This window comes from Juglans regia, chromosome 6 (genome assembly GCF_001411555.2).
Source record: "Juglans regia cultivar Chandler chromosome 6, Walnut 2.0, whole genome shotgun sequence".
Taxonomy (NCBI): Eukaryota; Viridiplantae; Streptophyta; class Magnoliopsida; order Fagales; family Juglandaceae; genus Juglans; species Juglans regia.
In genome coordinates this window covers 36,646,249-36,918,326 of record NC_049906.1, presented here as the reverse complement: position 1 = coordinate 36,918,326, position 272,078 = coordinate 36,646,249, and the positions used below count along the sequence as shown (strand labels likewise).

Genomic DNA, 272,078 nt, shown 5'->3' with positions numbered 1-272,078 from the left:
TATCCCATTTAATTAAACATTTCACGTGTTAGGCCACTTATTGAGGAAGAGTCTGGCCCACACGTGAGGGAAATATTAAGATATAAAATAAATAATAAAAATATAATTCTTCTTATCAGTTTAAGCTCTTAGGACAAGTGATAATTCCACACGATGATCGATTAATATCTACTTGTTGTCCCAAACAGCAGCCCTGCACCTTCAATGGTCTAATCCAAGACAGCTGGGCTAGGCTTTTAGATCATGGCGAATCTATCGATCTGTGCATGGCTGGCTAGCGTGCGTACGTCATGGTTCCACTTGTGCATGCATGACGTGCATGACAAACGAGATGTGGACTCTTGTGTGAAAAAACTGCATCGTCAATCGAAGGAATATTGAATATTTACGTTTGTCTTTAGTGCAGAGCTAGCTAGCTAGTTGCTGCATGCATGTATCACCATCAGCTATATATCAACTTTGGAGCTTCCACGTAATCCTTCTCTTGTAGCTATACGTACGTGAATCTATTATCCTCGGCCTTTTAAAACAAGTTGATATATGCCACTACTTTCAAATTTAATCTGCATCCAGAAGCCATCTGAGATTTATAATTAACCTAAGGCGCTGGCCCTATACATATATCAAGCAATATCAATCAGAGACAATATTTCTACGTCCGAATCGTTTAGGATCGACTATTATTTGTATCTTTATATCTCGAAGTGGATTGAGGAATCAATCTCCCAATTTCAAACCCTATCGCCAACGAATAAGTTCTTCTTCTTGGCTGCTTGTGGGATATTGGACCAAGGCTATATATTATGGCAATACCACGCACACAATCCATGGGCTAGCTTTTATAAGGAAGATGTATAAACTATATATATATATAGCATATATAGGGTTATGTGGCGAAATGCTTTTGTTTCAATAGAAACTCATTCGCTTTTCTAAAAGAGTAATGTTACATACAGTCATGGACTACGCAAGCACTGTGCAGTGACTTTGAAAAAGAGTGGAGTCCACTATTAAAAAAATAGTTACTTTTCATGTGTCTCATATTTATTCACTTTTTTCAAAGTGATTGCATGACACTTGTGCACTCACGACTGTAACTATCATTTCTCTTTCTAAAAACTAAAAGCAGGGACAACATAAGAAATTGCTCAAGGATTATATCATGAGTTTCTAATTTTGAAGGTCTTCGTATCAACAAAACTGGTTTTATACACTTCTTGATCGGATTAAATCTATAAACTTGACTTGTTGAGGCGTATAATTAATTAATATAGAAACTATTTTAAAACTTCAAAAAAGATGCATGGTTCATGGTTTTTCAAAAAAATAAAGCACCAGCTAACAAAACTCTCAGACAAAACTCCTGAGCATGATATATCGAGTTAAATTGGAAAATTAAGGGTAATCTAAGTATTCCACGAGGCAGAAGTTCATATGGATGGCATGAAATATGCTGGTATGGATTACAAAAAAATGAATCGAAATTCACGATTTCACATCATGATCTAGATTTGTCAATATCACATAAAGTGCAGCCAACTTTTGTGTTTAAAGTAAAATAGGATATAAAGTCTATCCACTCAAGATTCCATTAATTGACATTCTCTATCATTCAGCAGATATATATATATATATATATATAATCTAAGGTTAAATGTGGCGCCCAAGCACCCACCTGTGATTCGGCTGGAGATGCAGCATTGGGATGTTGGCCGCTCGGGTCATACACCCCTCGCATATTGTGATACGTGCTCACATAATTAAATAATTTGTACAGTTATATCACAGTGAAAAATAAAAAATCATTCATAAAAATCTAAAAAAAAGTACCAAAGAAATTTGAATTACATCACCATCCTAGTGTCTATAAGCAATAGGTCTTCCAGCCATAGACAAAATAATAATACAGTCTTCCAAGAATAAAAAAGAGCCAAAAACTAACACTTCCGGAGAGTGAAACTGCAAGTGTGGATACCAAAGTCTACAATTCCGGAGAGCGAAACAAGTGTGGATACCAAAGTGAGATTTTACAAAATCTCAATAAGTAAAACTAAGTTTTAACACTCAAAATACATGCAGCTGAAAAAGAAAAATTATGCAAATAGAAGATATAGAAGAATATAATATTTGACGTTTTGCAAGTAACCGAACTCGAGTATGCACCAAATCGTTCACGCAAGACATTACACACCCAAAAATCACGTTTTATTTTGAAAACATCTGTTTTATTCAAATATGCATCATGATATCCCCTATGGATCATCCATACACTCTAGCTCCATTTGCTAGGGTTGTAAGAGGACCAGACCGGACCAATAGTCTTATTGGTCGGTCTCAAGGTGTATTTTTTTGGACTAGACCAGACTGAAACCAACTGAATGTATATATGTATATATATTTTTAAATATTTTATATATATATATAATATATTATTTTATATAGTAGTTATATAAATTAATTATGTGATTTTTATCGAATGAATCACCTTTGACTATATATATAATGAAATTATTTAATATTCATTAACCATATATAAAATGTTAAATATATCACTTAATTTCATTAACCATATATATACAATTAAAAAAATATTCATGGACCGAATCGAACCGAATGGACCAATAGCTAGCTAACAGTCTGGTCCGGCAAAAATGATGAACCTAAATTTTCGGTTAGTGACTCCTCCCGAACTGGACCAATTACACCCCTACCTTTCGCCACACTACACATAACGATTGTTTATTTAACTTCGTAACAAGCGATGTCCAGTTCTGCACCCGGTGCATTTATGACCAAACATCCTCTAGCATCCACCAGTAGAGAGGCAATGACATCATCTGAAAGTATTACCGTCTAGCTCGAACTTGAGAGATGAGAGAAATTGAGAGAATAACAAATAGAATGAGATAGTGAAATGGGAGGGAGGTTGTTGGGGGTTGCACACCAAGGGAAAGAGAGAGGAAGAGAATAGGGAAAGGGGGGGAGAGAGAGAGAGAGAGAGAGAGAGAGAGAGAGAGTTAACTTAAGATTTTGGGAATGAGTAGGAAAACAATGCTATTTTTTAGGGATTGGGCTGGGCTTCTTATAAGTGTCTTTGGGCTCTAACTCGGGCCGGGTTTCATATTAAATAATAAGAATATCAAATCTACATAATATGTTTATCTTTCTTAGAATATTTATAAAAAAAAATACAAAAAATTATAAGATATGATGATGATCTAGTCTTTTTTTTAATTTTTTAAGCCTTGGCAGTCACTTTCAAGCCTCTTGTGTACATATATATATATATATATATATATATTGTGTGTTGTGGGGTGGCATTTATTTAGGAATCTAAAATCCACTTTGTAAGAGTTGTATAAATGACCATTAATTGGTCCTCACTCACAAGTTTCATGAAAATCCATTAAAACGTTATAATAAGAGTTCACTCATATTTTCTCATAACTAATGTGGCGCCCCCGACCCCCATGTACGGAAACGCAGGAATCGAGACGTCCGGATGATGACAATACTGTCACGTATCCCAACGATAGTGCCAAGTGTGTGTACATGCAACAATGTAGAACAAAAGTAGTAGCGGATAATTTAAATAAGTCAACTAAGTACCAAAATTTTTAATACAAATTAACATAAGTAAAACATTTAAAAGAGTTATACAATTATCCCAAAAATATAATACAAAGTCTAAATACATAAACGAGTGATCTCATGTCACTCTTTTGGCGGAGCTGAATCCTCAGGCTCACCCTCAGCATCATTTGTATCAAAATCTGCGTTACCATAAAATGGTACCGCAGGTAAGTATAATCCAAATAACTCTCGAGAATAAAAATGCATTAATGCAACCAACAATTATGCATGCATATGATGAAATATGCATTAGTCCTAAAATATCATTTTCCCTATAAATGAATATTTTCCAACGCACGCCAAAATCCCATTTGGCCCAAAACATTTCCATAAAAACATTTCCCGCCATTTTCCCTGAAAATGACCCAAAACAATAATCCACCATTTTTCCAGAAAATGGTTCACATAAAATCATTTTATCCAACACAAGCAATTTTTTTTAGAAAATAGCCCATTAATCCATTTTAACTGTATGCACCATGATCTCCCCTAGGGATCATCCGCACACCCTAGCTCCCTTCGTCACACCACGGGTAACGACCGTGCAAGTGACTTTGTAACGAGTTCTGCGCCCAGTGCGTTCGTGGCCAAGCATCCTTTAGCCCCTGCCAGTAAAAATACATTTAAATCACGAAAATTCTTTGGGAAAATACTTACAATGCTATAAAATACTTTTCGAATGATCACGAAGATGCTAAAAGTGGCGACACAACAATGTAACAGTGAGAAAATGCACAAGGCCGTGGCTCTCAAAATGCTAGATTTTGAATAGGGAGAAACGAAGACTCGGGATTACTAGGGAAGGGCTTAGAGATGTCGGTGAAGCTAATGGTGGTGGTTGGCCGTGGGTGGCGGCTTAGACAGCTATTGTAGTCCAAAAAGCCCAAAATGAAAATGGAGTTGTATGGACTTCACTAGTGACAGATCAGAGCTGAGGATGGGTGGGTTAGGTAACTGGGGGCTAGCCGGTGATGTAGTGACGAAATGGTGGCCAATCGCAGCGCGCGAACACAAGAGGTGTCGTGGCTTGAAGTCGTGCGTGGGAGCTCACGGCGGTGCGAGAGGAGTTGAAAACTGGAGGGTATAGTCACCGGCCGGAGGGGAAGAAAATGGGAAGGGCGGTGATGACAATGGGTGGCGCATGGCGGTGCTGTGGTGGATGGCGCACAGACAGGGAGAGTGGGGTTCACAATTAAAAAATTATTATTTTTTCATGTGGGTCTCGTATTTATTTAATTTTTCAAAATGATTGCATGGCGCTTGCGTACTCACGACTGCAAGGATCATTTCTCTATGGATATACGGCATGAATATACTGGTCTTGGTTACAATACAAAACGAAATGGAATCATTTTGCATCATTTGTCCATATCACATGAGATGTTGCCAACTACTTCAATACTATTCAAATTAATAGGATAAGTCTATCCCCTTGATTTATATATATATACACACACACGCACGAGTAATGTTAGATACAATTATATATTGTATAAGCGCCACACACTGTTTTTGAAAAAGAGTGAGATTCTACTAAAAAATTAATTTTTTTTTCATGTAGGTCTCATATTTAATTATTTACATTTTACAAAAAGAGTATGCGGCACTTCGCACTCTATGACTATAAATATTATTTCACTATACAATACCTTTAATTTAGAAAAAGGAAAGTAATATGTGGATAAAAAAAGACAAGAAAAATGCATTTAGTTGTTTACAGGCTTAGGTCCCCCGTTTAGATAGTGAAATGAGATGATATGGTTTTAGATAAAAATTGAAAGTTGAATAAAATATTGTTATAATATTATTTTTTAACATTATTATTATTTAAAAATTTAAAAAAGTTAAATTTTTTATTATATTTTGTGTAAAAATTTAAAAAAATTGTAATAATGAGATGAAACCGTTTCTCTATCCAAACGGGCCTTAATGTGCCACTCTTTAGTTTGTCTTGGTTACAACTTCGGGCATAATTGAGTTGGATATTTATGGGCTCGATCGAATATTGGGTCTAGGTTGAAAATCCAACCGGAATTATTTTATAGGCCTCTTGCTAGCTAGCTAGATGCAACCGAGCCCAAGCCCCTAGCTACCTTCCACACCATCATATAATTTGCAAAAGAAAATATTGATTTTTTATATGAGAATATTCATAGTTGATCATGCAAGACGCCAAGATCAATATATTGTTGAAGTTTTCCCACTCTCGTCAAGAGTATATATCATCCACATGTCAAGATTATCTATATTATTTTTTTATCAAGTTATTTAGCTATTTCTCAGTGACATTTGCTCGCAACAAAAAGTCCGGACGTTTGTTGTATGCTTTATATCAAGCTCATCTTTATTGCTTACAGTTTTGATATTTTCATTTGATACTATTTTAGGTTGTAAATTGGCTCTTGAAATCCTCTCTCTATCTCTCTCTCTCTCTCTCCCAAAGGTTTTATATATGGTTTAGGGAACAAAACAATCATTCACGTACGCCATTCAACATGTATTTAGAACTAGACCATTAGATATAAAGCAAACATATTTAATATTATTAGCCATGCATAGTACTGATGATAATACAAGCTTCTAACACACATAACACAACATCTATATATATATCTCACACCATCATGAGCCATAAGGTTGGCCTTATTGTTGAGAATAAAAGAGTCTATATATATTACGAACACACCATATATGATCTATATATATGATTCCATGCATGCACGTACGCCTTGTAAGTTGTACGTTGATAATTATTGGTACTCAAGCAGCTGCCACACCTTCAGTACTTATATTTAGCACATTATTTATCCCATGTATCGAAAGCTGTGAAGACAAAAATGAAAGTACACGTTAGAAGTTAGAACCAAAAAGACATTAATTTTCAGTAAAAAAGAAAAAAAAAACATGCGTGCAAGTGCATGCGGACAACTAACAACAAATTAAAGATTTGTATATATAATATTAAAAAATCTATTTATTATTAATTTTTTCATCATCTCGTAATGTGTCATTAGATAATAAATCAACAAATAAAATATATAGTCTTTAATCATTTAATACTATTACGTAATGGGATGACGAGAGAATTATGAAAATTGAGATGAATAGCCTTACTCTAAATTATACATGCATGGTTGACTTGAGTTCATATTTACAAATTATATATGCATATACCTTTCTGAGAAAGAGACCAATTATTGTCGGCGCCCACGTGCCATGCAAAGTAACCGAGCAGTTGTTGTTCCTTGCGTGCATATGTAACCTTATCGATTACACTTTGCAAATCATCGTAACCAATCCAAGTAACACCAGCGTAGCAATAGTTTGTGGAGTATGTGTCATTATACTCTGTTGTGGCCTTTTGGTCGGTTATGAATACCTTCACTTGGGCAAAAGAAACGGATCCATCTACAGAAAGAGCCGGTCCCACAGCTGGTGCAAATAAATCATGCTGCAATGCATTTGTCAGAGTCCATGCCCAGCCAACAAACGGAAGGCATAGGGCTATTTGTTTAGCTTTCAAACCTGCATTAATCCAGCTTTTTATGCTTGCTTCAACGCAAAGTGATCCGTTTTTCTTGTTTTTCAACGCAGCAGGGGGTGCAGTCTCCGTGGGTGACGAACCAGGGCTATAGAAGTTAAAGGCCAATACGTTGATCCAGTCCAACGTGTTTGAAATAGTCTTGCAGGGATAACTCGCCGAGGCTATTGCTGACGAGTAAAATACCTCTGCGGTTAGAAGCAATGGACATTTGCTGGTCTTCTTGGCCTCGTCGTCCACCGCTGCTCGCCATTCCTTGAGGAGGGACTCGAGGTTGGTCATTTCCGAGGTCGTGGAGGGGTACAGCCAGCTGAGGCAAAGACCATGGAAGTTGTTATCCCTGGCTAGAGTTATGGAGGAATCTATGAATATTTTACGGTTTTCTTGCTTGCTAGCCATTGAAGCTAAGGTCGAAGCTACACCAGAGGCTCCACCACCGATGGATAAAAGGGTTTTAACATCAGGGTTTTTTATTTGCACAGTTTGGGTGAAGCTTTCGAACTGGAACTTGTATAGGGTAGGAAAGGTAACTTGGTAGCTAGAGTTGACATCCGCAAAAGCGGCAAAAAGGTGGGTGAAAAGGGAGGATTTTATGTCGGACACCAGGAATGCACTTCCGCAATTCCAGTATCCGGCTTTCACAACGCCAGTTGCAGCCAGAGCAGTAGTACGTAGTACTTGATCTTTGGTTGCTAGAGCCATATGTGGGATTTGGTGCGTAGCTTTGAGAAGACAGAGCACGCCTATATATAGCCATTTCATGACCATAAAGATATGATCGATCATCGATTAATATCGACTCATGTTGTCCCAAACAGCGACACTGCCAGTACTTCATTGTCCGAATCCAAGACAGCCGGGATAGGCTTTTAATTAGATCACGGCGAATCTATGTGTGGATAGCTGGCTAGCGTTGGTTACGCTTCCACTTGTGGACGCAAGCATGCCTGACGTCCATTCCAAATGAGATGCTGACAATTGTGCATCGTCCAGAAGCCATCTGCAGGAATATACAAGTCTCCATCGGAATCGTTGATGACTAACATTATTGGTATTTTATAGCTCGGAGTGGCCCTAAGGAATCAATATCTCATTTTCAGGGCCCATTGATTGCCTGGGAATGGAATAAGCTTGCGCTTTCCCTTGGCTGCTTGTGGGATAAAAATAAAGGTTATAAAGACTTGAAAATTTTAATTCATCACTTCTGTTGGCAAGCAATTGGCTAGGCTTATCGTGTGATCATATGACATTCACGAATTCGCCATCCATTTGGCATTTTTAAGGTGGATAAGCTATACATACATATATGTATGTATGTATGTATGTATGTACACACAAAAAATTTAATTGCTGCTTATTGTTATCTTCGTACTTAATTTGATGGTTCTCGTGAGTTATATATGGTTTTGTTTCAACCTAAACTCGATGACTTTATTAATTAATTCCAAAAAGCAGTTGGGACAACATAAGAAATTGAAGAAATATATATCATGAGTTTCTAATTTTGAATATCTTCAAATATATATATTGGGAAAGATAATTATGATCATGAGCTATTTTGAAAAGAAGAAAATCACTTAATTTTGTGCACTTCTTAAGATATATATTATTTTAAGCTCAATCATGTACTGGTCATGATGAGGCAAATAAATACAGAAATATTATTTTAAACCAGGAAAAGGATGGAGCATGGTTGCACCAAAAAAATAAAAATAAAACAGCTAGCACGCAGCTAACAAAACTCAAGACGAAATCCCTCGTGAGCATTAATTGAAATTAGATGAGATTAAATTAATTGAGATGATTTGTAAATAATAATAAAATTATTAATTAAAGTGATACGAGATATCTCATTTTGTATCCAAACCGATTAAAGTTAAAAGAATTTTCTTATGTATGTACACTGTATAATTGGGAACCACGCACGCATGCAACCATGTAGCAGGATTCGGTTGGTTCATGATGTGGACAGCTAGTACTGGACCAATGGGGAAAATTAGGGGTAATATAATTGGCAGACCTTTATAATTATATGGATATACGGCATGAATATGCTGGACTGGATTACAGTACAAAATGAAATAGAATCATTTTACATCATTTGTACATGTCATGCACATGAGATGTTGCGCGCCAACTTCAATACTGTTCAAATTAATAGGATAAGTCTATCCCCTTGATTTTATATATATATATATATATATATATATATTTATATATATATATATATGGGCAATGTTAAATATAATTATGTGTTGTGAATGTACCACACACCTTTTTAAAAAAAAGTGGGATCCTATTAAAAAAGAGTATGTGGTACTTCGCACTCTATGACTATAAATATTATTTCACTTTATATATAATATGTGGATCAAAACAAAACAAGAAAAATGCATTTAATTGTTTACAGGCTTAGGTCCATAATAAAATGAGATGAGATAGTTTTAGATAAAAGTTGAAAATTGAATAAAATAATATTATAATATTATTTTTTAATATTATTATTATTTTAAAATTTAAAAAGGTTAAATTATTTATTATATTTTGTATAAAAATTTTAAAAAAAAAATTATAATGATGAGACTGCCACTACAAGAAATAACGCTTTTTCCAGCGATTTTACTATCGCCGCTAAAAAAATCGTTGCAATTAACCCTTATTTGCGGCGATTTTCTTATCGTCGCTGAAATCTAAAGCAATGTATACGAAAATCTGGCGTTGCAATTACTGTTCACTCATTTGCGGCGACTATTTGATCTTCTAGAACGCTGGAAATAGTCTTCTAGAAAATTTAGGCATTTCCCAACGATTTTAATATCGTTGCAACAAAAATATCACTAATAAACATTATTTCCAACGATTTCTAAGTTGCCGCTTACTTTCCTTCTAGAATTTTTGAGCTAATGGAAATGAAATTATTTTTACTTTTTGCAGCGATTTTAATATCGTTGCAAATTGAACAACATATACTATTTACGGCGAAAATATTCGCCGTATTTTCGCCGCAAGAGGATATCTAGTAAATTATATACTATTAGCGCCAAATCCAAATCGCCGGAACTTTGAAATTAAATTTAAACGGCCTGCGTTACCATTTCCCCTCATTTCTTTCCCTCTCCCACTCTGCCTTCCCAATCCCTCTTCTCCCTCAACCCACGCCACCGCGCATAACCTGCAAGCCATCGAATGCTCCCACGCCTTCTTCCCCCCAGCGACTCTTCAACAGCTTCGACAATGGTCTCTTCGACCTGCAAACCATCGAATGCTCCCACGCACCCCTGTTGCTTCACGGTTGTGTTCCTCCACCGAAAACGACCACTAACTTGCTGCCTCCACCCATTTGGCGCCCGTGCAAGGAATTTGCTACATTTCCTCTTAGCACGGTAAGTACCAGTCAGAATGATTTTTAAATTCTTCCAACGATCTTCCAGCGACTTAAAAATCGCTGGGCTAGATGTATGCCAGCGATTTTGTGGGTATAGCCAGCGATACATAATCGCTGGTAAAAGTGTTGAACCTTGTAGTGTGCTTCTCTATCCAACTAGGGTTATTTAGATTCAAAACGCACTTCAACTTATCTCACATCATCTCATATCATCTCATCATTACACTATTTTTAAATTCTTACACAAAATATAATAAACAATTCAACCTAATTTTCAAATCTCAAAATAATAATAATATTAAAAAATAATATTTTAATAATATTTTATTTTATTATTTATAAATCATCTCAACTCATCTCTAAATCTAAACCACCGTATTGGTTATATTATTATCAAACCAACTACGGGCAGAATTGAGTTGGATATTTATAGGCTCGATGGAATATTGGGTCTAGGTTGAAAATCCAGCCGGAATTATTTTATAGGCCTCTACTTTATTGTCTCAAACAGCGACACTGCCAGTACTTCATTGTCCGAATCCAAGACAGCTATTTGTGGATGGCTGGCCAGCCAGCGTAGGTTACGCTTACACTTGTGGACGCATGCATGCATGACGTCCATTCCAAATGAGATGCGGACAACTGTGCGAACATGCATGCATCGTCAATCGAAGGAATGAATGTTTTTCTGCGGTCACACCTTTAATTTAGTGCTGCTAGCTAGGGTAGCTAACTGCATGTATCCAGAAGCCATCTGCAGGGATATACAATTCTCCGTCGAATTAAGTCGTTGACGACTAACATTCTTGGTATTTGATAGCTCGAAGTGGCCCTGAGGAATCAATATCTCATTTTCAGGGCCCATTGATTGCCTGGGAATAAGTGCTTTCCCTTGGCTGCCTGTGATAAATTCTGAATCTAAATCTTGAAGCAAAATAAACAATGAAAGAGAATGAAACAGATTTATGCATAGCTCTATTTTTGTATTATAAAATTGAGCTGTGTGCAGCTGTTTACATCAACCTATTTATACAAGAGAAGCTGAATGTAACTAAGTAACTAACTATTACATCAGCCAATAACATTAAGTCACATCATCATTATCTTAAAATGAAAAATGAATCATGTATTCTAAGAGTCTCCCTCAAAATGGAAAATGGATGTCTAAAATTCTCATCTTGGACAGCAAGTTATGACACTGGTTACAGCCAAAGTGTTTAGTAAAAATGTCACTTAATTGATGAGCAGAAGCAACCTGTAGTGGTTTGATGATGTTGGCCAACCTTTTCTCCCTTACAATGTGGCAATCTATTTCGATGTGCTTTGTTCTTTCATGAAACACAGGGTTTGCTGCAATATGTAAGGCATCTTTATTATCACAAAATAGCAGAGCAGGTTGGGGATGATCAATCTGAAAATCTTTTCATTAAGGCAAGCAGCCATGTCGATTCACAAGTGGCGGATGCCATGGTTCTATATTTAGCTTCGGCTGAGGATCTTGACACAATTTTTTACTTTTTAGATTTCCAAGATATGAGTGAATTACCAAGGAAAACACAAAAGCTTGTTACTGATTTTCTAGAGTCCACACACCTTGCCCAATCAGAGTCACAAAAATCCTTGAGATGCAAATCAGATTGTACTGAAAAAAATTACCCTCGTGTAGGTGTTCCCTTCAAAAATATGTAACACTCCGTATTTTAGTGTATTTTTACTAAAGGATTATTTTTATTTATTGAAAAATTTATTCTCTTATTTTAAAATTGTTGGATTTTTAGTGGGTTTATTTTATGATTTTTAATTTTGTGAAAATTATATTTTGAAGTGCTTTCTTATTATTAATAATTATTATACGTTTAAAATCTCTTTATTCTAAATTAATTACTGTGAGATTTAATTATTTTAATTTCACTTCGCCATTACGTTTAAATTATTTTATTTAACTTGTGGTTTTGAAATCGTTTCCGTTGGATCATTTTTGTGACCCAAGATATAAGAATTGGACCACATTTCTTTCCCTCCATTTTCTCTTTCCTCTTTTTTTCCTTTCTCCTTTCTCTTTTTTTTCTTTCTTTTCCTTCGTTTCCCCTGGCTTCCCGTGCGACGCAACCCCTTCCTCTCTCTCCGTTCATTCCTTCGTCCACCCAGCCCCGTCGCCTCGCGCCGCTGTGCGCTACACCGCCTGGCCCACCATCCTCCCCAGCCACCAGCGACCACCACCCACCAACCTCAGCTCCATCCGCGCCGTCATTAGCCACCTCCAGCCCTTCAAGCCGCGGTGTCATCTTCGCTCCAGCGCCGCCGTCACACCACCATTGGCCACCATCTTCTCACCACATCATCATCGACCTCTTAGCAACCCATTGGACCCAACCCTAACTCCGATCCATCACCGGTGAAACACTTCCAACCCCATTTCCGATTTGGGTGTTTTTGGTTTTTAACCACCCATTGCGCCGCCACCCACGGCAAACCACCACCACCACTAGTTTGACCGACCTCCCTAGGCCCTACCCTATCATTCTTGGGTCTTCATTTATCTCCGATGAAAAGTGCGTATTTGAGACTCACGGCCACAGTGCATTTTGCACTGTTACGTTGCTCAGACGTCACTTCTTGCAGTTTCGTGATCCTCCAGAAATTATTATATAGCACTGTAAGTATTTTTCCAAAGAACTTTCGTAATTTAAATGTATTTTTGCACTAACTCATTTCGCTGTATTTGGTTGAACATGCCAGACTGAGTCTGAGGAGTACGGGGGTCGGATGTATTTGATTGGAGTTGTTTGTGTGATTGATTGGGTTGGTAATTGTTGGTTTGGATATTATGTTGTTCATGTACATTGCATTTTGCACGCATGATCATGTTTGTAAAGAAAATTGGGTTTTCGTGTATTGCATTCTTGTTCATGTGTTTATGAAAACTAAATTTTCATGTGAGAATGGATTTTGGGTACATGTGTATCACGACCCCAAGCCGAGATGGGGCATTATCTCGGTGGAGCTCCTCTAGTTACTCGGGAGCGGAATATACTGAGTAACGTCCTCTGGATTGTCGCTGGGCGACAATGGGATCGGACGAGATGGTCTCGTGTGGACTCCGTGGTCCTTCTGCTGGCGAGGACTAGAGGATGTCTGGCCATGAACGCGCTGGGCGCGGAACTAGGAATTGCTTGTTGCGTAGTGGGTACTTGGCCATGAACGCGCTGGGCGCGGAACTAGGAATTGCTTGTTGCGTAGTGGGTACTTGGCCATGAACGCGCTGGGCGCGGAACTGGGCATCGCTACGAAGCCAGGACGTGCGGATGATCCCTAGGGGAGATCATGGTGCATATGGTAATAATGGATTAATTGGCTATTTTCTGGAAAAATAGTGTGTGTTGAATTTTGTGTAAATGATTTTCTGGGAAAATGTTTTACGGATATTTTGGGCTAAATGGGATTTTGGCGTGTGTTGGAAAATAATCATTTTCGGAGAAAATGATGTTTTGAGGAAGAAACATATTTCATCATATGCATGCATATTGGTTGCATTAATGCATTTTCATTACGTGGTTATTTGGGTTATTCTTATCTGCGGTATCATTTTGTAGTAACGCAGATTTTGATGCAGATGAAGAGGAGGGTAAGCCTGAGAATACGGCTTCGCCCAAGGAGTGATCTGGAATCACTTGCTTAGATATTTTATTTTACTATATTGTATTTTAATTTTGGATGATTGTATAATATAATTTTTAAACCTTTTATTGATATTTAAATTGTGTTAACAATTCTGGTACTTAGTTGACTAATCCGCTGCGTTGTTTTGTACATCGTTGCATGTATACACACTTAGCACTTTTGTTGGGATGCGTGACCATGTTGTCATCATCCCGGCGTCTCGATTCCTGTGTTTCCTTACATGGGGGTCAGGGGCGCCACAAAATAAATTACCCTCGTGCAGGTGTTCCCTTCAAAAAAATTACTTTTTATGCTCGTCCCCATGTAGTTGAAGCTGCATCGATCAACAGTAAGATTTGGGCTTGAGAATTTAGAAGTTAGAAATCCAAAAAAAAAAAAAAAAACATACAGTGCATCGCACTAATCAAAGATGCCTGAGCACTTGACAAGAACAAATCCAACAACCTATTTCAATATGAGAAATGATTTGTATAAATTTTAAATAGATAAATTTCACCAATAGGGATTGCATATGCAAGCCCATATAGTTATGTTTAAAAAAAATTAAAATTACAATAATATCATTTTAAAAATAATCTGTTTTTCCTTTCTATCACACTCATTAATAGGACTGCAAATAGAATTTCTCAAAAAATAAATTCCAAAGTCATTTTTTTAGTAGGACCCACTTTTTTACAAAGGACATATGCGAAACTTGTCTATTTAAAACTTGAACTCTTAATTCTTTTATTATTGAAAACTTGTCTATTTAAAACTTGAACTCTTAATTCTTTTGTACCTAGCATTACTCTTTTATTATTGAACTCTTAATTCTTAACCTTGCTTTCAAGAATTATTTGTTGGAAATTAACCAAGCAGGCCATTCTGACAAAAGACTGCCCAACTCCATTAGTATGATCACAAATTAAAAGTTATACAAGCATGGGTTAATTTGAATTATATGTAGAAACATTGGATTAATGAATTCAAACTAACCTGTTGTAGAAAGATCAGTGAAGTCCTTGTCGGCGCCAACATGCCATGCAAAGTACGTAACCGAGCAATCCCTTTCCCTTGGCATATGTAACCTTGGTAGAAACACGTACTCTGGGTATCATCATAAGTACCGATCCATACTGTCTCATTATAGCAGTAATCTGTAACAAAGGTGGAGTTGTAAACTGTTGTATATCCACTCTGAGTTATCACCTGGATTTGGTTGTAAGTCTGGGACCCGTCTGAGGATAGAGCCGATCCATTTGCCTGTGCAAATATTCCATTGTTACAAGCATTTAACAGACGCCATGCGTGGCCATAAAATGGCAAACCGAGAGCTAGTTTGTTGGCCGGTACACCTGCCTGAATCCAAGCTTCAATGCCGTTATCCCCGCTAACTTGGCTTGTTGGATTGTACAATGCAGCCGGCGGTTCTGTCGTAGAGGGTGGTGAACATAAGAAATCCATGGTCAAGGATTATATGAGTTTCTAATTTTGAAGGTCTTCGTATCAACAAAATTGGTTTTGTACACTTCCTAATCGGATTAAATCTATAAACGTGACGTGTTGAGGCATATAATTAATTAATATAGAAACTATTTTAAAACTTGGAAAAGGATGGTTTGTGGTTTTTTTAAAAAAAATAAAGCACCAGCTAACAAAACTCTCAACAAAACTCTTGAGCATGATATATAGAGTTAAATTGGAAAATTAAGGGTAATCTAAGTATTCCACGTGGCAGAAGTTCATATGGATGGCATGAAATATGCTGGTATGGATTACAAAAAAAAAAAAAAAAATAATCATTTTATGATTTCACATCATGATCCAGATATGTCAATATCACATGAAGTGCAGCCAACTTCTGTGTTTAAAGTAAAATGGGATAAGTCTATCCACTCAAGATTCCATTGATCTCCTTAATTGACAGTCTCTATCATTCAGCTGAAATTATATATATATATATATATATATATAATCTAATGTTAAATGTGGTGCCCCAAGCACCAACTTGTGATTTGGGTAGGAGATGCGATGTTAGGATGTTGGCCGCTCGGGTCATACACCCCTCACACATTGTGATAATTAAGTGCGTGCTCACATAATTAAATAATGTGTACAATTATATCACAGCGGAAAATAAAAAAGCATTCAAAAAAATCTAACCAGCAGTACCTAAGAAATTTAAATTACATCAACATCCTAGTGTCTATAAGCCACTTGTCTTCCAGGCATAGACAAAATAATATTAGAGTCTTCCAAGAATAATAAAGAGCCAAAAATTAACACTTAAATATCTAGGAGAAATAATCTCAATCTTTACTCCTCAGGTAGAGCCTGACGGCCTCCATAGGCGTACTCATCCTTTGCATCAAAATCTATAGTTCCGGAGAGCAAAACTGCAGGTGTGGATACCATATTGATATTTTGTCAAATCTCAGAAAAAAAATTCAGTCTAACACTCAAAATACATGCAGCTGGAAAAGAAAAATTATGCAAATAGAAGATATAGAAGAATATAATATTTGAAATTTTGCAAGTAATTGAACTCAAGTATGCACCAAATTGTTGACACAAGACATTACACACCCAAAAATCACGTTTTATTTTGAAAACATCTGTTTTATTAAGGTATGCACCATGGTCTCCCCTATGGGCCATCCACACGCTCTAGCTCCATTCGCTAAGGTTGTAAGAGAACCGGACCGAACCCATAGTCTTATTGGTCTGTCTCGAGGTGTGGTTTTTTTGGACCGAACTAGACCGAGACCGACTGAATGTATATATGTGTATATATTTTTAAATATTTTTTTATATATAATATATTATTTATCATATTAGTTATATAAATTAATTATGTAATCTTTATCCAATGGATCTCCAATGATTATATATACAACGAAATTATTTAATATTCATTAACTATATATAAAATGTTACAGATATCACTTAATTTGATTAACCATATATATACAATGAAAAAAATGTTCATGGACCGAATCTGTAACACCTTGTATTTTAGTGTATTTTTAATTGAATAATTATTTGTTATTAATTTAAAAATTGATTCTATTGTTTTAAATTTTCAGATTTTAGTGAGTTTATTTTTATAATTTTTAATTTGTGAAAATTAAAATTTGACATGTTTCCTTAATATTAATAATTGTTATGCATTTAAATTTCTCTTTATTTTAAATTAGTTTATTGTTAGGTTTAATTATTTTATTTAAACTGTTGTTTTGAAATAATTTTCGTTGGATCAATTTTTGTGACCCAATTTGTGAGGATTGAACCTCATTTCTTTCCCTCCATTTTTCTTTTTATCTTTCCTCTTTTTCTTCTGGAACCCCCTTCGTCCTTCCGTGTGCACGAGCCTCTCCCTCACCCCGTGTGTTTTTTCATCTCCTCCCCAGCCTGCCGCCATGCGCCTCCATCCGATTGTATTTCGATATTTTAGAAGTGATAATATAGGTTATTTTATAAGTTTAAGCTTAAATATCTACTAACAGTGGTTCTCAATAGGTGACGATTTATAGTCGACTCGACATTTTTTTTGAGGAAATTTTTGAAAAGCTAAGAAGTCCAGGTAAACATGGTTCCTATACTAGATTTGCATAAAAATAAACGAACTGAGGTTAGTTTGTAAAAATGTGCATATTGTTTTAAAAAAAGAAAGAGTGAAAAATAACCTCAGTATATATTTTGCATTCACTCATGAAATACGTATGAAAAAAAAAATGTTTTTGACATGAGCAATATTTGACATGTTTCTGAAATATGCAAAAGAGTGAATTTGATATTATTGTTGTAACACCCCGTATTTTAGTGTATTTTTACTGAAAGATTATTTTTATTTATTTGAAAATTTATTCTCTTGTTTTAAAATTATTAAATTTTATTTGGGATATTTTTATGATTTTTAATTTTGTGAAAATTAATTTTTATGTGTTTTCTTAATATTTATTTATTGTTCTGCATTTAAATTGCTTTTCATACTTAATTAAATACTGTGAGATTTAATTATTTCAATTTGATTTTACCATTACGTTTAAATTATTTTATTTAACTTGTAGTTTTGAAATCTTTTCCATTGGATCATTTTTATGGCCCAAATTATGAGGATTGGACCTCATTTCTTTTCCCTCCATTTTCACTTTCCTCTTTTCTTTTTCTTCCTTTTTCTTTTTCTTTCCTGGTTCTTCCCTTCCCGCGCGTGTCCAGCTCCCTCCCTCTCTCTCCGTCCGTTCTTCTCCTCCCCAGCCCGCCACCGTGCGCTGGCTCTGGTCGACACCGCCCGGCTCCCTAGCTTCCCCAGCCACCGGCGACGCTACCCCTCCGTTTCCAGCTCCATTCGCACCGCCGTTAGCCACCACGACCCTCTCCAAGCCGGGGCATTCTTTTTGCCATTGCGCCGCCGTCGCATCACCATTGGCCACCATCTTCACACCACTTCATCCTCGACCTCTTGGCAACCCATTGGACCCAACCCCACCTCCGATCCGTCACCGGTGAAGCACATCCAACTCCATTTCTGTTTTGGGTATTTTTGACCTTAAACCACCCCTTGTGCCGCCACCCACGGCCAACCTTCACCACCATTAGCTTCACCGACCTCCCTAGACCCTACCCTACCATTTTTTGGTCTTCATTTGTCTCTGTTGAAAAGTGTGGGTATCTGTGACCCACGGCCACAGTGTATTTTACACTGTCCTGCAGCTGTTTTTCCACTTCTGGCAACTTCGTGATCCTTCGGAAATTGTTATATTGCACTGTAAGTATTTTCCAAAGAATTCTTGTGAATTTAATCTATTTTTACACTAATACATTTCACTGTATTTGAATTGTTGATTCGTTTTGCCGGACTGAGTCTGAGGAGTACGGGGGTTGGATGGATTGATGATTGAAGTTGTTTGGTTGGATTTAATTGGGTTGGTTATTGATGGTTGTTGATTAGTGTCGGTACATGTACATTTCATGGTTTCATGTTTGTAAAGGAAACTGGGTTTTCGTGTATTGCATTCATGTTCATGTATTTATGAAAACTAGGTTTTCATATGAGAATGGAATTTGGGTGCGTGCATATCACGACCCCAAGCCGAGATGGGGCATTATCTCGGTGGATCTCCTCTGGTTACTCGGGAACGGAATATACTGAGTAACATCCCCTGGATTGTCGCCGGGCGACAATGAGATCGAAAGAGAGATTTGTGCCGACTCTGTGGTCCTTCTGCTGGCGGGGACTAGAGGATGCTTGGCTACGTACGCGCTGGTCGCGGAACTGGGCATCGCTCATTGCGTAGTGGGTGCTTGGCTACGAACGCACTGGGTGCGGAACTGAGCATCGCTACGAAGTCAGGACGTGCGGATGGTCCCTAGGGGAGGCCATGGTGCATATGGTAATAATGGATAAATGGACTATTTTCTGGGAAAATAGCGTGTGTTGGATTTTGTGTAAACCATTTTCTGGGAAAATATTTTACAGATTATATTTGGGCCAAATGGGATTTTGGCGTGTATTGGAAAATAATCATTTTTGGAGAAAATGATGTTTTGAGGAAAATGCATATTTCTTCATATGCATACATGTTGGCTGCATTAAATGCATTTTATTCCTGAGGATTATTTGGGTTATACTTACCTGCAGTACCATTCTGTGGTAACGCAGATTTTGATGCAGATGAGGAGGAGGAGGGCGAGCCTGAGGAGACGGCTCCGCCCGAGGAGTGATCTGGGATCACTGGCTTTGTTATTTTATTTTACTCATTTGTATTTTGGGGCATGTGTTAAACTTTATTTTGGATGACTGTATAACTACTTTTTAAACTTTACTTATGTTTACTTGTATTTAAATTCTGGTACTTAGTAAACTTAATTATCCGCTACGATATTGTTATACACTGTCGCATGTACACACACTTGGCACTTTCGTTGGGATGTGTGACCGTGTTGTTATCATCCCGGCGTCTCGATTCCCGTGTTTTCCTTACATGGGAGTCGGGGGCGCCACAATTGAGATTTTTATGCATGTGATATGAAATGATTTGGATCTGTTTTTTATCAAATGGAAATTATATGAATATATTTCGCACGTGTTTTGATATGATATGGATATGATAAAATTTTGGCATACTTATCTGTTCTGAATCTGATTCTGAATATGGTTCTGATACGATGATACTGGTTCACGTGTTATGGTTGGTACCAACATGATATGATATGATATGAGTGCATCCACTTTGAAAACAAAGTGGTCCTTTTACGTGTTCTTTCCTGTGTGCACACTCGGGACTCCGAAATTGAAAACTGGGAAGTTCACCATATGACACTGTCTGGTTTGGCCACCGGGGATAGCACAACCCTACCACGAGGGTTAAACATGGTATATGATATGATACGATATGATACGATGAGATGAGATGAAGATGTTCAGTTATATTATGCCAATGTGTTTTTTTATATAAAACGGATTTTTAAATATGAATAGTTGATTTTGAGTATAAAAATATTGAAAAGTCGCTCTGATTTTTTGATAACACGTTTTTCTGAGATCTGTATAAAAAATTAAAAGATTTTGTTTCTGCATACTGAACTTTCTGAAAAGGCTCATGTTTACATACTAATATATGTTCTCTGCTTACTGAGTTATGGATAACTTACCCCCTTATCTTCATATATTTTCAGATGACATTGATTTCTCAGCTAGGGGTCTGGATTAGAAATTGGAGCTTGACTAGATATGGATAGAAGGTCGAGTCCCATTGTTAGTAGAATGGTATAACTTGAGTATTTGAAGTACTTTGAGTTGTTTGGACCTATTGAGATTTAAAGAAGTATCATTTTATTTCGTTGAGATTTTTTTGGAAAATTGTGGACCCCTTTAGTTGATGCTATTTTTTTTGTAATGATTATTTATGGAGTGTGTATTATGGTTATTTGGAAATATGAGATTGTGTCTCATTTATGAAGTCTTTGGAGTTTTAGGTGCTTGGAGAGACAAGTTTGTAAGTGACAGGTAGTAATTCTCTGACCCTTCCGGGTACGGGGCATTACAGAATCGAACTGAATGGACCGACTAGATCGATAGCTAGCTAACGGCCAATCCAGTAAAAATGATGGACCAAAATTTTTGGTTCGTGACTCCTCCCGGACTGGATCGATTACACCCATACCTTTCGCCACACTACGCATAACGATCGTTTATGTAACTTTGTATCAAGCAATGCCCAATTCTGCACCCAGCGCATTTGTGGCCAAGCATCCTTTAGCCTCCACCAAAATAGAGGCAATGATGTCAACCCGAAAGCATTACCGTCTAGCCCAAACTTATTGTCACCAAGTGACAAATCAGGAGATGTCACTCAGTTTTACACACTCCAAAGTGATCAAAGGAGCTCCACTAAGATAATGTCTTATGTCGGCTTAGAATCGTGATACCCAAAGACCCCATATAAAATCCAAATAGTGATTTTATTAATATGCACACCATGGTCTTTCCTATGGATCATCCACAAACTTTGGCTGCCTTTGTCATACTACGGGTAACGACCATGCATGACTTCCTAACAAGCGATGCCAGTTCCATGACAGGCGCATTCATGGCCAAGCATCCGCTAGCCTTCACCAACAAAGAGGCAACATCATCGACCCTAGAGCATTACCACCACACAAAATCAAAATCAAACTATGATTTCAATCCTAACACTTCGCATAATTACACAGATCACAAGAAGCCCAAGTCACAATTTCACAATTCCAATGACAAATATTTCAAGGATTGTTTGAGAACTACTTACTTCCGTGTGGTGGGGAAGACCTCTAGATGATAACCGACATCCCACTTCACCCTATGCTTCCCGTGGTTGTTCCCGTTGGTTAGAGGTCCACACTCTCCTGAGTGATGGTGTCTTGGGCAAAGAGGGAAAAGTGAGTGTGTGTGTGGTGGAGAGAGAAAGAGAGCGAGAGAGAGAGAGAGAGAGAAATGATAAGGAGACCATGAGAGAGACGAGCTGCCATTAGGGGTAAAAGGATCTCAGTGTAGTTAGCTTACAGTGGTTTCACTACAGGTTCAAGGTTGTGCTATGGCAGGGGGACGACAGGTAATTATGGAGCAGTTTCACAATAATTTCTTAGAAGGGGTTTACGTGCAGTGGCTTACACACAAGTGGTGCGATTCCATAGAATGCTGATGGTGGTTGTCTTGCAGTGGTGCTTCACAATTACTAGATTCATTGGTGCTAGGTCCCATATGGCGGCCACTGGTTGAGGAAGGTGAAGCTTGGGCTTGGGTTGCAACAGATGGCAAAAACAAGGAGAGGGGAAATGGAGTAGTGCATGAGAAAGGTGAGATCTGAGGAAGGGAGAGAAAGATCAAGAGATGAGAGCAGAAAGGGCTTATCGACGAGGCAGAGAAGCATGGTGGGGGTGAAGTGGATGGCATGGTTTGCAGTGTAAAGGGAAACCGTCAGACGAAGGGAGAAATAAAGACTTACTCGAATTAGCACATTATGGCCAAAACGGAGAGAGTTGACAGTTAGAGGGAAGGGCTTACTAGTGACGTGCGAAGATGGAAACCCTTGACGGAGGGAAACGACACACTGCCACCTAGTTAGGTACTGAAAGACGTAGCGGGGAGATGAGAGAAGACAGAGAGAAAGAGATAGTGAAATGGGAGGGAGGCTGTTGGGGATTGCGCACTAAGGGAAAGAGAGGGAGAGAATAGGGAAAGGGAGAGAGAGAGAGAGAGAGAGAGAGAGAGAGAGTAGGAAAACGATGCTAATTTTTAAGGATTGGGATGGGCTTCTCATAAGTGTCTTTGGGCTCTAACTCGGGCTGGGTTTCACACTAAATAATAATAATATCAAATCTACACAATATGTTTATCTTTCTTAGAATATTTGTAAAAAAAGAATACAAAAAATTATTGGATATGATGATGATCTAGTCTCTTTTTTTAATTTTTTTAAGCTTTGGCACTCACTTTTAATTTATGTGTGTGTGTGTGTGGAGGGGGGGCATTTATTTAGGAATCTAAAATCCACTTTGTAAGAGTTGTATAAATGAGTACTATTAATTGGTCCTCACTCACAAGTTTCATGAAAATCAATTAAAAAGTTATAATAAGAGTTCAATCATACTTTCTCATAACTAACCATGCACTTCAATGATCAACAGTTCTAAGGATACTTGCATTGGACTAGCTAAATACCAACGAAACAAAAAATATGGCTCGTTTTGTATTAAATCAACTGCATTGGACTAGCCATATGCCATCAAGTAAGACTATGAGTTTTAGTAAAACTATTGCAAAAGTCATATTTGGAGAGTCACTGTTCATCAACCAAAACCATACTTTATTTGAAAAATAATCTAGGAAAGTGGTACAATTTTCAATGCAAACCCAAGAATTTGATATTCTCCATTGTTTTACATTTGGTATCTATAAGCAACTTTTTACATTTTGATTACATGAGGTCAGATTTTAAGTTTTCTTGTGTTTCTTATTTGATATATACATATATATTTTTTAATTTGACCACATAATATGTCTTTATTGGTTAATTTGACCACATATATATCAGGGTTGGTAATATGTCTTTATTGGTTAATTAGTTTGAAAAACAATAGTTGTCACACAATAATTTAATTAAAAAATAAATTATTAATTAACATATGGTTAATATAATTACATAATTTGAAAAAAATATAGAAAAAATATTATTATTAAAAAATAATATTTTATTATTATTTTGAATAATAGATGGATAATCCAATATTGCGTAGTTATATCTTGAATGACAAAGGCAAAAAGCCAATGATGTAATTTTAGGTAAATTTTGGCTTTGGCTTTAGCTTTGGTTGGACCATTTACAATGCTCTGAGCCCAACAATGGCTAAACATGATCTATGGCTCCTAGTATTTATGGGAAATATCCAATTAAGACTAGTGGAGACTCTATTTAAAAATGAGATAACTGAATTGTTCTTGAACTCTCTATTAATTTCAAGTAAAGATCATTAGCTTAACTTAAGTACTAATATCAAAGTCTCCCCAAAACTTTCGAGACCCAGCCACCCGCGAACTCGGGTGACAATTAATTTTATGATTTTGAAAGAAAGCTAGGCTCTTCATCATGACCAATCCCACCGTTTAATTAAAAAAAGAAAACTTCATCAATACTTTTCACACAAAAATGTCTTCGAAGTTTCGATAATACGAGACGTACTTATAAAATGGGATTGGGTTTGGGTTGATCATCTGTGAACGTACGTAGATCATCCAGAGACCACGTACTAAAGGGCCTTTAGGTGTATAATCGGCAATACTTTCTAAATATTTCACGAGTTTGGATTAATCATCCAGAGACCACGTACAAAACGCTATCAACGTACGTGGAATCTATCATCTCATTATCAGCATATCCAGATCCTCTATATGAAACTAGCTTTTGGGGATATTCAACGGGCCTTACATATAAAACTAGCTTGGAAATTTATTTCGGGTCAGTCCTAATGGGCTGACTTTTTTAGAGGCAATTATATATGCTAGGGGCAACCATTTATCTCTTTTGGTGCCTATTAAAGGCACTCGGTTTTGGAAGTCTATTGTTAACAGTGTCTCTAATGTCTTAAGTAATTCTAAGTTGTTGGTGAGAGAGGGTAATATCTCTTTTTGGTTTGATAATTGGGAGGAGGGTGGTCCACTTAATGCTCATTACCCGGTTATTGAGCAACCGTTTTTAAAGATAAAAGACATTTGCACTGAGAATGGGTGGGATATCTCTTTTGATGGAGAGGCTTTGGGTCAGCAGAAAGCTTCAGATTTGGTTGACTACTTGTCTAGGAGGAAAGAGGGGCAAGATGTTTTTATATAGATGAAGGAGAAGGATGGTAATTTTACTACTAAAAGTGCTCGGGATTGCATCAGAATTTGGGTGCCTCCTCTAACTTGGGCCCATTGGATTTGGCATAAACTCCTTCCTAAGAAAATTTCCAGAATGATGTGAAAGGCTTCTAATAATTTCCTGAGCGTGGATGACAAGGTTAAATTGGTTGGGATCCCAATGGTTTCGAAATGTAATTGTTGCTCCTCAAGTCATATTAAGGATCTTAATCATATTCTTTGTACTGGTGAGTTTGCCAGACATATATGGAGATTGGCTTCGGTTCAATTGGGTGTTCAGATGGGCACTTATAGTACTTGGCAGGAGCAAACTAAATTTTGGTTTCATCGTGCTGGTCTCTCTTCTCAAGTTCGGACTATGTTTGGCCTTATACCTTCCATTGTTTCTTGGAAGCTTTGGGAAAGACGTTGCAAAGCTAGGTATGAAGGAAAGGCTGATACAATTGATTCAGTTTGGCATGGTATTAAGGACTAGATCCGTAGAATTATGCAAGGGAACACCAAATATTTGCACCTTCCTAGCCAAGATGTGGTCCTTTTAAATAGGCTGGATATTCCGGTTTCTACTCCTAAAGTGAAGAAAGTGGCTATTGTGAAATAGAACCGCTCTTGCAGGAAAGGGTTAAGCTTAATACTAATGGTAGCAGTTTAGGAAATCCAGGGCCAACTGGTGCTGGGGGCATTATTCGGGATGCTGATGGTAAATTATGTGCGGCTTATTCTATTTTCTTAGGTCATGGTTCTAGTAATTTTGCTTAAATGAGGGGTTTACTAGATGGGGTTAGGAGGTGCAACCAGATGGGTTTTCACATGGTTGATATTGAGACAGATTCTCAACTATTGGTTACCTGGATTATTAAGGGCGAGTGCAACATTTGGTATCTTGAGAATTTTTGGGATGAGGTCAAAATTTGTCTTGATAGACTGGAATATAGTGTGAATCATGTCTTTCGTGAAGGAAATGTAGTGGCTGATTTTCTTGCTAAACAAAGAGTTGGGGGTTTAAATATGGATTGGTTTGATAGAGGTCAGTTACCCAGTACTTTAAGGGGCCTTCTTCGTATGGATAGACTTGGTTTTCCTTACTTGAGGTTGTCGTCATGAGGTACTCTCTCTATTTTGCAATAGTATATTTGGTTATGTCTTTATATGCATGTGCTAATTCTTCCATGCAGGTTGTTGCTCGGTTTTTTCCTCTTGGTTTAATTTCATTATATAAGGGAGGTTCTTTGTATTATGGTTTAGTGACAAGGTTTCTTTTTTGATGCCTGGGTTTTGGTTTTATTGAATATGTGTAAACCCCAGGTGTCTGTTTGTAACCACGGTTTTCCTCAGCCACAAGTAAGGGTTTATCAAGAAAATTAGAGTATCGTCCTCTTCTTTAAAAATTATATATATCCGGATCCTCTACATCAATATCCATGGCTCTTCTTCTCTTGATCAGATGGGATGTTTACTTTTTCCTTACACTTGGGTCTTGGATATATGATCTTTTTTTTTTGCTAGGTGAATCATTTTAGTGCCACAACATATATGTCATTAAAAACCAAAATCTCATTTAAAATGGGTCGTCAACCAATATGCATCTTATGAGATTGTGTTTAGTGGCAAATATTTTGTCTTTATTTCGTATCTGGACTCTGGGCTTGTCCCGTAATTCGAACGTTGTAATGTTTGTTTGAATGGGATTCTGTCTGAACAAAATCTTGTTCGAACAAAATCCTGTTTGAATAGAATAATAAGATTTTAAGTGCAAGATTTTACTTAAAAGACTAATTAGATATATAAAAATTATACTTAAATTAAAATGGAAACTTAAAATATAAAACAACATAGCAATTATTAATACTTAAATTAATGTTTAATACTTATAAAATATTTAATACACATCGGATAGTATACGCTTTCAAATGATAAGAGAAAGAAATTTTTTGATTGGTTCATGACAATTAAATTACTTGATGGCTATGTTTCAAATATGACAAGATGTGTTCGAACACATGATTAGAAGATAACTGGTTGTGACGCCCCGACTCCCACGTATAGAGACTCGAGAATCGTGACGTCGGGATGATGACAACATGGGTCATGCATCCCAACGAAATGTGCCCAAGTGTGTGCAACATGCAAAGTGCACAACAAAAGTAGCAGCGGATAATATCATAAGTCAACTAAGTACCAGAAATTTAAATACAAGTATCCAAAATAATTAACATTTAAAAAGTTATACAGTCATCCCAAAATATTACAAAAGATAAATACATAAAAAAGTAGGATAATAATTCTCGATACACAAGAACAATCCCAGATCGCTCTTCCAACGGAGCCCAAGCCTAAGGCTCGTCATCCTTATCTGCATCAAAATCTGCAATACCATAAAACGGTACCACAGGTAAGTAATAATCCAAACAACCCTCGAGATAAAAACGCATTAAAGCAACCAACTAACAAATCCCAAAACCTCATTTTTCCCGAAAACAAGTATTTTCCAACACATGCTAAAAATCTCATTTTTAGCCAAAACATATAATCCAACATTTTCCCAGAAAATGATTTACACAAAACTCAACAATTTGTCGGACACTGTAGGCGGGAATCACAGGCGGGACTATACCACCATCCCTGCCTACCACCATCCCTATCGCGTGCACCGTAGGCGGGAATCACAAGCATGACACAACCACCATCCCTGTTTACCACCATCCCTACCACGTGCACCGTAGGCGGGACTCTACCACCATCCATGCTTACCACCATCCCTACAGTTCCTTTTCCACACAATGAATACATAACAGAGCACTGTAGGTGGGAATCACAGGCGGGACTCTACCACCATCCCTGCTTACCACCATCCCTACCGCGTGCACCGTAGGCGGGAATCTCAGGCAGGACACAACCACCATCCCTGTTTACCACCACCCTTACCACGTGCACCGTAGGCGGGAATCGCAGGCGGGACTCTACCACCATCCCTACAGTTCCTTTTCCACACAATGAATACATAACAGAGCACTGTAGGTGGGAATCACAGGCGGGACTCTACCACCATCCCTGCTTACCACCATCCCTACCGCATGCACCGTAGGCTGGAATCACAGGCATGACACAACCACCATCCCTGCTTACCACCATCCCTACCGCGTGCACCGTAGGCGGGAATCGCAGGCGGGACTCTACAATCATCCCTGCTTACCACCATCTCTACAGTCTCTTTCCCTTTTTCTCAAACCAGTCAATCCAAACATTTCAACCACACTCAAAATCATTTCTCACATGAAAACCACGTTTTCAAATAAACACATGAACATGCATGCAATTATGCAAAAACCCAATTTTCAGTTACAAACATGAACATGCGTCCAATTGCAATGAATACAACACGACATCAATATCCAACAATCAACAATGTCAACACAATCCAATCAATCAAACAACTTCCTCCACTAATCCATCCGACCCCCGTACTCCTCGGACTCAGTCCGGCAAAACCAATCAATAATTCAACACAGTGTAAATGAGTTAGTGTAAAAATACATTTAAATCACAAGAGTTCTTTGGAAAATACTTACAGCGCTATATAGCAATTTCCGGAGGATCTCGGAAGTGCAAGAAGTGGAAAAACAGCTGCAGAACCGTGTAAAATACACTGTGGCCGTGGGTCACAGATGCCCACTTTTCAACGGAGGCAAACGAAGACCCAAAAATGATAGGATATGGCCTAGGGATGTCGGTGAAGCTAGTGGTGGTGAAGGTTGGCCGTCGGTGGCGGCACAAGGGGTGGTTTAAGGCAAAAAATACCCAAAATGGAAATGTGGTTAGTTGTGCTTCACCGGTGACGGATCGGAGGTGGGGTTGGGTCCATTGGGTTGCCAAGAGGTCGATGATGAAGTGGTATGAAGATGGTGGCCAATGGTGGTGCAACGGCGGCGCAACGACGGCGCAACGGCGGAAAGAATGTCGCGGCTTCAATGGGCTCATGGTGGCTAGCGGCGGTGCGAATGGAGTTGAGGTTGGTGGGGTGAGGTCGCCGGCGGCTGGGGAGGCTAACGGGCTGGGCGGTGACGGTCACCGCCGGCTGACGGCGGCGCTGGGCGGTGAAGAAGGAAACAGACGGAAGATAGGGAGAGAGGCTGGGTCGTGCGCGGGAGAGAGGGCCAAAGGAGAAATAAGGGAAAAAGAAAAGAAAGAGAAAAGAAAAATGAGAGGAAAAGAAAGAGATCCAATCCTCATAATTTGGGTCACAAAAATGATCCAACGGAAACGATTTCAAAACCACAAGTTAAATAAAATAATTTAAACGTAATTGTAAAGTCAAATTGAAATAATTGAATCCCACAGTAATTAATTAAATATTAAAAGCAATTTAAATGCACAACAATAAATAAATATTAAGAAAGCACATAAAAATTAATTTTCACCAATTAAAAATCATAAAAATAACCCTATTAAAAATCTAATAATTTTAAAACAAGAGAATAATTTTTGAATAAAATAAAAATAATCCTTCAATAAAAATACACTAAAATACGGGGTGTTACACTGGTCTTAAAAGTCACGATTGTCGTGTGTTTTTGCAGCGTCTGTTGCCGGTTGGTATGCATAGAAAGCTTACTCAAAATGGTCATACCGCTCTAACAGAATTAGGGGGATTTTTCCGAGACATTTGTAGTAGAACGTTGAGAGTTGAAGCATTGTTAAAATGGATCTGACATTGTAGTAATATAGTGCAAATTGGAGAGTTTGTACCCGCCTTCATTCTTCGATGTAATGGTTCATTTGGTTGTGCACCTACCTCGAGAGACTTTAGTCGCTGGCCCGGTTCAGTATAAATGGATATATCCTATTGAACGGTTTTTGAAAAAACTTAAGCGATATGTGGGAAATAAAGCTCATCTAGAAGATTCAATTGTAGAGTTATATATTGATAATAAGTGGCATACCTTTTATTCAATGTATTTTCGTGGGGTTGGTACTAGATTTACAAGACCAAACCGAAATTATGAAGGTGGACGAGAGATGGGAGTCTCATCGACATTTACTGTGTTTTCTCAGACCATACGTCCCATAGGCGCACAAGGGGGCTACGATCTATGTGGGCGAGAGTTTGAAAGAGCTCAATAGTGTATCTTGAATAACTGTGCAGAGATTGACCTCTACTTAAGGTCAGTGATGATCCTTTAAATCAATATTATCTTTAAGTCTATGTATAATAATATAGTATAACTTCATACAAATTAAGCATTCACATGAACATGCGCAATGAATATATACAATTACTTCGCACGAATGGTGTAACTGATGTAGAAAAGACGCACGAAGAGGAATTTGCCTCATGGTTTGAACATACGGTATTACTGTAAAGCCCCATTTTATAATACGAACTTCATATCACTAAACTCCACTTTTTTCTATATAATAATATTTATTGTTGAAGGTTGTATCGAGATATGATGAAAATTCAGAAGAACTCTCACCAGAACTGTATACTTTGGCATGTGGTCTGTCCAGGCTGGCCATCCAGTACTCAGGATGTTTGGTGCATAAATATAGATTTCACACAATTGACAAAAAACGATATAGGAAAAGTCAAAATTGTGGTGTTGTAGTCGAAGAAAGCCATGAGGATGATAACATTGACTTCTAGGAAATTGTGGAAGATATCATAGCGTTAAAGTACGTGGGGGATATATGGTCTAGTTGTTTAAATTTAATTGGTGGGTTGTCTCAAAGCCTAGGTTGGGAGTGTGTAACGATGATTATTTTGTGAGTGTCAATATATCTCGCACATGGTATGAGGACGATCTCTTCGTTCTCGCTTGCCAAGCGAACAAGTTTTTTTTTTAGATGATCCGAACTATGGAAACCCATGGCAGGTAGTGGAGAAGTTTGCACCGAGAAATGTATATGATTACATTCCAGATGTAGGCGAACCACATGAAAAAGTTGATAGTCCATCAAATGAATAAGCATATCAAAAAAACGAAGTAGGCATCAATCTATTTATTGATCTAAATCAATATAATATGATCTCATTGCGTAAAGAATATGTTCAACCAGAATTAATTGAGGGTGAAGTATCAGAAAAAGATGAATCAACTGAAGTGTCTAATGAGGATGAGGGCGACTGGTCCAACAAAACGGATAGTGAATGAATTTCAAACATGAATTTTTGTAAGTATTATTCTTATAAATATCTGTAACATTTGTTTGAACAATAATTTGTTACAATTTCAAATAGACATGTCTCCCAAATGCAAAGCAACACATGTGTCATCTTCATCCATTACTGACTCCTCATATGGTTCACCTGCCATGAATAGTGAGCCAACATCACTAGACCTAGAACAATGTATTTTATCAAATTAAATACCACATTTTATGCTCAATTTAAGTAATATATCTATAAAATAAAATAATTAAATTAAAAGCATGCTTTAATAACTATATATATAGCTATTGTAATCCAGTGACGAGGTAGAGGCACAACGAGGGGTGTCTGCATAGAGAAAGTAAGGAAAGTGGGTAAAATCAAGGTTGATATTCCTGATGATCTAACTAGTCGCTCCAGAGATTCGGTAGTGTGGCTTGCTTCTTATGTTGGTACCCTTACTCGCACGTATGCACCGATTGCTACATCCTATTGGTCTAAAGTTCTCCAAGATGTGAAAAACCACATAAAAAAGCGTTGCTCGGTAATAAGCTATATCTCGAGCAACTAAGTATATAACATGTTACTTTCAAGTTATTTTGTATTTATACTAATTGTTTATAATTTTTGAAAGGATGGGTTTGAGCTTAATTTTGACCAATGAAACAATCAATTAATGGTTGAAGAACTTATGTCAAATGCATTTTTGAGGTACAAAGGTCGATGGCATGCACACTATAAGAAGTTCAGTGCTAAAATAGAGGCGCGCCAAAATCCATTCCAAACAATGCCACCAAATGAATGGGAGAAGGTTTGTGATATGTTTGAAGATCCTACTTACCAGGTAATTTTGATACTATCTTTTTTTAATAGTATATGATAGATGTATTAAACATGTAGACTAATATTGTTTTTAGCAACGGAGTACTGTGAACAAAGAAAATAGATCAAATTTAACGATACACAATCATGCGGATTCTCGATCATTTCATCGTTTATCTAACAAGATGGTAAGTTAATTTAGTCCACATTGAATATTAACATATAATACTTTTTTCTGATTTAAGTTCTAATATAGATTTTCTTTTTGCAGAAATAAGAAAGTCCCGCTGACTAGGATCTGACCCAATTGTATGCTAAAGTACATAAAAATCATGATGGAGTTTGGGCCAATCCCGAAACAGAGGCAAATTATGTAAGTTTAAGTTTCTTTAATTCCATTGTCACATAATATTTTTGTTAGTTATACTAACTTTAATGTTTTTGTTTTTGTAGGATAAGATAATATCTCTTAAGGAAACTGTTGCGGATCCATTTGATGCATCATCTGTCAATGATGCTTAGATCCTTTATCAAGTTCTTGGATCACGTTCTGGATATTTGAGGGGTTTAGGACGTTGCGTGAAGCCATCCTCAAGATCATCATCTTATTCTCGAGCCAGATCGAATGACGACAAAACTAAGGAATTGGAGAAAGCAAAACTTGAGATAGAACGATTGAGGTCCAAGGAAAAAGAGTTGCTGGCATGATTAAATCAAGCAGCGAATCTTGAGACGAGATTAGAAGAGAACATGCAGAGGAGACTGGGGATGGAGGTACAAAAAGATGTGCTTGGAAAGTTGCAATCAATTATGTCCCAAAACTCTATACCACCACCACAATCTTAAAATTTATTTTTTCTTTTATTGTCTTTTCTATTATATGTTCCAGAACATTTGAATAATTGATGTTTGAAATTTGTGTAATACTAGTATGGCATTTTTAATTAATTAAATTATGTTCTGCATGATTAATACCGATCGAACGGTAAATTACTATTTATAAATCCATTCGAACAAATACAGACCCATTCAAACAAAAAATAATCAATTCGAACGATAAACGAGAAATACAGTCCGTACGGATGTTCGAACAATAAAATATTTCTCCGAACAATATTAATTTTCAAAATACCGTTCGAACGAACAGAATTTCACAAAATAAGAATGTCTATTTGAACGAACATAATTTATATTCGAACAAAAGTCATTTGAACAAAATTTATTGGTTTCGAACACTATGTTCGTTCAAATAGGATCAAATATGGTTATTTGTTCAAATGGACGGGTCGGTTTGAATTGATAAATATTTCATACAAACAATTTTTTGAGACGAAATTGGTTCGTCTAAAAAAAAAGCCTCTCATTCGAACAGTTTCAACTGGTTCTGCCAAATTTCATCCCTAAAAGTGATTTTTTGAGACGAAAATTGAATTTCATCTCCAAAAGCCTTTTGAGATGATCTTTTAGAGACAAAATAGATATGAAAATTTTCATCTCCAAAACTAATTTGGGACGAAATTGGGGTGTTTTGAGACTGGTGTGTTTGGATGTTAAAATGAGTTGAGTTGAGATGATAAAATATTGTTAGAATATAATTTTTTAATATTATTATTATTTTGAGATTTGAAAAAAGTTGAATTGTTTATTATATTTTGTATTGAAATTTGAAAAAATTGTAATGATGAATTGAGATGAGTTTGAGATCCAAACTTAAATGATTAGTGTGTGTACGTAGATCATCCAGAGATCAGAGCACGTACGTACTAAAGGGCCTTCATGTGTATAATCTGTGCAATACTTTCTAAATATTTCAGGAGTTTGGATAAATGAGAAAATAATTTATTAAGGTTGTGACTTTAATTTATGCATGGGCTCGAATAATATTGGGTTGGGTTGAAAATCCTATCTGAATTATTTCTAAGGATATATATTAATGGCCGGTAATCGTGAAGGTTATAAGCTTCCATATATACAGCTAGCTAGCTGCAACTCAAGCCCGGCCGACCCCATATATCATACATATTGAGACATAAGCAGACGTTTAATAATATATATGAGAATCGTATTAATTAATTAGGCCTTCAAAGCCTTTGAAATTTAGCTAATTGCGTTGATTTAAATTAGCATTGCAGCTAAAGTTTTTACCAGCTTAGTTATCATGTTCATAGACCAATTCTGGTACTAGGATGGACTTTGCCTCTTGCTAAATCTAATTTGAATATATGTGACACCGCACATGAAAATAAGAACTATTTTGGTTGCTAGTTAATCAATAAAAACTAGAGATTGAGATTGAGCAAATATGTAAAATAGACTGAAACACTTGAGAGTAAGGTTTATTGATAAAATTCAAAAACTCCTACTAAAACCCAAGAGCCGGACTCAAATAGTTAAGAAAATCTCAGATTTTGAGGATTTTTCCCAAAAATGGAAAAATCTTAATTATTGCATAAAAATAAATTATATATTAAAATAAGAATCTTACAACAAATTCTAGCCCAAATTGAAACAAAAACAATCTCTAAAAATGAAAGATAAGCACTTTCATGAAAAACAAAATAACTAAGATGATTCAAAGGGCAAAACGGTTGATCTCAAGGTTGAGGTGGGGATCACTATGTATAGTGTTGTGACTATGACATGCACACCGAGAAAAGCTTTCCGAATTGGGGTCATATGAGCGATGCTGATATTTATAGCCAAAATTATGGTCAAAATACAAACACAATATTAATATCCTAATCCAATGAATACTCGCATTTTCCTATCATATGAATTTGTGCCGAACTGCCTTCTCGAGGTAGTCCAACGCTATCAACGTGCATGGAATCTATCATCTCATTATCATTGTATCTGGATCCTCTACATCAATATGCATGGCTCTTCTTCTCCCTGATCATATGTTGCTTACTTTCTCCTTACACTTGGGTCATGGATATATGATCTATTTCTTTCCCTAGCTGAATCTTTTTCGTGCCACAACATATATGACATTAACAACATATAGCTGAATCTTTCCCTAGCAGAAGTCGCGGTAGTTATTTAGCTATATATTTCTTGGTGACTTTATTTGCTCGCAGCGAAAAGTCCGGACGTTTGTTGTATGCTTTATATCAAGCTCATCTTTATTACTTAGAGTTTTGATACCTTCATTTGATACTATTTTAGGTTGTAAATTGGCTCTTGAAATCCTCTTCCCCCCCACCCCCCACAAGGTTTTATATATGGTTTGGGGAAGAAAACGATCATTCACGTACGCCATTCAACATGTATTAATTTAGAAGACCATTAGATATAAAGCAAAACGTATTTAATGTTATTAGCCATGCATAGCAGTGATGATAATACAATTAGCTAGCTTCTACCACACATAAGACAACATATCTCACACCATGATCGAGCCATAAGGTTGGCCTTATTGTTGAGAATAAAAGCGCGCGTCTATATATATATTACGAACACACCATCTATGATCTATATATATGAATCCATGCTTGCACGCCTTGTACGTTGTACGTTGATTATTATTGGTACTCAAGCTGCCACCTTCAGTACCTATAATTAATTAGCACATTTGTCCCATGTATCGAAAGCTGTGAAGACAAAAATAAAAAGTACACGTTAGAAGTTAGAACCAAAAATAAATTAATTTCCAGTTAAAAAAAAAAAGCATACGTGCACGTGTATGCGGACAACCAACAACAAAAAGTTCGTATATATAATAGTAATCTTAGGGCTTGTTTGTTTTCAAGAAAACATTTCATTTCATCATTATAATTTTTTTAACTTCCAATACAAAATAAAATAAACAATTCAACTTTTTTAAATCTCAAATCAAAAATAATATTAAAAAATATATTTTAACAATACTTTATTCAACTTTTTAATTTTAATCTCAACTCATCTCATCTCATTCTATCTCTTTTCTGAAAACAAACGAGCTCATAATATCACAATCTAATTGATAATTAGCTAGTCAAGAAACTTTGAAAAGATAATAGTAATATCAGTTGCAACCCCATAAATTATATATGCATGGTTGACATGATGAATTCATATTTACTAATTATATATGTACTAGTTAGGGCAATGTGCACTGCACATATGCCCAGTTGTCTACCATTAAATGCTGCAAGATGTATAATAGACAATAAAATATGACCAACTTCAGATAGAATCATCGTGTAAAGCAAATCATCATATTATCACAAGCAGCATATGAGTAAGGATTTTTGACTAAATCATTTCCCTTTTTATCTCATATTATAAACCCTAATATCAATGATTATATCCAATAGTATTTTTACGAGTTCCAGATAAAATAACATATAATGAGAATCTTGGATCTTGTTAGGCAACAAACTCAAGAATTGAATGCACTTAAATGAAATGTAACATCCATAAGCAAATTAAAATTATTTCTTTTACTAAAAATAAAATATTGTTTGGTTAAGCTTACCAAAATCTCTTGTTTAAAAGGCTAATGTTTCTATAATATTAAAAAATAATATTCTAACAATATTTTATTTAAATTTTCATTTTCATTTCAACTAATCTCATCTCAATTAGGATCTAACCTATCAGAAAAAAATCTCAGTATCCAAACTCACCTAATCGACAAAAGAGCAAAAATATAAGAGAACCAGATTTGATGAGAAAAACACGAAAAGAGATAGAGAGAAATTGATAAGAACATTGTTCATCCCTTACTTATTTTCAAATAAAAGTCTATTTGAAAATAGATTTTATTCCAAAATTTTCATATCAATATCATCTCCTTTTTAAACATAACTGAAATACAAAACTTTTAAAATAATCATTACAACTTTCTCAAAATTTCAAATTTCAAATAAAATATAATTTATCTTTTTAAATTTCAAAACAAAAATAATATTATAAAATTATAATCTAAGTGTCTAATAATATTTTAATTTTATAATATTTTTTATTTAACTATTTCTCTCTTTCAATTATTTTTTATAAAATTTCATCTCATCTAACTCTCTCCAACATTATATAAATTTTCAGGGAAGGAAAAAATTAAAAATGTCCTAATATATATTAACATATTCTAGACCATATTATTTAACACTACAAATAATGTTAAATTATTGCGTTAGTTCAAAGGCAGTCTAGCTCTTAATTTAAGAATGCAAAACAGATCATCTTAATTTACTTCAAAAGTTTTCATAACTTTTTTTAATATTATTAAAACAGAAACACTATAAGAAATAATAACAATGAAAAACATTAATTTATTTAACATTTTCACACTTGGCTAAATAAAATAGTAATAATGACATATTATATTTTTCAATTATTAAGAAGTTATAATTTATTTCCTTATGAAAATTTGTAATTATACTAACCAACCTACTATTATTACTCTTAATAATTAAAGTTGGATGCGCATGTTGTATATTTTTTATTTCCAAAATAAATATATAATGTGTCAATTTTAAAATTCAAAACTACAGTGGTAAGTATTAAATAATTTAATCATATATTTTATAAAGTCTCATCATTTACATTTAAAAAAAGGTAATGATAGGGTTACAACTCTATTACTACCCAATTACTACTTATAGTTAAGTTCAAGTTTTTTATTTTTTTATCATTTTCTTTGAAATATTTTTTTAACATCCTTAATCGAAAAAATTAAAAAAATATATAATTTTATTAATAATCATTTCCTTAACCATTAAGTAAAATAAAGAATTTTAAAAAAATTAAATATAAAAAGAGTAGTAAATGAGTAGTACGAGAGTAGTAACCCTATAATTTTCCTTTAAAAAAAATTAAATAAACTATAGTACATTAGAAACTATAGATCTACCTGAAATAGTGTAATTAATTTCAGGTTAATTAATAAACTATTCAATTTATCAAGAAATAAAAAAATATTTAAGTTTATATCTTAATAAATCATTAAACAAAAATCATTAATAAAAGGAAAAAATTAGATTTATATTGAAATGTAACAATTGAATTCAAAATTTGCATAATTCAAAATTAATGGAAATAAAACACAATAAAGACACAGCCGCGCCTATCAAAAAAATTAAAAAAAAAAAAAAGAGCCGCGCCTTGGATTTGTCGTGGCGGTTAACGGCGGCACGAAAGGAGCTGATATAGGAAGGGGAGGAAAGCCGGATGGAGGGGAAGAAAATGGGTGGGGCAGTGTTAGCCACGTCGGCGTGCGGCGGCGCACGGGAGGCAACGAAGAATCAGACGGGTTGCGGCTTCGATTCGCTCGTGGCGGTCAACAGCGGCACAAGAGGGGCTGAGATTGGAAGGGAATGGACGCCAATCGGAGGGGAAGAGAATAAGAGCGGCGGTGTCGAGCACGACGGCGTGCGGCAGTGCACCGTAGTAGATGAAGAAACGGAAGGGGGGGAGGAGGGGCTGCGCGCAAGAGAACCAGGGGCAAAATGGAAAGAATTTCAGTGACAAAATTGAAATTTTGGAATAAAAGCAAAGGTAAAATTAAAAAAAAAAATATTAGATAAAAACACTATTCCAAACCTATTCACACTTTATATATAAGTAGATAGATATATATACCTTTCTGAGAAAGAGACCAATTATAGTCGGCGCCCACGTGCCATGCAAAGTAACCGAGCAGTTGTTTTTCCTTATGTGCATAATTAACCTTATCGGTTACACTTTCCAAATCATCGTAACCAATCCAAGTAACATCAGCGTAGCAATAGTTTGTGCAGTAGGTCTTATCGTACACTCTTTTGGCCTTTCGGACGGTTATGAATAGCTTCACTTGAGCAAAAGTAACGGATCCATCTACAGAAAGAGCCGGTCCCACAGCTGGTGCAAATAAATCATGCTGCAATGGATTTTTCAGAGTCCATGCCCAGCCAACAAACGGAACGCATAGGGCTATTTTTTTAACTTTCAAACCTGCATCAATCCAGCTTTTTATGCTTGTTTCAACGCAAAGTATTCCCTTTGGACCTTTTCTCAACGCATCAGGGGGTGCAGTCTCCGTGGGCGACGAATCGGGGGTATAGAAGTTAAAGGCCAGTACGTTGATCCAGTCCAACGTGTTTGAAATGGTCTTGCAGGGATAACTCGCCGAGCCTATTGCTGACGAGTAAAATACCTCTGCGGTTAGAAGCAACCGAGCCTTGGTGGTGATCTGGGCCTCGATTTCCACGGCTGCTCGCCATTCCTTGAGGAGCGACTCCAGATTGGTCATTTCCACGGCCGTGGAGGGGTACAGCCAGCTGAGGCAAAGACCATGGAAGTTGTTTTCCCTTGCTAGAGTTATGGAGGATCCTATGAATATTTTACGGTTTTCTTGCTTGCTAGCCATTGAAGCTAAGGTCGAAGCTACACCAGAGGCTCCACCACCGATGGATAAAAGGGTTTTAACATCAGGGTTTTTTATTTGCACAGTTTGGGTGAAGCTTTCGAACTGGAGCTTGTATAGGATAGGAAAGGTAACTTGGTAGCTAGAGTTGACATCCGCAAAGGCGGCAAAAAGGTGGGTGAAAAGGGAGGATTTTATGTCGGACACCGGGAATGCACTGTCGCAATGCCAGTATCCGGCTTTCACAACGCCAGTTGCAGCCATATTTGAAGAGATCGAAGACTGAGACAGAGCAGTAGTACGTAGTACTTGATCTTTGGTTGCTAGAGCTATATGTGAGATTTGGTGCGTAGCTTTGAGAAGACAGAGCACGCCTATATATAGCCACTTCATGACAATAAAGATATGATCGATCATCGATTAATATCGACTCATGTTGTCCCAAACAGCGACACTGCCAGTACTTCATTGTCCGAATCCAAGACAGCTGGGCTAGGCTTTTAATTAGATCATGGCGAATCTATGTGTGGATGGCTGGCTAGCGTTGGTTACGCTTCCACTTGTGGACGCATGCATGCATGACGTCCATTCCAAATGAGATGCGGACAATTGTGCGAACATGCATCGTCAATCGAAGGAATGAATGCTTTTCTGCAGTCACACCTTTAATTTAGTGATGCTAGCTAGTGTAGCTAACTGCATGTATCCAGAAGCCATCCGCAGGGATATACAATAATTCTCCATCGGAATCGTTGATGACTAACATTATTGGTATTTTATAGCTGGAAGTGGCCCTAACGAATCAATATCTCATTTTCAGGCCCTATTTGATTGCCTGGGAATAAGCTAGTGCTTTCCCTTGGCTGCTTGTGGGATAAAAATAAAGGTTATAAAGACTTGAAAATTTTAATTCATCACTCCAGTTGGACAAGCAATTAGCTAGGCTTATCATGTGATCATATGACGCGACATTCACGAATTTTCCATCCATTTGGCTTTTATAAGGTGGATAAGCCATATACATATATATATATATATATATATATACACACTCAAAACATTTAATTGCTGCTGATATATACTAGAATTTGGCACTATATATCGTTATCTTCGTACTTAATTTGATGGTTCTGAGTTATATATGGTTTTGGTTCAACCCAAACTCGATGACTTTATTAATTAACAAAAATGCTATGGACAACCGGCCCGTATCCCCGCAGCAGCATCCTGTCTGAAGTGGTTAAAATGAAAATGACGTCGTTTTGCAAAAATGGAAAACAAAAGGGGCTCTGGTCTGAGTGGTCTCCATCCCCATTTCCAGTCCACATTTTCTTCATCTTCTTCTTCCTCCATTTCCACGATTACGTTTTGAATTAGAGAAAGCCGCAGACCTCTCTTCGTCTTCATTTCGCCCCCCATTTTCTCTTTTTATTTTCTCCATCTTCTTTCTCTCTTCATCTTCTCTACATCACAGCAGAACCCACAATGGTTTTGGGTCTTTTCTCTTCGTCCTATCCACGAAGTCACAGAGCCTCGAATTCGATAGCTAGGAGCTGCAGCATAACGCCCCAAGAGTCGAACTTGGCCTCGCCGTAGGCGGCAGTGGCAACGCCGACTGAGACGGAGACCATTTTGAGCATGGTGTCGGACTTGAAAGTGTCATTTTTTAATTCAAGGCCAATGGAGTAGACAAAGACGGGCATGAGAGCCTTGAGCATTTGGATGAAGGAGATAGAGAGGTAGATATAAGTAGAATTGGAGAACTAGAAGGAAAGGGAGTAGAGGGCGCCAATGGGGACGACAGACCTAATGCAAATGTCTCGGGTCATGGAGGCGGGCTCCTTCATGACCTTGAAGACGCGAACGAGGAGGTAAGTGAAGAAGGAACAGAAGGCCATGTGAATCATGGTGAGCGAGATTAGGAAGGGCCAGTTGTAGAGCTTGCGATCCAAGATGTACTTGTTGTTGATGATGATGGAGAAGCTGAGGGCGATCCAGAGCCCCTTCGGTTTTCCATTTTTGCAAAACGACGTCGTTTTCATTTTAGACAAGTCGGACGCGATGTCGTAGCGGGGATACGGGCCGGTTGTCCATATCATTTTTTATTAATTAATTCCGAAAAGCAATGGTGACAACTTAAGAAATTGAAGAAATATCATGAATTTCTAATTTTGAATATCTCCATATATTTTGAGAAAGATAATTATCATGAGCAATTTTGATTTTTGAAAAGAAAATCACTTAATTTTGTGTACTTCTTAAGATATATATTATTTTAAACTCTATGTACTGGTCATGATGAGGCAAATAAATACAGAATTATTTTAAACTAGGAAAAGGATAGAGCATGCTTGTTCCAAAAAAATAAAAATAAAACAGTTGTAGAAGCTAACAAAACTCATCACGACGAAAACCCTAGTGAGCATTAAGTTAAAAGAATTTTCTTATGTATGTTCATGTGGAAAGTGCTAATAGATACCTATTTAAAGAGAAATGATAGTACTGGACCAATGGGGAAAAAGTAATTCTACATACAACCGTGAAATGCTTAAATGCCGTGTAATCATTTTGAAAAATAGTGGGGTTTACAATTAAAAAAATTAATTTTTTCATGTGGATCCCATGTTTTATTCACTTTTTTCAAAACGATTACGCGGTGGTTACACAATTCACAATTGTAAATATATTTTTCCATGGAAAAATTAAGGGTAATATAACTATTCCACGTGGCAGAATTGTATAGTTATATGGATATGAGTAATGTTACATGCAGTCGCGGAATGCGCAAACGTCGTGCAGTCGCTTTGAAAAAGAGTGGGGTTCACAATTAAAAAATTATTATTTTTTCATGTGGATCTCGTATTTGTTCATTTTTTTCAAAATAATTACATGGCGCTTGCGTACTACGACTGCAATGATCATTTCTCTATGGATATACGGCATGAATTTACTGGTCTTGGTTACAGTACAAAATGAAATAGAATCATTTTACATCATTTGTCCATATCACATGAGATGTTGCCAACTACTTCAATACTGTTCAAATTAATAGGATAAGTCTATCCCCTTGATTTATATATATATATATATATATATATATATATATATATACACACGCACGAGAAAAAGAGTGAGATTCTATTAAAAAATTAATTTTTTTCATGTAGGTCTCATATTTAATTATATACTTTTTACAAAAAGAGTATGCGGCACTTCACACTCTATGACTATAAATATTATTTCACAATGCAATACCTTTAATTTAAAAAAAGGAAAGTAATATGTGGATAAAAAAAAAAAACAAGAAAAATGCATTTAGTTGTTTACAGGCGTAGATCCCCAGTTTAGATAGTGAAATGAGATGAGATGGTTTTAGATAAAAATTGAAAATTGAATAAAATATTGTTAGAATATTATTTTTTAACATTATTATTGTTTTAAAATTTAAAAAAGTTAAATTCTTTATTATATTTTGTATAAAAATTTAAAAAAATTGTAATAATGAGATGAAACCATTTCTATGTCCAAACGGGACTTAATGTGCCACTCTTTAGTTTGTCTTGGTTACAACTTCGGGCAGAATTGAGTTGGATATTTATGGGCTCGATCGAATATTGGGTCTAGGTTGAAAATCCAACCGGAATTATTTTATAGGCCTCTTGCTAGCTAGCTAGATGCAACCGAGCCCAAGCCCCTAGCTAGCTTCCACACCATCATATAATTTTCAAAAGAAAATATTGATTTTTTATATGAGAATAATCATAGTTGATGATGCAAGACGCCAAGATCAATATATTGTTGAAGTTTTCACACTGTCGTCAAGAGTATAATTTTATTACAGTTTATGATAAGATAGACCGATATATATCATCCACATGTCAAGATTATCTATATTATTTTTTTATCAAGTTATTGAGCTATTTCTCAGTGACTTTTGCTCATCTTTATGGCTCTTGAAATCCTCTTCCCCCCCAAGGTTTTATATAGGGTTTAGGGAAGAAAACAATCATTCACGTATTAATTTAGAAGATCATTAGATCATATAAAGCAAACATATTTAAAAGCCAAGTTTTAACATCTGACTTGGCATTTAGACTGCATTAATCGGTCGTTCCTCCACTCTCAAACTTTAACCATAGTGATATGTCACGGAAATCGCATGCGAATAACAGACGCAGGGTTTGAACTATCTTAGGTGTCAACCGTCAAATCCCATAATTAATATTTAGAAGACCATTAGATATAAAGCAAACATATTTAATATTATATATAAGCCATGCATAGTACTGATGATAATACAAGCTTCTAACACACATAACACAACATATATATATATATATATATATATATATATATCTCACACCATCATTAGCCATAAGGTTGGCCTTATTGTTGAGAATAAAAGAGTCTATATATATTACGAACACACCATATATGATCTATATATATGATTCCATGCATGCACGTACGCCTTGTAAGTTGTACGTTGATAATTATTGGTACTCAAGCAGCTGCCACACCTTCAGTACTTATATTTAGCACATTATTTATCCCATGTATCGAAAGCTGTGAAGACAAAAATGAAAGTACACGTTAGAAGTTAGAACCAAAAAGACATTAATTTTCAGTAAAAAAGAAAAAAAAAACATGCGTGCAAGTGCATGCGGACAACTAACAACAAATTAAAGATTTGTATATATAATATTAAAAAATCTATTTATTATTAATTTTTTCATCATCTCGTAATGTGTCATTAGATAATAAATCAACAAATAAAATATATAGTCTTTAATCATTTAATACTATTACGTAATGGGATGACGAGAGAATTATGAAAATTGAGATGAATAGCCTTACTCTAAATTATACATGCATGGTTGACTTGAGTTCATATTTACAAATTATATATGCATATACCTTTCTGAGAAAGAGACCAATTATTGTCGGCGCCCACGTGCCATGCAAAGTAACCGAGCAGTTGTTGTTCCTTGCGTGCATATGTAACCTTATCGATTACACTTTGCAAATCATCGTAACCAATCCAAGTAACACCAGCGTAGCAATAGTTTGTGGAGTATGTGTCATTATACTCTGCTGTGGCCTTTTGGTCGGTTATGAATACCTTCACTTGGGCAAAAGAAACGGATCCATCTACAGAAAGAGCCGGTCCCACAGCTGGTGCAAATAAATCATGCTGCAATGCATTTGTCAGAGTCCATGCCCAGCCAACAAACGGAAGGCATAGGGCTATTTGCTTAGCTTTCAAACCTGCATTAATCCAGCTTTTTATGCTTGCTTCAACGCAAAGTGATCCGTTTTTCTTGTTTTTCAACGCAGCAGGGGGTGCAGTCTCCGTGGGTGACGAACCAGGGCTATAGAAGTTAAAGGCCAATACGTTGATCCAGTCCAACGTGTTTGAAATAGTCTTGCAGGGATAATTCGCCGAGGCTATTGCTGACGAGTAAAATACCTCTGCGGTTAGAAGCAATGGACATTTGCTGGTCTTCTTGGCCTCGTCGTCCACCGCTGCTCGCCATTCCTTGAGGAGGGACTCGAGGTTGGTCATTTCCGAGGTCGTGGAGGGGTACAGCCAGCTGAGGCAAAGACCATGGAAGTTGTTATCCCTGGCTAGAGTTATGGAGGAATCTATGAATATTTTACGGTTTTCTTGCTTGCTAGCCATTGAAGCTAAGGTCGAAGCTACACCAGAGGCTCCACCACCGATGGATAAAAGGGTTTTAACATCAGGGTTTTTTATTTGCACAGTTTGGGTGAAGCTTTCGAACTGGAGCTTGTATAGGGTAGGAAAGGTAACTTGGTAGCTAGAGTTGACATCCGCAAAGGCGGCAAAAAGGTGGGTGAAAAGGGAGGATTTTATGTCGGACACCAGGAATGCACTTCCGCAATTCCAGTATCCGGCTTTCACAACGCCAGTTGCAGCCATATTTGAAGAGATCGAAGACTGAGACAGAGCAGTAGTACGTAGTACTTGATCTTTGGTTGCTAGAGCTATATGTGGGATTTGGTGCGTAGCTTTGAGAAGACAGAGCACGCCTACATGTAGCCATTTCATGACCATAAAGATATGATCGATCATCGATTAATATCGACTCATGTAGTCCCAAACAGAGACACTGCCAGTACTTCATTGTCCGAATCCAAGACAGCTGGGCTAGGCTTTTAATTAGATAATGGCGAATCTATGTGTCGATGGCTGGCTAACGTTGGTTACGTTTCCACTTGTGGACGCATGCATGCATGACGTCCATTCCAAATGAGATGCGGACAATTGTGCGAACATGCATCGTCAATTGAAGGACTGATTGCTTTTCTGCAGTCACACCTTTAATTTAGTGATGCTAGCTAGGGTAGCTATAGCTAACTGCATGTATCCAGAAGGCATCTGCAGGGATATACAATTCTCCATCGGAATCGTTGATGACTAACATTATTGGTATTTTATATCTCGAAGTGGCCCTAAGGAATCAATATCTCATTTTCAGGGCCCATTGATTGCCTGGGAATGGAATAAGCTTGCGCTTTCCCTTGGCTGCTTGTGGGATAAAAATAAAGGTTATAACGACTTGAAAATTTTAATTCATCACTCCAGTTGGACAAGCAATTGGCTAGGCTTATCGTGTGATCATATCACATTCACGAATTCGCCATCCATTTGGCATTTATAAGGTGAATAAGCTATACATACATATATGTACACACAACAAATTTAATTGCTGCTTATTGTTATCTTCGTACTTAATTTGATGGTTCTCGTGAGTTATATATGGTTTTGTTTCAACCTAAACTCGATGACTTTATTATGAAATTGAAGAAATATCATGAGTTTCTAATTTTGAATATCTCCATATATTTTGGGAAAGATAATTATCATGAGCTGTTTTGAAAAGAAGAAAATCTCTTAATTTTGAGCAGTATTTCTTAAGATTATATATACTATTTTAAACTCAATGTACTGGTCATGATCATGAGGCAAATAAATACAGAATTATTGTTAAACTAGGACAAGGATGGAGCATGGTTGCACCAAAAAAATAAAAATAAAACAGCTAGCACGCAGCTAACAAAACTCAAGACAAAATCCCTCGTGAGCATTAATTGAAAATAGATGAGATGAGATTAATTGATATGATTTATGAATAATAATAAAATTATTAATTAAAATGATACGAGACATCTCATTTATGTATCCGAACCGATTAAAGTTAAAAAAAAAAATTCTTATGAATGTACACTGTATAATTGGGAACCACGTACGCATGCAACCGTGTAGCATGATTCGGTTGGTTCATGATGTGGAAAGCTAGTACTGGACCAATGGGGAAAATTAGGGGTAATATATAAAATTGGCAGAATTTTATAATTATATGGATATATATATATATATGTACGGCATGAATATGCTAGTCTGGATTACAGTACAAAATGAAATAGAATCATTTTACATCATTTGTCCATATCATGCACATGAGATGTTGCCAACTTCAATACTGTTCAAATTAATAGGATAAGTCTATCCCCTTGATTATATATATATATATATATATACACAAACGGACAATACTAAATATAATTATGTGTTGTGCAAGCACCACACACTATTTTTTTAAAAGAGTGAGATTCTATTAAAATATTAATTTTTTTCATGTAAATCTCATAAAAAGTTACATATTTTTTTCAAAAAGAGTATGTTGTACTTCACACTCTATGACTATAAATACTATTTTGCTATATATATATATATATATATATATAATACCTTTAAAAAAAAGAAAGTAATATGTGGATCAAAACAAAACAAGAAAAATGCATTTAGTTGTTTACAAGCTTAGGTTCATAGTGAAATGAGATAAGATGATTTTAGATAAAAGTTGAAAATTAAATAAAATAATGTTATAATATTATTTTTTAATATTATTATTATTTTAAAATTTTAAAAAGTTAAATTATTTATTATATTTTGTATAAAAATTTTAAAAAATTATACTGATGAGATCGTTTCTCTATCCAACTGGGATGGTTTGGATTCAAAGTTTACTTCAACTCATCTCACATCATCTCATCATTACAACATTTTCAATTTCTCATACAAAATATAATAAACAAGTCAATATTTTCAAATGTCAAAATAATAATAATATTAAAAATAATATTTTATTTTACTATTCACAGACTATCTTTTAACTCTTCTCTAAATTCCAACTACTGTATTGGTTATGATTATTACCGACCAACTACGGGCGGAATTGAGTTATTGGATATTTATAGGCTCGATGGAATATGGGGTCTAGGTTGAAAATCCAGCCGGAATTATTTTATAGGCCTCTACTTCATTGTCCCAAACAGCGACACTGCCAGTACTTCATTGTCCGAATCCAAGTCAGCTGGGCTAGACTTTTAATTAGATCATGGCGAATCTCTTTGTGGATGGCTGGCTAGCGTAGGTTACGCTTGCACTTGTGGACGCATGCATGCATGACGTCCATTCCAAATGAGATGCGGACAACTGTGCGAACATTGCATGCATCGTCAATCGAAGGAATGAAAGTTTTTCTGCAGTCACACCTTTAATTTAGTGCTGCTAACTAGGCTAGCTAACTGCATGTATCCAGAAGCCATCTGCAGGGATATACAATTCTCCGTCGAATTAAGTCGTTTGAGGACTAACAATCTTGGTATTTGATAGCTCGAAGTGGCCCTAAGGAATCAATATCTCATTGGAATAAGTGCTTTCCCTTGGCTGCTTGTGATAAATTCTGAATCTAAATCTTGATGCAAAATGAACAATAAAACAGAATAAAACAGAGTCATGCATTTACTTCTGTATTATAAAAATGAGTTGTGTACAGTTGTTTATATCAACCTATTTATACAAGAGAGGCCGAATGTAACTAAGTAACATTACAACAAATTTGATTTTTAGAGACAATTTTTTTTTTCATCTCTAAAAGTAATTTTTTAAGACAAAATGTAAACATCATCTCGAAAAGTATAATTATTAAAAATATAGTTTGAACTACCACTTTATAGTTCGAATGGTAGTATCTAAAGACGAAATAGTTCATACCTAAAAATATTTACTCTAAAAAATGTGGCAACCAAACTTTTTGTTGTTCGAACATAAATTTCTCAAATAACACCGCAAAAATCAATCCCTAATAAAACAAGCTATTCCCTCCTTCCTTTGTTTTTCACTCTTGTTCTCCCACTCTCCATTTTCCTCTCTCTCTATAGTCATCACCGATGCTCTAGCCTCTAGTCACCACTTTCGTCTCCAACGTCCGGCCTACCACTAAAGTAAGCTTTCCTCCTTTCTCTCTTTCTCCCATGCCACGTTCTTATCTCTCTCTTCTCTCTCACTCTCAATTTCTGTGTCTCGGTCTACTCTATTATTGTCACTGTCTCCTTGCGCCACCAACATCGTCCGCGTTTACCATGTCACCTACGGTAAGCTTTTTTCTTTCTATCATTTTCTTCTATTTCTCCCTCAAAACAGAAGTTATTGCTTTGCTTTTGTGAATTGCTTGTGTTTTTTAGTTATAAATTTTGGATTTTAGGGCTTAGCATGAGAGGGGTATGCTCGGCCAGATATGCATGGATTTGGAAATTTTTGTGCTTACGGGCTATGTAACACCCCGTATTTTAGTGTATTTTAATGAAGGAATTATTTTTATTGATTAAAAATTTATTCTCTTGTTTTAAAATTATTGGATTTTTAATTGGGTTATTTTTATGATTTTTAGTTTACGGAAATTGTTTTTGAAGTGCTTTCTCTAAATTAATTATTGTTATGCGTTTAAATTTCTTCTCAAATTAAATTAACTTATTGTTGGGTTTAATAATTTATTTTCATTTTAATCACTGCGTTTGAATTATTATATTTCACTTGTTATTTTAAAATCATTTCCGTTGGATCATTTTTGTGATCCAAGATGTGAAGATTAAACCTCATCTCTTTCCCTACATTTTCTCTTTCATCTTTTCTTTTTCTTTTCTCCTTTTATTTTCCTTTCTTTCCTTTTTCCCTGGTTTCTTCCCGCGCGACGCACCCCCTCCCTCTCTTCCGTCCGTTTGCTTCTTCTCCACCCAGAGCCGCCATGAGCCGGCGGTGATCGACACCGCCAAGCCCCCCAGCTCCCCCAACCACTGGCGACCTCTCCCCTCCAATCTCAGCCCGCCTCGCGCCTCGCGCAGCCGTTAGCCACCACGAGCCTCTTCAAGCCGCGGCACTCTTTGCGCCACTACGTCACCGTCACACCACCATTGGCCGTCATTTCTTCACCACATCATCCTCAACCTCCTAGCAACCCAATGAACCCAACCGATCCATCACTGGTGAAGCACATCTAACTCCATTTCTATTTTAGGTATTTTTGCACTTCAACCACCATTTGCGCCGCCACCCATGGCCAACTCTCACCAGCACTAGCTTCACCGACATCCCTAGGCCCTACCCTATCAATCTCGAGTCTTCGTTTGCGCCCGTTCAAAAATGGGTATTTGAGACCCACGGCCACAGTGCATTTGGCACTGTTCTGCAGCTGCATTTTCACTTCTTGCACCTCCGTGATCCTCCGAAAATTACTATATAGCGTTATAAGTATTTTCCAAAGAATTCTTGTGAATTAATGTATTTTTGCACTAATACATTACACTGTATTTGGACTGTTGATTGGTTTTGCCAGACTGAGTCCGAGAAGTACGGGGGTCGGATGGATTAGTGAATGGAGTTGTTTGATTGGATTTGTTTTGGTTGGTTATTGATGGTTGTTGATTAGTGTCGGTACATGTATATTTCATGATTTCATGCATGGTCATGTTTGTAAAGGAAAACTGGTTTTTTCATGTATTGCATTCATGTTCATGTGTGTATTGAAAACTGAGTTTTCGTGTGTAATGATTTATTGGATGCGTGTGTATCACGTCCCCAAGCCAAGATGGGGCATTATCTCGGTGGAGCTCCTCTTGTCACTTAGGAGTGTAATATACTGAGTGACGTCCCCTAGATTGTCGCCGGGCGACAATGGGATCGGACGAGATGGTCTCGTGCTGACTCTGTGGTCCTTCTGCTGGCGGGAACTAGAGGACGCTTGGCCACGTACGCGCTGGGTGCGGAACTGGGCGTCGCTCGTTGCGTAGAGAGGATGCTTGGCCACGTACGCGCTGGGCGCGAAACTGGGCATCGCTACGAAGCCAGGGTGTGCGGATGACCCATAGTGGAGATCATGGTGCATACGTTAAAAAAAATTGACTATTTTCTGAAAAAATAGCGTGTGTTGAATTTTGTGTATACCATTTTTTAGGAAAATGTGTTACGGATATTTTTGGGCCAACTGGGATTTTGGTGTGTGTTGGAAATGTTCATTTTCGGGGAAAATGATATTTTGAGATAAAATGCATATTTCATCATACGCATGCATGTTGGTTGCATTAAATGCATTTTATTCCTGATGGTTGTTTGGTTTATACTTACCTGCGATACCGTATTTGATAATGCAGATTTTGATACAGAGGAGGATGGGGGCAAGCCTGAGGAGGCGGCTCCGCCCGAGGAGTGATCCGGGATCACTTGTTTAGTTATTTTATTTTACTGTATTGTATTTTATTTTTGGATGACTGTATAACTGCTTTTAAACCTCTACTGATGTTTAGAATCTATTTAAACTCTGGTACTTAGATGACTAATCAGCTGCGTTGCTTTTGTACACTGTATCATGTACACATACTTAGCACTTTCGTTGGGATGCGTAACCGTGTTGTCATCATCCGGGTGTTTCGATCCCCGTGTTTCTCTTATATGGGCATCGGGGGCGCCACATGTGGTATCAGAGCAGTTCGATTTTGAGTAAAACCACATGTCCCTTAGGTGAGGTACCATAAATTTTAAAAGTTGTAATTGAAATTATTTAATTTAGAGTATGGTTTTATTGGTTTTATTTATTTTATTGTATACTACTTTGTTTGTTTATTTATTTTGTTGTATGTCGTTTTATTTTATTTGTTTTATTTTTTGGTTGATTATTTTATCGTTTTAATTATTTTATGGTGAACTACTTCACTAGTTTTATTCATTTTGTCGTATGGAATTTTATTTATGGAATTTTATTTTATTTTGTTTTGTTTTATTTTGTTTTGTTCGGAGTTGTAAGGCGGGTTAAGGGTTGTGCTTTGGCAGGAAGATGGTATGACTGTGAATGTCATTGTTAGGCTTGAACATTTGGTGTAATAGGCCTGAACTTTTGGTGATTGGTTTGTTTAGTATCAAGGCTTGAACATCAGGGTCTGGGTGAACTCTTGGCAGTAGGAACTCAAGTTGTTGCTAAGGAGGGTAATATTCTTAAATTGCTTAGGATAATTGAGGTTTTAGGTTCCGTAGAATTTATGTAATGAGTCTTTTGGGTAGGAGGTTGTAAGTTCAACGAACCTCAAGGTTAGATTTATGAGAAGTTCATCTAAGATTTGAGGACCCATAGTTTTTAGGAAATAAGTTATGAGATTTAAGGTGGTAGGTTCAACAAGCAATTAAGGGATTACTTAGATTAGAAGTTTTCGATATTGCTGACCTTGATAAGCAATTTGATAACATTTGAGATTTTAGAATTTACAAGTTTTATAAGGTGAATGTTTTAGATTTAAGGTCATCGATCTTGAAGATTTCGAGAAATGATTTTTATCTAGTTTAAGGTTTTAGAATTGCAGAGTTGAATGGCTGAATTAAAATAGAATTGGTGAGAGTTGCGTAACTGATATGAGAATTTTTTCAAGTGAGAATTTCTTTGGAGATGGAAGGTAATGATCTAGTTAGTTTATTTTCTGGGGATTGAAGATGTAGATCTAGTTCAGTTAATAATTGTTTTTAGCTTGATGTTACAGTGACAAGTTAAGGATTTAATCCATATCAATTTTAAGGATATTAGATGGTGCGGATTTAGGAAATGATTCTTGTTGATTTCGAGGATGTAGGTCTAGTGATGGAAATGGTAATGATGATCACTTGCACGTTTGGAGGATTATTGGTTTTGGCTAAGGGTGCATGAGATTGATGCGTAGTAATGGTGAGTGTGTACGCATTTCGAAGGGTATAGTTCCTAGTCTCATTTTGGTTTGGAGGAAGTGACTTTGGTAGGTGTTGAAGAGGAGTCGACACAATAGTACTAATTCAAGAGACCTTGGCTTGGAATTTTTTGTGAGTTGATCGAAGTGTGTAGTCGAGTGGGTTACTCAATAGAATCATGGTTGGCAATAGTTATTGTGATTATCTTCAGTAATTAATTGTGACTTGAGGTTACCTAGGAATTTTTTATTTATTTTTGAGGCTATACTTACCTTTGGAGATTGAGCGTCCATTTGGTTGAATTACGGACATTGTTATTTAACTTGAAGAGAGATTGATGGGTCGCCATGTATAGTGTATGATAAGATCTTGGAAGTTGAAGTTTAGGCATCATCAGTGGATATTATGATCAGGTACGTGAGTCAATAAATCTTTAAGATCCATGGGTGTTGTGCAATGGCTTTTGGTAGATTGAATATTTGAGCAGTATGGCTTGCCTAGAGGTTTAATAGTGAAATGCTATTGAAGGAACTACTCGTGTTAATACTAGCTTATAGGAGTAGAAATAGGTGGGCGAGTTACCAAGAAGGTTTTGATAATGTTTTGGTGAAGTCAATGGTGATTCGTTGTGAGTTTAGTCACCGCTAGATTAGATGATGTTCTAAATGTAGGTATTAAGCTTTTGGGTTTAGGTTGTCAGGTAGAGGTTTATAGGCGCTTCTATTGGTTCGCCAGGTGGGAATCGAGCCTTTTAAGACATGCTCCTTATTGTAGATGAGAAGAATGTATTTTGGATTGAGGTTACTTATTTTCAATTTGGGATGCTGAGGTTGTTTGATATTGGATTTCTGTCTATGATCATAGATGTATTTTCTGAAATTTGATTTTGATCAAGGCAGCAGGAGTTAATCGAGGAATTTGAGTTATAACTCGTGGTTTTGGGAAAAAGAGTATTTTCTACCAAAATGTGATAAGAGTTTTTGGTTAGTAGGAATGGAGCCACCTTGTACTCAATGGTGTTAGTTTTATGAGGACATAAATTTTATGCATGTGCATGTGGCATATCAGAGTGCGCAGCAAAAGTATGGTATTTTTGTAGTAGTCAGGAGTTCAGATTGTGCTGATTTTGAGGAATTAGTAGTGACTTGAATTTTGAGAAGATACTTGTATTTGGAGATTAATCATTTGATTGTGCAATTTGTTATTAATGGTTAACTTTGGAAGTGGCTACTAGGTTACCAAAAGTAGAATTCAGTGGAGGTTCAGAAGTTGTAGCATAGAAGTTAATTGAGGTTGGCGCATATTATTGTAAGGTCTATTAATCATTGGAATTTACTGGATATTGTATTAAGGTTCTTGTGGAAAATAAGATTTTGGATAGCATAGTCACCCTAGGAATACTGGGCGTGATGTGTCATTGGGGGCTAATACGAGTATGTTGGATATCGCCATGTTTATTGAGGAATGTGCCACGTGCTGTCAAGTTAAGGCTGAGCATCAAGGTAGACTTCAACCTCTCCCTATTCCTGAGTGGAAATGGGATGATATTTCTATGGACTTTGTTGGGGGTTTGCCGAGGAACCGTAGTGGAAAGAATTCAGTTTGGGGGATTATTGATCGGTTGACCAAGAGTACCCATTTCTTGCCTATTCATAATACGGACTCCTTGGATAAGTTAACTCGATTGTATGTCAAAGAGATAGTGCGTTTGTACGGAATACCCAGGAGTATTGTATCGGATCGGGACCCGCGGTTCACCTCCCATTTTTGGAAAAGTTTACGGTCTGCTTTAGGTACAAAGTTGAATTTAGTACTACATATCACCCTCAAACAGACAGTCAATCAGAGCGCACTATTCAGACTCTGGAGGATATGTTGCGGTCTTGTGTCATGGAATTTCAAAGAAGTTGGGAGAATCATCTGTCATTAATCGAGTTTGCTTATAATAATAGCTTCCATTCCTCCATCCAGATGGCTCCGTATGAAGCTTTGTGTGGAAGGAAGTGCAGATCGCCCTTGTGTTGGGATGAAGTTGGTGAGAGTAAAGTAATCGGGCCTGAGATAATTCAAGAAATGAAAGATCAAGTTCAGTTTATAAGGAAGAAAATGGCGGAAGCGCAAAGTTGCCAAAAGAGTTATGCAGATACGAGAAGAAGAGATTTATCCTTTGAAGTAGGTGATTGGGTTTATCTCAAAGTCTCTCCTATGAAAGGCGTTAAGCGCTTTGGTAAGAAAGAAAAGCTTAGTCCGAGACATGTTGGCCCTCTTCAGATCATAGAGAAGGTTGGGCTTGTTGCTTATAGGGTTGCCTTGCCGAACTATTTTGGGGATGTCCATGATGTGTTCCATGTGTCATCGTTCAAGAAGAGTTTTGGACAGCAAGAGCCACGTTTTGTTGACCATGAGAGGAGGATGCTCGGGCTATGCATGGATTTGGGGATTTTTGTGCTTATGGTTTGATCTGAAATCATCAACAGCAAAGGAAGACCATATGGTATGTTTTTGAACCCAATGTTAAAAAAATAGGAACTTTACCTTTTCCAGAAATGTCATCTACTGCCTTAACCAATTTTCCTAGAAAATCCTAGTATTACATGAAATCTCTTTAAGCCTCCTATATCTGATAGTATCTTCAAACTTCTAGTTATTAATTTTGATTTCCTTGCTTAAGTGAGGTTTCACTTCAAAATGAAAAAAAATTCTTATTCTTTACGTTATTAATCTGGTGGAGTGGTGTGTATTTTAGCTTTTCTTTTCATAATGTAGAGAAATCTATACCATCTTGAAGTTCCAATTCTAAATTTTTTTGACCCTAGCTTGATGAATAACAACGATGCCACTAGGAGGTCAATAATGTGGTTGCCCAGAGTTGAACTTGATGATTTGCGATTTCAGAATATGTTGTCTTAGCATTATTGATCTTGGTATGTAGCGAAAGCAGAGCCATTAAACTTTTTTCAGTCCTAAACTAACAAATTGATTTGTTCTAATTGTTGCAATATTTGATGGTTTTTAGGTGATTTTGAAATCATCAAGAGCATGCCTGGTGAACATTAATACAGCCATTCCTTGCATATCCAATGATTTGCATTTTTGTTGTTGTTTATATGTTTTTTTAAGTTGGTAAATGGCTCAAGGCAAAGATTTTATGTTAACTGAAATAATTTGAATAGTGACTAAGTTGCCTCGAAGGTGTTTTTGATAGTATTGTGGTTGAGACCAATGTTTTGAATACCGTACCGGATGGCGTACCGGTCAAGACACTGGAACGAAATATTTCGGTACCGGTACCGTTTCGTGTACCGTTTCGGGATAGTCGATATATGAATAAATTATATATATAAATATATATAACAATTATATTCTAAAATAATAGTTTATATATGAATAAATTATATATAAATACATACATACATATAAATTATAAATAGTCTAGTTTAAATTGGGAGTCAAAAAATAAACTTGTAGTTTGAAAAAACGAAAAAAAAAAAAAACACAGGCCGAAATATCGGCCGGTACCGGCCGAAATATAGGCCGGTACAGGCCGAAATTTAGGCCGAAACGGCCGGTACGGAATATATATAGTACCTGTTAATTTTGTTAAGTAAATATATTAGTCAAATGCTCTTTTTATTAAGAAATTGTTTAAGGAATTTAAAATGTGTTTTGAAGTACATTATGAAGCCTATTATTTTAGTTAGTTTTCTTTTATCTGTTTAGTCGGATTTTAATAAAATTATTATGTTATATTTTAAAAAGAATTAAGGAATATATTATGAGTTTTGAATAATATTATGATTAAGTCTACTTTTATTAATCGAAGGCTTTCACCAATTATTTTATATTTATATATATATACAGTTAAATTATATTTGAAAGATTAGATATCATATTTCAGCAGTAAGAGTTGTTAATTTATTTTGAACGATTTATTAAATGATATTAATATTTATTAGATTTCTTATAAGATTTAATCATTATGTTAAGAAATGAAACTTATTTTAAGAATTGAAGTTTTATGACGTATTTAAATAGTTCAAGTATTCTACTAAGTTTTAATATGTTATCAGTATTTTAAGTAATTTAAATACTATGAACTATTGATTTTAGTGTTAAACAAAATATTTGGTTGACTATATTTTAGATTGTGAATTTGATTTAGTAAGATATTAGCATTTATTTTAGTTCCAAACAATTTAGTGATAGTTATTTATTGAATATAGGTCTCAAGTTACGACGTGATATTCAAGAAGAAGCGCATCGAGGTAAGTAAATTTGATCATAAATTAGGATCATCACAGTTAGCTTATATGTATGTATTATTCAAGCCAGTTCTTCGATAGCCATTATTTATGAACCGCTCATGTCATATGCAAGCATGTCATACAGCATAGCACACGACCATGTCATTCCGCATCATGTTTAAATTCAGAACTTATGATTATGTATGTAGTATGTCATGCATCTCATGTGTAAGACACGTAAGCCATCTTAACTTCAAGTGTAAGATAAGTTCAGATCAGTTAATAAGATGGCCATTCAGATGCATGGTACCAATGCAGTTCAGTTTCAGGGTGGTGTACAAGCCACGAACTCAGTCGTGGTCCACCATAGTATGTTAGAATACTATCAGCAGTTCCCCTTGCTACAGCGGGATGTGGGGCTGGTGCACAACCTTGCACACAGGGTTAAGTGTGTTGGCCAGTCAGATAAGTAAGATAAATCAGTCAGTTAGTTCAGATAATTCAGTCATACATAGCATAAGCATTAGCATGAACAGTCATGAATTTTAAGTTCAGCATGAAAGTTCTTATGAAAATTTTAAGTTTATTACGTTTTCGTTATGATAGATTTCTTACTGAGTCATCGACTCATTTTAGTTTATTTTCATGTTTTTAATTACCCAGGTGAAGATGATGATTACGAGCAGGCAGGCCAGGAGTAGAATGAGCATTTTAGTTTTGTTCAGACTTTTTAAAATAAAATGTGTCTTTTATGACGAATTTATTCAGTTATTTCTTTAATGTTTTTGGGAAGACATTTTTATTAGACCTTTTATTTCATAATAAATTACTTCAGTTTATTTTTAAATTATGAAATTTAGAGAATCGCTTGCCGGGTTTATTTTTCATGGAAAATACGTGACACACCTAGCCTACGGGAAGGGGGTGTTACAATATTTATTTATTGTTGTGCATTTAAATTACTTTTCATATTTAATAAATTACTGTAGGATTTAATTATTTCAATTTGACTTTACCATTACTTTTAAATTATTTTATTAAACTTGAGGTTTTGAAATCGTTTCCGTTGGATCATTTTTGTGACCCAAGTTATGAGGATTGGATCTCATTTCTTTTCTCTCCATTTTTCTTTCCTCTCCTTTTCTTTTCTCTTTTTTTTTTTTTCCCCTTATTTCTCCTTCGGCCTTCTCTCCCGCGCGCGACCCAGCCTCTCTCCCTCTCCCTGTGCATTTCTTTCGTCCGCCTGGCCCACCGTCTTCCCCACCCACCGGTGACCTTCCCCCTTCGATCTCAGCCTCCCTTGCATCGCCGTTAGCCTCCATGCGCACCACAAAGCAGCGGCACCTCTTCTGCTCGCGCGCCGCCGTCGCACCACCATTGGCCACCATCTTCACACCACTTCATCCTCGACCTCTAGGCAACCAATTGGACCCAACTCCACCTCCGATCCGTCATCGGTGAAGCACGTTCATCAACATTTTCGTTTTGGGTATTTTTGGCCCTAAACCACCCCTTGTGCCGCCACCCACGGCCAACCTTCACCACCACTAGTTTCACCGACCTCCCTAGGCCCTACCCTATCATTTTTGGATCTTTGTTTGTCTCCGTTGAAAAGTGGGTATCTGTGACCCACGGCTACAGTGTATTTTACACTATTCTGCAGCTGTTTTTCCACTTCTTGCAGCTTCGTGATCCTTCGAAAATTGCTATATAGCGCTGTAAGTATTTTTCCAAAGAATTCTTGTGAATTTAATGTATTTTTGTACTAACACATTTCACTGTATTTGAACTGTTGATTGGTTTTGCCGGACTGAGTCCGAGGAGTATGGGGGTCGGATGGATTGGTGATCGGACTTGTTTGGTTGGATTTGATTAGATTGGTTATTGATGGTTGTTGATTAGTGTCGGTACATGTACATTTCATGATTTCATGCATGATCATGTTTGTAAAGGAAAACTGAGTTTTCGTGTATTGCATTCATGTTCACGTGTTTATGAAAACTGGGTTTTCATGTGAGAATGGAATTTGGGTGCGTGTGAATCACGACCCCAAGCCGAGATGGGGCATTATCTCGGTGGAGCTCCTCTGGTTACTCGGGAGCGGAATATACTGAGTAACGTCCCTGGATTGTCGCCGGGCGACAATGGGATCGGACGAGAGATTCGTGCCGACTCCGTGGTCCTTCTGCTGGCGAGGACTAGAGGATGTCTGGCCATGAACGGGCTGGGCGCGGAACTAGGCATCGCCACGAAGCCAGGACGTGCGGATGGTCCCTAGGGGAGGCCATGGTGCATTGGGTAATAACGGATTAATTAACTATTTTTTGGGAAAATAGTGTGTTGGATTTTGTGTAAATCATTTTTTGGGAAAATGTTTTACAGATATTTTGGGCCAAATGGGATTTTGGCGTGTATTGGAAAATTATCATTTTCGGGAAAAATAATGTTTTGAGGAAAAATGCATATTTCATCATATGCATGCATGTTGGTTGCATTAAATGCATTTTATTCCTAAGGATTATTTGGGTTATACTTACCTGCGGTACCATTCTGTGGTAACGCAGATTTTGATGCAGATGAGGAGGAGGAGGGCGAGCCTGAGGAGATGGCTTCGCCCGATGGGTGATCTGGGATCACTGGCTTTGTTATTTTATTTTACTCATTTTTATTTTGGGGCATGTGTTAAACTTTATTTTGGGATGACTGTATAACTATTTAAACCCTTTTACTGATGTTTACTTGTATTTAAATTCTGGTACTTAGTAGACTTAATTATCCGCTGCGTTATTATTGTACACTGTCGCATGTACACATACTTGGCACTTTCGTTGGGATGCGTGACCGTGTTGTCATTATCCCGGCGTCTCGATTCATGTGTTTCCTTACATGGGGGTCGGGGGCGCCACATTATTTACATCTAATTTATGTAAATACCAGTTTTTAGGAGCAGCCAAAGCTAGCAAACACCTCGTTGTGATCGACCTTGCAACAGGAGAAAAAGTTTCCTAAAAATCTAATCCTTCAAATTGTGCATATCCCTTTGCCACCAATCAGGCTTTATACCTCTCAATGCTTCCATCTGCCTTGTATTTTATACAATAGATTTACTTAGAGCCTATAGGTTTCTTTCCTATAGGTAAGGAAGTAAGAGTCCAAGTTTTATTTTGTTCAAGAGCTTTGATTTTAGCATTCATGGCTTCTTGCCATTTAAGTATTTTTATGGCTTGAGAGAATGACTTTGGTTCGGTGTGGGAAGATATTGACAATGTAAAACATCTATGAAAATGTGAGAGTTTATGATAAGAAACAAAATCAGAGATAGGATAACATGTACCTTGAGAACTTTTTGCCATGAAATCTGATTGAGGAGACTGAAGAAAAGCATGGTTGTTGTCTGTCAAACCAAGTTGACAATAATAGTCTTGCAAATAACTAGGTTGTCTTCTTTGTCTAGTGGACTGTCTTGGAGGAATTTGATTGGAAGAAACAGGAACAGGAGGTGGGAATGAAGAAGAATTGTTTGAATCAAAATTAGAAGTATTAGAAGGAAGAGATGATGAATTTGTAAACAAAAGATTATCTGCAACAGGTGGAATTGATGCTTCAGAAATGATATTAGGTAAGACTAAATGTAACTAAATCGATAGAACAAATTAATCTTCTAAGTAGTAGTCTCTAGAAATTCAGCACTACTTGCCCCTCCACATAACAATCTTATTGGTTCCCCGCTTTCATTCTTGATCTTCAACTGAAATATTCAAATCATCTGAGTGAAAAAAATGAGGTTCAATCCTCACAACTTAGGTCACAAAATTAATCCAACGAAAAGAATTTTAAAACAGCAAGTTGAATAAAATAATTTAAACATAGTAACTAAATAAAATAAAAATGGTAAATCCAACAATAAAATAATTTAAAATAAAGAGCAACTTAAATAATAAACAATAATTAATAGCAAGAAAGACACATTGAAATAGATTTCACAACTTAAAATATCATAAAATAATATAACAAAACTCATATAATTTTAAAACAAGAGGACCAATAATAAAATAAATGAAATAATTATTTAATTAAAATACATGTAAATACGGGGTATCACACTAAAAAAGGATCAATATCATGAGATGGATTTGAATTTATAGATGAAAAAGGAAAAATAGACTCATGAAATATCACATCACCAGATAAAAATGTTGTATGAAATTCAAGATCATACAATTTGTAGCCTTTCACAGCATAAGGATATCCTATGAAAATAGACTTTTTTGCTCGAATATCACATTTAGATCTGTTTCTGGAAAGAGTGGATTCAAAACACAAACATCTGAATACTCTTAGATGAGTATAAGAAGGAGGAGAAGAATGAAGGACTTTATATGGTGATTTGTTAGCTAATAAAGGTGTAGGAGTTAAGTTGATTAAATTTGTTGTTGTTAAAATGTAGTCACCCCAAAACTTTAATGGTAATGAGGCCTGAAATCTAAGAGATCTAGCAACATTTACCAAATGTTGATGTTTTCTTTCAACCACACCATCTTGTTATGATTTTTCAACACAACTCCTTTGATGAATTACTCCTTTAGCTAGATAATACTCAGGCACATTGAATTCAGCCCCATTATCAGTCCGAATGCATTTAATCTTGATTTTGAATTGATTTTCAACAAGACAAAACAAGGATTGCAAGTATTGTCTAGTTTGATATCTTCTATTTTGAGGCTATACTTTCCTTTGGATTGGAGTGTGTAGTTGAAGCGCCCTCGAACCCCACGTACGGAAACTTGAGAATTGAGACACTCGGATGATGATAACACGATCACGCATCCCAACGATAAGTGCAAAGTGTGTGTACATGCAACAGTGTACAATAAACAAAGCAGCGGATAATTTAAGTCGACTAAGTACCATATTAATACAAATTTACTTAAATAAAACATTTAAAAAGAACTAAACAATTATCTCAAAAAATATAATATAAAGACCGAACACATAAGCGAGTGATCCCAAATCACTCTCTCGGTCGAGCCGAATCCTTAGGCTCGACATCAACATCATCTGCATCAAAATCTGCGATACCATAAAACGGTGTTGCTGGTAAGTTATAATCCAAAAAAAAAAAACACGAGATGTAAAATGCATTAATGCAACTAACAACTATGCATGCATATGATGAAATATGTATTAGACCCAAAATATCATTTATCCCAAAAATGATTATTTTTCCTGGTCTCCCCTAAGACCATCCACACACCCTGGCTCCCTTCGTCATACTATGGGTAACAACCGTGCGAGTAACTTCGTAATGAGTGATGCCCAGTTCCGCATCCAGCGCGTTCGTGGCCAAGCATCCTTTAGCCCCCGCCAGCAAGAGGGGCCACAGAGTCGACACGAGAGCGTTACCATCTCGTCCGATCCCGTTGTTGCCCAGCGATAACCCAGGGGACGTCACTCAATATATTCCACTCCCGAGTAACCAGATGAGCTCCACCGAGATAATGTTCCATCTCAGCTTGGGGTTGTGATACACACGCACCTGAAAACCATTTCACACGTGAAAATTCAGTTTTAAAATATACACATGAACATGTATGCAATTATGCGAAAATCCAGTTTTCATTTACAAACATGAACATGAGTGCAATTATGCAACGTACATGATACGACACAATATCCAACAGCCAACAAATCCCAACATAGTCCAGCCACACAAACAACTCCATCCTCCAACTCAACTGACCTCCCTTACTCTTCGGACTCAGTCCGGCACAACCAACCAGTTCACAGTAAATATGTGTTAGTGCAAAAATACATTTAAATCTCAAAATTTATTTGAGAAAATACTTACAATGCTATAATATAATTTTTGAAGGATCACGGAGGTGTTAGAAGTGGTGACACCACAATGTAGCAGTGAAAAATGTACAAGGGTCGTAGGTCTCAAAACCTAACTTTCGAACTGAGACAAACGAAGACTTGAGATTACTAGGAAATTGCTTAGGGATGTTAGTGAAGCTAATGGTGGTGGTGGTTGGCCGTGGGTGGCGGCATGGACGGCGGTGGAAGTCCAAAAAACTTAAGTCAAAAATGGAGATGGATGAGCTTCACCGGTAGCAAATCGGAGTTGAGGTGGGTTAGGTAGCTGGGGCCCGATGGTGGTGTGGTGAAAAGGTAGTGGCCAATGGTAATGTGACGGCAGCGCGCGAGCTCAAGGATGTCACGGATTGAAGCTGTGCCTGTGAGCTGACAGCGGCGATGGAGGAGTTGAAAACAGAGGGGTGAGGTCGCCGGCCGGTGGGGAGAAGAATGGGAGGGGCGGTGACGGCCACGACGACGCATGGTGACACTAGGTGGAGGTGAAGAAAAACACACGGGAGGAAAAGAGAGGGAGAGGGTGTCGCGCAGGAGAGCTGAGGAAAAAGGAGGAGAAAAATAAAGAGAAAAAGGAAAAGAAAATAGGGAAAAATAAAAAATAAAAAAATGAGGGAAAGAAATGAGGTTCAATCCTCACAACTTAAGTCACAAAATTGATCCGACGAAAATAATTTCAAACCAGTAAGTTGGATAAAATAATTTAAACGTAGTGACTAGTTAAAATAAAATAATAATAAAAATCTAACAATACAATAATTTTAAAATCCAACATTAAACTGATTTAAAGTAAAGAGCAATTTAAATGCAAAACGATAATTAATATTAAGAAAGCATACCAAAATAAATTTCACAACTTAAAAATCATAAAAATAAACTAACGAGAGATTCGATAAATTTAAAATAAGAGAACCAACATTTAAATTAATTAAAATACTCATTCAATTAAAATACACTAAAATACAGGGTATCACAATATAGACCACATTTTCCTTCACCCACTCCAATCGTTTTCCATGTAGATAGGCCTTGTATAAAACAGAATTTGGAAATAAAAGCAAGACAAAAATGAGTATCTTTGGTCAATTTACTTGATGATGAATAAACATAAGAATTAATTGAAGAAAAGAAACTCGTAGAGCAGACCATGTGATCTGTGGTGCCAATGTCAATAATTCAGGGAATGTGTGGAGAATTGACAGAGGCAGAGATAAAAAGAATAGAATGAATTTTACCTGAAAGGTTTTTAGAATATTTGACATTTGGCTTTGGAAGAATACCATATGAGTTAGGTATTTCTGCAGCCAAATTGGAGACTTGGTTTACTGATAAGCTAGGACCATTTGATTTGGGAGAGTAATTGATTAAGGCAAGGATTTGCTAACATTGCTCTTGTGTGAATGATAACTATGGAATCTCATTACTTTCCTGAACTGTAGAAGATGATACTTGATTTGCTAAGTGAACATTGGATTTCTTGGATTTAAATCCTGGTGGAAAGCCATGGATTCTGTAACATTTGTCTGAGGTGTGACCCGTATATCCACAATGACTGCATACAGGTCTATCTTTCCGAGATCCAGATTGTTTGTTGAATGTGTTAACATTCTTAGTTGTCACAACAACAATGGAGTCAAAGCTTGGTGTAGAATTCATCTTTATTTCTCTCTGTTTTTCCTCTTGTAAAACAAGGGAAATTTTTGATTCATGGATGGTAAAGAATCTAACAAGAGAATCTGTCATCTTATTCTAGTGAATAAATCATTTAATTCCATCAAGAATTGTAAAATATACTCTTCTTGCTGAAATTCCAATAGATTTTTCACTATTCCACATGTGCATTGTGGCAATTGGCGATAATTGGCTAATTCATCCCAATTTGTTTTTAATTGAGTAAAGTAATCACTAACCGATTGTTGCTCTTGAGTTAAGGAACTGATGGCTTTCTTTAATTGGAAAATTCATGGTCGATTCCCTTGTGAAAATCTTTCTTGTAAATCCTTCCAAACATCTGCCACTACATCGATATACAAAATGCTCGAGGCTATATTCTTGGTGACCGAATTGAGTAAACAGGATAATATCATATCATTACACATTTCCCATGCTAAGAACTTTAGATCTGAAGTATTTGCAAGTTTCTTTAGGGTTTCATTAACAAACACATCTTGTTCTTTGCACTGAGTGCTTTGGACATAGCTCTCGCCCATGTAGGATAATTGTCACTATTTAGCTGATGTGATACTAACATCAAACCTAGATTTTCTCCATGATGCAAATAGTAAGAATCCTTGATTGGATTCAGTGGAGTTGAATTCTGTAGAATTGAACTGGGAGGTGGAGGCAAATTCGTATCCCTCATTTTGAATGAATTGTGAAGTTGATTCAATGAATCCACATAGAATCAGATTAATCAAAGAGAATCATCTGATACCATCATAAGTTCTGAATCTAAACTTGGAATCTTAAAGCAAAATGAACAATAAAAGAGAGTAAAGCAGAATCGTGCGTAGCTTTACTTTTGTATTATATAAAACTTAGTTGTGTACAGCTGTTTACATCAACCTATTTATACAAGAGAATGAAAATACGAGCCACATCATCATTATCTTAGAATGAAAACAATCTAAGAGTGGGATAAAAATAAAGGTTATAAAGATCACTTGAAAATTTTAATTCATCACTCCAGCTGGACAAGCAATTAGCATGCTAGGCATATGTGATCATATGACTTTCAATTCGCCATTCATTTGGCATTTATAAGGTGGATAAGCTATATATATATATATATATATATATATATATATATATATATATATGTGTGTGTGTGTGTGTGTGGATCAAAACAAAACAAAACAAGCAAAATGCGTTTAGTTGTTTACAGGCTTAGATCCATAGTAAAATGAGATGAAATGGTTTTAAAATTAATATTAAAATATTTTTTATTAATATTATTATTATATTAAAATTTAAAAAGATTGTAATAATGAGAAGACGTGTGCCGACTCTTTAGTTTGTCTTGGTAGTATGATTATTACCAACCAATTACTTCAAGCAGAATTGAGTTGGATATTTATAAGCTCGATGGAATATTGGGTCTAGGTTGAAAATCCAGCCGGAATTATTTTATAGGCCCCTAGCTAGCGAGCCCAAGCACCTAGCTTCGACACCATCGTATTTTCAAAAGAAAATATTGATTTTTTATATGAGAATATTCATAGTTAATCACGCAAGACGCCAATATCAATATATTGTTTGAGTTTTCACACTCTAGTACTCAAGAGTATAATTTTATTACAGTTTATGATAAGATAGACCAATATATATCATCCACATGTCAAGATTATCTATATTATTTTTTTATCAAGTTATGTTTTTTCCTTTTATAAAATAATTAATTTTTAAGTACTGATCTTTTACAACTATTTTGCAACACAATATAAAATAATACAAGACAATTTTATTAAATTAAAATGCATTTTAATAAAGTGAAATGAGTGCTTTATTTTATTAAAAATACACTATAAAAAAAATGAGTATTTGTGATGGATTGTAATTTACAACGAAAATGACTAGTTGCGATAAAACAGACTCATTTTGATAGCAAATTATCATTTCGCAAGAAATAATTGACTACAAATAAATAATTTTCTTATAGCGGTACATGGATTATAAGATAGACGTACAAGAATTGTATGCATATAATTGCGACCCACTAATTTTATAGGCAAAATGAAACTTTAATAGATACATTAGTATAACTCTCAAGTCTCAATACAAATTATTAATCTCATCCATTTATACAAACCACAGTAACCATCAGGCCAGCCTTATTAAATACAACATGTGTATATGATTATTTATTAGCTAGCCTTACATATTCATGTGGATAGCATGCATAAGCTTCCATAATCAATATATAGTCTCTATTGCTAATCTAATCTTTATGCAATCTTTATGCTCATCCCCATGTAGTTGAAGCTGCATCAACAGTAAGATTTGGGCTTTAGAATTTAGAAGTTAGAAATCCAAAAAAAAAAAAAAAATACATTTGGCAGTAATCAAAGATGCCTAAGCACAAGACAATAATAAATTCAATATGAGAAATGATTTATACAAATTTTAAATAGATAAATTTTACACAAATTTTTATAAAAAAGTAAGAGTTAGTCTTTATATGGTTCTTAAATAGAGATTGCATATGCAAGTTTGTACATTTATGTTTAAAAAAAAAAATTAATCATTTTTATGATTTCAAATCATGATCTAGATATGTCAATATCACATGAAGTGCAACCAACTTCTGTGTTTAAAGTAAAATAGGATAAGTCTATCCACTCAAGATTCCATTGATCTCCTTAATTGACAGTCTCTATCATTCAGCTGAAATATATATACAAACATATATATATATATATAGAGAGAGAGAGAGAGAGAATCTAACGTTAAATGTGGCGCCCCAAGCACCAATTTGTGATTTGGGTAAGAGATGCCACGTTAGGATGTTGGCCGCTCGGGTCATACACCCCTTGCACATTGTGATAATTAAGTGTGCTCACATAATTAAATAATGTACACAGATATATCACAACGGAAAATAAAAAAGCATTCATAAAAATCTAACTAACAATACCAAAGATATTTGAATTACATCACCATTCTAGTGTCTATAAGCCATAAGCCACTTGTCTTCCAGCCATAGACAAAATGATATTACAGTCTTTCAAGAATAATAAATTGCCAGAAATTAACACTTAAATATCTAGGAGAAATAATCTCAATCTTTATTCCTAAGGTAGAGCCTGATGGCCTCCATAGGCGTACCCATCCTTTGCATCAAAATCTATAGTTCTGAAAAGCAAACCTACAGGTGTGGATACAAAAGTGAGATTTTGCCAAATCTCAATAAATAAAACTAAGTCTAACACTCAAAATACATACAGCTGGAAAAGAAAATTTATGCAAATAGAAGATATAGAAGAATATAATATTTGAAATTTTGCAAGTAACTGAACTCAAGTATGCACCAAGTCGTTCACACAAGACATATTACACACCCAAAAGTCACGTTTTATTTTGAAAACATCTGTTTTATTAAGGTATGCATTATGATCTCCCCTATGAGCCATCCACACACTCTAGCTCCATTCGCTGGGGTTGTAAGAGAACTGAACCGAACCGATAGTTTTATTGGTCTGTCTTGAGGTGTATTTTTTTGGACCGAACTGGATCGAGACTGACTGAATGTATATATGTATATATATTTTTAAATTTTTTTTATACATAATATATTATTTTACATAGTAGTTATATAAATTAATTGTGTAATTTTTATCCAATGGATCACCAATGACTATATATACAATGAAATAATTTAATATTCATTAACTATATATAAAATGTTAAATAGATCACTTAATTTCTTTAATCATATATATACAATGAAAAAAATGTTAAAGGACCGAATCGAACTGAATGGACCGACCGGACCGATAGCTAGCTAACGGCCAATCCAGCAAAAATGATGGATCAAAATTTTCGATTCGTGACTCCTCCCGGACCGGATCGATTACACCCATACCTTTCACCACACTACGTATAACGATCGTTTATGTAACTTCGTATCAAGCAATGCTCAGTTCTGCACCCGGCGCGTTTGTGGTCAAGCATCCTCTAGCCTCCACCAGCAGAGAGGCAATGATGTCAACCCAAAAGCATTACCGTCTAGCCCAAACTTATTGTCACCAAGCAACAAATCAAGAGATATCACTCAGTTTTATACGCTCCAGAATGATCAAAGGAGCTCCACTGAGATAATGTTTTATGTTGGCTTAAAATCATGATACCCACACACCCCATATAACATCCAAACAGTCATTTTATTAATATGCACACCATGATCTTCCCTATGGATCATCCACAAACTTTGGCTGCCTTTGTCATCACACAAGTAACAACCATGCATGACTTCCTAGCAAGCGATGCCAGTTCCATGCCAGGCGCATTCATGGCCAAGCATCTGCTAGCCTCCACAAACAAAGAGGCAACACCGTTGACCCTAGAGCGTTACCACCACACAAAATCAAAATCAAACTATAATTTCAATCCCAATACTTCGCATAATTGCACAGATCACAAGAAGCCCAAGTCACAATTTCACAATTCCAATGACAAATATCTCAAGGATAGTTTGAGAAAAGCTTTCCAAATTGGAGTCATATGAGCGATGCTAATATTTGTAGTCAAAATTATGGTCAAAATAATAACACCTGCGCAATATTAATATCCTAATCCAACGAATACTCACATTTTCCTACCATATAATTAATTTGCGCTGAACTGCCTTCTCGAGTAGTCCAACGCTATCAACTTTCATGGAATCTATCATCTCATTATCATCGTATCCGGATGATCCTCTACATCAATATGCATGGCTCTTCTTCTCCTGATCATATGTTGTTTACTTTCTCCTTACACTTGGGTCATGGATATATGATCTATTTCTTTCGCTAGCTGAATCTTTTTCATGCCACAACATATATGGCATTAACAACCAAAATACTTGGGGTGAGTAGAAGTCGCGGTAGTTGTTTAGCTGTTTCTCAGTGACTTTTGCTCACAACAAAAAGTCCGGACGTTTGTTGTACGCTTTATATCAATTAAGCTCATCTTTTTTGCTTATAGTTTTGATATTTTCATTAGATATTATTAATGTTGAAACTAATACTATTTTAGGTTGTAAATTGGCTCTTGAAATCCTCTTCCCCCCCAAGGTTTTTGATATGGTTTTGGGAAGAAAACAATCTGCATTCACGTACGCCATTCAACATGTGTTTAGAATACCATTAGATATAAAGCAAACATATTTAATATTATATATTAGCAATGCATAGTACTGATGATAATACAAGCTTCTAACACACATATATAACACAGCATATATATATATATATATATTTATATCTCACACCATCATGAGCCATAAGGTTGGCCTTATTGTTGAGAATAAAAGCGCGCGTCTATATATATTACGAACACACCATATATCATGATCTATATATATGATTCCATGCATGCACGCCTTGTACGTTGTACGTTGATTATTATTGGTACTCAAGCAGCTGCCACACCTTCAGTACTTATAATTAGCTCATGATTTATCCCATGTATCGAAAGCTGTGAAGACAAAAATAAAAGTACACGTTAGAAGTTAGAACCAAAAAGACATTAATTAATTTTCAGTTAAAAAAACAAGCGTGCACGTGCATGCGGAGAACCAACAACAAATGTTCATTTATATAATAGTTTTAGAAAATATCTATTCATCGTCTATTTTTTCATTATCTCGTAACGTGACATCAAATTATAAGTTCAAACGTAAAATATAGTAAATAGTCTCCAATTACTTAATACCACGTCATAAGATGATGAGAGAATGATAAAAATAAAATAATAACTATCATTAGTCTAAATTATATATGGTTGACATGAGTTCATATTTACTAATTATATATGTATATACCTTTCTGAGAAAGAGACCAATTATCATCGGCGCCCACGTGCCATGCAGAGTAACCACGCAGTTCCTTTTCCTTGCGTGCATATGTAACCTTCGAGATTATACTTTCCAAATCGTCGTAACCAATCCACGTCCTATCAGCATAGCAATAGTTTGTGCAGTAGGTCTCATCGTAAACTGTTGTGGCCTTTTGGTCGACTATGATCAATTTCTTGACTCCGGCAAAAGGAACGGATCCGTCGACAGATTTATGCTGTACGACGGGCGCCAGTCCATGTGCTGGTGCAAATAAACCATGTTGCGAGGGCTCACTCAGAATCCATGCCCAGCCAAAAAAGGGAAGCCCAAGGACCAAAGTTTTGGCATGCACACCTGCCGTAATCCATGTATCGATGCTTGCTTCCACGCAAAGTGATACGTCTCTCTTGTTTTTCAACGGTGCGGGGGGTGCTGTCTCTTTGGGTGACGAGTTGGGGGTATAGAAGTTATAGGCCAATACGTGGATCCAGTCCAAGTAGCTTGAAATAGCCTTACAGGGATAACGCGCTCGCGCCGAGCATATATCCGGCGAGTAAAATACCTCTGCGGTTAGAAGCAACCGAGCCTTGGTGGTCATCCGGGCCGCAATTTCCACGGCTGCTCGCCATTCCTTGAGGAGCGACTCCAGATTGGTCATTTCCACGGCCGTGGAGGGGTACAGCCAGCTGAGGCAAAGGCCATGGAAGTTGTTTTCCCTGGCTAGAGTTATGGAGGAATCTATGAATATTTTGCGGTTTTCTTGCTTGCTAGCCATTGAAGCTAAGGTCGAAGCTACACCAGAGGCTCCACCACCGATGGATAAAAGGGTTTTAACTCCAGGGTTTTTTATTTGCACAGTTTGGGTGAAGCTTTCGAACTGGTGCTTGTGTAAGGTAGGAAAGGTAACTTGGTAAGTATTGGGGTTGACATCCGCAAAGGCGGCAAAAAGATGGGTGAAAAGGGAGGATTTTATGTAGGACACCGGGAATGCACTGTCGCAAAGCCAGTATCCGGCTTTCACAACGCCAGTTGAAGCCATATTTGAAGAGATCGAAGACTGAGACAGAGCAGTAGTACGTAGTACACTTTGGTTGCTAGAGCTATATGTGAGATTTGGTGCGCAGCTTTGAGAAGACAGAGCACGCCTATATATAGCCATTCCATGACCATAAAGATACGATCGATCATCGATTAATATCGACTCATGTTGTCCCAAACAGCGACACTGCCACTTCAATGGCCTAATCCGAGACAGCTGGGCTAGGCTTTTAGATCATGGCGAATCTATCGATCTGTGCACGGCTGGCTAGCGGGCGTACATCATGGTTCCACTACCTGTGCATGCATGACGTACATTTCAAACGAGATGTGGACTCTTGTGTGAACAAACTGCATTGTCAATCGAAGGAATGTTGAATATTTACGTTTGTCTTTAGTGCAGAGCTAGGTAGCTGCTGCATGCATGTATCACCATCAGCTATATATGAACTTTGGAGCTTCCCCGTAATCCTTCTCTCTTAGCTATACGTACATGAATCTATTATCCTCGGCCTTTTAAACTAGTTGATATGCCTACATATATAATGTGCATCCAGAAGCCATCTGAGATTTATAATTAACCTAAGCCCTATACATATATCAAGCATCAATCAGAGACATTTCTACGTAGGAATCGTTTCGGATCGACTATTATTTGTATCTTTATATCTCGAAGTGGATTGACGAATCAATCTCTCAATTTCAAACCCTATCGCCAACGAATAAGTTCTTCTTGGCTGCTTGTGGGATATTGGACCAAGGCTATATATTATGGCAATACCACGCACACAATCCATTGGCTAGCTTTTATAAGGAAGATATATAAACTATATATATATATATATATAGCATATACAGGGTTATGTGACGAAATGCTTTTGTTTCAACGGAAACTCATTCGCTTTTCTAAAAACTAGAAGCAGGGACAACATCAGAAATTGGACAAGGATTATATCATGAGTTTCTAATTTTGAAGGTCTTCGTATCAACAAAACTGGTTTTATACACTTCTTGATCGGATTAAATCTATAAACTTGACGTGTTGAGGCGTATAATTAATTAATATAGAAACTATTTTAAAACTTGGAAAAGGATGGTTCGAGGTTTTCCAAAAAAATAAAGCACCAGCTAACAAAATTCTCAGACAAAACTCCTGAGCATGATATATCGAGTTAAATTGGAAAATTAAGGGTACTCTTAAGTATTCCACGTGGCAGAAGTTCATATGGATGGCATGAAATATGCTGGTATGGATTACAAAAAAATGAATCATTTTACGATTTCACATCATGATCTAGATCTGTCAATATCACAAGAAGTGCAGCCAACTTCTGTGTTTAAAGTAAAATGGGATAAGTCTATCCACTCGAGATTCCATTGATCTCACATTCTCTATCATTAAGTTGAAATATATATATATATATAGAGAGAGAGATCAATCTAAAGTTAAATAAGGCAGCCCCACCCCACTTGTGATTTGGCAGAAGATGCGACATTGGAATGTTGGCCACTCAAGTCATACAACCCTCGCACATTGTGATAAGTGTGTGCTCATGACATAATTAAATAATTTGTACAATTATATCACAGCGAAAAATAAAATAAAAAAAGCATTCAAAAAAATCTAACTAATTGTAATAGAGAAATTTGAATTACATCATCATCTTAGTGTCTATAAGTCACAGGTCTTTCATGTAACACCCCGTATTTTAGTGTATTTTTATTGAAGGATTATTTTTATTTATTCAAAAAATTTATCCTCTTATTTTAAATTGGTTGGATTTTTAGTGAGTTTATTTCTATGATTTTAATTTGGTGAAAATTATTTTTATGTGCTTTCTTAATATTTATTTATTGTTATGCATTTAAATTACTTTTAATATTTAAATTAATTACTGTGGGATTTAATTATTTCAATTTGACTTTACCATTACGTTTAAATTATTTTATTTAACTTGTGGTTTTGAAATTGTTTCCGTTGGATCATTTTTGTGACCCAAGTTATGAGGATTGGACCTCATTTCTTTTTCCCCTATTTTTCTTTCCTCTCCTTTTCTTTTCTTTCTTTCCTTTTTTCCTCCTTATTTCTCCTTCCTTCCCGCGCGAGCCCCTCCCTCTTTCTCTCCCGTGCGTCCGTCGCCCATACCCAACCCGCCGCCGTGGTCGACACCGCCCACCCCATCGTGCTCCCCACCGGCCGGCAACCTCACCCTTCCAATCTCAGCCTCCCTTGTGCCGCCGTTAGCAGCCACGAATCCATTGAAGCCGTGGCGTTCCATGCACCACTGCACCGCCGTCGCGCCACCTCCGGCCACCATCTTCTACCACTTCATCCCCGACCTCTTGGCAACCAATCCCGGTGAAGCACAACCAAGCCCATCTCCGATTTCGACATTTTTGGCCTAAAAACACCCCTTGCGCCGCCACCCACAGTAAACCACCACCACCATTGGCTTCACCGACCTCTCTAGGCCCTACCCTATCAAATTTGGGTCTTCGTTTGTCACCGTTGAAAAGTTGGTAATTGTGACCCACGGCCACAGTGTATTTTACACTGTGGTGTTGCTCAGACGTCGCTTTTTTCAACTTCGTGATCATTCAGAAATTGCTATATTGCACTGTAAGTATTTCTCCAAAGAACTTTCGTAATTTAAATGTATTTTTGCGCTAACATATTACACTGTATTTGTTTGACATGCCGGACTGAGTCCAAGGAGTTCGGGAGTCGGATGGATTTATGATTGGAGTTGTTTGGGTTGGTTTGATTGGATTGGTTATTGGTTATTGAGGAATGTGGATTTGTGTTGGTACATGTGCATATCAATATTTCATGCATGATCATGTTTGTAAAGAAAACTGGGTTTTCGTGTATTGCATTCATGTGCATGTGTGATTTGGAAAAGTTATGATTTCATGTGTGAGAAATTGGATTTGTTTGGATTGATTGATTTGAGAAAAAAAGGAAAGAGACTGTAGGGATGGTGGTAAGCAGGGACGGTGGTAGAGTCCCGCCTGTGATTCCCGCCTACGGTGCACGCGGTAGGGATGGTGGTAAGCAGGGATGGTGGTTGTGTCCCGCCTGTGATTCCCGCCTACGGTGCACGCGGTAGGGATGGTGGTAAGCAGGGATGGTGGTAGAGTCCCGCCTGTGATTTCCGCTTACAGTGCTCTGTTATGTATCTATTGTGTGGAAAGGAACGGTAGGGATGGTGGTAAGCAGGGATGGTGGTTGTGTCCCGCCTGTGATTCCCGCCTATGGTGCACGCGGTAGGGATGGTGGTAGAATCCCGCCTGTGAGTCCCGCCTACAGTGTCCGATAAATTGTTGAGTTTTGTGTAAATCATTTTCTGAGAAAATGTTGGAGTATATGTTTTGGCTAAAAATGGGATTTTGGCGTGTGTTGAAATTAATCGTTTTCGGAGAAAATGATGTTTTGAGAGAAATGTATATTATTTTTATGCATGCATGTTGGTCGCATTTAATGCATTTATATTACGTTGTTATTTTAGATTATACTTACCTGCGGTACCCTTTTATGGTATCGCAGCCTTTGATGCAGATGAGGATGATGAGTCTTAGGCTTTGGCTCCATGGTGAGAGCGATCTGGGATTGCTCTCGTGCATCGATATTATTATCCTAGTCTTTTATATATCTATCTTTTGTAATATATTTGGGATGACTGTATAACTTTTTAAATCCTTTTACTGATGTTTACTTGTATTTAAATTTCTGGTACTTAGTTGACTTATAATATTATCTGCTGTGAATTTTTGTTGTGCACTTTTGTTTGATGCACATACTTGGGCACGTTTCGTTGGGATGTGTGACCGTGTTGTCATCATTCCGGCGTCTCGATTCTCGTATTTTCTTACATGGGGGTCGGGGGCGCCACATTTCAACCATAGACAAAATAATATTACAGTCTTTCAAGAATAACAAAGAGCCAAAAATTAATACTTAAATATCTATGACAAATAATCTCAATCTTTACTCCTCAGGCAGAGCCTGACCTCCATAGTCCTACCCATCCATTGCATCAAAATCTACAGTTTTGGAGAGCGAAACTGCAGGTGTGGATACCAAAGTGAGATTTTGCAAAATCTCAGTAAGTAAAACTAACTCTAACACTCAAAAATCATGCAGCTGGAAAGGAAAAATTATGCAAATAGAAGATATAGAAGAATATAATATTTGACATTTTGCAAGTAATCGAACTCAAGTATGCATCAAATCGTTCACACAAGACATTACACACCCAAAAATCACGTTTTATTTTGAAAACTTTTGTTTTATTAAGATATGCATCATGGTCTCTCCTATAGACCATCCACATACTCTAGCTCCATTCGTTAAGGTTGTAAAAGGACCGAACTGGACCAATAGTCTTATTGGTCGGTCTCGAAGTGTAATTTTTAGGACCAGACCGAGATCGAGACCGACTGAATGTATAAATGTATATATATTCTTAAATATTTTTTATATATAATATATTATTTTATATAATAGTTATATAAATTAATTATGTAATTTTCATCCAATAAATCACCATTGACTATATATACAATGAAATTATTTAATATCCATTAACCATATATAAAATGTTAAAGAGATCACTTAATTTCATTAACCATATATATAGAATGAAAAAAATGTTCATAGACCGACCGGACCGATTGCTAGCTAACAGTCTGGTCTAGCAAAAATGATGGACCAAACTTTTCAGTCCGTGACTCCTCTCGAACTGACTGATTACACCCTACCTTTCACCACACTACGCATACGGATCATTTATGTAACTTCATAACAAGCGATGCCCAATTTTACATCTGGTGCATTCGTGGCCAAGCATCCTCTAGCCTCTACCAGCAGAGAGGCAATGACGTCGACCTGAAAGCATTACCGTCTAGCCCTAACTTATTGTCACCAAGCAATAAATCAGGGGATGTCACTCAATTTTACGCACTCCATAGTGATCAGAAGAGCTCCGCCGAGATAATGTCTTATCTGGGCTTAGGATTGTGATACTCACACACCCCATATAAAATCCAAACAGTCATTTTATTAACATGAAGGCCATGGTCTTCCCTATGGACCATCTATAAACTCTAGTTGCCTTTTTTATACCACGGGTAACGACCATGCATGACTTCCTAACAAGCGATGCCAAATACGTGGTAGGCTCATTCGTAACCAAGCATCCTCTAGCCTCCACCAACTAAGAAGCAACATCGTAGACCCGAGAGCATTACCACTGTTAATGTATATATTTGTATCTTAGAATATACCTAGAATATTAGATCAAATCCTTAATTTCCTAGAATTATACTAGATCATATCCTTAATTTCTTGTAATTATGTTAGGTTAGAATCTTTCCTTTTAGTTGTATTTCCTTGTTTGCTTTGGTCATATTTGTGATGACCCGGCCCCCTCGTACGACAACGCAGGAATTGTGACGTCGGGATGATGACAACACTGGTCACGCATCCCAACGATAAGTACCAAGTGTGTGTACATGCGAAAAGTGTACAACAAAAATGCAGGGAATAATTTAAGTACATCAACTAAGTACCAGAATTATTTAATACAACTGTTTAAAATAAATTGTCTTTAAAAAGTTATATAGTTTTCTGTAAAATAAAGTAGAATTTATGCATATACAGAATAAACATCTGAGGTTATTTTCATATTTCTTTTCGAAAACAAACATGCTTATTTTCAAAGTCAACCTCATTTCATTTTTTTTATGCAAAACTAGTATATGAACCCCGCTTACCTAGACTTTTTAACTATTCTGAATCTTTCCACAATCGTATTGATTGAATGTCAATTGTCACCGAGGGAGGCTGAGAGGCGCGACAAGACAGTGACTTGGGTAGGGATCAACAGTGGTGAGCACGGTGGCATGGCACATGCAATGGGGCTATAGTCTGACCATAGAATCTTGCTTCGCGATCTGCGATGGCTCTAGTAGAAGGTTCACTGCTGGGCTACGGTGCACAGACCACAAGTGACTGGGCAGCTTGCATGGAGGCAAAGTTAAAAGGAAAGCATGCTCTATTTTTGGCAAGTGGAAACAGAGACCTCTTAGCGTGCGATGGTGGCTTGAGTATCACGGTGAAGGGTGGCGGCAAAGTGGAGCTCTCATCGTGAAGTGGTGGCTGGAATCGTGGGAACGTGGGAGGCTTGCATGGTGGTGGTGTGTACAAGGCAGTGGATCGCTGGTCCATCTGTGGAAGCCACAGGTTGGCATGATGGTGGCAGTGCAGGATGGTTGGCGATGTCGTGGCAATGAGTGATGGCCCTGGGCTACGGTGTATGCATGGAGGTTTGCAGTGAACAAGAGAGACTCTGAGAGAAAGAACTGAGAGTATGAGAGACATGGATAGAGAGAGTTTGTCAAATTGGATATAGAAATGCACAGCAAGTATAAGACAATAAAAAGTAGAGAGAGAGAGACCTGAGTGATGGACAAAAATGAAATAAAGGAGGACTAAAAAACGAAAAGGAAGTTCAAACTTCCTAGACGTGGAGATAATGGAGATTTGGGTGGAGGAATTTTCGGGAGTGCAAAAAAAAACTAAAAGTGAAAAGCTGGCGGAAAGATAAAATGCATGCGGAAAGATGAAGCTCACCTCCACTACAAGAAAATGGCTCAATTGTGGCGATTTTTCATCTGTTGCAAACAAAATCGCCGCAATTGGTATTTTTAGCGGCGATTTTATTTTTCGTCACATAGAGTAAACAACGCCTTTCGATTTACTAGGAGTGAATCACTGTACATCTCAATTGCAGCGATTTTGGTAGATATTGCGGCGCTGTATTTCGCTGAAAAGGTAAAAAATTCTTGCGACGGTCAAACAATCGCTGCAATTCTCTCTAGGGCGCTTAACTCACGGATTGTTTAATTTTCCCCCCAAAACGAAAACACATTCCCTCTCTTTTGTTTTTTGACTCTGTTCTTCCCCATCCCCGAGTTCCTACGATCGCGCGCTGTGATACCCACCCACTCATCAATGGCCATTGTTTGCAGCCTAAAATGGGAGATCACTTCGCCCATTTCCTTCTCACAAAAGCCACTCAAGCCATCTGCTCCCATTTTTCTGCCCTAGAGTGTCTGTTTCCTTCTCACAAAAGCCGTATAGGTCGTTCCTCGTCGACCAAACACCACTCAAGGCAGACAAAGAGTAGTCATTAAAGCAGCTCAGAGATAGAGGCGCCTTAATGCTGTCGAGGCCCAACTCAAGGTCCCTCCTCCTCACCTACCCATCTAATCTGACCAAATCGTGACCCCCTTTGTGAAAGAATGGCTTCGCTGACAGTGTTATCATCGTCGTCACCTTGGCTTTCGTGCGGAGGAGGTAGACAGGCTTGCATTCCTGAGTTCTTCCCTCACATTCCTTGCGGGTTCAACAAGGAGAAGCTCGGTGTCGTTGAATGCTGGGAGCAACCCCATCCCTCGTTCCGAGCTGCTTCATTGCTCCTTAATTCCCTCCTCTTCCTCTTCCTCTTCTTTTTCGTTCTCTTTCTCTTTCCCTTCTTCCTTTTCAGGTAATTTCACCACCTCTTTTGAGTAAGTAAGTATCAAAGTTTGTGCTTTATTTCATGGTATTTGGTCATTCTACCATATGGGCGAGGAAATCTAAAATGATAAAAGATTCATAAGATTTTAATTGCAATAATAATTTAGTTGTCTGATTCCCTTGTCCTCGCTGATTTTAGCCATAATTGACAGCGAGGAATGTTGAAATGGGAATTTGAATGAATTATGCACAAAATTAATCTTTTTTTCCTTCAATTTTTAGGTTTATCTTTGGGTTTGAATTTGAGTTATGGTATTGGGGTCGGAAGAGAAAAAGCCCGCAGCTTAGTTGTGAGTGCTGGGAAGTTCGCTCTTTGTCAGACAAAGAGAAACAGGTTGTGAAAGTCTCTGGCTCGAACTCATGGCTTCCGTAGATGGATGAGAACCAGCAGTGGCAGAGCAATATTGAAGCACCGACGTGCGAAGGGACGGAAGGTCCTCTGCACAAAGTCCAACCCCAACAGCGGGAAGCGTGCTTAATTGTCACTCTGCACGATTCAGTCTCAGCGGGTAAGTGCAATGATATGCAATGTTGTCCAGTAGTTCACAGAGGTGGACTTAGTTGGTTTTCCATCTTATGTGCAATGATAATGATTGTAATCCATCAGTAGCAGGTATTTTGTCTATTGCAATTCACTTTTTCTGTCATTGTCTTCTCTTATTCTTGATATATGATTGATATTTGAGAATTCTTGTGCCCCATTGCTTAACTTGTTAGGCCCGAGCTCTCCAACTATTCGTGGTAATGATATTGTTAATTGTTAAAGTACTGGTGGTTTTATTTCTGCTATATCCGTTCTTCCCTAAAAGATATGTGATGGTATATGGTTGTTTATTTTTTGCAGTATTCCGATTGGTGGATTGAACTATTAGAATGCCTCCTATATGAAAGCTGGCATTTTGCTTTCCCTTTGATTTGCAATTGATTTGTTCATGAATTCTAGTAGTTAAGAAAAACTCGTGCTAGAACAAACTGTACACAAGGCAGTAGTGCCACCAAGTCCTTTGGTGATATTACCTTGTTCTATCAATTTCCATGTAGTTATTTTCTAAAAATGTTTAATAGTGAGGGCTTAGGGTGTAGCTTTGCTCCATTCTGATAGAATGCAATTTTTGCTTTAACACTCGAGACAAATAAAACACCATACAGAAAATAATGCAAAGAAAAAAAGAAGAAGAAGAAGAAAGAAAGAGAGAGGCTTCCAGAATGTGCCGGGATTTTTGTACAATTAGTTTCGTTGTTATCTAGGTACATACTTTCATAGATATGTTTGATTACGTTTACTGGATACATAAATAGACTAGCACATTGAATTTCAGGTCATTTCTCAAGAACTGTACTGTTCTTCTTTGCCACAAATTTTCTGTAGAATCTAATTAGTCTAGGCTTGTGACTATGCTGGAAAAGTTAGTTAGCAGCTTCACCATTAGAAAAAGAAGAAAACAAAGCAAATGTTATTGATGCCCCTAAAATGTTTTGTTCATTAGGTTGTTTGGAACCTCACTCGTCTCATTCCCATCTCAAGTTGGGCAATCTTGTCAATAGTCTCAAGTGTAGGCGCACGGCTACTGTACAGTGCCAAATTCTGTGGGTTTTGTCAGATTTCATTACGTTACTTCATACTAGTTATCGTTGGAAATGTTGACTTTGTTACTGCATTCAGATTTTGAGATACAAACAGCAATACGGGCATTTTCACAGCCAGGACATTTAAAACACATGGGAAAACTGAGAACAATGCATATAAATTTATAATAGGTGATTGAATATGTCAACCTTTGGGCTGCCTAAGCAACTGGAATATCCAAATTCAATGGTATGTGTGCAAATAAGAAGACATATTTTCATGTTAGTGTGAAAGGAAAGCCATTTATTACAAGAAACACATTACATTATTAGTGAAATAATAAGACAAAGAAATGGCATCGTTCTTGTTGCATAGGAATAACATTTCGATCATTGGCCAGCTGCTACTACCATGTTTATTCATAAAAAAAAGGCTTAATACTTCCAGCGAATATCAATTTGTACATCTACTATGTAATGAGTTTGATTAAAGCTACTTATAAAAAAAAACTTGAGTTAGACGAGAGGACTTTGGGGCTTCACTTTCTTAGTCATTCTTCTCCCTAGATGCCACTGTAATAGATAACTTAGACGAGAGGATGCGGTTAGGGGTAGCAATTTGTGTTTGTAATAGATAACAATTAAATTTTGTTCCTTTCATACAACTTGCTCTGGGTGGAGAGAGATATCTCAGCCACCAAAGTAGTCTCCTAAACACCCTATTCAGCCCCAGCCTTTTAATATATGTGATCAATATATATATATATATATGATCAGATGCACTTGTTTCCAGGAAATTGAGCCCCAGTTATTCAAATTGCTATAGTCGATTTCATCAAATGCATATCAGCAGCATATGCTCTATGCTCACCTTGATAATCAATCTAAGGTAACACCTTAACTAGATAATTACTTGTTAATTAAAGTTTTAACATTGCTCTCTTAGTTGGACAAAATTTCTTCATTTGGAACACATGCATGAGAAACAACAGATCAGCAGTTGACAGGAAAAGAAAAAATTAAATAATTTTCAAATTAATTTGGTGGACTATTGTTTCACTAATCTATATATATTGTCTTCCTCACATAAAATGCATCATAGAATTGTGTGCACATTTATCTTAATCATGTATATATGTATTGTGTGTATCTCTCATAGGAACACACTAGCATCCGTAGTGCAGCACCAGACCAAATGATTAGAGTTGCAAAACAAAACTGTATTATCCTATAAGTAAGTGATGCAATGAAGGCACCATTAGATATCAGCATCCAGAGTGAAGCCTGAGATGAGTACCAATGTGCACCTTGTACAAACATAGTGGGTAATTTAGTAACCTGTCGTTGCAGCTGTGCTACTTGATACCTTCATCAGTTTAAAATTCCTATCTATATGGCCTTTTCAGTTTGTTTATGGTTCCCATTTTTGAACTGTTTTTTTCTTATTTGCTGGACAGGATTACTAATTGTGGGGGGTTCAAGTACTATAATGACAAGAAGTATGCTGAAGTTTATGCACATAAAAGCAGGTAATTTCTTAATTGAAGTTTGTGTATAAAACTAAAGTGTCAAAACAGATATATAAGGATGGTGAAGGTGAAATCTTTTGTTATGGAAACAAGAATCAATCGTTTTGATATTCACATATATAATGTTCTTAAGGCTTTTATATGTGTTAGGAGTTTATTTTTAAACTTAATATTATCAAAAGGTTCCATTTTCCTTTTGATAATATTATTTTTTTCCTTCTATAATGGAGAAAGTAATTATCTAACTCGCATGAGTTCACTGAGTTCTCATGAGAATCACATCGGGACAATTATGGGATCCATGATCAGTTCTTCAAACACATAAGCTCTCGTATTAATTATATACGAGAGAGAGAGAGCAAATAATACCCAAAAAAGTAGTATTCAACAATTAAATGCACCAAATAAATAAATGCAAGTTCAAAGCATAGTGACTTGGTCTTACAATAGATATCTTAACCTTATCATTAATAATTACTAGGAAAAACAGAGGAGAACATGAACTGAATCTTTAATGTCATGCATACATGATATGTGGGTTTTCTGCTTTACCTGTTTTTATTTACATCTAAAATTAGAAGTAATCAAAATGATGAGGGATCTGATATGGTTCATCCCTCTCTTTCTTGCTTAACTTTGGTAACAAAGCTGATCTACTCCTGATGATCATCTTGTCATGTAAATCTCTAGGGACCTCAGGTGGTCTAACTGACCTAATCAAAGCCCAATTCACACCCTTGAAGAACTCATGCCTCTTGATCTCAATAGAACCCTTTAAGCTTCCAATTCTCTTGTTGGGATTCTTCACCAAGACCTTACATATGAGGTCTTGAACTTTCACCATCTCTTCAAATTCTTTGCTGCTACTAATACCAATTTTTGGAAAGGTCAGTGGCAGTTTAAGGATGTTGATGAGAGTTTTCTAATTGTTTTCACCTTTGAAAGGTGTTCTAAAACACAACATTTCGTACAAGAACACCCCCCAAAGTCCACCAATCAACTCCACCAATCAACTCCACCAATCAACTGCACTCCCATGGCCTTGAAAAGACAGTACGTACAGGGAGATATTACTGATTTTAGCGCTGGGAAGCTCTCTTATTTTGAAAACAGATCATGCATTTAGTGATAGCACCCCAGAAAATTAGGAAGTTTTGTTAAATAAGCCCAAATAGAATGTTTTGTTATTTATAACTAGTCCTTTATATATAACTGTTATAATGGTGTGTATTGATGCATTTTATTTCCACTTGTCAGATTGGTGTTTGTTGAGATGGAAATATCAAAGCTTGTGGCTGCCAAGTATAACTCGTTTGAAGCAATCTTGTAAGCTATGATTCTGCCCACACCTCATGCCCAGGTCCCATTTGAACAGTTGACATATTTGAACAATGTATTCTCAATATTTAGTAGTTAATGCATGGGTTTTGGGTTCCGAATGGTCCACCCCAGTGTATAGCCCATAACTACATTAATGTGAATTCCCCACCTGAATGGATGAATTGAATGTCATTAATTTATTATCTTTGATGGAAATAGTGCTCAAAGATTTGGAAATTAGGTTCCTACATGTTCCCAAGGCTTATATAATGAAAGTTTAATATTTTCCTTTATGTTTCCTGTTTCTTACTATTTAATATCATAAGGCATGGGTTTAATATGACAATATTATTTTAGAAGTCAACATTAAGTGCAGTTTATGTGGTTAACTATAATTAGCTTATTATTTCAGGTCAGTCAAACAATATTAATAAAAATTCATATTTTAAGTAATATTGTTTGATTGACTTGAAATAATAAGGCAAATAGTGTTAATTACATAAACTGTAAGTGTGAGTTTGCATATCCAACAAACGTCTGGGTGAAGCGCGAAAAAAAAAAAAAAAAAGGAGCATTTGCGGCGAACATTAAGCGCCGCTAAAGTGAACATGCATGCATTTGCGGCAAAACATTTCGTCGCAAAAACTTAAGATTGCGGCGACAGAGTGATGTCGCAAATGGTGTCAGTTATGGCGATTTTTGAAAATCGCCGAGATTGAGCGAAAATGGCTTTAGGATTGTGGCGATGCTGCGGCGATTGATAAATCGCCACATTTGAACAATAGTAGCGATTATGTGCATCATTTGCGGCGAATTTTAGCGCTGGGAAAGCCCAATTTTCTTGTAGTGCTCAAACGACATCATGGCTGCATGAAAAACAGGGAAGAAAAATTGGGGAAGTTTATTGGGGCTGGGGGAGGCAGGAGAGAAAAGAAAGAGAAGGGAAAAAAATCCAAAGGGCCAGTGTGTTACAATATATGTATATATATATAAACACGCACGAGTAATGTTAAATACAATTATGTATTGATTAAGCGCGACACACTATTTTTGAAAAATAGTGAGATCCTATTAAAACATTAATTTTTTCATATAGGTCTCATATTTAATTATTTACTTTTTACAAAAAGAATATGCGGCACTTTGCACTTTATGACTATAAATATTATTTCACTATGTAATACCTTTAATTTTTTTTTTGAAAAAAAGGAAAGTAATATGTGGATCAAAACAAAACAAGAAAAATGCATTTAGTTGTTTACAGGCTTAGGTATCGTTTGGATAGTGAAATGAGATGAGATGGTTTTAGATAAAAGTTAAAAGTTGAATAAAATATTGTTAGAATATTATTTTTTAATATTATTATTATTTTAAATTTTAAAAAAATTAAATTATTTATTATATTTGTAAAAAATTAAAAAAAATATAATTATGAAATGAAATCGTTTCTCCCCTCCAAACGGACCTTAATGTGCCACTCTTTAGTTTGTCTTGGTTACAACTTCGGGCAGAATTGAGTTGGATATTTATGGGCTCAATCGAATATTGGGTCTAGGTTGAAAATCCAACCGGAAATATTTTATAGGCCTCTAGCGCTAGCCGCAACCAAGCCCAAGCCCCTAGCTAGCTTCCACACCATCATATAATTTTCAAAAGAAAATATTGATTTTTTATATGAGAATATTCATAGTTGATCATGCAAGACGCCAAGATCAATATATTGTTGAAGTTTTCCCACCATCGTCAAGAGTATAATTTTATTACAGTTTGTGATAAGATAGACCGATATATATCATCCACATGTCAAGATTATCTATATTATTTTTTTATCAAGTTATGTTTTTTACTTTTATAAAATAATTAATTTATAAGTACTAATCTTTTACAACTATTTTGCAACTCAATATAAAATAATACAAGACAATTTTATTAAATTAAAATGCATTTAATAAAGTGACATGAGTGCATTATTTGATTTGTGACGGATTATTTACAACTAGAATAACTAGTTGCGATAAAACAGACTAATTTTTACAAGAAATAGTTATTTTCATAGGAATAATTGACTATAAATAAATAATTTTCTTGTAGCGATATATGGATTATAAGATAGACGTATGTAGATATCATTGTGGCCCACTAATTTTATAGGCAAAATGAAACTTTAATAGGTACATTAGTATAACTCTCAAGTCTCAGTACAAATTATTAATCTCATCCATTTATACAACCACAGTATCCATCAGGCCAGCCTTATTATAAAATACAGCATGTGTATATGATTATTTATTAGCCTTACATATTCATGTGGATAACATAAGCTTCCACAACTAATATATAGTCTTTATTGCTAATCTAATCTTTATGCTCATCCCCATGTAGTTGAAGCTGCATCAACAGTATGATTTAGGCATTAGAATTTAGAAATTAGAAGTTATAAATCCAAAAAAGAAATACAGTACGTAGTAATCAAAGATGCCTGAGCACTTGACAAGAACAAATCCAAGAACTTATTTTAATATAAGAAATGATTTGTACAAGTCTTAAATAGACAAATTCTACACGAGTTTTTATAAAAAAGTAAATCTCATTTTGAAAAAGTGTAAAAAGAAAAATCTTTTTTTTTTGGTGAGACACACTTAATTTTTACAAATAACTTATGCGAAACTTGTCTATTTAGAATTTATATTTAGCATTACTCTTTTAATATTTAATTCTTAATTTTTAAGTTGTTTTCAAGAATTATTTGTTGGAAATTAACCGAGCAGGCCCCCATTCTGACAAGATTGCCCAACTCAATTAGTATGATCACAAATTAAAAGTTATACAAGCATGGGTTAATTTGAATTATATGTAGAAACATTGGATTAATGAATTCAAACTAACCTGTTGTAGACAGAGTGGAGTCCTTGTCGGCGCCAACATGCCATGCAAAGTAACCGAGCAATCCCTTTCCCTTAGCATATGTAACCTTGGTAGAAACACTCTGGGTATCATCATAACCGATCCATATTGTCTCCTTATAGCAGTAATCTGTAACAAAGGTGGAGTTGTACACTGTTGTATATCCACTCTGAGTTATCAGATCCCGGATTTGGCTGTAAGTCTGGGACCCGTCTGAGGATAGAGCCGATCCATTTGCCGGTGCAAATATTCCATTGTTACTAGCATTTAACAGACGCCATGCGTAGCCATAAAATGGCAAACCGAGAGCTAGTTTGTTGGCCGGTACACCTGCCTGAATCCAAGCTTCAATGCCGCTGTCCCCGCTAACTTGGCTTGTTGGATTGTACAATGCAGCCGGCGGTCCGGTTGTAGAGGGTGACCAACCGGGGCCATAGAAGTCATAGGCCATTACATTAACCCAGTCCAAGCTGTTTGATATTGCCTGAATGGGATAAATTAAGGAGTAATAGTCAGAGGAGTAGAAGAATGCTGCGGCTAGAAGCAACGTTTCCTTGCCGGTGGTGTTGGATTCGTTGGCCACGGCTGCTCGCCATTCATTGAGGAGGAAACCAAGGTTGGTCATGTCTGTGGTCGTGGACGGGTACTCCCAATCGAGGTCAAGGCCACTGAAGTTGTTATTCCTGGCTAGCTGTATGGAGGAATCTATGAACGATTTACGAGTACTGGCTTGACTAGCCATTGAAGCAAAGGTTGAAACATTGGCCCCTCCTCCGCCGATGGACAAAAGGGTTTTAACAGCAGGGTTCTTTTGCTGCACTGTTTCGGTGAAAGTTGAGAATTGGGCCGCGTTTGAGGAAGAAATGGTGACTTGGTATGTGCTGGCATTGAGATCGGCAAAGGCACAAAAGAGATGGGTGAAAAGGGTGGAATCTATGCTGGACACCGGGAATCCACTGCCGGGAAACCAGTATGCACCTTTCACGACTGTCTGTCCGGCAGAGGACGAGAGTTGGAGAAGCAAAAGGAAGGCGGAAAATACATATGCAAGGGTTTTTGAAGCCATTGATGAAGGAAATTGAAAATCAGACAGTATTAATCTGAGATATTGCTAGCAGCTTTGAGAAGATCACCAAAGACCATAGTACATATATATAGTTAGGGCTGGTTTGGTTACATAAAATCAAACTATCTCAACTCATACAATCATTATAATTTTTTTAAATTTTTACAAAATATTAACTTTTTCAAATCTCAAAACAAAAATAAAATTAAAAAGTTATATTATAACAATATTTTATTCAATTTTTAACAAAATATCTCATCTCATTTCATCTGAACTGTGTAACCAAACGAGGTCTAATTTCTTATTTTCTTTTTTCTTATTATTTTTCTCCTCTCTTGTGCATGCAGGTGTCAACTATCTTATTAATTGGTTCTTGGAAGATATCCTCTCTAGCTATCAGGAAAGCTGAAAGTTACGTGTTTATAATATATATAGCAGAGTCGGTTTGTATTTGAAGCCGATGCAATGAATACTGATCTTGATCAGGGAGTTTATTGGCATGGAGAGAGTCCCAAAAATGAAAGGAATTGGAAAGCTATAATATAGATTGCAGGTGCCGTTGCCGTCATGTATTACTTGTAGTTGGGAACGGCATAATTTACGGATTTCTATGGTCCAAAATGTCAGCTGTCTTAAGATTATCCGAAATATGCATCAAGAGTACTATCAACTATGAGCTCAGCTCAGTCTCGGTCAACAATCAAACGTTTTGCTAATTGTTTCTTCCTCCGGTTTTCGGTCATTTTTTTTTTTATCTCAACCTTGATCTCGAAGTTTTCTAGTCAAAATATAGACTTGGTACGTAATAGGACATTACGTACTTTGAACCAACTCCCATATATAAATATATATATATATATATATATATATATATATATATGCTAGGTACGTAGTAGGACATTACGTGCAAGACACATCATATGCTCTGTTGAAAGTGTTGTATTTTTTATATGAAAAAATATATATTTCTAGATGTTATCATATATGAACCCTAGTACTCGACTTAGAAAAATCAAGATGAACTTTCTACTTTTATAGATTAAAATTATTGAGAGGTTTATTTCATGAAAAATGTTACTTTGCCCACTCAATTTGTCCTCTCATTTTGACACTTCATGTATTTTATTTTTTTTTTAATTTTTTTCTTTATTTAATAGTTAAGGAAATAACTATTAGTATATTGATATTTTTTTATATTTTTTAAAAATGTTTTAAGATATTAAAAAAATATGAAAAAAAAAACTAAATTAGCCTAGAAGTCAAATGGAACGGTGCTACTCAGACACCCTTCTCATTTCATATATACTTTCCATCTTTTGCCCTTTTCGGCATTTTAGCTAGAAGTGATAACCCTAGCGGAAACTACACGTGCAAGGCATGCGCTTAGTTCCATAAATCCACAACATATCAAAATTGTATTTCTATTTCAGTATTAATACTGAAATGATATATGAAAAATATTTAATATACTATGATTGGCCCCTTTAATTTAATCATCTTATCCACTGAAAAATTAAAAAAATTGCGTTTCGACATTCTTATTAATTTTGACTTTGATTTAAGGCCAATGTAGATTTTATATAATATAATAATTAATAATTATTGATGGATCATTTAGGCTTAATTTGGGTACGGTATTTTCATAATACTTCATTACTATTAATTATTTTATTATTATTTTTCATATAATTTTTACTACTATTCAATGATATCTTATTATTAATTTTTCACTACTATTCACAGAATGCCTAGAAATACCTCACTACCTAGCTGGATTTGTAGTGAGAATACTTGAGAAGTATTGAAAATGTTTGTGAATAGTAGTGAAAAAATAATAAAAAAGTAATAATAGAATATTGAATAGTAGTAAAAAGTAGATGAAAAGTAATGAATAAATGAAAAGTAGACGAAAAGTATGCGAAAAGTAATAATAAAGTAAAGAATAGTAGTGAGAGTACTTGAGATACTCTCAAACACTCTCACTACTATTTTTTATTTTATTATTATTTTTCACATATTTTTTATTATTATTCATTACTTTTCACTACTATTTAATATTATATTATTATTTTTTCATTACTTTTTCACTATTATTCACAAACATTCTCAACACTTCTCAAATATTCTTACTACCCAAACAATTGTGACCCCCACTTGGAAATGCCTCACCTGCATTATCTAAACTATTTATCAAGAGTACCTCAACAACTCTCAAATACTCTCACTATATTCTTTATTTTATTATTATCTTTTCACATATTTTTTCTATTATTCATTACTTTTTACTACTATTCAATATTCTATTATTATTTTTTTATTACTTTTTCACTACAATTCACAAACATTCTCAATACTTCTCAAGTATTCTCACTACCTAAATACTTAAAATTTTATTATTTACAAAAGAAACCCTACCACTAGAAAATAATATTTAAAAGATAGCAAACAACACAAACAAAAAATAATAACAAATTAGGGTAGTGATACACTAACAGCCCATCTATAATTTGTCTACTACTTCCTTATAAAATAAAATTTTTTCAAATATTAGACTTGGAGCAACTCTTCTATTTTATTGAATGAGTTCTTTCATTGTGGAGCCCCCGACCCCCATGTACGAAAACACGGGAATCGAGACGTCTGGATGATGACAACACGGTCGCGCATCCCAACAAAAGTACTAAGTGTGTGTACATGCAACAGTGTACAAAAACAACGCAGCAGATTAGTCAACTAAGTACTAAAATTTAAATACAATGTAAACATCAGTAGATGTTTAAAAAGTAGTTTTACAGTCATCCAAAAATAAAATACAATACAGTAAAATAAAATAACTAAGCAAGTGATCCCAGATCACTCCTCGGGCGGAGCCCTCTCCTCAGGCTCACCCTCATCCTCTTCTGCATCAAAATCTGTGTTACAAAACACGGTACCACAGGTAAGTATAAACCAAACAACCCTCAGGAAATAAATGCATTTAATGCAACCAACATACATACATATGATGAAATATGCATTTTATCTAAAAATATCATTTTTCCCGAAAATGAACATTTCCAACACACGCCAAAATCCCAATTGGCCCATGTGGCGCCCCCGACCCTCATGTAAGGAAACACAGAAATCGAGACGCCGAGATGATGACAACATGGTCACGCATCCCAACGAAAGTGCCAAGTGTGTGTACATGCGACAGTGTACAATAACAACGCAGCGGATAATTAAGTCTACTAAGTACCAGAATTTAAATACAAGTAAACATCAGTAAAAGGATTTAAAAAGTTATACAATCATCTCAAAATAAAGTTTAACACATGTCCCAAAATACAAATGAGTAAAATAAGATAACTAAGCCAGTGATCCCAGATCACTCCTCGGGCGGAGCCGTCTCCTCAGGCTCGCCCTCCTCCTCCTCATCTGCATCAAAATCTGCGTTACCACAAAATGGTACCGCAGGTAAGTATAACCCAAAAAATCCTCAGGAACAAAAATGCATTTAATGCCACCAACATGCATGTATATGATAAAATATGCATTTATCTCAAAACGTCATTTTTCCCGAAAATGATAAATTTCCAACACATGCCAAAAATCTCATTTGGCCCAAAATATTCGTAAAACATTTTCCCAGAAAATGATTTACACAAAATCCAACACACTATTTTCCCAAAAAATAGCCAATTAATCCGTTATTACCCTATGCACCATGGCCTCCCCTAGGGACCATCCGCACGTCCTGGCTTCGTAGCGATGCCCAGTTCCGCGCCCAGCGCGTTCGTAGCCAAGCACCCACTACGCAACGAGCGATGCCTAGTTCCGCGCCCAGCGCGTACGTAGCCAAGCATCCTCTAGTCCCCGCCAGCAGAAGGACCACAGAGTCGGCACGAATCTCTCGTTCGATCCCATTGTCACTCAGCGACAATCCAGGGGACGTTACTCAGTATATTCCGCTCCCGAGTAACCAGAGGAGCTCCACCGAGATAATACCCCATCTCGGCTTGGGGTCGTGATACGCACGCACCCAAATTCCATTTTCATATGAAAACCCAGTTTTCATAAACACATGAACATGAATGCAATACACGAAAACTCAGTTTTCCTTTACAAACATGATCATGCATGAAATCATGAAATGCACATGTACCGACACTAATCAACAACCATCAATAACCAACCCAATCAAATCCAACCAAACAACTCCAATCACCAATCCATCCGACCCCTGTACTCCTCGGACTCAGTCCAGCAAATCCAATCAATAGTTCAAATACAGTGAAATGTGTTAGTGCAAAAATACATTAAATTCACAAGAATTCTTTGGAAAATACTTACAGTGCAATATAGCAATTTTCGAAGGATCACAAAGCTGCCAGAAGTGGAAAAACAGCTGCAGGACAGTGTAAAATACACTGTGGCCGTGGGTCACAGATACCCACTTTTCAACGAAGATAAACGAAGACCCAAAAATGGTAGGGTAGGGCCTAGGGAGGTCGGTGAAGCTAGTGGTGGTGAAGGTTGGCCGTGGGTGGCGGCGCAATTGGCGGTAGAAGACCAAAAACACCCAAATCGGAAATGTAGATGGTGGAGCTTCACCGGTGGCGGATCGGAAGTGGGGTTGGGTCCAATGGGTTGCCAAGAGGTCGGAAATGAAGTGGTAGGAAGATGGTGGCCAATGGTGGCGCGACGGCGGCGCGCGAAGGAAGTGAAGGCCGTAGCAGGGTGTTGCGCGTGGATGCTAACGGCGGTGAGATAGGGGCTGAGATTTACGGGGAAGGGTCGCCGGCCGATGGGGAGGGGAACGGAAGGGGCGGTGTTGGTCACGGGCGGCGCACGGCGGAGGGCTGGGTGGAGGAGAAATCGGACGGAAGAGAGAGGGAGGGGTGCGTCGCGCGGGAGAAGGAAACCGAAGGAGAAATAAGGAAGAAAAGAAAAGAAAGGGAAAAGAAAAGGAGGAAAGAAAAATAGAGGGAAAAGAAATGAGGTTCAATCCTCATAACTTGGGTCACGAAAATGATCCAACGGAAACGATTTTAAAACAGCTAGTGAAATAAAATATTTCAAACACAGTGATTAACATGAAAATAAATAATTAAACCCAATAATAAGTTAATTTAATTCGAGAAGAAATTTAAACACATAACAATAATTAATTTAAAGAAAGCACTTCGAAAATAATTTTCGTAAACTAAAAATTATAAAAATAACCCAATTAAAAATCCAATAATTTTAAAATAAGAGAATAAAATTTTCAAATAAATAAAAATAATCCTTCAGTAAAAATACACTAAAATACGGGGTGTTACAGCCCAAAAATATCCATAACACATTTTCCCAGAAAATGGTATACACAAAATCAAACACACGTTATTTTCCCAGAAAATAGTCCAATTTTAACGTATGCACCATGATCTCCCCTATGGGTCATCCGCACACCCTGGCTTTGTAGCGATGCCTAGTTCAGCGCCGAGCGCATACGTGGCCAAGCATCCTCTACGTAATGAGCGACGCCCAGTTCCGCGCCCTGTGCGTACATGGCCAAGCGTCCTCTAGTCCCCGCAAGCAGAAGGACCACGGAGTCGGCACGAGACCATCTTGTCCGATCCCATTGTGGCTCAGCGACAATCCAGGGGACATCACCGAGTGACCAGAGGAGCTCTACCGAGATAATGCCCCATCTCGGCTTGGGGTTGTGATACACACGCACGCAATAAATCATTACACACGAAAACCTAGTTTTCAATACACACATGAACATGAATGCAATACATGAAAAAACCAGTTTTCCTTTACAAACATGACCATGCATGAAATCATGAAATGTACATGTACCAACACTAATCAATAACCATCAATAACCAACCCAAACAAAACCAATCAAACAACTTCATTCACCAATCCATCCGACCCTAGTACTTCTCGGACTCAGTCCGGCAAAATCAATCAACAGTCCAAATACAGTGTAATATATTACTACAAAAATACATTTAATTCACAAGAATTCTTTGGAAAATACTTACAGCGCTATATAACAATTTTCGGAGGATCACGGTGGTGTTAGAAGTGGAAATGCAGCTGCAGAACAGTGTCAAATGCATTGTGGCCGTGGATCTCAAATACCCACTTTTGAATGGGTGCAAACGAAGACCCGATATTGATAGGGTAGGGCTTAGGGATGTTGGTGAAGCTAGTGGTGGTGAGGGTTGGCCGTGGGTGGCAGCGCAAAGGGTGGTTGAAGACCAAAAATACCCAAATCGGAAATGAGGTTGGATGTGCTTCACCGGTGACGGATCGGAGCTGGGGTTGGGTCAATTGGGTTGCTAGGAGGTCGATGATGATGTGGTGAAGAAATGGCGGCCAATGGTGGTGCGACGGCGGCGCAGCGGCGCAAAGAGTGTCGCGGCTTGAAGAGGCTCTTGGTGGCTAACAACAGCGCGAGGCGGGCTGAGATTGGAGGGGAGAGGTCGCCAGTGGCTGGGGGAGCTGGGGGGCTGGGTGGTGTCGATCACCGCCAGCTCACGGTGGCTCTGGGTGGAGAAGAAGCCAACGGACGGGAGAGAGAGAGAGAGAGAGAGAGAGAGAGAGAGAGAGAGAGAGAGAGAGAGAGAGAGCATCGCGCGGGAGGGAACTAGGGAAAAAGAAAAGAAAATGAGGGAACCAGGGAAAAAGAAAAGAAAAGAAAGAAAAGGAAAGAAGAAAAGGAAAAAGGAAGAAAAAGAAAAGAGGAAAGAGAAAATGTAGGGAAAGAAATGAGATCCAATCCTTACATCTTGGGTCACAAAAATGATCCAACGGAAACGATTTTAAAATAGCAAGTGAAATAAAATAATTCAAACGCAATGATTAAAATGAAAATAAATAATTAAACCCAACAATAAGTTAATTTAATTTGAGAAGAAACTTAAACGCATAATAATAATTAATTTAAAGAAAGCACTTCAAAAATAATTTTCGTAAACTAAAAATCACAAAAATAACCAAATTAAAAATTCAATAATTTTAAAACAAGAGAATAAATTTTTGAATAAATAAAAATAATCGTTCAGTAAAAATATACTAAAATACGGGGTGTTACATTCTCCCCCCTTAAATAAAAATTTCGTCCTCGAAATTGGCAATGTCAAACATTAAACTAAGACAGGCTCAAGATTCGACTGAGAAGACATAAGGAACATACAGCTAAAGTCAACCGAACAAATACGGATATTGCTCCCTCATGTCGGTCTCTACAAAAGATCAATCATATTGAAATCATGGGCATTAGAATATAGTCAAGTCAAATTTTAGCTCAACACAAAAGCTTATAAAATTCTCAAGAGCTCAAACAAGGGAAATGTACTTAAGCTGGAGATCTTTGAGTGCACCAAGTGTGTGAACAGATTTCCATTTATTAGTTTCAAGATCTCTCACAATAGTTTCAACCTAGCAACTTTTTTTTTTTTCAAGAAAAACCAAAAGGTTTTCACTCCAATTCAAAACCATTACGTTGGCGGCTTTCACGCTATCACACTTTGAAAGACCAATTTTTTTTTTTTAACAGATCCCGGTGATAGGCAGCCTTTTCCAATGTACATGCACCATTTTTTTTTTTTTTTTTGCATGATCTCTAGCTTGTCCCTTTTCTCATGTACTTTTGCAACCTTTCTTCTTCTTCTTCTTCTTCTTCTTCTTTTTTTTTTTTTTTTTTAAGCCATTAAGATATGGTTCATTGTAGTTCTTGCTAGTTGCTTAGAAGAAACCACTGATTGTCATCAAACAAACCACAAAAAGTATCTGTTTGTGTCAATTAAGGTCATCAATCAATAGCTTTGAAGTAACTTTCCCAAGTTTGAGTTGCTAAGACATATCATAAGGTCAAGTGTCAAACTTAAAACTAACCAATGAGAATTAGTGTAGCCCAAAACTGCAACTATCTGATCTTAAGTAGAGAAGTGTGAAAATAGTAGCTTGGTGGCAACAAAAAAATCAGACCCCACAATAATTAATCCTGAGAGACTAATGGTAGAAGGCTCTCCTTACCCCCCAACTAAAAATGAGCAGTGTCCTCAATGCAAATCATGAATACAACAAAGCATGAAAGAAAATAGGGCCGAAGGAAAATACCTGAGATGGCTGAAAGGATTGTGAACGTAAAAATGAAACCATAAAGGAATAAACAGTGCTGAACCTGAAAAGATATACTAAAGAAAAAGAAAAAGAAAGAAAGAAAGAAAGAACCAAACATAGAATTGAAACAAATAAAAGCAGAAAAATAAAAGGAAAAGAAAGAGAAAAAGAAAAAAAATTAAAACAAAACAACAATGAGTTAAGAACCATGAGAATAAATGGGATCTTCCAAAGGAATAGAAGCATCCTCATGTGAAAGTTTTGGCAAAAAATGTTTAAGTCGTTGGCCATTAACTTTGAAAGTGTTTCCATTTTGAGGATTAGTAATCTCAACAGCTCCATATGGAAACACAGTCTTAACTACATAAGGCCCACTCCACCTCGATCTTAATTTGCCTGGAAATAGATGGAGGCGGGAATTGTAAAGTAAGACTTGCTCATTGGGCTCAAAACTCTTTCTTTGGATGTGCTTGTCATGTAATACCTTCATGCGTTCTTTTGACAATTTAGAATTGTCATATGCATCTCGCCTAAGCTCATCTAATTCTGAAATCTGAAATTTTCTCACAGAACCAGCATGGTCAATAGAAAAATTAAATTGTTTAACAGCCCAATATGCCTTATGTCCAAGCTCAAATGGAAGGTGACATGCCTTTCCATAGACCAAGCGATAAGGAGACATGTTAAGAGAGGTTTTAAAGGCTGTCCTATAAGCCCAAAGCGCATCAGTAAGCCTTAAAGACCAATCTTTTCTGTTGGGGTTGACTGTTTTTTCTAATATGTGCTTAAGTTCCCTATTAGCTAATTCAGCTTGCCCATTCATTTGCGGGTGATATGGAGTGGAAACTTTATGGTGTATACCATATTTTTTCATGAGGGCAGCAAATGGTTTGTTGCAAAAATGAGTTCCATTATCACTAATGATAGCTTTAGGCATGCCAAATCTAGCAAAAATGTTTTCTTTCAAAAACTTAAGCACAATCTTATGGTCATTTGTTTTACATGGAATGGCTTCAACCCATTTAGAAACATAATCAACAGCCACGAGGATATACAAATAACCAAAAGAAGATGGAAATGGTCCCATAAAATCAATCCCCCAACAATCAAAAATCTCAATGACCAAAATGGGTTGTAAAGGCATCATATTTCTTTTAGTGACTGTGTCTAGTTTTTGACATGGCTCACAAGTTTTGCAAAAATTATACGCATCCTTAAACATATGTGGCCAATAAAACCCACTTTGTAAAATTTTTGCAACAGTTTTATTTGCAGAAAAATGCCCCCCACAAGCCTCATTATGACAAAAAGAAAGAATAGCTTATATCTCATGATCAGACACACATTTCCTTATAATTTGGTCAGAACAATATTTAAACAAGTAAGGATCATCATAAAAGAATGACTTTACCTCATGCTTGAATTTCCGTATGTCTTGAGCACTCCAATGGGGTGGAGTTTGTCCTGTCACCAAAAAATTAACTATGTCAGCAAACCAAGGCAAATTTTCAACTGACATTAATTGTTCATCAGGAAAAGAGTCAAGGATAGGGATAGTGTGATCCTTTTCAGCAAATGTAAGCCGAGACAAGTGGTCGGCAACTACGTTTTCAGCACCCTTCTTGTCTTTGATGATAAGGTCAAATTCTTGGAGAAGAAGAATCCATCGAATTAAATGTGGTTTAGCATCCTTCTTTGACAATAAGTACTTTAACGCTGCATGGTCAGTGAAAACAACCACAGGAGAACCAAGAATATAAGTTCGAAACTTGTCTAATGCAAAAACTACAGCAAGCAATTCCTTTTCTGTGGTAGAATAATTTCTTTGGGCTCCATTTAAAGTTCTACTTGCATAAGAAATGACATGTGGGAACTTATTTATACGCTGTCCAAGAACAGCTCCTATGGCTACATCACTAGCATCACACATTATGTCAAAAGGAATAGACCAAACAGGGGGCTGCATGATAGGAGCTGTGGTGAGCAAAATTTTCAGCTTATCAAAAGCATCTTGACAAGAAGAGGTCCATTCAAAAGCAACATCATGCATAAGTAACTCACACAAAGGCTTAGAGATAGAACTAAAATTTTGAATGAATCTCCTATAAAACCCAGCATGCCCAAGAAATGATCTGATTTCTTTTACTGTTTTGGGTATAGGAAGCTTGGAAATAAGTTCAATTTTAACTTTATCAACTTCAATACCTCGTGATGAGACTATGTGACCAAGAACTATGCCTTGTTGAACCATGAAATGACACTTTTTCCAATTGAGAAGCAATGCTTCTCTTCACACCTGGCTAAAACAGCTTGTAAGTTAGTCAAACATGCATCAAAAGAACTGCCAAACACTGAAAAATCATCCATGAATATTTCCAAACAGTTTTCAATCATGTCACTGAAAATACTAAGCATACATCTTTGAAAAGTAGCCGGTGCATTACATAGTCCAAAAGACATTCTTCTAAATGCAAAAGTGCCAAACGAGCAAGTAAAAGTTGTTTTCTCTTGATCTTCGGGTGCTATTTCTATTTGGTAAAAACCAGAATATCCATCAAGAAAGCAATATAAATTATGACCCGCAACTTTTTCTAGCACTTGATCAAGAAATGGCAAAGGGAAATGATCTTTCCTAGTGGCGGCATTCAACTTCCTATAATCTATATACATTCGCCAACCAGTAGAAATCCTAGTAGGAATCAGTTCATCTTTCTCATTTTTCACAATGGTAAGCCCAGATTTTTTTAGAATTACATGAATGGGACTTACCCACTTGCTGTCCGCAATAGGGTAGATGATTCCCACGTCAAGTAATTTTAAAATCTCTGTTTTTACCACCTCTTTCATGGTAGGATTTAATCTCCTTTGCATCTCTCTAGAAACTTTAGCATTTTCCTCTAAGTAAATCCTATGAGTGCACACAAGAGGATTTATACCTTTTATATCTGCTATTGTCCACCCAATGGCACCTTTGTGTTGCTTTAAGACTTCCATCAATTTGCCTTCTTGATCATGAGAGAGTTGGGCTGAAATCACCACTGGAAAGGTGCTGTCCGATCCCAGAAATGCATATTTCAAGTCATTTGGCAATGGTTTCAGCTCTAGTGTGGGGATTTCATTTGCTGAAGGCTTCAAACTTGCTGTCAACGGTGGGAGTTGCTCAATCTTTGGCCTCCATTTAGTCTCCAATTTATTTTCTGCATTAAGAACATGAGAAACATCAATGGGGGTGTCATCAGTGAGAAGTTCACAAAAATTTTCTAACTCAAACAGCAGGTTAGTGGGCTAGTATGCCAAATAAGTCTCCTCCTCAAGGATGCTTTCCAACAGATTCACTTCTTGTACATCTTCTAAGTCTTGAGGTTGCCTACAAATATTGAAAATATTTAGTTCAAGAGTCATGTTCCCAAAACTCAGTTTTAAAATACCACTCCTACAATTTATTAATGCATTTGAAGTAGCAAGAAAAGGTCTCCCAAGAATCACAGGTGCTTGAAAAGAAGATTTTGGTGTCAAGTGAATATCCAACACAACAAAATCAACGGGATAAAAGAATTTATCCACTTGAACCAAGACATCCTCAACAACTCCTCTTGGCATTTTAATAGACCTATCCGCTAGTTGTAAAATTATAGGAGTTGGTTTTAATTCCCCCAAACCAAGTTGCTCATAAACATTATAAGGCAGCAAATTCACACTTGAACCTAGATCTAACAATGCTTGACCAATTTTTGAACTTCCTATAACACAAGCAATTTTTGGTGAACCGGGATCTTTATATTTTGGTGGGGTATTACTCTGAATTATGGCACTGACCTGCTCAGTAAGAAAAGCTTTCTTTTGCACATTTAATTTTCTTTTAACTGTACACAAATCTTTTAGAAACTTAGCATATGCAGGAATTTGTTGAATAGCATCCAACAAAGGGATATTAATCCTAACATTTTTTAATATTTCTAAAATTTCAGATTGGTGTTTGTCTTTGTGCAGAGGAACCAATCTTTGAGGAAAAGGAGCAGGTACAGGACATGAAATCTTTTCAGTTTCAGTTTCATTTTGTTCAAACTCACCATTTTCAGCCTCATTTGGTACAAGTTTAGAGACCTTACCAGCCTTGTCTGAACCTTGAGCTGGAATGTTTACCACCCTACCATTTCTCAAAGTAGTGACCGCCTTCACTTGCCTCACATTTGAACTCTCAACCGCTCCTTGTGGTGGCTGACTTTGTGGATTGGGTTGAGGTTGTGCAGGAAGTTTTCCTTTCTCTTGAGAGCTCCAAGCCGTAGTCATCTTTGTAAGTGTGCTCCGAATGTCATTTATCGCTTGAGAGTTTTGATTGTTGATTGTTGCTTGACCTTACATAAACTGCTGCAAGGTGTTTGACAATTGATGCATCGTCTCCTCAAGACCCTTCTTTTGCATTGGAGGTGCTTGAATTGCGAGTTGAGAGGGTCCTGGAGCCAAGGCTGCTAGAGCTAATTGTTGGTCATTCCTCCACCCAAAATTTGGGTGGTTTCTCCATCCTGGATTATAAGAATTAGAATAAGGACCAGAATATGGTTTTTGTATCATATTTACAGCATTAGATTGGTCCAACAATACCTCTTTGAATGCGGGGATCGTGGGACACTCATTAGTTGCATGCCCATGATCCTCACATATGCCACACTTCTCTAAATTTTTATGGACAGCATGCACTTCATTTACCTTTTTCAATTCCATAGCTTCCATTTTTCTAGACAACAAGGTTAACTTAGCAAATATTTCATTTTCGCAAGACCACATATTATCGTTTGGAGTGACACGAAAATTTAAAATAATAAGCAAAGAGAAATAAATTCCTAAACTTAACCACTAACAATATTTACACCTAAATGTGGATATTTACTAAGGGAGTGTAGAATGAATTATGAGTGAAATTGTCGGGACGTTCAAGCATAAGTAAAGCTGAAAATAAAAGAGAATCTATTTTTCTAAAATTGCTAAGATTAAAGGGATTTAAAGAAATCGTATGGAAGTTGACTTAAACTTGTAAGAAACAATTAAACAAATACTTGGGATGTAATTTTCACCCACTAATTTGGTGATGGACTTCTCTTTTCATTTTCTCTCAACCATTCTCTCATTCCTAGAAATCATAGTCGGATAATATAGCAATGAACCACAATTTTATTTTAATAAAACTACTTGACAAATTATATAACAATCATAGAAAGTGAAAGAAAATCATTAAAGTCATGTTACTTGTTCAAGTATCAATTGTGCCTTTACGTCTACAATTGATCTAAACCAAGAACAAAGAACTCTAATATTTTCTAGATGCACATTGAGATATAATCCATCAACTTAATCATCAAAAGCACTAAATATTGAAGTAAATCCAATCCCAAATAGTCATGGGTTACTCATTGAATCCCAAGCTAAAAATCTAACCTATCATCTCTAGATTAACAAAATGCTCAAGAAAATTAAAATCTAACATCATCATATACTGTTTCAAATGAAAGTTACTGAATAAAAATATACTGTATCCCACAAATGTGCTGAAATCCGAAACTCAAAAGCATACAGACTTGCGGAAAATAAAATGAACTGGAAAAATAAATTGAAGAGGAAGAACCGAACGAAAATGAAACCGAAAGAAAAAAAAATCCCAAAGAAAAACCGCAGACCCCTTTCGGCCAAAAATCCTTCCTTTTTTATACTCTCTTCCTCTTTGCTTTTTATGCCTCCAGATCATGCGTTTCGTCTCTCTGCAGTGCGCACGCCTCAGCCCCTGTGTTTCATGTCCGCATCTCCTGCGTTTTGAGCCGGTGCTGTGAGTGGTTCTGCGTGAGTTCGTCTCCATCGCGTGAGTGCCCGCGTTTCGAGCGTGCCCCTGCGTGCGTGCGTCCAAGTTTCACGTCTCGCCTAACTCCCGTTCCACTTCGTCCGCGTTTCACGTCCGCTGCTGTGCGTTTTGATCTGCCCCTTCGTTTCACGTCCGTAGCCCAGCGTTCCACTCTCCATCTCTTGCGTTTTGAGCCAGCCCAGCGTGAGTGCGTGAAGTCTTCGTGCGAGCTGCTTGCAGTGAGGCAGTTGCTGCTCGTCCTGCAGTGAGGCCCTGCATTACAACTCTTTTTGAGTGTAAAATATCATAACTTTACATAGAGTCAAGTAATAAAAATCAATACATAATTAAGTGCTTAATTCATTTTTTGTTAAATAATTCATTCACTTAAGCAGCTTTATCATGTAATTTTTATCACTTTATCAGTCGGCTTCTCTCTCCTAAGAGAAATCTTGAGCCAAAGGATCACCCCATGACACTTTCACCAGAGGTATAGTCTTGGACCTTAATCTTTGCTCTTTTCAATCCACAATCTGTGTCGAAACAACTTCATAAGTAAGGTTAGGTTGAAGTTGAATGCGTCCAGAGTCAACAAAATGTGGCTCTTGCTGTCCAAAACTCTTCTTCAACGATGACACATGGAACACATCATGAACACCCCCAAAATAATCCAGCAAGGCAACTCTATAAGCAACAAGCCCAACCTTCTCTATGATCTAAAAAGGGCCAACATACCTCGGACTAAGCTTTCCTTTCTTACCAAAGCGCTTAACGCCTTTCATAGGAGAGACTTTGAGATAAACCCAATCACCTACTTCGAAGGATGAGTCTCTTCTTCTCGTATCTGCATAACTCTTTTGGCGACTTTGGGCTTCCGCCATTTTCTTCCTTATAAACTGAACTTGATCCTTCATTTCTTGAATTATCTCAAGCCCAATTACATTACTCTCACCAACTTCATCCCAACACAAGGGCGATCTGCACTTCCTTCCATACAAAGCTTCATACGGAGCCATCTGGATGGAGGAATGGAAGCTATTATTATAAGCAAACTCAATTAATGGCAGATGATTCTCCCAACTTCCTTGAAATTCCATGACACAAGACCGCAACATATCCTCCAGAGTTTGAATAGTGTGCTCTGATTGACCGTCTGTTTGAGGGTGATATGCAGTACTAAACTTCAACTTTGTGCCTAAAGCTGCCTGCAAACTTTTTCAAAAATGGGAGGTGAACTGCGGGTCCCGATCCGATACAATACTCCTGGGTACTTCATGCAAACGCACTATTTCTTTGACATACAATCGAGTTAACTTACCCAAGGAGTCCGTATTATGAATAGGCAAGAAATGGGCACTCTTAGTCAACCAATTAACAATCACCCAAATTGAGTTCTTCCCACTAGGTGTCCTCGGCAAGCCTACAACAAAATCCATCGAAATATCATCTCATTTCCACTCGGGAATAGGGAGAGGTTGCAGTCTACCAGCAGGTCTTTGATGCTCAGCCTTCACTTGACGGCACGTGTCACATTTCTCAATAAACAATGCGATATCCATTTTCATCCCTTCCCACCCGAAATTTCTCTTTAAATCTCGATACATCTTTGTGTTACCAGGATGAACTGAATAGGAAGCCGCATGAGCTTCTGCCAAAATGTGGATCAAAACCAAACAAAACAAGAAAAATGTATTTAGTTGTTTACAGGCTTAGGTCCTTAATAAAATGAAATGAGATGGTTTTAAAATTAATATTAAAATATTTTTTGTTAATATTATTATTATATTAAAATTTACAAAAAATTATAATAATGTGAAGAGCGTGTGCCCACTCTTTAGTTTGTCTTGGTACTATGATTATTACCAACCAACTTCAAGCAGAATTGAGTTGGATATTTATAAGCTCGATGGAATATTGGGTCTAGGTTGAAAATCCAGCCGGAATTATTTTATAGGCCTCTAGCTAGCGGCCCAAGCCCCTAGCTTCGACACCATCGTATTTTCAAAAGAAAATATTGATTTTTTATATGAGAATATTCATAGTTAATCACGCAAGACGCCAATATCAATATATTGTTAAGTTTTCACACTCTCGTCAAGAGTATAATTTTATTACAGTTTATGATAAGATAGACCGATATATATCATCCACATGTCAAGATTATCTATATTATTTTTTTATCAAGTTATGTTTTTTCCTTTTATAAAATAATTAATTTTTAAGTACTAATCTTTTGCAACTATTTTACAACTCAATATAAAATAATACAAGACAATTTTATTAAATTAAAATGCATTTTAATAAAGTGAAATGAGTGCATTATTTGATTTAAAATACGCTACAAGAAAAATGAGTATTTGTGATGGATTGTAATTTACAACGAAAATGACTAGTTGCGATAAAACAGACTCATTTTGATAAAAAAATTATCATTTTGTAAGAAATAACTAACTACAAATAAACAATTTTCTTATAGCGGTACATGGATTATAAGATAGACGTACAAGAATTGTATGCATATAATTGCGACCCACTAATTTTATAGGCAAAATGAAACTTTAATAGATACATTAGTATAACTCTCAAGTCTCAATACAAATTATTAATCTCATCCATTTATACAAACCACAGTAACCATCAGGCCAGCCTTATTAAATACAACATGTGTATATGATTATTTATTAGCTAGCCTTACATATTCATGTGGATAGTCATAAGCTTCCATAATCAATATATAGTCTCTATTGCTAATCTAATCTTTATGCTCATCCCCATGTAGTTGAAGCTGCATCAACAGTAAGATTTGGACTTTAGAATTTAGAAGTTAGAAATCCAAAAAATAAAAAAAAATACATTGGGCAGTAATCAAAGACACGAGCACAAGACAATAATAAATCCAATATGAGAAATGATTTGTACAAATTTTAAATAGATAAATTTTACACAAATTTTTATAAAAAAGTAAGAGTTAGTCTTTATATGGTTCTTAAATAGAGATTGCATATACAAGTTTGTATATTTATGTTTTAAAAAAAAAAATTTAATCATTTTTATGATTTCAAATCATCATCTAGATATGTCAATATCACATGAAGTGCAACCAACTTCTGTGTTTAAAGTAAAATAGGATAAGTCTATCCACTCAAGATTCTATTGATCTCCTTAATTGACAGTCTCTATCATTCAGCTGAAATATATATACAAACATATATATATATATATATATATATTTATAGAGAATCTAATGTTAAATGTGGCGCCCCAAGCACCAATTTGTGATTTGGGTAAGAGATGCCACGTTAGGATGCTGGCCGCTTGGGTCATACACCCCTCGCACATTGTGATAATTAAGTGTGTGCTCACATATTCATGTGGATAGCATGCATAAGCTTCCACAACCAATATATAGTCTTTATTGCTAATCTAATCTTTATGCTCATTCCCATGTAGTTGAAGCTGCATCAACAGTCAGATTTAGGCATTAGAATTTAGAAGTTAGAAATTCAAAAAAGAAATACAGTACGTATATATATTGTAATCAAAGATGCCCGAGCACTTGACTAGCTGAACAAATCCAATGTAGTATTTTAATACAAGAAATGATTTGTACAAATCTCAAATAAATAAGTTCCGCACAAATTTTTGTAAGAAAGTAAACCCCCTTTTGAAAAAGTGTAAAAAAAATACATTTTTTTAGTAGGATCTACTTTTTTACAAAAAAACTTATGCGAAACTTGTCTATTTAAAATTTGTATCTACCATCACTCTTTTTAATATTTAACTCTTAATTCTTTACGTTGTTTTCAAGAATTATTTGTTGAAAATTAACCGAGCAGGCCATTCTGACAAAAGATTGCCCAACTCAATTAGTATGATAACAAATTAAAAGTTATACAAGCATGGGCTTGAATATGTAGAAACATTGGATTAATGAATTCAAATTAACCTGTTGTAGAAAGAGAGGAGTCCTTGTCGGCGCCAACATGCCATGCAAAGTAACCGAGCAAACCCTTTCCCTTGGCATATGTAACCTTGGTAGAAACACTCTGGATATCATCATAACCGATCCATATTGTCTCCTTATAGCAGTAATCTGTAACAATGGTGGAGTTGTACACTGTTGTATATCCACTGTGAGTTATCAGATCCCGGATTTGGCTGAAAGTCTGGGACCCGTCTGAGGATAGAGCGGGTCCATTTGCCGGTGCAAATATTCCATTGTTACTAGCATTTAACAGACGCCATGCGTAGCCATAAAATGGCAAACCGAGAGCTAGTTTGCTGGCCGGAACACCTGCCTGAATCCAAGCTTCAATGCCGTTGGCCCCGCTAACTTGGCTTGTTGGATTGTACAATGCAGCCGGCGGTGCGGTTGTAGAGGGTGACCAACCGGGGCCATAGAAGTCATAGGCCATTACATTGACCCAGTCCAAACTGTTTGATATTGCCTGAATGGGATAAATTAAGGAGTAATAGACAGAGGAATAGAAGAATGCTGCGGCTAGAATCAACGTTTCCTTGCCGGTGGTGTTGGATTCGTTGACCACGGCTGCTCGCCATTCGTTGAGGAGTAAACCAAGGTTGGTCATGTCTGTGGTCGTGGACGGATACTCCCAATCTAGGTCAAGGCCACTGAAGTTGTTATTCCTGGCTAGCTGTATGGAGGAATCTATGAACGATTTACGAGTACTGGCTTGACTAGCCATTGAAGCAAAGGTTGAAGCATTGGCGCCTCCTCCGCCGATGGACAAAAGGGTTTTAACAGCAGGGTTCTTTTGCTGCACTGTTTTGGTGAAAGTTGAGAATTGGGCCGCGTTTGAGGAAGAAATGGTGACTTGGTATGTACTGGCATTGAGATCGGCAAAGGCACAAAAGAGATGGGTGAAAAGGGTGGAATCTATGCTGGACACCGGGAATCCACTGCCGGGAAACCAGTATCCACCTTTCAGTACGACTGTGATCTGTCCGGCAGAAGAGGAGAGTTGGAGAAGCAAAAGGAGGGCGGAGAATACATATGCAAGGGTTTTTGAAGCCATTGATGAAGGATATTGAAAATCAGACACAGTATCCTGAGATATTGCTAGTAGCTTTGATAAGACCAAAGACCACACGGTACATATATATATATATATATATATATATATATATATATATATAGCTAAGGGCTCGTTTGGTTAGGTAGAAACCAAATTATCTCATCTCATATAATAATTATAAATTTTTCAAATTTTTATACAAAATATAATAAATAATTCAAATTTTTCAAATCTCAAAACAAAAATAATATTAAAAAATAATATTATAACAATATTTTATTCAACTTTCAATAAAATATTTCATCTCATCTCATCTGAACTACGTAATCAAATGAGACCTAATTTCTTTTTTTCTTTTTTTCCTCTCTGGTGCATGCAGTTGTCAACTATCTGATTAATTGGTTCTTGGAAGATATCCTCTCTATCAGGAAAGAAAGTTACGTGTATATATAGCACGAAGTGGGTTTGAATTTGGAGCTGATGCATTTAATACCGATCTTGATCAGGGAGTTTATTGGCATGGAGAGAGTACCAAAAATCAAAGGAGTTGGAAAGCTATATAGATTGCAGGCCAGTGCTCTTGCCGTACGTCATGCATTACTTGTAGTTGGGAACGGCATAATGTACGGATTTCTATGGTAGAAAATGTCAGCTGGCTTAAGATTATACGAAATATGCATCAAGAGAGCTCAGCTCAGTCTCGGTCAACAATCAAACGTTGTGTTAATTGTTTCTTCCTACGGTTTTCGATCGATCATTTTTTTTTTTATCTCAACCTCGATCTCGAAGTTTTCTAGTCAAAATATAAGACCTGCAATTAAGCATCCAATTGAAAACACAAAACTCTACGTACTTTGAACCAATTCCCATATATATATATACAGTACTAGGTAGTAGGACATTACGTGCAAGACACATCATGTGATCATCTGTTGAAAGTGTTGTATTCTTTATATGAAAAAATGTATATTTCTAGATGTTATCATATATGAACCCTAATACTGGACTTAGAAAAATCAAGATGAACTTTCTACTTTTATAGATTAAAATTATTGAGAGCACTACAAGAAATAGGGTCTTTTCCGACGCTTAAATTCGCCGCAAATAATCCCCAAAATCGCTGGAAATAAGTATTTGCAGCGATTTACGTTGCGCCGGACTTTCGTCGCAATTGTAGAGCCTTTTAAAAGATTAGCTAGCGAATTACAAAATTCGTCGCCAAAAATTTTTATTTACAGCGATTTTTTTCGCTGCTAATATTATTAATTTCGCCGCAAATAACGTTGGTATATCAGTCTTATTTCGCTGCGAAAAAGTATTTGCAGCGTTTTATATCGTTGCTAATACACAAAATATCGCTGCAAATATCTTGATATTATTTACAGCGTATTCAAAAATCGCCATTAATAATGTTTTGCAGCGGTAAAATCGCCGCAAATAAGATACTAGTCTACTGCAAAAAATTATTTGCGGCGAATACATGTCGCTGTAAAATGTTATTTGCGGCGATCTTTATTCGCCGCAAATAATCTTCTTTGCTTATAAAATCATTTCCGGCGAACTATACTCGCCGGAAATGATTTCAGGTAATTAAAAAGAATTGCAGAAAACAGAATGAATAAAAAATACAATGCACATCCAACGAGTAAAAACTGCACAATCACATTTGGCCAACGAATAAAAACTGCATTCATGAATTCATCGATGACAGCAACATACTCATCACCATCAAGACAATGTTCTTGAAGACCCAAATCTGGAAATAAAGTATAAATTGATCATCTATTTGAAGGGACTCATACATTCATGATGATGATCAGAAAAGAGGGGAGGGGGCGAAGCAGGTGAATTTATGGATGCAAGTGCACTTAATATGCAATACAAAGCAGGGTAAATAGACATAACCATGATTAAAAATCGTTTTTTGCTTAAAAAATGGGGGCATGCATTTTTTAAGAAACATGGGTAGCAAGTCTGTTTTCTTGATTAGAACCAGTTCAAGCCGCTGAGAACTAAAAAATAGAAGCAATTAAAATTGGTGTTGGAATTTTACAGCACATAAACAAAACACAAAGATTAGAACCAATTCTCCCAACCTTAAATTCACAGCAATTGAGTCTTCCATTTCTTTTGTAGAGTCAAGAAGCCTTTCAGCCTGACCATGACAAGATTCACATCTGTAAACATAATTGATTTCTACTAGTTTAACACATAAAAATGGAGGCCTAAACATAATTGAAAAGTGATTCAAATAGAGGAAGAAGTATAGTTAAAACTATAGCAGAACCTTGTTGCTTAAACTGTACAACATGGAACAAAACAAGGCAGAAAATCATCTCACATCTTCAAGCAGTAGATTGCATGAATTATGCATGCTTCTACCTTCCCTCCACTTGGTTACACACCCAACTAAACAAGTATTAGGGGAAAAATGTAAGGACAGATGAGGTTGGAAGACACCATGACAGAATCTGTTGCAGAAAATTTCGGAACTTGGAAGTGTGTTTGCTGCTATCTTTTTAGGTGCTAAACGTGAGCTAAGAGAGGGAAAAATGATGGAGTTTTAAACTAAACTGAACTTAGTCTTCAAACAAATGAAATTTAAGCCAAAGTTACAGCCTTGTAGAGTGAAGATATAAGCTAAAAATGAAGGGAAAACTGCTGCAGCACAAATGGAAAACATCACTTTGGCTGATATATTGAAGATTTGGGGCATTTATGAAAGTGGAATGGAACACATTAGCTCCAAAGGAAAGTGGAAGGCATTGCCATAATAAACAAGTGTCAAGAAAACCTACACAAAGGAACAAGAAACATATATCATATTCTTACAAGTGTCAAGAAAGCCTCGCTTTTTTTTTTTTTCCTTGGAAACATATATCATATTCTTACAACAACTTCATTGGGAATGACTTCATCCACCCACCTACACAAAGGAACAAGAAAACCTCACTGCTAAGCAATTCCCTCATCCATAAAACAAAACCATTCGATGAAATTGGCTTTTGCAGATCAGTAACTATGAGAAGGAATTGGAGGAGATGAAGCACATGACAAGACAAGAATTTGTGGCCTCTATTAGAAGGTGAGATATATATTGATCATGGCGTTATTAGCTTTCAGGAGTGAAATTTGACTCAGTAAAATCTTGGTATGTGGAAAAATCATGCAGACAAGATTTAACATGCCAACATTGCCCAACCCATTTTCTCTGTCTGGAAGATATTCATTCAGCTTCTCAATGTCTTCATAATGAACACATTATAGTTACATGCAGCATATGTGCTTGATGATCCCTAGAGTTATTTTATCGTTTCGAGAACAATTATCTGTTTCTTTTCTTGAGTTACTTGCAACTAAGTTCTACATTTTCTTCTATTGGTGATCAATTCCAGGAAGAGTAGTGGCTTTTCTAGGGGTGCATCCATGTATTGCGGAGTTACAAGGTACATTACAAGAAAAGAGGCTCTCTAGTCTCTGTCTATCTCTCAACTTCTCATGACAACATATTTGAACAGGCACCATCAACATGGAAGATGGCAAGCAAGAATTGGCAGAGTTGCAGGAAACAAAGATCTTTATTTGGGAACTTTCAATAAGTCATGATCTTAGTATTTCTTCATTTAGGTGTATTGCTGATGGAAAATACCCATAACCCTCACTACAAGAAACTTACCCTTGCTTAGCCTAAACAGGACCACACTATATATTAATGTCAAACAGGACCAAAATGCCATATCCAGGTACAGAATTTAATGCCATAGAATTTAATGACACAAATTTCAGCCACCAAAAAGGTTTATATAAATTGGTTTTGTTTCTAGAATGAAATAAACAGCCCACAAAAACTTGGCAGCACCCTTTTTTGGCAACGACAGTTGTTTAAATTTAGTTATGCCATGAGATAAAATTTGGTTTAGTAAGTCATCCCTGATGAATGAACCCCACATATGCATCAAAATGTATGCTGTCATCCAGAACTATATACACAGAATAATGCAAGCATTGCCATCTATACCACATAAATATATGTGTGCACGTGTGTTCAGCCAACCAGTGATTTACATTTGTCATACAACAAAGTTTTTTGTTCTTTTTTTCTTTTTTTGGATAAGAAACCACAAGGCTTGTTTGTAGCCATGCCCAATAAATTTCATTTCGATAAAAATGAGAAAAGAACCAGTGCTGTGACAGTATGTTCATAGCAGTGATGATACTAAGTTATCTAAACCCAAATATTCTGAATTTAGTCCCCTTCTCAAAAGCGTACAGCCTTCAAGGAAAACTTCAGCACCGTTCAACTGATTAGATTGTAAATACACAATAAAACAAAAAAGAACTTGAAAAAATGAGAGAATACAATGGAAAAGCACTTACTACAACAATAGAAAATCAAAACCTTAAAATCAACCCTGAAATCAAAATCCTAATCTAGATTAAGCAAATCTACAAAATGCATACCAAGCTCTTGGGTTGCAAACAGAGCAAGGGAGGGCCTTGCGCTGCTGGACTGGCGACGGCGTCGACGTGTGGGTGGTGGCGAACGGCGCCCCTAGTGGCGGCAATATAAAGAAATCCGAGAGAGAGAGAGAGAGAGATCGGCGCAGGCTGGGGGAGAAGGAGGGGGTCGCCGTCGAGCTGAGGTGGCGGTGGCGTGGTGGGGTCGCTGGCGCCGGACTATGCTTACCGGCGTGGGTTGTGCTCGAGAAAGGATGAGTTGGGGAGAGAGAAGGGGAGGAAAGGGGGGGGGGGCGGGGGAACGCCTGGAGGGAAATTAATGGAGAAGAGCGGGCAATTTAATTTTATAATATATTTGCGGCGTCTTAATATCGCCGCAAATAACTAAAATCTCGCCGCAAATTCATGTAATGGTATATCAACGAAACTGAAATTCGTTGCAAATAAGTCTTGTTTGCAGCCATTACTTTTGCGACGATTTTAAAATCGCTGCAAATACTCTTTCGTGGAGATTGTTAAACACAAAAATCGCTGCAACTAACCACTTTTGTAATTGCAGCGATTAACTAACCGTCGCAAAAAATGATATTACTTTTTCCGACGAATGTTTCGTCGTAAAAATTGATAATTCGCTGCAAAAGACCAATTTAGTATTAGCAGCGAATTTATTCGTTGGAAAAAGTATAAAAATCGCCGCAAAAGACTATTTTCCAACTTGATGGAAAAAATTAGCAACGATATAAAAAATCGCTGCAATTAAAGGTTATTGCGGCGATTTTATTTCCAACAGACATGAAATCGCCGCAAAAAGCCTTATTTCTTGTAGTGGAGGTTTATTTCATGAAAAATGCTACTTTACCCACTCAATTTATCCCCTCATTTTGACACTTCATGTATTTTAATTTTTTTCTTTACTTAATAGTTAAGGAAATAATTATTAGTGTATTGATATTTTTTTTATATATATTTTTTAAAAATGTTTTAAGATGTTAAAAAAATATGAAAAAAATAAAAAAACAAGGCCAATTTAGCCTAGAGGTCAAATGGAGCGATGCTACTCAGACGGCAGAGTAGCCCTGCTCTCATTTCATGAGAAATGATATTTGCAGTCGTGAGTGTGCAAGTGTCGTGCAGTCGCTCTGAAAAAAGTGAATAAATATGGGACCCACATGAAAAAAAAAATTTAAATTTTTTAATAGTGGACCCCACTTTTTCAAAACGACTGCACGGCATTTGGGCATTCTACGACTGTATGTAACATTACTCTTTATTTCATATATACTTTCTATCTTGGCCTTTTTCGGCGTTTTAGCTAGAAGTGAACCCTAGTGGAAACTACACGTGCAAGGCATGTGCTTAGTTCCATATATCCACGACATATCAAAATTGTATTACTATTTCAATATCTAAAATACTGAAATGATATATGAAAAATATTTAATATAAATTAGAAGCCATTGGCAATTTAATACAAGAATTGTATAGTAAACATCAAATTACGTTTGGGTACTAAGCTAGAGTACTTGAGGTACTCTCAAACATTGTCACTATTATTTTTTATTTTATTATTATTTTTCACCTACTTTTTATTATTATTCATTACTTTTCACTACTATTCAATATTCTATTATTATTTTTTCATTACTTTTTCATTACAATTCACAAACATTCTCACACTTTCAAATAGTTTCCTCTAGAAGATCATGTGATAATCAAGTACAACAAGGAGAAATTCAGTTACAACAAATTTTAACAAATTATTAATGACGTAGTTAATTCTCTATCTTAACAGTAAATATGTGGAACAGCCCATCATAAGCACATGTAGTACTTAAAATTTTATTATTTACAAAAGAAACCCAGCCAATAGAAAATAATATTTAAAAAGATAGCAAACAACACAAAAAAAGAGATAATAACAAATTAATGTATGCATGTTAGAGCTCTTTAAGGCAAATCATCATCAAACAATCCATCAAAGAAAAATAGGAAAAATATGAGACACGACTCCCAAAGTAACGAAGAAAATGAAAATCCCAACCAGATGAGACTACTCGTTAGTGCTACCTCAAAGTGGACATGGCATCGTAACTTCAAACCATCTTAAATTGTGTCCAAAGATTTTGAGTCCAAACCATTTTCAACTTCAAGAAAAAGCCTATGTAGATTTGTAGTAGATCCCTATTGGAGTATGATCATCATCTACAATCAATCCCTGTCGATATGATCAACGGCGCTGACAACATGCATGGAACAAGCTCACGTATTTGCAAGGGAGCTTAAATAAAACGCACGTCTGCATTCTGTTATGCACACGATTCTGTTATGCACCTCTGCATTTTCAATTGCATCACACATACTCCTTCACGAATTGTATAAAGCATTCATTTATTATTTTCTGACACCTGTATATTCCTTTCCTTTTCTGTTAGTTTGTTACGCACGAGTACTACATATACGGAGTGCACCCCTATGTACTTTAAAATAAAAATTTTCGGTTGAATGAAATTACAATAATGTTCTCCCAAAACTCGCTTACTCCAAGTTCTTTCCTAACATTTCATTTTATTACATGGCATCAGAGCAGGAGAAAATCTCACCTCCAACTACATCCATCTTTCTTGACTTCAACAATGTCACCAACCCATACCGTCTCGATCGGGGAGACAATCCCTCCATTCCTCTGGTACCAGACTTACTCACCACAGATAATTACACAATCTGGTCCAGAGCTATGTGTCGAGCATTACGAGCCAAGAATAAACTTGGCTTCATCAACGGTGTAATAACCAAACCTCAAGATCCGAGTGACCCACTTTTCGCTGCCTGGGAACGATGTAACGACCTGGTAGTATCATGGTTGCAAAACTCCATCAGCCAAACACTCAAATCCAGCATTGCACTATTCGATGAAGCTTCAGTCATCTGGGAAGAATTGAAGGATCGCTTCACTCAGCAAAATGGCCCACGCATCTTCCAACTAAAGAAGGCCTTGGCTGGATTGCAACAAGAGCATGATCCCGTAAGTATTTACTTTGGCAAATTAAAATCTCTATGAGACGAATTGGGGATCTATGATCCCATTGCCAGCTGCAGCTGTGGAAACCTCAAAGTCCTCTTTGATAGATATCAACGAGACTGTGTAATCCAGTTTTTAATGGGTCTAAATGACTCAATACTCCAACACCAGAGATCAAATCATGATACTGGAACCCTTACCACCCATGAACAAAGTTTTTTCCATGGTCCAGCAACAAGAGGTGCAACACCGCATGCTCTCAAATGTCTCATCCACTGACTCCATGGCTTTCGCTGCTAAGAAAGGCTATACAGCCTTTAAACCAAACACTAAACCATCATCCACTTCCAAACGTGAAAGGCCCTACTGCACCCATTGCAAGATACAGGGACACTCATTGGACAATTATTTTAAGGCTGGAAATGTTGAACCTCCCATATGTGGACACTGTCACATTACCGGACACACCACAGAAAAATGTTTCAAGGTCCACGGCTACCCCCCAGGACACAAACTCCACAATAAGAAATTCACTTTTTCAGCTAACATGACTTATGCAAAAGAAGAGGAGAATTCATACGAGAAAATGTCCTTCACAAAGGACCAATACCAGCAGCTCTTATCCTTGTTGCAGCAAAGAGACACTTCCATTGCTAGGCACTCAGTCAATCACGTTCAAACAGCTTTCACCTCCCCTCCAAAAGACTCAAAAGTAGTAAACATGTATGGTACACCTCTCAGCCTTGCTGCCTCAACACAAACACGAGCACATCCCATTGACATACCTTGGATCATCGACACAGGAGCTACGGATCACATGATCTGTAGCACATCCTTCTTCCACACAATCACTGCCCAAGTTTCTTACACGGTAAAACTACCCAATGGGAGTGATGCACCCGTCACACACGTAGGCATAGTCAGGATCAACAACACCTTAATCCTCAAGAATGTCTTATGCGTACCATACTTTCATTTCAACTTAATTTCTGCCAAACAAATTGCCAATTCACTCTTGTGTTGCCTTATTTTTTTCTCACATTCTTGTTTCATTTAGGACCTTTCGTCTTGGACAACGATGGAATGGGTGAGTTGAAGAACGGCTTGTATCAACTGCTTGTGACTGACGTACCTTCAACAGCTCTAGTTGATCACTTTTCTTTCATTTTTCACAAAGACATGTTGCTTTCTGCTGCTACCAGTAGCAATATTACTGTACACGACCTCTGGCATTGCAGACTTGATCACACACCATTATCAAAGTTAATTTCAATTACCGATCCCATTATCCAAGCTCAATTACCTTCAGTAAATAGAATACCATGTTGCATTTGTCCTATGGCCAAACAACACAAACTCCCCTTCCCTAACAGCAATCATAAAACCAAGCAAAATTTTGAACTCATCCATTGCGACATCTGGAGACCCAATCCTACTGAAGCCTACGATGGGTCAAAATACTTCCTAACCATAGTCGACGATTACTCTCGAAGCACCTGGATCTACCTACTAAAAACAAAATTTGACACTCGAGCATGCATAGAAGCCTTCTATAACCTTATTCAGACTCAATTCAATGTGAAAATTCATATTCTTAGAAGTGACAACGGATTGGAATTTCAAATGAAAGAGTTTTTTAATCAAAAATGGATCATCCACCATAAAACATGCGTTGAAACCCCACAACAAAACGGGGTAGCTGAGCGAAAACATCAACATCTTCTAAATATAGCTCGGGCCCTCAAGTTCCAATCAAATATTCCACAAAAACACTGGAACGATTGCATACTCACAGCAGCCTATATCATCAATTGAATCCCCACTTCCACCTTATCCAATAAAACTCCTTTTGAGTTGCTGTTCAACACAAAACCATCCTACAACTACATGAAAATTTTCGGGTGTCTCAACTTTGCATCCACACTCTCCAAGGCCACAAGAAATTCGACTCCCGTGCTAGAAAATGTGTATTCCTCGGATATCCTTTTGGCACAAAGGGATACAAGCTCCTTAACCTCGACACAGAAACCACGTTCATTTCCAGAAACGTCATTTTCCACGAAACAGTTTTTCCCTTTAACACCATTCACGCTTCCACACATCACAATCTAACACCCTTCACAACACTTCCCGACCCTACTATTCCTAGCCCACCATATCATTTCTTTTCTTCCATTCCACCATCTCATGATTCACCAACATTTACACCTGCTCCATCAACACTCGAAACTCAACTCCTGCCCCCACAATCAGAAAACATCCTGCCAAATTCACCCACCAGCGACTTTCCTTCCTCACCCTCTTCTCAACTCCCTCCTCACTCAATTCCCATTGTTGAAGAACCACCCCTTCGAAACCCAACACCTGAAACTCAATCCCCACCATCAGAAAACATCCTGCCAAACTCACCCACAAGTGACGTTCCTTCCCCACCTTCTCCTCAACTTACTTCTCACTCAATTCTCGTCGTTGAAGAACCACCCCTTCGAAGATCAACTCGAGCTAGAAAGGCACCACAGTACCTGCAGGAGTTTCACTACCAGCAAGCCCTCCTCAACTCATCCAATTCTAAATTGCACAAGACTTCAGGACCTCAACCAGGTATTCTTTTTCCTCTCACTGACTCACTCTCCTATCATCGTCTGTCTCCACACTTTGCTTTTTTCTCCACCACAATCTCTTCACAAGTCGACCCACACACATATCACCAAGCTGTCAAGGATCTCGGCTGGCGCAAGGCAATGGAAGATGAAATAACTACTTTGGAACAAAACAACACATGGACCATAACAGATCTCCCCCTTGGAAAGGTCGCCATCGATTGCAGATACACCTACAAAACCAAGTATCGATCAGACGGGACCATCGAAAGGAAAAAAGGCCAGATTAGTGGCCAAAGGGTACACACAGCAAAAGGGCATCGACTACCATGAAACGTTCTCCCCAGTTGCGAAAATGGTCACCGTCCGAACCCTCTTAGCAGTTGCCGCCATACGTGGCTGGCACCTCCATCAGTTTGACGTAAATAACGCATTTCTCAACGGAGAATTGCATGAGGAAATCTACATGCACTTGCCCCCGGGTTACCTCAAAGGAAAATCAGGCCAAGTCTGCAAATTGCTTAGAAGCCTCTACGGCCTCAAATAGGCATCTAAGCAATGGTACTCCAAACTCTCAACTTCCCTCATTACTTTCAGTTTTACACAATCACGATCAGACTATAGCCTTTTCACTTGGCACGATGGCATTCATTTTTCTGCATTACTGGTATATGTCGACGACATAGTAGTTGTCAGTTCATCACTCGAATCCATTGCCAAGATTAAAGTCTTCTTGAACCAACAATTTAAAATCAAAGACCTGGGGACATTGCGATACTTCCTCGGCATAGAGGTAGCTCGATCCACAAACGGCATCCACATATGCCAACGGAAATACACACTAGACATCTTGGCAGACTCGGGCTCCCTAGGCACTAAAACTGCCAAAATACCTATGGAGCAAACCCACAGATTGAGCAGAAATTCCAGCCATCCCTTACCTGACCCCAGTTCCTATAGGCGACTAATTGGAAGACTCTTATACCTCACAATCACTCAGCCAGACATCAGCTACCCCGTACAAATTCTAAGTCACTTCATGGCCCAACCTTCTGTCTCGCACCTCACTGCAGCACACAAAATCCTTAAGTATTTGAAAGGAACTCCGGGCCAGAGCATCCTTTTGTCCTCATCATCTCCACTTCATCTCAGAGGCTATTGCGATTCTGACTGGGCCTCATGCCCCAACACGAGATGATCCATCACGGGTTACTGCATTTTATTGGGGAATTCCCTTATCTCATGGAAGTCTAAGAATCAAAACGTGGTATCCCGATCATCAGCCGAGGCTGAGTATCGTGCCATGGCTGCCACTTGTTCAGAGTTCACTTGGTTGCGCCAACTCCTCACAAACCTTCAAGTCTCACATCCTCACGCTGCCCTACTACTGTGTGATAATCAAGCAACCTTACACATCGCAGCGAATCTGGTCTTCCACGAGCGCACAAAGCACATCGAAGTAGACTGCCACTTAAATCCGTGACAAGATCCAAGAAGGCAACGTTGAAACAGCTCATCTTCCCACCCAATCATAGTTAGCCGACATTTTCACCAAGTCCCTTTCTTCCCAAGTCTTATCTTCACACCTCTCCAAGATGGGAATAGTAAATCGCTATTCTTCATCTTGTGGGGGGGTATTGGAGTATGATCATCATCTACAATCAACCCCCGTCGATATGATCAACGGCGCTGACAACATGCATGGAACAAGCTCACGTATTTGCAAGGGAGCTTAAATAAAATGCACGTCTGCATTCTGTTATGCACATGATTCTGTTATGCACCTCTGCATTCTCAATTGCACCACACATACTCCTTCCCGAATTGTATAAAGCATTCCTTTATTATTTTCTGACACCTGTATATTCCTTTCCTTTTCTGTTAGTTTGTTACGCACGAGTACTACATATACGGAATGCACCCCTATGTACTTTAAATTAAAAATTTTCGGTTGAATGAAATTACAATAATGTTCTCCCAAAACTCGCTTACTCCAAGTTCTTTCCTAGCATTTCATTTTATTACAATCCTTGTCAGGACGATAACTAATCAGTGAAGTGCATTAAGCAAGCCCACTTTAATTTATGTTAGTAACGTTGTATATGCATGTCCAAAATTAAGTTTTGATAGAAAATACTCTAATAATAAAGAGATTATATAAAAGTAATCTCATAAACTAATATAGCTTGATATGATTCGTCATATTATAAAATTATTTTTACTGTAAGATAATTAATCTAATAGATCATATGAAACTACCTCAATTTATGAGATTACTTTATATAATCTCTTTGTGACTATAGCACCTCTCAATTTAAGATATAAAAATAATACTTTTTATAAGCATACATATTTAAATTGGATAAGATTTATGATCTAGCATGTAGATGTCATACTTTTTAGTTTGCAAAATTGAGTACAAGTTACAATAACAGCGTAAAATTAAAAAAAAAAAAAAAAAATTGTAAGGAAGTTGTGACCCCGGCTGAAAAGAGACCAAAATAAAAGCACCTTGCAATGCCCCGAACAAAAGGAAAAATGGCAAAAATATAATTTGATATGTCAAACAAAATCTACTATTTATAAGGGATAGACACTTTTATATATAGAATAGATATATGAAAAGAATTAATCTATTTATCAATTATTATTTACTACTCTACACTCTACATCCTAAAAAAAAAAAAAACGATGTCAAGTGTGGGATGTGAGGGTGAATAATGGCTAATATATAGCAAAACTCATATGAAAAATAGTGCACCCAAAATCATTTTCACAATTCTTTATAATATTATGATTTAAACTATATATGGGCATTTTTATAGAACACCTTATAAAAGTAACGTCATTTTATAAAAACATTCTCATTAATTTAGTGATTGTGTAAAGAGTTGTGAAAGTGGTTGTGTGTATTATTACTATATGAATTATTCTATTCACAAGCCGGTATGGATAACACTGTCATTTACAGCATTAATATGACAAGATTTGATTTACAAGATTCAAATTTATAATTTTTTCTTGAAATAAAATTATGCTACGAAGTTATCTATACAAAAACTGTATAAAGCCAATTTGAGGGTCTCTTGTTTACCGAGAATGCAATGATCATATATAGCTTCATTAGCACAGGAAGATATTATTCTCAATACCTGATTTTTTTGCTACCATTAAAAGGTGATTAAAATACCTTTATATATTAAAAAATGATATATATACAATCATTTTTATAATTTTTTATACAATTATATTTTAAATTAAAGATAATTTTTGTTAAATAACTTATAAAAATGATATCACTTCACATAAATACTTTTATTTTAAAATATAATTATATAAAAAATTATAAAAAAGAGTTGTATATTATTAGTTAAACTGCGATTGAAGCTCCAAATGAGTAACTTTGTCGACCTAGTCATGACCGGCTCAGTGGAAGAACCCAAGCCCAATAAAACCCAGCCCGCCGAAAAAACGAGATTCAAAACGACTTCGTTTGGACAAACCCTAAAACCCATATATACTTTTTAGTTTTTCCCCTTCCTTCCGTCCAGCGCCCGCAGCCCTCGACTCTCTCATTCTCTGCGTCTCTCCCTCAGTTTTTCGTTTCTCTCTCTTTCTGCGTCTCCAAACTGCCGCCCTTCGCTCCTGGTTTCCGTTGCCGCTCGCCGCTCGCCGCCGGTATGTACTCTCCGTTCGACTCTCTTTTTCGCTTATCCGTCTCTCTCTATCTCATCCTCTGTGATGTTCTGCAGCGCCCTGTCCCACGCCGCCCATCCCTGTTAGTGCCACGCAGGCTCGCAGCCCTTCGCCGCTCCGACCACCACACGCTGCAGGTAAAACTTTCTCCCTCTCTCGCCCTCTCTCGGCTTCTCTCTCTCCCTCTCTCGCCCTGTCTCGGCTTCTCTCTCTCTCTCTCTCTCTCTCTCTCTCCCCCTCTCACTGTCTCATTGTGTGTTGCCAGAGAGCAGAGGGGATCAACGCACCAGTAGCACGTCCAACACCCACGGAACCCATCGCACTGCTGTCCGCAAGCACACGACTCTCTGTCCCTCTCTATCTATGTCTCTAGCCTCCCGTTGTGCCACCGGCCAGCCCAGCCCCACCGTGTAACAATTCCAGCTACTCGATAATTTTGGTAACTCTCTGGGCTTGTTACGCTCTCTTCCCGATTTCTAAATGTAGAGTTGAGTTACGGGTCACAAGTAAAGGCGTCGTTTAGGGGTTGATATGTTGTTTGATAGCAACAGTGATGTGGATTGATGGGTTTGAGAGTTAAATGGGTTGAACGGCCATTTGTTATACTGGGGTGTAAGTTTTTAAACCTTGGAGGAAGATTTAAAAACTTACACCCGAATGATTATCTCAGGATGATTTGTTTGGAGAATAAAATTAAGATAAATTAGTTAATTTGGTGTAAGGATACTTCGAGTGTTATATGGATACTCACATTTGAGGAGAACGAATTATCCAGATGATACAAATATATTTTTGAGTAATGTAGATATCCTAGGGTGTGCAGACCCTGTGCCCTCCCTTTGAAAAGAAGTGGGGTTCACCATTAAAAGAATGAATGATGTTTTCACGTGGGTCTTAGATTTACTAACTTTTTTTCGAATGAAGTGCTCGGGTCTTAGATTTACTCCCTTTGTTATATGTTCAATAATCTGATGCAAGTAGCCGCTAAAATCTATATTCGTGTTAGTATACAATTGACTGCATTTTTATTCAGGGTTGTTATAAAATTGAACCCCTTTCTAATTATGAATTTCTAGAAGAAAGAAAAAACTGTTGTTTCATGTAGTCATGAAAGAATTGTGCGAGACCATTCCTCAAAGTTTGACTTATCCATGCTTTACAATTCATTCATGGGGATGTTTAAATTTAATTTCTCTGTTTTTGTTTTGCAGGTCTTGCTCATATCCACACTCCCAGGCCCCTCTGAAATAGTGGGAGCAGTAGGGTCTGGGTCAAAGACCATGGGAGCTGAGGAATTAGCTAACTACGGGGCAGGGTTTCATGAAATGGATAATGATGATAATTTTAGTGATTCTGAGGTAGTCTATCATGTCAAGGATGCTCTTAATTCAGTCTCATTGGTAAGCATTCTTCCAAATGCAGCATTTTTATTTCTTTATGATGGCTTTTTTTTTTTTTTTTAAGTACTTGGCTTTATTTTCTTTAATTATTTAAGGTTTAAATGATCTGTGCGAGATCATCATGGTAATAGTAAGACTTGGAAGGCTGGTATAGCACATATGTTTATCTTGCCACTCATCATATGATCATGATTTTAGCATTAGTGTGGAACTTGTGATGGATGAATTATGAGAGATAACGTGCGGATGAGTTATCACAGTTTTATAAAAAATATATTTGGTTTTCCTTAATGATATGTGGATTATCTGATTGCTCCATGTGCTGAAGGGAGTTTATTTTGTGGAGCTTTTGATGGATGAATTTTGAGGGATAACCTGCGGATATGAGTTAGTACGGTTCTATAAAAAATATACTTGAGAGGTCTTGGTCCAGTTGTTAATTCTTTGTATGGGCAATGAATTGCAACTGTTTATGTGCTGTTTGTTGTGAATGCCAAACCAATTTTAAAGTGCTTGTGGTTTTCCTTTTTTTAAGTATTTTGTTTAGTTCCTGCTGTCTTTTCTTGTTCTTTTTCTCGTGGTTTTTATGTTTATTGGTGCAAATCATTAAGCAGATTTTTCTAACATTTTGATATTTTCAGCAGGATTTTGAATATGTTTGTCTGCCATATGATTATGTTGTTTTTCTTCAATCCTTATATGGCCTAATATTGAATACACAATATCGGGGTCTTTCTATCTATATATTAGCAACATTTTCTACATAGCAACCTAAAAATGAAAATTCTATTATGGAGTTACCCGTTTTAATGTCTTGGCTCTGTTCTAGTTTATTAAAGAAAATGACATATACCACACTTTCATCCCACTCCCATCTCATCTTGTTGAAGTGACATTATCCAATAATCCTTGATGTTTTTTTAATTTTTAGACGAGCTACTCTAAGGGTTGACTGGCAGTGCCACATCAGCACGGTCAGATGAGTGTAATGTGGTTTTTGTGAGATGAGAGTGAAACATGTAACTCGCTTGCTAAAACCTTATCTTTAAGTATAAATTCTACTTTCTCAGGGTGATAGTGACAGTTACGACCAGCTTGTTGGGGTTATGCATCACAATGAACGACTTGCCCCTGAGGAGGTGGCATTGCTTGTGGTAGGCTCTTTACCTATATTTAGTTTTTTTTTTTTTTTTTTTTTGGGGGGGGGGGGGGGGATGATTGAGGCGGTATTTCAAAGCTTCAATGCTCCTATTAACCTCATAATTCATTTCTCCAAATCTTATGTTCTTTTTATATATGCTCGGCAGACCAGTTTAAAGGCACTATCTGGAGCAGTTTCTTATATAGATGCCGTTCTCCATGACTCTCTTCTTACTTCAGTGAGTATATGAATGCTTTGTTGTTTGCATTTTTATTCTGTTATTCTTGTTAGATTTAATTACTCGTCGAAAGTTTTGTTAAAATTAATGAAATTTTGTTATGAATGTTCAGATTTTTAGAATGAACATGTGGAACTACAGACCTGATGTGATGGATGCGTTGCTTGAACTAATCATATCCTTGGTATGTGGGCTTTAGGCATCCTTCTATTTATGATTTATGACGGATAGATTTTTTTGCTCCCTTACTTTCAGTGGACATTTTGGTGAACCTTTAGTGATTCATTTTCACTATCAATATTGTAGGCTGCTTCAAATGGAAAACATGTCAGTTCATGTTTGGAAATGCTTGTGAGCAACTTCACGCCACCATACTCATTCGTAGATACATTGAAGCAGCCACGTGGTCTTGCAAGAAAGGAACAAGTTCTTTCTCGTGTGCATTCAGCCCTGAAACACATAGCTGATTTGGTGCCTCTTGCTCCCTCTATACTATCTCCAATTGTTTCTCAAAGAATGCCAATTTATGCAAAGGAACCTGTGAGTTCAACAAGTGCTTCCCAATCTTAAATTCAAGCTTAAATGTGATACAGTTTTGTGCAGTGTCAAATGCTGGGGGCAATGTGGTGTGCCTCCCAACAGCACCCATGTCAATCAACTAGCTTTATGATTCATAACTGTATTTTTTTTGTACCTCCCCTTGGTCGGTATCAGTTCAGCCTTGTGGTTGTCATTTTTTCTGGGGCAGGAAGATTAACAGACAAATTTTAGAGCAAGGCTTGTGTTTTTAGCTGCTTTTTTGTATATACTGACATCTGTGTTTCACCATGTGTCCCTGTTTAAAATTTGGATTTTTCTATTTTCTTTTTAAATTTTTTTTAATTTTCTTGTATGTCGTTGTGCCTTTTGCACTTTTCTGGATTGAAACTCCAATACCATATGCTCGTGACTTGTTTTCTGCATTAATTTGTCTGCTATTATGGATCAAACTGTAACTGAAATTAGAACCACCTCTTCCTGTAGTTGGCAGTCATATATGTTGAGAACATGTTAAAGCTTGAGAGTGGTGCAATTGGAGAATTTGTTAGGAGCACGATGCTTATGGCAATGATGGATATGCTGATAGAGTTGGATGTAAGTAGATTGAATTTCTCAAACTAATTAGTTGCCAAAAAATTGATATTGTATTTGTGTAATGACGTATCAAGTGTCTTATAGGTGGAGATTGGATGGGATGACATTTTGCGAGATGATTCTAGTAAAGGAATATTTCAGATGGAGCTTGAGAATGCGGATGAAATTGCAGATTATGACGAGGAAGATGATTATGAGGTATGGTCCATACGATGCTCAAAATTTGCCTATATCTTTCATCTGTTAATCTTTTGAACTAAGAAATGGTAGCAAATTGTTGGAAATGCCTTGCTGGCTTTGACTATTGTAGTATTTTGACCGTGTTTCAAATATATGGCCTAATAAATTTGATTTGGGCCCACTTTCAACTATTGTTGGCCGGATCTTTGAGGACTGGGAACGCTCATTGGATGATCTTAGATGTTTCTTTTTCCACACTTTATTCTTGTTGGCTTCTATTATTGTTATCAATGGGGCTAGTTTTCATGATTTTCTTACTTATTACCTGATAACGGTTTTCATTTCTTGTTCCTAACTTATAACTAGGTGTTCTTTTTGTATATTTCCTTTGTACTCAGGCTTCTTCTTTTTCCTTGATTTAAGAAAATCCTATTGACCTATTAAAAAAATAAATTTGATTAGTCGGCAATCATGTTGGTCTTGTCTAGCTCTGAGTGTCCTAAACATGTGATAGCGGCTAATGATGAATGTACTGGGATGAGGTAAAAATAATATGTACCAAGGAAATTTAATGTTCGGCCCGCTTTCAAACCTAATTCATATTATATTGGTTGGAGTGGGATTTTATTTATCATCTTATTTATTCCTGTTCTTTTATTTTTGCAGCTTCCAAGAGAATTAAGTCGGAAGAGTTTAGGAGGAAACTTAATTGCTGAAAAATTGGATAGCTTGATGGCTCTAACTTTTGAGCATCTCGAATCATGTAAAGCCAATGGTCGTTTGAGCGAGGTACATTTGGATGTTCAATTTTTCTCTGCATTTAATTTTTTGTTATCCTTGTCTCATTCCTAATATTATTATATTTTTAAATGTGGTGATTAGGTCTTTGAACCTCTTTTAGACTCGTTCCGAATTACGGTTTTGACTACATACAAGTCAAAATTTGCTCAGGTAAATATACCTTTTTCTAGTTAATTGCTTTATTTATCTTGTTCATACTGATATAAATTGCATAGTGGCTTTTTTTTGGTAATGCTGGCGTTAAAACCCATTGCTTTTGCTTATTTGTATTGCAGTTTGTGATGTTCTATGCCTGTGCTCTAGATCCTGAAAACTGCGGTGTGAGATTTGCGACATTGCTTGTAGATATTTTTGTTAGCAAAGACTACCCGATGCCATTCCGGTAATATTAACATATTTTATATTAAAAAATTTGGATTATTGGTTTTTATGCTTCTGTTTTGGGGAACATTAATTTTGCGTTGGTTATGGTTTGTGGTCTTTGAACCACTTAAAGTTGGTCCAGGCTTCTATTTTTCAAATTTTTCTTTTTATACTTCTAATCCATGATTTTTTTTTCTTTTTTTCTTTTTTTTTTTTATTTTGTGGTTTTTATTTGTACTTATATTGTTACAACTCTAGAGGTATATATTTTGTTTTAGCACTTGGTTAAGGAAGGCGTCATTGAATTGTGAGATTGAACTTTTTTATCAGTGAAACAAGGATTTTATTGATATTATGAGATTTAACTTTATGGTTGTTGCATGGAAAACTTAGTGTGAAATTTAAATTATCTTGTCGTGTTAATTTTATATCTCAAGGGCTTCTCATAAGACTTAATTTTGTGTAATTGCCTTGGGATGAGGATCAATTAGTGGTTGTATCTGGAAGGAAAAATCATTTGTTTAGTCTCTGCAGGAAGGATATGCTTTCCTATCTGGACCGGTTGTAGGAGACACATGAATATTGTTGTTCTGAATCAATGTTTAAAAAAAGTTAAGCTTTTACTTGCCTAATTCCACTTTTGATCAGAAGAGAGCTGTCCCTTTACCTCGACACTTGAAGATGACATTTTTCTCAGTTATTTCAATGACACTGAGTTCTATGCCCAAGTCCAGGATAACCAAATGCAAGTTTAAAGAACATATCAGCCACCTTTCTTTTCTCACAAATGCAAGGCCTTTAAATTCATCTCCATCTAAGGCTTATCTAATGATGTATTCTCACAAACACAACCAAAAATTTTCATGTGGATCCCGTATTTATTCAATTATTTCAAAATGATTGTACGACGCTTGTGGATTGTAACATACCCTGGATTTAACATGAGAAGGTGGTGAATGAAATCTCACATTGTCTGGGAATGAGAAGTTCTTGTGGAATATAAACTAAGATTTGACTTGGGCTTTACTTGCATCGTTACAAATGGGATTAGAGGCAATCTTAGCCAGAAGTGTAGGACTTGGCTGCTGCACCTACAATTGAATGGCCTCGTGATGATGTCAAGGGTTTAAGGGGGAAATTGTATTACTGTAGATTTAGCATAAGAGTGGTGATTAGTAGACATCAAGCGATTAAGTTCTTGCAGCTCCCTTTCCCCAATACTAGATTCTGTTTTTGTCTACATTTATGGTCACCGTTTAGTTTCCTCAAAGTTTTGTAATATGGGTTCAGGTGTTAGATGAGCATCAAAGCATAATCTATGTTTCTAACCTTTTTTTCCCTTGTGCTGTGCAGGATGAGTGCTGTTGCTTATCTTGCTAGCTTTTTATCACGTGCAAATTTTCTGTCAGCCCCTTTCGTCGCTATCATGTTGAAAAGGTTGAGAGGCATGATATTTTCTTAGAATATGATCTATATTTATGTTGCAACAACTAAAGATTAACTTGGTTACCTTGTGATTATGAGTTCTCAGGTTAGTAGATTGGTGCTTGGAATATTGCAAAACAGGTGGTGAAATAAACCCAGTCTCCCATAGACTTTTCTACTCTGCATGCCAGGTATATTATGCTTTGGCAATATTTGGATTGTAAACTTAAAGGTTTTTAGACCTTTCATTATTGACAGGAAAGAATTTGGATAGAGTATGGTATCAAACAAATTTGCATTCTGGAATCATGATTTCTCAATTTTATATTAAATATTATCTTCCAACACTTTGAGTACTGGAATTCAATAAATCGAGCTATACTATACAATCAGGCCTCGTTTGGTTACACAGTCCAGATGAGATGAGATATTTTATTGAAAGTGGAATAAAATATTGTTATAATATTATTTTTGTTTTGAAATTTGAAAAAGTTGAATTGTTTATTATATTTTGTGGAAGTTTAGGAAAGTTGTAATGATTATATGAGATGAGATGAGATAGTTTGGTTTTGTATAACCAAACCAGCCCTCAGTTATTTAGCTGCATAATATGTAGTTTCAACCATTTCATTGTGTCCACTGCAAAGTTTTGATGGCATCTTATATGTGGATAATATCTGGTGAAATGAAGCACGAGATACATTTTAAATTGTTAACATTTTTATTTGAGGTTACTGAATTTAAAAAAAAAATTATTCGAGGTGACCCGACTATGTCCTCATTTCTTTATCCTAATGTTGCTTGTTTACTAAACAATACATGTTTGACAGTTATTATCCAATTGTGCAGAAGCTGATGTACTGCTTTTGACTAATAGCAAATTGATGGCTTCTTTTTTGTCCACAGGCCATCATGTATGTGCTTTGCTTCCGAATGAAATCAATGATGGATGTTGCTTGGTTCAAGTCTCATCTGCTCTTTATAGAGCCGATCTTGAAGCATGCATTGAGCCCATTGAAGGTGAGGTGATGTTTTGGGACAGCCAAATACTCTTAAAAAGATTAATCGGTATATACAATTACAATTTTGATGTGTCCTAGTTATGTTTCCTTTGATGCTGAGAAGGATTCATACTTATCTATGATCAGTGTGCCTTGTTTGATCCTTATTCTTCAATCTTTTCCATTTATTTTAAGGGTGAAAATGCACTTACGATCATTCTAATAGGTTAAAAGTATTTGTGTACATTGTACCATCCGATTACAACAAATTGACAAATAGCACCATTGTCCAATTTGACGCAGAAATGAATGAAAAAAATCTGGACCTTCTGATCTTAATAGAGGGTATATTGAAACCTTTTTAGGAGTTTGGAAGTGCAATGTGTTAGCCTTTGTACTTTGGGGTTTAAGGTGTAAAATGTTTATTGGTGGTAGGGTGAAAATTGTATTTTTTTTTTTTTTCCCTTTTCAATTTTACTTGTGTATTTCGTTGGTGCATTTTTAGTCATTAATAAAACTTCTTTTATAAGAAAGAGGAATGTACATTGTCTTATTTTAGCTGCATTTCTGCCAGGTATGTCTGCCTTCTATTGTTGATGAGTTTTGCCAACAAGCAGAAGTAGCCAATCTATTCTCTTCATCTGAGGAATTTGTTTTTAGCGACTCACTGGAGTCCGAACATTCAAAGGCTTTTGGTGGGATGGAAAGGCTTGACATGTTCTTCCCATTTGACCCATGTTTGCTGAGAAAAAGTGACAGGTATGCATTATCAGCGTTGGGATCAACTCTATTTTTGTTGTTTTCTAGAATGAATAGCATTGATTGCAAATTCAGGCTGTTATTAAAATGCAAGGGAAGGACAGAAGTCATTTTCATGCCTTTTATCTTTTGAGGGGTTGTTTTGAAATTTAAAATTTATGTGGGATGTTCAGTGGCTCATTTAAGAACTATGCAAGGCTGGAAAATATATTTAATGCACATTCAGAATGGTGAATGGGGTGTTTCTTTTGTCCATTTCTGCTGAGTTCTTTTTATAAGGATTCTCACCAACTTTGTGTTGACTACTCTTCCTGATTATCTGAAGATTCATCCGACCATACTTCGTGTATTGGTCAATGGTCAGACCTCCGTGCGATGAAGCTGAAGGCATTAGTGATGAAGACATTGGTGAGCAAGAGATTGATCTTGATGTGAGCAAAATGTCAATCACACCCCGGAAGTCTTCAGCTTATTGGATTCATGATGGATTTGAGGAGCCAAGAGGAATGCCCGCAAGAATTAGACCCTCAACAAGTCCAGAGTCTTTGTGATATGAAGATAGTCATGTTTTTTTTTCTAAAAGAAAAAAAGAGCGGGCTGCCAAAGGGGTGTCCTGGCTCAGCACGAGAGTTTTGCCATTACAGTTTTGGCATTATAATTATGATTCAAGTTTTGTGTTTTTTCTTTTTTCTTTTTTATTTATTTATTAATTTTACTGCAAGGGTTGTAAAATTAAGCCAAGAGGACACGTTACGCACACTTGGGATATATATTTTGATCAGTCAATATTGGATGTTTATTTTTGATAAAAGATTATATCGCCCATTAGCTTTTCCAAGAAAATACATCCTTGTTGACTATTATGTGAAGTGCCATCTGTTTTCCCAATTTGGATGCATGAGTTATGGGGTTTACAGCCTTACAGGAAGTCTCTACCCCCCCAGCATTTCGTTAATCTGTGTCTAAGATTTCAAATCTTTTATAAGGTCAACGTAATTGCCAAGAAGCTGCTCAAATTTTCCAATTCAGCGTCCTCTTGCACAATGGATGATTGGCAATCTGTCTTAGAGGTCCAACGTAGACTGAAAAACAACCCTCTGGAATTACTTGACATGCCTTTTGCTGATTTTGTTGTCCTTGGCCTCTGAACGGTTCCATGGTTTGGAGAGCCGGGGGGAGAAACGGAGAAGAGAGAGAGAGGCTTCAGGAGAGGGAGAGAGTTGGGGGGAGAAAGAGAGAGAAAGAGTCTTCGGGAGAAGAGAGAGAAAAAGGTTGGGAATAAATTCCCTCAATCGATTTTACGGGTGAATAATATAAATCTCCTACATGTCTACATTTTATTAGAGGATGTAAAATATAATTATACATACATCGATATGTGTTTAAATACAATGATGAAAATGATAAATCACATGTTGGTATGTGATGTAAAATTTTTCACCCATTTCCTTTTCATTCATCAATTTATTTTATTTCATAAAACATCATTTCATAACATTAAACATAAAACATAACCATTTCATTTCATGGATCATAAGAAACAATAATTATTATATATAACATTCATTTCATTATGCATGCATTTATTATAGAGAAGCATAAAATTGGGTTGCCAAATAAAGGTCATTACATACATGTACTTCAAAGCATTAATACTTTAGCATAGATTCACATAAAACACCATTCATTTTCTTTCATTGCATAAAAAGATATTTTCTCATAAAAGCATTTCATTTCATTTTCATTGAAAGAAACTTTTCATTTTGTTTTTGAAAAATTCTATTCATCACTCTTATACCACACACCTGCTTTTTTTTTTATCTTTTTTTTTTTCCTTAGCAAGTGTGTGATGTAAGAATAATGAGTAGAATAACTCTTTATTTTTACATCATATAGAAAACTCTAGAAGAGTATGAACATAATACTTACTTAGACTATATGCCATTTTCATTTTATACAATTCATTCATGTGCATGTCAAATGTCAATCTACATTCATACATAACTTTATGTCACTTCCTTTTTTTAAGTGCATATGCAACTTAAATTTAGAACTTGCATAATAAAAACACTCTTGACGTGTCGTCTTTTCCACGCAACTTTAACCTTTAATTGATTCCTTACTTATACCTTATTTAACTATTTACTTGCATACTTCCTCATAACATGTTATGAAAAACAATGCAAGAACAATAAAGTAAAACAAGAAATCAATCGCTTGATGCAAAGATTTACGTGATTCAACATGCCTACGTCAAAGGATTTTATTCTCTTGAGGAATATCAAAGTACAATGTAGGGAGAAATTATAATGTTCAAAATGACCAAATTGTTCATAATAAACATATATATGAGAGATTGTATGACAAAAGCCCTAATTTTTCAATTATCACGTTATTTGCTCCAATAAGGTGTCGAGCGAACTCTCTATTTGATGTTCACTCGAGCGACATGTCGAGTAAGTGTCGAGCGACCTCTTTGCTAGAGTTTTACTCGAGTGAACGTCAAACGAACTCTTTGTTTGACTCATTGAAAATCTATCAAAAAATCGTAACGAATCTTCGTTAGGTTGGGTCATTGACTCGAGCCGACACAAGAATAAACCAAGCTTCACAAACTCAACATAACATTCACAATTGTAAAAATATATACCTCTAGGCATTCATAGCATCCCATTCATTTCACTTATACAAGTCATAACTTGTGAACTACTTTGAGGTCACCTTTCTAAAACATAGCTTTCAACTTCATGACTGGTCACAACATTTGGTCACAAGCTTGTATGGTGGCTCTTTAACTGTAAAGGCCGGTTGCTTTCGAGGTTTTAATGTTAAAAAGTGACTAAGATTTTCCGTATTTATCCTGCTGTGCCTGTTGGCTTGCTGTACTCCGTGACCTTGTCAACATACGTACTGAGGTCGATTATGGAAAGGAACAAAATGAAGTTCTTTGTATAGCAGCAGTTTGCCCATGTATTTTAATATGAAATAGATCATATTAACTTCTTTTACCTAGCAATATCTTTTGGTGCAGATCTAGCACAAGCTAGCTAGCCTTATCCTTTCTAAAAGGGTCTGGCCAAGCTCTCTATCCCACTGGTTGTGTTCGGTCACATGCATAAAGAGCTAGCTGGCATATAAAAATGGTCTTCGGAAAATGATGGCAGTTGGGGATGACAACACTATATACCTGAATGGGGGGGCCATTGTTCCTAGGGTCAAAAGATTGATCAATGAACAAGGACCTGATGAGAAAGGCTTAATGAATAATGACACCCCTCCACCAGAGTCTAGTGGCACAACGCGAGCTAGCCTTCACTTTAGCTGAAATTTCGGATGCAACTTTGGATAACATTGCAGAAACTTTGGTTTCAGTTGTCGGAGATCATAAGACTGCGGCAGAAGAAGAGCACATTTTGTTTAAACTTGGCAGTTACCTTTGTCCATGATTGTATTCTAGTTTCAGTCTCACCGGATCAAACACTCAAAATATAACAATATGTGTTGAATGGAGTGTTGTAATCAAGATGATAGTGTAGTTGTCATGGTATTTTTTTTTTATAAACATTTGTACTTCAAGTTATTCTATTCTCAAATCAGTGCGTAAAACACACCATCCACATCACTTAAATGAATCTTATAAATCAAATCTTAAAATTTATCTTTTAAATCAAATTATGCCACGTAAAGCAGTGTGTGGTGTAAAGTCCTTAGAATAACACGCAGAACCCTTTGTACTTTTATTTTTTGTCTAATAATTGGTTGGCTAACTTGGAATATCCGAACTAATCTGAGCAGTTCGGAGTGGTTTGCTAACCTGAGCAAAATGCAGTATTAACTAATAGAACCTCAAAGGATAATCTTAAACTAATTGCTTGAATATGCAGCAATGTGTCACACATTCAATGTCCCATCTAATCCTACATTATCTTGACAACCTAAGGTTCATAGTTCGCATATTGCTTTTCCAGAAACACTTTAAGTTGCTGTGCACATGGGTTTGGATCAGGTTGGGTCAAAAAATGGCATTTATGGGTTCTATCTCCTTTACAGGTAAGATGTAGTAGTGCTGAAGGTTGACCCTTCTTTTGTTGATGTGATGCTCACAAATCCATCTTTTCCCTTACAGCAATTCAGCCTTTCTTTTCCCCCCCATCTCATAATATTATTCAATATCTGCCATGAAAAGGTAATATTCACCTGAAAAAGTGATGTTCCATTTCCTAGATTTCTTCAATGATATATCTTTAAGTAATGGCTAGTCTCTGTAAACCAGTAATCATATGTTATCAGTATGATGGGCAGATTTGTTTTAAATTTTGTTAGCATTCTAAAGCAGTTTTGTAGTGTTTCCAGTCAGTGCTTGAAGAGTAATCTCTCAAATCATCTCTACTTAGAACATTCATTTCAATTAAATACTCTAATAATGTAAATATATATATATATATATGATTAAAATATGGGCAAATTATATTTGATGGACACGACAGACATAACATCACAAATTTGATTTGTCTATAAAAATTAATTTAGAACTGCCTTTTTCTATTTTGCTTTCTCTTGGTTGGTGCACCAACTTCTAAGCAGTCTATGGGCCTTTTGACCCATTATTTTCTTTGGACTAAACTTTACTATTTGCTTGTATTATATTTTTTACAGAAAAACTTGATTTAATTATTTAAGAAATATTAAGCCTATAAAATAAACAAAAGTATAAAAAAAAAAAGTTCATAAATTGATATGAGATTATGTGTTAAGTCAGATCTATTTTATAATACAAAAAATTTACAATTTGAAAGAATTTGTGAATTGAGCATTTTTTTTAATTAAGGACTCATTTAAATAGTAAGATAGATGAGATGAGATATTTTTAAATTAGTTGAATAAAATATTATTAGAATATTATTTTTTAACATTATTATTATTTTGATATTTAAAAAAATTGAATTATTTTTTATATTTTGTATAAAAATTTTAAAAAAAAAATCGTAATAATAAGATGAGTTGAGGGTACTTCTAAATTCAAATAGCCTTAAGAAAGAATTTGAACTTGTAAAGCTTTATTAAATAGTTTTTACAAATTACAGAGTCAAATTCAAACCAACTATCCCACCAAATAAGACTTATATTAAGTATTTATTTGTCTGATGGATACTATTATTGCTGATGCAAACATTTCATCTGAAAAATGGAGAATATTTACAATCTTTATTCCATTCAGAGTTTAAATGTCCCCTGCTTTTAAAGACCCAGAGGTCCCCTACTTCTACAAGGCTAGTGAATTTAATTTCTTTACCTACTTCAATTTCCATATCCAAAGCCAAAACTTTTCTTGTCACACATTCACTTCACATAAAAGAAGCTTTAAATTCTAAGGGGTTGGTCTAAGCGGTGAAAGTCTCAGTCTTTAGGATATCACTCTCTTCAAAGTCTAAAGTTTAATATCTCATAGATGTAAATAATTATTTGGAGCTACATCCCTGGTGAAAAGTCAACAATTTAACCAGTTTTGCGTAGAGAAACTTTCGAAGATACAGTGCACGAAATCGAAATTTACTCTGTAAAGATAGATCCGAAGAACCCTATCTTGGAGAGGTTCCCGACAAAATAAAAATAAAAATAAGCTTTATACACTAAAGACTGCAACATAACATTGCAATTGTAATGTGAAATTCATCTGACAAAATGGAGGATATTTACTATCTTGAAGTGTCTGCAGATTTTGTGTTTTCACCAAAACTATGAGGCTCTGTTTTTGTTCAAAATTTTCATTAGAAACTGAAAAATATCATGAGTCCTTAATTCAGTGACTCTCTTCAGTTGGACCTCAATCAAATATATTTTCACCAACTTAGTCCAAATTAAAACTAATAATAATTATTTCATCCATTAAATAAAGTGTTTGCAGCTATAAACTAATTATCAGCATACAGATAAAACAGTTCCGTGCCACTCTTTTTCCTTTAAGATAATGCTGCAACCAAAATGTGCTTAAAAATAGAAATTAATTTCCAAACTAAGATAAAATGGGTTATTGTGGATGGGCAAAGTAGAAAAATAAGGACAGTTGTGGAATTGACTCAATCTCCAAAGCAGGAAAACCCTGCCCAAACCGTCGTCCACGAGTAAAAAAACATCAGCTGGGCAAAGCGAAATGAGGAATGTCTGACTCTCTGACTCTGACATTTTTGACCGCCCAATCTGCCAGCCTCTCTTTCCCCCTGTCTCTCTGAAGATCCCGTTAGTCTTTGACCAAATCATAGCCGTTCAGCTCTTCATCTTGTGATCTTTCCCTTTCTAAATTCATCACAACCCTCTAATTTAGTTCTAATGGTTTTGTTGCAGTTAAGTTAAGCGCCACCTGTTTAGGATAATAGGGGCATCCTCTTCATACAACTCCCAAGTTTTTCATGAAATGTCAAAATCTTCTATAATTTTAAAAGACTTCTGGTGAGGTAGCTGAATTGAACATCTTCTAATAAGTGGTGGTATTTGCATAAACAATTTTTATGTCATTATCAAGTTATAGTTTTATCTTCAAATGAAGAAGAATTGAAATGAATGCAAAATATATCATACCACAATATAATTGATTTGTGCAATAGTTGTTTAGGGGTTACGCTCAATGAAAATAAAACATGTCAATGGGAATATTCAAAGTCTCAATTATAGTTATTTGAAGGGAATATCCTTTGTGTAACTTTGAAATGAATTAGGACATACATAGAGTATAGACCAAGGGATACACCTATCTTAGCACAAAAGGACACACAGATTTTGACAAATCTTACTTCATGCATTACTCTTATAATGCAATGGCCCCAAAGCTTTTGGACAAACCCATAGAACCATTTTCCAACAAATTGAACCATCTAATGAAGGCTAAAACAGTCATTCTGTAACTTCTTCCTCAAAATCACAAAAACAGAGCTGTACAGATCATCATCATCACCACCAAGAACTCCCTCTATGGTTCCCAACTTTCTATGTTCCTTCAAAACATAGCCAATTCTTTCATCGGTTTAGTTTTTCTTTTCTTTTTTTTCTTTTTTTTTTTCAGGGTCTTTGTTCCTCTCTAGATAACACCATTTCCAGCTCACCCGCTTAGATCGGATCTATTCTCTGTCAACCCTCCCGTTAGTTTCATCATCCCCAGTAAAAGAAAAAAAAAAATCACAAAAACCGAAAACACGAAAAAGAAACAATTTTTGTTTATTTTCGTGAAAACCCAAGAGAAAGCCTCAATCCCATATGCTGAAACAATAACGGGGTTGTGTTGCTGACCTTCATTTCTGAACTGGGTAGGTGTTAAATGGGCAATGTGACGTCGAGCGTGGCTGCCAAATTCGCTTTCTTTCCACCAGACCCGCCAACCTATGACATATACAGGGAAGAGGATGGGAGGCTGGCGTTCCCCGGGGTGACGCCGGACAAGAATGTGGACGTGCATTTGCTGGACACCAAGGGCGGGAACAAAATCGTTGCCATGCTTTGGAGGCACCCTTTTGCGCGGTTCACGTTGCTGTACTCGCATGGCAACGCTGCTGACTTGGGTCAGATGCACGAGCTCTTTATCGAGCTTAGGGCTCACCTGCGTGTCAATATCATGAGGTACTTTTGGGTTTTGGCAGGTCGGTTGGTTTGTGATCATAGCCGTAATGGGTGGTCTTTGTTCTCTTCTATGCTCTGTTGGGTGCTTTTTTTATTTTTCTTCTTGGGGTTGGATTATTGGAGCAACTTATTTTTCATTTTTGGGGATTAATTGATTCTATTCCCAGTTTGTAAAGTCTATCAATTGTTGTATTACGGGTTTTTGAATCCCTTGCTTCTCATAGCGTCGCATAAAAAAATGAGTTTTTTATTTTGCTGTTTTGCTTGTGTAATTGCTTACAAACTTATTTTCTGTTTTTGATTCTCCAACTTTTTCTTCACTGCTTTCCTTCTTTCTTTTCCCCCATCTAAGCTTCCAAAAATATTCTCCTTTTTCATGTTTATGGGTTTTTTTTCTTTGATTTCTGATCCTTTTTTTTACCTCCCTCCTGCTGCTTCTCTGTCCTTGCACATATGAGAATTATTTGATATATGAGTTTTATTGATTGAGAAGGCGATCCATGGAACCATACGTGATGTGGTGCTGTGTTCAGCATTAATGCCGACGGCTTTATAACTATACACGTTTATTTTACTTGGCTTTAGGAGTCTACTCGTCGGGAAAAAACTGACGCAGAATAAAAAGGAGTATAATATTACTATTCTGATTGAACTTTTAAGCAGATGCCTATTAAATATGGGAGAATAGAGCGTGTATGGTTCTGGTCTGATTTTTTCAAAACTTTGCAGTCTACAATTTCTCCCTGTTAATCATGGATAATTTTACATAAAGGTGTTTGAAAGCCACTTCAATTTTTTGGCTGTTATTTATTTTCTATTGACTGTGGTTGCATATGGAGAAGATGTTCTGGGATGCGATTGGTCAACCTAATTTTGGCGCCTGATTGTATTCATTTGTTCATTAAAAGCAGTAGGAAGAACCTTTCCTTCATTAATTACTTGGTATCGATTATTATATTGCAGCTATGATTATTCAGGATATGGAGCATCGACTGGTAAGGTAAGACAGTTTGCATTTGCTGTTTTCTTTTGCCTCGAAAATCTAGTGCAGAGTTTGAGTTAATTACGAAAGAATAATATCTCTCAAGATTATTTGTCTATATGTATACCTTCTAAGTGTTGTCTCTTCAATCGTGGTAGCCTTCTGAGTTCAACACCTATTATGACATAGAGGCTGTGTACAATTGTTTGAAGAGCGAATATGGAATTAAGCAAGAGGATTTGATTTTGTATGGCCAATCTGTTGGAAGTGGACCAACTGTGCACTTGGCTTCTCGGTTACAGAAGTTGAGAGGTGTTGTTCTTCATAGCGCCATTCTTTCAGGCATACGGGTGTTATATCCAGTCAAGATGACATTTTGGTTTGACATTTTTAAAGTAAGTTTGATTAAAGTATTCTTTGGATCTCCTTTTTTTTTTTTCTTTTTTATAAGCTTTATTAATTGGTTTTGTATTGAGGAAGCCTCCTTCATTTTTTTCAGAATATAGACAAAATACGGAATGTCAGCTGTCCAGTTTTAGTTATACATGTAAGTTTTTTTCTTTCTTGCCAAAACTTTAATTAGTCTGTTAAATTCTCCATTTGTTTACATACCCACAGAACTTTATATTCTAGTTCTCATCTATTTTCTTAGTGCAGTTTATACCAACTAATTTTTCCTAAAATCTTAGGTTAAAGTCTAGTGCTTAGTGCTTACTACCAGTTACTTTTTAGATATGATTCGATGGAATTTCTAGTTTCATTTTACTCCTTAGATGTTTTGGTTTTGTAAATGTTCTTTCATAAACTGTAGGGTTTATACCATGCCAAGTAATTCACTGACAATTCCATTGGATGCCGTCACTAAGAAACCCCTAAGCACCATTATATTTTGTCCTTTCGGTCATTAACTATGTTTGAATTTTGAATCCTTGATTTTTCCCTCTTCTTCAGCTTTTTTTCTCCCACTTTCATAAATTCACTGTTTGTATAGTCGTAATAATATGTTTAATCACCTTCTGTTATGTTGAATCTTATCCAAATGTATTTGCTTCTAATACAATGGAATAGGTTCTGTTGAATCTTCTCTTTATCAAAATGTATTTATTTCTAATACAATGCAACAGAAGAATAGAATTAGTTCCCAAGTTTCAGGAGTCTCTGGCAATAAAGGCGGAGTCTTTAAAGATTTGGAATCTCCAATAAGCAAAAAGAAATCTGGTGGATCTATTTCTTTCAAACCAAAAAATAGGGTTGAAAATTTTCAAGTTTTTCCTCTAGATACAGGAAAATGCAAAGAAATCATTGACAGAATTATTTTCATTTGATTGGACTTCTCATTAACCCCTCAGTAACTTCTCATCTTGTCAAAGATGAGAGAGAACCAAAGTGTATTTTCAAGAGTTGAAACTGACAATGCAGAACTTTTAGAGGGAGTGAAGGGCTTATTTTGCATGAATTGTAAACCTTCAGGGAGTTCTTGTTGGAAGTTGATGACCTTTAGGTGATACATCTGATGCCAATCAATTAATGAGAGGAGGAAATACAAGAAGTAGAAATGGTCGTCAATTTCTTTGTGGTAGGAAGTTAGTCTGTAATTCTATCAGATTTTAAGGATGTGGCTGTTACGAAAATATCAAGAACTTGGACTTGTGTTGGCTTTTCTTTTTTTTTTTCGGTTTCCAGTTGGTTAGATGGTGGTTTTATGGATTTATTATTTTTGAAATACCAGAAATTCACATGTGGGGGAGGTTTTCATTTATCAACAATGAGAACTCTTCTTGTTGCTTCGTTTATTTTGTACTTTGTATGAAGAAGATTCTGGAGTGACCAGCAAGTGCCAACTGGTTTACTTTGTCACTGTAGTTATGCTGGTGAAATGAGTAAAACCACATAGCCAGCCTATGTTACGGGAAGCAAATCCAATCAGGAACAATAACCTGAATTTCTTCTGCTTCATTCATAAGGAATATCGATTTTCCTCTTCTTTGTCCTTAGAACCCTATTATGTCATCCCTATTGTATTCTCTACCCATGGCCTTACTTCCTACAATAGGTTTCTGTCTTGCCCATTACAAATTGATTTAATGTATGGTTCTAATTTGATTTATGCTGACTGCTATTGGTATGGGCGAATGGCATCTCCCATGATGGATCATTTGCAGGGAACAAATGATGACATTGTTGATTGGTCCCATGGAAAGCGTTTATGGGAACTTTCCAAGGAAAAATACGATCCCTTATGGGTCAAGGGTGGGGGGCATTGCAACCTTGAAACTTATCCCGAGTATATTAAGCACTTGCGCAAGTTTGTAAATGCAATGGAGAAACTCTCACTCACAAGACCGACGAAACAACTCACTTCTAACTCAAGCTTTACAGAAGACAGACACAACAAGTGCTTGAGATTTGGAAAACGATAGCTGGTTCTTTCTCATCATTTGATTATTAGAGAATCGAAATGGATAGGCTCCTTTTTTCTCCAAGTATAGCTATGCTTGCGCGCTTCATGGACCCGTTGTTCAGCAAATAAGCTGTTTGGTTCGGTAAGTTTCTTGAAATCGCAAAATGATAGAAATCATATATAATTTGTTTGATCCAGATCCTGTCCAGCAACCATTTTTGAGGTAGCAATCTGCTGCTGTTGTTTTTCCCATGAGAAGTGCAAAAATTGATATCAGCTAGTCCCAGAGACTGTGCTTGATCTGGATTTCATGTATAATTAACAAACTTGAGCTTTATGTAAAGACTATCAGCAGTTTCAGAAATGAAATACATGTGTTTGTTTCATTTACTTATTAGCCAATGATCTTTTCACTTGCTGAACTGCACACTTGGACTAAAAAAATACACTATTTATTCTTTTCTTTTCCATGCTGTATTTATCTTGATTCAGGTACGTTAATTCATAGAGAAATTTTAGTTGCAGTCGTGACTATACAAGCGCCGTGCAATCACTTTGAAATAATTAAATAAATAAAAACGGGACTCACATAAAAAGAAAATTAATTTTTTAATAGTAGATCTCACTCTTTTTCAAAGTGACTGCACGGTGCTTGTGCATTTTACGACTATATGTAGCATTACTCTAATTTATATTATTGTTTGAGTCACACAATTCAAGCTTTCCATTGCTTTTTAGCTTCTTTTTCAAAAGCTATAGCATTATTTTTGCACATGTTTAAAAAATGCTGCAATGTTTGGACTGAGATACATGAAGTGATTAAGGCCACCTAATGGCTAATGCAATTGTTACACTGGTTTACCTACTGACCCTTGAGATCGGATTGATTTATATGCTTTTATATTTAGCTTTCAAGTGTAATGTAATCTAATCATAATTAAGTGTTGTTATTCATTCTAGGTTTTGTTTTCGATGCACATGATTTATACGTCGAAACTTTTATCGATTTGGGGCGAAAAAATTAAAGGATATGGCTTTGGACACAAATGTAATTAACACAGTTAAAATAGGGTGTTGCTATTCTGCTCTCGCAAATATACCGCTCAAAATTACAGTTAGTGCATTTATATTTTTTTTAATATTAAAAAACACAAATACAAATACACTAGCGGTAACTTTGAGCGGTACCCGGAAGGATTGAAATTTATCTCTATCTACACAACCTCACCTTTGCATGAAAAATCAACATACAAGAGACTCGAAAAACAACCACATTTCAATAGAATGGAATATGTAATTGTGTGTGTTTTAACCGTTGTTTTTATATCCCAACAACTTGTGAAAAGCTGTCGTCTTATTACTGCATACATAATTTGGGTTTGTAGAATAATGGGATGCAGCAAGAGCTGAAAGTGAAGGCCCATCATTCGAAGATCGTTTCTCCCCTTACACCTTTCTTTTGGTCCATTTCTTTCGGTTAAGTTTGTTCATGTGCTGGGCCAAGCTTGGGTTTCAAATTTCTTTTTCTTTTTTTTTATTTATTTGCAATTTAATTATTCTTAAAAACATATGGATAAAAAGTTAAAAACATCATATGTTTTATATTTTTATATTTAATAAATATATAAACATTTCCGAGAGAGGAAAGGGAAAAGTTGGATTTTTTTTTAATTTGTATTGGCACTAAGTGTCCAGGAACAGTCTTCTAACTAATCCCAAGGGTGCACAAGTTATCGACAAGAAGTTTTCAGAAAGTGCACATCAAATAATTCAAGAGAAAAAAATTTTAGTTCGATGGCTCCTAGACTTGCATCCAATGAGATTTGAACCTTAGACCTGGGGGAGCATATCCCCAAACACAAGACATTTACCATTTGAACCAACCCCTAGGGGTTAAGTTGAGTTTCATGGCAGAAAGGGGGCAAACCAATATTTTGGATAAAAATGGAATGGGTAGGACATGAAAGCTTTATATTCATACACTACACTTATTTTTATTTTATTTTTTTGTTTTATTATTCTTAAACTAATTGAATTCGTATACTCATCATCCATACACCACATTTGGTAAGAAAAATAAAATTATGTATGATGTGAGGTATGTGAGATTTTTCTTCTTTTATTCATTAGCATTTATCGTTTGCAAATCGAGCCTCTAATAAAATCAGGAAAAAAATGTTATTTAAAAGTCATTGTGGATAAAAAAAACCTAACAAAACACTTACATGACATGATTTGATTGAAAAATAAATTATAAAATTTAAATCTTACAAATCAAAGTTTTATCATTTAAATGATGTGGCAAAATAAGGGCTCAACTCCAAATTGCAGATTATCTACCAACTGAGTGTTAAAAAAAGGCTTGCATATATAATTTTTATTTTAGTTCGGGTTTCGTAGTTGAGGATTTTTCTTATAAAGATTAGGGATTTTATATGGCAATTAGGAGACATACTAATCTCACATGTGACATGAATAAGATGAGTAGAAAAGGGACCTTTTTATGGGATCACAATGTCCCACATGTTGTATCAATTGAAACCCGACTGAGCTGGCTGCCAATTTTTATTAGTTGTCAAGGAAGAAAAAGTGTTAACCAATTGCAATGCAACCTAGTTTCACACGTGAATTTGTGTCTAATTTCCTTTGGATTTGTGTACCAGAAGGTTTTCAACCACCATAAGAAGACTTCCTCAAGGTCTTGCTGTTGCATTTTTTGTGTACATTTTTTTTTTTAAAAGTCTTTCTATGACTATCTATACTATATACATAATACATCATATGTTCTTTTCTTACTATTGCTAATATAAGCATAAAATTGTTGATATGATCTACACAACTTTGCCCAAAAGATTTTTTTTAAAGCAATACTCGACTCTTATTTTTCTTCGCGTTGTCTGTTATGATCTATACAATTTTGTCTAAATGGACTAAGAGCATTGGCAATGGATAAGTCCAAATTTTAATTGAAACTTGAGGTTAAAATCTTTGAAGAGGTTAATTCATATTGAACTAATCATTATAAAGTCAAAATAATAATATAATATTATATATTTCAATAATTTTTTTAATTTTTTTTTTATATTTTACAAATACACTTTATATTAATTAATAATTTAATTTTTATTGTCCAAACAAATTATTTAATGCAATAACCACCTCACTCTCTCATGTCTTGTTTTCTTTCTTTCGGTGATGAAATTTTGTTTGTTCTGTTCTACTAAGAATTGGATTTTTTTTTGTACTATTTTCAAACAGTTTTCGTGCTGCCAGAAGAGAGGAAGAGAAATAGAAGAAAGGGAGAGAGAGACGCGGTGAGGGAGAAAAGTGAGAATACTTTTTAATAAAATATTCTTTTAACTCGTGAATATTAACTCACCAAATATGACTTTGGTTTTATCATTTACTGTAGCTCATAACTTAACTTGAAGTGATTTGTTAGACTAATATAGCTAATTTTGAGAAAATTTAGTCAAAATTTAGACTTGACAGGTATTTGGTTAGTCCAATACCAATATTCTAATAAATTGATTTTAAATTTTATATTTACAAATCAAATTTTATCATGTAAATAATGTGGATAATATATTTTACATACCAACTTTCAAATAGAAAAACTCTTGTTATACTTTGAATAATACTACCCGCTATCTTTTTTTATCATCTTATAAAATAATATTAAATAATTAAAAATTATTTATTATATTTTATTTATGAAATTATTATTTAATTAGATATCATTTATATCTATTAACAAGAAGAAGAAGAAGAAAAAAAAAAAAAAAAAAGGTGTTTGTGGGGGTCGTCCCAAGTCCCAACTGGATAGGTCGATATCAATGATATCATGGTACCAACTGACGCTGCATTTGATCAGAAAAAAGGCTGCATTTTATGACTTTCTGAGGTCCGGAATCTCAATTTGTGTATTATATATATATATAGGTTGGGAGTTGTGGCCAGCCAATCAGATTTAGAAACGTGGTAACATCTCATGGTCATCATCTTCCTTCATAAACAACTTCACATGACAATGATACTTTTGGCAACTTTTTAGTTATGGGGATCTGACCTAATTCCAGAGAAAGAGCAGAGAGTTGTGGAAGTAATTCCTCAAATCCCCCTAATTCCGGAACAGTTTTTGGTTAATTATGCTGTTATTTACACCTAATATATAGCAAATAATCATGATAATTTTCCCATCACAAACTTAGCAAGTAATTATGAATCAAGATTCTTTTGTGTTTATGGGTCTATCTATGCATCTAAATCCTAAAATTTTGGTTCAATTTCTTTAAGGGATTGTTTGGATTTGCAAGTCATCTCAGCTTATTTCAGCTCATCTCAATTCATCTCATTACTATTCAGCAACTTTAACTCATAAATCTCACTACTATTCACAACTCATCTCATTACTATTCACAATCCATCTCAACTCATCTCAACTCATCTCAAGTCATCTCAAGCCATCACACTTGCATCCACCATTAATAAAGGCCAATGAAAAAAATATATATATATTTGAAGTGTCACAAGATCACGGGATAAAAATAAAATGATATTTACAGTTGTAGCGTGTGCAAGTGTCGCATAATTTCTTTGAAGAAAATGAGTAAATTCGGGACCTACATGAAAAAAATTAATTTTTTAATAATAAATTTTATTATTTTTCAAAACGATTGTACGACGTTTATATATTTTACGACACTAAATAGTGTTCTTAGTATAAGTTATAAAAAGGTAGTTGCTACCAGCTTGCCATACAAGGAATATTCGAGACTCAACTTTGGAGTTCCATGAGAATCATTTTATTCTATAAATTAATTATATGATGGCATTAAAGGAACCTAACATGAAAGCTTAGCTAACTTGACAAGTTAGAACCACATCACCCAATTTTATTTTTTTTTTAAGAAAAAAAGAAAAACTAAAAGAATATGAACTTATACATCATTCATGGTTTGCTTGTACCCTATCATAATAGAACCTTATTCCTTTTTAAAAAAAAATTAAAATGAAGTAAAAACATGAAGACCTCATTCTGAATATCTCTCATGAAATAGAGACTAATATCATTAAGCCTTTCGATGTATTGGAATGATCGCACATTTGTGATTGAGAGATGAAGTCACTTTCTTTGATGCATTCCAAAAATATACGATGGATAAATCATGCATGTTTGCATGAATATGTATATTGGATAATGGATGAATGAATCATGAACATAATTTTTTTTATTAAAATTTCGACTAATTCTAGAATGCATAGAAGGTAAAAAAAAATTTCATAAGTACACTTCGGATAATTTAAGAGAAAATTCATCGAGTCTGATAAGATTTCGAAATTGTTTACATCTAAAAGAATTCAAACATTAGATTTTGATGAAGCATACCATCAAAATCAAGACCTTTACCGCTTGAACTAACTCGTAGGAGTTCATGCAGATGGACATAAATCTCAAAACCTTATGGATAGCTGCAACCAAACTATAGTCTATATCATCCACCAGCAACTTATGAAGATAAATCTTATAACCTTATGTTTATGGCCACCAATTTAAATAAAAAAAAACCAATAATATTCCTCAGAAATAAACTAAAAAAAATAGGGAAAAAAGATGGAACAAAACCAACATGACAATTATTTAAGAAGGTCTCTCCTCCAGTCACGGGTCCCCAACACCTAATAGGAAAGAAAATAAAAATTATATGAGCTGTAAATATACTTCCAGAAATGGGAAATTCGAAAATCATTAGCATTTAAGGCTTAAAATGAATGTTTTATGGTATTAATTAATGATTTGGAATTAAATATTTATGAACCTTAATGACCATTATATTCATACACCCGTACAATTTCCTGACAATATATATATATATACTTATAATGGGTATGATTAAATCATTGCTTAAATGAAATTTAGCAATGGAGGGACCCATGGAATTAACATAGCAAGTACAATTCACTGGAGATAAAAGGGTTCTTCTTCTTCCTTTTTTCCTTTCTTCTTGTTTTATTAATTTTTTTTTTAATTTTTAAATTTACTTAAAGAAATGAAAGGCTTTATAATTTGTGTTCTTATGATTTATCTTGCAGTCAAATTACTTTTAATATTTATTATTGAGAAGTGTTATAATTTTATGTAATATATTAGATCTATTTTATAATAAAAATAATTTTACGATCTAACGTAACAGATCAAATTATGTTATTTTATATAAATATTTTTACGAGATGTTTTTATAACTAAACTATTTTTATTTGTTATTACTCTATGTGATTAACCATCATTGGATGGAAAGATAGATGGAGGGGAATGATCAATTTCATGCCTACACATAAAAAAAGTTTAGTTATTGAAAAATATAAGAAAAATGGATTTTATAATTAAGCAGAGTAATTTTATGATAACTGAATATTCCACATTGATATAATATATATATATATATATATATATATCTTATGTTTAGTTATTAAAAGAGAAATGGTAGGGTCTATCAAGCTGTTGTGGACGTCAGACCTATATTATCAAGCCCTAGAAGTCTTCCACTTCCGTATATAGACCAGAGAAAGAAAGACTGAGACAGAGGGAGAGAGACACAGAGTTTACCAAAAAATAATTTATGTGAGAGAGATAGAGAGAGGGTTTCAAAGAGGGAGATAGAGACAAAAGGAGCTCAATGACAACAATATTAATGTACAAAATTAAATAATAAAAAAACAAAAGGCTTTTCTGTTCTGTTGGAAAGGAAAAGCTAGAGACAAAATACACAGAAGAGAGAACAATTCTACCAGAAGGAAGGGGGAGAGAGAGAGTCTTTCGCTAAAATACTGAAAAGATGTCTGTTTTGTTGGGTTGAATCCCTTCACCCTGTTCTGGCCATCACCATCATTATGCATCTCGTACAGCCTTAACTTACTCTCCATTCCCATCTCTCTCTCTCTCTCTCTCTCTCTCCACTTTCTCAGAATCTCAGTTGCTCCTTTGGACCCCTCTTTCTGCGAGTCTCTTGCTCATGTCTTTATCTTCTGGGTTTGGTGAAAAAGGCACGGAAACTTGAGTCCCAGCATTCAAAGTTGACACTTTGCTCTGTGATCTCTGTTTGGTGCTCTGTTTCTCATCTGGGTCCATCTGGAGTTGTTGATTCACGATGACTGTGGAGGACCATAAAGGTGGTTTGGCGGGTGAAGATGTAGCACGGGACCGTTTTCCGTTGGGTATGCGTGTTCTGGCTGTGGATGACGACCCAATTTGCCTCAAATTGTTGGACACCCTGCTTCGTAAATGCCAGTATCAGGGTCTGTTCCCTTTCTCTTTTAATTGTTTTCAGTCTTTAGGGAGTTGTGTTTGATTTTATGAGCATTCGGATGGTTTTTGAATTCATATTGGTTTTCCGGTTTTTCAAAAGTTATCTGTTTTGTGAGGTATTGCCTGTAGTTTGTTGAACCGTGTCCATTTAGGTGTTGTGTGAATCAAGTTTTGAATGTTTTTGTTAATCTGAAGAGTGATTCCATACTACAATTCATGTTCTACTGAACGTTTTAGACATCGTTTTTAATGGGATTTCACCTCTCCCCTTGAGTATTTTGGTATAATTCTGAAATTCTTTGATTTTAGTGGGCCGTTACGTACTGTTAGATACTCTTGCCGTTATGCAGATTATGTTGTGGATTATGGGTTACATATAAATTCTTCAAAAAAAAAAATTTTGCGCTTACAAATTCTTCATGTTTGATTGTGGCATTTGAGTTTCGAATTTCACATTCGTTTCAAATTTGGCTTATTAGATGTGTTTTCTGGTTTATGCAGTTACAACAACTAACCAGGCGGTAATGGCTCTGAAAATGTTGAGGGAGAACAAAGATAAGTTTGACCTTGTTATCAGCGATGTGAATATGCCGGACATGGATGGTTTTAAGCTCCTTGAGCTTGTGGGGCTTGAAATGGACCTACCTGTCATTAGTAAGCTTGAGCTGTGCTTTCTTCTTTAGAATTATGGAATGGGATGTTTAATTGACTTAATAGTCTTTTAATGTCTTTCCAGTGTTGTCAGCCCATAGTGATACCCAGCTTGTGATGAAGGGAGTTACTCATGGTGCATGTGACTATTTGTTGAAGCCTGTTCGAATTGAAGAGCTAAAAAACATATGGCAACATGTAATTCGAAGAAAGAAATTTGACTCCAAGGACCAAAACAAGTCCCTGAATGAAGACAGGGCTCTTCATGGTACTGAAGACGGTGGACGGGGGTTCATATCGACAGGTAATGCAGATCAGGATGACAGACTCAGTAGGAAGCGGAAGGAACAAAATGAAGACGAGGAAGAAGATGATGAAGAAAATGAACACGAGAATGACGATGCTTCAAACCAGAAGAAGCCTCGGGTAGTTTGGTCAGTAGAGCTGCACAGAAAGTTTGTTGCAGCTGTGAATCAATTGGGACTTGAAAGTGAGTCTCTGCTACAAAGAAGTGAAAAGTTGTAATTGTTGCTTATGGATTTTCATTCCTGATTCCTTTTCAATTTTTCTTCTAATGCAGAGGCTGTTCCTAAGAAAATTCTTGACCTGATGAATGTAGAAGGACTTACAAGGGAAAATGTGGCAAGCCATCTGCAGGCATAAATCTTTCCTTTTTTCTTCTTTGCCTTTAGAAATAAATATATCCTTATGCCATTGTACCTAGAGTTGTTGAATTAGAAAGTTTTTGGACCCATGAAAATAACATGCATTTGGGTTAGATGGAATAATATTGTTTGTAATTTGAAGGCCATTACTATTATCGAAGTTTGGCATGAAGTACTTGGAAACAATTGAAGAATAAATCTGAAAGGTAAATTATTTCTTGTTACATATATATATGTTTATTTGAGTTATTTGTGAAGTTTTTTTTATAGAATTAGGATCCCACAAAAATTCTTAGTATTGAAAAACTACCTATGTAAATCAAGAATAGGAGTCATTTTAGACTTCTTTAAGTAGTACAACTAATTGGCGGGTTAGGAGATAATGTTTACATTTGAATTTATTAATTGAGAGGATTCTTTACTTTATTGTAGATAGGGTCCTTTAAGCTTACTGTCTCATCTTATGCTGCAGAAATATAGACTCTACCTGAAAAGAATCAACAGTGTGGCAGCACAGCAAGCTAGTATGGTAGCTGCCTTGGGGGGTAAAGATTCCTCTTACTTGCGAATGGGTTCACTAGATGGATTTGGGGAGTTTCGCTCATTGGCTGGATCAGGAAGGCTCTCAAGCTCAGCTTTATCATCATATACACCAGGTGGTATGTTTGGTAGACTAAACTCCCCTGCTGGTTTGACACTTCGTGGAATTACTTCTTCTGGACTTGTACAACCGACTGGTCAAAACTTGAGCAGCTCCATCAATACTCTTGGGAAGTTCCAGTCAGCTCTCTTGCCTTCAAACCAAAGTGCAAGTTTATTTCAAGGGATTCCTACATCATTAGAGCTCAACCAGTTGCAACAGAACAAGTGCACTACGCGGATCAGAGATTTCAATCCCATTAAGGATTCAAGAGGTTTCACTGTCACTACTAGCTTCTCTGACTCAAGAGTGAATGTTGGCAGTTCACCCAGTTTATTGCCCGGTCTCTCAAGCAATTCTTTGGTGTTACAAGGGAATCCACATCAAGCGCACAATGGAGGAGCATTTGGAAGTCAATCTTCACTTGGAGCGGCTTCACTGACTGCAGATGCTTTTGAGAATTGCAGTGGTGGCTCTTCTAATTTTTTGGTTCATAATCAAAGTAATGAAAGCTGGCAGGGTACAGTTCATTCATCCAGATTTTCATCGAATGCTTTGCCATTGAACGAGCCTTTTAATCATGATCAATTGCCTTCTAATAACTTGAGTAAATCTTCTACCAGCCCTCATATTGGTAACAGTTCAATTGATTTCCCTTCAACAAGTGCTGTCTTAGCCCCTCTAGAGGACTCAAGAGGAGATGTTCAATGCCATGAAGGCGTGATTGGTAATGTCGTCCACAGTATGAATTACCCATCAAATCAAAACTGGGAAGAACAAAAACCGGATTACAACCATAACTTGAATCATACCGTCAGTGCCTTAAATTCTCTGGTTCCTGCCAATGGTATAGTGAATCCTTTGAGCCAGAGTTTGGACCAAAATACTGCAATCTGCAGCAAGAGTTTTGATGTGTCTTTGATTTCCCAATTACATGATGGTGCTCTGTCCATTGATCAAAACAGTGAGGTTGAGAGATATGCTCTAGGCACAAAGATGACGCCCAATGAGGACTACCTCTTCGAGCAAACAAGGTCACTGGATGGTTTCACTCAAAACAGTTTTGGTTCTTTGGATGATATAATGAATACATTGATGAAACGGGTATGATAAATTTCATGCTTTTTCTGCTGCTGATTCATTTCTTCTATGTGCTCATTTCTTTGTTCAAATCATAATTTTAGACGGGGTCAGATAATCAGATTTAGTGAATCGCAGAAACTAAGATTCTGGTTAAGTTATAATCCTTGTTTCAATAGTGATTGACATGAAACGTCTCACGTGCCTTCTACTGAGACATACAAGAATGTCTTCTGCTTCCTTATTTGGTGGGCCATTGCATATATTAGTTGGAAAGTTGCAGCAAGACTTGTCAACAAAACTTTACATGTGTGGGAATTAGTTTGAGTTTCAAACTTATTCTGTTCTTAGTAATGATTCCTAAGTCATTGTTGCACAGAAGTAATCTTATGAAGGTATCAGCTCTAGATGTGTGATCAAATAAAGCTGCCTATTTGGGCAGCATGTGAGCAAGTTATAAGAAGTATCTGAGTATTTCTGAAAAAATAGGGGTCCTTGGAAATCATTCATATCATCAAAGCACACCTGACAACTTGCTAATCAATCCTCTTCATTCATATAATCGAAGTGAGCCTCATTGGTTTTTGTACAGTACCCTTGATCTTTACAAAATATTTTTTACTTCTGTTTGTGTCCTACCAGTTTTATGTTTTCTGCATCTTCAGCTCCATTAAAACATGAAAATACCATTTGCAAATGCAAAGAGGTATCTGATTTCCAGTTACTACAAATTAGATCATTCTAGTTTATTGCACCATGAATCTCTTTTGCGTCCATGTATTTCTAATTTAACTTTGGCTTCAATTCCTGTTGATCATTTTGTGATAAGATCATGTGCACCTGATACAGGAACAGAATCAGACGATGCTGTGTGATGGGGAATTCGCATCTGATGCTTACTCTCTTGGGTCGTGTATGTGAGAGTTCTGTTTTTTAAGATAATTGAAGGGCATGGGCATCAACGTCATAAATTTACTCCTCTTGGAGGAGCTTGTATCATCATTATGTATTTTCTTCATCTTTTTTCTATTTATTATTCTCTTTGCTACCAACTATTATTTTCTGGTTACAATTGCTAATATCAAACCTTTTTCTTAATTAACTCTTTTGACTTATCTTCTTCTTGTTGATGGAACGATGGCATCCTGCTTGTTGTAGACGTGCCCCATGTGAAGGTTTAAAACTTGAGAAATGTTTTAGCCACAAATGAGTTTCACAAAAGCAAACTCACAAACTTAGAGTATTGATGTGATATATCAAATTGTAAAGTTACTTTTATTGTAAAGTAGATTTAATGTATCACATGAAATTACATCAGTTTGTGAGTTTACTTTTTGTAGCTGTAACACTGCTCTTAAAATTATATTTATTAAATAAAAATATACTAAATGTAACTAAGTTAGCATACCTTTAGTATCTTACACTAAATAGAACCTTTAAATACTGACGGTGTCAACATCTTGATCTCCAAAATTTGGTTGAGCACATCCCTCTACTCTCTTCTTTTATTTTTCATTTGAGTAATGGAAAATCTTGCAAACTTTGTTTAAATAGAGAGAGAGAGAGAGAGAAGCAAGAGATTATTAACAGTTTCAATCATTATGCAAAATCTATTGCAATTCAATGTTTGGCAAAATCTCATGACAACACTCGTTTGCCGCCATATGCTTTCAGGATTAAAGGTAACCCCGGATAAGCATATGCAAAGAGGATATGTGCCTGTCTTCAAAAGCATAATAGAGAATAAAAGATTATTATTATTGAGAAACGCTATATCGTGAATAAGTTTGGAGAAAAAGAATAATGATATTACAAACAGATGAAAGGAAATAAGTTGTGGTAATTCATAGGAGAAGGAAAATAAACAAAGAGAAAGGTGCTGCTTGGAACAAGTAAATAGAGGTAAACACATCGAGCAAACTTGATGTATGACTCTTCTTTCTCCTCTCTTTACAGGTATATCTTCGGTTTCAAGAAAGAGTAAGAAGGAAAAGTGAAATCATTTGTAGCCCTTCAATCTTAATGCAAATAAATTCCGTCCTTTCATTTCTTTATGTGTCTTCTGGACAATTAGAAGGAATTTCAAGGCACTGAGTTATATTCTCTCACTGGAACCTGAGATGACATCAGATCCAAGTATTTAACTCAATCTATCTCAGTAAGCTGAGCTCTCCTTTCTGCAGCTCTCTTCCTCACGAATATCCCCCACCTTAAAGCGGCTTTAAGTTTAAGCCATCCAACAACAGCTTTCCCTGAGCTCCGGCCATGCTCATGCCTAGATGTCCCATCCATCTGAGGCGCATATTCTACACTGTAAGAGAAACAAGCCTCATCGGGATGACCAAAACCAACCCCCATTCCAACATCGACGCCCATACTATATGTCTTTAGCAGCCTCTGCATGTCATCACTCTCCAACATCTCCGAACTCCTAAGGCGGATTTCCTCAGCAAAAACATCTTCTGATCCGTGTTCATTCCTTGGTTGAGACCAATCTCCTGAAAAATATGAACCACCAACTGCAGGAGTTCCAGCTGACATACAATCTATGTTGCCTGGTAATACTGCTTGTTTATTTAATGTCATAACTGGTGTTTGAATAGACCTCACAAATGGAAATTCAATCAACTGAGGGACTGATTGGTTGTTATAGTGACTTTGTGTGCTCAATTCAGAGCTATATTGCTGCCTGTTCTGAAGAGTTGTTATAGTCTGATCTGTGGCATAGTTGTGGTCAGCTATTGGTGCAGGTGAGGCTCTTATCTCCTTCTTAGTACTGGCGAGGGAGTTCAGGACTTTGCTATCATATTCCGCAACTTGATGCCAATTCTCGTATGCTCTCTTCACCAGAGTATCCACTGAAATCTGTATGAAGTTGTAAATACATGGGCTGATTTACTTGATGAGACAGTATAAAAAATGCTTATTAAACTAGAATGATAGATGTTTTAATCGGAGTACAAAATCATTCAGTCTCTAAAGAGGATTTGGAGCGAATTCTGTGAAAAAATGTTTGAGAAAACCGAGCATAGAAGCACAGAACAGCCAAGCCGCTGTCGTTCCATTTATGTAATCCCTCATGCCAGAGGAGCCAAAAATATTGATTATCACCATACAACAATATATAATCATTACTTCACAAATTTTCGGAATCCCAAATAATAAATATACAAATTGACCTTCAGATGCTGTTCAATGCTTCCTGTGACCTTGGCTCATTCTATTTGTTAATTGTTAGTTAAATACCCAAGTAAGATCGTATTTAATTACTTAGTGGTTTTAGTTTTTGTACTTCTGTCGAACTTTGTATTTTTTGTGTACAATAATGTAACGAAGAACATGTGATAAATTAAATCTGGATAAATTAATAGATAACTAACGTTGATTAACTTCTTTTTTTGATGAATAGGGGCGTTGATTAACATTCCTGAAAAAACAAGTCCTACCTTTTGACTGTGGGAAAGCGACTCCAGAGGGAGGAACTGCCCATCCGTTATAAGGCCTCTGAGCTCATAAATATTGTCGAACACAACGCCAGTGCTGCGGATTTCATCAGTGTAGTAAATGTAAAGCTTCCCACCCAAGACACAAGTCTTTGCATGCTCCACTGTATTCTCCCACATCCTGTTGGACATTCCACTTCCAAGGATCTATATTGTGAACGACGCCATGAGAAACAGAAAATGAAGAAAAACCAAACTCAAAGAAAGAATGAGCATTGGAAAAGGAAAGAGAAATGTGTTTATGGTATTGAAAACGAGATAAATCCTTACACTTCTTAGTCTCTGTGGATCCTTGACAAGAAGGCGGAGGAAATCTTCAACAGTAACAATTTCAGCCTTGATTAACTTTTTGTGCAGTGCTCCATCCTTTGCTATTCTATCCAATCTCCAAACTTCGTCATGCAAAGCAGGAGGGTAATGCTTCTTGTATACTGAATTACAAAAGAAATCATTTGCTTTAAATAAGTTTTGCACGAATTTCATGAAAGAAACAGACATTTCTGAATTCACTCAGAACCTAAATATATGCATAGCCATAGAACTAGCAACAGAAAACTGGTACTAAAATATGAGAGCTCTCAGAACTTTACAAAAAAAAGTTGTATAAGAAAATTTCTGCAGAAGATCTGACTTCTTTACTTTTAACTGTTTGTAATCAAGTTGTCCTATAGTAATCCTCATTTAAAATTGAAAATATAAGGTGAGGTCGCTCTCTCCCTACTGCAATTAATAGACATTACCAACCATCATCTGCCAGATCATACCATAGCACGGCTCCTTCCCTACGACATCACCAAAGAGAGAGCAGTTGGGAAATTCAACTGTTTCTCATTTAAATGAAGTTCTTCATGATAGTTGGTTTTGTATATGATAGAAACCAACATATTCTTAGATAAAGGAATCACTCAACCCTCGATCCTGACTGGCATAAAATGCAAAATGTTCCATCTAGGCTGAAGTAGGCTAGTAGCAACAGTTTAAAAACTTACATTCACCCCTATGATCTTTCACCGCAAAAGCCTCTGTTTTAGCCTCAAGAATTTGAATTCCCTCACAATATCCAGGGGCAACCTTAATGCCAAGCCTAAACTTCCTGCTCCTTATCCAGCTAGAATTGTCAGTGAAAGTAAGATCTCCGAGAGTTCCTATGCCTTCCTTGAGGATCACCTGTGTATCCCCAGTTAGAAGTGGTCTTTTCCCTTCACGTTCCTTTACTTCATGGATTTCAAACTGCTCTTTGGTCCAAGCCTCATCAGCCTCCTCATTGAAATCTCCTTCAAGCACCACAACGTTCAGTTTCGCTACTGATTCCAGCCCAGTTTGCACAACACTGCCTGTATTCAGGTCTAGCAAGACAACGTGGATGGCTGCTCCTTGCTCTCCCTCAACCTTTCCACCTGTGAATAGGTGAGGTGGCATTCTTGTTTTGAAATGAAGTTGCAGGTTTTTTCCACATGGACCTTGTATTCTTGGTGGAGACCTACCATTGGGAAAGACAATCATTCAGTTTATAATTGGTTGATATAATCATTCGGACAAAGTCACATGAAAAACTTCTACGTCACAATGTTATCTATTCTTCTCTTTGTCTAGCAGTTCATATATGCCATGCATAAACTTAAATTACAAGTTGCAGTCGTGAATTCTTCATTAACTTAATCCGCAAATAATTATCAAGGAACCATCTGAATGTCAAACATATAGGTTTGAACATCTTATCTCCCACTAGGATTACAACTATCATATCTTGGATAAGTTATACAAACTTTTATTTCATAAGCTTGCCTCAGCACTCATGAGTCATGAGGAAGATCACAAAGAGGTCAATGAAACACAGGAAGTTGAGTGTATGTCTGGCTTTGCTTCTGTAATTAACCTTTAGCAGGCTCATTAAAGTGACTTCAGTTGATTCTCTAACTATTATCATTAAATTTTAATGCTGGAACTCACCTTCCAGCCAGTGGAGAAGGTCCTAGTTTTGTCAAAGCACGCTCCACTTCTTCACTGACCTGTATTTATGAAAATAGCAGAATTAATGAGAAACCTCAACATAGTTGGGCCAAAGTGGAAGTATTGATGCCTAAGAAAAGCTATAGACATAATTCACGATGGCCTATACTTGTGAATGTACAATCCATGGAAGAATGTTATCGATTTAATGTGGTATATTTCTTGATCAGTTGTGGATGCTGTAAAATGAGCAAGTAAAAGAGCAGCAACTGCTTTCTGTTCTTATGATTTGCCATTTCAAGGGGCTAAATAGTAAAGAAACATGCACGATATGAACAATTTGATGCTGGTTCCCGTCCATTAGGTGATTGATTGATAACTTTATGACTCACAATTTTGCGGAGAAGAGGCTCCAAAGATGAGCAAAGTCTTTGCAAACTATCTACCTTCACAGCTTCCACAATTACACTGTACATAAAGCTGAACTTTTTAGAAATGGACTCAAGAAAACTGAAGTTGAATACTTATACGCATAACATCAAACCAAAACATTGTAATGAAAACAGAAACAGCATTAGGTGGAGATATTGAACTATGATGTTGATCAAATTCCAGAAATTTAAGGAGGTTGAGACGCAAAATCAAATCCTTTAGAAAATACTTGCGAGTTGACAAAAATAAGTCTGGAACATATCATTAACATCTAGAGCACAAAAATAAGTTGACAATTTACAAGGTGGTAGTCTCCAATATCTTCTTCCGACACCATCCCCTGCTATCTCATCTCTCATTAGATTTATTGACCGCATCAAAGAGACAAGGACTAGTCTAGCACTTAACCTTCCTTTTCTTGTTAAATACCAAATTTCAGTTCTCAATGCAATTTTGGATTTCAATCCCCCAATCATGTCACAATTTCCTTAACTTCTCATGCAAAACCAAATCCACAAAACCTTAAAAATGTCCGTAGGCACAACTATACAACTATTCAATAATCAAAGTAAGAATACATATGGACAAAAAAGTAACGTATTCAATGAAAACAATTCTACAAAACAAACCTCGCCAAAGCCGGCAACTTTGGCTTCTTCGCTCCATGAACATGCTCGTCATCATCCTCCACACCCTGCTCAAGCCCTCTCTTCTCCACTCTATTACTCCTTGAACTTTCCATCTAATCTGACAATATACTTGTATTAAAACTTTCCAAATCGAGAAACCCAATAGACTGTCACCCAAAATCCGTATATACTCCGAGAAGCTTCACGGAAACAACACTATACCTCGGATATCAGACCCAAAAAACAAAAGGCTTCTCTTTTGACAAATTTGGATCTGGGTAGTATTTGATAGATCTGTTGAATCAGTCTCAAGATAGATCTAAATAATTCTTTTTATTCTAATATTAAATTTAAGGAATATATATTTTTAATTTGTATATGCCTCGGTGATGACTGTATGGAAGTATAAAATATTAAAAATGAAACCACAGCTGTGTTGGGTGTGCTGTTGTCGCGTAAGTGCACGAACTTTGCAGGTTGAAGCCGCGTTTTTTGGTGCCGTTCTTTTTTATTTTTCGACAATTCAACTGTAGGGATCTCGATTCTCTTTACTAGACCGGTTTTCCTATCAAGAAAGTCAACTGCAGTTGAGCCGACAAAAACGACCCAACGTATCTTATTTAATAAGTCGGTGTCTGAAAGAATACTCGAAGCTTGTTTGGATAGCGGGAAAATGTATCATGGGACTTGTTTCACAGTCCGTTCTCAGTAGCTTATGTACAGCAACAACAGTCTGGCTACCAGTCTCACTTTAATAGATCATGCATTGATATTTGAGATAGCTATAAATTCCAAGGGTGGCGTAGTCAGAAATTAATTGGAACTTGGACACTAGTTGCATGTAACTATAGTTATCTTCTCGAACTCACCATCCTTCTCGGATGGCACGGCCAGTTTGGCAACGCGCTGGGATCAGAAAATTAGTAGAGGATTTGGGAACCGATACGCTTATGGGTTCAGATTACCACTGATTATGGTGTAGCAATTTACAACGTGCAACCTTAATCCCCAAAAGGCATTTTACTTGATTGTGTCAAAAGTTATAACCCTCACACACACAGAGAGAGAGAGAGAGAGAGAGAGTATTTTAATACATATAGAAACCCCAAATGGGTCATGAGCCATGTGCAGTGTTGCTTTGGAGATGATGATAGGAACTACACAAATCTAGACCATCTTTTTTCGGGAGAGGGTTAAAAGATGACAACCTGGACCACCACTCCACACTTATGTTACAATCTTCAACCACATGTTTATGCTTGAGTAGTTTTGACTTTTGAGATCCATAAGTCATCTAACATTCAAACTTCAATTTCTCAAACTATATTATAATCCAAGTACTTTTTTTTTTTTTCACCTCCCTGAGCCGGAAGCCAAAGTTGGTTAATTTAGTTAAATATAAGCCGAAATGAAATGCATACCAGAAGCAAAATATGAAAATGCCGTCCTGACCAGAAAGGATATGCTTGAAACGACTAACGAGTAATATATATATATATATATATATATATATATATATATAACCAAATCATCAGAATATGATTGTATTAGTGAATGGTAGAACTGAGAAAACCTTTACATTGTCATTTATAACTTAAAGACTAATGCACACATGACATATAAGGCCAGTGCAACAACTACAAGGGGAGAGAGAGAGGAATTCTGCTTCCACAAAATGACAACTCAGGCACTTTTCTTTCCTGCCTGTATAAATAAACCGAGGGTGGAACAATTGCTTGGTCAGAGAAAAAATATATCACGTCCAGCAGTCAATTATTCCACGTCCCAACCCATTTTACGGGCGCGTCGCTCCCACAATGAAGTCACCTTTCTTTCCTTGATCAGCAATGCCTCAGCCCGCTCTCTGGCCTCCTCACAGGTTTCAGTGGCAGCATTGCATTTTTCTGCCTCTCTCTGGTACTGGGAAGCCACCCTTTTAGCTTCAGCAAAGGTAATGTTCATATGATGAGCATGCTCCTGAGCAACAGCCTCTTGCAGCTTCAACTCCTCTGTCAGAAGGTCAACAAATTGCTTCTCCATCTCCTGCTTGAGGTCTGGGTCATTACTTCCACAATCTGTTCATAAGCATGACTAACATTAGATTCATAGGATAAAAAAAATAACTAGAAAGATAACCAGGTCTGCAAGCAATGCAAAGGAAGAGTTCAGGCCTTTAGAAAGGTAAAAGAAGGACCGACTTGGCGGCTAAGAACATCACGAGGAAACCTTTGAGTGTTCCTAGTGCAAAGGTTATAAAAATTAGGCCCCTGTTGGGGCCAACAACTACATCTACTGAAAGGATTCTCTCGACTTTTAATTTGGAAGATGGCATGACAGAAGCTATGGTATAATATAATAAGCTGTTCATATTTTCAACTTCTTTTATTGTAACATCAAGAAGAATCTACTGCAAGAAGGACCTATGGATATAAAAATCCCAGACAAAAGAGCCATTTGGCGAAGAGCCAAATGAAAATACTAAGGTTGGAGCTCCATAGTAGGCAAAATTAACTTTACACAAACATCGAAGTTAATAAGAAATAAAAACAAACATAAGAGAAAAAAAACATGATTTTTGTAGTATATCCACATTTTTAATCTAGAAATGCAACCTAAGCTGTGGATGGACAGTATAGATGACATGGTATGCACAGTCCAAAGCATAAGCACAAGAAGTCAAGGAAATCACATAAATGGACAGCTCGCATCACCCTTTTCACGAAAGAAAGCAGAGAATGAAAGATAAAAGATAGAATTCAATTCGTATAAAATATTCCTTATAAATATTACATAGACGTATCAGGAATTTCTTCACCAAATTAACAGATCTCAGATAAATTTAATGTATTACACAGGAGTTTCTTCACAAATTGACTCAGAAAGATGAAATCTAACCTGTGATGGACAGATTGACCAACCCTGCAAAAGAATTCAAAGCACAGAGATGAACGATGTTAGGACACATGCAAAAATCATTTCCCGAATACTACAAAGAAGGCTGTAACGAAAAGAAAAACAACAGAAAAGACAAAGAAATCGATAGTAAAAATCCCAGATCTGCATGCGATTTTGGCAGCCAAATTAGTTTGTGCAAATCCTGGAATAAGAAGGCTGCAGGCAGCTAAATAAAAAATAACAGGATCAAAATTTGATTTTTTTTTCAGCCAACCCTTCAGTTCATTATCATAAATGGTTGGACTGCAATAGGCAGATTGCCATTTGATATAACCTTAACATTCAGAAAAGTAGCCAGTAAAATCTTTCATTATTTTAACATCAAAGACAGATAACAATGATGACGCATCTTACCAAACTATAAAGAGGACTGAATACAAATCACAGCCAAATGCATACAGAGACATTGAATCATTGAAGTTATACAATCACATAAGCGCTTGGCATCTATGTGAAATATTTCGGAAGTTCAACATCCAATGTCCTAATCAATCATAAGAAAGCACCTAGGTAGGACCCCATTTGGGTGAGACCAGAACTGGGTAATGACCCTATTCATAATAAAAAAACAGACCAATGCCAGAATTTTGAAGGAAGTGAAATGATGAGACAATAGACGTTGAACCCAATACCTAATAACATTATTTTAGCAGTGCAAGTGTACAAGTGGATAACATTATCTATCGAATGCTATAACATAATAGTTCAGGAAAATACTGATTGACACAAATTAGTTAACAAAACATGAATGCTAAACTCGTATGGAGCTAAGACTTGAAACATGGGTTTAAGCCACCAGCAGCAAGAGGGCTTAGGCTTCTTAATCAAGGCAATAAAACTGAGTACACAATCAATTGTAAATTCAAATTTAGAAAGGACTTCATGGAACCTGGCTGATGATCATTTACACATAAGATGTGATATAAAGTTGTATTTTCAAGGCAATAACCATTAAAAGGTTGTGAGAGGTGTAAGACTGTAAGTAGAGCAAATAAGATCAGAAAAGGCCAGATCTTAATGATTATCCTATGGTTATAATGGCATGTAGATGAGATAAAGATGAAATTCGGAACAAACAACAGAACAGATCTCTCAAACACAAACTGAGTTCCATCCAATTGCCACATAAAACACCAGAAACTGAAGTAGGTTACCTTTAACTTCAACAAGCTTAAGATACCCAGAATAGACAAAAAGCAATCGGAAACAAGAATCCAAAATTTGAACTTACAATAAATGAAAATCACAAATGGAAAATATTAAGTTCCTAGTTAATTGCGATTAAAATGCAACAAAAGAATACAGAATTACACCTTTGAACCTGTACTTGTATTCATACTTCGAAAACTATTCTAAAAAGAAAGCCCAGAATCCAAAATTATCAATAGACCTCAAATCAACGAATTGGCAGCACCCCTCGATCTCAAGTGTTTCAGCACATAATGAAACAGAAGAAGAAAACAAAATCAAATCTGAATTGGGTTTAACTTTCTCAACCTAATCGAATATCAAACAAAGAGATAGCTCCAAAACTAAAATCAGCAACGACAATAGAAGCAATACATGGGTACTGCTTAATTGTCATTTCAAACAATACATAGTCAATCAAAAACAGATTTATACAGCATCCCACGGGGAAAAACACAATAATTTCGTTCCAATCAATATACAGTCAATCAAAAATCTGTTTTTACGGCATCCCACAGGCAAAAACACCAAGGCCATTTTTTTAAGGCAAGACCCAGAGAGAGAGAATTTATACCAGGGGCAATCTTGAGAAGGGACAGAGGAGGAGGGCAATCACAGATGCAAGGAGGACAAGAGGCTGTGGTACCCCCCAGCCTCACAGTCTTTTTGAACCTCCAATACAGAGCCGGCCCACACACTCCCAGAGCTGATACCACTGCAAAAACCACCAAACACCACCTCAAGAAGCATGCCCCAGATCGCCTCGACATCTCTCTCTCTCTCTCTCTCTCTGCGTGAGACTGTGCGAGAGAGTGAGATCCAAAGCACAAATTGGTTTTATGAAAGTGAACTAGTTTTCATGTATTTAACTACGCTGTTCCATGTTTTCGAAGAAGTTAGATGTTACCACTCCAGAACGACGCTCAGAGAGTCAATTTATAGTCACATACCTTTATTCAGTCAAATCAGTTTTTATTACAAAATCTCGTGAGGTAACCACCCAGTGGTCCAAAATCGAAGCACTGTAAATGAATCCGAGTGTTGATAGTTGGTCCTAATCGTCCGGTTTAATTCCAATTGAATTTGACTCGTAAAACAAAAAAAACAAATCGCTCGTAAAACTAAATACTCATTCGATTAATAAATAATACATATGTAATAAAATTTGTCTCGGGCGTAGTTTGTTTTGAAAAAATATCTCATCTCATCACATCTCATCTCATCATTATAATTTTTTTAATTTTTAATACAAAATAAAATAAACAATTCAACTTTTTTATATCTTAAAATAAAAATAATATTAAAAAAGATACTCTAACAATATTTTATTCAACTTTTTAACTTTAATCTCATCTCATATCTGAAAACAAACGAGACCTATTAAAACTCGTTAATATCTATTCATTTATGCTTGAGATGACATGTTAATTCGACTCAATTAAAATTTATTTATATATTAATAAATATATACATCTATGTATATATATATATATTAATTAATAATATAAACATAGCATTATATAACTTAATTATTTATATCTATATATTAAATATATTTTATAGTTATATTTTATAATTTGTACAATAATTAATCGATAAGATTTAATATTTGTACATGAAAATCAAAAATAGATATCTTCTATCATGTCATAGTGTATGTATTAATAATTTTTGTAGGTATATGATATATTATCATTATAGATAAATATCAACTAGTTAGATATTAATTATTTATAAATTTTTAAAATATTATAATTCAATAGTGATTATAATTATTAGTTGTACAAATTTAATATTATATTTTTTATTTATCTTATTTATTAATTATTAAATCTTATTCAAAAAAATAAACAATCAAAGCCGAGTTCAAATTGAGAATTTAACTTATCGAATCGAGTTCGAACAAAAAATAAATACAAATTTTGAATTCGAATATTTTGAATCGAGCCAAACTCAACAACTCAAAAACCAGCTCGGTTCGATTAGAGTTCTAACTCGAAGCTTCTCTGTTCTCACACCTCTCATGGTTACTTTTGGGTAATGAGAATATCTTAAAAGTATTGAGAATGCTTGTGAATAATTATGAGTAGAGATTGAAGTGGGTTTGTGGGTCCCATTAAGAGTATTTTGAGTTGTTTAGATTTATGAAATATGTTGAACTGTTGAATTTTAAATAGATAATTGAAAAAGTTATGGGTCCAACAATGATTATTTTTTTTAATGATGATTTTATTTATATATAATAGAGATAAATATTATAGTGATTTTATTTTTTATTTATATATAATAGTGATAAATATTATAGTGTTTTTATTTTTTATTTATATTTAATAGTGATAAATATTATAGTAATTTTATTTTTTATTTATATATAATAGTGATAAATATTATAGTGATTTTATTTTTTATTTATATATAATAGTGATAAATATTATAGTGATTATTTATTTATTTATATATAATAGTGATAAATATTATAGTGATTTTATTTTTTATTTATATATAATAGTGATAAATATTATAGTGATTTTATTTTTTTATTTATATATAATAGTGATAAATATTATAGTGATTTTTGAAAAGACTTTTGTACAAAGATGATTCACTATTTTTGACATGTGGAATATTTTTATCCGTACAAAAATATTTAGAAAGTATTGAGATATCTTCGCTACTCAAAATGTAGTCATATCACTTTTTAAATTTACTTTTATAAATTCATTTGTGGCCTCAATGGGCAGAAAAGCAACACTAAACATCACTGGAAAAGGCTAAAAAAGTGAGAGAGAATTAGGTCTAGACAGTATATTGAGATGAGATGAAAGTTGAATAAAATATTGTTAAAATATTATTTTTATTTTAAAATTTAAAAAATTTAATTATTTATTATATTTTATTTAAAAGTTTGAAAAAATTATAATAATTAGATTAAATAAAATGAGATAATTTCACTATTCAAACCCGGCTTTAGGCTACAATTGAAAATACAGCCCAATGAGGGCTACTTAGAAGGATCCTTCTCTAGTCTTTTGGGTCCATATTGGGTTTTTAATTACATAATCAATGAAGAAATTATACTATGACCGGTTTGGATACATAAATAGTTTTATCTAATCTTATTTTATCATTATAATTTTTTCAAATTTTCATACAAAATATAATAAATAATTGAATTTTTTCAAATCTCAAAATAATAATAATATTAAAAAATAATATTCTAACAATATTTTATTCAACTTTTAACTTTTAACTAAAAATATTTTATCTCATCTAAAAATATATTAAAAATAATATTTTAAAAATATTTTATTTATAGAATCATCACTTATATCAAAAGTTTAAACTTGTAAAAAAATATAGATTTAATTATTTATATTATATTCTTAATATTCATCCTCATCTGTGAGCCATACTTTCCTTCAATAAATGGGTCCAATACGTTGAATATTTAATTAAATAAAATAGAGTGAATAGTCAAGGTTCAAACTTAAAACCTATATTATGATACCATGTGAAATCATTATTTATCTCAAAAATTTAAAAAGCTTAAACTAATTGAAAGAAATAGATTTAGTTATTTATTTTTATTTTAACACTCTCGGTCAGACTCTCCCTCAATAAATAGATCCAATACGTGATATATTTAATTAAAAATATAAATTGTAGAATGAGAGTTTAAACTTAGGAGCTCTACTTTAATACAACATTAAATCATTACTTATTCTAAAAACTTAGACTTATTAAAAATATAAATTTAATTATTACAAGAGAGAACACAAAATAATGGATTTCAAACTCATTCCAACTCATCTCAATTCATCTTATTTAATCATTACAATTTTTTTAAATTTCAACACAAAATATAATAAACAATTTAATATTTTTATATTCTAAAATAATAATAATATTAAAAAATAATATTTTAACAATATCTTATTTAATTTTTAACTTTTAACTTAACTCAGTTTAACATCTAAACGCAGTACAAATAGCCTAATCAGAAACAAACCCAAGAGGAGGGTGAATGGTGGTGCCATGATGATTGTCGTTTGTAATCATCATCTGCATCAACAGGCGGCTATGCTCATGTCTCTGTAAATTTATACTGTAGAACTCTTTTTCTCCTTATCAAGTGGTAGATCTAATTCTACAAAGACAAATCCAAGAGAGAACAATGAAAAATAAAGATTAAAAAAAAAAAGAAAGAGGAATGGAGGAATGGATAATGAAAGAAAAAGGAAAGAAAGGAGGAGCATGCTAATCGTGAGAGGTGGTTGGACTGATGGTTAACCTAAGGAAAGGCAAAGATGAGAGATATTTTAGTTAGAGAAGTGTTTTAGCCGCAAGATTTTATTCAATTAAATTTATAAATTGATATAATTTTATAAGATATATTAAATTTACTTTATAATAAAAATAATTTTACAATCTAATATATTGCATTAAATTAAATTAATTTATAAATTTATTTTTATAAAAACTCTTCGTAGCTAAAACATTTATTTTTTAGATACAAGATGTATGGAACAAATAATTTATTTTAGAAAAGTTATATTTATCATTATTGTTTTTCATTATTCCATCAACATTCTTTAACATGACATTAAATGATTAGTTACAGATGAAATATAATAAATAGTCTTTAATCATTAAATATATGAGATTGTGAGAATATGATAGTAAAATAGATAATAGATTTCAGATCAATATCTACATTGATTAGATTTCACGTGGATCTCTAAAAGCATATTAAATTTTTAATAATATTAATAAAGTTTTTTTTTAATATCTATCATTTTCAATTCTAAAATATTAGAGTTATCCAAACTTCAAATGATCTCGATCCTTTTAACAATGCGTATCATACTCCTCATCTTGTGATGCTTGTTGGTCTTTCATACCATCAAGTGCATATGGAAAATTGCCAATAAGAATTAGTAGGTTTGGTTACATAAAATTAAATTATATCATCTTATTTTATTTTATCTCATAATTACAATTTTTTTAGACTATCACATAAAAAATAAAAAATAATTTAATTTTTTAAAATCTTAAAATAAAAATTATATTATAAAATTCTAATAAATATTTCATCTGAACTGCATAACTAAACGAGATCAAGAGACTTGATGAACATTGTACCATCTTTTTTTGTTTTCTTTGCAAGGTTAGGACATTGCATTTTATATCCTCCCATGGCCCAAGGTATTAAACGATGAGAATTCTAATCCATTTTCTGTTCATCAAGGGAGGGCTCAAGTCTCTTCATGTCTTGATCTAGACAATGATATATTTGGCTCTATGCTTTTTCTTAGCCACCAAGTTTTTCATTTTTTTTTTAATTTTATTTTCCATCCTCACCAAGTTTATAGTTTGTTTTTTCTTGGTCGGTATTCATCACCGAGTTTTGCATCACAAATTTTCACACCACTTTTTCCGAGAATGGTAACAGAAGAATAGTAAGAGCATTGGCATTGGATTAGTCAAATGTCTTTTTATCTTTAAATTTAGCAAACATCATCTATATTTACTCCACATTGAATTAGCTAAATTATTTTCATCCAAACTATAAGCTACAGTAAATCCATTATTCTTTTCAAATATGAAAAGAACTATAGCAAGTCTAAAAGTATTTTTTAAGATTATTATATTATAGATATGATATTTTTATTCATATGAAATTTTACTATCTATATATATATGAGATTATTATATTATAGATTGTGAGATTATGAAAATAAAAATGAATATGATTTGTTAGAGGTTATTAAAGATTATGAAAATAAAATAAAAATTAATAAAAAAAATATAAATAATAACAAATAATAATATTTTATTATTATAAAGAGTGTGATGACTAATCTAATGTAGACTTCAAATTTTAAATGATTAGTTAAAAGTAAAAAAGTTACATATTAATTAAAATTTGAAGAATAGGATAGTCAATCCAATGCTAATGCTATAAGAAATAAAGAAAAAAACCGAAACATCCTAGAAACACCGATCTAGATCTGGAACGTTCACCTCAACGGTTACACGCAACAGACGTAAGGCTCTTAGTCCGCCACGTCTTACGTCGTATCACATCACTCTAAACACAGACCTGCATCTCGATCCATACTTATCAAGAGCAAGCGCAATATCCTTTAACTGCAAAAACACCTCGGGAACTCTCTCTCTCTCTGACTGTACACTGCGAATTGCAAGCAATGGCAAAGAAAGAGATGGAAGTGGTGAAGGGTCTGGACCTAAATCGGTACATGGGGCGGTGGTATGAGATAGCCTCGTTCCCGTCAAGGTTCCAGCCCAAAAATGGTGAGAACACAAGGGCTACGTACACTTTGAAAGATGATGGAACTGTGAATGTGCTCAATGAGACCTGGTCTGATGGGAAAAGAGGGTACATAGAAGGAACTGCATACAAGGCTGACACCAACAGTGATGAGGCTAAGCTCAAAGTGAAGTTCTATGTGCCTCCATTCCTGCCCATCATCCCTGTGGTCGGGGACTACTGGGTCTTGTACCTTGATGATGATTATGGATATGCCTTGATTGGCCAGCCTAGCAGGAAGTATCTTTGGGTATGTCAATGATCTTTAATTATGATTTTATGTGCGAGACTTCTTTTAATTCGCCATTTTTGAATTCAATGAATCTATGTTCGATCTTTTGGGATTGTTATTGATTTTCTTGATAATCTGCGACTTAGCCTTGATTAATTTTACTGCAAGTCTTGAATTGATTTGTTATAGAGGAATTGATGAGGAGAAAAAGAATTTGTATTTACAAGGAAATTTGGATTTGTAAGCATGGTTCTTTGATAAAAGTATATATGTATATGTTTTTCCTTGCAATTATAGTTGGCTTATTGTCACGCTTTCTTGCAGCAAAGAACCAATTTTGAAAGATACCCCAATCTTTACTTTTTTTGTTTCTGGTTTGTGTATTGCATAGCCCTACATAGACAGACTATTTGAGACGATAAAGATTATTTGCGATAAAAATTGACTCATTTTAACAATTTTTGCTGGAATAACTTATAACAAATAATCAGTTTTTTTTGGTAGTGGCGGATAGTATACTAATTGCTTTTGTTTTTTGTTTATTTTTTCTTTCGGTGGTGTTCTCTTAGATATTATGCAGGCAAACCCATATGGATGAAGAGATATACAATCAGCTAGTTCAAAGGGCCAAAGATGAGGGCTATGATGTGAGCAAACTCCACAAGACGCCACAGAGTGATCCTCCCCCAGAGGGAGAAGGCCCTAGTGACACCAAAGGCATCTGGTGGTTTAAATCCATTTTGGGAAAATAGCTGAATGGTAATGGTATATTGGGGTTTCACCGTTCTATGTATTTTATAAAGTAAAAGACCAAAAATCCAAAGAGCAGCATCCAGATTTAGGGCTATTGTGTTTATTGCTTATTTTGTAGTGTTTGTACAGCAGGAAAGTGTGTGAAGACAGTTTTAATGCCTAGATTATGAAGTTGGGGACTATTCCTTGTAAAATATCATCTGGGTCTTATTCAATTTGAATTGTTGTGAGAGTTTGATGTACTTTTTCCTGTGGTAGAATTACTTTCTAGAAGAGAATCCAAGAGAAATGAGTATATTGATCAATCTTTGGACCTTATCATGTTATCTGGTGGTGATGTTGGGATTGATGCTGACTGTTTTGCTGTAGCCTTATCTAGATGAGATGCAAGTTCCATTTGAGTCAAGCCAAAGGTTTCATTAATTTTGGTTGATATCTAGATGAGATGAAAGTTCCATTTGAGTCACGTCAAAGGCTTCGAGCCTCGGGTTTTTAATGCTTTGAATCTTGGATACCGACCAAAATGGCCTTTTATTTGTCTTCTCTTCTCAATATATGAAGAACAGACTTGAATGCGTCTTAAAACCAAGTAAATCATATGGTCGATGTTATTAAGTTCAAATGCAGAGACTGCCTTTCCCACAGTAAATTAAATGTTGGTGTGAATTAAAATGGAATCTAGCTACAAGGCAATGGTGCCATCCAAGATTCCAAATTGACTTTGAGATAATCCATTGGTCTCTTCCTATTCCGATAAAAGCTTTTGTACATGCAATAAAGGGCAACAATGCTATACCGAAGGTTAGGATCATGGAAGGTGATCTAATTCCTAATGGCATCGTGACAACTGATATTTTTCTTTGCGATGGTAAGCATTCTTGGTTTTCAAAATAATTTTTTCTCGTTTATTTTCACAATCATTCTCATCTAATTATCAAAAATTTTTCAAATTTCTATATAAAATAAAATAAACAATACTAACTTTTTCAAATTTAAAAACAAAAGTAATATTAAAAAAATGTATATTCTATCAATATTTTATTCAATTTTTAATTTTAATCTTAACTCATATTATATCATTTCATCTGCAAAAACAAACTAGGCATTACTGTTTGGCGATTGGATCAAGACAAACCAGAGTGGAATCAGAACTCATAGACTGTTCCAATTTTAGAACAAATATATGGAGTGACTAAATATGAAGAACCAGAATGGATAAATCACAATACACCATCTGAATTGAGCTTAACAAGCACATATATACTCTATAATATAATAGAATGATCTGTCGATACAAGGTTTCCTTCCTTTCTTTTGCCCACCAAACAATTGATATTTCTTTTTCTTTTTCTTTTTTCCCTTCCATTTCTTGAATCCATCAACAACAACAAAACAATTGATAAACGATATAAACATAGTAGAATCACAATTTGTCATCCATCAACTTTGACGTTAGAAAATGTGGAGGCAATTACAAGATTGCTCCTCTCCGCAGAAGCTCACAGTATGGTACAACACTGGTTTGTCTTCTTGGCTTGCTTGTAGAACATCTGTTTCAACCATTCACAACTTTAGGTCCATGGCTCATTTCAAAAGGATTAATGTGTTCAATGGATCTAATGTTGACTGCAAATTTTCATCCTCAATTTTGACATCAGAAAATGTGAATGCACATTGCTAACATAAATTTATTCTACCAACCTGTGATGCTGAACTGAGATCCGAACTCTTTTCAACTAAACTGTCCAGTTTCTCACCTCGTGCAAGTACACTGTCAATAGTCTTATGCTGTATCAAACCAAAAATAGAAAAAAAAAACGCTTACATGTGAATAAAAAATAAAAAAGAAAGGCAAATAAGGTAAAAAAAAAATCCTAATATATCAAATGCTTGCCGCGAGAAAACAAGAACTTAAGAGAAAGAGAGGTAAAACAGGTGAAACCACCCTGATACATCAAATGATCGCCACGAGAAAACAAGGACCAAGTCCATACGCTTCTCAACAATCCAAATCTCAGTCAAAGAAGTTCAATTCATTCAAATGCCCACAATAAAGAATTCACATATTCACATGGACCCATATTCAATCCATGCCTCCTAGGAGTCCACAAGAATCCAATATCTTATACCATATCAGAGGGTCATTGCCCAGCACTTGTCCCACCTAAGTAGAATCCTAGGAGGGATGGCTTAAATATGGGTCCTCCCTTTCACAAGTATATATTATGTAGTAGCTCCTCTCAAACCCCTGCACTTGCGATGGCACTATTGCACAACACAGAGTAAGCTATCCCATACATATCTCAGAACTCGAAAAACACGGGCAAGCTAACTAGCCAGCTTGCTGAAATAAAAAATGCACAAGTCCAGCTTACTACAGCCGATTGTGAAATTGATCTTCCGCAATTGAAACCTTACTCTGACTAACGAAAAATAAAATAGTGGAAACAAGTTAAAAAACAGCATCTTGGAAAAATGAATATGCTGTGCCTCGTACTGCCATTTCAAAATCAAATAAAAAAGGTTAGTCGAACACCCTTCAAACCATTTTCACCCATTTGCAGCTAATAATAACAAATCTATCCAACATGGTTAAAAAATGAGATAGCCCACTAAATAGAGTGAGAGGCAAGTGGGCACAGGAAAGATGGTCTTTTGGTACATGAGTATGTTGGTTGGAATAGTAACCTAACACTGCCCTAAAAGTTAGGCTGCATGCAAAAACCAGATGGGAAAAGCAAGCTATAATGCTTCCCATAAAAGGAACTAAGTTTATAATAAAGATCAAAGTAAATATCTTTCAGCATACTTTCTGTATCCCACAGGCTTTCAAGTGCAACTAAAATATGGTGGATGCAAGAATCATGAACATAAAAGGAACACAGTTTGATTTATCATCATCTAACTTTAAATAAACTATTGAAGCAATAACGCAGGACTTACAAGGATAATTTTAGTTTCATCCAACTCCCTCTGAATTCTCAACAACTTATCAGCCTCCGCAGGGTCCTGAAGGGTTAAACAAGAGAAAGCAGAAATAAAACCATTCAGTTATCATTTGTTACTTCTTGATGCTTCAACCATTAAAAAATAAAAAGGAAAGGAAAAGAAAAACCCAATTGACATAGTAGTGGTTATAAATGAAATACTATCAATCCACTTGCTGTCCATGACCCAATATTAAACAATGATGAAGAATAAAAACTATAAACACCTGGAATTTTGTCAAAGCTTCACTCAGATATGGCCATGCTTGGGTATTATCTGCTTGTGCAGTCTTCCATGAGTCGCCAAAATTTTTCTGATACTCATCTAGCACCTGGCAAAGTTTGTAATCAGCACCTATAATTTAACGCAAGCAGATATAAAGCCTCAAAGATTCACCAGTCCTAGAACCTGAAGTTACCAGAACCTCAGGAAGCATAATACCAAGAACACACAATCACACACCCTTCCCCATCCCAACAGACTCCCAGCCACTCACCCACCTACACACCCTACCCAAACCTTCAGCACAACTACAGCTATGAAGATGTGGCTAAAGAGAAATCAAGGGCAAAAATACTAATAGTTATCATAGAAGATCTGCTTGTTATTTCCCTGAGCATCTCCAAATCCATGCCCTTCAACCTTATAAAGCAGAACATGAAATGGTATGCTTGTACATTGAAGAAAACAAATCTCTGGTAGGTTAATCAATTATCTAACATATTGAGAAAAAATTTAACTTCTAGAAAAGAGGTACATAAACAGATAAACAAGGATTATATTGGGTATACCTGGTTGAGCAGAGAAAAGGCACTTCGAACTGGGTAGTGATCATCCATAAAGCCCAATACACAAAGGCCATTTCTGTTGTAAGAATGCACCTTGTACTCTATACAACACCAAGAAAATTGGCTTTACAAAAATAGAAGGAATGCTCAGAAACCAGGACAAACAAATTGGGATGAATTATGTTACTCTAACTTGAAAATCACGACAACATTCCCCATGATTCATTTACAAAAGAACGAACTCTGGAACACCAACGTCCTATTGGAAATCCAAATTCGCCCATTTCAATTAACAAAGCACCCAAAAAACGTCATTGCAAAATACGCCATAATCCATTCATCATAAATTAAACAAACGGTTTGATCACTTCCACCATGTTTAGTAGCACTGGAATCGTAGTCTTGGACTCCAATTACAGTGTGTAGCTGTGACGTATATACCAATAAATACGAAGCTATATAAAGTTCCATAATCCCCATAAACAAAGTATGATCCCACCAGTAGAGGGCCACCTCACTCACCGTGGGAATTCCAATTCCAAAACAAATACATTTCACGCAGCCGTATATAGACGCGCACACAAACAATTAGAGCTCATAGAAATTCACCAACACCTAATCAACTTGCGCATTGTCCGACCAAATTCCAGAAGAGTCCACGACCTAATCCCCACTCGGTAACCAAAATCGATATCTTTCAACAACTCACCAAAACCTAATGAGTTTTCAAAAAAAATCAACCAAATTGCACCGCTAATGCATACAAAAATACAAATGATGAAAAAAAGTTGGGACCTTCAAGCTATAGAATCACCTAAGCTCTAAGCCGAACGAACTCGTATGGAAAGGCAAAAGGCAAAAACAAAGAACGAAGATTCGATGGAGGAGAGATCGGAACCTTCGTGCTGGACGGATTGACGCTGGGAGGGTAGCGTGCGCTTGGCGACGGTGCGAGAGACGAAAACGATGAACTCCTTGACGCTGGACCTCTGGAAGTACCCGAAGTGGCTAACGTCCGTCGCGTTCGCAAGTATGACCGGATCGGACCCTTCCGGGGTGCACTTCAGCACCAAAAGCGCCGTGATCTTCATCTCTCTCTCTCTCTCTCTCTCTCTCTCTCTGATTTCGTCGTGGGAAGAAAGCGAGGAGCAATTCGGTTCCCGGAATGAGTTGGGATCTGATGCGGGTTAAGGATCTTACATTTTTTCCTGCAACCTGTTACCCTGCTTGGTCTTATTGGGCCAACGTTGTGATAAGGATATTTTGGGGATTACATATACTAATAATTTTAAATAACAATATTTTTTATGTGATATTAAATAATAAGAAATTACATACTTTTTTGCTGAGTTAAAAAAAAATTATATATTACATTTATTCTTTAATTAATAATAAAAATTAAATTTTTTTGAGTTTAAAAAATTATTTTTTTTAATATAATAAAGAATGAGAGATAAATACACAAAGTGTATTGGAATAGAAAATACACATAAAGGTTTAAAGAAAAAATTAAGAAATTATTGTAGAGTATTTGATTAGAAAAATGAAAAATATATAGCTCGATTATCTAAATTGCAATATTGGTGTGAATGCTATTATCATTACGGTATTACCCATTCCTCTAATATTATATTAGAATAGTATTCCCCACTCTTCTAATATTATATATTTTGGTAATTTGGTTCGTCTGAAATTAGAAGAGATGGTTTTAGATGAGTTAAATAAAATATTATTTTTAATATTATTATTATTTTAAGATTTAAAAAAGTTGAATTGTTTATTATATTTAATATGAAAGTTTAATAAAGTTGTAATGATGAGATGAAATAAGATGGGTTAAGAGTATTTCTGTATCCAACGGAACTGAACATCACCTAGAAAATTTGCTATCATTGGTAACGTGGTTCAAGTTTTAACCCTCCAAGTGTGTTAATTTCCCTAATTTTGTCTATCAATGATTTAGCATAAAAATTAATTAAGATACCAATTAATGATTTGGCACAATCTAAATGCTTACTAACATGATTTAGCTGCTAATTAAAGGATGTTTCCATGTTAATTCCATGCATTCTGCCTTACACTTGATTACTTTTTCAAGATTTTCATGTAATATAACAAGGTATTAACACTAAAATTACAGCTTTTTTTTTTAGGAACTGAGCAAAGATAGATATACAACCATATGATACATGGTTCATAAATTGCAAATAATTATTTCTTAGCTAATATTGTTAATTTGTTACTAAGATGTGCATATAATGCAATTGGTAGATTTGCCAAAACATGATCATGACCTGGTATACACTTGAATTCCAAAGCTTTTTATGAAGTTGAAAAGGCTATGAGATTGTTTTAAATCATAAGGCTTGCCTTTTGGAATAGCTTACTTATTTATGCTTATGATGAGCCAATGTTGCTTGATAACATAATACAATAATTAGAGACTTTACAAAAGTGTCAATGTTTAACACATTGATCTCCAAAACTTTGTTAAGCATCTTGATTTTATCTCCTTTTACCCTCCTTTATATTTATATTATTCATAGAAAACCTCACAAACTTGACTTGAGTAGAAAGAAGGATTAATATGAGCTCTTTGTATATTATATGAATGTTTCCAAAACTAATATATAAATAATGCTAGTTAATATAAACCACATGTAGAGGTGTAAATCGATCGGTCCGATTTGGTCTGGTCTGGGGGGCTGATAGACCGAAGTTTTCTATCCATCATTTTTTCCGGACCGAACATCTATTTTTTTATTTTACTATTCGGTCGGTCTGGTCTGATCCAGGGTGGAAAAACTCCACCACGGGATTGGACCGAAAATTTTCAATCTTCTATTTCATGGATCGAGACCAACCGCTCTCATTCTTGGTTTAGTTCGGTCGATTTCTCCGACTAACTTTCAGCCCTAACTACATGGCACCATGTGATGGCGCCCAATAACAGTACTATATATATATATAATAATAGTGAATTCTTAACAAAAAATTTCGTCTTTTTATGGATCCTAAACTGAGAGGAACAAGCAATAATTGCAGAAATATAGTAGACCAGGTTGGTTGATATTTTGGAATATTCTTTGATAATTAAACTTGTTTCCTTGTCACTTTCTAGATTGTTTCGTATAAAAAGATTTCCAGAAGGCCACAGGCCGCTGATATCTCATAAACAAATTAATCTTAACAATTGCTACAAGGGTTTAAAACTTTTCTAGAAATTTTGTATAAAAGCTAATTTAAAAAAAAAAAAATATACATACGATTATATGCTAATACAAAAGAAGTGAATATATGTTTGACTAATGTCAAATACAGTCTTAAGATGTGCCGCGCACTCTTTTTGAAAAAAAAAAGAGATCTACCACTAAAGAAATAATATTTTTACGTAAATTTCAGTGAGATTTACTCACTTTTTTCAAAATTTTCAAAAGGAATGTGTGGAATTTATATATCTTAAAACTGTAAATATTATTTTTCTATATACTTTCATCCATCAGACAGTTCCAAATATTCTTTTTTAAAAAAATAAATAAATCTGAAATTTCCCTATTTGCTAATTTCTCTATATGCTTTAAACTTTAAAAGCTGGAAAAACCTATATTTTTTCTTCATTTGCAGCATTTGAAGATGTTTCTTTATCTCATTCATTGTACAAAAGTCAAAACTTGAGAGAAACTTGTAAACAAGGTGGAGTTTCTTAGACAATCCATGTATGACATTTCAACTACTCTGGAAGTTGAAACTTCAAACATTTTCAAAGATGACTTCCTTATAAATCGCGTTTCCATTATTAATTTGGTCTGAGAACTGCCCTAATTTATAATATTATTGTTTTTTCTGACATTTTCAATTGCTCATCAACTGTTAGGGGTTCTGTTTCACATTCACGCTTTGAATTCTCTAATTTCGTTTGAATATCTATTTTATTTTATGATTATAATTTTTTTAAATTATCATATAAAATATAATAAAAAATTCAGTTTTTTTAAATTTTAAAATAATAATAATATTAAAAAATAATATTTTATTCAATTCATATAAAATTATCCTATCTCATTTCATTATCGAATAATCATGACTTGTGAAGTCAATGCCTAGTTGCCGTCACCCCCGCTCCGGCCATGCATCCATTAGAACAGCTAGAAATTCTTGAGGCTCAACTGTCTGGTTGATTCAAAGAAGTTTATTTTATGAAAGGAAATTTCCAAGAAGTTGCTCTCTGGTCTTTTGCTTCAACGCGTGTGATCGATCAACTTGTATTAATATTGTTCTTCCAAGGAGGGGCCGTTCTTCAATTCGATCTCTTATCTATTAGCAGTAATCAGCCTTACATATACACAGGTACTTCTAATTATTCCATGGATCTCCAACGAGCGGCCTTTTCCTCTTCTTCAACCAATCCTGATCGATGCGTCTACGATGTATTTTTGAGTTTTAGAGGAAATGATACTCGTAACAACTTTACTGCACATCTACTCAATGCTTTACGTCTAAGAGGAATCGATACCTATGTAGACAATGAGCTTCGAAGAGGAGTAGACATTTCATCGGCGCTTTCCAAAGCTATTGAAGATTCAAGGATTTCAATCATTATACTCTCTAAAAATTATACATCATCCACGTGGTGTTTGAACGAATTGATAAAGATCCTTGAGTGTAAAGAAACAAAGCAACAAATGGTTCTCCCTATATTTTACCATATAGATCCATCACAAGTACGAAATCAAAAGGGAAGTTTCAGAAAAGCATTCATTAAACATGAAAATAGGTTCAAAGATGACATGGAGAAGGTGAACAAATGGAAGGCAGGCCTAAAACAAGTGGCCAATCTGTCAGGGTTCCATTTAAAGAAAGAAAGGTATTTCTAACCACTCTTGTCCCTTTCATTCAAGATTTTTCTTCTAAATTCATTCTTATACATCTAATGACATGAATCCTCATTTATGTAACTTCTTCTATTTGGCAACAATTGGTTTTTAGGAAAGATGAAAAATTAATGCTCTTGATAAGTTCAATCTAATAACAAGTAATTCCTGGGTCGAGAATGGAATCCAAGAAATTATTGATGTTAATATTAAATATAAGGCTAACATATGCGAGTCTACTTCGTTTGTTTTCATAGATGAGATGAGTTGAGATAAAAGTTGAAAGTTGAATAAAATATTACTAAAAAATATTTTTTTAATATTATTTTTGTTTTGATATTTAAAAAAGTTAAATTGTTTATTTTATTTTGTACTGTGAAAATTTGAAAAAATTGTAATGATTAAATAAGATATGAGATGAGTTAAGATTAATTGTGAAAACAAATTATGCTTAAAATCGAGCATTTTGTTACAAAAAAAAAGAAAAAAGAAAATCTTGTAATGGCTAGTTCATGTTCATATCTTTCAGTACTGTAAAATGTTTGACCTCATAAAAGATTTGATCTCTTCTCTTTTGTATTGGTAGGGACGAATCTAAGTTTATCAATGAAATCATTCAATGGGTGAACTCAAGAGTAATAAATCTTTTGCATTTACACGTTGCCAAATATCAAGTTGGAATAGAGTCTTGCATACAAGAGATTGATTTGCTTCTAAATGTTGGAATGAATGACATACGCATGATAGGAATATTCGGAATTGGTGGAATTGGTAAGACAACTATAGCCAAAGCAATTTATAACTTGATTGCTTATCAATTTGAGGGTAGTTGTTTCCTTCCAAACGTTAAAGAAACTTCAACTCGAGAATGTGGTCTAGTTAAACTACAAGAGACACTTCTTTCTAAGATCTTAGGAGATCCAAGTTTGACGGTTGACAACGATGATCAAGGAATCAGCATGATAAAGAAGATGCTTTGCTACAAAAAGGTTCTTTTAATTCTTGATGATGTGGATCAATTGGAGCAATTAGAAAAATTAGCTGGACGACATGATTGGTTTGGTTCCGGAAGTAGAATCATCATAACAACAAGGGATCAAAGTTTATTATCTAATCATGGGGTTGCTTCAACATATAAGGTGAAGATATTGGACCACGATAAAGCTCTTCAACTCTTTAGTTGGCATGCCTTCAAAAGAAACAAGCCAATCGACGATTATGCCAAACTCACAGAACATGTAATACGATATGCTGGGGGCATTCCGTTAGTTTTAACAGTACTAGGTTCGGATCTGAAGGATAAAAGTATATATCAATGGAAAAGTGCATTAGACAAGTACAAAAGATTTCCTAGCAAAAGAATTCAAGAAAAACTTAGAATAAGTTACGACGGGTTGGATGATAATGAGAAGGCTATTTTTCTTGACATTGCATGCTTCTTTAAAGGAAAGCACATGGATGATGTTATTAAAATACTGGATAGTCGTGGCTACTTTTCAGATATTGGTATCAAAATCCTCATAGACAAGTGTCTTATAACTATTGATTGGCATAACATCTTGGAGATGCATGACTTGTTACAAGATATGGGCAGAGAAATTGTTCGACAAGAATCACCAGAAGAACCTGGTAAACGTAGTAGATTGTGGTTTCACGAAGATGTTCGTTATGTGTTAGAAGAAGATACGGTAAGGGTTGCATATAATCTTGTTTTTTTCATGATAATATTATTTCTAAATACAAAGAATAAATACAATCATGATACATATATATCCACAAATATCCTTTTTCCTAGTTCAAAGATTGGTATATTTTATTATTTTTACTGAGCTGTGTTCATTAATAGTGAGAAGATTACAAGTAAATTTGGAAAAAATATCTACTTTGATATTTGAATATGGTTACTTGCTTTTTAGGCATTCCCATAGATTAGGATCTAGATCTGAAATCATAAAACAGAAATGATAACATAAAAAGGCATGGATCATGTGAATATTATCTAAATAACAATTCTACCAATTGCTAAACTATGCAGAATTTTTGTTTCCTGTATTTCTTCTAGCACACAGCTTGATACATTTTCTTGCTAGGCAACAAACAAAATTGAAGCCATATTGGTAGATTTGCCTAAACAAGACCCGATACGCTTGAGTTCCGAGGTCTTCACGAAGATGAAAAGGCTCAAATTGTTTATAAATCAAAATGGATGCTTCTCTGGAGGACCTAATTATCTCCCTAATGAGTTGAGAGTACTTAATTGGCCCGAATATCCTTTACAATCTTTGCCATCCAATTTTCATGGAGAGAAACTCACTATTTTAAGAATGCATAGTAGCCCCATCAAGGAACTTGGGGAGGGATTCAAGGTGCATTTACTATTCATATATATATATATATATATATATGTTTTTTTCTTTGTATTATGTTTTGATCTTCCCACAACTAATGTATCTCTCAACATTTCTTTTAACAGAGTCATGAAAACTTAACAACCATGGATTTCTCTTATTGTAAATTCCTAACAAAAATCCCTGATCTTTCAAGAAGTCCAAATTTAAAAGAATTGACTCTCCGTCATTGTACAAATTTAGTTGAGGTTCATGATTATGTGGGGTTTCTTGATAAGCTTGAGAATATGAATCTTTTGGAATGCTCCAGCCTTAGGTGCTTTCCAACGAGGCTCAAGTTGAGATCTCTAAAATTGTTTGAACTTAAAGGTTGCTCAAGACTCGAGAAATTTCCTGAAATAGAGTGCAAGATGGAATGTTTAATAGACATTGGATTAGAGCACACTGGTATAAAAGAGCTGCCTTCATCCATCAAGAATATCACTCGACTACGTTCTTTATATCTAAGTGGCTGCAAAAACCTTGTACATCTCCCAACTAGCATTCATCAGTTGCAACATCTGCAGAATCTTTGGCTCAGTGGTTGTTCAAAACTTGTAAGAATCGGACAGGAGGTGGCATCTATCGTGTCTGCAACGGAATATGAAATTTCCACAAATTCAAGCATATCTAATGATGACTGTTCTTCAATGGTATTTCCATCACTAAGACTTTTGGAACTTGGATGCTGTGTCCTATCAGCATCAAGTTTATTGACAAGATTGAATTGCTCATCCTCATTGCGTGAGTTAAATCTATCAGGGAGTGATATAGTTATCATTCCAGCAAGCTTTAAACGATTTGTTGGATTGAGGAAGCTTTGGTTGGATGATTGCAAGCAACTACAAAGAATTTTAGGACTTCCACCAACTATAGAAGCGATATATGCTGGAGGATGCATATCATTGGAAAGTTTTCCACAATTATTAGAGAAATTCCGATTTGTTGTATGTGAGTTACAAGGGCTATATTGGATTCGTTTGTCTGGATGCTACAAAATGCTCATGAATATTGGGAATCCTTCACTGTCTGAGGTCTCTCTCTCTCTCTCTTTCTCTCTCTCTCTGTATGTGTCTTGCTTTATTGATTTCTTTGATAAAACTTATGACATGATTCGTTTGACAGAGACATCTTGATCAGAGCAATACACTCAGTATTATATATCCGGGAGATCAAATTCCAGACTGGTTCAGCCATCGGAAGGAGATATCAAAAGGTAATTCATGTGAGATGAATATCAATGGGCCTTCCAATTGGAATGATATCAAAGGAGTTCTTTTATGTGCTGTTTTTGAGCCCCAGAATCCGGTCCCTCTTGAACCAAATTTTTCATTTCGAGTTAGGATCAATGGTAGTATTATCCCAAGGGGACAGTCACAGGCTCCTTTGCGTGAAGAACGAATATCTCATTTGATGGGATTAGATCACGTATGGCTACTTTACTTGATTGTAGAACCCAATATCCTGAAGGGGAATAGTCTGAAATTTGAGTTTCAGATTTATTCATATTCAATGATCTTTAAAAGTTGTGGAGCCCATATGGTGCCATTCAAGCATGAAGAGATTAGAGCCAATCCAGGCGTGCTCCATGATGATGCTGATCTCCACTTGGATATCCAACTTTCTAAGAGATTCCTTGACGATGATGATAATGATCATGATGGCAGCTTAGAAAAAAGTTTCTACCCACAAAAGAAAAGTTGTTCTTCTTCAACCTTGGAGATCGAGATTGCAGACTTGGAGGTTGACCATGATAATCTCAAGGAAGCTTTGGATTTAGAACGTTAGAAATATATTTTTCACATGGTTTGTTGTAAATAGCTGACTTCTGTCCAGTTTGTGCAAACTAGCTATATCAGAACACGGCTCAAGTTTTTGTTGAGAAATAATCCCACGTTGACTGTGGACAAGGTCTTGGACATGTTTATAAGTAATGAGCAATCCTCTCTTGTACAACCGGTTTTATGAGATGAGTTAGGCCCATAAATTTCTTCATAGTATTAGAGCTAGCCACAGGACGAATGGGGGCCCACACTACTTACCCCGTGACAAGGATCAGAAAAAATATTGGCCTGCACGTGAGGGAGGGTGTTGAGGAATAATCCCACATTGACTGTGGACAAGGTCTTGGGCATGTTTATAAGCAATGAACAATTCTCTCTTGTACAACCGATTTTATGAGATGAGTTAGGCCTATAAATTTCTTCAGTTTTCACATGGTATAGAGCTTTCTTGAACTCTGTGGTTCGCGTTTCTTATGGCTTCTTCATCAAGAACAATTTCGATGTCTCAGCAAAGGATTCTAGGAATCCTTATTTTCTTCGTAATGGAGATAATCCAGGTCTTTGCAGGTTAGTCACGTTTTCGACATGGAGTATCTCAAATAGTTTGATATAAGATGTCTTATTAAATTTTAGAAAATGATAAAAGAGAAAAAATTGAATAAAATATTATAAAATTAAAATAATAATATTTTAATATAATATTTTAATATAATTTTTATTTTAAAATTTGTAAAAATTCTATGAATTTTATATTTGAATAATGATTAAAAAAATATTAGAAAAAAATATTAAAAAAATATTTTATATTTGAAAATACAATCTTCATTTAATAACATCAAGCATTTTCTTTCTCCATCTGAAGCTATGACTGCTGAAATCAAAGCTTGGAGGAGAACAATACCTAGACCATCATACCTTTACCCAAAGTTCAAACAAAATGACTCAAAATGGAGATCATTAACTACATATATGCTGTGTTTGGTTGTCGAAATCAATCTAATTCATTTCAAACTAATCATTGATAGAATCTACTACTTTTTCAACTTCTCATAAAAAAGTTAAACAATTCATCTTAACTTACTTTATGCATTTAAATATATATCTCAACTTATTTACATTCAAACACATATCAATAGGATCTACAAAACACTATTATTTACAAATTATTTGAAATGAGTTCAACATCCAAACGCATAAACAAAAAATAGCTAAAACTGTCCACACTACCCTCTTTTATACCTCGTCATTTGGGACCAAGAGTCCAGGACTCCCCTGGGCTCTCGACTCGCCATCTTTTGAAAGGGTTTGCATTTGAATGTTGAGATAATTTCAGATGATCTGAGTTAATATGTGAATAGTAGTGTTTTGTCGGTCCCATTGAAATATAATTAAATATAAATAGATTGAGATATATATATATATATATATATAAATGTATGAAATAAATTTAGATAAGTTTAACATTTTTGGAAAGTTGAAAAAATAATAAATTCTATCAATAACTAATTTGAGATGGATTGATATCACTCAAACAAAAATTAAGCTTTCAAGTTAAAACTACGTTTGGGTAGCCAACATACCTCAACACTTTCTAAGTATTCTCGTACTATTAGTAATGCTCCACATGTCAAACGCAATGAACCATCTTCGTATCAAAGTCTTTCAAAAAATCACTATAATATTTATCACTATTATATATAAATAAAAAAATAAAATCACTATAATATTTATCACTATTAAATATAAATAAAAAATAAAATCACTATAATATATAAATAAAAAATAACATTACTATAATATTTATCACTATTATATATATATAAATAAAATCATTATAATATTTATCATTATTATATATAAAAATAAAATAAAATCACTACAATATTTATTAATATTAAAAAATCACTATAACATTTATTACTAAAAATAAAATCACTATAATATTTATGGGACCCACACTTTTTTCAATTATCTATCCAAAAGTCAATAACTCGACATACTTCACACATCCAAATAATTCAAAATACTCTCAATGGGATCTACAAACTCACTTCAATCTCTACTCATAACTATTCACAAATATTCTTAACACTTCTAAAGTATTCTCATTACCCAAACGTAATAGTTTGTCCCCTTTTAAAAGCAAAACGCTGGTTGAAGTCTGGCTTTCCTATTCTCCTAAATCCTAATTTACACGTACATAGTTATTATGCTTGGATGCTATTATTTTCCTTTAGCAGTTTGACTCTTTTGCAAGCTAGTTTCACTTTCATTTGATGATTTTTTTTTTCCCGTATCTCTGTTATTTTGTGTGTCAACTACTAGCACATAGTACAAAACTCTACCATGCTTATAAGCATTTTGGGTAGATTTGTTAGGCTTTTCTTCTTGTGGAGTTTGGTTGTGTTTGCGGTTGTCTAATTTGATGACCCGACCTAACAAAGATTTGTTGTAATCTTTTAAGAATTTTTAAGGAGACTTTGGCCATGGAGCGAAAACTAGGATTGATAGGCCAAGTCGAAGCAATCATTAGCAAGCCACGTGGGATCCAGGGGCAAAGTCTTCGAGAAGGATTTTTTACCCGGTTTGGCTCATAATACAACCTAAACCACTAATTAAGATTTACTTCATATTATATTAAACTCATGTACGACCATCACATTATGTCGTATATAATTGATTCCACTCTTTGTTTTATTTTTTTTCTTATCAAATTTTTAGGATAATTTTTGTTTGTTTTTAATCCTAAATATTTCTCCCAATGTATTGCATTTACTCATTATTTAAATCTCTATGCTCGCTTCTTTATGCCATTACTAGTGTGGATTCTTAATTTAGCTATTTAGTGCGTCAAAAACAGAGTTATGCAAAAGAAAAGGTCTTCCTTCTCTTGCGTTTTCACTCCTCTCATTGAATGAGATTTTGTTTTTTGGTTCAACGAGTTTCACCGGCTGCTAGTAATCTTTCTCCACGTACCTTAAGGCCCAGTTTGGATACATAAAATTATCTCATCTTAAAATATAATAAACTATTCAATTTTTTCAAATTCTAAAATATTTTATTCTAACAATATTTTATTTAACTTTCAACAAATTATCTCATCTCATTTGAACTGCGTAACCAAACGAAGCCTAAGTTTTGTGCTGAACAAATACATTATTTTAAGGCCTAGTATGGATTCATAAAGTGTTTCATCTCACCTCATCTTATCATTACAATTTTTTCAAACACACAAAATATAATAAATAATTCAAAATTTTCAAATCTCAATTCAATTTTTTCAAATTACAAAATAATAATAATATTAAAAAATAATATTCTAATAATATTTTTTTAAACTTTAATCTTTTATCTAAAATCATCTTATCTCATTTCAGAATTCAAACCAGTCCCAAGTAAAATGAAGAGGATTCTGTTTCAGAACTTAATTTGGCATGATTTATTATTCCATCCGGAATCTCTGCCAACTATATTTCCGCATTTTTCGAAACAGCACAGCATCTATGTGAATGGTTTGGTTTGGTTCGGTTCTTACAAAACAACCTTGTACCTAGAAAGGAGGAACAAGAATAGCAAATTTAATAAGGACTTCAAACTCCAAAGCTAAAACAGTTTTTCCTTTGTGATAGAGAATACTTGTCAATTTATTTATGCTGGAAATTTGTACTGCAGTCATCAGAAAAATAAAAAGAAGAAAAAAAATTAGAGAGATATTTTGGGGTTAATCCAATCGTATTCATTGCCTCGATCAGTCCTCTCCTTTCCATTACATTCCCTCGACAGTTTTCACTTGAAACTTGAGAGGGAATGTTTTGTGTCCCCCACATAACCTGCAAGATGCAGGTAAGTTATATGGTAATTTTTTTAAAACGGATGTTAAATGTAATGAGATAGTAATTTCATGTCATTTTAGTTTTAACTGAAAAATTTATTCACCCATGTTGTGAAAGAAAAGTAGGCAAAAAAATCCCCCAAAACATTTATTTTTAAGTTTTAGTACATGGATCATGTTCTAGTTTTGTTTTCTCCTATTATGTTGTTCCTTAAGATGACCAACTGTAACTCTTGGATTCATTACAGCATCAGAAGAAGATGATCAGGTGCTTGCTTTTCATTTCTTTGTTGATCCATTCAACTTTAGGGAAGATATCTGCAGTGGCTCCACCATCACAGAAATGGCTGACATTAAATGGTAATAATTCTATTTTTGCTAATTAGCTTTTATCTGTTTTTGGAGCTATGTTGAAAAGAAAGGTACATTCTAATTCCTAAAAAGAGAAAAGGTTGGATAATTTTGTATGAATGGGATCAAAGTAGTAAGTTCCAAGATCCGGATTTCTTTCAAAGGAAGTACTTTTCCAACTACAGAAATTGATTTTAGAAGGTCAAATTCATCACTGGCAATGGATTTCTGTACATTGATTGCAGGTAACCAGCCACTTGTAATAGCCCGAGGCGGGTTCTCGGGGCTGTTTCCTGAGTCGAGCTCATTTGCGAATCAAATGGCACAGTCTTTGAGTCTGCAAGGTACAGCTTTGTTCTGCAATCTGCAACTAACAAAAGATGGCATTGGTATATGCCTCTCTGATATTAGGCTTGATAATTCAACCAATATGGCACTTGTACATCCAAAGGGGCAAAAGACCTACGATGTAAATGGAAAGCAAGTTCATGGGTGGTTTGCTCTGGATTACACAATCGATCAGCTATTCAACAATGCATCATGTAAGTCTCAAACATCTTGTCTTTCTTCTATATCTTGCTATGTTACATTAATGAACCGGATTGGTACCCATCTTTTCTTTTCAAGAACCAACTTATTGAGAAAATCCAATCTCGAATTAGAGTATAAGTTTTTTCGAACAATTTGTTTTGCATGGCTTTCTTAAATAAGTTTTTGAAACAATAACATAAATGGTAGGAATATATCATATTTTCAATTGGAAAGCAAGCATGGTTGTTGTGCACATCATTCATCTTATAAATGCAGAAGCATGATGAATCAATTTGCTGTGATAACATGTACGCAGATGTTTAAAAAACTTGTGCAGGAAACAACTTAATCACTATTTGCTTTGTTATGATCTTCATAACAGTGACCCAGGGAATACTCTCTCGACCAAGTTTGTTCGATTTACAATCACCTATATCCACCATTGAAGATGTAACAGGAATTAAACCAGCCCAATTTTGGTTGAATGTTCAGGTCTCTCTCTCTCTCTCTCTGAGCTAATTATTGGTAATCTTAAGCAGAGTCATTTGCGTCAAAAAGTGCTTCTATCTTTTTCACAAGCATCATTCTTATTTTCTAAGATCGCTTTGGTGTGTGGAATGCAGTATGATTCATTCTACAACCAACACAAACACAGCCCGACATCATTCGTTGAAAAGGCAATGAGACTTATGGTTATCAATTACCTTTCATCTCCTGAGATCGGCTTCTTGAAGAGCATGAATGGGAAAGTGAACAAAGCCAAGACAAAGCTCATCTTCCAGGTCTTCACTGCAGATGAGATTGAACCCACAACCAATCAAAAGTACGGTTCCCTGCTGCAGGATCTTGCATCAATCAAGTCATTTGCATCTGGGATCCTTGTCCCCAAAGAATACATATGGCCAGTAAAGGCAAACAAGTATTTGGGGGACGCTCCTACTAGCCTAGTATCTGATGCTCACAAACAAGGACTAGAAGTATATGCTTCTGGTTTTGCAAATGATCTTCTTGGAAGCTATAATTATAGTTATGATCCAACAAACGAATACCTTCAGTTTGTTGATAATTCCGAGTTCTCTGTCGATGGGGTGCTTACAGACTTCTCTCCTACAGCATCAGAAGCCATTGGTGAGATAACCTGACTGTCATGCCTTCTCGATATTTCCCTTGAGATTTCATGTAATGTGTCTTGCAACCCCAATTAAAAATGAAAATATACTGATGTGAATCTAAAGAGCAAGTACATAATTTGGTACTTAAATGGTTCTCTGAGTTATGGTCTGACCCTGCGTTGCTCTTTCTTGGTGCAGGATGCTTTGCAAATAACAAGAACGTAAGCAAGCCCGTCAAAGGTATGTATATTAGATCTTTTCAAGAGTGCTGATATGAGAACTTTAAACGTTCTAAGATATGTTCAAGAAATGAAGGAAAAGCTTTAGTTGTCAACAACAATTTTGTGCGTTTTCAGGAAAAGCTTTAATTATCACCAAAAATGGAGCAAGTGGGATTTATCCTGGCTGCACTGATCTTGCTTATCAGCAAGCAGTAGATGATGGTGCAGACATAATAGACTGCTCAGTTCAGATGTCCAAAGATGGAGTGGCCTTCTGCTCGGATACAGCTGACCTCATCGGAGATACAACTGCAATGACTACTTTCATTTCCAGGTCTCTCACTGTACCAGAAATTCAATCCAAGGCCGGAGTCTTTTCATTTGACCTTACATGGAGCGAGATTCAAACCTTGAAGCGTAAATCTCTTCAAAACTTTTACATACACTTCAAAAAATGCAGGTTTCATGAGCTTTAAATCCTACTTATACCTAAAACTTTCACATTGCAGCACAAATTGCGAGTGTGTACCAGGACTTCCAGAGAAACCCAGCATACAAGAATGCTGGTAAGTTTACTACCCTTCCCGAATTTCTGGAGTTAGCTAAAGCAAAGGCAGTTTCTGGAGTTTTGATCAATATTCAGGTACGTTTCAACTCTGCTATAACGATAGTTATTATAAAACATCGTTGTTCATAATCTCAATTCATTCCAATCCAAATCCAGACGTTACAAAGAAACTCTTCTCCTTCATGTTTAAACTCCAAAGTTTATTTCCTTCTCAGAATGCTGCCTACCTAGCATCAAAGAAGGGGCTTGACATTGTCGGTGCTGTTAACACTGCCTTGAGCAATGCCACCTTCGACAAGCAATCCACTCAGCAAGTCTTGATACAATCCGATGACACTTCAGTGTTGTCCAAGTTTAAGAATGTCCCAACCTACAAAAGAGTACTGTTGATTGAAGAGAAGATAGGTGATGCACCAAAACAACTAGTGGAGGAAATCAAGAAGTATGCTGATGCAGTTGCCATCACAAGGTCATCCATCATTCAGATTAATGATTTCTTCACCACGGCTATGACAAATGTTGTTGCGGAATTTCAGAAAGCCAATATCTCGGTGTATGTCTATGTCCTTAGGAATGAGTACATCACACTGGCATTTGACTATTTCTCAGACCCTATTATGGAGATAGCTACTTTTGTTGATGGAGTTGGAGTTGACGGGATCATAACTGAATATCCAGGAACTGCAAGCAAGTACATCAGTAAGTGTTACATTTCCAACCTTGAGTTACTACTGTTAGCCATTGAAATTCATTTCAGATATACTCAAAATGGGGGATTTCTTCATGTTATAATACTCTAGTACATCATATACTTTTCCCCAGACACATCTTTTACAGATTTTTTTCAGTTGTTCAGTTCAAAAGATGGTGTATGCAATAAAATGATTCACGTATTGCTATTTTCTGGTACTACAGGGAGCCCATGTACCAACACAGATAAACCCCAATACAACATCTTACCAGCTCAAGCAGGTTCTCTACTTTCCTTGGTTCCTCCTGAAGTACAGCCACCAGCAGCAGCCCCTCTTCCACCCCTCGAGGCCTCAGACGTTGTGGACCCACCTCTTCCTCCTGTGGCCAAAGACACTGCTGCTGCTACTCCTGATCCTGCAACACCTACTGTAGCACCTTCAAGTGCACCAGCAAATGTTACCAGCGTGTGTCTCTCTCTGGTCTCAATTGTGGTCCTTGCTTTGTTTATGGGATACTAAGACGATGGACCAAGTATAATCTGGCATTGTTTGTCCCTGCTGCCTCTTGACTTTCACTTTTTCTTAATTATTTTTCCTTTTTTTTTTTTTTTTTTAACTCGTGAGTCTGCATTGTGTAGTAGACATTGACAAATAGGTTGCATATCATTAAAAAGATTTGATTTGAGTGGCATATTTATATCGATTATGATTCGCTGTAGACTGTAATTTCTTCTCCTGACTTTCAAACACTGTAAACAAACACTGGGATTCATACCCAACAGAGTCAAAAGCTTTTTTCTTTGGAAAAATCTTAACTGTGATCGTCACATCTGATGTTGTATCGATTACTCCGCCCACACAATTTCTCATTCCACGGTCCCAATGGAATTGAATGTCATTGATATCTTTAAAACTAGATATTTACTGGAAAGAAAATATTTTAGAGCTGTACACATCCCATTCCAATTCAAGTACATTACTAGATCTCGCATGTCTCACAGCCCATATGAAAAGACGATCCCACATGACATAAAATGCCTCATGAAGACAAGAAGATGAGGTAAAAATCAAATCTTTACACGGATTTTATGACTGGAAAATGTGGGAAACAGTTGCAAAAACAGTTGAAAATAATACCCATTTCTGAAGTCATGCACTTCACAGCTCCACCTACTGTCTTCCTCGAATAGCATTGTACTAACTTTTTTTTTCTTTGATAACTAAAATGAAATGCATTCGACTTACCCATGTCGTCAAGATTAATAAAGCTATCTGTCATGCTTTAGATTTTAAAAATTAAATCATATCATTTTTAACTCATTATTGGAGATGTAAAAGCCGTCTCCATGGCCAGCTCTGATGGAATATCATTGAAGTTGGATAACTGAAAGCATCTCTGCATTCAGTTACCGCTAATAATTTGTACAGATTACGGAAGAAAGAAAAAAGAAAGTCAATATTTAATATTCAATCTATCTAAAAAAAGAACGAGATGAAAAGAGAGAGCGAGGCTCAGATTCGCCTTTCTTCAGACAAAGGAGAAAGGGCAGGGCATCCCCGGCCATGGCTGCAACAAAGAGCTGCCTGTGAAAAAAGGCCATTATAGCCATTTGACACAGGACCCTCGGAGTCGCCCCGCCAAGAAACGGGTCAGTCCATTCCCGGTGTCTGATTCACAAGCTAAAACATCATCACCGCCTCATAACTTCGCTTGCAAATGCAGAGACAGACAGACAGATAGACAGAGACAGAGACAGAGTGAAGGGCAGGTTTGGCAATTAAGAAAATCATCGGCTCCGCAGTCATTCAGAGAGTGGCGAACGCCCGCCGGGCGGCCTCCCCGAGAGCAGAGCCTCATTCTTAAACTAATGAGATTGAACCCTAAGAGTGTTCCACGGACCTCAGTTTATAGTACCCATTCTTTTCCCACTATCTTCGACTTGTTCCATGTTTACCCTTCTTTCCCGTTCATCCTCCCAACTCCCAACAGTGTTGCTTTGGGTTGAGCACAGCTCTCTATTTGTTTTGAAATAAATATAAAATGCCAAATATTCATATTTGATACTCATGTATTTCAAATTCTCAAAGAAAATCTGTTCATAAGCGATCAGACTGTTGATATGTTATACACATTGTTAAAGAGCATAATATCATTTATTCAAAATTCAGGATTATTGAATATTAATTTAGTTAAACTTTTAATTATTAGAATCATAACATTTTATCATGATTTTGAATTTGACGTTAATAATAGGATAGTCCGTTCCATCAACACTAATCTAGTAATAACCTTTTCTCTTTTTGATAACTTTATTTATTTATTAATATTTAATAACTTAACACTATGTTTATACATAATATTAAAATATTTTAATCCAATTTGTAAATGTTCGCTCCGTAACTTAAACTCCTGACATGATTACTACTCTAATATCAATTATTAAATGCTCAATCAAACCAAAAATCTCAAGAATACTAATAAAAGGTTTAAGAATACCGAATTAGTTAAATCTATTTCGCTCCTCATCGTAGCAATAAAACAAACAGATGACATGAGGAACAAAATCATAATAGCAACAGCTAAGGTATAGAAAATCTGTCCAAGGAACCAAAGATCCATTTTTCAGGAGATAAAATCGAGGATGGTGGAGTACAATCTTTTGTTCATGGGCAGGTTTGGGGCCAAAAATAAAATATAAAATTTTCATCTCATCTCATCTCATCATTATACATTTTTTAAATTTTCATATAAAATATAATAAACAATTTAACTTTTTCAAATCCCAATACATCTTTTTCAAATTCCAAAACAATAATAATATTAAAACTTAATATTTTAAATTTCAAAACAAAATATAAAATTCTCATCTCACCTCCCAAACCTACCCAAACCATCTTCGAGGACTGACAGTTTAATTGATGGTATTAGAAAAATCATTGTGCTTATGTGTTAAAAGTATGTTTTAGGTACTCAACTAATAAAAAACTGTGAAACTACACATAACTTTGCCATTCCTTCCCTCCATAGAAGAGTAATGCTACATACAGTCGTGGAATGCGCAAATGCCGTGCAGTCGCTTTGAAAAAGAGTGGGGTCTACTATTAAAAAATTAATTTCTTTTCATGTGGATCCCTTATTTATTCACTTTTTTCAAAGCGACTGCACGGCGACTGCACGCTCATGACTGCAAGTATCATTTCTCTCCATAGAATTACTATCTGCTTTATGCATTCAACTTTTGCTCACAAACAAATAACATGACAGGTGAAACTATTAATTGATTATTAACTCGTTTATATTTCTCTTTTAAATAAAAATATTTTAATTACAAAATAATTATAAAGATAAACTTACAAATTGATAATTTATAAACTTATAAATTAATATATCTTGATATAATACGTCAGATTATAAAATTATTTTTAATATAAAATAAAACTAACAAATTTTATAAAATTATATCTATTTATAAATTCATTTTATATTAATTCTCTTTAAAAAAATATTAAAGTCAAAGACATCTATTTTGTGCCAACAGCAATTAAAAAACTCAAATCATGCGAGGCCAGTTGTTTCCTTATTACCAGAAAACATCATGGGTTCTCTGTTTTTATCTTCTTTTTTAAACATTGGTTTTAAGATTTTTTTCTTCTTGTCATTTTTTTAACTAAGGGGTTTTCAAAAGAAACTCAAGAGTAAGCAAAATACAAGAAGACTCTTTAACAGTTCAATTTCAAATGTTATGGATAATTAAATAATACCAACCATTAAACTCTGTTTAAGTTCTTTTAATCTGGGGACAACTGACAAGTATTTTCTTTTATTTTAAAAAAAAAATCCAAGGAAAAACTCAAATTGCATTGAGGAAGGGGCTGCCTTAATCACTAAATAGTTTTGTTTGTTTTATTTTCTAATCTCATTAATTAGCACTGAAGCAGTTTTTGGTTGACAAAAATCGGTGAGAAAAGTTAAAACCCTACATACAAAACAAACAAAACAGAGTGCCGTCCGTTACTTTTCCCAGTTTTCTCGGTAACCAAACAAGAAACAATGAAAAGATTTGAAATAAGAGCCAGATCTAGGAATATACGGTAAAAAAGGGGGGAAAAGAGAGACAGGATGAGGGAAAAGAAGGCTCAGACTCTACATCCAAAACAAAAGAGAGTGCCGTCCGTTATTTTTCCCAGTTTTCTCAGTAGCCAAACAAGAAACAATGAAAAAAAAAAGTTTAAAATAGCATAGCCAGATCTACGAATATACAGTAAAAAAAGGGGGAAAAGAGAGACAGGCAGAAAGGAAAAGGAGGCTCAGAATGGGCTCCGGATCAGGCAGAGGAAAGGGGCACAATAACCATGGCTGCAACAAACAGTTGCCTCTGTGATACACTTCACAAAAATGGCCATCCGAGTCACCCCGCCATGGAAATCGGACCCCTTTCCTCAGACCTGAAGATTTCACACTCTTACACAACAATCCAACCATCGTCACAGCCTCATCACATCATATAGATATATATATATATACACAGACACACACACACATCGCAGAGAGAGAGAGAGAGAGAGTTAAGGCCTCGTTTGGATATTGAGATTAGAAGAAGAATCAGCTTGATTCAGAGAGAGAGAGAGAGAGAGAGAGTTTATGTTTTCTTTTTTTTTTCTTTTTTTCCTTTTCCTGGCGTAAGAAGTGGACGGTGAAAGGGTCGAAGAAATCATCGGCAAAACAGAGAGAGGGCATCCACTAGACCGAACCCCCTCTGCGCCTTCATTCTCCAAAACGAGTGTGAAAGGAACCCTCTTTGCTGCTTGGGAACTCGACTCATATTTATAGCGTCAAAGGGTCATTTTGGTCATACGACCTGCAGCTGGTGGTGTAATGGGGAAAAGATGGAGGGCATTTTGGGCCTACTGCTGATAGCACCAACGAACATGAATAATGTTGAAGGCTTATATACATGGGATGTTTTAAGTGCTTCCTAATTAAAATTGCACACCAATATCAAGTTAGATATCAGTTACAACTTACAATACATTGCATTCATATCATTTTTTTTTTTTTTTTTATACATGGAGAGGAGGAATTCGATCCTTGTCAACACCAGAAATTAAGGTGTTGTCATTTGATCCAAATTGACGCATTCATATCACTTTGAATGCGAAGAAAACAGTTGAGTTGGTCACATTGAGGCTATTTTATTCGTAATATGAAAAAAAAAAAAAAAAAGATAAGGAACTCAACTCAATGGTGGTACAGACCCCCACTTCTAATACACAGTTCTCAGGCTTTGCAAAGGTACAAACTACAAAGCAACTGCATGGTGTCTTCTCGGGGTTTATGTGAAAACAATAATATTAGTAATGGGATGCTATAGGAGGTCTGTCCGATCAAGCATATCTACGAATGTCATCTTTCTTGGAAACCTTGGTGGCAGCCTCAGAAACATGGCGTCTTCAATTTGAATAGGGAGATGTGTTGCCACAATCACAATCCCACCCTTCTTCCTGTGCTCGGCAATGATATACTCAAGTAACTTCACCCCTTCTTCATCTAATGCAACTGAAGGCTCATCAAGCAACCAAATTGGCCGATCCATTGCCAGCAACCTTGCAAGTTGCAGCCTTTTCCGCTGGCCCATTGACAGCATTCTTGCCTTGTCATTTGCCAACCGCCCAAGACCCATCAGCTCCAGCGCAGGCAAAGACTTCCCCTGCTTGCCCTCAAGTACCTCGAACCACTGGACATTGTCCAAGACTGTAAACTTCTCTTTGATGGCATCTTTCAGAGAGAGCCAATTGAGCTGAAGCTTGTACTGGTGAAATACTCCTGACTCTGTAATGTCATGACCGTTCCACAGGATCTCACCTGCAGAAGGCCGAGAAAATCCAGCCAGCATGCGGAGGAAAGTAGTCTTACCTGAGCCATTGGCACCTGTTAGCACGAGCGCCCCACCATCATGGATGGAGACATTTACATGTCGCAAGATTTGTTGGGCATTCCTCATACAAGAGACCTTGTTAAGTAGAAGACGAGGCAGTGGTGGTCTTCTGAGAGACATTGAGGTCAATCGGAAACAGAAATGACTGCTTTTGATGGTAAGATTTCGATAGCAGGGAGGACTCTTTCAAGTGTTTACTATCTGCTAGTGATGCAGCAAACAAAACCGAGTCTCATTGCTCAAGACAAGTCCTGTCATGAAGGATATAATAAATTGCATAAACCACTAAAGCCAAATGTAGGATCATTTCGAGATAACGAAAAAAAAAAAATTGAAAATCGAAAATCAGTGCAGTTAAAATACAAAGGCATACAAGAGCTTATAACAGTGAAGAACCTCATTTTTTTCTCAAATTGGGAGGGATTCTTAAAATATGAACAGAGCTTTTGATTTAAGGGCTCGGTCTAGGATCCAAATGATGGTACTGGTAAAGCAGCCAAAATACCTCAACAAGACAGACATGGGAGACTCCCAATTGCATTTATATTTTTTATCTCAATATTAATCTGAAGTGATATCAGAACGAATTTGAGTAACTAAATCAACAATTATACAAAGAATATAAGAACTAATGCTTTCAAGTTAAAAACACAAACTTGAAACAATTATAGCAAGAAAGCCATAGCCATGTCAAAAGGGAAACAAGACCAAGCCGGTGATGAAAAAGTGCAGTACAATTTGACGAACAGTTGGCAACCGTACACTAGGCCTACATAATTTGCTTCAAACAAGCAGACATCAGCAAAAGCGCGTGGACTTCGAACCTTAGGTGTCCCTATCGAGCATTCTAAATGTCTAAGGGCATCAAAACCTTGGAACATAAAACTTAGGAGTTAGGACAAACATAAATGAAGGAACTTTGCTTCTATATTTAAATAAGAACCGTAACCAGCAACAGCACAAGACTGTTTTTACCGAAACTGAGCAAAATCATAACGTCGGAAAATACCCAGAATACGAATAAACCCAGGTTGACTAACTCACCGGAGTTGAAGGTCGGGTTTTGCTTTGTACAGTTCCAGACTCTGACTGTGCTGTTTAATAGAAGCAGCTTGCTTCGCTTGTAGAGTTGTGTAGTATATAATATACACATCATATAGCCACTCAAGAGACCCACAAATGTTAAAAGGCTTTTTTTTCAAAAAAAAAAAATATTAGAATCCTCTCAAAATAACTTAAGGGTAAAAATTTTACATTCCTCTTTATAGAGAATCTTTAATTCTTTTTTGTATTTTATAATCTAGATTATTTAATTGAAAATAATTTTCAAGGTCTTAAGATATCATAATTACCTTATTTATTTACTTAACATATAGACTTAAATCATTTCATGTGTCAAAATTTTGTGGCAAGGTTGAAGGAGTGGTTTTCTTTTATTTTATTTTGGTCCAGAAATCAAAGTTTTAAATCCCGTTTCGGTTGAGGTACTGGAACAAAATATTTAGGTACCGGTACATTTCGGTGTACCATTTTGGGATAGACGTTATATGAATAAATTATATATATATAATAACTATATTCCAAAATAAAACCAATACAAGTCTTAAAAGCATACATACCTGATAAACTTAATAATACTTCTCAATGGTCAATAGGCTCATGGGCTCAGTTTTGACCTGTCTGTCTTTCCTAAAATCGTTTCAGAATCCACCTGCCTGAGGTAATGGTTGGAAAATCTGCCCATTACCCTTACAGGTACAGTACACCCACATAGTTTTCTTTAGTCCATGAAAGTGATTACTTTTTCTCAAGGAATTGTTATCGATTTTGTGAGATGTTAACACATTTGCATCAAGACTGAAAACTTGAAGAAACTGAATATTCTTACTCATTAAAAAATTAAGAGCATGAATTCCAGAGTAGAAAGGACGATAGTGAAGTTGATTCTACATTTTCACAAGAAAATGCCAGGGAAACACTTACTAGACTCAGTAATAGACTAATAGGTTAGTGAATGTTCTGTTTTATGCAATGATCCATCTCTGTTCAATTTCATGATTTTCTTGCATACTTTGGAAGGTTATTGTTGTCAGAAACAAAGGAATTTTACATATGCAATTCAAAAGAGCAACCAATTATCGTGAACACAAATATTAAGCGAAATTTGCAATTGGGGTTTATGGAATTTCACTGCAGGAATTATCATGCAGATCAATCTCAAAATATCACTGCAGGTATATATCTACTGTATATATACAATATCACTGCAGGAATTATCAAGGGGCTCTATATGGTTCTTGATCAATTACAAAACCATAATAGCATGCACATCAATCTCAAATTCTCAATACACAGAGCTAGAAGGGAATCTACAGCTAATAATCTAAATTATCTAATACCTGCAGTGACGTTAAAGGGGATCTACAGGCTACGGCAGAGTCCAAGACACAAGCTGGGGCGGAAGTGGCGTCGTCGCTTAGACGACGGGGGGAGCTGCGAGTCACGATTCACGATGGCGTGGGGCAAGTGAGCAACACGAGGGAGCTGCGACGTTGTGTAGGTGGCGCCGTCACGTATACGCCGATCGTCGGAGTGTGGTGATCGGTGAAGGGGGAGAAATCAGAAAACCTAGGGCCGTTTTTTTTTTTTTTCCGAGAAACTCATTCGAAAAGGGAAGGGGGAGAAATCAAAGAGAAATCGGCGGGGGAATAAGAAGATGAGGAAATTACATATATGCCATGTTATTCAAAATAATTACAAAAAACGGTGTTAGATTTTTTTTTAGAGAAATTATTTGTATCAGCTGGAAGCCGCAACACACTTAACATATTGAGTTTAAAAATAAAATAAAAAACTGATGTTAGGTGTGTTGCAGCTACGGGCTGATGCGTAGCTTTTTCTTTTTTTTTATAACTTATCATTCTTTCACATCACACATTACATTTTTTATTATTTAAAAAAAAATTAATTTCTTTTTTATTTTATTATTTCTAAATTAATTAAATTATTCTATTCATCATTCATATACCACATATTTAATAAAAAAAAAAAATCTTATTTCAAAGTAATTTTGCGCACCCATGCGCACCGAATATGATATAGAACGTGAATATTAATACGGTGCGTTTCAAGTGGGAAACTAAAACAGTTCGTTTTATTTTAGTTCAGCAAACTTAGTATGTATGTTCATGGCTTCCCCATCTTCCAGTACTTGTGCACTCAGTGCTCCACCACCATTTTACTTTGATGAGAAGTGGAAACTTTTGAAGAAAGAAGAGTCATCTAGAAGCCACTTCTCCACTGCTCCTTTCATGTAGACTTCTCCAGAGAAGGTGTACTTTTACCGAAAGTGTGCTAGGCTTGTGAAGGAGCAGAGAGCAAGGTTCTACACCATCTTTAATTCTACGAGATTGTTCTCAGGTATGGATAAAAAATCTGGATTTAGCATTTTCTTTGCATCCAAGGAGGAGGACCGGAAGAGAAAAAGAAAATTTGTAGACTTGAATATATATTTTTCCCCTTTTTAATTTTGATTTTTGCTTAGATTTTTTGGGCCCTGTTGCTTTCATTGTTTCCGAGTTCAATAGAAAGATTTAAATTGAAAGAGAATTAAAGAAATCTTCAGCTTTTGAATATCATTCACTCTGATTTACCTCCAATTTCCCATTTTTGTTTTCTTATTGGGATTCTCTGCTCTTGATGATTGAAGTAATGAGTCTATCTTAGATCTCACATATTTATGTTTCTAGACGAGGATTACATTCAACCATTGTAGCTGATCAGCTTTGTGTAGATCTGGTTTGTTCTCTGCAGAGATTATTATTTTATCTAACTCTTAGTGAATCATGAATGTTGAAGATTAATAAAGAATAGTTGTATTCACAGTAGAAGATGGATCAATGAGAGGGAGGGAGAGAGAGAGAGAGGAGTCTTGGGATGTAGCAAGGGGCAACAATTATCACCAACAAACGGCGAATCTTGGGTGCAAAGATGGGATTCGGGGACAAAGACGAACGAAGGGGAGACAAAGGGGATCTGGAAAGCCAATTGTCTTCTCTGCTCTTCATGTTGTTTCTTTTAAAATAGGGTGATGCTATAGTTACCGTTGACATTTATCGTTTTCTCTTACCATTCTACATGGCATGCCAAGGGTTTAAAAAAAAAAAAAAAGGCAAAGCTGGTCTCCCGCCAACATCCCCTCTCTGCTGCTCATTTATTCTGAAAATCCGCAACCCCCAACGAAAGCTTGCCTTCATTTCCTCCAACACCTCCGTCAGACATCCACCGACACCAGTCTGCGTGGCAAGAGATACATTTCCGGCGCCATCTTTCGGCTCTCCTCCAATCTAGGGATGTTGGCCGCTCTTTATGCTTATTCTAGGAGTAGTTTGAATATGAATTATGGCCATTAAAATCACTCATTAGAGCATCATCAACACGAGCCTCAAGCTACTGATAGTGGAGATGAAGGCCCTTGTAGTTCTCAGTGACAGTCACAATATACGACTTGATCAGTTGCTCTAATAATATATATATTGTGTCTAGAAGACTTGATTTGTTTCCTTTTTTCTTCTGTGCTTTGGGTTCAGGAACTAGAGATTGTTGGCTTTTTTTGCAAAGTTGGAAGCTTAAATTGTGATGAGTTGAGTTCTTCAAAATTCAAGCAATCATCGTATGAGGAGAGTGGCTCCTAGTTCTCATTTTAGCGTTCTTTGAGTTTAAAGTTTCTTCTTTTAAATTTTTTTTTATTGGTTTTGGGATTTGTCTAGATTGATGTGGAGTGCGAGATGTAATTTGTTAGTTAATTTGGTCCAAAGGGACTAAAAGGAACAGGCAGAGTGAGATTGTATAGGAGGATATTAATTCGTTTGTGTTTAGTATTGTTATTTGCTTTGTTTGTGTGAGAAAATGAAAAAGAAAACATGAAGAATGGAAAACAACCAAAGGGTAAAATTCTAGTCTTTTGGGTTAATATAGTATGTTTGACCATTCTTGTTTCTTTTTACTTTTTTCAGGAGCATTGTATAAATCATCTTCTTTCATTCTCGTTGCTTTCAAAACACACCGAGAACTATGAGCAATAATATTTTAAAATTCTTTTTCAATCTTTGCGAGATGGCGATCAGGAGCATTATAAGTTGCCAGATAAATAAACCTCAACGCCTATGGTTCTTATAGAAATGACAAAAGATTGAGCAGAAAGGACATGAAGGAAAGAAATGCAGCAAAGCAGCAGTAAGTAACTTAAAGCCCTTTATGTACAAGAGAGAAGGAGAGCTCCAATGGATCAAGTACAAATATCCTTTGACACACGAAAGAGACTAGACAAATCCCAAGAGTTTACTCACGACCACCTTTCTTTCTGTGGTTGTAAAGACAGATCCAGACGGGCATGTCAGGTGGGTTTTATAACCTTCTGTTTTTCTTTCTTTCTTTCTTTCGGGAGGTTATAATTTTTTAATTTGAGATGGTTCCTCTGGCTTGAAGACGAAGGTGACGAAGATGAAAGTTGAAATGGGTTTCGGTTGGCTTGAAAACCAAGCTTGAAGACGAAGGTCGTTCTAATTTATTTAGATGAAGGAGGCTTCACTTTTTTAATTTTTAAAGACATACAACGTAGCATGCCACGTATAGCGGGAAGGGGGAGTGGGACATTGCGAGCGGTGGGCGTAGCATTTTACTTTAAAATAATGGCTTTGACAGAGCAGTCCACATCGGATTCGTACGTAGACTCGTTTGCCAACTCACCTGTACCTAGACAGATTGGAGAAAAAAATAAAAAAAAATGTGTAATATGTGGTGTGAGAATGATGAATATAATTTTTCTAGATTTTTGGATTGAAATGATCATAGCGAAATGAACCGAAGCGCATCGAAACGACCAAAATTAAATCCGGTACAAAATATTCAACCACATCGCTCCAAATTTGGCACAAATCTCTTCCGTTTCGGCCGGAACGGTTTTCAAAATTTTGGCACAAATTACAGTGAAATTTTAACTGTAGTTAACTGTCCAACCTACACGAGTATAAGAACCTTCTTAATGAGTTTTCATACATTATTTGCCAAAGAAATGATAAAAGTCAGTACACCAGATGAAGTTCCTCCACGGTTTATGTCATGCCATGGCCAATCAGTTCTTGGGATTTCCACTCTCGAGTAACTAATTGATTATGGATGAAAAATCCCTTTTTGTTCTATTGGTGATTGTGGAAAAATCCCCACCTCAGCATTGCTCTTAACTCAAAGGAGAGAGGTTCATCTCATTGGAGAAACTCAGAAGATGTGACTAAAGTCATTTATTTTTCTTGTTTCTTTTGGTTTCAAATTTGGGATTTTCTTTTTCTTTTTACCTCACTTGTTCTTCAAGTACAAAAGGCAATTCTACTTCAGGCTTCTGGCCCCCATAAAGGTCAAAAAATAAACCAAAGATACAGAATACAGAGATAAAACTAAACTAAAACTGCTGCTCTTGTGCGCATAGCTCTTTTCTTCAACCATTTGCCACAACTGGAATAAGTCAACATTGCCAGCCGAGCCTCCTAGATCACGGGCTTCCCCACAGATCAGATTTGCCGCCTCCGGCAACCCAGATTAATTCGGAGTCATATGCTTAAGAATTAACGACCAGTTTAATGGTACTTTCACCAGTATTTACACATGATATTAGAAGTATTGGGTGGCATCATGGTTACAAGATGATATAACTATTGCAGTGGTACATGGCTATCTCCAAAACCCTACAGACACCATTTATAAAATATGGTATGATTGGATATGCTGGGTTCCAGAATTAAAAGAATAAGGCCAAGACTTCCCTCAATGCTGCAGGAGCAATTCAGCAAAAATCGTGCAGGTCTCTGGATTTCACATTTAGTTACTTATCCATCTTCTTTTTCGAGGTGGCCGCTCTGGTTTGATCTCGGCATCTGCAGGAACCTCGCTCTTGGAAGAAGGCAATACTTCACTCTCCATCTTCTTAATTGTCAAGGCTTCTTTCTCACTTGGCATTGGAAGCTTGAACCGCTCGCTACGCTTTTTCAACTTCTCCACTGTATCCAGGTGCCTATCCTCCAAAGGTTTTGTGTCAACATCTTTGCTTTCCAGATCAGAAGCATCTTTCTCTTCGGCCAATGGTTGTTGACTATCAGCAGCCTCAACCATCTTAGCAGATTCATCTGGAGGTTTGCTGGCTTCAAAAGATGCACCATTGTTCTTCCTATCAATCTCCTTCAATTTTAAGGAAGATGATGACCTACTGTTGATGCTGTAATCCCTCTCCACATGACTAGTCCAACGCTCCAACTTGGAGCGCCCTCTTTTTGAATCATGTTGTTCATCTTCTGATGAAGCATCTTCCCTATGTTTTCTGGACACACGACGGCTTGCTGGGATCTCATGCTGACCATTTCCTGGATAACTGGAGCCTTTTAAGCCCTATATAAAGGCACAAGAAGAAAACTAAATTTTCAACACTTCCTACCAGGTTCAAGTGCACAAGCCAAGAAACATTAATGAGAAATGAGCGCAACCCCACAGGGAACTAAACAATCAACCAATAAGGGTAAAGTAATGAACCGAAAAAAGGACACAACTCACTGATCCAAGCGAAGAGTATCCCAAATTCTCAGCCCAAACCCAGGTTAATCAATGGAAATCATAGGAAATGCAATCTGACCAAGAGGAGCAAAGCATTTTAAATATGTCTGTAAGCCTCAAGAATGAGCCAAGTAATCAGAATCTAATTCTAAGTCAGAAATTTACTCGAGCAACAAAAATGGTGTCAACAATCTCCTCCTTGAGTCAGGTCTAAGACAGAAGATTGTATGCGTCTTTGTCATTCCCACCCTTTACATATTTAAAGCAAACACCTTTAATATTAGTCATTGCATTATCTATGACAAGTCATATATAAAAGATACCTATGTTTGAGGTTCTTGCTCCAATGAATTACTCATTAATTGTAAGAAAACCAGGCGCTTGAAATACTATGGAGGAAAAAAGCTAACAACGTAGCCACTTTTGAAGCCTTTGGAAATGGCTTCTTGATTCACAATGATTGACATTAAGACTTGGTCCAACCCAACTATTCCAACAGGAAAAACAATTTCTATATAAACATGCAACATACCGCCTCATTAATTTGACCACTATGGTCTTCTTGATTTCTCTTGGAAGAGCCTACAGCATTGTGATCACGACTGTCGGAGTCTTTCAACTTTCTTGTATTCTCCTTATGTTTCTTCTCATGTACTCTTTGGTTATCAGAAGCATTAACAGCACGATCATTACGAGAACTCGACCTATCCAGCCTAGATCTTCTTTCATCACTGTTAAATTGATTCCCACGAGGATAAACATCATCACGTCCCCTATGATGTGAACTTTCATCCTCAATTCTATCCTTTCTCTTGGACTGTTCACTGTGTCGCGCCGTGTCTTTGAATTGGTATTCTTTATCAAATCCTTTGTAATCCTCCTTTGCCCTAGCATGACTAGCTAATGTTTTGTCCTCTGGACCACGCCCACCCCTTACAGCAACCCGTCCTTCATCTCTTTCCCGCTTGGGCAGATAATCTTCATGAGCCTGTTTCAGCCTATGCCACTCATCCCTCTCTCTCTGCCTTTCAACCCTTTCTCTCTGCAACCAGATCTCATCTTTGTGCCTTACAGAGTGGTGATCATCATGATTATCTCTAAGTCTTAGTTGGTCATCTCTCTTTCGCGGGTCCAAAACATCATCCCTTTCTCGCTTTCGGCGGCTGGCGCTTTCCCTGTGGCCATGCAAGATTTCTTCTTTGTTGCCATGGTCCCTCTTCAGATATTCCTCATCTTTCCTTCTCTTGCTATGGTAATCATCTACATTTTCATACTTACTCTTCAGACCATCATCTCTTTCCCTATGGCGTGAACCAGCCTCCTTATCATACTGAACCCTATAGCTGCCATTATCTAACTGTTTTCTTGAATGTAGATATTCATCTTTGTCGCTCCTCTCGCCATCTCGAACCTTACTCCGTTGTCTGGATCCCATTTCATCACCACGCTCCCTCTTCCTTGTGTCTTCATTTCTAATCCTTCTGATATAAGGATCATCATCTCTGCGTGACCAGGGTCCATCAAGATTGTCCTTCTCCTTTCGCCTATTAAACACATCAGTTTTCATATGCAATTGATGACCTGGGCTAGAATCCCAGTCCCTATAGGAGTACTCTCCTATTCCTTTTACTACCATCGGATTTCTTTCTATCTCTTGTCTTCCATCACGATTCTTTCTTCGGTGTCCTGGTTCATTTTCATCGGGGTGACTTTTCACAGTACCAACACGTGCTGAACGTCCTTGAATGACTTCCTCCTCAGCCCCATCCCGCCACTTCTGATAGTCCCTGCTGCTTCCTGATCTTGTTTTGCTGTTTTCACTACTTCTTGCAGCCTTTGAGTCCTCTCCCTCATCAAATTCTGGGAGCAGAGGTTGTTCAACTCGAGAACTCAGTTTCTTTACCACTCCATCTTTAAGGCTGTCATCTGTGCCTATCGAATTAGTCATTTCATCCTTTTCCATTTCAGGGCTTCCGTCAGCAAGCACACGCTCATCATGCCCAACATCTTTAGGCTCAATGCTCAACTCCCTGGAATCCCTAACTGTGTCAGGAGATGATAATTGCAAACTGTGTTTACCATCCATGCTATCAACCGATTCTTCCTTCTTATTATCCTGAAATTTCCCGTCACGTGTACTTCGACTGGGAGTCATGTGAGGGGATTGATCAAGTTCTCTGCCCTGTGTCTGCCTGTATTTAAAAGCAGTGAGTTTTACACATTTGACGAGTTCTGATGCAATCTTTTTTTTGTCCACAAGTGCTGATGCAATGTTACAGGTTATAATAATTCCAGATCAGTCTATAAAGATCTAGTGAAGAGTTTTTTTAAAAAAAAGTAACAAGGAAATCCGTAGCAAATACAACATAACCTCTGAGTATGGCAGTATATTAAAGCCAACAATTATGAAGTCCAGCTAAATGGTTGAAAGCCGGTAACAACTTAGACAAACTAACTACACTATCATAAGCCATACATGATAAATTCCATAATGCAAAAAAATATAGGGCCAATTGAAAAGCTTTAAAGGGAAATACAGACATATTTCTTTTATTGGACAGATAAAGCAGACTACAGCTGAGATCAGATTTATAAAATGTTTGTGTGTGTATCAACTCTATATTATAAACAAGATCTTCTTGAATCATACCATCATGCTTCTCTAATCTACAAGAGATGATAGATTATTTTGCTTGTACATGCATTCATATGTTCAGACCATGATGCCCTCAGCTTGTGAATAATGATGAACATTCATTAGAGAGATTGGTCTGTAAAACCTAAAAATAAAAACACAAACACAAGGGAAATGAAGATTTCAAAGCCAATCCCTGTAGTTGCAGTTAGGGATTAGTCGCATCAAGGTGGACTTGTCTCCCCAATTTTTTTTTAATCGGTAAAGAAGAATATTATTGATGAGAAAAGTAGGCATAGCCCAAGTACAAGGGACCCTAAATTGAAGGAATGTACTAGAACATAAAAGTATCATATCGGTAAGATTAACTTATAGCTTTTATAATTAATATCACAGATTAAATCTTCCCAAGACTGTTTCATACCTTTCATCGTAAGGGGTGCCAAGATTCTCACTAGGATAGGCAGAAGTCTGCCCCCTCGAACCAGAATGCTGGACTGGAGCTTCTGGGAGTAAAGATAATACCCGTTCCCCCTTAGGTAAGTTATCACGAACAGAATTCATGAGCGGAATTTTTTTTCTATCAACCTGATCTCTCTTTCTACCATTGTACACCTGTGGAAGACCATCATAATCCCCACTATCCACCTGCACAGCATCTTCTTCAGCTACATCACCTCCTCTAACATCCTCTCTTGATGGATCATTGACTGGTTCTTCTATGACACCATTTCCTGTGGAGGAATCATCATCTAAAGAGTCCTGCAAGACAATCTGTTCATCCAAAATTTCAGCTATCTACACCGCATATGCATTATAAAGTTTAGCATGCAACTACACCATTAGATCAGTGCAGTTTGAGGAAGGTTTTATTAAATACCTCAATAATTGCATCTGAATCGCGAATGCGAGGAGGTCGGGTGTCAATGGAGGGGAGACGCTCACCATAACCACCTTCCACCTGTATTGCTCTCCCAGTTGGCTGGTAGCCAAAAAAAACAGGAAAAAAACTGAGCCTGGAAACAGATAAAGCAAGCAAAAACAATATGCCTAGTAGCTAGAATTTTTATCTAAGTAGCTAAAAGGAAAATAAGGTGATAGTTAAAGAGGCAAAGAAATGAAAAGGGCAATAAGAAAAATGAAAATCAGGATTAAATTAGTGGCAAAACATAATCACCTACAAGAATCATCCTATAAATAATTTTTTTTTTTTATAAGTAAGAAGATATTTTATTAATATAAAGATAGGCATAGCCCAAGTACACAGGAGGTATACATGTGATTACACCTATTTAGGAACTAGAAATGGTTACCATCCTATAAATATTAACAATAGACAGCTATACATACTATAGGTGGGCGCACACGAGCACATCCCTTCGCTAAATCATTCTGTGTAACGTCCACCTTTCCAAGATTTGCATTTTCAGCTGAAACATCATGAACACCAGTGGCAGCTGCTAATTCCGGGGGTAAATCTGGATCATACTCCTGGGAGGAATAAAACAAATAAAAGATTTTTCCTTAGTACCAGAACATGGGAATAGAAACCAAATATTCTATTGAAAACCACAATGAACTTTCTGAGATACATAAAGACCTCATTACCTGCTCTGTTCGCCCACTTTCATAAACCCGAATTTTGCTTTGCATGGTAGACTCCAGCCGGATTGGTTCCTGAACAATCAATATCTAGCAACTTAGATTCCATTTATATTGCTCAGCAGTATGATCAAATGTTAATATAGTTACCAGTTGCTTGCAATAATCTTTCCAGCTCTCCTCATTCAAACCAAAGTTGAAGAAATCTGATGTATCAACTCCAGGATATTTCCATGGTTTCTCCTCAAAATTATCAATGTCAACATCAAATATAGTCCTGAAAATATTTGAGCAGCCCAATAAGCAAATCATAGGTAAAATACTAAACGTTGAAATTCAATTACTTAGCAGGACCCTATAGCTCTGAAATATAAAGGATATGGACTACATTCAAAATTGTGGAGAGAAGGAATCCTGTAACAAAAAAGATAAAACACTTTTTCTCACACTGCCAAAACAAGATGGAGTTCATGTATCAGACACAACTATGGCACTAGCAAAATTTTAAATGAACACTAAACTCCATCACTACATGATGATCATGACAATCTAGGAATGACCAAAGTTTTTTCCCCTTTTTCCTCTTCTGGCCAGTGAGATAAGTTGGTATCACAAAATTATAGCATACCAAGAAACCTAAAACCCAATTGCAATTTACACTTGAAGGTTAAAGAGACTAAACTTTAGCACCATCTATAAGTTATTTCTTTAACTCACTCTTAAGATGTTGGAATACCTATTGCAGATTGTATGAAATAATAATATTTAGAAGAACATATCTGCTTAAAAGGATGTAGACAAGAGCCTAAAATCTGCCGCGGGAGGTAGTGCCTATGTGAGCTAGTGAAGAAAAAATAACGCCTACAGTCTATCTTCCTTATTCACTTGAAAACATAGACGGCTGCTGAAACCAAAAAAGAGTGTCGCCATGCCACAGAGAAAGAGCCACCTCTGAGGTTACTCAGGTTAGCTGAGATACAAGCATGACACTGTAAAACAGCAAAAGTACATGTTTGAAATGGAGGAGTTGAGTAATCTTGACCTACAAGCATCAACGGTATCTAGATGAGATAAGAATGCAACTTCATAGTTGAACAAACACCGAGGCAATCAAGATAAGAATGCACAACATAAAGAACTAAACAACAGGATTAGAGCCTCAGAGACATTGTTTTGGTGTCAACCAACCTCCACCTCATGATTAAGAACTCCACATTACACCCCCAAAGTTCATGCTACAACTGTCTTCATAATGCCCTCGACAGACTCACCACTGTGAAGGACAGGACTACAAACAGGGTATACGATAAATAGACATATCCTTTAAGCTAATTTAAGGGTTCAAAAATGAAAGTTAATAATCACTCAAATGAAGTTTGTTGTTTCCTCCCTTGTTTCAGCAGAAGTCTCAGCTGGTCATATGAAGAAGGAAATTGGGTCACCTTAAGGTTTTCCAGGGTATTGAGCGACATGGAAGCAACTCCTTTCTCTACTATATCATTGCAAACAGGATCCAAATTTTTTTGTCAACTTAGAAATAAATGGGATAAGCCAAAGTGCAAATCTCAAATATTGATGTGCATATTAACTAGCCAGAATTATGACAAGCAACACGCAAAAGTATAGACATCTTGGAGACCCACCAAATAAAACATTGATCAGCTCAGAAAAAAACAAATGTTTGAGATAATAGTCGATGTATTTCATATGCAATAGCCTGTATTGAGAAGATACATGCACTTGTGTTGAGAGGCAACAGTGGCATACAGGTCAGAGGTAAACTTCATAAATTTGTAAACATTCCAACCACCAATCATGTGTACTAGGGTTTGGTCCTAGAAACTCCCAATTGAACCCAATGTTAATGAACCAACTCTAACCAAGGCCTTTCAGCTTTTAACATATCTAACAGCAATACAGACAACTGACAATTAAATGACCTATCATGAAAGTAAACAAGCAACCATCATACGCAACTATGGAACCAAACAAAATTTACTTGTGAGAAGGAAGCGTGAAGTCCAGTCCACCCCCAAAACCTCTCCCTGCCATGTTGTTGCCCCAAGCAGGCAATCCAAAACCCGAATGTAAACCTTTTTGCATTGGAAGCGCATTTTTCATTCCCGTTGGTCTCCAGTCACCTCTACCGCGACCAGGCATAGGACCCATGTTGACAAGCGGACGAACTTGACCTGGGGCTCCTCCAGGGGCAGAGGTAGCTGCTCCAAGCATTGGTGCTGCACCAGGTCGAACATACTGCATTTTAACAAAATGCAAATCATCAGGACTTGCATGGAAACACAAGGAAAACAAACAGGTATAAGCCAATAATTAAAAAAAATATTCTTTAACCATAAAAAAGAATAATTGCAGCTACAGAAAAATCTTCACTTTATACAAACAAACAAGAAGTTTTGCAAGTGCAGTGTTGAAGGGAGTAAATTGTTGTGTTGTTTCTTATGTTGAAACAAGACACAAGCCCACCAGTAAAGAGAAAAGCAAGAGGGGGGCAATCAACCTTCCTACGCATTAATGTTTAAGTTTTCTCGCAAGTTTATTTTTTGTTCAAGTCACGAACAAGACATAATTCTAAAAACTTGAAAATAGGAATCAAAACAACTTTTTTGTGACATGGAATCTGAACAAATGATAAAAACAAGATATAATAAACTCTTAAGAGGCCTATCGTGGTTAACCTTCTTCAACCCAAATGTGAAGGTAAAAGCCAATAACTATAGAGTTAAATTATTTTTCTTTTCTTATGGTATGAAAGAACATATGATACAAATTCAGAAAAAAAAACACCTTGAAGTAACCATACCACCTAATAGGATTAACCACTCATCAAACCATACATGGTAGCTGAAGAATATGAAGGAAACTTAATGATCCATTATTTTTTTTTATTGGCACCGGGTATCCAGGAACAGCGTCCCGACTAATCCTGAGGGTGTACAGGCCCTCGGCAAGGAGTTTCCCGCAAGTGCACCTCGGGTAATTCAAGGGATAAATCCCCCTGTCCGATGGCCCCTAAAGATTGTTTGCACCCAAGGGGAAGTGAACCTTAGACCTGGGGGGAGCATACCCTCAAGCCCAAGGTCTTTACCACTTGAGCCAACCCCTAGGGGTCTAATGATCCATTATAAAGAGGCTATATGATTCACATGTATACTTCCAGTGTACCTGGGCTATGCCTACTTTTTGATAAATAAAATATCTTATTACTTATAAAAAAAAAAAAAAAGAGGCTATATGGCATATGAAGCACACACGCTTCAGTATAAAAAGCAGGAGTTAATACAGAATAGTGACACTGGAAGCAAAACTGAGAGCAGAAGTTTCCAAAACATTTCACTTGGTAGATCTTAGATCTCAAAAGGACTTTCGAGGCATTGGACCCATACGCAAATAAAAGGATTGGACTTCTGTTACCAGAATAATGCACCAGCAAGATGTACAACCCCAAAAGTCATAAGCATGCCTTGCAAACTAGAATCAGCTTAACTCTGCAAATGCAAGTAATGTGGAAACCCAAAATTTGTGCACAGGATGGTCGCTTGTGCTTGCCTTTAGCAATTAATTAATTTATTTTTATTTTTATTTTATCTTAGGATAATAACAACATAATTTTTGCAGTGGGTGGGTGGGTGGCAGCAGGGTGCAGTATATAAGACACTTTGTCACTTTTTTTCTGATCAGTTGATACTTTATCACTTTATTTTACATATAATGTAGTTGTGTGCTTTCTATTTGTAAATGTAGCATCTGGATTTTTCTTGCTCATAGAGGAAATAACATGGAAGTAAATAAACACCTCTAGCAATAACTGCTCCCTCTTGACCACCCGAACAGTGGCAACACTGCTGTGAAAGATAAATGAAATAGATCGATTAAGACATGCCCCATACATATTCATTGTGGTATAAACTACCCATGGATATCTGCTCACTCATGATTCCAAATTCTCAACAGCAAATATTTCTTCTTATATGAAGATCATAAAATCAACAACACCAATAATAATGAATAAACACGGGTACAAACAATGCCAAGCAGCCCAAGCTTGTGCAAAAAAAATCATAATGTTTAACCTCAGAGACTTCCCTACATATCAATTGCATTAGTCTAATGTAGCACCAATTCCATTTAAAGGATTGCTCAAGGAAACGCGTTTGCCCTCATAACCGATCCCCTCCATTTTACTGAGGAGCTATTTAATGCAAAACATGGTGTATTTTGGTCCTTTCACTTGCTAACAGAATCGTTATGGAAATACGACGGCCAAAACGCCCTCATTTTTTGCAACAAATGTCTCCACACAACTGAATGGTTAGATCTCCTTATAGTTAGAATAGAAATGGGCCCAAATCTTGCTGGACACCCAGTGCCAATCAAAGAAAAAAAAATGGGCCCAAATCTGAATTCTTGGCACTGAAACAAACAGTGTGAAGAATGGTACCTACACTGCACATAACTTTCCTACAGAATTAAACACAATATATATCTTATATATTGGGGATGTTTATCCCTCACACCAAAACCTGGGTGAGGTACTTATTATAAGGACGCGATTGGAAGGAAAAGAAACCCGGTCCAAGTGTGGAGAAAAGTACAACTCAAGTACACAGGGAGTATACAAGAGATCCAATCCTTCCGTAGTATGCAGATCCCAACATTGCATCATGGCGTAAAATTTTGTTAAAGATTGCGTTGCCAGCCAGCTGGGAGCATCAACCTTTGCTCCCAATAGAAATAAAATCTCAGCATACATTAAAAATTACCAAAGACTTACTAAGCCAACCAAGTTTCATTTCCATTACTCATAGTGTGGAGAAGAATACAACTTTTAAAGTGTGCACTTCTTTCTACTTTTTTCAAACACGATATACATACCATCCAAATCCAAAAGCATCAACTTGCCAACAATTCACCCTTTAAGAGAATTACAAGCCACAACCACACTCTAAATCTCATCAAATAAGGGCAAAACTCAGTCAACCCCATGTACAAAATTCCCCGGTTCTCAATAAGCAACATATAACAAACTGACCTTAAACTGAGAATGAAATGGATGGTACCCATGATTGCTATACCCAATTTTGGGGGCCATGGTGGCACCCACGCCACCGCTAACCTTCCCCACCTCGCCCGTTTCCTTCCTCTCACCATCCTGGGCGGCGGCCTGTGCTGCATCATCGCCCCACTCCGGTGCCTCCGCATCCTGATTCAGCTCCCCGTCTGCCACAATAACAAGTGGGTCCCCATCTTCGTCATCGTCATCGTCATCCTCCCCGCCAATTCCGCCTCTTTCCATTGCCATGGGCCCATGGTTGTTATCATTCAACACTATCTGCAAATCGTCCTCGCTATCACTGTCCCAATCGTTATCACCACCCACATCTTCTCTTCTGGAAGCTTCTAGGTTCGCCGCTGTCGGGCCGGAGAGTCCTGGAATGATCGGATCGGAACCCGCATCATAAATTCCAGCAGTAGCCTCCTCGATATCGAATTTTACGTCCTTGTCTGTCAGATCCTCAGTTCTGTCCCCTCCATAGTTCGCATCCTCAAGAGGATCCCTTCTCGGTAATTCCGCACCCCCTCTGTCCAAAACCCTAGACCCAGCAGCAAAATCCTCCTCTCTCACGTCGCCAGCTATCAAATTCTGAGAGGAATCGGCCACGGCAACGGGAGTGAGCTCGCGAGTGGGCTCGATGGCGCGGGGAGCTAGGTTTTGGTCAGATGGAAGATTGGGCGCAGCGGAATTCAAGCGAGGAGCTCCATAGACAATCTCTTCGTCGTCACTACCGGTCGGGCGATGGAGAGACGGCGGCGTATGGGACGCCAGGAGGGAATCTTGAGCTGCGGATGACGATGTTGATGTCGAAGCAAAAGGTCGGAGCACGTCCGTGTACAGATCTCCGAACTCGTCGTCATCTTCCATTAGAGAGAGGGTGATAGAGAGAGACCCCGGGGAGGGTTTTGAGGTTTGGGAGCGGAGGCGTGTGTGAATGAAAGTGTTGAAACTTATAACGCGGCGTTTTATGTTGTGTGTGTTTCCGTTTTCACAAACCACGGTATGCTTTCTTTTTCTTTTTTTTTTCCCGATATTTATATTTGGTATGCTTTCTTTTTCTTTTTTTTTTCCCGATATTTATATTTGTGAAAAGATATTTATAATCGTGAATTATGAATCTGTCCCGCGTATACTTAGAAAATAAATAAATAAAATATAAGATTTACATGAATAAAAAGAAAAATATTAGTATGCCGTATGAATTTATCTCCTCATTTTGACCTATGTATTTTCTTATTTTTTATTTTTTTTACTTAATAATTAAGAAAATAATTTTTAGTGTATTGATATATTTTTTTATTTTTTAAAAATATTTAAATACATTAACAAAATGTAAAAGAAAAAAATAAGATAAAAAATATAAAAACAACTTTGTGCTAGCGGGCACGCCTAGCGATCAAAGCTGGGCGACACGCTAACACGACTCTTAGATTTAGGTCCCGTTTGAATTCAGAAAGTGTTTCATTTTATCTCATCTTATTATTACAACTTTTTTAAATTTCTACACAAAATATAATAAACAATTCAACTTTTTCAAATCCTAAAACAATAATAATATTAAAAAATAATATTCTAACAATATTTTTTTTCAACTTTTATCTTTCATTTAAAATCATCTCATTTCATTTCTGAATCTAAATCAACCTTAATCTAATTTTTAAAGAATAAATTTATTTAGAAATAGATATACATCTAGTAAAATATTTATATGACATAATTTAATATAAAAAATAAATTTAAAATAAATATATTATAAATCAAATCTTATTACGTAAGTGATGTGAACGTGTGTTCTACGTATCAGCCAACAACTATAACTTGTTTGTAAATATGTGCAGTTAAATCATTCCAATTGCATTACACATTAAAAAACACATGTTATTATATTTTCATTTGTTCTCAAAGTTTGTTCTTTACCATTTAAATTGAAGGGGGATTCACATTTTTCATTTACAAAACCACTCCATTTTTCTTTTTGCCTTTCAAACTACAAAATATTTCCACTTACCTATATTTTTCAACTTCTACTTTCAATTAAAAAATGATAATTAGCATATATTTCAATTCCATTTTTCTTAATAATCCAAAATGCAGTTTGAGAATTTTTATAATTCATGATGGAAAATATAAATATATGCCTTGGAAAGTGGGTGTATCGATTTCAAAGATATTTTATGAAAATATTTCTATTGGGGTGCACCTTCTGCGTTCCCTTTTTGTAACTTTGATGGAACTTTGAGGATTCATTGAAGTTGCTTACAATCCACCAGTACAAGGTGCCACGGTCCAATAAATCATTTCATGCAGGGAAGTTGAGCAAAATGAATATCCTCCTCGTAAATTATTATACACCTATAAAAAATTATAAAAAAAAATTAATTTATAAATTGACATAATTTCATATGATACGTTAAATTTATTTTATAATAAAAGTAACTTTACAATCTAACGTATCACATCAAGTCACGTCAGTTTATAAATTTATTTTTATAGAATCTCTTTATAATTAAAATGTTTCTCTTCATATGAATAGTACACACTGACAGAGTTGTTGTTCTCAATTTTTCCATTCCATAAATTATCAATTCTCATTGTGATATTAGTATTACAATTACTTTAATTGCATGTTTTAGTTGCAAGCGATTGGGTTAGATAGTTACAAAGCAATTATAATTTAATCCTTCTAATATGAAGATTTTGGATATCTCCAGCAATCACCAATTAGTCGGATGACTTGAAGATATTGTCGATAGAACAAACACATAATTGTAAACATAACTAAATAAAGGATATATGGTTTAATACTAAGATATATGCGTGTAAGGTTTTAAAATGCGAAACTCCACTTAAAAAATGTATCAATTACAAGCTCTCAACTTTTCATTTTCTTTCTATTACAACAAGGGTAGTTCTACAACCCTAGCTCGTTCATCCCGCTTAACTTGGCATGCCACGTGTTTATTTTAATTATAAAAAAAGAAATAAAAAGAAAAGGAGATCCCGTATTTTAGAATCTGAATCTCTAGTCCCCAACCTCGACAGCCTGCCCTACCCCTCATTTTCGTCGCCTCCTCTGTCAGATAGGTTTGGCACCGGCATCGAGTCCACGGCAAATAAATCAATTTCTGACGTTCTAGTTGTTCTCCTCCGTCATCCCACTGTTTATTTCAGAATCCGAAAACCTTTCTGCTCCCCAACCTCGACAACCCCTCATTTCCGTCGCCTCCTCCATCAGATATGTTCGACACCGGCGTCGTTTTCTAGCTATCCTCTATCTAGGTATATTTCTTTTCCTCGAATCGAATCGAATCGAATAGTCTTTTGGTTGTAGCTTTGGCTTTGTATGCGTGCACAATAGAGTGGAATTTTGTTTATTTTCTGGCATCATGTTGGGTTTTTTCTAGATTTGTTTTGTTGTTTAGATGGCATCATGTTGGGTTTTTTGGATGACTTTGCTATTAGTTGAATCTTGATTGCATTTGAACTTATTTTTATAACTTGTTTAATTTTGCAAAATTCATAACGTTGGTTTTTCCTGGCTCCTTCATGAAATTTCATCAAGCCTGGATTCAGACTATATGTTTTTTTTATATATATAATTAGCTCGTAGGATTAGGATATGGTTAAGTTGGCTTGAGTTGCGTTGTGAGTGTCTTTTATTTCTATTATTTATCAACAAGCCATTTCCATTCTCAATTATAGTTATTCTATTTTCAAACTAGTATGTTAGTGTTGAATAGAAGTTATTTTCCTGAATCAATTCTTAGTTTTTTTTTTTTTTTTTGGTGAAGAGGGGAAAGAAAAAGAAATAATTAAACATCTAGAACTAGAGTAATAATCACTTTCAAGTTTCAATGTCTCGTTCGAGTGATATCTAGCAAGCTCTATCACTAACGATCAGAGCATATGGTGAATTCAGTATTGAGGGGGTCAAATTCATGTAGGTACAAAAATGTCCTGAACTGAAGTATAGTAATAATCCATATACAAACACGAGGAAGAAGAATCCATTTTCAAAAATTGATGTTTGACGAAGGTCATTGACACCAGGACCAAAACCTCAACTAAACATTTTTTACAGAAAAGATAAGTTGAAGTTAGCCACTTCTAAGTCTGGTTAGAAAGAATCTTATTATAGTTAAACACTGATGCATTAGTGGTTATCTCTTACCAACTGCATGTGTCCATATTTCAATTGTTACATTGTTCCATCCAACAAGATGAAGATATGGATGGTGACCTGTATTCAACATATATTACAAATCATTAATAACATAAATCCAGGTAATCCAATGGATAGCATTATACATATTCAACAACTTGTTAACCAAATGTAAGATACCTTCTGCTTCTGCAACCTTAGCTATGCGTGTAAATAATTACAATCCTTTGGTAAAACTCTTCAAGCTCCATGACCGATTCAGCATCAGCATGCCACCTTCATTGACCAAATTCCATCCGACTACCTAAATAACGCAGCGCAATAATAAGCATGATTTGTTATCATTATGGTGAAAGGCAACATGTATTTAAATGCAAACATGTATTTATCAACAATCTATTTCCATTCTCATTTGGAGTTATTCTATTTTCAAATCGGTGCATTTGTGTCAAACATAAGCTATTTTCCTGAATCAATTCTTAGTTTTTTTTTTTTTTTTTTGGTGAAAAGGATGTTTCACTAGAGCAGATAGCTAGCTTAATTTTCCTGAATAGAATTAAATACCCTTAAATTTCACATATGCATAAATCTCAATACAGTAGTTGTGTCTGTCTTATTGAAAGCTATTTTCTTTCAAATGGAGCTTCTTACAGTCCTATGTTATGTGAAATTATGCTAGTTTTTCTATGTTACTTGTCTAAAAATTATGCTCATTTATCTATTGCTTCTATTTAAGTAGAGAATTCTGTCAGATGAACCTAGGAATTATTTGTCAATCTTTAATCTTGTTCTTTCATATACAATGTATCTCTTTATATTCAAATGTGTTGTATCTTTATAGGCAATTTGAACATTGGATGGACAATGGATGCCGACATAGAATATTCAAATAATGAGTGTGATGTGATTAGAATTAATAAGGAAATTGAATGTGATGAAACTATTGAAGAAACTACAATTGGAATGAAATTTTCATCTATAGAAGAAGTTCAATTTTACAATTTGAAGTATGGTAAGCAGAATAGGTTTTGGGTATGTAAAAGGAATTCTAGACAGGATGACGATGGGAATGTTAGATGGTTTTGCTTGGCATGTGCGCGAGGAGGCAGTTCAAAGAGTAAGGCTGTCAATGTTATGAAACCAAGACAGACAGAGAAGATGGAGTGTATAGCTAGGATTAACGCGATACTGAATGATGAAGTTGGATATACCCTATCTAAAGTGACATTGGATCACATACACGTTTGTAGTTCGGGAAATGCAAGACATTTCAAATGTTTTAAGAAGGTTGATACTCGTGTGGATAAGATGCTTGAAATAAATGACGAGGCATGAATAAGGTTGTCCAAAAATTTCAAGATTGTGGTTGTTGAGGCAGGGGGTTACGAGAATGTTCCATTCAATGAGGAGTGTCGAAACTACATTGACAAAGCATGACAACTTCGCATTGGGATTGGAGGTGTTGCAGCTCTATGTAACTATTTTCAAGATATGAAAAAAAGAAATCCTGATTTTTATTATAAGATAGATGTTGACAATGAGATGCGGTTAAAGAATGTATTTTGGGTAGACCCCCGAAGTAGAGGTGCGTATGAATAATTTGGAGATGTGATTACATTTGACACAACATATTTGACTAATGCATATAAGATGCATTTTGCACCGTTTGTGGGTGTGAACCACCATGGGCAGTCAGTCATATTCGGGTGCAGATTGATATTCAATAAATACGCAAATACATTCGAGTGGTTGTTCAAGTCATGGTTGAAGTATATGAATGATCAGCTACCAAATGCAATCATCACAGATCAATATAAGACTATGAAAATTGCAATCTCGAGGGTGTTTCCAACGTCTAGCATCACTTCTGCTTGTGGCATATAATGAAAAAATTTCTTAGAAGTTTGGATCACTTTATTGATATGAGGAAATCAGGAGTACTTTTATATAGATGCATTTATGACTCTTTCAGTAAGCATAAATTTGAGGAATATTAGCGCGATATGCTCGATACCTATAATCTGCATGAGAATGTATGGTTGATATCACTTATAGTGATCAGCGTTTTTGGATGGCGACCTATGTTAAAAGCACATTTTGGACAGGAATGTCAACTAAATAACAAAGTGAAGGCCCTGCCCCCGCCCCACCCCTCCTTACATTTATATATATGTATAAATATATAAATATATTACAATTTGTTACAATTGTGTATATATAAATATATATTACAATTTGTATACTTATTCACAAAAGATGCATTGGAAAATTTAAAAACTATATAGTTTAAAACTAATACACTACAATTTATATAAAATATACACTAGCAAATTTAAAAATTACATAATTTTTAAATTATAGTCATCTTTACCAAATTTAAATTTATAATTTGGGTTTAAGAATTTATTTTTAAATAGTTTTGCACATAGAAATAATTTTAATTCAAATAAAATGTAGTGTTTTTTTTTTAAGTAGAAGGAGGCGAGGCGGATTGGGAATCCACCCTGCACCCCGCCACCGCATCCAGGGGGTGAGGGAAGGGGTGAAAACCTCATCCCCCTCCCCATGCGGGCCGGGGTGCCCCCGCCCCGTAGAGGGCAGGTAGCACCCCTATCTAATTAGTTTCCATCAACCTTTTGTCTATCTTATATTGCTGACAACCCATAAGATGTGCTATTAATATTGATGTGCCTTTCTTTTTTAAATGACAACCGCATAGTTGCCCACTGTAGTGGTATCGAGCCTGTGGGTTCTCACGATCACTGGAAATTTTGGTGAAATGTTCTCATATTCTCGACCTTTTTTTTACTAGGTTGTGCTGCTCGATCGACCTCAACATTTATCAGCTTCTCATTCTCATTAAGCATATCAACATTTTCTAAATCTATTGAGACTTTACTACTTGCACATGAGGTACCTGTCAATGCGCCAACGACTATGCATCATCCTCTTGTAGAGAATCGCGGCGAAATGATGTAGCATCCATAGTTTGCTTAGCCTTGGTATAAAATTATTTGAAACAATTAAAAACAACTGTCATTTAACTTGTTATGAAAATTATCTACACATTGGAAACACATTGAAAAGAACAAATATATGTGTCTAGTCATGTTTGTGGTTTTAAAAATAAATAAAATACAAAAACTGAACGTCCGCTAGAGCCACACTCGAGTGAATAATCTATGTGAAGTTCACTTGAGCCACACTTAAGCAGGCATTGAGCTAACGTTGTTTGAAACCAAAAATCTCGATTTTTCTAAAACCTAAATCTCCAAAATTTTAAATTTCACAGCCTAAAAATCGAAATCATTGAACTGCAAATAACAAATCATTGAAATGAACAAAAAATCATATACATTTCACAAATTCCAAACCACAATGTGACAATTAAATGATTTTGAAACCTTAAAATTCTACAAAAAAAAACTAAGTAATTGAGTAGCTTACAAATAATTTTTGGTTTGATGAACTTTGGAAGGTGGCTCACGGTGGTTTCAAGCTACAACAGACTGCAGGGGAGGTGAAGCACAATGAGGAGATGAAAGAGATAAAGGGTGAAAGGTGCTGTGGTTGTGTGAATTGCGAAGCAGAGAAAATGATCGGGGAAGAAGGGGTCCTATGTTTTGGACCCCCTTCTTCATGAAATGACATCATTTCGCGCAACGACATCGTTTAGTTACTTCAGTAGGGGGTCCTATATTTTGGACCCCCTTCTAAATAAAAGGACGTTGTTCCTCTTGAAGTAGAACGACGTTGTTTTGATTATTTGAATTTTTTTTTTAAAAAAAAAAAGAAAGAAAAGAAAAAGAAAAATCGGAGTTTGGAGTCAACATGGGCTCCTGACTCCAACTTTGACTAGGAGTTACTTCGACTCCGATTTTTTAAAACTCCGATTCCGTCAGAGTGCTGTCGGAACTCAGACAGAGTCAAAGTGGGCGAAATTTTTGTCCACCCCTACCTCTCGGTATAACTGAGTAAAAATTCAAAATCCTAAGTACCAGAATTTAAATACAAGTAAACATCAGTAAAAGTGTTTAAATAGTTATACAGTCATCCCAAAATAAAGTTTAACACATGTCCCAAAATACAAATGAGTGATCCCAAATCACTCATCGGGCTGAGCCGACTCCTCAGGCTCACCCTCATCTTCATCTGCATCAAAGTCTGGGTTACCACAAAATGGTACTGCAGGTAAGTATAACCCAAATAATTCTCAGGAATTAAATGCATTTAATGCAACCAACATGCATGTATATGATGAAATATGCATTTTCCTCATAACATCATTTTCCCCGAAAATAATAATTTTCCAACACACACCAAAATCCCATTTGGCCCAAAAGTAATCCGTAAAACATTTTTCCAGAAAATGGTTTACACAAAATCTAACACACGCTATTTTTCCAGAAAATAGTCTATTTATCCATTATTACCATATGCACAATGGCCTCCCCTAGGGACCATCCGCACGTCCTGGCTTCGTAGCGATGTTCAGTTTCGCGCCCAGCGCGTTCGTAGCCAAGCACCCACTACGCAACGAGCGATGCCCAGTTCCGCGCCCAGCACGAACGTGGCCAGACATCCTCTAGTCCCCGCCAGCAGAAGGACCACGGAGTCGGCACGACTCTCTCGTCCGATCCCATTGTCGCCCGACGACAATCCAGGGGACGTTACTCAGTATATTCCGCTCCCGAGTAACCAGAGGAGCTCCACCGAGATAATGCCCCATCTCGGCTTGAGGTCGTGATACACACGCACCCAAAATCCATTCTCACATGAAAATCCAGTTTTCATAAACATATGAACATGAATGCAATACACGAAAACCCAGTTTCCTTTACAAACATGATCATGCATGAAATCATGAAATGTACATGTACCAACTCTAATCCACAACCATCAATAACCAACTCAATCAAATCCAACCAAACAACTCCATTCACCAAACCATCCGACTCCCGTACTCCTCGGACTCAGTCCGGCAAAACCAATCAACAGTTCAAATACAATGAAATGTGTTAGTGTAAAAATACATTAAATTCACAAGAATTCTTTGGAAAATACTTACAGTGCTATATGATAATTTCTGGAGGATCACGAAACTGCAAGAAGTGGAAAAACAGCTGCAGAACAATGTAAAATACACTGTGGCCGTGGGTCACAGATACCCACTTTTCAAAGGAGACAAACGAAGATACAAAAATGGTAGGGTAGGGCCTAGGGAAGTCGGTGAAGCTAGTGGTGGTGAAGGTTTGCCGTGGGTGGCGGCACAAGGGGTGGTTTAAGGCCAAAAATATCCAAAACAGAAATGGGGTTGGTTGTGCTTCACCGGTGACGGATTGGAGCTGGAGTTGGGTCCAATGGGTTGCCAAGAGGTCGAGGATGATGTGGTGAAGAAATGGTGGCCAATGGTGGTGCGACGGCGGCGCGCGAGCATAAGAGGTGCCGCGGCTTTGTGGTGCGCATGGAGGCTAACGACGGCGCAAAGAAGGCTGAGATCGAAGGGGGAAGATCGCCGGTGGGTGGGGGAGACGGTGGGTCGGGCGGTGCAAGTCACGGCGGCGCGGTGGCGGTGGGCTGGGTGGACGAAAAAATGCACGGGGAGAGGGAGGGGAGCAGTTCGCGCTGGAGCAGGAAACCGAAGGAGAAATAAGGAAGAAAAGAAAAGAAAGAGAAAAGAAAATGAGGAAAGAAAAATAGAGAGAAAAGAAATGAGGTCCAATCCTCATAATTTGGGTCACAAAAATGATCTAACAGAAATGATTTCAAAACCACAAGTTAAATAAAATAATTAAAACGTACTGGTAAAGTCAAATTGAAATAATTAAATCCCACAGTAATTAATTAAGTATGAAAAACAATTTAAATGCACAACAATAAATAAATATTAAGAAAGTACATAAAAATTAATTTTCACAAAATTAAAAATCATAAAAATAACCCAAATAAAATTTAATAATTATAAAACAAGAGAATAAATTTTTGAATAAATAAAAATAATTATTCAGTAAAAATACACTAAAATACGGGATGTTACACATATAATAGTAATGTATAATAACCAGCGTTCCAATATATAATATATAATCACTAGTGACTAGTATAATAAATTAAATATAGAATACTAGGTTTAGTATATAATTAAGTTAGACACTAATATAATAATATGTAATACTTGAGTAGGACAATATGTAACTAACTTAATAATGACTATTGTATTGCCTTGGCGTCCTATATAATGGTTGGCTTAGGAGGCTAAGGCAATCCATTAACTTGAATTCAAGTTTTTAACAAATTGTATATATTTATATAAATATAAAAAATAATTTTTTAATTATAAATTTAGAGGATGAGCAGCGAGGTGCGGCCGAGGGGGGGGGGGGGCCTTGCTGGGGTCAGCCCGCCCCTCGCCCCCGCTATGGGTCCTTCATGTGGGGTGGAGGCCCCTGCCCTCGCATTGGCGATGTGGGGTAGCCCGCCCGCCCATGTGGAGGCGGGGTAGCGGGGGGCGGGCCCCCGCTATCCACTCCCATCTAAAACTAATAATTACATCAAAGTGAACTCTCGAATTTTCAAAACTTACCAATCCCCCATTCCGTTTACCAACAACGTCAAATCTAACAAAAATTCACTATAAAAATATAATTTTTATCTAATTTATTATCGTTGACCATATAAAATATAAAATAATATATTCTATCAATTAATAATAAATCATCAATCCTTACAAATATCATCCATGGGTATAAATGGAAATAGTGCCATAAATATGAAATTGGGATATCAAATGAATTTTTTTACTTCCTTGCCACTTCTTTTCCATCAAAATAAGCAAAGATAGAAAATAGGAAAATAAGTAAACGAACACTCGCACATCTTGGAAGTCCTTGAATCTGAGAAAAAAATACAGAGAGAGAAGAAGCTGAAGAGGGACAAACGATGATCGGAGTAGGGAAGATCAAGCAGTACTCCAACGTTCTCGACAAGCCCCTTGCCAAGGGCAAGCAAGAGGTTGCTCTCTCTTTCTCTAATATTTATCCACCTTTTTTGTAACTTTTCAAAATTCCTCTTAGATCTCACAAAAGATACCGTGTCAAAGCGTTTGAATCTGGAAACTTTTTATATATCTCTGGCTCACAAATTTTGGAATTTTGGAATTTTGGAATTCTTCACTTAAAAGAATGTGCTTTTGTTTACAGGTGAGTTTGAGTGCGTTTGCCTTCTTGTTTTCGGAGCTTGTGCAGTATAATCAGACACAGGTGGACAATATCGCCGAGTTAGAAAGAAGGTGAACTTGTTAAAATACGGCGAATTAGTCGTTGCGTTCTTCATGTATATGTGTACTGTGTTCGGGTTATTATAATTGATTACATTGTAACAAGCTCTTGATCGGCTGTCTAGAGAATTGATGATAAAAATGGAAGTTTTGTAAGGGTTGCTGTCTCAAAAAAATGAGATTTTCTTGATTCTACTAGGTTGAATGGTTCTGATCAATTGTTGAAAACGCTCATGTTTTGTTGTGCTAGAAGTGAGAAACTTGGCATTATATATTTTTTCTAATTTCCTTTTCTTTCTTTTTTTAATCGTATTCACTTCCTGGATAAACAAAGCATAACTTGATTGAAGTCTGAGATTAGATTCGAAGGTAAAGAAAAAACGAAAGCCCCTTTGGAATTGCATGAGTAGAAACTTTCAGATAATAAATTGTTTGCTTACATTGAGTTTTCTTGGAATTTTCCTTGTGTGAATGTTGAAAAAATTTATGGTAAATGGATCAGGCTGGAGGATGCAGGCTATGCTGTCGGTGCTCGAGTTTTGGAACTTCTTTGCCATAGGGATAAGGTATGGGACACTGTTGAAGTTCTTCAGGCTCATCCCTTCTAGTATTTTTGTGATTTTGCCGTAATGGATTCATTATCAAGCAAAGTAAACTATTATTGTGGGTTTGAAGAATGTCCTCAATTGAGGTTCATGAGGTTAGAATGAATGGTATGAAGATGGATTTCTTAATGCCACAGGGAAATAGAAGGGAAACACGATTGCTGGGCATTCTCTCCTTTGTACACAGTACAGTGTGGAAGGTGTTATTTGGAAAGGTGAATGCTTATTTTTATTTATTTTTTAATCTTTTCCCATTTGTTCATTGCCTTGAATTTTAAGAAATACATAGTATTTCATTTTGTTGGTCAGTGATTGAATGCTGTGGTCAACAGTCTAAATCATTCATATCATCTTAGCTGTGCTTGACACAAAAGCTTTTGATTTAAGTCATCATACCATCTGAAAATGATATGATGCTCTATCTGCTGGAAAGATGAAGTATGCTATTTTGCTTTATTTTGTGGAAAAAATGGAGTATGTTTCTGTTTGAATGTTGTGTTAGAATAAGAGTTCATTGGTTATGGCACCATTGTTTTGAGCAAGTTGTTCTTGACTTATAGTTCTCATTGGTCCCGGTAGGACTTTTTCTAGTTTTGTAGTGTTTTTTTTTTCCTGTTTTTAATTTTAATTATTTTTTAAAGTTTTTTCTTAGGTTCTTTTTTTAATTTTCTGGATTTTTTTTACATTTTTATGATTTTTATACATGTGGCGCAGATCCGAATGTGGACTTTCAAGTGACACTTGTGAAACATTCATCGGTTAGCATGGCATCTCTAATAGATCACTAATAGAATTCTGACGGAGGGATCAATTGATCAATTTTGCCACCAGAGTAAAAAGTTCAACTAAAAAGTACAAGAGTAATTTGACTTTAAGTGAGCCACATGAGCTAATTTTGTATTTAATCCTTAATCGTATGGTATGAATATCTATGGATGAATTAGTTGTAATACCCTAAGGAAGGCTTAAGCCACATCTAGGCCATACTTCAAGAGACCTAGTCAATAGTACAATAAGAACCTTTTAGAATCATTATAAAGAGAAGGGCAATGTGAGACCCCATTCACAACCTATACTCACTCAATATAGGATATCACAAGGTGGCACAACTCAAGTCTCACATTTCTAGTTAGAATTAGCTCTGATACCATCTGTAATGCCTCAAGGGAGGCCCAAGCCACATTTGGGCCATACTCCAAAAGGGTTAGTCAATAGTACCATTGGAGCCCCTTCAAATCATTATTAAATGCAATAACTTATCCCTCCCAAACAATGTGAGATCCCATTCATCACCTATACTCACTCAGTATGGGTATCCGATTAGTTGTTGGTGAAAATTTAATTTAAGACTGCGTAGCATTTAAACTTTGAATGATGATTCTGAATTTTCACGTGTAACAGTTAGACTTCATTAATAACGTAAATGGTGCTATTGCTTGAACTGAATGAAATATCATCTCTGCTTCCCCATTGACTTAGCAGAGGAAAGAAGTATAGTGTTGACTGTTATCCATGATATCCATGCATCTTCATTGTAATTATATAAAAAAGGGTATCCATGCATCTTCATTTATGTTAATACACAACTCAGGTCAGAATTGTCCAACTAGTTTTTACTTCTTTTCTGTATGGACCATGAAAGTTAAGTTCTGTGAAATGCGTAAATGCAGCAATAATCTTACCAACTTCTATTTGTCATCATATTAGGTGGCTGACTCGCTTGAGAAAGGCACCGAACATGAAGATGAATACATGATCAGTGAAAAGGAGCTCCTTGTTAACAGGTAATGAATTTCCCGGCTCTTATAAGTTTATATTGTAAATACTACAAACTAGCTGAGTCTGTAAGTTTACATTATTGTCCAGCTAATGCACTAATTGGGGCTGCAGATTTATTTCGATTCCAAAAGACATGGGAACATTTAATTGTGGGGCGTTTGTCGCTGGAATAGTAAGGGTAAGTGCTTCATTGCTGTTGTTCCTATTAACAAGCCTAGGTGCTGGAAAGCCCTGATGGGTTTTTTCTTTATCTTTGAAGGGTGTTTTGGACAGTGCTGGTTTTCCAGCTGTTGTCACAGCTCATTTTGTGCCAATGGAAGGTCAGCAGCGACCCCGGACTACCATTTTGATAAAATTTGCTGAAGAGGTAAAGACGACTGCTTTCCCTTTCACAAGCTGATGATGCACCCTGTTGTTTGGAAATATAGGCTGCTTAGTGTTGCAATGAAAATGTTTTGCAGTTGATAAAAAAGGTTTTCCACACTCATTGTTCCTTTTGTTCCAAACAAGCCAATTATCATCCTCTTGAAACATTCGTTGTGATGGGGAGTTTTAGGTTGGTTAAAAACTAGATTGGGTTGAAAAGGCATAGTATTGGAGCCAAGATAGGCGACTGGATGCCTAAGCCAAAAAAGGAAAGGAAGTAGAACAGTAGTTTAGAGTTACGTCAGTATAATTTTACAATAGGGTAATATCAGGATTACTGGGGATCTTCATCATCTAGTAGGGTGGCATCCTCTGAGATTCATACAATGTCTACTCAGCCTAAGGATATGCATGTATACATCCATCCAACTTGAACGAGAAATGCGGGGCATGATGGTCATTAGCTCAGTTACCAAATATCATTGAACATATAGCTAGTTCTAATAAGCAGCAGCTTGGAGAAACTTGCTTCAAAGCAAGTGGTTTGTGATGGTGCACTCTTTAAATAAGATGGCATCGCAATCTATACTGTATATATTTGTACTGGATCTTCATAAACTTAATCGTAGCTTTAGTTCAAAAAGTTTTCTAGCTGGTTATCCCTATTGTTCTGGGTGCATTATGCATACTCTACCATTTTGTTCTTTGAATTCAGATATAGTTGGCCCAGTCACATCCTTTACATTACTCACCATACAACTTAATTATTCATATATTTTTTCTTGGGTTTTTTTTTTAATCTTTATCGGGGAATTTTGAAGCGTGAATGGGCATTTGTAGTTAACATTAAATTCCTCTTTTCTATGTGCTTTATTCCCAGTTGTTTTGTGATACATCATGTTTGATTTACATCAACTTATAATGTTTATCCTTGAATTAAACACATCATGTATATAGACTAAAAAAGATGTTTTCTGTCTAGGTTCATAATGTGTATAGAGGCATCATTGCTACATAAGCTAGCATATTATAGCCATTCTTGTAGTTTTGGTGACTAGTGAAACCTTCTACACAATTTTCTCATCTGTTTTCTGGTCATTCTCCTAGGTACTACGAAGAGAAGCGAGGTTAGGTTAATGTATGTGCCAGGATTTATTACATGTAATGTTTGGATGCTTAGCAAGAACGTGATGAATATATGTTAATGCTCTCGAACGACTTGATGGACTCTGGAACATTTTTGGCCATTCACTTGCCAATTCTGTCACTCTGGCCAATTTGAGTCTATCATTGATTTGTATTGATATATACTCCACTTCATGCCACAAACTTGCAAATGGATTTGAAGGTAATCTATGGAGGGAGCTCCTTTTATTTATTTTTGATTTTTTTATCACACAGCCATAAGGAGAAATGATAGGTGCAGTCGTGAGTGCGTAAGCACAATCATTTTGAAAAAAGTGAATATATACGGGATTTACATGAAAAAAAATTAAATTTTTAATAGTAGACAATACTCTTTTTTTAAATGGCTGCACGATGTTTGTGCACTCCACGACTGCATGTAGCATTACTCGGTAAGTAAGATTAGGATTTTAGTTTCAGCGGAAATAAAAAGTACCAATCACATAACTTCCATGAATTTGGACGAACGATCTACCCAATAAAAATCGTCGACACGAAACCAATTTTGAGAGAGGCTAGCAAGTGCTCTTGCTGGGACTGGGAGGAGACATGCTTCAGTTTAATGCCTGGAAGCAAAAATGGTAAACAGTTGAGCCCCCCCGGGGGAAGTACGCGATGACTCTATTTAACACAGGTTGTAAAGCGCAGTGCCCAGCTTTGCCTTTTCGAAATTGGAAGGTAAAGGCCAAATATTTGTTCTTTTGTATTATGAAATTTATAACTCTTTGTTTCGGAAATCTAATATTGAATATATGCTGCAAATGTCTTTCAAAAGAGTTTCATGTTGTTCCAATAACCAAGCGCAATCAAACATTTAAACAAGGAAGCATTTCGACAATTTGGCAATCAAGATATGGGTCTGTTTGGATACAGAGATAAGATAAAACCATCTCCTCTCGACTCATTGCAACCAACAATATCACTACTATTCACAATGATCATCTCAACTCATCCCATCTTATTGCACTATCTAAACAGGCGAAGGTGTTACAATCATCATTATCACACAGAAACTGAGTAACCCGGCAGTACAGCTCTATCATCTTTCATATGTTTAATAGTGTCGTTATAGCAGAGCGCAGTCAGAGATAGCAGTAAACACCACATCCTATCTACCCCGTCTCTCTACTTGGGTAAATCATCATTACACAAGAAAAAATTATTTTCACCATGCTAATTGCCTAACAGTCGGCAAAAACCTTGAACCCCAAGTTCATATTGGTAGGTAGAAGTGTGACAGATACATGAGAATGGCTTCCTTTTAACCAATTTCCAAAGAATCCCGAGCATCCTCTATTAGTATGTATGGAAGGTAGAAGAACAATAAAGTCAACCAAGTGACAATTATAATTCTTCTTTCATTGTGAGCTAAATCATTAACAATGATGTTGCTTCTTTCATTGTGAGCTAAATCATTAACAATGATGTTGCTGCTTCATAAAATATGCAAGTACTCACAATAGAAAGCAAGTAGAGGGAAACTAGCACACACATGTATTCTTAACAAATAGCTTTCATTTTTATTATTTTTTTATAGTATTTTTTTTTCTCTTTTCAGTATGTACCCTGTCCATTCTCAACACCAAGACCATACAATACACCAGCATATTTTTCAGGTGACCCATTAAAGAAACTCTCTTTCAGTTTCATGAAAGTACAACAAGTAAGCAAACTATCCGAACCAGCTTGGTGACAACTACCGATTCTCTCCACTTCCAATTGCTCCGCAAGCTTGTTCAATCCGCCGTGAAGGCTGTTACAGAACCTCATCAAATGCTTGATATCATAAAGCACAGGAAAATAGATCTTGATCAGATTAAAGAACCCTGACTGCGTATCGGGAAGATTCTGGCAAGTAAGCAACTTGAGCAAGTATCCAAAATCATACCCACTATGGAAAGTAACCCAATGGACATTATCATTCAACACAATCCCCGAAGACATCAACAATTCACTAAACCAACGAGCATCAACACCCTTCTCTTTGTTCTTATTGAAATCAATGCCACTCTGGGATAACAGCTCAATGGAGTCATTGGCATACACATCCTCACTGGGATCAAATTCCCGGAAATTGAATTGCCACACGCAATACTTATCAGTCCCACAAGTGGGAAGGTTCCCTTTCTCATCCGAAAAAGTAAGACCTAACTGAATTAACTTCAAGAGATCAACATTGCCCTTAAGGTTCTGGTAATTATACTCAACGTTGCTCTTGAATTGTCCTACAGGGCGAAGCACGATCCCTGGAAACTCAGTATCCATTGCAATATAAGGGTAATCGTCTACAATATTCCGAATCAAAACAAGTTCTTCTTCAAGATTATCATTCCAAACTTCCCGGATGTGAATCGAATCGCTTTTCGGCAAAATTGACATTTTACCTTTTGCCAATACAACAAGTTTTGGAACCAACAACAATGAACCAACAGGACCCAACCCTTATATCTGCAGAAAAAAGCCCAAGAAACCGAACCCCAAATCAAAACAAGGAAAACCCATATCTTAAAAAGCTTCAGAAAGATCTAAACCTCTAACCAATCCAAGCATTCAATACCAGAAATGAAAGACAAGAGTCAAAGAAGGAAGGCGGACAGAGACAATGAAATCTTACCTCAAGACTCAAAATCCGTGAAGTGCTTCTGTAAATTAGAGGCTGGTGACGATTGGGTCGCGAGGAAATAGGGATTTTCTCGAAAAAAGTGGGGATTTTTCAGGCGTTTCTCCAGAAAGTTGGGGGTTTTCAAATTTATTAAAGGAGGTTTTTGGATGGAAAGATAGATGGGTTTAGCAGATAGAAAAGAAAAGAAAAGAAAGAAGGAAGAAAAATATATAAAAGAGTAAAATGGCGGAGAAAAGGCTGTTGGATAAAATTGTATGCAGGCCAAAATGTATAGCCTGCCTACGTCTTTACATCGTAAACAGAACAGAATGGGTTACAGACAATGGAGAGATATTTTCGAGACGAGAAGCTGGCTCTCGTTGTGTGGTGCTTATATTTCCTCCCTGAGAAATCTTTTATTTTTGACGTTTATGTTGAGGTACTTATTAGGCTCTTGAGAATGTTAATAATAATAACTTAATACTCCTTATAAATTTCTTTTTTTTTTATTAAAAAATATATCTAATAAATTTCATAAAATTATATTAATTTATAAATTTATTTTTATATAATTTATTTGTATATGTAGAAGTTGTCTAATAATAATAATAATAATAATAATAATAATAATAATAAGACAATAAGATAGCATCTTTAGAGTATATATAAATATATATATATATATATATATTAAGAGTTATCATGAATAAAAATAGAATAATTTTATATATAATTTTATGATATGCGTGTCTCGCATATTTATTGTCATTTTAAAAAAAGTTAATAAATTTAATATTCACATTAAAAAATTAACTTTTTAATAATAAATCTTCTTATTTTTTAAAAAATAAAGCACGTGCGATTTGTACATTTAAAATTTTATATAGTATTATTCTTATAAATATAATAAAATGTAAAAATGTGCATTAAAATTATGACATAAGCATTTATAAAATGAAGGTTAATGATCAAAATCATAAAGACTAAATTGTCATAGGAGAATGATGACGTTTGTCCGATTCTCTCACTAAAAGATCCTCTAATGTTGTTCAATCATTTGTAAAAAGATAAAAAAAAGTTTTTATGTTTAGTTCGAGATGATAACTTTTTTTTTTTTAATCAAGCTTGCATATTTATAAATAAGAGGTTCCAATTATAGAATAAGGAGGATCCTTGTCATTATCAACAAGTACAATACTAAAAGGTAAAATAGCTACTCGAATGCGACTAATTATACTATTGGTTGCGGTCGATTGCGCCACAGAATGTGCAAATCAATTTTGAGATCGATCTATTTTTTTAAAACACAATCTTTTATGAGAGGACATAGTAAGAGCAATATCTTCAGTTATGGAAGAAATTTGCCAGACTGATGATGACCCATGAATTGCTGAGACTACAAGAAGAGAATCACCTTCAATTGTGACATCTGAAAAATTTAAATGATTAGCCATATTGATTGCCAGTCTTGTCGCAATTGCTTATGCTATTACTAGATTTGTTGTTTCAATTTATTTTGTCCATATTTCAATTGCACTTCCTTCAGAATCACGACTAACTGCAGAGGCCAAAGAGGACGAGGTCCTAATTGCCGCATCAAAGGAAATACTTACAGTGTTGAGATGAGGTTTTTGTCATAGTTGTGGTTGCTTTTCTTTCAGTTTCAATTACCAAGCAGATAGAGATTCTTAGTAAAGGAAATCCAATTGATCTATAGCTTTCCTAATAGATAGTGCTGTTTAATTATGGACTATATCATTTCTCAATCTCCAAGTGAAATCCAATATCAGAACTGCAAACAGCTGAAAAGGGTGCAAATCCTGTGAGCCTAATCCCAACTTTAGCTCTGGATTAAGAATGAAAGATATCCAATCCTGTTGTGTAATAATTGCCAAAGAAGATAGATTTAGTGGCTACTTGCTTTGGCTCCATAGGATTCTTGATACAGAACACTCCAAAAAAAGATGTAGTAGTGTTTCTTCTTTCTCATTACACAAAGGGCAACTAAAGGAAGGCATTGATGGTATAAAGTTCTTTAGCCTTCCTCTAGTTGGAAGTAAATCCCAGAGAATTTCCCACAAAAGAATTTTATGGCGATCATGGATTTTGAGTTTCCAAAGCTTCTCAATTTCAAAATTAGGGAAACTTACTGGAAGAGCATAATCAATATTTGTTGCCAGATGATAAGCTGTTTTGATAGTAAACTTCCCACATTGAGTTTTAATCCATATATTGCTATCTTCTCTGAAGTTTGAACGAGGCAATGGTATTTTAAGAATCTCTCTGATACTTTCCCATTGGAAGAAATTAAGCATCTTCTGTTTATTCCAAGAGTGGGTTGTATTGTTGATGAATTCAGAAACTTTAAGAGAATGTGATAATTCAATGAAAGAATTAAGCGGAAGTGGCTTAAAACTTTCCAAAGAAGGAATCCATGGATCAAACTAGACTTTCACTGAATTACCATTAAAAATTTGATTGCACATACATTTTTCTAATACTCGTCGTGTTTGCAATAAGTTTATCCAAAAATAGGAATCTGAAGTTTTTTATGACACCTTCCAAAAAGAGTTTGTTGGCAGATATTTTTTTGAAAGAAGACTGTGCCATATATTTGTACTTGGTTGACTCATTTCCCATCCCGTCTTGGCTAGCAGTGCAATATTCATATTTTCCATCAGCCTCAATCCCAAGCCTCCATCTTTTTTCGATTGACAGATTGACTTCCATGACTTCTAGGGGTGTAACCGGTCCGGTTCGGTCCGGTTTTAGACAAAATCTAGGACCGAACCGGTATGCACCGGTTTTGTATTTTTCAAAACCGATTACACACCGGTTACCCTCATAAACCGGTACTTCTAGTTTTACCGGTTTCTGGTCCGGTCCGGTCCGGTTTTCCGGTTTTTTTTAAAATATAAATTTCACAATTTGTCATTAAAAATATTTATAAAAAAAAAAAAAAACTGATTTAAAAAAATCTGTTTTATATTTTTATTAAAAAAATATGTTTTAACTTTTACTAAAAAAATCTATTAGACTATATAATAGTATTAATATTAGACTATTAGTATAGCTAAATAATATATTAAACTATATAATAGTATTAATATTAGACTATTGGTATAGTTATAAGTTATATATTAGTGTTACTTATAAACTATATATTTAATATTAGTATTAGTCATAAACTTTTAGTAAAAACTTGTAGTATTAATTATAAGTATAACTATAGTCATTAGTCTATATTAGACTATTAATATTAGTTATAAACTTTTAGTGATTTAGTATTAATATTTTATGTAATAATTTATAAATTATAATTAGAAATTATTTTATATATGAATATATAATTATATATATTAGATATAAAAATTTCACATAAAAATTTATAATTATACATAATATATAAAACTTATATATATATTAATATATATATATATAATATTTTGTATAAAACTTATATATACAATAATAGAAATATTATTTTTTTATATATATTTTTATCAACCGGTCCGGGCCGAAAAATATTAAAACCGGACCGGAACCGGCCGGTTTTCACATTCCAAGAACCGGTTCAAAACCGGTAAATCCGGTCCGGTCCGGACCGGTTTTCCGGTTTGGATTTACACCCTTAATTACTTTAGATAAAGCTTGTGCTTTTGATCCTTCTTTATTCCCCACCAGAAATTTTTAAAGCTTGTATTCATCAATTTACACAATGATTTTGGTAGAATATATGTAGACATTTGATATGTGGGAATTGTGCTTGCCACTATGCGAATTAGCATCGTTCTATCTGCCTGTGATAAGAGTTTTGACTTCCATCCTTCTAGCTTAAGATTGATCTTCTCCAGCAATTCTCTATAGCTTTCTTTCTTGGACCTACCAAACGAGGTTTGAATTCCTGAATATTTCATACTGGATGTAGTTTCCTTATACTCCAACTTCCCAAGAATGGCTCTCTTTGTTGCTTGATTTGTATTTCCTATAATGAAAATTGATGATTTTCCATTATTGACTCGCTGGTTTGACCATGCTTGATATTTTTCCAGATTCACACATATGGATCATGCTGCACTTTCTTTTGCTTTCCCAAATATGATGAGGTCATCTGCAAAGAATAAATGGGAAATTGACGGACCATTTCTGCAAAGTTTAATGCCTTCTATGTTGTCGTTGGCCTTTGATTTGACAATTAATCTTGATAGAACTTCCGTACATAATATAAATAGAAAAGGTGAGATAGGATCACCCTGTCTAAGTCTTCTTCCTGCTTTGAAAAAACCTCTCGGAGAACCATTTATAAGAGTTGAAAATGATGTCGTCGTAATGCATTCTCTGATTAGATTAATCCATTGACTATTATAACCTAGAGCCTTCATCATTGCAAATAGGAAATTCCATTCTATAAAGTCAAAAGCTTTCTCCATATCTAACTTGATCGCCATTTGGCCCTTCTTCCCTTTCAACTTCTTGAGATGATCAAAAAGCTCATGCTCAATGATAGAGTTCTCTTTAATATTGCGACCCAGAACAAAAACTGTTTGAAAGGGAGAGATTATACTTGGAAGTGTTGTCTTCAGCCGATTAGCCAGAATTTTTATAGATGACATTGGTCAAGCTGATTGGCAGATAATTTTGCGGCGAACTCGGATTTGGCACTTTTGGGATTAGAGCAATATTTGTATGATTCATTTGTTTCAGTATCCTCCCACTTTGGAAAAAATTTTGAACTGCTGCAATGACTTCTTTTTTGATAATATTCTAGTAATGCTTATAGAAAAGAGCTGTCATACCATCTGGGCCTCGAGCTTTATGATTTGGGATTTGTTTGAGCACCCCATAGATTTCTTCTTTAGTTGGAACTGCCGTTAAGATAGCATTATCTTGATCTGATGCTTGTCGTTGGAGTAAATCATCAAGCTCTGTTGGAATAATAGGATTTGTGGATGTATAGACAGTCCTGAAATGATCTATAAAGGCTAACTCAATAGTATTTTGATCCATTGTCCAGTTTCCTGGACCAAGCTTTATAGAGTCAATACCATTAGTTCTCTTTTGGATTGTCGTCGATTGATGATAAAACTTTGTATTTAGATCCGAGGTGGTGAGCCAATTAATTCTTGATTTTTGGTGCCATAATGTTTCTTCATATTTCAATTGATCTTGAAGCTTAATTTGCAATTGACGTTCTTGATGAAGATTGCAAGCATTTCTTTGAGCACATTGGATATCATTGATCTCTAATTCCAATTGCTGAATATTATATTGTATTCTCCCAAAGTGTATTTTGTTCCAGTATTTGAGTACTTCCTTTGTACCTTTAATCTTACTGCAGAGAGTAAAATAAGGATTTCCACTTACTTGTTTGCACCAAGCTTCCTGAATGATTATGCTGCTGAAAGGTTCTTTTGTCCAGAGGGTGATGATCCGATGCTCCTGATGTTAAATGTTCAATAGTAGCATCAGGGAATAATAATCTCCATTGTGCATTTGCAATTCCTCTATCAAGTCGTTCTCTGATAAGAGCTCTACCATGACGATTATTAGTCCAAGTGAAAGTAGGTCCTGAAAAACCAATATCAATTAGGCCATGGTTGGTCATTAAATTCTTTAATCCACCAATAGAAGAGGAAGAAATAACTGGCCGCCCTCCTATTTTTTCTAATTGATTCATGAGATCATTGAAATCTCCTATACATAACCATGGCCCTGGATAAGAATTGTGAATGGATTCCAAATTAGCCCAAAAAGATGTTTTTTATTGCCATCTAGCAAGAGCATAAACATAAGTGGCTAACCAAGGATGAAAAGAAGGTTCAAAGTAAATCAAAATGGAAATTGCATTAGTATTTACAAGCACCGGTTCTATATCTATACCCGGTCTCCATAACAACAAAAGGCCTCCATTATTCCCGGAGGCTGGGAACTGTACAAAATTTTGAAAACCTAATATATTAACTATACTATGGGTGCGTGTATCAGGCACTATGGTTTCCGACAAAAAAATAATATCCGGATTATATTTTCTTATATTAGTCCTAAGACTTCTAATTGCTTTGGGTCGAACTAGTCCCTGCAATTCCAAACAAGTGTCTTCATTGAGTCTATGAGGGCTTTGATGCCCCCGCTTCTTTTTTCTTTTCAGATGAACCTAATTTTGATGTAGCCCGAGTGTACGGCTTTGTCTTAATAGGATTTTTTTTCTTTTGAATTTTCCCAGTAGCCTCTGACTTCATAGAAAGTAGCATGTGTGCCATATCTTTCTCTTCCTTGCTAAGATTAATCTCCATAGCATCTTTCATAAGTTTTGGAATTTTGCTTTTAATATCCAGATCTTCTGCAGATGCTGTAACCATAATTCTTTTCAATGAACTTGAAGCACAACATTGTGAAGATTGAGTTGCAGAAATAGTATGAACCGAATCTGAGATCTTAGTTTCATCGGGTATGGAGCAGCTGAAGATAGGTGAAAGCATAGGGTTTTCACGTGTAGCTTGAGAATCATGAATACCCATAAAAGGCTAACTAGATTTGAAGCCCTTTGTAGTAGAAGTTGACTGTCTCGAAATAAGAGGCTCGACCCATTTAGCTTGATGAGTTTTGAAGCTAATAGTAGAAGCATGAAACCGCCTTCTCAAATCCGACCATTCCTCGGATGACAACGTAGAAGGGTAAGCTTGACTTTACATCACCGAATGCATCATGTTGCTATAGTGAATTTGTTGTTCTGGCAGATTGGTATGGACCAGATTGACTGAAGTAAATATGGTGGATGGGAATGCATTAACTGCCGAATTAAAAGAGAGTTGGTTGGCAGATGAAACTCCTTTATGGGCTACAGGGATTGTGAACAGTGAGTTTGAGGGAGAATGACCGCCAGCTAATGTCGAATTCTTCAGGAAATTGGTGCCGCCGTGACCTGCAAGTGTTGATTTCTCAGGATTTTTTGCGCCACCGTGATCTATATGCATTCCGATTGTATCCTTCCAGGTGATATCTTCTAACTTTGGCATGGATTCTTTAATATTCTGATCTCTAAATTTATAATTATGCAGTAGAGACTGTGATTCATCAATTAAAACTTTATCTGTCATTTGAGCTTCAGAGGATGAAAACCTGGAGGGCTTTCCTTGGTCATCGATTAAAAGACCTTTTCCAATATTACCAATATCTGAGAGATGATTTAACTTGTTGTTCTCTACATCTTGTTCTAAAGCCATAGCAACTGATTTGCTATTAACATTAACAAAAGTCGGTCCTTGAAAAACCACAGAAGATGGATATACCATAGTACCTTGTCTTTCTATAGCATCAGTAGAACTCAAATTCTCAATGAGGTTCCCTTCTTCATGAAGATTTCGTGGATGAGTGGATCTAGGAATTGAAGTTTGATCTTGCTGAGGAGGGATAAAAATTCCCGAAGCATGATATTCAGCTCTCAACCACAAACCATATAATAATGGATCAGGGATAATTTTTAAAAAATTGCAGAAAATCTGAGAATGACCCAATCTACCACAAGCATAGCAAAAATCAGAGAGCCTATCATATTTGAAGGAAACCCAAGTATCAATATTATTGTTTCTAGCAAGTCAGAAACCTTGTTTGAGTGGATGATTGATATCTAGTTCTACTTTGATCCTAACAAACTTTTTACAAGTGATACCAAAGTTTGGATCAATATCAATGTCCAGTAATATTCCTATTGCTTTTCCAATCTTTATGGAATTTTCAACAGTAGTATGATTAAGAGTAAGATCATGAATTTGAATATGAAAGACTGAAGAGTTTAGGCTTATCTCTTGCCAGGTTAAACCAGCTGGCCAATCTTTGAGGATCAGAAGATGGCCTTCGAAATTCCAAGGAGCTTGACCTAGAATTCTTTGTTTGTCTCTAGCTGACTGAAAAGTGAAAAGGAATTTGTTTGCATCCAGATCTTCAATGTGAAATTTTTTGAGAAAATTCCATGCTGCCTTGAAAGTGGCATGCAATGAAATTTTGTTGAGAGGTCTTGTTGCTACAATCCTTCCTATTAACGCCAACTCAGTTGTTTCTTTTGCAGGATCTTCTGCTAGGTTGAGATTTAGATCTTCCCATGAGAGTGCTTCTGTTTGTTGTATAAGAGAATCCATGTCCATGATACTAGCTGAAGAAGTAAAAAATGACGAAGGTCAAGCCAGAGAGCTCAGAAGCTCAAAGCTCAGAGAGAGAACAAAAAATTTGAAAAGCTATGGCAGTTGAGTTTTGCAATATGATAACCTACAATGGGGATGAACTAGTAATCGAAACCAAGCATGCTGACTGTGCCATAATATTTTTTGAGAGGCGAAACTTCATAGAAGTATAGAGAAACCCCAATATTTTTTTTTTCCACAAAAACAAAATTCAAATCAATTTGTAGAAAGAAAAAAATGCTATTTATACTTACCATTTTTACTCATATAATAAATACGTATTGACGACGACGTGACAACTATTTATAGATTAGATATTATGAAATTTAAAATTCAAAATTCAAATTAAAAATGAGAAAATGGATAAAATTTATCGTAGAAGTGTAAATATATGTAGCACTAGTAAGGGATGAAACCGATCCGGTTTGGTCAGGTTTTGAACAAAACTTGAGACCGAACCGGTATGTACCGATTTTGCATTTTTGAAAACTAATTACGTATCAGTTATCCTCTTAAATCGGTACCTCCGATTTTACTAGTTCGGTCTGATTTTTCCGTTTTAATAATAATATTAGTATATATATATATATATTAATATTAGTTATAATGATTAGAATAACAATATATTAGTATTTGTTATAGTGATTTTAATTTCTTATAACTATATAATTGATAGTGATAGTATTAGTAGTATCAGTATTACTATATCATTATTTCATATATAATTATTTAGTATAGTGATTTAATAGTAATTTATATATAGACTTAAAGTATATTACTAATAGTAATATAGCATTAGACTATTAGTATTAGGTCATAAAATATAAATTATAATTAATATACATTATATATTACTGTGTATTAGTATTACTAATTTACTATGTACTTATCAAAAAGAATATATTGAAAATTTATTAGGTCATAAAATGTTATTAATATATATATTTTATGTTTAAAGCATATGGTCAAATAAATTTTCATATTTAAGATTAAAATTTTATGTTATAAATTATAATAATATTATCTTATATATAATATAAAAAAAATTATATATAATATTAAAAAAACTAATTTAAAATATATAATAAAACGAATCGATCCGATCCTAAAAAATATAGAACGGAAACCGGATCGGTACCGGCCAATTTTGAAACTAAGGTAACAGGTCCGCTGCACTACTCATATACTAACACTAAAATTGTTGTTTTACATTCCATTTTTTTACTACAAATAACCATCGTTAAGCATATAACAGGTTTTCTAGAAAGATTTCACCTGTAAAGAACATTTAAGAACATTTCACCTGCCAAGGTAGATGAGATTGTAGTAAATAATGGGTCAAAAAGCTAGAAAATTTAAGGGTCTTCTGCACCAGTTCCCTGCATATCCTCTCGAAGGACCTAGGCCCTTCTAATTTTAAGGACCCCACTGTATTGGGCCCAGAATTAAGTATGGGTCCTATAAGATATTTCCTTTTTTGTCATTCATTATTAAACAGTTCAAAGACGAAGCAGACAGCGCTTTCATAGCTCAGTTGGTTAGAGCACCCGTTTAGTAAGCGGGAGGTCTTGAGTTCGACTCTCAATGAAAGCACTTCTCTTCTTTTTCGCTGATTGTTCCAAACTTTTACTCAACGAAAGCTCTCTTTTTCTTTGATGATTAAGCAAATTTTTTATCGGTAGAAATAGGCATAATCCATGCGAATGCTGCAAATTTTAGGGATATATATACAAGAGCAACACCAAACGGTCCAAATCATAATGAAAGCTCTCTTCCAACTTCATGCTGCTGAGCTTCCACAGACATTTTTCATAGCTTACCTTTTTGCAACTGTTACTAATTGTGTGGTTCAAATTAATTTAATTTCAGATGTCAAGACTGCATAAATGAGTTCTGAAAACTAGGTAGGGTTTAAAATTTGAAAGCTCTCTGTCCTTTTAAAAAAGAGAGCAAGTTGAGGCTGGTCTCGTGATTTGCTTCAATTTACACCAGCAAATCACAAGCTACCACGTAGGAGATGTAGCAAATTACAACATGGACTCGTACACGTGATTATTATTTTTTATAGTTATGCTCTTCCCCCATCCTCCGTCGCTCTCTTTCTCTCTCCATCTTTCTCTTCCCCCCACCTCGTGACCTGCTCTCCTGCTCATCAATATACTGTCGGAATTGATATTTTGGCCCCCTTTCATTGCTTGTCTTATACACATACTGGTTTTTGGCAAATAGAATAATTCTTACACAGAGCTTGAACTTTTGGCGTTAGTCTAATATATAGATTGGCATGCTCATGGTATAGAAAGTTTTATGTTAAGAATGAAAGTATGTTTCGGGGTTGGACAACTATGCAAGGACAAGTGATGGGCAATAGGGTATGTTGGTCACGCTAAGGGTGGGCTTCTGCTATTGCCTGCAATAATGAAGATGAGTTTAATAGGTCTTTGAATTAGAGAAAAGGATTTCAAATTAGAGAGAAAAATGCTTCGAATCAGAGAGAAAATGGCTTCGGGGGAGAAGAAGGCCTTCGAATCGGAGAGATGCTGAGACGAAAATAGCTTTAAGGGAGAAGAAGAGCTTCGAGAGAGAAGACATAAATCACTTCAGGGGAGAAGAAGGGCTTCAGAGGGAGAAGACGGATTTTGGAAAGGAGGAAAGAGAGAGAGGGGAAGGGAAAAGGGAGAGGGTTACTTCATATGCTGACCCACCATAATTTTTTTTTTAATAATCGAGAGTGTTCGGGCCAGCTTGCGTGCACCTCGATTAATCCCACGGGGCTCTGGAGTTAATGACCAGATAAACCTCCAGTGACCCTAATGGGACTCGAATTGGTGGCCATTGGGGAGCAAACCCAATGCCAAACCAACTGAGCTATCTCTCAGGGGCCTTGAAGTTAACGACCAAGTAAACCTCCAGTGGCCTAAGGGGACTTGAATTGATGACCATTGGAGAGCAAACCCAAGGCCGACCCACTGTAATTACCTTGAATATACTACGTGTTGGGTTTTCATTGGTGGGTGTAAAAGCAAAATATACACCCGACCGATTTGAAGGTTTTCCTTTAAAAAATGCTGTCAAGACTAGAATGTCTCATCCCTTGGTGTCGGCTTGATATCTAGTTTTAGAAATCATGATTTTTTTTCCAAGAATAATAACATTTCAATCTGGAACCTATACACCACTCACTTGTCAATATATACAAACAAACGCCCCTTACTTTGTCAAACATGTCAATAAACCCAGTATTCTTTGGTTTGTATCCCAATTTTGAGTAACTTCTTTCAGCAATATGTGAAAATAATTTCAGACCAGAGTGGCTACCAATTACTCAAGAAAACAAAAGTACATATGATTTATCACAAAGCCAACAAACACATGACATGACAACAAGGATGCAAAGAGCAACCTCAAGAAATCAATGTTTTCTATAAATGAGCAAGTCCAATTACAACAAGAACTGAAAACTAAAACCAAAGATAGCTCAAAAGAGAAGACATCGTTATACTCCATACCACCAAGCATCAGTTCCTACCAAGCGGCAGAGATCTGCAAGAATATGTTTCCTTAAAATTTGACTTCTTAGACGATGTAAATATCGAAGCATACACTTCTTTGGTAGCATTCGCCGGGGCCATATCCCCTGCCTTGAATCGCTTCAGTGATTCTTTAACCACCCCACCATTGGCAGACTTCCCATTTGCATCCAATTTACCGGAAGCCACCGTCTCCACCGCCTTCACATCGATCCCATGCTTCCTACCACTCAAACGTGACATCTCCAATCCCACACCTTCCTCCCCATTCTTCTTCACTTTCTTCTCCCTCACCTTCGCCTTCTCCTCCATCATCCTCTCCCTCAACACCGCCACCTCCTCCTCGCTCCCATTTATCACAATCTTATCCGATTCCTGAAACTCCTCGTGACATACAAGGCATGCCGAGGACTTCACTTCCTTCAAGGCCTTCGCACTCAAAACATGCCCACAATTCCTCAAAGCCAAAAACCTATACTTTCCGTTAATCTCGAGCCCGGTAATTGGGCACTGAAACAGCGTCCTGCCGCCCGCGTTTTCATCTGATTCTGCCGCCCCTGGAACCCTCGAAAACCTAACTGTAATCATGTCCTTCAAGCCCCTGATATACCCGAATTCCTTGGGCAATTTCTTGCCCAGAAGCGCCTCCACAAGCGCTTCCTTGTTGAAAACATTACCGAGCCGATCGATTACGCAGGGTTCCCTCAATGGCTCGTTAGAGAGCGCGCAATTTGTCCACTTAGATAGCTTCTGCTCGTTGGGGTCGACCTTATCGGGCTTTCGCTCCGCGTACATGTTGAGATAGCAATCGCGGGACTCGGCCCCGGTGGCACCACCATCGCCGCCACCGCCGGAAAGTCTGTAGCGTAAAACCAGAGTCGAAAGAGGGGCAATTTGGGGACTTTCGAGCAGGGTGGAGTCAGGGAGGGGCTTGCCATTGAGGGTGAAGTAGAATGAGGAGGAAAAGGATTCGGTTATGGGTTTGGGAAGGAGAGAGAGCTTGAGATGGTGGAGGGTTTGTGTTGAAGATGGAGTTAGGGTAAGGGTCTGGGAGGGAATTTGTGGCTCAGGGGATTGGACGAAGATTTGGAGAGTCATTTTTATTTAGAGGGAATTGGGAGCTAGGGTTTGGTGAATTGAAGAACTTGGGAATTTGGGGATTTTCAGGTGTATGATGGCCAGGGTCGCAGATTCTGAAGACGAAACGTATCTGCTACAAGTTTATAGCAGCTGCTTTGTTTATAAAATATGGACTCTGAGCGAAACGACGACCGGCCAAAAAGTGTAGTTACTAAAAAGTTTTATAACAAGAGAGATTTCGTTTCTTTTTACAAATAAAATAAAAATTAATTTTTTATTTAAAATATTATTAAAATATATTCTTTTAATATTATTTTTATTTTTTTAATAATATTTTTATTTTATTTTTTAAAAAAATTAAAAAAATTTGTAATTATTAAAAGAAATGAGATAATAATGATTGTAAAAATAAACGAGAGCTTTTATGAGAAATATACAATGTTAAATTATGTAACAACTGTGCATATATATTAAAAGCGAGTGAGATTATTATTAAAAAATTAACTTTTTATGTAAATTTGATAATTATTCATTTTTTTAAAAATTAGTAATTTTCAAATTATATTCATGGTTCCTATATTATACATCTGCTTTATTTTTATTTTTTTCCCTAGTAGAATAACTCTTAAGAGTAATGCTAAATATTATGTTTTGATGCGTAAATTTTGTACATTTTTTTAATTAGTGAGATCTATTATTAAAAAATAAATTTCTTTTTATATAGATTTAAAATTTAATAATTTTTTAAAAAAACACACAAAATTTACACATCCTAACTGTTGAAACCATTTCTCGTTATCTAAATTGTAAACTGAATATTTAAGGGATTCATATAAGCAGAAATGGATCATTTTAAACTATCAATTTTATTTTATTAATATTTAATATCAATTATTAAGAAATATATCATACCAATAATCATATTTAGGTCTATACATAAATTTTATACAAATGAGTTTACGTGTTGGCATAACTTAATATAATGCGTGTTATTTATTTTACAATCTAAAGAGCTTTATAATTTATTAGATCACATTAAACCATATTAATACGTAAACCTTCTTCTACAAAATTTGTGTTTCTTAAATTTTTTTTATGTCTTCCCCTCCTCAATAATTAAAACCTTAAAGAAAATATTTTAGTCAGAAAATAATTTTATAAATTGATGTGATTTGATATAATTTGTCAAATTATAAAATTATTTTTAATATAAAAAAGCTCTAATAAATTATATAAAATCATAGTTTATTAATTTATGATATTAATTTCATGTAATCATTTATGGCTCCAGCACTCTCAATCCATAAACCTTCCCAATTTGTTAATTTTGTTCAGTGTATTTATGGCACTAAATATATTTTAGATAGAAAATTTGGTGAAAATGAGAAGGGCATTATAGTAAATTAGAATTTGCTAAGGCGTTAGGGCTTCGACTTTCATATATGTTCATCCTTGACCTTTAATAAACCGCGGCGCAATCGTTCCCTCCTTCCTCCGCGAGTACATATCAGTGCAGATCTGTATAACACTCTCTTCAAGGTCAGCTCCTTGTTTTCAAATCCATTGTTTCTGTTCAGTTAGTTACTCTATTGGATTCCTTTTTAGTTATGGGTTCGTCAGCTGGATGCTCTGTTTGGTTGCCGAGAACCATCGGAGTAAACTATAAGAAACGTCGAAAATATTTTTTTTTGGGAGCTCTGACCTTACTCCTTATCTGGGTTCTGTGAGAAACCAAAATGGCACGTGACCAACATTAGGATTTTGTTTTCAAACAGATTGGTTGTCTATTTTTAAGTTTCGGAATGATAAGTGAACAATTATACCTTGATGTGAGATACAATGGCTTTGTCAATTGCACTTCCTTTGATGTTCTAGACATAGTTCTACTGAAAGGGCAGCACAGAAGATTGGAGCTTGAAGCAAATCCTTTGGTTCTGTTTGGTTAGGATTGGAATTCCTTATGGTTGTTTCTGGGAGTAGAAAGGACAAATTCTTATCCGAAGAGTGGGAGAAGTCGTTCAGAACTACAAACAATAACGTGCAGTATAGAATGAAACCCAAGGCATGTAGGCAAGGAAGAGGGTGGAAATGATTAGTGGGTGTCTTATAGTTATAAAATTGTCATCATGAGTTGTATGTTCTTTTTGATACAGTTTCACTGGTTTTGTGCCATGAATCCCATCTAGTAGGTTTAATTTATATTTTGACGTTGTCTGACCGTTTCTTTAATCGAATGCTTATATTCTCTGAGAATTAGAGCTTGCGGTTCTGTTTTTTCTTTAGAAACCCTTGGTATAAAGGTGTGTTCAGAAATCTGTTAAGCTTGTAATTCTTAGTTGGTATTCAATGTCAATATCTCAGGATTGTTTCGAATTAATTTGCACCTTACTTTATGAGTTGCTATTCTAGTTGAAAATTTGTTTTTCTTTTTTGGCACCAGGAAAGCGACATCTTGTCTGACCATCAACCAGAAATGTCGGGGTATGAGAATATTTTTTGTTCCACTTCTGTGCTGTGCTCTTAATTTTTTTGTTACAAAAAAAAAAAAAAAAACTTGACTGCTGTTTGCTTTTGTTATTCATTTTAATACAATTTAAACCATGTATATTGGTTTAGAAATTCAAATAATTTAAACCATGTATAATATTGTATACTTCTTGTATACTTGGGCTATTCCTATTTACTTGTCAATAAAAGTTTCTTTTCACTCATTAAAAAAAAAAAATTTGCATTAGTGATTACTCCAATTTTATTCATGGCTAGCTTGATTGACGATATAGCACGTGGCTTTAGTGTCCTGTTCCTTTAGAATCATTAACAGTGGAACTATTTAGATGCTGCATATGTTTATTATGTAGTCTAATTCTGATTGTAGTGATGCTGGAAATATTTCCAGGTGATTTTGAGCTACTTTTAGTCAGCTCACGTCATGGGTTTTCATGGACTTTTTGGAGATTAGGTTAACTCCTTGTTGCAATAAGAGTTTGTTATAGCTGGAGACATAAAATCTCAACTAGTCTAACTCATGGGGTGTAGAAATGAATGTTATAGTAATGATATTAGTTACTTGTAAAAAAGAAAATATTAGTTTCTTTCAATCTTCATTGAAGTGGACACATAGCTTCAGTTTTACAAAGTAAACCTTTGTGAGCTTCACAATTTTTAACAATTCTTTACCATAATTACTGGGTACTTGAGGAGTTGGATTGAAGTTCTCAGCCTCTTAAGAACCTGGTAAAAACTTTTATTCTGCAATATGTGGTTTTCTAGCAGTTACTTTTTTTTGTTGTGCTCTCTTTAGACAGTAATGTTTGATTCTAAAAGTGTTTTTCCTATTTGTGTGTGCATTGTTGGATTTATGTATCACCATTTTCCGTTTTGGGATGACACAGAGAAGAAGGTTCTGTTGCAACCGAGACTACACCCGCACCTTTGGGTGAAACCATGGATATCACGACTGCCTTGCAGCTTGTGCTGAGGAAGTCACTCGCTCATGGTGGGCTTGCACGAGGGCTGCATGAAGGTGCCAAGGTGATTGAAAAGCATACTGCTCAGCTCTGTGTACTAGCTGAGGATTGCGACCAGCCAGATTATGTTAAACTGGTGAAGGCTCTTTGTGCCGATCACAGTGTCAAATTAATGACAGTGCCTAGTGCTAAAACTCTTGGCGAGTGGGCTGGTGTAAGTGATATTTAGTTTTTCCATTTGCTAGTTATTTTATACTGATTTGAATGATTTGTTAGCAATTATTATTATAAACGTCATTTATTTTTCATCATGTATAGACTTGTCAAAACAAAAATCGTCGTGTATAGATAGTAAAAAGTTGCTGGACATGGGATTTTGATCTCTCAGTATATTAGTTATTTGTTAAAATTGAGAAATAAATGAGTGATTTGAGCACTTCCAAATAAATAGGCAGTGAATTTTATCCCGCTTTTTTCCTAATTGGTTGTGATACCCTGTTCACTAAGCCTCACTTAGGTGAGAGAAGTATGATTGAGGTGAATGGATATGATAAAGGTGTATTGACGGTCAAGTCCCCCCATCAGTTACTTACTAGATCGAATTGGGCTTTAATATGATTTCAAGGAACTCTAATTGTAACATTGACTAATTCGTTTGGAGTATAAGTTCAGATGTGGCTTGAACTTTCCTTAGATCGTTACACATGGTATCATAGTTGGGTTAGTAATACCGCATGTTACTAGAGAACTCAATGTGAAGTTTACCCTGTTGAGGACGGTAGAGATTTGAGTGAGGGAGATCGTGATGCCCTGCTCTCACATTGGTGAGAGAAGTATGATTGAGGTGAATGAATATGATAAAGGTGTATTGAATTTCAAATCCCACTTTGATTTCTGCTGTGCTCTTTAGTAAATGTATTTTATTTTTGCAGATATACTTTTTTTTAACATGAAATTGGTAATCTGCCATTCACTGTGTACTTATTCATTGTGGAAATTATTAATCCAAAGGATTCTGGTCACATGCTTGAGACACATGGATGTCTTGAAGTCGTTCACTTTATACCCATAGTTTTACTGTCTTCTGTTGCTTTAGTACATGTATTGTTGGGCTGATTTGTCCATTGCTTAGTAATGATCAACTTTTATATTGATTTTCTGTCTCATTTGTGCATACAGTTGTGTAAAATTGATTCTGAAGGGAAAGCGAGAAAGGTTATTGGTTGCTCCTGCGTTGTAGTTAAGGTAAAGGCACATCCATGGAATGTCATTAGTCTTTTTCCAGATCTGATCCTTTTGGTTGGTGGATATTTGAGTTGATATTCTATGGGAAATAAAAGATTGGTTTGTTTTGGGGGGGGGGAATTACATAACCTGATCTACTTTGACCATGGAAAGCAATGCAGTTCCTTTGTGTTAGTATAGGTAAAACGCAGAGACATGTTCTTTTCCCCTCAAACTGTGTTCATCTGTTTTGCAGGATTTTGGAGAGCAGACAGAGGGTTACAATGTTATCCAGGAGTATGTGAAGTCCCATTAAATTAAAAATATTAGAAAAGAGAGGCTCTGTTTTACATCGAGAGATTGGTCCTTATGTAGCTCAAACATTTTCATTCTTCATGGTGACAGACACTTGATATTATGAAAGGCAAGATATTCAATTTTCAGTTTTGCAGTTGTATGTCCCAACTTTTGAGGAGTTTCTGAAGTTACTTGTCTTTGTCAATTTTCAGAGCTATCTATGTATAACTGGTAGACGATATACTCGTTATTTCAGAGTTGGTTGGCTTGTTCACATTTTAAACTCCTTTTTCTTTAGAGCAAAATTTTTAGATCTGAGTAAGGGCCTAAGAAATTAGGAAAGCCTTGAAAGGTCACGTTTTCTAGATTGATCAGGTAAAAGATACGTACTAGCTTTTGAGAATGCTAGGGCCACGCTTATTTTGTACGGAATTGGGGAGTTGTGTTGGAACTGGGAGATCCCATTCCCCAATCTGACTAATGCTACATATAGTTGTGGAGAATGCAAGCGTTGTGCTATCATTTTCATGTGGGTCTCGTATTTACTCACTTTCTTCAAAGGGATTGTGTGATGCTTATGCACTCCATGACTGTAAATATCATTTCTCATTTCAAAATGAAATGTTTTTCGAATATCTCAATCCTTGAAAGACAGTTCGTCTCTTGAAAGTATTTTATCTGCTTGGAGGCATGACAAAAGTTTAGAATAGTTTTGTTTTAAATTGTGCAAAATACTAACATTGAGACTCTCTCTAATTTATCTGATCGATTTGGATTCTCAAATGCATTGAGAGATAAACACAATATAATTAAGTACTTTCATTTTTGGAGTCTCAAATGCATTCGAAACTTTGAAAGATTCTTTTTCTAAACAGTAATTGGAAAGATTGACTGCCCAATTAAGGAGCTAGGAGGTTTGGTCTTGACTAATGGTTCATTTAAATACGAGCAAGGATTTACGAACATGAATTTGAATTGACTGGTGGGGCATCTAACTATAAAAGTATAGATAAATGTATATAAATATGAGGGGTTGGTGCGTGCATGCATGCAAGTGAATTAATGCCAGTGTGAACCACGCGAAACTACTACTTTGTGGCTGCTAGCTATGGCTTTGTTTAAGCACTAGCTGCTTGCTTGTACGTACGTACCTATCAAACTATCACCACCAACGACCATGCCTTTTAGGTTTTAGCTACTCCTCCACTACTACTCCAATCTTGGTTGGGGCCTGACTTTTTGGTTGGACCATGTGAAATGAAAAATAAAAAAAAAGTTCATTCAATCCTCCTACCTTGTTGCAGGCAGGCTGAGGCAGGACACATGCTTCATGATCTCAAGCAACTAGCAAGCATGGTCTTTTAGAAAATATTTGAACCTTGATTTTTCTTTTTTACAAGGCATGCATGCTATGTTAATGAGTAATTATTTTCAGAGTCCACTACTCTTAATTAATCACGTGGAGGCTTTAAATCAATATTTTATGCCATAAATATTGCAGGTACTAGCTATATATAAGGGAGGTTCCAACAAATATACCCCCAAAAATTTCATGGAGTAGCAGCCATTCTGTATGGGTAGGGTCAGGTTTACTCAATAATAGCAAAAAAGAAAATAAATAACCCATAAAAGAAAATTAAGCAAATAAACTTCTTAATAATTACTTACTTCAACATCTTCTGGGGAAAAAGCAAATACCATGCAAGGTGCTTGTGAGACATGATTTTTCTTCTTTTGGTTTTCATAAATGTTGAGAATTATGAGCATTTTCTTTTCTTTTTCTTTTTAAATTTGCATTTTTTTTTAAATATTCTAATGAAGTCGGTGCAAATTGATTTTTCCTCGTACTTTTTTTTATCAGTTATTCTATCCTCATTGTAACAGATAAAATATAACAGTTTATGGTGTTTCCTATGCTTAGTCTAAAGGGAGAACTCATTATGAGAGAAGAAAAAGAGAGGGAAGGAAGGGACAAAGGGATGAGAGAGAGCAAACTGTCAGGCAAGAAAATGAGTGATGTGATATAAAATAAAATGAAGTGAAATAAAGCAAATGAGACAGGAGATAAAAAGCCACGAACACAAACGACTTCAGAAACTTTTGGACCAGGCTTCTTAGGGACTTCACATTCTTCAACCTCACCACATAGACTTCAACGGGATGAGGAAAACCAGAAGATAGAACTTAGATCTCCATTGTACTATGAGGATGAGAGACCATGAGATATTGTAAACAAGTATATTATAGTGAAATCTTCCCTCCCTGAGTCCCTATGGACGTAAGCCCAGTGTCGAACCATGTAAATCTGTGTGTCTTCCTCTATTTTTTTTTTGTATTTATTTATTGTTCACTGTCATGGACTTACGAACGAATATCATACAATCACACCGGACCACCGACAGGAGCTCCACACAACATCAATGCCCAAAATAACCTTAGCAGAGCTAGAAATAGATATTTTTACGCTATTTTTAGACGTTATCACTAGTACTATTTATTACGGTTATAAATCAAGATCAAGACCAAGTTCAAGATAATGATAAAGATGGAAAGAATTACTCCAAAGAAGATCAAGATAAAATCCCTTAATTATAGGAAACAAATGTAAATAAAATATTAGAGTTTGATTCGGACTTAGCAGCGTGTATATGAAAACACAATTATAAATACAAAAGATCACCACCCAAAAGTTTCATGGTGGTTTTACAGAAAGTTTACATGGTATCAGAGAGCAGGTTTTTGGATTAACATCCTCATCGATCCCATGGCCTCCGTCAACCCCACTCTGCCTTTCACCACCATGGTCCATCTTCTCACCATCAAATTATCTTCTTCAAACTACATTCTTTGGCGCAACCAAGTCTTGCTGCTGCTGTAATGCCAGAATCCTCTTGGCTATATTGATGGTTCTCTTACTGAGCCATCTGCCACCATCGTTTCTGGTGACTCTGTTTCTGCAAATCCCAAGTTGGCAAAATGGAAATAAATAGATTAGCTTGTGCTCAGTTTGCTACTCTCCACCTTAATAGCGGAAGCCATGTCCGCTGTCGTTGGCTTACCCACGTCTTGGGCTGTTTGGTCTCGGCCGGAAAATACCTTCAGCCATCAATCGAAGTCTTGAGAGCTTCGACTCAAAGATGACCTTCAGACCATGAAAAAGAACGATAAAAGCGTTCCTGAGTTCTCCCGGGATTTCAAGGCAATCTGTGATCAACTCACAGCAATGGGACGTCCGGTTGATGATCTTGACAAACTCCACTGGTATTTACGTGGTCTTGGTTCCTCCTTTATTTTTTCTACCACTCAATTGTCTCTATCCCCTCCCTCCCCCCCCCTCCCCATCTTTGATGATGTTGTGCCCAAAGTCGAAAGCTATGAAATTTTTGTTCGTTCCTTGGAGTCAACTCCCCCTACGGGCTCCACTACTACTGCTTTCATTGCATCTCATAGCTTCAAATCCGGTTCACATGCGGGTGGTCATGGAGAGGGTCGTTCCTCTCGTGGAGGACGTGGGCGTGGTGGTCGAAATAATCGAGATCGAAATCGCCCCATCCGTTGTCAGATCTGTCGTGGTGAAGGTCATATGCCTCATCTTGTCGAGAGCGTTATACTCGGCCTTCTAATCTATCTACTATTATACGTTGATGATATTGTAGTGACTAGCAACAATTCAATTCTTCTTAATGCTTTTATTGACAAACTATCCAAGGAATTTGCCACCAAGGACATGGGCTCATTAAGCTATTTTTTGGGCCTTGAAGCACATCGGACTTCCTCTGGTCTTTTTCTCAGTCAGGCTAAATATGCTCATGAAATTTTGCAGCGTGCCAAACTGGTTGATAGTAAGCCCGTGAGCACTCCCATGGTCGTTGCACATCACCTGTCCACTGATGGTTTTGACTTTGATGATCCCTTACTCTACCGGTCACTTGTCGGTGCTCTTCAATATCTCACTATCACCCGGCTGGACCTTGCTCATGCTGTCTCTACCGTGAGTCAATATATGCACAAGCCTTCCCTTTGTCACTTTTAGGCTATTAAACGGATCCTACGCTACATCAAGGGAACTTTGCGGTATGGTCTCTCTTTCACTCCATCTTCTTCCTGTGATATTCACGCTTACTCGGATGCTGATTGGGCCGGTTGTCCTGATATACAACAGTCAATCTCTGGCTATGCTATTTATCTTGGTGATAACCTGTTCCAAGAAACAACCGACGGTGTCTCGTTCAAGCTGTGAATCAGAATATCGGGCACTCGCCAGCACCGCTGCCGAAGTCAAGTGGCTTGGTCATCTTCTTCGTGATCTCAATGTGACATCTTCCTCTTCTCTGATTCTACTTTGTGATAATCAGAGCTCTATATTTCTTGCTGCAAATCTAGTCTCTCACAGTCTCTCGAAGCATATCGAACTCGATTATCATTTTGTGCGTGAATTGGTGGCCTCCGGAGAACTTCGACTTCAATATGTCCCTACCAATCTCTAGCTTGCTAACATATTTACCAAGAGCTTTGGTCGCCTTGCATTCATATTCCTTCGTTCCAAGCTTCGCGTTCGAGACTCTCAAACGCTAGGCTTGCAGGGAGTATTACGATTACAGATCAAGATTAAGACCAAGCTCAAGATAAAGATAAAGATGGAAAGAATTATTTCAAAGAAGATCAAGATAAAATCTCTTAATTATAGAAAAACGGATGTAAATAAAATAGTAGAGTTTGATTCGGAATTACCAACGTATATATAAAAACACTATTATATTTACTATTATAAATATAAAGGATCACCACCCAAAAGTTTCACGGTGATTTTACAGATCGTTTACACCATTGGAGGGATAAATAGATAGAATTAATAACTTTCTTTTGGAATTTTCAATAGCGGGAGGGGGACTATTGAGGCACAGCTTTTTATGAGAAGTGATATATATATCTATATACACACACGGTATGGTAGTATAGCTGATAGTACTCTGCATGCAATCAACAATACAAGGATAACATTAGTAGTACTACACTTTTCGAAAAAAACTTTGGAATGCACTTTCCGAAGATCATATTTTATTTTATTTTATTTTTATATATTTTTTTAATCATCATAAATCTTTAAAAATAAATAAAAAATTTACAACTTCATTAAAAAATACTTCTTTAATTAAAAAAAAAAAAAAACTCGTTCGGAACACTTTTTACATTCTAAATTTGGGACGTTTAGCATTTCTCTAACGTTAATTTCTTGGACTGTTGGTTTTAAGATAAAAGGACAAACAGATATGGCCTATCATTATTACATATACATGAGTTGCATTCATATTTTTGTTGGGGTTTGGTTTTGTTAATATCCACATCGAATTTTATGTGAATTGTGGACAATTTCAATGCAGGAATTCAAGCTGTAATAGTCCGAGTCTCAATAAGCAGCTCGCATCGATCGATATCATATTTGAAGAAAAACAAATTAAAATATAGACCTACGCGTACAACAATATCTCTCTTTTAGTTCATTTAACCAGGAATAACTACTGCTCTCTCTCTCTCTCTCTCTCAGGACATGCATGCTACATGTGTGTTTCTCTGCGTGCAGAAAATGGCACTTAGGTCCACGTACATACGTGCATTCCAGCCAACATTGTCCTAAGCAGTGGTGATGGCTGAGCAATCAGCCATCGACAATATTGTATATTTGATGCATTCTTGGCTGATCCATAGCATGGCAAATGGTCTGGTGCAACTGCCAAGTGGATCATATGCATGCATGCATGAGAGCAGCTAGCTAGACTACGATCATGATCTGAAGAATTAAGTGTATATATATATATATATGTATATATATATATGTATATATATATATATAAGATAAAAACTTATAAACTAATAATAATTAATTCATGATATCTTATATAAAATTGATAAGCCAACATCGACTTGACTTGTAAATGAGGGAATTAGTTTTGGTTTTCAAATCTTCTGTAAGGTCCCCCCATGATTAGCCACGTTGGATCCAACTTACTTTTGTGGAGTTAACTGCAATAACGTACGACAGTGATACTATCGCTAGAGTCGATGAAATCAAGGAGAACTTTCTGTATATTTTATCAAATAAATCTCCCTGATGTGAAAGAGGATCATCACCAAGGAGAAGAGAGGAGGAGAGGCATGGCACAGCTTTCTACTACTCAGGTTCTTTCTTTTTGTTGCGATCATTGCAGGCCGTGTATAGCTTCATCAGTTGTTTCAGTCATTCCACATGATTAATGATCTCCATGTTAATCATGAATCTTTCTTTTTTCCTTTTGTTGGCATTGATATTTATAGTTTGAACTGATCTTGTTTCTGAATATATATAATTACTGATCATTGTGTTCGATCATGTTCTTGAACTTTCATGTTGATGACTCATGATGATCATGTAGCTGGCTGGTATTTGTCATGCGTATCCCCGTTTGCACACGTATCCTACTGTTGATCAGAATCCGATCGAGTCATGCAAAATGATCAATTCATCAGGTTCTAATTTACATTTCGTGGAAACTACTTGATTTACATAAATCTCAAAGACGACACAAAGTAATTTGGCAAGTTTTTGTGCAAGCTGCTCATGTGATCATCTCACGATCTCTTTACAAAAATCTCATTATCTCACTCTCTCTTGACTTGATCTTTTTTCTGATGCAAGAACCCTTAATTCAAACAATCCTTACTCGCCCCCTCAATATTCTTATCTTATATCATTTTAACGAATTATGATATATATTACGCTCTCATCTTTATAATAAATACTTAAATGCTCGGCTTTATCACAAAAAACATAGACTATATATTAAAATTTGGTACATATACATACATATATATATACATATATATATCAGCCTGTGATCTCATGAGCTACGTACTTTCTGTAAACAATTAACTAAGAAAAAGGCCGTACGTGGGCTAAGGTTGACTAGCATTAGCTATATATAATTTAACATGACTACTTAATAAGAACAAAATCTAGTACTTTTTTCTATTTTATCAAACAACTTTATCAATATATATACCATATATCAATTTATTCTTCTTTCTTTATTCATTTTAAATATTTTTTTAACTACGGTTAAATTTGTAATATTATGAAATCTTTCAATATTTTTCGTATATTAATGTGAATGTTCTCTCTCTCTATTGTCAAAATCACATCAATAGCCGGCCAATAAAAAGTTAAAAAGAAAATAAACATGAAAAAAAATCATTCATCCTATTTTTTGTAAACTCTCTCTCTCTCTCTCTCTCTCTCTCTCTCTCTATATATATATATCCTTTTATCATGCATGTTGTGAAAATTTACATAAGTATTTTTCTTTTTATTAAAATAAAATATTCTAATAATATTGTGTCTTTTTCATGTTTTATAATAAAAATGTAAATGTGAAATATAAAGAAAGATTAGGAAAAAGAAATAAATAATAAAAAATATTTACAAAGATGAATAGTGCTTGTTAAATGTAGAGAATTGAAACACTTTAGCCCATATGTATTTTACATTTATTTTACATAATTCAATGGAAGCTTTATTTCGACATATTATTAGTTATTTTACTTAAAACTGCAAAATAAAGAAGCATTTATAAGAGTGATCTAAAGCCAAAAAGAAAAAAGAAAAAACAAGAAACTCTCAAATTGCATAGGGATTTCCACGTAATAACATTATAAAAAGGGTGGCTCTAGCCACCGCTCCCTACTGTTAGTTATAATTGTGTTTTTTTTTTTACTTTTTCTTACATGTATTTTTTAACACTTTAAATATTTTTAAAAAAAATTAAAAATATAATATTATTAAAACATATTTTTTCTTAATCATTAAGTAATAAAAAATAAAAAATTTCAGCAGTATGGTAAGAATGAGTGGTAAGAATCACATTTTTCTTATAAAAACTATATATCCTCTCTCTCTCATTTTTTTTTTATGTAAAAAATATGAAATATGAAAAATGAAAAGTTAGATACAGCTTCACATACATATAAGAACTCGTGAAGAAAACGAGGGTAGCTGATTTTGTTGGCATGCAATCGTTTGAAAAAAAAACATCCATGATGAACGAAAAATAAATAAATAAAAAGAAAAAAGAAAGTAATTGAGTCGCTGATTTGGCAAGCTTTGAACCACCTAATTACCAATATTACCAACCCATTTTGTCCCATGTCATTGAAGGATGGAGCAAGGTGTGGCTTACCTTCTCCTTATATGTATGATTACCAGAGAACATCAAAACCAAACTACACCAGAAACTCCTCACACACACACACACACACTTTCAAGGGATCAGTGGAAGAGGGCTTCATTTGAAGTTGTTTCTTTTCTTGAGTTTGTTTCTCTTTATTGAGTTTTTGATAAGTATGGCTGGGACTGGAGTGTTCTCAGAGATTTTGGACGGAGATGTGTACAAGTATTACGCAGAAGGAGAGTGGAAGAGATCATCTTCAGGGAAAAGTGTTGTTATCGTCAACCCAACTACGAGAAAGATGCAGTACAAGGTTCAAGGTGACCATCTTGCTTTGTTTTGGACTAGGAAAAAGTTTTTGGTTCATGTTTTCTTTGCTCGAACTGAGAATCTGTTTGTTAAGTTTTGGGGTGTTCTAAAGGAATCTAAGTTACACAAGTTTTAGGTGACCCATAATGTCTGATGTTATCTTTGTAACTATTGATCATGCAAGAGTTTGAGAAATAGAAGTTCAATGGTGCAAAAACCATGTACTAGGTAATTAAAAGTGGGTGATATCAATTCGTTGTGGTTTTAGGATTGAGAATGCCAATAAGCTTGAGCATCTTCTGTGAATTATGACATAAATGTACACATTTCAACTACACTTCCTTTGGTTAGTCAAAGAATGGTGGAAAGAAAAGTGTAACAAGTTAAAACTTCAAGCAGAATTATAGCAAAATTGTTAACTTGGATCCTCAAAACCAGTCACAACTCCCAGCAAAACTTATGATCTTTTCAAAGTTAGTTGATTTACATCAGGGACTTATCTTCTCATGACTACTCTTATTTTATCGCAATAGCTTGTACACAAGAAGAGGTAAATATGGTCATGGAAACGGCAAAAAGTGCTCAGAAATCATGGGCCAAGACTCCTCTTTGGAGGAGAGCAGAACTTCTTCACAAGGCTGCTGCTATCCTCAAAGAGCATAAAGCCCCAATTGCTGAGTGTCTCGTAAAAGAAATCGCAAAACCAGCTAAAGATTCAGTAACTGAGGTATTAGAATCATGCTTATATACATGTTTTAATGATTGGTTTATGAAGGCAATTGGTATGAATATTTGGATTTGATGAAGGTTGTGAGGTCTGGGGACCTGGTTTCTTACTGTGCTGAAGAGGGGGTTAGGATTCTGGGAGACGGAAAGTTCTTGGTTTCTGATAGTTTTCCTGGAAATGAGAGAACCAAATACTGCCTGACTTCTAAGGTAACATTTTCCACACTTTTTCCCTTTTAATGATGGATTTCTTATTAAATAATGAATTTCATGAAATATGGATTTATTAAATTAATACAGTGAGATGAAGTATTTTGTAGTTAGTTCTGGCAAAATTATTACAATCGGTATTCTTACATTTGCAGCTCATACACATCCTTGCTTTCTTTGGATAAAATAATTGTAGAAATACTGTTATTTATTGATGGCGTTATTCTGTCTGATAGTCTGACAATGGAGATAAGAAATGGATGAGAATCTTTTGAAACAATTTCACTAAAAGCCAATCCTTTAAAACCATAAGTAACAAATTCTAATATTTCCTCAGCATACTCCTTCAGTTTGTCCTGGTTCTCTCCTCTGTTGTCATACTTCCTATCAATTTTTGCGGAAATGTTGTTATCAATTCTACAACCCAGTATCTTCATCTTTATCTATACAACCTTTATTATTATTTAATATTTTTTTAGAAAGAGGACGGTACTCCAATTTTATTGATAGGCCTCACTTGTGGCGGAGGAAAACCATGGTTACAACCGGACACCTAGGTTATTATTATTATTTAATTTAATATGCAGTTAAATAAGCAGTCCATGTTCAAACTAGTTCTTTGTCATGATAAGAGACCACTGTTTGTTCGCATGCCAGCAGTCAACAAACCCTTCATTCCTCCATTTTCTTTTTTTGCATTTTAGTCTACCAAATACATTTTGATTGCTTTAATTTCTAAGATGAGGGTAAAATAAATGGAAATCTTTACTCTTGACTAAATTCCATATGAAAGTTTCTTTCTTTTCCGATGGCGTATCTGAAATTTGATGATAACTTTGGGAAACACAATGATAATAAGATCTTGATTAATAAATATAATGGGCAGTGATAGGTAGAGAGTATAGAGAAAGGTCGAGTCCCACAAAAAATGCAGCATTGGACGGTAAATTAGGCATGATAACTCATGGAGAATGATAGGTTTGATGAGATATATTTCTCATGCATGTGAAATGCAAACCCAGAACGAACAGAGCGGTGCCTTGCCCTGAACTTCTAGGTCATCTGCTTGTTGAATTCATATTGAATTGATGTAAGTATGGAGTGGAAGGTGGATGAGAGCTTAAGCATATTAGCTTAGCTTTTGTCATCCATCGATATCAACAACAGCTCATGTCTATTGATGCGTATTAATGTTTATCTAAACAGTTCTTTACGCACGCAGAAGGGAACGCGTGAGTGAGTGGAAGGAAGGCAATGAATTTCTTCATGATATTAGAGCCTGCCACAGGACGAATGAGGGCCCATACTACTTATTCCGTGACAAGGATCAGAAAAAAAATACTGGCCTGCACATGAGGGAGGGTGTTAAAGAATAATCTCACATTACTTGTAGATAAGATTTTAGGCATGTTTATAAGGAATGAACAATCTTTTTTTATAGAATCGGTTTCATAAATGAGTTAGGCCCATAAATTTTTTCAGGCAAGAGGAGTTTATGATGAACTAGGATAAAACCAAACAAAACAACAATTAAAAACTACTGAACAAATGAATGTATATGCTTTACCGTTCATTCAAGTTGACTGTATATGTTCTACATTATATAGCACATTCATGATTATGCTGCTGGGTGGGTTTTATTTGGTTATATGAATTTAACGTAATTACCTTAATGGCACAGTTACATGATGCTTCTTCCCCCAAAACACGAAAAGATATAAATACGTGAATGCATGTATATACAAAAAATTGATATTGGATATGGTTTATATATCACATTTGCTTTATGTTGCAGATTCCGATTGGGGTGGTTTTAGCCATTCCACCATTTAACTATCCTGTCAATCTTGCTGTGTCAAAGATTGCTCCCGCACTGATTGCTGGAAACTCCATCGTGCTCAAGCCTCCAACCCAGGTACTTCACCTAATGAATTAGCTTATTACGTACTTAGTCTTCGCAATAATGTATGCAACCTCCATAGATATGCATCTCCAACCATTCTCATCCAAACTTGAATATTTTATTTTCCCCATCTTTTTGTGTCATCTTGAATGGGATATGTGTTGTGGTACGTGCGGCAATTACGATGAAAAGTATGCAAAAGAGTGAGAAAGTAAGAAAAATACACAGATTTAATGTAGTTCGGCAGAATGCTTACATCCACAGGAGCGAGAGACTGAATTTTCACTAACTGTCAAAGTAGGGTTACATCATATGTATTTATACTAACCCTAGTCGTTCCGCTCTGCTCAGTACGCTATGCTCCCTTCACTCCACTCTACTGCACTCCTGGCATCAGTTTGCTTTCTCTATATATGTGTTCCACTCAATATGAGCCACATACTACAACAATATGTCTCTTAATCTCACCGTTAACTTCCTTTCAGGGTTCTGTTGCTGCTCTTCATATGGTTCACTGTTTTCACTTGGCTGGTTTTCCCAAAGGCCTTATTAGTTGTGTTACTGGGAGAGGCTCTGAGATTGGTGACTTCCTTACTATGCATCCTGGGGTCAACTGTATAAGGTAAATCCAGTTCATCTTTCTTTCTCACTAAATTATAGCTCTTTGTTTCCTTGTAAGGTATTTGATTAGTCATCTCTAACTTGCATTGTTGTTTTGCTCAGCTTCACTGGTGGAGACACAGGTATTGCAATTTCAAAAAAGGCAGGCATGGTTCCTCTTCAGATGGAATTGGGAGGAAAAGATGCCTGCATTGTACTTGAGGATGCTGACCTAGATTTGGTAGCAGCAAACGTAATAAAAGGGGGCTTTTCTTACAGGTACAAGGATTTTCCATAAATTTCCTTTATTTTACAAGAGGGAAAATGTTGGGGATTAGCTCCATGAAATCCCCATTGCTCTTGATACTAAAGCACAAGAAGATTGAAATTTTTTGCAACTAGAATCTATTGTCAATAACAAAGGAAAACTAATTGACTTATGTTTGCAGGACTCAGAAAGTCATTTTGTAGATATAAACTGGCTATACATACCTCAATCAAACAATATGCTAGTACTTATACAGTGGATGCCCCATTTGACATAGTTTTATCTTTTTTTCCATTAACTATATAACTTTCGATTTGATATGGTGGAAAATATAGTCAGGAACAACTACGGATTCAAGTTTTATCATTGTGTTGCTAATGTTTGTTACAGCATTCAAGATAATTAATACCTGAGATGATGTTGCTTGAATGGACTTGGCCAACGTCTTAAGGAGTCATTTAGGACCAGTCCTAAAGGGAATTATTCTTCTATATTTTGATAATATATAGGAGTTGCTCGGTGTAGTTTCAAGCTTCTTATATGATCTACTTCTCTGTAGTATCAAACTTAGCCTAATTGTTTATATATGATCTACTTCTTATATGATCTACTTGTCTATATTTTGATAATATATAGGAGTTGCTCTCTGTGACTGCTAAGGTATTTTCTAATGCTTGGTGCCAATGTTAATGACAGTGGTCAAAGATGCACAGCAGTTAAGGTCATCTTGGTGATGGAATCTGTTGCTGATGCCTTGGTTGAGAAAGTGAAAGCAAGAGTTGCTAAGTTGACTGTTGGGCCACCTGAGGAGGACTGCGATATCACTCCCGTGGTGTCAGAGTCATCTTCTAATTACATTGAAGAGTTGGTTAAGGATGCTAAACAAAAAGGAGCCACACTTTGCCAAGAGTACCGAAGAGAGGGCAACCTCATTTGGCCGTTGTTGTTAGATAATGTTAGGCCTAATATGAGGATTGCATGGGAGGAACCATTTGGACCTGTTCTGCCAGTTATTAGGATCCGTTCTGTAGAAGAAGGAATCCACCATTGCAATGCTAGCAATTTTGGGCTCCAGGTATACATCTAATCTCTTCTAGTTTTCTGAATATTGTGTTTCAATTCTCCTGAAGTTCATACTGTTTGCATTAATGTCCATCTTACACCTGACATGGATATTTACTCATTTGCTCATTAGAGGGCAATGACCAATCCCCTCATCTCAAATATAATTGAATTATCTGAGGTTTGACCACCTGTAACACTAGTTCAATCTACTATGATTGTCCACTAGAGGTTTTTTTATGGCACTTAAAACCAAGGGATCAATCTGTCTATAAGTGAAAATATAGAGAGTAATTTAGTATTTTAGCCATTATTAAACACCTATGATTGATTAAATTTTCGTCAGCCTATCTGCATATGATTAATCTCTCCCCACACATTGTTTGATCAAAACACATGAATTATATATGCAGGGCTGTGTCTTCACCAAGGACATCAACAAAGCAATGTTGATCAGTGATGCAATGGAGACTGGGACAGTTCAGATAAACTCAGCACCAGCTCGAGGACCAGATCATTTTCCTTTCCAGGTAAACTAACTCTCAAGAAACCTGTCAGCTTATTAAGTTCATTATCTCAATGCACATAAACAAATTCTTCTTTCATGACAGGGCATAAAGGATAGTGGAATTGGGTCGCAAGGAATCACCAACAGCATAAACATGATGACTAAGGTCAAGACCACAGTCATCAACTTACCAACCCCTTCATACACCATGGGCTAGTAATACTATATGGATCATCACCACTACAAAAATATGTAAACGAACAACTTTTGTAAACTTTAGTTTCCTTTAGTTTCTTTGTCAATTGGTAATTGTTGTCAATGGACAGCCAGATGAATAATGGGGATACATGAACTCAGACAATAGTAAGTGTTTTAAATAATGCAGTAGATTTTGCAACATTATTGTTTGGCTTTACTTGCTCCTATTTGCCGGATAAAGTAATGCAGTACACAATAATTGACAAGAATTAAGCCAAACCAAGCCCACTCTTAAATCTAGTGGACTAGGCTTGCACTTAAATGTCTAAGGTTTTCAATGACAATGGGCTGGCAGCTAGGGCTCAATCATGCCTAAACTTAGATTATAGTCGAGCCGAACAATGATGTGTCATATACACCGACTTGTAAATATGAATTTATTTAGACTTACTGTAAGCATGAGACTCATATTAAAAGCATAATATTGTGTGATAGTATGAAAGTACTATCTTGTTGTCCATATGTCAATAATATCTAATAATTTTTCCTAACTAAGAGGTATAGCCTAGAGTAGGGTTAAGAATCAAGACTGCTGTTTTGATATCATTTTAAATCACAAACTAATCCAAAAGTCTATAATAATTAGAAAATATTAGTTTTACTATCTGATGTATATTTCAAGATTTCATGACAGTGGAAAATTCTATTGGAATTTCCCCTCCAAGAAAGCTTCCATATTGGAGCAGATGCAGGGGAAAAAGATAGACTTGAAACAGAAAATTGACAAGAAGTAGTGGAGAACATGTCTTCCCCCCACATGTTGACATCTATCTTAAGGATTGGTGCTGATGTTTGTGTGTGATAAGGTCAATCTCATCAAGATGCTTTTGATACTTAGGTATGCATTTCAATTAGTAGGTTAGCATCCACTAACCTAAGTTAATAATCATAGAATGTTTTTGGTCTCCAGCTGTCAAATATATAATAATGTATCCTAATTAACTTAAATTAAGGATGCCTTCTCCAATGAAATGAAGTAACGTTTCACCTACTTAATTAATTAGTTGATGAACTTCATTGATTCACATCATTTTGACTTGAAGTTTGAAGGCGATTTTAATACCACTAAATTTAATAATTTTATTTATATATCCTAAAGGAAATAATCAAACAAAATGCTCAATACACATATGCTCAAAAGGAAATAATCAAACAAAATGCTCTGTTTTAGCCCAAACAAGATATTTCAATGTAAGTGATGTTTGAACGAGATGCTAAATCATTAGCATTTTCAATAAAACTGAAAAAGATTATCTTCAATTTTTCCTATTTCCTTGGTATATTCAAGGTATCTTGAGATATGTCTTAGCTTAATGATTGGTAGGTAGAAAAGAATATATTGAAGCTAAAGCTAAAGAACACCTCACTCACTAAAAGACTACTTCCCCAAACACAACCTACTTGACTCTCTTTTTTGTACATTACCATTGCTGATGGGGACTTAATATTCATTTCTTAATTAGGAAAATTAGGTTTAGGTGGGCTTAAATTATGAAAGACAAGAATTTAATACTATTTGGTAATAGAATTTTCTAAAGCTTTGAAGTAGGGATGGTTAAAGTGGTGTTTATAATCAAGAATCATTGATATAGACCCCCATAGCTTGCAAAGCACAAGTAAAAGTTACCAAGCCAATCAGTTAGCTATTGTTGGCTTTCTTTGTGTGGAGTCTAGTTCTGCTTGTGTGCGGGGCCCAGTTTGATGACCCAACCCGATAAAGATTCGTTGCAATTTTTTAGGGACTTTTTAATGAGACTTGGGCCATAGAGAGAAGGATTGGCCAGAGTGATTGGTTGAGGTTTACATTATATTGTATTAAACTATTGTACAGCCGTATTGTATCTTTGATTAGCATATGAATAAAATTCTCTGTAACTCCATAGATGTAGGCACATTACCCAATCACATAAACCTTGTGTGATTGATTCCACTTTTTGTTTTATTTTCTCTCTTATCGTTCCTAACAGCCATATACACCCTTGATGATATTTAGAGAGAGTTTTAAGTTGCAATTAAAACAAAAATTATTAATTCTTTTACTCTATAAATCATCTTATATATGAATTTACTGTCTAATGTGCGAGCACACTGTCAAGTCAATCGAGTTTTAAAGCTCGATTACAAGTGATGAGTTATAAATTCAAGAATCTAATTACTTTTAGGTTGAATTACTCCTCTTGCACTCTAATAGTTGTTTGTAACCTTTTGGTTAAGAAAGAATAATGCTAGATATAGTTTATGGTGTGCAATTTATTTTGTGATCGAAACTATTTTCTATTCAATTTGCTTTTATTTACTACACTATTACAATTTGTTTCGGGATATTTGTTGGGGGCTTCATTTAACTTTATTAATCTATTTTCCCCTACAAAAAATTACTTTTTGGTTGACATTATGTCCAAGGTATTATTCTGAAGTGCATGTGGTGTGCTGCAGTGCAGAATATGAGTATTGCTTGTACTCCTAGTCATTACCTAAGGCTGCAAGCTTTGAAAGCTGAATCAACGGATGATGGGGAGGCAATTGATTGAATTTGATTCTACAATTCTAAGATTATGATGAATTAAGTTGTGTGGAGGAGGCAGAGGCAGGGGAAGGGGCAGGGCTATGTTCATTGGTCGGTGGCAGACATTTTGGATGAAATCAGTACAAGTTGTCAAGCTCAGTGGTAGAATGAAGCCATTTCTACTGGGAGACTATCTTGCCAATATGAGGCAGGCCAAATGCCATTATCTCTCTGAAATTCTGGTGCTTGGTGGTACAAAAAGGCTTGCAAAAGACAAGTATGCTTATGATTGAGCCTAGTAAATAAAACTATAAACTGAGTCAAGTATTGAATGATATCCGAACCCATTTGTTGAGAATATAATATAAATAATTAAATTTATCTCTTTTCACCAACTTAAGTTTTTGGAACAAGTAATAATTTCAAATAGTATTAGAGTGGAAGTTTTGAATTCTAATTCTGACTTTACACTCTATCCTATTTAATTAAATATTCTACGTGTTGGCCTAATCATTAAGGTGATTTCACAAAGACAACATGAAAAGTCGATGAAACATGGCTCTTTGAAATTGTTTGCATCCATAGTTTCGAACCTCAAACTTAGAAGAGCATTCACCAAAAACCAAGACTCCAACCATTTGAGCCAACTCCTAAGGGATTAAATGATGAGATTTATACTAATGATGTGTCCAACCACTCAAGTTTGACTTTGAGCTCAACTTGCTTCGTTAGTCAATGAGAACTCAAGCTCAAATCAATCCCAAGTTTCAAACATTCCACTTGATTACATAGATTAAACTCATTATAGTTAACAATTGCTCACAACCCTACTAGGATACATTTGGATGTTAAGCGAAATTAAGTTCTTTATGAATATTAGTGAGTTGAGATTGTTGAGTAAATTTTGTGAAGCTCACCTAAGATAAGTTTAGATGTATTTGGATATTAAGATGAGTTTATATATATTTATATAAAATTGAAAAAAGTTATGGGTCCACGTATAAAAAGGTGTTGAGTTGAAAAAAATTATAAATTCCACATGTAAAAAATTTTTTTGTTGAGATGATTTTACTGATTTGAGTATTAAATATTGAATATTTAGATATTAGAAATGTCTAAATCTAAACTAAACTCAGCTGAACTAAGTATAGTCAAGTAACTAATCGAGCCTTAAGTTTCTCATCAACTTTTATCCACTCAGCCCATGGCAACACATCATTGAGTGGTTGACTTGATACCCAATCCACATTGCTCTTGGACCAACCAACCCACAAAGCAAGTAGCTTTAGCAGAGTAAAAAGAAAAGAAAAAAAAAAAGAAAAAGAGAGAGACAAAAACCACATAAAACTTTATCAAAAGACAACCTCTGATCCATAAACAAATCACAAAATCAGTACTTTGTTATTCTAAAGCTAAAATTCCAATAATAACATAATGAATGCGTATTTAAAACGCTTTCATTTGAAAAGTTTAGGACATAATAATAATAATATAACCAAATTGCATAAGATAAAATAATTAATTAATAAATAAACAAGTGGGACTTCTTGAGATTAGGTGGGTTGTTCATGGTGGTGAAGTTAGCTTTACCCATAAAAAGTCTACGGAAATACGGCGTCGTTTAACGACTCCAAAAGCTGAGAGGGCCCCGAGGCCTTATTTCCGTAGACTTTTCTTTTGCTTCTTTTTCTCTCTCTCTCTCTTTTTTTTTTTTTTTTTCCTTTCTAAAAACTGCTTTTACATGACCAAAAAGTCAGTCAACGCCGTCAACTCACGGCTTGGAAACGGAGGTAGCGTCCTTAACGGGAGCCTCACCGGAACCGTTACCCACAGTGACCGACTGGACGGTCAACACCGACATGCTGGGGGAGGAGGGGCCCTCGCCACCGTTGGATTGGAGCACCGAGTGGTGGTTAATATTGCCAATCATGGGGTTCCTGGAATGACACGTGACGGTGGAGATCGCCGTGGCAAGTGAGATGGGCATGAGGCAGAGACCTTTACCTTGGAGGTATTGCATGGCAGACCCCATATCCTCCTCCATCAACTTCGCCACCTGGTGTTCCGTCACCGTCAGGCTGTCGTTAGACGACGCCGTTTGGTGGCCATTTGAGGAGCTGCTGCGCCCACCGAGGGACCCACCATTGCCGCCACCGGCTTGGATACAGTCACCGCCACCCTACAACAACGACAAATCAAACTCATTTCTTTTTGCGAAAGATTATAGAGAGGGACAGTCATACGTATAAAGAAAGAAAAAGCAGCTTTCATATATACACACAGATATATAGATGTAGTCTGTAGATATAGCAGAGGAAAAAGTGCGCGAGAGAGAGAGAAAGGAATCTGAGAAAGTGAGCACGCGTGCTGCTTTTGTTTTGTCGTTTTGTAGTGATTGAGAATTAGAGAGGAAGACTTTGATGATCATGATGATTGTTATATCGTTCAATTTGTCTGTATTTCTTACGGAAATGATATGATATGTACAAGTCTATTCGTAAAAGTTATTTTTTTTACAAAAAGACTTGGATAAAGCTTATACATGAGTTTGTATACGGCGTTACTTTATTTGAAAACTTTTACTATAATTTAATTTATAAGATTTAAAATTTAAAATTTATTTTTTAAATTAAATTATGATACGTGAATAATATATAATGTAAATGCCTTTAAATTATGATTCAGAGCGGTGATTTTGAGTTTAAATTTTAACTCTATACTCTATTAATAAAAAAATATTAAAAACATAATATAAATAATTAAGAGAAATTATATTTATAGTTATAGAATATATAAATACTTTATGATCTCTTTAAAAAAATAAATAAATATAAAATTTATGTGAAAAAATTTAATTTTTTAATAATAAAATTAATTTTTTTTGTACGACATTTGTATATTTATAATATTATTCAATAATTAAATCTGTTTTTTTTTTTTAAATTTCAAATGTATAAATTTAGCTAATTTTTTTGTTTTTTTTAGTTTCAAAGTACCTCAGGTGACATATCAGCAACAAGGGGAGCGACCGCAGCAGCACCGCCCAACCTGCTCATGCTCAGAACCTGTACTCACAATGGAAGTTTAGTTTCAGAAACCCATGCATTTAATTAATTAAAAATTGTCGATATTCCAGTACAGAGAGAGAGAGAGAGAGCCTTCTCTGTACCTTGACTTGAAGCTGGAGGAATTTCACGTAGTCTATGATCTCATCCAGCATTGAAGCCTTGTCTGTCTGTCATTCCAAAACCCCCCAATTTATATTAAAAAAAGAAAACCAACATATAATAAATATATTAATATATGTTTTTATGCGATCACGTAAATAATCTTTCCCCAATTATGAAAAGGGCTGCTCTTTTTATTATTACTTTATGGTTGTACAACTCCGTAGGGTTATGGAACAATTACATGACAGAAATGCTACAGTTAAAAATAAATTTTATAAAAATAAGCATAAATTTATATGATTCGTTAGATTTATTTTACAATAAAAATAATTTTTTAATCTAATATATGACATCAAACCACGTCAATTTAATAATATTTTATCATCTTAATTCAACTCAATTCAACTCAATATTAAAAACTAAAAATAATAATCATAATAATAAATAATTTTCTGGTTTTGTTGTCACCTTGTTGGCATTGGGAACCAGTTCCTGTAGGGCTTTCATTCTCTCGGCGATTCTCTCCCTTCGTAACTGCCACATATGGAAATCACCCCCAATCATTTCAGAGAATAACAAACGAATACAACCTTAATAATATGTAACTGCTTCCGTTTGGTTGCTCGGAAAACGTAAGAAAACAAACAGGGCGTGAAACGAAACAAAAAAGTAAGTCCACAAAAGTCAAAAAGGAAAAGTCTTTACTCGTTCGGCGATGCTGTGTGGGTCAGTGGCTTGACCTCGCCGAGCCCTCACCCTCTGTCTTGGCTGAGCCGGTGCACTCCCGGCCGAACCACTCGCCGGAGCTTGGTTCATCACGGCACCAGGAGCCCCGTAGTTTTGGCCCTGGACAGGTCCGCCCCGTAAAATAAACGAAAAACAATACCCTACGAATTAAATTCTCATTTTTTTTTTTTTTATCAAATTTCAGCTGAAAAAACTACCTGAGGATGGTGAAAATGCTGAGCCTGGTTAGGTGTTTGACCCGGTGCGTGAATAGATCCAGCGAACCCGTTATACAGAGCTTGAACAGAACCCTCACCTCCCTGTAAAAGAAAAAAGAAAACTCCATGATTCACCATTATTAATGCAAATAACTCTCACAAGACGGTTTCCATTTTTTTTCTGTAAAAATAACTCACCGGATTGGCAGATTTGAAAGACGAAGACCCATCAACGACGTCGTCTGACCCCAAAGATAGCGGCATCTGAATCAGCCCAGACTCGCCGGCTCCGGTGCCGCTCACACCCCTGGACATCAAGAGATGCTGCTGGAGCATCAAGGCAGCAGCCGCGGCGGCAGCAGCCGAAGCCGACTTGGCAGAGCCACTAATCTGGTGGTTTTGGAGCTTGGAGACGAGGGTGGAGTCGTCATCAAACTGGAAAGCAACATTGTTGTTGTCATGGTTGGACGGAACCGACTCGTCGGAGAGGTCTCTGGGCTTGAGTTCCCAGGCGGTCTTGGTAAGGTTGGTGGGGTTGAGGTCGGACCAGGAATAGGAAGGAGGAGGGATGGTGGAGAACATTTGCTCCAAGAAGTCTTCCTGTGAGGTGGGGTCGAAGTGGGAGTTCTGGACTTGGTGATGCTGGTGGTGGTGAATCTGAGAGTTCTGGATCTGTGGCTGTTGGTTATGGAGGTCTTGGAGAGAGATTTGAGGTGGGTTTAAGAGAGAGTTCATTCCCTGCATTTCTCTGCTACAAGGTTGCATATCTTGCTGCTTATACGAATTGGGTACTCACAGAGAGAGAGAGAGAGAGAGAGAGAGAGAGAGTCAGGGGAATGAGAAGTAGTACTTGAGAAAACAAAAGGAAAGCATATTTATGGGGGTTTACGAATGTTTGGAGGCTGATGAAGTTGCTGTGTTTCTGTGCGTCCCTGTTTCTTTCTTGTCTCGGAGGTTAATGTCTTGGGTTATATAAATGCGAAAAGTAGGGGTTGTTTGTTTGGGGTTGTTTGCTTGTTTCGTCGTGTTAGCGATTCAAGCGCGTGAAGACCCATTGAAGCTTCAAAATGTTTGGGATCTCACTCTCTGTGGTTGTAGTTGTAGTTGTAGGGCTAGCTGGGATGTTTGACTTATGATGATTCATGAATTTATCATATGATGCGTCAAGCACCAAGAAAAAATAATAATATTTTGAGGATGTTATGAAACTATATCTTGAAATTTCGATAACATTAATGTTTTTCTCATCTTAGAGCTGTTCAAAACATCAGTTTCTTTCAACCAAAGTTGGCTTGATGCGTCGATTTTAGACATGTATTCGGGTAAGTTTATACGATTTTGCCTTTGCTCGATCAGATGTCCATAATGGATAGACTAGATTATGACGACCTGAACGGGATTTGAAGGTGGAAGTAGAGGTTCTTCATCTTATTTGATTGACCAACACTTCTAGTAAGGCTCTTTTTAATCTTTCAAAGTCAAATAGTTCAACCTTGATCATGTGCGCTTGATCTCTTATTATGCATGGGATTGAATTGAAGTCGAGTTTAGATGAATTGAGACTTCATAAACTTGGTTAGTCTCAATGAATGTTGTTGAGAAATAATATCATATTATTTGTGGATAAGGTATTGAGCATGTTTATAATGAATGAACAATCATCTCTTGTAGAACCAGTTTTATGAGATGAGTTAAGCCCATAGTCTTTTTCATGGCATTAGAGTCTACCACACGACGAATGGAGGCATACACTATTTACCCTGTGACAAGGAAAAAAAATACTAGTTTGCATGTGAGGGAGGGTGTTGATAAATAATCTCGCATTGCCAGTAGATAAGATCTTGAGCAAGTTTATAAGAAATGATCAATCATTTCTTATAGAACTGGTTTTATGATATAAGTTAAGCCAAATCTCTTCAAACTTGACTTGAAAGCTCTAATAAATAAGATTTAAGTTTGATAGTACAACAATTGTTAGATAGAAAATTATATTCTCAACCCGATATATAGAGCACGACTAATAAAGTTTTTATATGTCATAATCTAATTTAAAAAATAAATTTTAAAATTTGAATCTTACTATATATTTAAGTGATGTAAATGATGTGTTCTTCATATTGACTTGGAAATATAATAAATCTTGTTAGATAATACGTTTTTGTAATCCTATTTGGGCTGAAGAGTTTGCTACATGTATAAAACAACGCTGATTTTGCTATGATTTGAGTAATCTCATCAAGCTCGAATCTATCAATTTATCAAAGTAAAATCATCATTTGTTTGCCACGTAGTGCTGCTCATAAAGTCGTATAGAAGTCATTCATCAAATGACAAAATTTGATTTGGAAAAGAAGTTTAATAACTTATTGTAAATCAAATTTTATTAAATTTTTTACTCAGCAATCCTATACTATACATATATTATTAATTTTTTTTAAATTTTTTTTTCATTAATGTGTGTAGTATAGAGCTGCAAAATAGAAAGAACTCAATTTTATTATATCAATAATGTAAAGGATGAATAACTCAAATCTCGAATCCTGAAATATACATTAATCCACCGTAAAGAGAGTTTACAAAAGTATTTTATAAATTGACGTGTCTTAATGTGATTCATTAGATTTATTATATACTAAAAATAATTTTATAATCTGACGACTCCATCAACATATACATTAGTTTATAAAATTACTTTTATACAACTTTTTTTATAGTTAAAGTATTTATCGTAATCCACGCCACACGCATTGGTGTGAATAAGGATTTTTTGCTTCTTTTTCCTCTAAGGTCTCGCGCGGTCGGCCAATATCCCAAATGTTTCGCTTTCAGTTCGCTAAAATAGTCCAAAGCACACGCCTATCATCTCCCCCACACTGCCACTCCCTTAATAATTACCCTTTTCTCTCATTTCTACACTTTCACCATCATTCTATACACATTTTGGATATGACGTTATATATATATGAACATGTGTTTCTTATCAGATGTTCAAAAAAAAAAACATGTGTTTCTTATCCTAAGAATTCTTTTTTGTTCATAGCTAATTGTCTAGTTCACACTTGAAATGATCATAAAAATAAATGAAATTTAGAGTGATTACTCCATTTAATGAGATGTGTTATATTCACAAAACGTTCTCATCAAATAAAATTTATAAACTAATGTGAGTAGATGTGATATATATATATATATATATATATATATATTTATATATATATATATTTACAATAAGTCACAATATCATCTTATGAACTTTTAAATTTTTGAAATATCTATGCAAACCAAACATTTATGCGACTCTATATTTATCACTAATTCAAACTAAAGGTTTGTTTATTGTTTTTTTTAAGAGATATATTTTTAGGAGAGTTTTTTAAAGAGATATTTGAGTCATGAAGAGATTTTATAAAAATAAATTTATAAAATAAAGTGACTTGATGTAGTACGTTAAATTATCTATATACTTTTATTATAAATAGATCTAAGAGGAAATTGTTGGATTTGTTTGACCTTTATAAAAATTAGATGCATATTGAAGTCTTAAACGCAATGATGGGGTCAAGCTTATGAATCAATTTTATTTTTAAAGAACAAATTTAAGGTTGGGTTTGGATATACTGTTCATATGAGATGAGATGGGATATTTTGAATAGTAATTAAATAAAATATTATTAGATATAATTTTTTAGTATTATTTTTATTTTAAAATTTAAAAAAGTTTAATTGTTTATTATATTTTTATATGAGAATTTAATAAAGTTATAATGATAAAATGAGATGAGATAAGGAAATTTGTGTATCCAAACCCAGCCGACACGTTGCGTTTGGATAATGAGGTATTTACAAGTATTTTGTGAATAATAGTGAAAAATAATAAAAGAATAAAATAAAATAAAAATAGAATATTAAATAATAATAAAAAATATATAAAAATTAATAATAAAATAATAAATAATAGTGAGGTATTCGTTACACAAATTAATGGTTCGTTTGTTTTCAGAGATGAGATGAGATTAAAATTAAAAAATTGAATAAAGTATTGTTAAAATATATTTTTAATATTATTTTTATTTTAAAATTTAAAAAAATTAAATTATTTATTTTATTTTATATTAAAAATTAAAAAAATTATAATAATTAAATAAAATAAAATAAGATATTTTTTGAAAACAAACCATGCCCAAGTTGCAATGAAGAGTGATATGTCAATGTGTAAATGCAAAGTAAACCGGTTGTTACCGTAATCGAATGCGTGGTGTATGCAGAGCGTGACCCACTTCCCATGTATTTAGCCGCCACATGTAAAATTTATTTTAAATATAATTATTATAATAATTATTATTTTGACTCATTAATTGTGCTACAATTTCGGCGAGTTCGTAGGTATACTATCAAAGTAATCTCTATTACGGCGAGAGGTTAGTTGAGAATTGAGAGAGCGACTTTGAATTTAAAAAAATTAATGGCTAACACTGCCAAGGCCCCAAAACAGATTAGAGTTGTGAGAGAAGGCACCCAACAAAATCTCTTAACAAATAAATAAAAATAAATAAATAAATCGACAAAAATGACTTATATGTTTAGATTCTAAATTTATCTCAATTCATCTCAATTTAGTATTATAATTTTTTTTAATTTTAATATAAAATATAATAAATAATTCAATTCTTTTAAATCTTAAAATAATATTAATATTAAAAAATAATATTCTAATAATATTTTATTATCTCAACTCAACTCAACTCAATTCAGTTTAATATTCAAATACAGCAATTAATTAGGATTGATTTTTGTTTGTCTAAGGAGTCAAAAAAGTTGTAGAAAAGTGGCCTTTCTAGTTGAGAAGTGGGGGCAAACTATTTCAACTATAGCATGACGACTTAAAATTAGGCAAATCTTAGATAAAACTTGTACAGTAGTGTTATATACAATATTAAGATGTGTAAATTTTGTACTACTTTTGAAAAAATGGAATCCACTATAAAAAAAATTAAAAAAAAAATCTGATTTTTTATGTAGATTCTATATTTCTTTTATTTTTCAGAGGGAGTGTTCAGAATCTG

General features: G+C 35.8%; 24 protein-coding genes, 1 long non-coding RNA gene, 1 other non-coding gene and 1 pseudogene across 28 annotated transcripts; 13 read left to right on the top strand and 14 right to left on the bottom strand.

Annotated features, from left to right (window-relative positions):
* Positions 1-6,153: 6,153 nt before the first annotated feature.
* Positions 6,154-7,896, bottom strand: LOC109012913 (class V chitinase-like). The gene is made up of 2 exons (XM_018994817.2): positions 6,808-7,896; positions 6,154-6,456 (listed from the first exon to the last, which is right to left on the bottom strand). The coding sequence occupies exons 1-2, from the start codon at positions 7,874-7,876 to the stop codon at positions 6,434-6,436; spliced, it is 1,092 nt and encodes a 363-aa protein (XP_018850362.2). The 5' UTR covers positions 7,877-7,896; the 3' UTR covers positions 6,154-6,433.
* A 27,483-nt stretch (positions 7,897-35,379) lies between these two features.
* Positions 35,380-39,771, bottom strand: LOC109012911 (class V chitinase-like). Its single transcript, XM_018994813.2, has 2 exons — positions 38,651-39,771; positions 35,380-35,679 (listed from the first exon to the last, which is right to left on the bottom strand). Exons 1-2 carry the CDS (start codon positions 39,675-39,677, stop codon positions 35,648-35,650), a joined length of 1,059 nt encoding a protein of 352 aa, XP_018850358.2. The 5' UTR covers positions 39,678-39,771; the 3' UTR covers positions 35,380-35,647.
* A 4,127-nt stretch (positions 39,772-43,898) lies between these two features.
* LOC109012916 (class V chitinase-like) lies at positions 43,899-45,472 on the bottom strand. The gene is made up of 2 exons (XM_035690883.1): positions 44,331-45,472; positions 43,899-43,979 (listed from the first exon to the last, which is right to left on the bottom strand). Exons 1-2 carry the CDS (start codon positions 45,355-45,357, stop codon positions 43,957-43,959), a joined length of 1,050 nt encoding a protein of 349 aa, XP_035546776.1. The 5' UTR covers positions 45,358-45,472; the 3' UTR covers positions 43,899-43,956.
* Positions 45,473-69,703: 24,231 nt separating this feature from the next.
* LOC118343673 (class V chitinase-like) lies at positions 69,704-71,272 on the bottom strand. The gene is made up of 2 exons (XM_018994814.2): positions 70,123-71,272; positions 69,704-69,776 (listed from the first exon to the last, which is right to left on the bottom strand). Exons 1-2 carry the CDS (start codon positions 71,174-71,176, stop codon positions 69,751-69,753), a joined length of 1,080 nt encoding a protein of 359 aa, XP_018850359.1. The 5' UTR covers positions 71,177-71,272; the 3' UTR covers positions 69,704-69,750.
* Positions 71,273-78,451: 7,179 nt separating this feature from the next.
* Positions 78,452-79,346, top strand: LOC109012915 (annotated as a pseudogene).
* A 5,936-nt stretch (positions 79,347-85,282) lies between these two features.
* On the bottom strand, positions 85,283-87,214 carry LOC109012912 (class V chitinase-like). The gene is made up of 2 exons (XM_018994816.2): positions 86,059-87,214; positions 85,283-85,560 (listed from the first exon to the last, which is right to left on the bottom strand). The coding sequence occupies exons 1-2, from the start codon at positions 87,140-87,142 to the stop codon at positions 85,541-85,543; spliced, it is 1,104 nt and encodes a 367-aa protein (XP_018850361.2). The 5' UTR covers positions 87,143-87,214; the 3' UTR covers positions 85,283-85,540.
* Positions 87,215-103,808: 16,594 nt separating this feature from the next.
* Positions 103,809-106,141, bottom strand: LOC109012981 (class V chitinase-like). 2 transcript variants are annotated; one of them, XM_018994880.2, is made up of 2 exons: positions 105,022-106,141; positions 103,809-103,860 (listed from the first exon to the last, which is right to left on the bottom strand). In XM_018994880.2, exons 1-2 carry the CDS (start codon positions 106,109-106,111, stop codon positions 103,841-103,843), a joined length of 1,110 nt encoding a protein of 369 aa, XP_018850425.1. In that variant the 5' UTR covers positions 106,112-106,141; the 3' UTR covers positions 103,809-103,840. The 2 variants fall into 2 exon arrangements, with proteins under 2 accessions (XP_018850425.1, XP_018850424.2); XM_018994879.2 differs by lacking the exon at positions 103,809-103,860 and adding an exon at positions 104,468-104,531.
* A 13,595-nt stretch (positions 106,142-119,736) lies between these two features.
* Positions 119,737-129,137, top strand: LOC109012910 (RNA polymerase I-specific transcription initiation factor RRN3). Its single transcript, XM_018994809.2, has 18 exons — positions 119,737-119,866; positions 119,941-120,021; positions 120,150-120,323; positions 121,096-121,284; positions 122,355-122,438; positions 122,592-122,663; positions 122,776-122,847; positions 122,970-123,203; positions 123,687-123,797; positions 123,882-123,995; positions 124,644-124,766; positions 124,860-124,928; positions 125,054-125,160; positions 126,495-126,578; positions 126,673-126,757; positions 127,473-127,586; positions 128,142-128,326; positions 128,652-129,137. Exons 4-18 carry the CDS (start codon positions 121,165-121,167, stop codon positions 128,875-128,877), a joined length of 1,800 nt encoding a protein of 599 aa, XP_018850354.1. The 5' UTR covers positions 119,737-119,866; positions 119,941-120,021; positions 120,150-120,323; positions 121,096-121,164; the 3' UTR covers positions 128,878-129,137.
* Positions 129,138-135,159: 6,022 nt separating this feature from the next.
* Positions 135,160-139,709, top strand: LOC109012909 (alpha/beta hydrolase domain-containing protein 17B-like). The gene is made up of 5 exons (XM_018994807.2): positions 135,160-135,934; positions 136,898-136,934; positions 137,075-137,311; positions 137,416-137,463; positions 139,079-139,709. The coding sequence occupies exons 1-5, from the start codon at positions 135,636-135,638 to the stop codon at positions 139,334-139,336; spliced, it is 879 nt and encodes a 292-aa protein (XP_018850352.1). The 5' UTR covers positions 135,160-135,635; the 3' UTR covers positions 139,337-139,709.
* Positions 139,710-146,057: 6,348 nt separating this feature from the next.
* LOC109012904 (two-component response regulator ARR12-like) lies at positions 146,058-150,761 on the top strand. The gene is made up of 6 exons (XM_018994800.2): positions 146,058-146,613; positions 147,125-147,277; positions 147,360-147,764; positions 147,855-147,931; positions 148,412-149,683; positions 150,509-150,761. The coding sequence occupies exons 1-6, from the start codon at positions 146,466-146,468 to the stop codon at positions 150,578-150,580; spliced, it is 2,127 nt and encodes a 708-aa protein (XP_018850345.1). The 5' UTR covers positions 146,058-146,465; the 3' UTR covers positions 150,581-150,761.
* Positions 150,762-151,396: 635 nt separating this feature from the next.
* Positions 151,397-156,868, bottom strand: LOC109012905 (calmodulin-binding protein 60 E-like). 2 transcript variants are annotated; one of them, XM_018994803.2, is made up of 8 exons: positions 156,396-156,868; positions 156,174-156,286; positions 155,505-155,580; positions 155,113-155,171; positions 154,152-154,642; positions 153,433-153,593; positions 153,106-153,309; positions 151,397-152,524 (listed from the first exon to the last, which is right to left on the bottom strand). In XM_018994803.2, exons 2-8 carry the CDS (start codon positions 156,284-156,286, stop codon positions 151,805-151,807), a joined length of 1,824 nt encoding a protein of 607 aa, XP_018850348.1. In that variant the 5' UTR covers positions 156,396-156,868; the 3' UTR covers positions 151,397-151,804. The 2 variants fall into 2 exon arrangements, with proteins under 2 accessions (XP_018850348.1, XP_035546728.1); XM_035690835.1 differs by lacking the exons at positions 155,505-155,580; positions 156,396-156,868 and having other exon boundaries at positions 156,174-156,248.
* An 833-nt stretch (positions 156,869-157,701) lies between these two features.
* LOC109012908 lies at positions 157,702-161,238 on the bottom strand. The gene is made up of 3 exons (XM_018994806.2): positions 160,891-161,238; positions 159,069-159,092; positions 157,702-158,248 (listed from the first exon to the last, which is right to left on the bottom strand). Exons 1-3 carry the CDS (start codon positions 161,084-161,086, stop codon positions 157,947-157,949), a joined length of 522 nt encoding a protein of 173 aa, XP_018850351.1. The 5' UTR covers positions 161,087-161,238; the 3' UTR covers positions 157,702-157,946.
* Positions 161,239-166,310: 5,072 nt separating this feature from the next.
* LOC109012906 (temperature-induced lipocalin-1) lies at positions 166,311-167,951 on the top strand. The gene is made up of 2 exons (XM_018994804.2): positions 166,311-166,897; positions 167,449-167,951. The coding sequence occupies exons 1-2, from the start codon at positions 166,526-166,528 to the stop codon at positions 167,629-167,631; spliced, it is 555 nt and encodes a 184-aa protein (XP_018850349.1). The 5' UTR covers positions 166,311-166,525; the 3' UTR covers positions 167,632-167,951.
* Positions 167,952-168,823: 872 nt separating this feature from the next.
* LOC109012903 (VAMP-like protein YKT61) lies at positions 168,824-172,632 on the bottom strand. The gene is made up of 6 exons (XM_018994799.2): positions 172,307-172,632; positions 171,412-171,509; positions 170,847-170,951; positions 170,576-170,641; positions 169,334-169,420; positions 168,824-169,182 (listed from the first exon to the last, which is right to left on the bottom strand). The coding sequence occupies exons 1-6, from the start codon at positions 172,497-172,499 to the stop codon at positions 169,132-169,134; spliced, it is 600 nt and encodes a 199-aa protein (XP_018850344.1). The 5' UTR covers positions 172,500-172,632; the 3' UTR covers positions 168,824-169,131.
* Positions 172,633-175,772: 3,140 nt separating this feature from the next.
* On the top strand, positions 175,773-179,440 carry LOC109012971 (TMV resistance protein N-like). Its single transcript, XM_035690809.1, has 5 exons — positions 175,773-176,272; positions 176,866-177,967; positions 178,370-178,645; positions 178,753-179,319; positions 179,429-179,440. The coding sequence occupies exons 1-5, from the start codon at positions 175,773-175,775 to the stop codon at positions 179,438-179,440; spliced, it is 2,457 nt and encodes an 818-aa protein (XP_035546702.1).
* Positions 179,441-179,655: 215 nt separating this feature from the next.
* Positions 179,656-180,556, top strand: LOC118348792. The gene is made up of 2 exons (XM_035691320.1): positions 179,656-179,700; positions 179,792-180,556. Exons 1-2 carry the CDS (start codon positions 179,665-179,667, stop codon positions 180,452-180,454), a joined length of 699 nt encoding a protein of 232 aa, XP_035547213.1. The 5' UTR covers positions 179,656-179,664; the 3' UTR covers positions 180,455-180,556.
* A 3,507-nt stretch (positions 180,557-184,063) lies between these two features.
* LOC109012902 (glycerophosphodiester phosphodiesterase GDPDL6-like) lies at positions 184,064-189,745 on the top strand. Its single transcript, XM_018994798.2, has 10 exons — positions 184,064-184,293; positions 184,531-184,642; positions 184,879-185,175; positions 185,547-185,656; positions 185,788-186,292; positions 186,475-186,516; positions 186,633-186,914; positions 187,007-187,140; positions 187,281-187,764; positions 187,981-189,745. Exons 1-10 carry the CDS (start codon positions 184,258-184,260, stop codon positions 188,274-188,276), a joined length of 2,298 nt encoding a protein of 765 aa, XP_018850343.1. The 5' UTR covers positions 184,064-184,257; the 3' UTR covers positions 188,277-189,745.
* Positions 189,746-192,930: 3,185 nt separating this feature from the next.
* LOC109012900 (ABC transporter I family member 1) lies at positions 192,931-196,387 on the bottom strand. Its single transcript, XM_018994795.2, has 2 exons — positions 196,093-196,387; positions 192,931-193,944 (listed from the first exon to the last, which is right to left on the bottom strand). The coding sequence occupies exon 2, from the start codon at positions 193,811-193,813 to the stop codon at positions 193,124-193,126; it is 690 nt and encodes a 229-aa protein (XP_018850340.1). The 5' UTR covers positions 193,814-193,944; positions 196,093-196,387; the 3' UTR covers positions 192,931-193,123.
* Positions 196,388-196,868: 481 nt separating this feature from the next.
* LOC109012901 lies at positions 196,869-199,500 on the top strand. The gene is made up of 3 exons (XR_001999527.2): positions 196,869-197,113; positions 198,820-199,092; positions 199,181-199,500. It is a non-coding gene; the product is annotated as an uncharacterized LOC109012901 (long non-coding RNA).
* A 617-nt stretch (positions 199,501-200,117) lies between these two features.
* Positions 200,118-211,555, bottom strand: LOC109012898 (FIP1[V]-like protein). The gene is made up of 9 exons (XM_018994793.2): positions 210,580-211,555; positions 207,529-207,785; positions 205,680-205,806; positions 205,536-205,604; positions 205,278-205,418; positions 204,808-204,909; positions 204,352-204,701; positions 201,825-203,484; positions 200,118-201,130 (listed from the first exon to the last, which is right to left on the bottom strand). The coding sequence occupies exons 1-9, from the start codon at positions 211,468-211,470 to the stop codon at positions 200,567-200,569; spliced, it is 4,161 nt and encodes a 1,386-aa protein (XP_018850338.1). The 5' UTR covers positions 211,471-211,555; the 3' UTR covers positions 200,118-200,566.
* Positions 211,556-221,600: 10,045 nt separating this feature from the next.
* Positions 221,601-226,169, top strand: LOC109012897 (trafficking protein particle complex subunit 5). The gene is made up of 8 exons (XM_018994791.2): positions 221,601-221,776; positions 221,965-222,053; positions 222,544-222,607; positions 222,784-222,861; positions 224,354-224,430; positions 224,537-224,603; positions 224,685-224,792; positions 225,899-226,169. The coding sequence occupies exons 1-8, from the start codon at positions 221,705-221,707 to the stop codon at positions 225,926-225,928; spliced, it is 585 nt and encodes a 194-aa protein (XP_018850336.1). The 5' UTR covers positions 221,601-221,704; the 3' UTR covers positions 225,929-226,169.
* Positions 226,170-227,473: 1,304 nt separating this feature from the next.
* On the bottom strand, positions 227,474-228,996 carry LOC109012896 (probable CCR4-associated factor 1 homolog 7). The gene is made up of 2 exons (XM_018994790.2): positions 228,591-228,996; positions 227,474-228,424 (listed from the first exon to the last, which is right to left on the bottom strand). The coding sequence occupies exon 2, from the start codon at positions 228,353-228,355 to the stop codon at positions 227,531-227,533; it is 825 nt and encodes a 274-aa protein (XP_018850335.1). The 5' UTR covers positions 228,356-228,424; positions 228,591-228,996; the 3' UTR covers positions 227,474-227,530.
* A 9,278-nt stretch (positions 228,997-238,274) lies between these two features.
* Positions 238,275-238,348, top strand: TRNAT-AGU. Its single transcript has one exon. It is a non-coding gene; the product is annotated as a tRNA-Thr (tRNA).
* Positions 238,349-240,080: 1,732 nt separating this feature from the next.
* On the bottom strand, positions 240,081-241,569 carry LOC109012894 (replication termination factor 2). Its single transcript, XM_018994785.2, has one exon. It carries the CDS (start codon positions 241,381-241,383, stop codon positions 240,274-240,276), a length of 1,110 nt encoding a protein of 369 aa, XP_018850330.1. The 5' UTR covers positions 241,384-241,569; the 3' UTR covers positions 240,081-240,273.
* A 1,207-nt stretch (positions 241,570-242,776) lies between these two features.
* On the top strand, positions 242,777-246,636 carry LOC109012893 (40S ribosomal protein S12-like). The gene is made up of 5 exons (XM_018994782.2): positions 242,777-242,904; positions 243,806-243,846; positions 244,758-245,046; positions 246,012-246,077; positions 246,313-246,636. The coding sequence occupies exons 2-5, from the start codon at positions 243,839-243,841 to the stop codon at positions 246,370-246,372; spliced, it is 423 nt and encodes a 140-aa protein (XP_018850327.1). The 5' UTR covers positions 242,777-242,904; positions 243,806-243,838; the 3' UTR covers positions 246,373-246,636.
* Positions 246,637-252,400: 5,764 nt separating this feature from the next.
* Positions 252,401-260,539, top strand: LOC109012892 (NADP-dependent glyceraldehyde-3-phosphate dehydrogenase-like). The gene is made up of 11 exons (XM_018994781.2): positions 252,401-252,530; positions 252,764-252,857; positions 254,752-254,871; positions 255,394-255,587; positions 255,668-255,796; positions 257,592-257,711; positions 258,185-258,321; positions 258,423-258,578; positions 259,264-259,642; positions 260,043-260,159; positions 260,241-260,539. Exons 1-11 carry the CDS (start codon positions 252,414-252,416, stop codon positions 260,352-260,354), a joined length of 1,677 nt encoding a protein of 558 aa, XP_018850326.1. The 5' UTR covers positions 252,401-252,413; the 3' UTR covers positions 260,355-260,539.
* Positions 260,540-264,281: 3,742 nt separating this feature from the next.
* On the bottom strand, positions 264,282-268,142 carry LOC109012891 (bHLH transcription factor RHL1). Its single transcript, XM_018994780.2, has 7 exons — positions 267,214-268,142; positions 267,016-267,117; positions 266,777-266,917; positions 266,540-266,605; positions 266,071-266,136; positions 265,898-265,966; positions 264,282-265,080 (listed from the first exon to the last, which is right to left on the bottom strand). The coding sequence occupies exons 1-7, from the start codon at positions 267,778-267,780 to the stop codon at positions 264,673-264,675; spliced, it is 1,419 nt and encodes a 472-aa protein (XP_018850325.1). The 5' UTR covers positions 267,781-268,142; the 3' UTR covers positions 264,282-264,672.
* Between the last annotated feature and the right edge of the window lie 3,936 nt (positions 268,143-272,078).

Excerpts from the sequence above, each read along its gene's own strand:
- LOC109012913 (XM_018994817.2), bottom strand. The coding sequence starts at position 7,876 with ATGGCTCTAGCAACCAAAGATCAAGTACTACGTACTACTGCTCTGGCT. Across the intron at positions 6,457-6,807 it reads TTGGTCTCTTTCTCAGAAAG|CTTTCGATACATGGGATAAA; the intron begins GTATATGCATAT and ends TTGTCTTCACAG.
- LOC109012911 (XM_018994813.2), bottom strand. The coding sequence starts at position 39,677 with ATGGCTGCAACTGGCGTTGTGAAAGCCGGATACTGGCATTGCGACAGT. Across the intron at positions 35,680-38,650 it reads TTGGTCTCTTTCTCAGAAAG|CTTTCGATACATGGGACAAA; the intron begins GTATATATATCT and ends TTGTCTTCACAG.
- LOC109012916 (XM_035690883.1), bottom strand. The coding sequence starts at position 45,357 with ATGGCTGCAACTGGCGTTGTGAAAGCCGGATACTGGAATTGCGGAAGT. Across the intron at positions 43,980-44,330 it reads TTGGTCTCTTTCTCAGAAAG|CTTTCGATACATGGGATAAA; the intron begins GTATATGCATAT and ends TTGTCTTCACAG.
- LOC118343673 (XM_018994814.2), bottom strand. The coding sequence starts at position 71,176 with ATGGCTTCAACTGGCGTTGTGAAAGCCGGATACTGGCTTTGCGACAGT. Across the intron at positions 69,777-70,122 it reads TTGGTCTCTTTCTCAGAAAG|CTTTCGATACATGGGATAAA; the intron begins GTATATACATAT and ends TTGTCTTCACAG.
- LOC109012912 (XM_018994816.2), bottom strand. The coding sequence starts at position 87,142 with ATGGCTTCAAAAACCCTTGCATATGTATTTTCCGCCTTCCTTTTGCTT. Across the intron at positions 85,561-86,058 it reads CTCCACTCTGTCTACAACAG|CTTCAACTACATGGGGATGA; the intron begins GTTAGTTTGAAT and ends CTGTTGATGCAG.
- LOC109012981 (XM_018994880.2), bottom strand. The coding sequence starts at position 106,111 with ATGGCTTCAAAAACCCTTGCATATGTATTCTCCGCCCTCCTTTTGCTT. Across the intron at positions 103,861-105,021 it reads CTCCTCTCTTTCTACAACAG|CTTCAACTACATGGGGATGA; the intron begins GTTAATTTGAAT and ends CTGTTGATGCAG.
- LOC109012910 (XM_018994809.2), top strand. The coding sequence starts at position 121,165 with ATGGGAGCTGAGGAATTAGCTAACTACGGGGCAGGGTTTCATGAAATG. Across the intron at positions 122,664-122,775 it reads ATGACTCTCTTCTTACTTCA|ATTTTTAGAATGAACATGTG; the intron begins GTGAGTATATGA and ends ATGAATGTTCAG. Across the intron at positions 127,587-128,141 it reads ATGCATTGAGCCCATTGAAG|GTATGTCTGCCTTCTATTGT; the intron begins GTGAGGTGATGT and ends CATTTCTGCCAG.
- LOC109012909 (XM_018994807.2), top strand. The coding sequence starts at position 135,636 with ATGGGCAATGTGACGTCGAGCGTGGCTGCCAAATTCGCTTTCTTTCCA. Across the intron at positions 135,935-136,897 it reads CTGCGTGTCAATATCATGAG|CTATGATTATTCAGGATATG; the intron begins GTACTTTTGGGT and ends ATTATATTGCAG. Across the intron at positions 136,935-137,074 it reads ATGGAGCATCGACTGGTAAG|CCTTCTGAGTTCAACACCTA; the intron begins GTAAGACAGTTT and ends CAATCGTGGTAG.
- LOC109012904 (XM_018994800.2), top strand. The coding sequence starts at position 146,466 with ATGACTGTGGAGGACCATAAAGGTGGTTTGGCGGGTGAAGATGTAGCA. Across the intron at positions 146,614-147,124 it reads TCGTAAATGCCAGTATCAGG|TTACAACAACTAACCAGGCG; the intron begins GTCTGTTCCCTT and ends TGGTTTATGCAG. Across the intron at positions 147,765-147,854 it reads GAATCAATTGGGACTTGAAA|AGGCTGTTCCTAAGAAAATT; the intron begins GTGAGTCTCTGC and ends CTTCTAATGCAG.
- LOC109012905 (XM_018994803.2), bottom strand. The coding sequence starts at position 156,286 with ATGGAAAGTTCAAGGAGTAATAGAGTGGAGAAGAGAGGGCTTGAGCAG. Across the intron at positions 155,172-155,504 it reads AGCCTCTTCTCCGCAAAATT|GTCAGTGAAGAAGTGGAGCG; the intron begins GTGAGTCATAAA and ends TCATAAATACAG. Across the intron at positions 153,310-153,432 it reads ATCCACAGAGACTAAGAAGT|ATCCTTGGAAGTGGAATGTC; the intron begins GTAAGGATTTAT and ends TTCACAATATAG.
- LOC109012908 (XM_018994806.2), bottom strand. The coding sequence starts at position 161,086 with ATGTCGAGGCGATCTGGGGCATGCTTCTTGAGGTGGTGTTTGGTGGTT. Across the intron at positions 159,093-160,890 it reads CCTTCTCAAGATTGCCCCTG|GGTTGGTCAATCTGTCCATC; the intron begins GTATAAATTCTC and ends ATTCTTTTGCAG. Across the intron at positions 158,249-159,068 it reads GGTCAATCTGTCCATCACAG|ATTGTGGAAGTAATGACCCA; the intron begins GTTAGATTTCAT and ends GCTTATGAACAG.
- LOC109012906 (XM_018994804.2), top strand. The coding sequence starts at position 166,526 with ATGGCAAAGAAAGAGATGGAAGTGGTGAAGGGTCTGGACCTAAATCGG. Across the intron at positions 166,898-167,448 it reads CTAGCAGGAAGTATCTTTGG|ATATTATGCAGGCAAACCCA; the intron begins GTATGTCAATGA and ends GTGTTCTCTTAG.
- LOC109012903 (XM_018994799.2), bottom strand. The coding sequence starts at position 172,499 with ATGAAGATCACGGCGCTTTTGGTGCTGAAGTGCACCCCGGAAGGGTCC. Across the intron at positions 169,421-170,575 it reads ATGAAACTAAAATTATCCTT|CATAAGACTATTGACAGTGT; the intron begins GTAAGTCCTGCG and ends GGTTTGATACAG. Across the intron at positions 169,183-169,333 it reads ATCTCAGTTCAGCATCACAG|ATGTTCTACAAGCAAGCCAA; the intron begins GTTGGTAGAATA and ends TGGTTGAAACAG.
- LOC109012971 (XM_035690809.1), top strand. The coding sequence starts at position 175,773 with ATGGATCTCCAACGAGCGGCCTTTTCCTCTTCTTCAACCAATCCTGAT. Across the intron at positions 177,968-178,369 it reads ATGTGTTAGAAGAAGATACG|GCAACAAACAAAATTGAAGC; the intron begins GTAAGGGTTGCA and ends TTTTCTTGCTAG. Across the intron at positions 178,646-178,752 it reads AACTTGGGGAGGGATTCAAG|AGTCATGAAAACTTAACAAC; the intron begins GTGCATTTACTA and ends TTCTTTTAACAG.
- LOC118348792 (XM_035691320.1), top strand. The coding sequence starts at position 179,665 with ATGCTCATGAATATTGGGAATCCTTCACTGTCTGAG. Across the intron at positions 179,701-179,791 it reads GGAATCCTTCACTGTCTGAG|AGACATCTTGATCAGAGCAA; the intron begins GTCTCTCTCTCT and ends TTCGTTTGACAG.
- LOC109012902 (XM_018994798.2), top strand. The coding sequence starts at position 184,258 with ATGTTTTGTGTCCCCCACATAACCTGCAAGATGCAG. Across the intron at positions 185,657-185,787 it reads AATTTTGGTTGAATGTTCAG|TATGATTCATTCTACAACCA; the intron begins GTCTCTCTCTCT and ends TGTGGAATGCAG. Across the intron at positions 187,141-187,280 it reads GAGTTTTGATCAATATTCAG|AATGCTGCCTACCTAGCATC; the intron begins GTACGTTTCAAC and ends TTTCCTTCTCAG.
- LOC109012900 (XM_018994795.2), bottom strand. The coding sequence starts at position 193,813 with ATGTCTCTCAGAAGACCACCACTGCCTCGTCTTCTACTTAACAAGGTC.
- LOC109012898 (XM_018994793.2), bottom strand. The coding sequence starts at position 211,470 with ATGGAAGATGACGACGAGTTCGGAGATCTGTACACGGACGTGCTCCGA. Across the intron at positions 207,786-210,579 it reads CATTTCATTCTCAGTTTAAG|TATGTTCGACCTGGTGCAGC; the intron begins GTCAGTTTGTTA and ends GTTAAAATGCAG. Across the intron at positions 204,910-205,277 it reads CTCGTGTGCGCCCACCTATA|CCAACTGGGAGAGCAATACA; the intron begins GTATGTATAGCT and ends TTTGGCTACCAG.
- LOC109012897 (XM_018994791.2), top strand. The coding sequence starts at position 221,705 with ATGATCGGAGTAGGGAAGATCAAGCAGTACTCCAACGTTCTCGACAAG. Across the intron at positions 221,777-221,964 it reads TTGCCAAGGGCAAGCAAGAG|GTGAGTTTGAGTGCGTTTGC; the intron begins GTTGCTCTCTCT and ends TTTTGTTTACAG. Across the intron at positions 224,793-225,898 it reads TGATAAAATTTGCTGAAGAG|GTACTACGAAGAGAAGCGAG; the intron begins GTAAAGACGACT and ends TCATTCTCCTAG.
- LOC109012896 (XM_018994790.2), bottom strand. The coding sequence starts at position 228,355 with ATGTCAATTTTGCCGAAAAGCGATTCGATTCACATCCGGGAAGTTTGG.
- LOC109012894 (XM_018994785.2), bottom strand. The coding sequence starts at position 241,383 with ATGACTCTCCAAATCTTCGTCCAATCCCCTGAGCCACAAATTCCCTCC.
- LOC109012893 (XM_018994782.2), top strand. Across the intron at positions 245,047-246,011 it reads CTCTTGGCGAGTGGGCTGGT|TTGTGTAAAATTGATTCTGA; the intron begins GTAAGTGATATT and ends TTGTGCATACAG. Across the intron at positions 246,078-246,312 it reads GCTCCTGCGTTGTAGTTAAG|GATTTTGGAGAGCAGACAGA; the intron begins GTAAAGGCACAT and ends TCTGTTTTGCAG.
- LOC109012892 (XM_018994781.2), top strand. The coding sequence starts at position 252,414 with ATGAAATCAAGGAGAACTTTCTGTATATTTTATCAAATAAATCTCCCT. Across the intron at positions 255,588-255,667 it reads CTAAAGATTCAGTAACTGAG|GTTGTGAGGTCTGGGGACCT; the intron begins GTATTAGAATCA and ends GATTTGATGAAG. Across the intron at positions 258,579-259,263 it reads AAAGGGGGCTTTTCTTACAG|TGGTCAAAGATGCACAGCAG; the intron begins GTACAAGGATTT and ends TGTTAATGACAG.
- LOC109012891 (XM_018994780.2), bottom strand. The coding sequence starts at position 267,780 with ATGCAACCTTGTAGCAGAGAAATGCAGGGAATGAACTCTCTCTTAAAC. Across the intron at positions 267,118-267,213 it reads CTTTCAAATCTGCCAATCCG|GGAGGTGAGGGTTCTGTTCA; the intron begins GTGAGTTATTTT and ends TTTCTTTTACAG. Across the intron at positions 265,081-265,897 it reads TTGCTGATATGTCACCTGAG|GGTGGCGGTGACTGTATCCA; the intron begins GTACTTTGAAAC and ends TCGTTGTTGTAG.